This window comes from Oncorhynchus mykiss, chromosome 1 (assembly GCF_013265735.2).
Source record: "Oncorhynchus mykiss isolate Arlee chromosome 1, USDA_OmykA_1.1, whole genome shotgun sequence".
NCBI classification, from domain to species: domain Eukaryota; kingdom Metazoa; phylum Chordata; class Actinopteri; order Salmoniformes; family Salmonidae; genus Oncorhynchus; species Oncorhynchus mykiss.
The window spans coordinates 69,401,590-69,689,947 of NC_048565.1; the positions used below are offsets into that span (position 1 = coordinate 69,401,590).

Sequence of the window (288,358 nt, forward strand, 5' to 3'; positions counted from 1 at the left end):
ACGTGGGTAACATGCAGATCGATACTTTCCTGAATATTTTCATTCAGAGACAATCAACATAACATCTGTCAATAATATGATTTATAGTCAGACTGAAAACATTTGCATATCTGAAGGGACTGGATAGGTGAAGCATGGTAACAGCTTCACCAAGCCTTCCAATACCCTATGAAAGTCCCGCCTACTTCCTGGTGCAAGTCCTGTATTGTTTTTGAATGGGAGTCAAGCTTACAATCAAATTCATGAAAATGGGACCACTTAAAATATACAGTACCAGTCAAACATTTTCACACATGTCAGGACCCGGTTACGAACTCGGGTCTCCGGTGTGAGAAACAGTCACTTAGCAAACTGAGCCACTAATAGTCAGCAGAACCCAGAAGATGAGGCAGACACAGCAGTACTTGAGACGATGTTTTAATAAAGTAAAAAGGAAAGTACTTCATGCAAAAATATAAATCCACAACGTCAAAAGTAATTCCAAGAGAAAAAGGTCATCCTCCAAGTGAAAAGGAAAATCCACAAGGTGGTAGGTACAGCAGGAAAAAAGCCTCAAAAGATAATCAAAAATAAATAAACGAGAATAAAAACAGAGTACCACAAGAGAGTCCAACTGGAGTAACAAATGTTCACAGCATCGCTGGGGCTGGGTGCTAACATTCAAACACAGAGCAAAGAACTGAGGAAAACTAAGGGTTTAAATACATTCAAGGGAGACGAGGCACAGGTGCAAATAATAACTGGAAACAAGGGAAAGCAAAAGGGTCAAAAAAGCACAATGGGGGCATCTAGTGGCCAAAACCGGAACAATCCTGGCCAAATCCTGACAGAATCCCCCCCTAGGAACGGCTCCTGACGTTCCTACCAGCTTTCTCGGGGTGGAGGGCCCTGAACTGTCGAATGAGGTCAGGGCCCATTATGTCTTTGGCAGGAACCCAGGAGCGCTCCTCGGGACCGTAGCCTTCCCAGTCCACCAGATACTGCCAGGACCGCTGCACCCGGCGGGAATCCAGTATCCGATGGACCGTATAAGCCGTATAATGGACCGTATAATGCCTGCCGGGACAAGGGGAGAAAAGACAACAGGTTTTAATAAGGAAATGTGAAACGTGGGATTAATCTTAAGGGATCTGGGTAAGTGCAGGCGATATGTAACGGGGTTCACTCTCCTGGCAACCTTAAAGGGACCGATGTATTTCTGGGACAGCTTGCGAGACTCCACCCGTAGCGGTACGTTTTTTGTGGAGAGCCAGACGCTCTGGCCGGGGTGCAGGATAGGCCCGGGACGGCGACGTTTGTTGGCTTGTCGTTGGTACCGCTGTGAGGCACTTCTGCCTCCTGGTCCGGGAACAATGGAGGGGCATAGCCAAACTGACTCTCGTGCGGAGACATACCAGTGGAGGAGGAGCATAAGGTGTTGTGCGCGTACTCGGCCCAGACAATGAAGGACGACCATGTGGATGGGTTGTTGGAGGCCATACATCTGAGGGCGGTTTCCAGCTCTTGATTCATCCTCTCGGTTTGGCCTTTGGACTCCGGGTGGTACCCTGAAGATAGACTGGCAGTGGCCCCAATGAGTTGGCAGAAGGCCTTCCAAAACCTTGAGGCGAACTGGGGACCTCTGTCGGAAACTCGGAACACATGGTTAATTGCCAACTGAGCCGTTTCCTTGGCAGAAGGTAACTTAGTCAAGGGGACGAACCTGGCCACCTTAGAAAACCTGTCGATGATGACTAGGATAGTAGTATTACCATGGGACGGAGGTAGGCCAGTAATAAAGTCCAACGAGATATGGGACCAGGGTCGGTGGGGAACAGGTAAAGGGTGAAGGAGTCCTTGAGGGCTGAAGTGAGAAGATTTGCCCTGGCAGCACACGGGACAGGCCTTGACGAAAGTGGCAACGTCTTCTTTTATGGTGGGCCACCAGAACTTTCGCTGGATGAACTCCAAGGTGCGACCTATGCCCGGGTGACAGGTGAGGCGAGAGGAGTGCCCCCACAGAAGGACCTGAGTCCTCGCTGCGTTGGGGACAAACAACCGATTGGCAGGACCTCCTTTTGGATTCGGTTCGATAGCTTGAGCTCGTCTCACGGTATCCTCAACTTGCCACGAAATCGGAGCCACGATCTTAGCGGCAGGAAGAACAGGCATGTCAGTATCTTCTCGATTGGCAGGAGCGTAGACTCTGGACAAGGCGTCCGGTTTGAGATTCTTCGACCCTGGCCGATAAGTGAGGATAAACTGGAATCGATTGAAGAAAAGAGACCATTGAGCTTGTCTGGAGTTCAACCGCTTCACCTGCTGGATATACTCCAGATTGTTGTAGTCCGTAAGCACTTGAAATGGTTGAGAAGCCCCCTCGAGCCAGTGTCTCCATTCCTTCAATGCCATCTTAACCGCTAGGAGTTCACGATCCCCCACATCGTAGTTCCTCTTGGCCAGGGTAAGTCGTTGTGAGAAGAAGGTGCAAGGTTGGAGCTTCTTGTCTTCACCCCTCTGAGACAGGACAGCTCCAACACCAACCTCTGATGCGTCAACCTCCACCACAGAAGGTTCATCCGCAGTCGGAAGTGTCAGGATGGGAGCAGAGAGGATGCGCTGCTTGAGTTGTTGGAAGGCCGTCTTCAGCTTATTGTCCCCACAGAAACCTTGCGTTGCCACCCTTGGTTAAAGATGAAAGAGGGGCTGCCACCAAGCTGAAGTTCTTGATGAACTTGCGGTAAAAGTTTGTGAAGCCCAGGAAACGCTGAACTTCCTTAACGGACTTGGGGGTGGGCCAATCCGCTGCCGCCCCTACCTTCCTGGAGTCCATTTGGACTCGACCGGGATCCACTACAAATCCCAAGAATTGTACTCGGGAGGAATGGAATTCACATTTTTCCGGCTTAACGTACAAATGGCTGTTTAGGAGGTATTTGAGTACTTGTCTGACATGCTTTGTGTGTTCATGAAGGGAGCCCGAAAAGATGAGGATGTCATCCAAGTAAACGAACACGAAGATGTTAAGCATATCCCTAAGGACATCGTTTATGAGCGCTTGGAACACAGTTGGTCAGGCCGAAGGGCAACACCAAGTATTCGTAGTGACCAGTAGGCGTGTTGAAAGCGGTCTTCCACTCGTCACCGTGTCTGACCCGCACAAGATGGTATGCGTTCCGCAGGTCAAGCTTAGTGAGGACAACTACTTCCAGGAGCAGCTCAAATGCTGTGGCCATAAGGGGTAGCGGGTAGCGGTTACGAACGGTTATGGCATTGAGTCCCCGGTAGTCGATGCAAGGACGTAATCCACCGTCTTCTTTGGCCACAAAGAAAAACCCTGCTCCCGCGGGCGAGGTGGACGGCCGAATGAGGCCTGCTGCCAGAGCGTCCTTGATGTAGGTATCCATAGCAGCTCGTTCAGGAGGAGATAGGGAAAAGATCCGACCCCTGGAGGGGCAGGTGCCCGGAAACAGGTCGATGGGGCAATCGTAAGGTCTATGGGGTGGTAGCATGGTGGCCCTCTGTTTGCTAAATACCTGTTTGAGGTCATGGTAACACTCGGGAACTGGGGACAGGTCGATGGATTCTAGAGACTCGGGGAGGAGAACTCTGGAAGATACAAGTGGCTTGGCACGTAGGGCCCCACTGCTTGACAGTGCCCACAGACCAGTCGATGTGAGAGTTATGGCTGTGAAGCCAGGGGTAGCCAAGGACGAGAGGGAACTAGGAACAGGGGATCAGATGAAAGTTCATCACTTCCTGGTGTTGGGAAACTGAAAGTCGCAAGGAGGTAGTGACAAGTCCAGATCCCAGAGGGCTTCCATCCAACGTAGTAACCCTCATGGGGTCCCTTAGAGGTTCAGAGGGGACGTCATTCTCCTTCGCCCCCAGATACCATCCATGAAGTTTCCTGCGGCTCCAGAGTCTACCAAGGCTTGAAGGGGAAGCTTGTGGTTGTCCCAGGAAAGGGTGACTGGAATGAGCAGCCGGGAGTTGGACAGATGGGAGGAGGTTATGTTTCCCGTTACAGTCCCCCCAGGCCTGCACGGGACAGTGCGTTTCCCTGGAGCCCGGGACACGTGGAGCGGAAATGGCCCGGTTTACCGCAATATAGACAGCATCGCTCCCTCATCCGGCGGTCTCTCTCAGCCTGGGAGATGCGTCCAATCTGCATGGGTTCCGGTAGAGCCAGCGAGGATAAAGGTGGGGACTCGGAGCTGGGACCGATAGGAGCTAGGGCGAGAGGTCTACGGTTGAGTTCTCTCTCTCTCAGATGCTGGTCTATGTGCGAGGCCAACTTGATCAGGGACTCGAGGTTGTCCGGTGGTTCCCGAGTGGCCAGTTCATCTTGGATGGTGTCGGAAAGGCCCTTCAGAAAGCACACTGTGAGCGCCTCGTCGTTCCAGCCACCTGTTGCTGCTACAGTGCGGAACTGGATGGCATAGTCCGTCACGCTGCGCCGACCTTGGCGGAGAGTCAGGAACTGTTTGGCTGAGTCCTTGAAACCTTGAAACACTCGCTTGAAATCTTCAGTAAAGGCAGAGTAGCTGGCACAGCAGGGACTTTGGGCATCCCACACAGCAGTAGCCCAGAACAGGGCTTTTTCTGACAGCAAGGTGATGATATATGCGATCTTGGACCGGTCGGTGGGAAACGACGAGGGTTTCACTGTTGTTTTGTGGGTGTTTGTTTCCGTGTGTGTGTTTGTTGCCACACGGTACTGTTTCGGTTTGGTTATTTCACATATTTGTTTATTGTTTTTGTATTTCATAGTGTTCAGTGCTTTTCTTATTAAAATTGTCATGAACACTTACCACGCCGCATCTTGGTCCGATCCTTACTCCTCTTCTGAAGAAGAGGAGGAAATCTGCCGTTACACATTCCTCCTGACAGTGCTGGTGTAACTGAGTCAGGTTTGTAGGCCTCCTTGCTGGCACACGCTTTTTCAGTTCTGCCCACACATTTTCTATAGGATTGAGGGCAGGGCTTTGTGATGGTCACGCCAATTCCTTGACTTTGTTGTCCTTAAAGCCATTTTGCACAACTTTAGAAGTATGCTTGGAGTCACTGTCCTTTGGGAAGACCCATTTGTGACAAGCTTTAACTTGCTGACTGATGTCTTGAGATATTGCTTCAATATATCCACATAATTTTCCTGCTTCATAATGCCATCTATTTTGAGAAGTGCACCAGTCCCTCCTGCAGCAAAGCACCCCCATAACATGATGCTGCCACCCCCGTGCTTCACGGTTGGGATGGTGTTCTTCGGCTTGCAAGCCTCCCCCTTTTTCCTCCAAACATAACAATGGTCATTATGGCCAAACAGATCTATTTTTGTTTCATCAGATCAAGGGACATTTCTCCAAAAAGTTTGATCTTTGTCCCGATGCACAGTTGCAAACAGTAGTCTGGCTTTTTTATGGCGGTTTTGGAGCGGTGGCTTTTTCCTTGCTGAGCGGCCTTTCAGGTTATGTCGATATAGGACTCGTTTTACTGTGGATATAGATACTTTTGTACCCGTTTCCTCCAGCATCTTCACAAGGTCCTTTGCTGTTGTTCTGGAATTGATTTGAACTTTTCGCACCAAAGTACGTTAATCTCTAGGAGACACCTTCAGGCATTTGGAAATTGCTCCCAAGAATGAACCAAACTTGTGGAGGTCTACAATTTTTTCTGAGGTCTTGGCTGATTTCTTTTGATTTCCCCATGATGTCAAGCAAAGAGGCACTGAGTTTGAAGGTATGCCTTTAAATACATCCACAGGTACACCTCCAATTGACTCAAATGATGTCAATTAGCCTATCAGAAGCTTCTAAAGCCATGACATCGTTTTCTGGAATTTTCCAAGCTGTTTAAAGGCACAGTCAACTTAGTGTATCTAAACTTCTGACCCACTGGAATTGTGATACAATGAATTATAAGTGAAATAATCAGTGTGCAAACAATTGTTGGAAAAATTACTTGTGTCATGCACAAAGTAGATGTCCTAACTGACTTGCCAAAACTATAGTCTGTTAACAAGACATTTTTGGAGCGGTTGAAAAACAAGTTTTATTGACTAAGTTTTATTGACCAACCTAAGTGTATGTAAACGTATCACTTCAACTGTATTTACGAAATGTCCCGTAGATCGACAATATAGACAGCCCTGGGTGTGGAGTCGGTGGAAGCCCTACCCAGTTGCATGGACTCCAAAGGAGGCAAGTCGACAGCCCTCAGTGATTCCCGAGAGAACTCAGGTGACGTCGGGGTCACTCGGACATGTAGACTTCGGGATTCTTCGGAGGCGAGGTGGGAATCGAGGTCGAACGAGGGCGTCAGGGCACAAATTCCCTCTCCCTCCTACGTTCTTGAAGCTACCCATTGATCCAGATGGTCAAGGCTATGAGGGAGTCAAGGTAAATGGGCAGCTCCAAGGGCGAGAGCTCATCTTTGATCACCTCCGATAATCCGTGAAGGAACATGTCGAACAATGCTTTTGGGTTCCAGGCAGTCTCAGCCGCCAATGTGCAAAAATTCACCGCGTAGTCTGCCACACTACAGGAGTCTTGACATAGCTGGAGCAGCCTCTCTTCCAGACAACGGAGAATCAAACACATTCCGAACTTCCGCCAGGAACTCCTCCAGACTGAGGCAGATGAAGGACTGTTGCTCCCACACAGCTGTGGCCCAGGCGAGTGCCCTCCCGGACATCAGCATTATGTTGTACACTATCCTCGAGCGGCCCGTGGGGAACGAAGAAGGCTGCAGCTCAAAAATGAGGGAATGGGAGAGAAAAGCCTGGCAGGTTCCAGAATATCCAGCAAAGCGCTCCGGAGGAGGTAAGCGGGATTCTCGGGACACTGGGGTAGGCTGGGAGATTACGGATGTGACCCGCTGCCCAGTGGGGAATCCACGGAATTGCTCCAGCAATGTATCGAACGCCTGGTCATGGCGTTCTGCAAGGGTATGGAGTCCCTCCATAAGACATTGCAGTAACTCCTTGTGTCTTCCAATGGTGGCTCCTTGCAGGGAGACAGCATTGTGAAGCTGGTCTGAGTCTGCTGGGTCAGCCATGGCCAGTTCGTACTATCAGAACTCAGGATAAGAGCATTGAGCATTATGTTGTGACAAGGTAGGGGTGGTATACAGAAGATAGCCCTATTTGGTAAAAGACCATGTCCATATTATGGAAAAAAACAGCTCAAATAAGCAAAGATAAATGACAGTCCGTCACTACTTTACTTTAAACCATGAAGGTCAGTCAATCCGGAAAATGTCAAGAACTTTTAACGTTTCTTCAAGTGCAGTTGCAAAAACCATCAAGTTATCAGAACTCAGGATAAGACCCAGATGCAGACAGCTAGAGTCACAGATGTTTATTGACCCAAACAGGGGTCAGGCAAAAGACAGGTCAAAGGCAGGCAGAGGTCTGTAATCCAGGGCAGAGTCAATAAGGTACAGAACAGCAGGCAGGCTCGGGATCAGGGCAAGCAGAATGGTCAGAACCGGGGAAACTGGGAAACAGAACTTGAAAAAGCAGGGAGACGGGAAAATACGCTGGTAAGACCTGACAAGACAAGACGAACTGGCAACAGACAAACAGAGAACACAGGTATGAATACACTGGGGATAATGAGGAAGATGGGTGACACCTGGAGGAGCACAAAGACAGGTGAAACAGATCAGGCGCTATGATGAAACTGGCTCTCCACAGGAAAGGAAGACCCAGAGTTACATCTGCTGCAGAGGATAAGTTCAATAGAGTTACCAGCCTCAGAAATTGCAGCCCAACTAATGCTTCACAGAATTCAAGTAACAGACACATCTCAACATCAACTGTTCAGAGGAGATTGTGGCCTTCATGGTCAAATTGCTACAAAGAAACCACTACTAAAGGACACCAATAAGAAGAAGAGACCTGCTTTGGCCAAGAAACACGAGCAATGGACATTAGACCGGTGGAAATCTGTCCTTGCTCTGATGAGTCCAAATTTTGGATTTTTGGTTCCAACAGCCGTTTCTTTGTAAGACGCAGAGTAGGTGAACGGCTGATCTCAGCATGTGTGGTTTCCACCGTGAAGCATAGAGGAGGAGGTGTGACGGTGTGGGGGTGCTTTGCTGGTGACATTGTCAGTGATTTATTCAGAATTCAAGGCACACTTAACCAGCATGGCTACCATAGCATTCTGCAGTGATACACCATCCTATCTGGTTTGCACTTAGTGGGACTATCATTTGTTTTTCAACAGGACAATGACCTAACACACCTCCAGGCTGTGTAAGTGCTATTTGACCAAGAAGGAGAGTGATGGAGAGCTGCATCAGATGACCTGGCCTCCACAATCACGTGCATTCCAGGTGACTACCTCATGAAACTGGTTGAGAGAATGCCAAGAGTGTGAAAAGCTGTCATCAGGGCAAAGGGTGGCTACTTTGAAGAATCTCAAATATAAAATATATTTGGATTTGTTTAACACTTCTTTGGTTACTACATGACTCCATATGTGTTATTTCATAGTTTTGATGTCTTCACTATTATTCTACAATGTAGAAAATAGTAAAAATAAAGAAAAACCCTTGAATTAGTAGGTGTGTCCAAACCTTTGACTGGTACTGGTTATCAATAAAAAAAAATTAATTGTTCAATCCACGAACATAAATATTATTTTACATGCATCTTAAAATGACCACGTTTTCATGAATTTGATGATACAGTATAAGCTTGAAGCCCATTCAAAAATAGTACGGGACTTGCACCAGGAAGTAGGCGGGACTTTAATAGGGGATAGGCACAGAGAAGCTGCTATATTGCTTACACCAATCCTGTTCTCAAATCTGCTAACACCAAATTGCATCTCCAGTAGACCTCTTGAAAAAAGCATATAGTACGCAGTAACTGCATTTTAAGCAATCTATAACCCTTGCTATGTAATACTTCTGAAGATACAGTAGATATCTGGCTTTGGCTTTACACAGGGGGTGATTGATGTGAAATGACCATGTAGGTAAGGGAATAAACAGTGAAGAGCTGGTTTTACACAAGTCGAACGGATTAGATGAATTACATCTGCACAAGGTTGCAGATGTAATTGCAGGGTACAGTGAGGAAGGAAATCCAGGTGACAGGAGGGGGACAGGGGGAGCAGGTCGCTGATGGTGTGGGGGTAGAAGCTATTGGCCAGTCTGACTGTTTTTGCCATGATGCTCCTATACTGCCTGCGTCTGAGTGATGGAAGAGGGAGAACAAGCCGTGGCTCAGGTGGCTGAGGTCCTTTTGATATTCTTGGACGTCCTGCGACACCTGGTGTTGTAGATGTCCCGGATGGCAGACAGCATGCACCCAATTGTTCGTTTGGCTGAGCATACCACCGTCTGTAGAGCCTTGCAATCAGCCGCGGTGGAGTTGCCGTACCAGGCTGTGATACATCCCAACAGTATGCTCTCAATGGTGCTCCTGTAGAATACTGAGGGCCCTTGGGAACAGCCCACATTTTTTCAGCCTCCTGAGGGTGAAGAGTTGCTGTCGGGCCTTCTTCACCACGGTATCTGTGAGGTCTCCACAGCGGCCCTGTTGAGGATGGGTTGTGCCCAGCCTGGTTCCTCCTGTAGTTCATAATCAGCTCCTTTGTTTTAATGACGTTGAGGGAGAGGCTGTTTACCTGGCACCACTCCATCAAAGTGCCTACCTCCTCTCTATAGGCCGTCTCGTCGTTGTTGGTAATCAGGCCTACGACTGTCGTGTCGTCAGCAAACTCGATGATGGAGTTGGAACTGTGTGAGGCCACGCAGTCATGGATATACAGGGAGCACAGGAGGGGACTGAGGACACACCTTTGTGGGGCCCTGTGTTGAGGATCAGTGTGGAGGAGGTAATGTTGCCTACCTTCACCACCTGGGGGACGACCCGTCAGGAAGACAAAGGCATGCACTGCAAGGAAAATACCAGATGTTCGCATAATGAATGAAAATTGCACAGGGAGGTTGTGAATTTGTTCCGACATGTCTGCAACCAAGTCAAATGGTTTCGCCTGAAGGTAGGATTCTGGAATCAGAAGAGAAAAAAGGATGGCTTCTTGATTCATGTTTCACTTGCTGTCTCAGCTTCAGGTCTAAACATGTAGTACTCTCATAGCTAGACTTCTCTTTAATGAAAGTCTCTGAAGTGTCAGGTGAGGAGTTCTCTAAAACAAAGAAACCCTCCCCTTCTGTTTGCACAGGCCCGAGCACCACACTGCGCACATAATTGAATCGTTTGTGCCTCATATATAGTAAACTACAACACTAAGTCAGAAAAAGCAGCCATGTTGAAAATGTTACAAGTCTTTGTGTCATACCAGTAACATTCTTCGACAACAACATTCTTCACATACTTTGTATCCTTTAAGTTCAAAGATATTCTTAGTTTAACAATTCATGACAGCAAGGCCCTCAAGCAGGTGATGAAGAGGGCCCAGTACATCACTGGGACCGTGCTCCTACCCATCCAGGACATCTACTTGAAACGGTGCCTGAGGAAGGCACACAGCATCATCAAGGACCCCATTTTTTACTCGTTATTTTTATGTGTTATTCACTGTTCCACTATTTCTATTTTTATCTCATCATTAACTTGGCATTGTTTGAAAAGGAGCTGTAAGTAAGTATTTCACTGTTAGTCAACACTTGTTGTCTACGAAGCATGTGACAAATACAATTTGATTTGATACACCTCAGCCATGAGCTGTTCTCTCCTTTACCGTTGGGCAGACTGTATCAGAACATGAGGTCTAATACCAACAGGCTCAGATACAGTGTCTATCTACAAGCCATCAGACTGTTGAACTGGACTGACCACCTGCTCTGATTCTCTGCACCTAACATATACACTACCGCTCAAAAGTTTGGGGTCACTTAGAAATGTCCTTGATTTTGAAAGAAAAGTTTTGGTCCATTAAAATAACATCAAATTGATCAGAAATACAGTGTAGACATTTGTAGACATAAACTATTGTAGCTGGAAACGGCAGATTTTTTATGGAATATCAACATAAGCGTACAGAGGCCCATTATCAGCAACCATCACTCCAGTGCTCCAATGGCACGTTGTGTTAGCTAATCCAAGTTTATCATTTTAAAGGGTTAATTAATAATTAGAAAACCCTTTTGCAATTATGTTAGCACAGCTGAAAACTGTTGTTCTGATTAAAGAAGCAATAAAACCTTCTTTAGACTAGTTGAGTATCTAGAGCATCAGCATTTGTGGGTTCGATTACAGGCTCAAAATGACCAGAAACAAAGACCTTTCTTCTGAAACTCGTCAGTCTATTCTATTTCTATTCTTTTGCTATTCCATGTGAGAAATTGCCAAGAAACTGAAGATCTTGTACAACACTGTGTACTACTCCCTTCACAGAACAGAGCAAACTGGCTCTAAACAGAATATAAAGAGGAGTGGGAGGCCCACAACTGAGCAAGAGGACAAGTACATTAGTGTCTAGTTTGAGAAACAGACACCTCACAAGTCCTCAACTGGCAGCTTCATTAAATAGTACCCACAAAACACCAGTCTCAACGTCAACAGTGAAGAGGCGACTCCGGGATGCTGGCAGAGTTGCAGAGCAAAAGCCATATCTCAGACTGGCCAATAAAAAGAAAATATTAAGATGGGCAAAAGAACACAGTCACTGGACAGAGGAACTCAGCCTAGAAGGCCAGCATCCAAGAGTCGCCTCTTCACTGTTGATGTTGAGACTGGTGTTTTGCGGGTACTATCTAATGATGCTGCCAGTTGAGGACTTGTGAAAGAAAATTTGCTTTAAAAAAAAAACAAGGACATTTCTAAGTGACCACAAACTTTTGAACAATAGTGTACATTCATGTTACACACATCACAACTGCTGCTACCAGACTCATACTGCTCAATTAATACACTGCCCCCATCCCCAATACACGTGTATATTAAGACTATAGATTGTGCCTTCCTGTATTATACTTGCTAAAATGTTTATTCTATCCTACTGTGCCACTTACTTTATGTTCGTGTTCTTATCTTGTATTATTTATTATTGCTGTTACATTATCGAGAAGGAACCTGTAAGTAAGCACTTCATTGGACAATGTATACCATGCGTATCCGGTACATATGGCTAATACAACTTGAAAACTAATGCTGCTCGAGCCATGTCTTGCATTTGTAAGTCCTCCTATGCAGCTCGTCATTGTGGAATGTCGAGGGGAGGGGGTCTTTTTTTCTTGCCGATGTGACTGGCTCTGATAGGTGAATAGTTAGACGCTGTCAATACGGATATTGGGACTATACGTAAGTGGTACCTATTGTAAGGGAAAGAATTCTGAGAATGCGACAGGCTGCTTTTTCTAGCCTACCTGCTCCATTTGTAATGACACTGATGTCCAATCCACACAACATTGAATCAATGGTTACACACCTTCAATTTGGAATCAAGGGCAATCATCTGTAATGAGTTTAGCATAATGGTTATGACAAGAGGTGGATGTCACGCCCTGGTCTTAGTATTTTGTGTTTTCTTTATTATTTTGGTCAGGCCAGGGAGTGGAAAAGTGACAGTGGAAAAGTGACATGTTCTTTAAAATCTGGGTTGATCAGGCAGAGTGAAGTAAAGACCAAACACAAAGGGAAAGTTTCAAACATTTTATGGCATGGTTCTGTCCATAACTTTGCAATCAAGTCTCAACACATTCTATTTATATCTTATGCTTGTTTTAGCTCTTACGTAATATCAATAAGTTACTTTAAAAAGCATGCAAAGATTTAAACAAAAACATACCCGAATGTATAACATTTTAAAAAGCACAGGAAGCTGTGGAGCACAGGAAGTAGGCCTCCATTTTCTATAACCATTCATGTCACAACCTTCGGTAGTCATGTGCTCTCGCCTACTGCTTGCTACATAGATGGGTTGGTTGTCTAGCAACAAAACTGCCCCGTGCACAACTATGAAGCAAAACAGAGACAGGGTTGGCTTACATTGTTGACAACATGTAAACTACAGTATATTTAGTCTCCAATGTACAGTATATTGAAAACATAAATAAAGTTGAACAATGAGCACTTGCCTCAAAAACATTATAACAGTTAACATATTAACATAGACATAACATCAGTAAAAAAAAACTCAAAACAAGACATGGTATCAAGAACAAAATAAAACTAACTGAAACAATCCACTTCCGATTCCCCACATGGCAGTTTGTCATTGTTATCTAGCCATCCAGAAAATCAACACACGGCGTTCTGCCCCATTGAAGTGGGTGCATCGTTTTCGTGGCATTCATAGCTAACCCGTCTATGCTTTCTGCCAACAGGGATCCACCATGCCTCCAGACTGCCTCTCTTCCTGTGGGCGGCCGCCTAGAACTTATTCTTGTTTGAGGTTCAAAGGCGGTTGGCATCCAATTAATGTTGCATTACCGCCACCGACTAGACTGGAGTGTAACTCCCGTATACTTTGCTTGGAAAAAGGGAGAAAAAAAATCAACAAATACCCTACCATCTAACCCTACACTCATTAACAATCCACCACCTTACTCCACTATTTAAACCTATCTAGTCCTACCCCAGGCCAACAGCCTGAAAGGACAGGACACCACCACTCAACAAACCCTGTAACTCTTCTGACATCCAATCTCATGCACCCAAATACTTCTCTGCAGCTGCCACCACAACCTCTATTTTCTGTGACTTACATGGCCAAAATGATGTGGACACCCCTTCAAATTAGGGGATTCGGCTATTTCAGCCACACCCGTTGCTGGCCAGTGTATAAAATTGAGCACACAGCCATGCAATCTCCATAGACAAACATTGGCAGTAGAATGGCCGTACTGAAGAGCTCAGTGGCTTTCAACGTGGCACCATCATAGGAACAACGGCTCATCCGCGAAGTCGTAGGCCACACAAGCTCACAGAATGGGACAGCCTAGTGCTAAAGCATGTAGCGCATAAAAATATTCTGTCCTCGGTTGCAACACCCACTACCAAGTTCCAAACTGCCTTTGCAAGCAACGTCAGCACAAGAACTGTTTGACATTCTAGACGATTCTGTGCTTCCAACTTTGTGGCAACAGTTTGAGGAAGGCCCTTTCCTGTTTCAGCATGACCCCTGTGCACAAAGCGAGGTCCATACAGAAATGGTTTGTGGAGATCGGTGTGGAAGAACTTGACTGGCCTGCCCAGAGCCCTGACCTCACTCCATCGAACACATTTGGGGTGAAATGTAACGGCGACTGCGAGCCAGGCCTAATTGCCCAACATCAGTGCCCGTCCTCAATAATGCTCTTGTAGCTGAATGGAAGTAAGTCCCCGCAGCAATGTTCCAACATCTAGGGGAAAGCTTTACCAGAAGAGCTGTTATAGCAGCAAAGGGGGGGAACTATTCCACATTAATGCCCATCATTTTTGAATGACATGTTCAACAAGCAGATGTACACATACTTTTGGCTATGTAGTGTACGTTCCATCCCTGCAGTACAGTTGATAAACATGGCTATGCCAATCTTACTGAAGCATATATCACACGTTGGCCTATCCCTCTGTACTGGTACAGATCTACTACACACAAATCCTCTCAGCATCCCTCCCCTTTGACCCATCTTCCTCAATTTTCTTCACTGCCTCAGCATGCGACACCCTCTGCTCTCCTCTAACCTTGGTAAGCTCAACCTGACTCTCTTGTACCGGACATTTCTGATCCCCAGCTCCGTGGGCACCCCTACAATTAACACATACCACTTCTTTCCCCAATGCTACACATTCCTTTGTCTCAAGCCCTTCTGCACACTTCTCACACCTAGGAACCTCCCTCCTACACACTGCTGCCATATGCCCATAAGCCTCACATCTGTAACAATGTAATGTATTCGGTACAAAATCTCGTACGGATAACTGAAATATCCTAACATCACTTTGTTGGGCAAAGACTCAACATCAAAAAAGAAAGAAAAGACAATGACTCCTGTTTCACCCCTCACACCACCCAATCTGCATCACACCAAATAACAAGCATTACAAACACTGGAAATATTTCTCTTCAGTTGGTCCACTTTTACATTTACCGCTACCCCAGTAAATCACTCCTTTCAACCCCACCCTTTTCTTGAGAACAAAACAAGTGTAACGTAGACGCAGGAAGTCAGGAAGAAAGCGTAGTTAGTGAGTTTAATTACGAAGAACATGGACCGATACAAACCAAGAGAAGCGTCTAACATGGAAACATAAACAATATTGCCTGATGGGTGATAACAAAGGAGTGCTATATAAAGGGGAAGTAATTAGGGTAGTGATGGAGTCTAGGTGTGCCTCATGATTAGGGCAGTTGAGGTGACCGCATTAACACCACACTGGTGGTCCCAAGTCATGAAGGCAGTCAAATTCCATGAAGTTTAGTCATGGTAATTAGGCTTCTCCAAAATCTGAGGCTGCTGATGGTCATTAATAGCCTACCAGACGTGTTAAGTGCCTGTGTTAAGACACTCTTTTGTCCCTCTAATCACTCTGACATCAATGCAAGTGTAAAAGAAAATCGGATCTAACACTTCTTGAGAGCCCATGAGGTCTATAGACTAGGCCTACTATATTTATTTCTCAACTTTCCTAATATTAAGCACATTGTTTTTCTTTAGGAGTATAGCCAGGAGTATAGCCTACCTGGCTGGCATGAAAATGAACCACAGGAAAAGCATCCTCCATTCGCTATTTAAGTGCATAGATGACCAAACAGGTGCATGATAATGGTCCATTCTAAATCAAAAACAATTCACTTATATGATTTAGCATATGTAAAGACAATATTAAATCAAGAATAGTCTGATGGGTGATAGTATTAGCCAATCACGTGTGAATTATATATTATCTGCTTTCCCCCCGGCTTTTTCGAATCATAGTCGCACACCTCATTTAGCCTAGCCCATAGGCCTATATATATATATTTTTATTTCACCTTTATTTAACCAGGTAGGCTAGTTGAGCATTCATAAGCATCGTGGGAGTTTCAAGTTTGGGGAAGATCATTTTCACCATAAAAATGCACCTTTATAATACAATCATTACATGCATAATCACATTTGCGGTCACTTTGATAATGGTATTTTCGCGCTAATGGAACATACTGGATCAAAGGGGATGCCGCTGTGAAGTCACATCTCTTCTCCCGATTTGTTTGGCGCGAAGAGCCTGCTCCCTCTGACCAGCAGAAACACAAACAATTATCACAAGACCATTCTAACGGCGCACTTAGCTGTTCCACAAGTGGTCTGAGGAAGGCTTTGTGCTACGTAGCATAGGTAGCCTAGGCCAACAAAAAATAGAAGTGTGTACTGTATGCAGTGGCGATTTAAGCATGTATATCTTGCTGAGAAAACTCAACAACAACAAAAAATTAAAGCCACTACACAAACCCTGTAACTCTTCTGACATCCAATCTCATACACCCAAATACTTCTCTGCAGCTGCCACCACAACCTCTATTTTCTGTGACTTACATGGCCAAAATGATGTGGACACCCCTTCAAATTAGGGGATTCGGCTATTTAAGCCACACCCGTTGCTGGCCAGTGTATAAAATTGAGCACACAGCCATGCAATCTCCATAGACAAACATTGGCAGCAGAATGGCCGTACTGAAGAGCTCAGTGGCTTTCAATGTGGCACCATCATAGGAACAACGGCTCATCCGTGAAGTCGTAGGCCACACAAGCTCACAGAATGGGACAGCCTAGTGCTAAAGCGTGTAGCGCATAAAAATCTTCTGTCCTCTTGTTTCTCATGGTGTGAGTCTTTAGGTGCCTTTTGGCAAACTACAAGCAGGCTGTCATGTGCCTTTTACTGAGGAGTAGCTTCCATCTGGCCACTCTACCATAAAGGCCTGATTGGTGGAGTGCTGCAGAGATGGTTGTCCTTCTGGAAGGTTCTCCCATCTCCACAGAGGAACTCTGGAGCTCTGTGAGAGTGACCATCGGGTTTTTGGTCACCTCTCTGACCAAGGCCCTTCTCCCCTGATTGCTCAGTTTGACTGGGCGGCCAGCTCTAGAAAGAGTCTTCGTAGTTCCAAAATTCTTACATTTAAGAATGACGGAGGCCACTGTGTTCTTGGGGACCTTCAATGCTGCAGACATTTTTTGGTACCCTTCTCCAAATCTGTGCCTTGACACAATCATGTCTCGGAGCTCTACAGACAATTCCTTCGATCTCATAGCTTGGTTTTTGCTCTGACATGCACTGTCAACTGTGGGACTTTATATAGACAGGTGTGTGCCTTTCCAACTCATGTCCAATCAATTGAATTGACCACAGGTGGATTCCAATCAAGTCATAGAAACATCTCAAGGATGATCAATGGAAACAGGATGCACCTGAGCTCAATTTCACATAGCAAAAGGGTCTGAATAGCAAAGGGTCTGAAAAAAGAGTCCCATAGCAAAGGGTCTGAATACTTATGTAAATAAGGTTAATTAAAAAAAAAATGATACATGAGCAAAAATGTTTAAAAACTTGTTTTTGCTTTGTCCATTATGGGGTACTGTGTGTAGATTCCTGAGGAAAAAAATATTTTCAAAGTATGATTGACATGATCAGTCCAATCAAAGCTACTGTAGATATAACGTGATTTGAAGTCATTTAATCTGTGGCCAATGACCTCGAGTCTTCTTGGATGGGCCCTTCTAATGTAACTCTATGGCAGCCCCCAAGGGGCTTGAATTTTCGAGCTCTTCCGGTAGATTTTGCAGTGAGAGACACAATACTGGGCCAATCAAAGTGCAACTAAAGAACACTACCAACCCCTACGCTACGGATTGTCTGCTGGCTGCACCACCACAGAAAGCACTGAGCTAGGCTGAAACACCTGAATTTTGGAGCTGCCTTACTCAAGAAAGCAAAAAAGATAACATGTTTGTATGCGGCTTTATTAAATCAATTATTATTATTTGTTTACATTGTTTGCAAACTAATATGTGACACGTATAAATGCCAAAATAAAAGGCAAACAGGCAACAACAAAAAAAAGACATACAGTTGAAGTCGGAAGTTTACATACACCTTAGCCAAATTAAACTCAGTTTTTCACAATTCCTGACATTTAATCCTAGTAAAAATTCCCTGTTTTAGGTCAGTTAGGATCACCACTTTATTTTAAGAATGTGAAATGTCAGAATGATAGTAGAGAGAATGATTTATTTCAGCTTTTATTTCTTTCATCACATTCCCAGTGGGTCAGAAGTTTACATACACTCAATTAGTATTTGGTAGCATTGCTTTTAAATTGTCTAACTTGGGTCAAACGTTTCGGGTAGCCTTCCAAAAGCTTCCCACAATAAGTTGGGTGAATTTAGTCCCATCCCTCTTGACAGAGCTGGTGTAACCGAGTCATGTTTGTAGGCCTCCTTGCTCGCACACGCTTTTTCAGTTCTGCCCACAAATGTTCTATGGGATTGAGGTCAGGGCTTTGTGATGGCCACTCCAATACATTGACTTTGTTGTCCTTAAGCCATTTTTCCACAAATTTGTAAGTATGCTTAGGGTCATTGTCCATTTGGAAGACCCATTTGCGACCAAGCTTTAATTTCCCCGACTGATGTCTTGAGATGTTGCTTCAATATATCCACATAATTTTCCTTCTTCATAATGCCATATAATTTTGTGAAGTGCACCAGTCCCTCCTGTAACAAAGCACACCCACAACATGATGCTTCACGGTTGGCTTCACAACCCTCGTGCTTCACGGTTGGGATGGTGTTCTTCGGCTTGCAAGCATCCCCCTTTTTCCTCCAAACATAACGATGGCCATTATGGCCAAACCAGAGGACATTTCTCCAATAAGTACAATCTTTGTCCCCATTTATTTTTTTGCCTTTATTTAACTAGGCAAGTCAGTCAAGAACAAATTCTTATTTTCAATGACAGGAACAGTGGGTTAACTGCCTGTTCAGGGGCAGAATGACAGATTTGTACCTTGTCAGCTTGGGTATTTGAACTTTCAACCTTTCGGTCAAAAGTCTAACGCTCTAACCACTAGGCTACCCTGCCGCCCCATGTGCAGTTGCAAACCGTAGTCTGGCTTTTTTATGGCAGTTTTGGAATAGTGGCTTCTTCCTTGCTGAGCGACCTTTCAAGTTATGTCACTATAGGACTCGTTTTACTGTGGATATAGATACTTTTGTACCCGTTTCCTCCAGCTTCTTCACAAGATCCTTTGCTGTTGTTATGGGATTGATTTGCATATTTCGCACCAAAGTACGTTCATCTCTAGGAGACAGAACGCGTCTCCTTCCTGAGCCGTATGACGGCTGCGTGGTCCCATGGTGTTTATACTTGCGTACTATTGTTTGTACAGATGAACGTGGTACCTTCAGGCATTTGGAAATTGCTCTCAAGGATGAACCAATATTTTTTCTGAGGTCTTGGCTGACTTCTTTTGATTTTCCCATGATGTTAAAGAGGCACTGAGTTTGAAGGTAGGCCTTGAAATACATCCACAGGTACACCTCCAATTGACCCAAGTGATGTCAATTAGCCTATCAGAAGCTTCTAAAGCCATGACACCATTTTCTGGAATTTTCCAAGCTGTTTAAAGGCACAGTCAACTTAGTGTATGTAAACTTCTGACCCACTGGAATTGTGAAACAGTAAATTATAAGCATCACTGAGTTAACAAATCAAAAAGTTACGCCTTAGCCTCCAAGTTACTACAGTTTAAACCTAAATCTTGGACTTAAGCAATTTCGACTAATTGTTACGCTTCAATATAATTATTTTTAAGACTTCCTTCTCCTCCATCTGGTTTCACATAATAAAAAACGCTGTTGAGAAAAAGAAAAGAGGGTTTTAACAAATGTGCTTTAAGTACAGAATGGCCTGCCTAACCCCAAATGAATCAACAGTCTTGGCACAAACTAATAGACCTGAGATCAGGTTACACACACGCACATTCACACTCTTGCAATAAATAAATAAAATAAACTACAAAACCCCCTTTTGGCCATTTACAGTACTAGCAGTTCTGCTGTATTTTGAAGTAAAAGTCGTATCTTTCATAATTCTACATATTATTGTACACTATTTATAGTAAAAAATTACTAAGCAACTTACTGCAAATGGCAGACACTTTGATTGGGCACAGCGGTTTCTTTGCCTCCTGGTCCCAGAATGCATTCAATTTTTTTTCTGTCAACAAAGAGACGATGATTACCTCTCTGGGAAACAGAGCTGTCATGAGCTCAGAAATATCACTTTGATGGTTATTTGCTCAGTCGAGTGATAATGTTCGCATGGAGTTTAACACCTGCCAGTTCCACCAGTAAAACATCAGAAAATAACTCTAATTTAAAGACATTTAAAAAAAGCCAGTTACACATGATTTTGGGCCTTTAGAAGCTGTGGTCAAAATGTGGTCTTTTTACAGTACTGTACTAGTTATCAACAATGTATTCAAACTTTTCAACTTTTTTTGTTGTTGTTATGGACAGAAACTTTGTTTTTTTGCATGATATTAGAATATTTTTTTAAAATTACATCGAAATCAATACAGTATTTTAATATTAGTATTTGCTCTGACTTGCAGTTTGTGTGCACCTGTTCTAAAATACCCTTGCCTTGTTAGTGCAATCATCCCCAGTATGTTTTTAATAGGGGTGTGCCGAGTATTCAGACAAAACCAGTATTGTTACCGATATTAGGACTTTGCAGAACACATGAATAGTTTATTAACATCATTATCCGTGATTGTAAAAAGTTGCTGAAAACAGAATTTCTCGAGTCGACTAACAAACATTGTTTTTGACATTGGCACTTCGTCGCCATTGATGATGGATGTAGTCCTATCCCTCAGCACTAGTGGTAACTATACAACTCGTATCTTTCTTTGTATTCCCTTGTTTAATGTTTTAGTCAACTATGTTAAAGAGGTGTTTCACAATAACATTTTCCTAGGCATTAGCCTTCACCAGAGACAGTTTTTATGTTGGTTGGATCAGTATTTAGTTTAGCTCATCAGCGAATTCTACTTCTCCCTCTCCCAAAGAAACCCCATTTAATGTCAACGTTTATCATAAATACCTTCAAAAGACACCACCAGTGCCTCCAATCACTGCAATAGTCCTTGTAGTTAAAATCTCTATAAGATTACTTTGCTAAAATATTGACCTAGCCTAATATTTCCCAATGATATTGGTCATGGTTTCATTAAAATCCAGGAAGTCATTTTCGATTAATCTGCGCCGGGGCGCGACTTGGGTCAGAGTCAGAACCTACTTACAAATCTTTGAACCAAGAGGAAGAGTATCAACCAGATGACAAACTGAAGAAAACATAAGCTCGAGTAGTTTGATTTTTGTAACATGTTTTAAAGCAAAACAGATTGTTTTGGGGGCAATTAAATGACGAGACAACATTTGTTGCATAAAGTGAGGATAAATACTTCGTTTTTCATACATTCTAGATATAATTGTAAATGTCACATTTTGAAATAAAATGTCAGAAGTCTTAATACTGATCCAAATAACCAAAAAGCTGTCTCTGGTAAAGGCTATTGCCTAGGCAAATGTTCTTATGAGGTTAAAAGTATTTTTCGATGAACCCCCCCTTTAAGTAAGTAAAATTTGAATTATAAAACCATTCTCGTAGTCCTTTCTGCCATGACTCGTTGTTTGCTTGATGTACTTCGTTAGCTAGTTTTAGTAGTTAACGAGAAATAGTTTCGTGACTATGTTTTGCATAATCCTATATGGCGCTCTATTAGTTAAAACACTTCAGACAAATTATCATTGTACTACAATATGCATAAAACATTTATGTTAAATTAAGCAAAATTGCACATGCATACAGTATTTTTCTGCTTGCTGTATTGTTACAATGTTAAAACACCTGCTTTTGTATTCAAATTGTGACTAGTTTGCATTCCCGCTTTCCAGCTCAAGGTTTGAAGTCATTCTACCATGCTGTCTGGGAGGGTTTTGACAGCTATGTCTTGGAGTGCTGCTTTTGGGAGTTGGAGGAAGGGTGTGGATCCACTAGCCCTGATGTCTGGGAACACACAGTATGATTTAATACAGATTCATTCAACCACCTCCTTACAACTTTTAATCATTCCTCAAACTCTCAATCTCTACTCCTCATATTCTGGTCATCATGCTTAAACCAAACACACACACCGTTAGAAACTGTGTTTCCTCTCCTACCATTGTGAGTTTTGGAGATTGGTGTGGATCCACTAGCCATGTTTGGGAACACACAATATGACAGACAGAAAAAGTGGATACAGATTCACTCAACCACCCCCTTCTGTCACGCCCTGACCTTAGAGATTATTTTTATGTCTCTATTTTGGTTTGGTCAGGGCGTGAGCATTCTATGTTTTCTATTTCTGTGTGTTTGGCTGGGTGTGGTTCCCAATCAGAGGCAGCCGTCTATCGTTGTCTCTGATTGAGAACCATACTTAGGTAGCCTTTTTCCACCTGTGTTTTGTGGGTAGTTGTTTTCTGTTTTTGTGTCTGCACCAGACAGAACTGTTTCGTTCGTTCTCTTTGTTATTCAGTGTTCAGTTCTATTATTAAATCATGAACACGTACCACGCTGCACCTTGGTCCTCTTCTTCAAACAGCCGGTACACCTTCCAACTTCTCATCTTTCCTACTCTCAATCTCTACTCCTCATATTCTGGTCATCATGCTTAAACCAAACACTGACACCCTTTGAAGTTTTGTGTCTCATTCGTTCCCTCTTTAGGTTTTTCACCTCCTGGAGCAAACCTGGCAACTCTGAAAATATAGAACATAATGTGCTATCATGACATTTGCATGCAATATTTATTCAACTAATAGATTGGTAGACACTATACAACTGCACCTACTCAGAGATACACCTACAACTGAACCTAATCACAGTATATATGGGTATAAACACAAGGACAAATATTTTGTACAATTTACAAATTTAGACATGAATAGGGGACATATTTTTTAAAGACAAAATCCACCAATTGACACTGTGGTGTTTTTTAGTCTCATTTAGTCTGATTGGAGGTGTTTCAGACATAATTATTAACCACATAATATATATTTGGTGTGTTGAGGAGAAATCTGATTTCAATGACAAAGTTTTATGCTAATATTAGTGATTACTGCATTAAGTAGGTGAGACAGGGTTAAATTAACCTTTAATGCATCAACTTAAATTGCACAACTAACGTTAATGCTACAAAGTGTTAGAAACTTACTTGAGGTGATATACTGGTCATTATGTCCGCCTGATGTTTTTTTTCCAGACTCGGCCCAATTATTTTTCTGTGACACACTCTGGTAGAGTAACATAGCTACAGTCAGAAAATTACAGGTTTTGTGCAAAGATATAATTATCTAGTCAATTTCACAACTAAGCATACCTAGCCAGTGATTAGCATGCTACCTACACATACTAGGGAACCTAAGTGATATAACTAGCTCATTAGCTATCTAACGTTACCTACATTAGTTATTGTTATAGCCAATGTCTTGGCTGTATTACTTTTGTATAACTAAGTTTAACGATTGATAACACTAACCATATCTTGTGTCATTAGCTGGGTACGTTAGCTAGCTAACGTGAGTTAGCTTATCATCCAGAACCATGACATGTCTCTTCCCAGTGAGCTGCAAATTAACAATACATTATTTCACGTTGTCGCACGTCCCATCAAACTCTTCAATATGTTCCACTGGAACAATTTCTGATGTCCCTTCAAAAAAATTCACAAGTGCATACATACATGTTTGGTGATATTTTGCTTGTGCTGCAAAATGCAAACAAAGTAAACCGTTATTTTCTTTGCTCGCGCCTAGTTTTTAAAAAAACTTTCGGCCATGCGCACGACTTAGTTACGTAGAGCTTGGCGCCTTTTATGCTTTGCAGCAACGTTTTTTTTTTTTTTTTACAGCTAGCTACGGAATCAGTTTCATTAGCAGTTGACATGATGCAAGCAGTTTTCAACAACTAGCTATTTTGCTTACCCTTATAAGAAATGCCTTCAGTCTGAGTGATATAAAAATAAAAAAAATGGATGCGTGATGAAAACTTCCCTTTTCCTCGACAGACCAGATCAATCAGGAATATTCAAGTATTATTGTTATAATGCATTAGCTAGGTGTGAGTTCTAGAGAACTAGATGTATTTTTTAATGGAGCTACAACCATATTACTGCTTGGGGTGTTCAATTTATTATGCTATGCTGTTACTGGTATGAATACACTAGCTGTAACGTTATTTCTGCTAGCTAGATACAGTAGCTAGTTTACTTGCTAGGTGGTATATTGTCAGTGTTTGTATTCAGTATCTAGTTTCTAGCTAGCTACTTACAAACCTCAATCAACATGGCTCTGATTATTTAGAGCTTAATGAGGATTTAGTCGTGTGTCAGGTACACACACACACACAGTCAGACATTCAGTTTCTTATCCTCAAATTGAAGTCAGAGTCATGTATTCTAGCTAATATTTTCATTAGATACTGTTCTGTGTTTGTTTTCTCTGATAATTTTTTAGGACCCTCTAACACACACCAATCAACGTGGCTCTGATGATTTAGACCATGATGATGCCCCTGAGATGATTCGTGTCAGGTGCACAAACATGCGCAAACACATACACAGACATTCCGTTTTTAGCCTCACAACTTGTAAAGTCAGTGTTATGTATTCTATCAAATATTTTAGTTAGATAATGTTCTGTGTTTGTTTTCTCCATGTGTTCCTAATTTAGAACCCCCTGACACACCCCAATTAGGACCCTCTAACACACCTCAATTAACCTGACTCTGATGATTTAGACTATGATGATGCCCCTGAGATGGTAAGTGTCAGGTGCATAAACACACACACACGTTTGTTTTTCTATCCTTGTGGGGACTTGAGACCTAAACTTGACCCAAAACGTAACCCTAACTCTTATCCTAACCCTAACCTGAACCCTAACCATAACCTCAATAACCTAAATGTTAAGGCTAAAATGTACCTGGCCCTAATGCCCTAAACTTAACCCGCAATGCCTAAACCTAATAGTAACCCCAATTCTAACAGTATTCCCAATTGTAAGTTTTTCCCTGAACTTAACCACTAAGTCCAAAATCGCAATTGGGGGATTTGGGGATACTCATGGGGATTTGCAAATGTCCCCACGAGGTCCAATTTGTCAGGTTTTTGTACATGTGGGGACATCAGGTACCCACATGTACACATAAATGTGGTACACACACAGACATTCAGTTAATTAGCCTCACCCTTGTGAAGTCAGTGTCCTATCAAATATTTTAGTTAGATAATGTTCTGTGTTGGTTTTCTCCATGTATGGGCGGCAGGTTGCTAGATTGACTGCCCAAGCGGACAAGGTAAAAATCTGTCGTTCTGCCCCTGAACAAGCCACTGATCCTAGGCCGCCATTGTAAATAAGAATTTGGTCTTAACTGACTTGCCTGGTTAAATAAAGGTACCCCCTGACACACCCCAATCAACCTGGCTCTGATGATTTAGACTATGATGATGCCCCTGAGATGGTAAGTGTCAAGTGCACAAACACACACAACTCTCAGGCCTTAGCAATCTGTTCTACCTTTGCAGATTTATTATACGTTTCCTTCTGGCTTAAACAAATGTCTAAATATACCTTGCATCTAACTCTTCAGAACGAAGAAAGGATTTACCCTGGAGCATCAGTAACAAGCATCAGTAACAAATCTAAATATCTCTTCAAAAAGTTTTCTGGTAATCCAGCCCTGACAGCTGTCTCTCATTTATTTTGTGATGAATGCCAAAATTACTTAGGAAAGCAACCCGAAGACGCAAATTGCTCACATTGTGGAACGTCCATCAGAGAAACAACACTTTTCTTTTTGTCAATACCTTTTGAGGGACATTCTGTGAGATACACTGGAGAACCATGGAATATATACAGTGCCTTGCGAAAGTATTCGGCACCCTTGAACTTTGAGACCTTTTGCCACATTTCAGGCTTCAAACATAAAGATATAAAACTGTATTTTTTTTGTGAAGAATCAACAACAAGTGGGACACAATCATGAAGTGGAACGACATTTATTGGATATTTCAAACTTTTTTAACAAATCAAAAACTGAAAAATTGGGCGTGCAAAATTATTCAGCCCCTTTAGTTTCAGTGCAGCAAACTCTCTCCAGAAGTTCAGTGAGGATCTCTGAATGATCCAATGTTGACCTAAATGACTAATGATGATAAATACAATCCACCTGTGTGTAATCAAGTCTCCGTATAAATGCACCTGCACTGTGATAGTCTCAGAGGTCCGTTAAAAGCGCAGAGAGCATCATGAAGAACAAGGAACACACCAGGCAGGTCCGAGATACTGTTGTGAAGAAGTTTAAAGCCGGATTTGGATACAAAAATATTTCCCAAGCTTTAAACATCCCAATGAGCACTGTGCAAGCGATAATATTGAAACGGAAGGAGTATCAGACCACTGCAAATCTACCAAGACCTGGCCGTCCCTCTAAACTTTCAGCTCATACAAGGAGAAGACTGATCAGAGATGCAGCCAAGAGGCCCATGATCACTCTGGATGAACTGCAGAGATCTACAGCTGAGGTGGGATACTCTGTCCATAGGACAACAATCAGTCGTATATTGCACAAATCTGGCCTTTATTGAAGAGTGGCAAGAAGAAAGCCATTTCTTAAAGATATCCATAAAAAGTGTTGTTTAAAGTTTGCCACAAGCCACCTGGGAGACACACCACACATGTGGAAGAAGGTGCTCTGGTCAGATGAAACCAAAATTGAACTTTTTGGCAACAATGCAAAACGTTATGTTTGGCATAAAAGCAACACAGCTCATCACCCTGAACACACCATCTCCACTGTCAAACATGGTGGTGGCAGCATCATGGTTTGGGCCTGCTTTTCTTCAGCAGGGACAGGGAAGATGGTTAAAATTGATGAGAAGATGGATGGAGCCAAATACAGGACCATTCTGGAAGAAAACCTGATGGAGTCTGCAAAAGACCTGAGACTGGGACGGAGATTTGTCTTCCAACAAGACAATGATCCAAAACATAAAGAAAAATCTACAATGGAATGGTTAAAAAATAAACATATCCAGGTGTTAGAATGGCCAAGTCAAAGTCCAGACCTGAATCCAATCGAGAATCTGGAAAGAACTGAAAACTGCTGTTCACAAATGCTCTCCATCCAACCTCACTGAGCTTGAGCTGTTTTGCAAGGAGGAATGGGAAAAAATGTCAGTCTCTCGATGTGCAAAACTGATAGAGACATACCCCAAGCGACTTACAGCTGTAATCGCAGCAAAAGGTGGAGCTACAAAGTATTAACTTAAGGGGGCTGAATAATTCTGCACGCCCAATTTTTCAGTTTTTGATTTGTTAAAAAAGTTTGAAATATCCAATAAATGTTGTTCCACTTCATGATTGTGTCCCACTTGTTGTTGATTCTTCACAAAAAAATACAGTTTTATATCTTTATGTTTGAAGCCTGAAATGTGGCAAAAGGTCGCAAAGTTCAAGGGGGCCGAATACTTTCGCAAGGCACTGTATTTTGAGGAAAACAGTGAAGGAAGAAGAATATGAAATCGAGGATGTCATAGATGGATGGAAAGATGTACCAGACATTACTGAAAGAAAAGAGGCTACCTGCTGCTGATTTAACATTAACCTGGAATTGTGATGAGTACCCATTTTTAACTCCTCAAATTACTCAGTTTGGCCTCTTCAATTTACCATAAATGAACTGCCTTACATACATTGGAAAGAAAATGTGATAGTTGCAGGACTTTGGTTTGACCCAGAAAAACCTAGAATGGACACCTTTTTAAAAACCTTTTATTGATGAATGTTGCGATTTAGCCCAAAACCCCTTACTTTGGGGAGATAACAGTGGGATTCTGAAGAGGACAAAGGTCTTCTCCATGATTTGTTCCTCAGATGCAATTGCCAGGCCAATCCTTCATTACTGTAAGCAATTCATTGGTAAATATGGATGTGACTGGTGCTTGCACCCCGGTAAAGTTGTCCCCAAAGGCAGAGGATATGTAAGATCCTAACCTTACAGTCAACAACTGCAAATTCAAAGATCACACAATCAATTTAAGGATAATGCATTTCACGCTGCTCGCACTGACATTCCGCAAAATGGTGTAAAGGGGTTGTCAACACTGCTTTTGCTTCCATTGTTCAACATTGTGTTTGTTTTTTTGCCTGACTACATGCATTCTGTTCTCCTCGGCATAACTGTTTGAATCCATGGTACATAGGTCGACAAATTGCAGAATTAGACTCTCGACTGCTAAATCTCAAGCCACCAAAGGAAATCACAAGAATACCGCGATCACTGCATATAAGAACATTTTGGAAAGCATCGGTGTGTCGTGCATTTATTCTGTTTTATTCAATCATTGTTCTGCCTGGCATCCTTCCAGTCCCCCCCAAAAAATTCTACTTACATTCAGCATGCATATTTTGCTTCAAGGATGTATTTGACAGTGGGGCCTTAGATGAGCTCACATTTCTTTAGTCCTCTTAGTCAAAAAAATGGAAGAATTATATGGACAAGAAAATGTTTCTTTCAATTGTCATCAGCTAATCTACCTTACTGATAGTGTACTGAACTGAGTGCCTCTCTGGGCAACGTCATCTTTTACATTTAGCATATTTTACAAATGTCTGACTTTTACATTTTTACAATGGAAGTTTGATATCTCTTTTCCATGGAACGCAGTGTGTTCCACAACAAATTTGCCAGCTTTTCCTTCTTTGGCGAGTAATTCCCAAACGTCTTAGTGTTTTAGGATTTCACCCAGAGTCAGAGTTCGGTATATTCCTTTCAAAACTTGCAGACAAAAAACTCTAAACTCTTGGAAAATCTGTACCTCTTCACCTCACAGCTTTTGTAAAACTTGCTGTAGAAGAACTAATTACCGGATCTGTCCCATCCCAGCCTGTGGAGTCATACGGCCGATTCATTTATGAACAGATTGTTTATCACACAACTAACTACAAAATCTCAGAAAAAAAGTAGAATAACTCATTCGTGTTCAAAAATGGATGTTGCGCACAACTGCTGTTCTTTTTCTTTGTTAGACTGAATTGCATTTGTCAAACAAACTGTTTATGTCAACCTATTCCCATTGTTGTGGTTCAACCATATGTATTTTAAGCAGACAGTTTGTTCATCAACCGCAATCTAGGCATCTCATCCAAAAAAATGTGTGAAAGTTGAGAGGTCGAGACAAAAAAAAGCTTTTTCTTTGGAAGATATCAAGTGTAAATGTATTTATGTGGATGGCTAGCTTGTCCCTCTGCCAAACACTTATGAGAGAGATTAGTTATGGGTGTATTTAGAGAGCTGGTTGATGTTATTGAGCTGATTGATGAGAGCTGATTCTCATTTGCAATGGTGACCTGGCCAAGAAAAGCATCAACATAATTTAATTCAGGTCCGTCCAGTGTGAGGATATGTTAGGGAAGTGCCGCTTCAAGTTAAAACGCATGCATTTGGTTTCACTGGAATTGAGCAATAGTTGGAGTCTTGGAGATCACAGAATGTGTGTTGTATGTCATTGAATCGGTGTGATTCTAATAGTATTACTCATTGCTAACTTATCAGGGACATGCATCAGTGATGCAAGGGTCATCGCTTATATATTGTACATGTTTTTTTTAAATTAAAATAAATTAACATGAATATTACTGCTCTGTTTTTACTAAGATGCAAAATGTTTCTAATGGTATTAATGTATTGAAAGTATCCATCCCAAAAATTCACACTACTTTAAAAGTAACCTGGCTATACCCATGTTGGCATATAAAATAAATATTGGTCGACTTTCTTTTTTTGCTAGCAGGAAATGTTTTTTATTTGATAATAGCCTATAGGAATGCTTTCAATAACTTCAGGGGAATATTATAGAAAATAATACAGGAACGCTAATTAAATTCATAAGAATACTTTAGAGATACTGCATAACATTTATGCTACTGAAATCTTATTGGATAGTTTGAAGTTAATATAGGTCAAAAATACATACTATAGAGACTCCTATAATCATTATTTTGTATTTTCATAGCAAAAGAATGTCATAGCATACTAAAATCCAATCAAATTGTATTGGTCACATACACATGGTCAGCAGATGTTAATGCGAGTGTAGCGAAATGCTTGTGCTTCTAGTTCCGACAACGCAGTAATATCTAACAAGTAATCTAACAAATTCACAACGACTACCTTATACACACAAAAGTAAAGGGATGAATAAGAATATATACATATAAATATATGGATGAGCGATGGCCGTGCGGCATAGGCAAGATGCAGTAGATGGTATAGAATACAGTATATACATATGAGATGAGTAGTGTAGGATATGTAAACATTATTAAAGTGGCGTTATTTAAAGTGACGAGTGATACCTTTATCAAGTCCATTTATTAAAGTGGCCAGAGATTTGAGTCTGTATGTTGGTAGCAGCCTCTCTATGTTAGTGATGGCTGTTTAACAGTCTGATGGCCTTGAGATAGAAGCTGTTTTTCAGTCTCTCGGTCCCAGCTTTGATGCACCTGTACTGACCTCGCCTTCTGGATGATAGCGGGGTGAACAGGCAGTGGCTCGGGTGGTTGATGTCCTTGATGATCTTTATGGCCTTCCTGTGACATCGGGTGGTGTAGGTGTCCTGGAGGGCAGGTAGTTTGCCCCCGGTGATGTGTTGTGCAGACCGCACTACCATCTGGAGAGCCTTGCAGTTGAGCATGGTGCAGTTGCCGTACAAGGCGGTGATACAGCCCGACATGATGCTCTCGATTGTGCATCTGTAAAGGTTTGTGAGTGTTTTAGGTGACAAGCTAACTATAGGGTATTAAAAACAACTGTACAGTTTCTTATATGAATGCTAGTGATTTTTCATAAGGGCTAGCCTAGTACTTTAAAAAAGTGTTATTCAATTACATTTGTTAACATAATTGGAAGATCCTCACTAGTTTTATTATATTGTTGCTGTGTCAGATACTCACACCTGTTACATTAACTACATTGTCTCCTCTCTCCGCTTAGCAAGGTTTGATACAGTCTCTGGTCATGACTAACATACCGAGAGGGAATGTCGTCGGGCTGCATTCATAAGCAGCCAAGAGAAAAAATATGTAAGTAGGCTAGAGGTTTTACACTTTCAAAAAGGGAATATCTATACTACTGAAACCCTCTATAGTAGATAGATGTATAATGTAATTTGATAAAATAAAAGCTAGACTTTGTTTGAAACTATAAATGGTTTATTTGTCTTTTTAATGGCATGAAACAAAGCTTGGTGAGGTGTGAAGAAATTGTAGCAACACCATCACTACGAATAACAAACATTGTCTCTTTGAAAAATGTACTTTGCGCTACAGTGTGATACACCTCAATCAAACCTGGTAACCAGAGTTCCAGGGTATGTCAAAGATATACACTCCCGTCTGTATTTATTTGGACAGTGAAGCTAAAACGTTTAATTTGGCTTTATACTCCAGCAATTTTGATTTGAGATCAAATGTCTGTTTTACTGTTTAGAAATGAAAGCACTTCATGTATCTTGTTCCCCCATTTGAAGGTGTCATAAGTATTTGGACAAATTCACTTATAGTGTATTCACTTCTACAATAATGTGGATGCTGCCATGATTACGGATAATTGTAAATAATTATGAGTAAGAAAGAGGCATAAATATCATACCCCTCAAAAAAAAATGTAACCTCTCACCATTACCAAAAATGGGCGCTTCTAATTTTGGGGTAAGGTATGATATTTATGCCTCTTTCTCACTACTCATTATTCACGATTCATTCATGATTTTCTGTGGTCATGTTAGCATCAGCATTTGGTATTTGTTATTTTATTAGGATCCCCCTTAGCTGTTGCAAAAGCAGCAGCTACTCTTCCTGGGGTCCACACAAAACATGAAACATAATACAGAATGGCATAATACAGAACATCAATAGACAAGAACATCTTAACGACGGAACTACATACATAAAAAAGGCACACGTAGCATTAATGTAGAAGTGTTCAGAAACACATTCTATTCGGACTCCAAAATGACAATATATGATGTACCATTCATTTCTGTACAACACAATCCAAAACACAACCAAAACAAATAGCAAATGCATCTAACGAGTTTGTAGAGTCACGTGGTTGTTGTTGTCATTGACTACTATACACTATAAGTGAATTTGCCCAAATACTTACGACACCTTCAACTGAAATATATACATAAAGTGCTTTAATTTCTAAGCGGTAAAACATATATGCATGAAAATACCCTCAAATAAAACATGACATTCTGTACTGTCGCCTCATAAAAAACATTTGATCTCCAATCGAAAATGCTGGAGCGTAGAGCCAAATTAAAAGTTGTGCATTACTGTACAAATAAATAAAGGGGAGTGTAGTTGTCCAGGTATGCAACAATGTCATATGGAAAACCCACCATCTTGCAATGCAAAAGGGTTGTTGTTTTTGTCTTATCCTAGAAATCGGTTTTGATTGAATAGAGCCCTTAGTTTGACTGTGAAAATGAGTTGCTTAACAGGAAATAAATGTAACACTTACCCACCCTCAGTCTTCAGGAGGTGAGGTCACTGTCCGTTGTGCAATCTGTGGGGTAAATTGAGACTCAAGCACGCCAGGCATCTGGGAGAGCTGAGGTATTTTGCTTTATGGCCGCCAGGCATCTGGGAGAGCTGAGGTATTTTGCTTTGTGGCCCAATGATGGAACGATAGTGTAATAATTCATCTGATAGGCATCTGTTAACAGACAACAATACGCTAGTTTCACAATGCTAATATGCCAGTTTTATTTTCGACATGCATCTTTTGATTAGAAAGACATTTGGTCCTGTCTTCATGGTATTTAAATACTGCAGTCCACTGCGTCAACAATGAATAAAATAACATTTTGTCACATGCGCCGAATACAACAGTAGACCTTACCATGAAATGCTTACTTACGAGCCCTTAAGCAACAATGCAGTTTTTAAAAAGTAATTAAAGTGTGCTAAATAAACTAAAGGAAAAATAGTAACACAATTAAATAACAATGAGGCTATATACATGGAATATAACACAGTAATCGAGTGAGAAAAGTAGAAGATCCTTATTTTTGATTAGCAAGAATTGTGAACTACATATCAGTTCAATCACGCTTTCCTTACTATGTTTTAATGTGATCATGAAAATGCAGATTTTGATTGAATAGGCCAGGCAGTCTGCAAAACACCTGATAGCCAAGGCCTTTATTGTTTTACTTTATACTTTTAGAACCTTAATAAATAAGCATTTATAAATTATTTATACGTAGCAGAACTATTTCTTAACACGTATAAGCATTCTAGACCTTACCCTTCATAGGTATTTAAAACAAAACATTTAGAAATATTATAGAAGGTTATTATAAAGTGTTACCAGGATATACATAAATATTACTGTACAAAACGGGAATTGTTTTTCAAATACATTTGAATAAAATGAAAGTTACATAGGAATGAGTTGAGTTACAAAAGGCTACTGAATTATCAAGTGTACCACCCTCCAAGTGTTTGCTTTCTGGGTTGTTTTTCGTATGCCTCATTTAAAATGGATCAAATCCAGTTATTAACCACAAACTCAATATTTTTTATTTATTTAACCATTAGCAAGGCAAGTCAGTAAAGAACACATTTTTATTTACGAGGACAGCCTACCCCGGCCAAACCCTAACAACACTGGGCCAACTGTGCACTACCCTATGGGACTCCCAATCACGGCCGGTTGTGATACAGCCTGGAATCGAACCAGGGTCTGTAGTGACGCCTCTAGCACTGATGCAGTGCCTTAGACCGCTGCATCACTCAGGAGCCTTATCAAGTGACAATAAAGTAGGCCTACTGTAAACAGTAGAAAAAGTATCATTCTCAGGCACAGAGCCACCTGTGCTAACTCAACATTCAAGGGTTAGCATTCTGGTAGGCCATTTTAAGTAAACATGCATTGTTCATTCTTCAACCATCTTAATTAAGGGTTCACTTCACACATACCTACTCTGTTGACATTTCTTATGAGAACCAAACATTCTATGACCATGAACTCAGATTGTGTAATCATTTATTTACTACATAGGCAAAAGTATGTGGACACCCTTTCAATTTAGTGTTCAGGAATTTTCTGCCACACCTGTTGCTGATGTATAAAATGAGAGCACATGGCCATGCAATCTCCATAAGGAAACATTGGCAGTAGAATGGCTTTACTGGAGAGCCTTTCCAACAAGTCAGTTCGTCAAATTTATGCCCTGCTTGAGCTGCCTCCGTCAACTGTAACTGATGTTATTGTGAAGTGGAAACATTGAAGAGCAACAACGGCTCAGCTGTGAAGTGGTAGGCCACAAATGCGCACAGAACGGGACGGCCGAGTGTTGAAGCTTGTAAAAATCATTTGTCCTCAGTTGCTAACACTCACTACCGTGTTCTAAACTACAACTGGAAGCAACGTCAGCACAATAACTGTTCGTAGGGAGCTTCATGAAATGGGTTTCCATGGCCGAGCAGCCGCACATGAGCCTAAGATCACCATGCAAACTACCAAGCGTCAGCAGGAGTGGTGTAAAGCTCACCACCATTAAACTCCAGAAAAGGGTGGAAAATTAGTTCTCGGGCCTCCCGAGTGGCGCAGTGGTCTAAGGCGCTGCATCACTAGAGATCCTGGTTTGAGTCCAGGCTCTGTTGCAGCCGGCTGCGACCAGGGTTAGGTCGGCAGGGATGTTCCTGTGCCACGGCGCGCTAGCGACTCCTGTGGCAGGCCGGGTGCAATGCACACTGACACGGTCACCAGGTGTAGTGTTTCCTCCGACACATTGGTGCAGCTGGTTTCCGGGTTAAGGGGGCATGGTGTCAATAATTAGTGTGGGTTGTGTTTTGGAGGAAGGAACCTTCACCTCTCGAGTCCGTACGGGAGTTGCAGCGATGGGACAAGACTAACTACCAATTGGATACCACAAAATTGGAGCAAAAAAAAAAGGGGATACTTTTTTTTATTTGAAACAAAATCACACTTCTCCACCTGGCAGTCCAACAGACAAATCTGGGTTTGGCAGATGCCAGGAGAACGCTACCTGCCCCAATAGAGTGCCATCTGTAAAGTTTGGTGGATGAGGAATAATGGTCTGGGGCTGTTTTTCATATTTCGGGTTAGGCCCCTTAGTTCCAGTGAAGGGAAATCTTAACACTACAGCACACAATGACATTCTAGACGATTCTGTGCTTCCAACTTTATGGCAACAGATTGGGGAAGGTCCTTTCCTGTTTCAGCATGACAATGCCCCCGTGCACAAAGCGAAGTCCATACAGAAATGGTGTGTAGAGATTGGTGTGGAAGAACTTGACTAGCCTGCAGAGCCCTGACCTCAACCCCATGGAACACCTTTGGGATGAATTGGAACACCGACTGCGAGCCAGGCCAAATCGCCCAACATCAGTGCCCAACCTTACGAATGCTCGTGGCTGAATGGAAGCAAGTCCCTGCAGCAATGTTACAACATCTAGTGGAAAGCCTTCCCAGAGAGCGGAGGCTGTTGTTGCAGCAAAAAAGGGGGCAATTCCATATTAATGCCCATGATTTTGGAATGAGATGTTCGCCGAGCAGGAGTTCATATACTTTCGGCCATGAAGTAAGACTACGGCTATGAAATAAGATTACTTCAACAACCTACACACATATACATATTTCTTAAATAACAGCCTAAACCTTTAAGAAAGTTGCATTTATTTAAACTGAAATCAATTACATCTAGTCCATAAAAATGCACTACGTATTAACATACACAGTATGTTGTAAAGCGAAGGCTTATAAAACTCGGCATCAGAGGCATATGGTTTTCTGAACACTGGAGATTAAGTAAATATCCTTGTCCGTTTCAGGTGTGAGGGCTAGCACGTTGTCCTTCACTGGTGACATGGGCTCTCCTTTCTTACAGGGGTTTATCTTTGGATTTTCTCTGCAACACAGAAAAACACAATCAATACAGTTCCGATGAAAAGTAGGTCACAAGAAAGAGATGGTTATCATATAATTGGTAAAGCTGTAATCAACACTGAAAAATATAAATGCAACAATTTCAAAGATTTTACTGAGTTAGTTCATATAAGGAAATAAATTAATTTGGCCCTAATCTATGGATTTCACAACTGGGAATATAGATATCCATCGGTTGTTCAAAGATACCTGAATTTTTTTATTTATTTTTAAAGTAGAGGCGTTTTAAATTAGACCGTATCTGGTGACCACCATTTGCCTCATGCATCACGACATCGTCGCAGAGTTGATCAGGCTGTTGATTGTGGCCTGTGGATTGTCGTCCCACTTGTACACGATCCAAAGAATCCCAAGCATGCTCAATGGGTGACATGCCTGGTGAGTATGCAGGCCATGGAAGAACTGGGACATTCAGCTTCCAGGAATTGTGTACAGATCCTTGTGACCGTGCATTATCATGCTGAAACATGATGGTGGCTGATGAATGGCACAACAATGGGCTTCAGGATCTCGTCACGGTATGTCTGTATATTCAAATTGCCATCGATAAAATGCAATTATGTTCGCAGCTTATGCCTGCCCATACCCTCACAACCACGGGGCACTCGGTCCACAATGTTGACATCAGCGAACCGCTCGCCCACACGACGCCATACACGTAGTCTGCGGTTGACACCAGTTGGACATAGACACTTTTTTCTAAAAACGCCAGGTGGCTTATGGTAGAGAAATTAACATTCAATTATCTGGCAACAGCACTGGTGGACATTCCTGCAGTCAGCATGCCAATTGCAAACCCCCCCCCCCCAAAATGTGAGACATCTGTGGCATTGTGATGTGTGACAATTCTGAAGAGTGTGGCCTTTTATTTTCCCCAGCACAAGGTGCACCTATGCAATGATCATGCTGTTTAATCTGATTCTTGAAATGCCACACCTGAGGTGGATGGATTAATTTGGTAAAGGAGAAATGCTCACTAACAGGGATGTAAACAAATGTGTGCACAACATTTGAGAGAAATAAGATTTGTGCATATGGACAATTTCTGGAATCTTTTTTTCTGCTCATGAAACCAACACATATTTATATTGTTGTTCAGTGTAGCAATCATTCACTCACATGAAGACTAGTGGAATCTGAAACAAAAACATATTCAGTACTCTATATAGCCAACAGAAATTATTAGTTTTGCCACACAACACAATGCCACAGGTGTCTCAAGTTGAGGGAGCGTACAATTGGCATGCTGACTGCAGGAATGTCCACCAGAACGGTTGCCAGAGAAGTAAACGTTAATTTCTCTTCCATAAGACGCCTCTGTCGTTTTAGAGAATTTGTCAGTATGTACAACCGGCCTCACAACCGCAGACCACGTGTATGGCTTAATGTGGGTGAGCAGTTTGCTGATGTCAACGTTGTGAACAGAGTGCCCCATGGTGGCAGTGAGGTTATGGTATGGGCAGGCATAAGCTACGACAACTAACACCATTGCATTTTATCGATGGCAATTTGAATGCACAGTGATGAGATCCTGAGGCCCATTTAAAGGTTTGTCACATGCGCTGAATACAACAGGTATTGAAATGCTTACTTACAAGCCCTTAACCAACAACGCTAAAAAAAAAAGTTATGTAAAAAAATAGAACAAATAAATAGCAGCAGTAAAATAACAATAGAGAGGCTATATACAGGGGGAACTGGTACAGAGTCAATGTGCGGGGCACTGGTTAGTCGAGGTAATATGTACCCGTAGGTAGAGTTATTAAAGTGACTATGCATCGATAATAAACAGAGTAGCAGCAGTGTAAAATTGGGCTATGGGTAGCCCTTTGATTAGCTGTTCAGGATTCTTATGGCTTGGGGGTAGAAATTGTTAAGAAGCCTTTTGGGCCTACACTTGGTGCTCCGGTACCGCTTCCAGTGCGGTAGCAGAGAGAACAGTCTATGACTAGGGTGGCTGGAGTCTGACAATTTTTAGGGCCTTCCTTTGACATTGCCTGGTATAAAGGTCCTGGATGGCAGGAAACTTGGTCCCAGTGATGTACCGGGCCGTACACATTACCCTCTGTTGTGTCTTATGGTCGGAGGCCAAGAAGTTACCATACCAGGCAGTGCTGCAACCATGCTCTCGATGGTGCAGCTGTAGAACCTTGAGGATCTGAGGACCCATGCCAAATCTTTTCAGTCTCCTGAGGGGGAATAGGCTTTGTCGTGCCCTCTTCACAACTGTCTCAGTAAAATCTTTGATATTGTTGCATTTTGAGTTTATATTTTTGTTCAGTATAGAAATTAGAGACAAGTTTGTGACAGGTCCTTTGAATATAAATTGGTTGTGTTCAAAAAAGGGGAAAATATGAAAGTATGGGGACTACTGTTGAAGGTTGTTATTAGGCCTCATCTATAATCTTATACAAAAGCAAAAACAATTGAATGGTGTATTCCAGCTACAGGGTTGAGGACTATGCAGGTTATGATTACCCTCACTTACTTCTTAAAACCAAAGTTTTTCCAGAGTCCACTGATTGTGGCCTGGAGGCCAGGGTTGTTCTCATTGTTGGTGGTGACTTTCTTTCCAGGGCCTGCAGGCTTTTTACGGAGGCCACTGGCCCTGGCAGGGGCAGAGGGTCGGATCTTCTTCCCTTTTCCTTGGTCACCGGGTTTCATCCGCGGGAGACCTGCCACCTGGTGAGAGAGATGGGAAAGAAAATTCTTCACTGTGGGAATATATAGCATGTTCATCCCAGAAGTGTTCTAGCTGCCAAGTCTCTATTAAACCAACATGATACAAAATAGTCCCACAAAGTAAGCTACCTTCGGTCTCATTGTGCTGGATTTCTTTTCATCTGCTGTTGGAGAGGAACTGGGGCTTTTGACAGAGTCTGAATCCTTAGAGTAAATTTTCTTAGAAAACAGAACAGGCAGTAAATTAATAAAGCCACTGCCTCCGCTCATTCAAAACACAACATAAAAAAAGCCATGCATATGCACCCTCAACTAGCTTGCAATGATGCAAATGTTATGAAGCCTACGCATGACTAATTAGCAGAGGAAACGGTGACATACAGGCCTGGTGGCATCCTCCAGCCGAGTGGGTGGGGACACTTCCACAACATTGCAGGAAGTGTGGTAATGCTGAGAGAAGTAGGCACTGTCCTGAGACGGTGGAGAGTTTGGTGGTGAATCCTTGTCTTCTTTGCCCAGAATAGGGGATGGGGCTCCGGGGGTCATCTGAGTTCTCTGGCCTTCCTGGCTCCAGGAGAAGCTTTCCTTCTTGCGTTGGAACTGCTGCAGTGCCGAGAGGCCGGATGTGGGTGTCGGGGTCCTGGATCTCTCTGAGGAGCTGCCTGACCAGCGGAACACCCCTAACCCTTGACTGGCAGACAGAGGGGAGGGGGGTGGGCTATGAGGGTCAACAGAGTTATTTTCCTCTGTATCAGCATTTCCCCCGATACAATAGTCCTCCCTGGGGTCCTGTGTGACCTCATCCTGAGACACCTCCCCTTTGACAAAAGACTCCGGATTCTGGCTGGCCACCTCACTGGAGCTGCTGCCACTACAGAAGAACCTATAGGGGAATAGATCAACCATTTAGTCAGTATCACAAAACATTAAAAATAAAACAAAAACTTGTCAAATGTGGGCCAAACAAAGCGATCAAGAAAACAATTGGAAGAACCAGTGGTTTTAGGTAGGTCATTTTTAGTCATGTAAAAGACAAGACGAGTTTGAAAGATTTCCTATATAATTAAATAGCTGTAGCAATGACTAAAAGTGTGTATTATAAGACCATACCTGCTTTGCATTTCCTGCCCATCTCCACCTCCTTCCTGGTTTCTCCTCTGTAGCAGGGTGGCGAAGCGGTTGCGTGGTCTGGGATGGGTAGCGGCAGCAGTGGCACTGGGCTGGGGGCATGTGGAGATGTGATGGCTCTCTGTGGGTCCAGGGTCCTCCTCCCCTCTGGACCGCTTCTGACCGGAGGGAGAGTACTGCTGCAGCACATCCTGGTCTGAAACACCAGAGTCTTTTGGGAGATAAAGGAAAATCAGACGTTTGGGTCAGGTCTATAATAAAAAATATTCATCAACACCACTCGGAAAGAATGTTGAGGTTTACATTAATCAAATATAAACTTTTGTATAATGACGAGAAGATTTTTCCTGTTCTATTTGAACATTACATTTTGAAGGTCCACCCAATGTTATATAGGTATAGGCTTTTCCATAGAATTACTGATAATGCTTCAGAAGATGAACTGGGATGTTATGTTAATAAAAATGTGTTTTTCCCTGAACAAACCCAAATCCTCTCACACCTATTTAAATGGAGCTGGGTGAATCAAATAATCTTCCCTCCTACGGTGACAGAAAGAGCACCTCTCAAACATGACGGTGCAACAACAAGATAGCAAACTAATCTCACCTTCTCTGGGTCTCTTAATAACCTGTGTGTTCTTGTGAGGAAGCCTCAGCCCCTGCATACTGATGAGCCTCTCCTTCCCCCTGGTTGAAGGAGGCCTCTGTGGAGAGCCCACAGGCTGGGAGGCAGAGAAGGTGCCTGGTATGTAACCTCTGCTCCAGATGCTAGGGTGTGTGGAGGCCCGAGTCTCCTGGCTGTCATTCCAGTCACGACTGCGTGGTTTCACTGGCTAAGAAACACAAAGGGAGGAAGGATTTATATACGTTAGTGTAAATTACGTGCACTTTAGCCAACTCCTCTATGGTTGTCATGCCATACATGTACAGCATACAGATCTGGGGTAAAGCTAGGTTAAGCACTCTAGCGACAAACACATTGGTAAGTTAAATATTAATACAATTGTACTGATCGACTAAAAATAGCTAAGTACCCCCACGTATACAACACTAAGGACACAAGCAAAACAACAACCTAGCAGTACTACTTGTGATGATGAATGAGTAGTGTTTGTATAGAAATGACTGTTATGTTAATCATTCTACCTAGTGCCAGTACCTTGACATTTGTAGCATCTGGGTTGAAGTCATCAATCCTCTCCATGGTGTTTATATCCAGGTTACCCAGGGCCACCTGTAAACCTTTGCAATCTCCTAAATTACTGTATTAAGCATTAAGGACAACATATTTTACTGGTAGTAAATGGGAAACCACCAGTGTCTTATTTTCCATTTCGCTACTAATCAACAGGTATAGAGCAAGAGTCAGGCCTGCCACTGAGTGAAAGGATACCGGCCAGCGTAGCTGAGGGTGGCAGGGTCCATGTGCTCTGGATAGGGGTTGAGAGGCACCACCTTTCTCTTGATGGGGTCAAACACCAGCTGGTAGAGGAAGGTGTTATTGGCCTTAACAAAGCCGTCAATGTACTCGTCTGGCACAACCACATTCATCTTCAGGTACTGGCCCATCTTCCTTATCACCTGAAAGTACATAAACAAGTTAGAGGGGCCATTTTCATTATAGTTTCATTTCTACCACTGTGCAAGTTCTACTACCAATTCTCATTCAAACTTACCTTAATGATGTCTGGGTTGTTTGCCATCCTCAGCAGTTTACAGGCTTTGCCCAAGCCAATCCCATAGAGTGAGGACAGATAGTCACAGCCAGAGAGAATACACATGTGGCGGAACTTCTCTTCCGTGAAGACGTCACCCAGAGAGCGGCACCGCCCCAGGTGGTTCTGGTCAATCTCTAGACCGTTCCCCTGTTTGTCCATCTTTAGGATCACCTGAGAGAGATGATCAGCAGAACCCATTATGGTCATTACCATAATCTAAGTTGCCATTAAAGTAACGGTCCAGTTAAAACCCATAAACAAATAATGTTGACTCACTCATCCTATACACGTACGTTGCCAAATAATAAATTGAAAAAGAGAGGGAAAAAAACACTTAAAAAACCCACCTCAAAATTGTAGCTCAAACACACATAAAAAAAAATGCTTGCCATCTCCGGCGGATGAGATGGCCAACTAGAGATCTCACATGAATGTTATTAATGACCAGTGTATGCCCACACCATTATAACACAGAAAAGCTGCTTTGTAACTTACTTAATTACCAATAAGGAAACTTATTTCACGCATTTTAATGAATTATTGGTGATTTTCATATAAATCTGGAAAAACCAGACAGTTGCTTTAAAGCCAGATGATCATTGTGACAAATGCATTGCAGAAATTCCACAGTGAGCAGCATTTTAAAGGACCCAATTCTGTACTTTTTTGCAGCCAAACGCCAATAAGTCTGAGTCTTCAGTGATGATAGCCTGTGCAATGCCAGCCTTGTTAAGGAAGGCCAGCTGGGCATCAGCTTCATACGGGGCCACCACACAGTCCACTCCTCTGGTCCTTGCAGCCTAGAGGAGAAAACATAATTTCAGCTGAATAAAACAATTTTAAGCCACCGATTTGCAATCATAAACATTAAGCAGTGCATCACAAAACAGATGATGAGTTTAACTGGTTAAGCCAGATTAAACCACTGCACAAAACCAGCAAATAGACACGCTTCATTCAAGATACGCATCATCGGGTTCCAGTGAAAAATACTGAGCAGTAGAAAACATTTTTTCATCTAAACAGTTTTAGCAGTATTGGAAATATTTACCTTGATGACATCATGGGCCATGGAAGGGGTGACGTTAACACAGCGAGTAAAGCAGTCTCTGGCCTCTGAAATCTTTCCCTCACGTAGGAGCTGCTTACCTTTCTGCAGATTTGCCTGACGACGCCTGGAAGACACAGACAGACAGTCAGGTCTTACTTTTTGGGTAAAAATATTTACTCCGTCCTATTCAAGAAACTACATGGAAGATTTGATTTAATAAAAATGAAACACATTACAGCAAATACCATCTAGGCCTAATATTAACTCACTCATCACTATCTTAGCTTTAAATAAAATTACAGGTACACCCACACACTTACTCTCCGCGAGCTTTGTCCACCTCCTGTTTTGAAGGCAGATTGCAGCCATCAAACACCAAGATGGGCTTCACACCAAAAGACAACAGCATGTCCACAAATTTCATGCAGTATGTAACATACCTATGTGAAAGAAAATGCATAGGGTTAGGTAGTTAAATAAACAATATATATTTGAACCTTTATTTAACTAGGCAAGTCAGTTAAGAACAAATTCTTATTTTCAATGATGGCCTAGGAACAGTTAATAGGGTTAGGTAGTTAATGCATACTGAGATAGCTATAAAACAGCTTACTGGTCAGTTGGCTCCCCTTTGGCAAGTTTCTCTGCACAAGAAAATGCCCCTTTATGAAGCCAGCAATATGTGTCTACGGCCACTGTCTGTCCCTTGTACTTCCTCACACTGATGGGCTCCGAGGCATCTTTGAGGAACTGCAACAGCCCCTGGATCCCCATTTTTTAATCTGGTGATGCCACTAACATTCAGGACAGTTGCTTGCTATATTCATGGAGAGGGAGAGACCATTTGACAAAACATAATGAAACTACATTTAAGAGAAATAATACGTTACCTAGCTAACGTTAGTTAATCGTAATCTGCATATACTTGCTCATTTACCTGGACATGCAGGGTAGATTACGAATTCCAGCGAGATAGTTCCACTGGCTTAGAAACCGACCGTAAATAACGTTAATTCATTCGAACGTTCGTGGATCTTCAAAAACCTACGCCACTCACCAGTGACTGTCAGTGATGACAAACACATGTAGCAAGTTGGCTAAAGTTAGCTAGACACCTAGCACGGCCACTAACGTTAGTTAGCTAGCTAACTATCTAAACAATATACCTATCAATACATTGTTGGTGCTGTAAAAAAACAAAAGCAAGTTGTAGCTAGCTAACGTTAGTTAGCAGTTCGAACAATTGGAATGAAGTGGGCTAGCGAACGTTTCTAGCAAACTCTTGCTAGCGCATAGCTAAATGAATACATTTGAATACGTTATTTTGAAATAAATACATACATACAAGAATATAAGACAACATTAGCAAGCTACCGACATATTTACCCGCGAATTGAAAGCGCTAACCATGACAAATAGTAAGCACTGAACCGTAACGAGGCACCTTATTATCTAACAGGAGTTCGCTTTTAGCGGCAATAGTAAGAGTTCACAACGAGCTGATACTATTGGTCAGTTTATTCTGACCAACCATATGTGGGGGAGGGTATTTGGTCGACAAAAGAAGAAGGGATTGGTTCTCTTTTTTTGGTGTCATGCTGCGTATTGATGGCGGGAGTCCAGCGTCACCTTTCCCTCCCACTAGATGGCGAGCTTGTCTGCTGCGGTGTTAGGATTTTTTGACGTGTCGTCTTTCCCAGCCTCCCTTGCACTTCCTGCTTCGGTAGCTGCCTGTGTGTTTGAGCAAACGATACCTCAACAACAAGATGGAATAGTTAGGAAAATATTGTGAAATCCAGTCAATGACAACGTTGTATTTACTTGTGGCAATCTATTCAATTAAACCCTTTATTTAAATGTCAGTTACTAGGACTTGAAGGTTGTTGACAAAACATCAACAATGCATCTCTCTCCCACCAACGGAGATTTTACTTTCGTCTCATCAACTGAAGCCGAGGGTAATGTTAGCAGGCCGTGAATACTGTCATGTGTTTCATTGTATTTTTAGTTACCTACCGTATTTGTCAACACGTCATTCTGCTAGCATTAATTCATTGGGTAACTAGCTTCAGTAAAGTGTTGTCGTTTTTGTCAGGTTACCGTGGTTCAGAGAGATTTGACAACTTTCTGCTGCTACTGTACGGCTAGGCTAACGTTAGCAAGCTATGTAAAGTTAGCTATATCACTGAAGGAAATCCACCTAACATATTATTAGATTGGAGATACGTTTAATACAAAACTCACCAATTTATTTGGACTAGTTTAACGTGTTTCCCATTGAGTAAATTGATTTAAGGTCCAATGCAGCCGTTTATCTTAATATCAAATCATTTCTGGGTAACAAGTACCTTACTGTGATTTTTCAATTAAAATGGTCAAAAAGAGACGAATAACTTCCTAGTAAAGAGTAATTGCTAGGGCTGTCTGCGAGTGGTCTGAGTAGGGAGGTGAAAACAAAGGGGCGAGGCACTGTTGACTGCTCCTAGAGTTTTGCTTCAATACTACAGTTTAAAGCTGCAAATGTAACTTTCTAGCACACCCGACCAAATTCACATAGAAATGTACATTATAGATCTGTTCTCATTGAAGCAAGTCGAAGAAGCGGTGTCTGTTCTATGTGCTCTATGTCTATGCGTCCTGTTCTATAGTTGATTTTTTGCGTCTTTTACTTTGGGTTTTGTACACCAGCTGAAAATACAATATTTTTGGGTTATTGAAAATATAGTACAATGATTCTCTACACTGCTTGTTTTGTCACATTCACTGAAATTAGGCAAACTATTAGAATTTTAGCAACCAGGAAATGGAGGTGTGGTTTTTGCATATTGCCCAGGAAGACAATTTCCAGAGTCACATAGAGAAGTCATATTAAAATTCCTAATAAGATACTTTAGTCATCACCTTTGTGCATAAAACACCCATAGACTTATTCAAATAATTGTCGCTGAGGCTGATTTAAATAATAATAAAATTTATTTGAAAAAAAACTCACAGCATCTGAAGATGTTAACATTTTTAATGTATGATCATCCAATGTTTGCCATGTTTTGGATAATGTGATGTTGTCGCTGCTCGCATTGTTCCCTGTGTGAACGGAACCCTAACCGGCTGCGCGAGTGCGCTATCATGCATACATTTATTTTGTCCCCCCACACCAAATGCGATCATGACACGCAGGTTAAAATATCAAAACAAACTCTGAACCAATGACATTCATTTGGGGACAGGTCGAAAAGCATTAAACATGTATGGCTCTCTCCCTTCCAGGATTTTTCATCTTTGAATTTATATGGTGATTGGCATCTACACTTTCATAGTATTACCACGACAACCGGCAAAACAGTTAACTTTTCAATCACCCCTTGTGGGTATAACCAATGAGGAGATGGCACGTCGGTACCTGCTTCTATAAACCAATGAGATCGGAGAGGCAGGACTTGCAGCGTGATCTGCGTCAGAAATAGGAATGACTTCTATTTTAGCCCTTGGCAACGCAGATGCTTGTTGGCGCGCGCAATAATAGAATAACATGGATTTCTACATTTATTTTGCGTGCGCGAGTGTTGTGGTCAGCCTATAAGTGCAAGCGCATGTGATGTTGGCCCATATTAAACAGATCCAACCCAGATATTGATGGCCCATGAATCGGCATATACGAGTAGATTACCTTGAAAACAACGGGCATGGACATCATGGACGCAGTCTCCAGTTCTTAGTATACCTCAGTGGGGAAAACTGAAAACAAACCCCCTAAGGTTGTCTGCGCCCGCACTGAAATTACATTTGCATAATAAAACAATCTACATAGTCTGTCCGTTTAAGCTACAGAGATGTTTTTTTTAATATCAGATGCGTCTCAATTCACCGCATCCTCTTATGTCGCACTAACACATCTGCTGGTAAAAGGTGTCAGAGCTAGAGCGGTGTTTGTCATACCATGAAAAATCCCGAAAATGTGTCTTCACAAAATCGGCTGTAGCGACCAAACGGTTTGGCCTACAAACTATTATGACCCCTCTATGGAAAGATGAAACTCTCACGAACACAATGTTCTCCGTTTTGCTCTATGACCTCCGCAAGACTCTTCTGAGCCAATCTGCCAACTTCTGTCCGTAAGCGTCCCAACTGTTTGGGCTACACACAAATACTACCCCTCTGTACAAAGGTGAGACTCTCACGAACATGTACATGTCGGTTGTTTTGCAAGACTCGTCTGAAGGTCCCCGGTACCAGTTGAAAAAACGAATGGAAGTATGTATGGACTGTTTAATGCCAAAAATGTGAGGTGAAATACATGTACAAAATATATTTCCTGATCATTCTTATATCTCTCAGTAATTGGACAGACACTTCAGAGAAAACTTCCTTTACATTTTTGGGGGGAGTATCTGTTAATCAATGTGTTTGTATGGGCTAATGTAAGACCAAAACACATTTTTCATCAAATATTTTTTTAAACATATTTTTGGGATACTTCAAGGCATCTTAAAATTCAAAATCAAATAGCTAAGTGATCCATGGTATGACCTTCTTAAAAAAATAATCAAATAGCTTAGTGGAACACTCCCCGGCTTAGACTCTGGTGGGTTTTAATGGCAGAGGTTTGGAACTATTTTCTTATTGGTCTATTAACTAATTTACTGCCTTGTGATGTCATCAGCCAAGCCTAAATTCTGTCCCACAAAAACAGGCTCATCCACTAAAAGGGCATTATCATCGTTTTCACAATTTCACAGTATTATTCCAACCTCATAGTGTGGAAATATATATAAAAAACATGAATATCACATTTTTGACTGCACTGGGCCTTTAATGTAATTTAGACAGTGTGATGACCACTGGGGGACATGTCTTTTCTTTCTGCATTCCATGTACCTTTTGATTAGCTGAGGGGATTTGGTCAATTGTGAAACACTATTTAGATAAGGAACAATTGATCCTTGATTGTGATACGGATTTGGAAACCTTGCAGGACCAGTCCTAGCCTTTCGGGGGCCCTAAGCGAGATTTGGTTGGGGGGCCCCCCACCTCGCGGAAAACCATTTAAATGCCCCCCATCTTCGGAGAGAACATTTAAGTTAATTTCTTGCAATACTAGACATTTTGCCTTGGGGCAGAGAGACCATTTAGATATTGTAAAACAACATTCATGCAATTATACTAATTTAGCTATGGGGCAGAGAGACAAAATAATCGTATACATTAAATTCCCTACAGATCTAAGCGGGACGATTGATGCCCCAGATGTTAAATTGAACATGGGCAGTGACAATGCAAAAGACCCATATGCAACCACGTTCCTGAGGAAACGAGGCTATGGCTGGCTCCTGGAAGTAGAAGAGGATGACCCCGAAGACAACAAACCTCTTTTGTGAGTACCTTCTTCAAGAAACCCATTCTTTATCCATGTACATTGATATTAAAATGACACTTGATTTGGCCATCACTACAAATTAAATGTGCTGATATCTCACGATGCTCCTGTACAATCTCATACACTTATATGATTAGGGAGGAGCTGGACATCGACCTGAAAGACATCTACTACAAGATCCGCTGTGTGCTCATGCCAATGCCCTCCTTGGGCTTCAACCGGCAGGTTGTGAGGGACAACCCTGACTTCTGGGGCCCGCTGGCTATAGTACTCCTTTTCTCCATGATCTCCATCTACGGACAGTTCAGGGTGAGGCGGCAGTTCAAGCTGTGAATTCTTTTGATCTCAGAACATACCTTACATCTGGCCCTTGGCCCCCCAGAGAGGGCTGTTGGTTCAACTAAGTTAGATTTCTTTGAAAAAGTAAATGGTGAACTTCGATTGTAGGGTTGAGATTTGAAACAACATTAGATGCACATGCTGCTCACGCAAACAGGGCTTGATTCACTGGTTCTCTTCACTTACTGAATTTAATTAAATGGGAGGCAGCCTACATTGATATATTTAACGATATAAGAATGTTCAAAAAAGGACTTTCCACACCAAAATATTTAGTCTTCTAGAGACTTTGGTACAATGTCACAATTTTCAGCGTGTGTATTATTTTGGTTGTTGTTGTGTTTTAATTATTTGTCGCTTTATTTTATTTTCCTAAGGTGGTGTCTTGGATAATTACCATTTGGATATTCGGCTCTTTAACAATCTTTTTGCTGGCTCGTGTTCTTGGTGGTGAGGTAAGATCCACCAAAGTTTACATTTAGCTGAAATAAGTCGTATTCCTAGTCTTGATGAGGAATACATTTCTCTTACTTGATACTGTACATGGCTCTGGATGTGCATTTGCTTTCTATTACAACATGAATGATGTGGCGTGCTGTGAAACACTGACTTGCATTGTTCTGTTTTCAATAGGTGTCTTATGGACAAGTTCTTGGAGTGATTGGATATTCTCTACTCCCGCTCATCGTTATAGCCCCATTGCTTTTGGTCATTGGGGGTTTTGATGTTGTTTCTACACTAATAAAGGTGAGCATAGGAGCAAAGACAATCAACCTTTTATTCTATCTGATTTTTCTCACAAATTAATCTCTGTAATTCAGCATTGCACGTTTGATTTAACATACACTAACTAACCTGTTCAAAGCTATTTTTACATCTGTATTTGATTGTATATTTTTAGAAAGTACAAATGGACTTAAATTAGATATGTGTTCATTAGTTGTTGATAACTGTCATTTTTCAGCTTTCTGGAGTATTTTGGGCTGCTTACAGTGCTGCTTCACTGCTCGTTGGGGATGAATTCAAAACCAAGAAGCCTCTGCTCATATACCCTATTTTCCTTTTGTACATCTACTTCCTGTCACTATATACTGGAGTCTGATTGGACAAATGGCAACAGTGGAACTTTGGTTGGAGAATGACACAAAGCACCGTGAAAAGACAAAAGGATTAATTACACAATGAAAATAAGGAGCATGGATTTTTGAAAGGTCATTTTCTCCCTCTTTAACCCTGTTTACAATTCTAGACTGTGGGGATATAAGGGTGTATGTTACATCAGTGTATTTAAATGTACCCCTTACCTCTGTGCTCAGTAAAAAGCTGTAGCTTATGGTCTAAGCTCGGTGTTCAGATTGAATTGTAATTAGATCGCAGGTTCGCGTTGGCATCATATAAAAGGACTGTAATTATTTAATCAAGGCGTTAAATCTGGTTTTGGTAATCATGGGAGGGTCACAAACATACCAGTCATTGATTTTTGTTAATGCTTTTATTCCATAGAGGAAGGTGGTGCCAAATACAGTGCAAATTTGTTCAATTTGAACCAAGGGGTTAAGAAAGAAGTCTGCCCCTATGGTTCCCCATTATTGTGTAAGGGAGTGGGCTAAGCATACTGTTATGCATTATTTAGTGGTCATTTCAGCCTGGGTAGACAAGTAGATGGGCAGTTTGAGTGAAATAAAACAAAGTCTACTAAAGTTTGGTGCCTTTCATTAGTTGTTTTATACAGTTGTTTAAAAATCTTTTATTGAACGGATGTATATTTTCAGACAACTTGCTTGTATCTATTGTATGTATTCAGAACATGTTATACAATTGTGAAAAATTACTAGACCTGGAACAATTAAGAGTTATAAAACGCTCATTAATTCACATTAAGGGGGCATAAAATATATCAACATAATTGTCTGTATAACTGTTGTACTGTACTAAATATTTTAAACAACATTCTCATACAGTATGTAATGTGTTATATCATTAATCTGCATGCAAAAACTTAATTTCACACCCAAGCTTTATGTAGGAAATGTTGAATGTACTATAGCAATTAAAACCTTGTCAGGGGGGTTAATTTAGTGATATGGAATTTACAGTGAATATATTATGAATTATTAGCAAAAAAACGCATTGAAACAATTTTTGAGTTTGTGTTATGTTCTTACACATTGTATATAATTCGCTTTTAGAACAACATAGCAAATGCTCAGTTGTTGAAATTTGCCAGTTTGACCTCACGTTTGGCCTTAGTCTTTGTCACAAAGTACATCTGAAATTGGATATCTGATAAGTAAATTCAAGTATGCATATGGTTTCTAGGGGTAGAGGATGAACGGAAATGTGCATTGGTTTTACACTAATGCAGTCTAAGCCAATTTAGGTGTTATTGGGGTGGCTGACTTCAAGGGCTTTATAAATGATAAAAGGTGTCTTGGTGGGGTGGGCCTAAACTCACCAGACTGACTGTTGGTCTGTACAGTGGGGGATGTTTGCTGTCGGTGGTGTGTGTAAAGCCTGATGCATGCTTCCCAGTCTAAACAGTTTGCGCATATATACAATGACAGAATTTTGTGACTTTGGTGTTAGGCAGGTTTTTTCCGTCTGTTCACACACACTAAATTTTTTCTCAAGACGAAGTTCAGTAACCAAAGTTAATGCCCCTTTGTCGGTGATTGACCAACAGTACTACTACTACTACTAGTAGGAGTGGGAACTATGGACGGGATTCTTCAATAAAGTGTTTGTCATTCAACGAGAGACGAGTAGTTTTAATTAAACATTTTTCACTTGAGAAATAATATCTTAATGTAAAATTGCAGGACTAAACTTCGGCAAAAACGTTATATGTATTACAGATTTCTTGATTTATCTTGGATTAAAGAATACTATTTTACAGTGTATACTGGCTGTGTTGTGGCTACGGCATTTCAAGGGAGACAAATTGTAATATTGCTCTTTTTCAAGCGAAGGTCTTAAAACTTCTTAGGGCTGCAATCCCGTTAACGGGATCGATATGACAACAGCCAGTGAAACTGCAGGGCGCCAAATTCAAAACAACAGAAATCTCCTAATTAAAATTCCTCAAACATACATGTATCTTATACCATTTTAAAGGTAATCTTGTTGTTAATCACACCACAGTGTCCGATTTCAAATAGGCTTTATAGTGAAAGCACCACAAACAATTATGTTAGGTGACCACCAATTCACAGAAAAACTGCAATTTTTCCAGCCAAAGACAGGAGTCACAAAAAGCACAAATAGAGATAAAATGAATCACTAAACTTTGATGATCTTCATCAGATGACACTCATATGACTTCATGTTACACAATACATGTATGTTTTGTTTGATAAAGTTCATATTTATATTTTTAAAAAACTCAGTATACATTGGCGTGTTACGTTCACTAGTTCCAAAAACATCCGGTGATATTGCAGAGAGCCACATAATTTTACAGAAATACTCATTATAAATGTCGATGAAAATACAATTGTTAGACATGGAATTATAGATATACCTCTCCTTAATGCAACCGCTGTCAGATTTCCAAAAAACCAAAAGCAAACCATGCAATAATCTGAGAACGGCACTCAGAAGAAAAAATATATTATCCGACCATGTTGGAGTCAACAGAAATCAGAAATCACATTATAAATATTCACTTACCTTTGATGATCTTCATCAGAATGCACTCCCAGGAATCCTAGTTCCACAATACATTTTTGTTTTGTTCGATAATGTCCATTATTTATGTCCAAGTAACTACTTTTGTTAGGGTGTTTAGTACACAAATCCAAACGCTCGTGCAGGTCCAGCCGAACGTCGGACGAAAACTTCAAAAAGTTATATTACAGTTCTTAGAAACATTTCAAACTAAGTATAGATTCAATCTTAAGGATGTTATCACAAATCTTAAATAACGTTCCAACCGGAGAATTCCATTGTCTGTAGAAAAGCAATGGAATGCAGGTCGTTATCATGTGAAATGCGTGTGACCAGGACCTGGTTCTCTGCCAGACCACTGACTCAAAGAGTTCTCATCCGGCCCCACATCACAGTAGAAGCCTCATTCAAGTTTCTAAAGATGGTTGACATCTAGTGGAAGTCTTAGGAAGTGCATCATAACTTATATCCCACTGTGTATTCAATAGGGGCTGGGTTGAAAATCGACCAACCTCAGATTTCCCACTTCATGTTTGGATTTCTTCTCGGGTTTATGCCTGCCATATGAGTTCTGTTATACTCACAGACATCATTCAAACAGTTTTAGAAACTTCAGAGTTTTTTCTCTCCAATACTAATAATAATATGCATATATTAGCAACTGGGACTGAGGAGCAGGCCGTTTACTCTGGGCACCTCTGGGCACCTTTCATCCAAGCTACTCAATACTGCCCCTGCAGCCATAAGAAGTAGAATTGCCATATTGGGAGCAGGTAGCTGCCTAGTGGCTATTCAGCAGCCTGATGGTCTGGGGGTAGAAGCTATTGATCAGTCTGACTGTTTTTGCCGTGAAACTCCTATACTGCCCGCGTCTGAGTGATGGAAGCGGGGACAACAGGCCGTGGCACAGGTGGCTTTGGTCCTTGATCTTCTTGGCCTTCCTGCAACACCGGGTGTTGTCTGTGTCTTGGAGGACAGTCAGTGAGCACCCAATGATGCGTTCACCTGAGTGTACTATACTCCGTCAGTGGAGTTGCTGTACCAGGCTGTGATGCAGCCTGACAGTATGCTCTTGATGGCGCTCCTGTAGAACACTTGAGGGCCCTTGGGGACAGGCCAAATTTCTTCAACCTCCTGTATCATCTGTGGATCTGTCAGGGCGGTAGGCGAATTGGAAAGGGGCTAGTGTGTCAGGGAGGGAGGAGGTGCACTTCAAGTCATTCAGTTCCCTTTCCCGCTCTTGGGCATGATAGTGGACATCTTGAAGCAGGTGGGAAAACAGCCTGAGTTAGAGGTAGATTGAAAATGTCTGAAAACACAACAGCTAGCTGGTCTGCAAAGATCTCAGCAAAAACGTCTAAATTAATTACAGATTTCTTGATTTATCTTAGATTAATTCAGAATATTTAGAGAAAATGCATGGCTGTTGTTACGGTGGCTCAAGAGGAACAAACAATAATATTGTCACTTTTTCTCTCGTTTTTTCAAGCGAAGGTCTTTAGGCGGTATGTGAGCACAAACGTTCGCCTTGCCGAGTTCTTGGAGCAAACTGTATGTATGGGACACCTCTATAGGGACCACCCGCTGGTGGGGTTTAGGGTTTTACTCATTTTTCAAGCTTAGGTCTTTAGGGAGTATGCAAGCACAGACGTTGGCTTCGCTTTGCCGAGTTCTGCTAGGAGCAAACCAAATCTATGTATAGGACACCTTTATAGCGACCACCTGCTGGTGGGTTTTAGGGTTTATTATTTGGGTTTCTTGCATGGGGATCCATATCCCAACATCAGGCAAGGGCTGTATTAAAAAACAACAAAAGAGTCATCATATAATTAAGCAATAAGGCACTAGGGGGGGGGGGGTATATGGTCAATATACCACGGCTTCTTTGGCACCAGCCTTGCTGAGTGCCTGGATACAGCTCTTAGCCATGGTATAGCATTATACCACAAAACCCAGAGGTGCCTTATTACTATTATAAAACTGGTTACCAACGTAGTTAGAGTTGTAAAAATAAATGCTTTGTCATACCCGTTGTATCCATCCCCGTTGTACCCATGTACGGTCTGATATACCATGCCTGTCAGCCAATCAGCATTCAGGGCTTGTACCACCCAGTTTAAAATTACATATAAAACTCATATCACTTAATTTAATCCATGCTCAAAAGAATGCGAAGGGTGAAAGTGCAAGGTGCTATAAAAAAATAAAGGCGCATACTGTTGATAGCACTGACGAAGGTATAACGCCCGATGTCCACCAGATGTAGGGCTGTGACGATTGTCATGCAAATGGCCACGGTTTTTGTCATTGTAATTTGTTGAAAAATGTTTTGAGATTGTCATGCATCTTTGGAAATTAGCTACATCATACCTAATAAAAATATAGCTTTGGTGATACCCCTGTCTCAAAACGAATGGTTTTGAGCACTTAAAACTTTTGGAAATTAAACTTTTCCTCCCAACTGCTCTTAAAATTATTACCAATTTTACCCATTATTTTTGCATTTCGGCCTCCTTGGGTTTAGCCTTTTCATGGTCTTGAGTGGAGTACCTTTTGAACTCTACAGATATTTTTGATCCTACGTATCAGCCTTCCATGAGGTGGCATATTTCAGCTAAATCTCGGCTTGGCAGTGAAATAAGGCTGCATGGTTGCTTGTTTTGGTGGCTTGATCAGAGTAGTAGCACTGCAATTCGACTGAAAGGGAATTAGCAAACAATCAAACTTTACTCTGTTAGGCATGGCTGTGCTGTGACTGGGTCAGACATGGTAGGAGATAGTGATGGAAAAGAAAGAGAAGCAAGTATGGAGCTTAGTGGTACAAATAAAGGGCGGAATAGTTTCCAACACCAGAGGTAGAGTGTGCCGAGGGTATTTGCGAGGGGATCATGGAGGTGAGGAGGAGCATAAAGTGATTCTGAAGTTTAGGGGAAAGGGGGGGTTGGGGCGATGAGTCTGAAAAGGTTGAAAGTAAAGGTCGGCAGATTAATCGTAATTAAGGCCGATTTCAAGTTTTCATAACAATCGGAAATTGTTATTTTTAGACACCGATTTGGCCGATTTTTTTTTTTTTTTTTTACACCTTTATTTAATCTTTATTTAACTAGGCAAGTCAGTTAAGAAGGCATTCTTATTTTCAATTACGGCCTAGGAACGGTGGGTTAACTGCCTCGTTCAGAGGCAGAACGACAGATTTTTAGCTTGTCAGCTCAGGGGATTCAATCTTGCAACCTTACAGTTAACTAGTCCAACGCTCTAACCACCTGCCTCTCATTGCACTCCACGAGGAGACTGCCTGTTTCACGAATGCAGTAAGCCAAGGTAAGTTGCTAGCTAGCATTAAACTTATCTCATAAAAAACGATCAATCAATCATAATCACTAGTTAACTACACATGGTTGATGATATTACTAGTTTATCTAGCGTGTCTTGCGTTGCATATAATCGATGCGGTGCATATTGTTGCTCCAATGTGTACCTAACCATAAACATCAATGCCTTTCTTAAAATCAATACACAGAAGTATATATTTTTAAACCTGCATATTTAGCTAAAATAAATCCAGGTTAGCAGGCAATATTAACCAGGTGAAATTGTGTCACTTCTCTTGAGTTCATTGCACGCAGAGTCAGTGTATATGCAACAGTTTGGGCCGCCTAATTAGCCAGAATTTTACATAATTATGACATAACATTGAAGGTTGTGCAATGTAACAGGAAAATTTAGACTTATGGATGCCATCCTTTAGATAAAATACGGAACGGTTCTGTATTTCACTGAAAGATTAAACGTCTTGTTTTCGAGATGATAGTTTCCGGATTCTACCATATTAATGACCTAAGGCTCGTATTTCTGTGTGTTATTATGTTATAACTAAGTCTATGATTTGATAGAGCAGTCTGACTGAGCGATGGTAGGCAGCAGCAGGCTCGTAAGCATTCATTCAAATAGCACTTTCATGCGTTTGTCAGCAGCTGTTTATGACTTCAAGCCTATCAACTCCCGAGATAAGGCTGGTGTAACTGATGTGAAATGGCTAGCTAGTTAGCGGGGTGTGCGCTAATAGCGTTTCAAACATCACTCGCTCTGAGACTTGGAGTAGTTATTCCCCTTGCTCTGCATGGGTAACGCTGCTTCGAGGGTGGCTGTTGTCGTTGTGTTCCTGGTTCGAGCCCAGGTAGGAGCGAGGAGAGGGACGGAAGCTATACTGTTACACTGGCAATACTAAAGTGCCTATAAGAACATCCAATAGTCAAAGGTTAATGAAATACAAATGGTATAAAGAGAAATAGTCCTATAATAACTACAACCTAAAACTTCGTACCTGGGAATATTGAAGACTCTTGTTAAAAGGAACCACCAGCTTTCATATGTTCTCATGTTCTGAGCAAGGAACTTAAACGTTAGCTTTCTTACATGGCACATATTGCACTTTTACTTTCTTCTCCAACACTTGGTTTTTGCATTATTTAAACCAATTTGAACATGTTTCATTATTTATTTGAGGCTAAATTGATTTTATTGATGTATTATATTAAGTTAAAATAAATGTTCATTCAGTATTGTTGTAATTGTCATTATTACAAATACATTTTTAAAAAATCGTCTGATTAGTCGGTATCGGCTTTTTTTGGTCCTCCAATAATCGGTATTGGTATCGGCGTTGAAAAATCATAATCGGTCGACCTCTAGTTGAAAGCTGCAATAAAATTGATTGATATAGTTGATTTGGGAAGTTGTCAATGCTGAAGTATTAAGAGATGGGAACTTGTTGGTGTTCTGTACGGCTCAGAGGGAAGAAGCTCTCATAGTGAAGCAAATAGGGAAGTGTAAGGTGGTGTCGAGCAGTTGGACTGATCAAGCAGGGAAGCTGTGGATTAAAGTGGTGACAACAGGTGTACCTGTGAGTGTCAGTACTGAAGAGGTAAGCGACAACTTCAGAGAAGGTGTTCTAGTGAATGTTCAAAGATTGCAAGCAATAAGGGATGGAGTGAGGGTAGATAGCCTGTCAATTCTCTTTCACTTCAAGGGAAGGGTACTGCCAAGTAAAGTAACCATGGGATATGAGTTATTATGTGAGGGCTCATGTACCTGAAGCCTTTAAAATGTTATAACTGCCAGAGGTTTGGGCATCTGGCAGCAGCCTGTAAAGAGAAAGAAGTGTGACGTGTGGAGGGGAGCATGAGTATAGGAAGTGTGGGGACGGTGTACAACCAAAGTGCTGCAGCTGTGGGGGTGCTCTTGGTGTGGCATATTTTGGGTGTGAGGCAATGAAACAGGCAGTGGAAGTGCCACAAGTGAGAATGGAGAGAAGGGTGTCATATGCTGAGGCATTAAGGGTGGTCTAGGTCCAGGGATATACAGGTTCAAGGGAGAGATGGGTAGAAGCCTCTAGATCGGGGACTACAGGGCAGGTGGGTGGAGGCATGCTATACATAGACAAGAGAAAGCTGGTTGACTTTCATAGCAGGAACTATCAACAGCACTGCTAAAGTGGAGTCTAAAACAGAAAGGATTCAGCTAATAGTGAAAGTGGCTGGGAGACATCTGAGTATGACAGAGTTGACATGGGAAAAGGTTTGAGATGACCTCAATCAGCGAAGGTTGGAGTCATGTATTACTGGATCTTAGTTATGGTGGTAATGCTACAATGGATTGCTCGAAGCCTGTTGGCTAATGGGCAGGCTAATGGGCAGTTCATTGTGGATATGCCAGCTAAGCCTGATGTGATTTGTGTACAGGAAACATGGCTCAAACCAAGTTATATGTAGTGGTTCGTAGGGACAGAGGTGTATGGGGAGAATGTGCAACCTTCATAAAGCAAGGACTTTCTTACAGGATACTTGGCAAAGGTATTGAACAGGAATATGTGGTGGTGGTGTGGCTGAGAGGAGGGATGCTAGTGGTAGTGAACTACTTTAGTCCGTGTCAGATATTGGACTTGGAAGTGCTGAATAGTGTGGAGGGCCAGGATGGAAGTAAGGTAATGTGGTGTGGTGATTTGAATTCCCACAACATGCTCTGGGGGAGGGGCGACGGATGGATGGAAATGGCCAAGTTTTGGAAAATCGGAAAGAAATGAAAGATCTGGTGTGCCTGAATGATGGCCGAGCGACCAGGATTGATGTAGCCTCAGGGAATGAGCCTGCCTTGCACCTCACTGAGTGAGTGGGCGGTATGGGAGGAGTCGACAGTAGGGAGTGATGATTACCCCATATTATTCACAGTAGGCCAGTGGGAGGAAGAGGTGTCAGTAGATGGAGTAGGCAGGTGGGACCAGTTTTAGGAGCTAAGTGAGCAGGTGATGGCTCAGGTGGATATGAGAGGGGATGTGGATTGTGTGAATAACTGGGAGAGAACCGCATTGGTGGAAAAAGCTATTGAGGTTATACCTAAGAGTTCAGGGAGGAGGAAAGCAGTCCCATGGTAGATGGAGGAGTGAGGGGCATGAACAAGGCATTTAGAGTACTGAAAAGTACACACAACTTCCAGCATCAGATTCAGTAAAACAGGCCCAGTTTCTAGTGAGGAGAATTATCTGTGAGGCAAAGAGGTCATGTTGGCATTGGTTCTGTGACACCATTGGAAGGGCGAGACCTGTGTGAGAAGTGTGGAGGATGATTAAGAGGATGAGTTGGGTCAGAAGGGAGTGGGATTATCCAGTGTTGACGAGTTGGGAGGATATGGCAAAAACAGATAAGAAGGCAGAGATGATGGCCAAAGCATTTGTCCAAGTGCATAGCTCAGCTAATCTGTCAGAGGATGGGGAGAGAGAGAATGAGAGAAGAGCATCCTGGAGTGCTGGATAGGAGGGAGAATGTAAATGATGTGTTCAATGCACAATTTACCATGGCAGAGATGAAGAGGGCAATAGGTAAGGCTGGGTTAACTTCACCTGGGGGCGTCTCGAGTAGCTCTGCCACTAGAGATCCTGGTGCGAGTCCAGGCTCTGTCGCAGCTGGCCTCGACCAGGAGACCCATGGGGCGGTGCACAATTGTCCCAGCGTTGTCCGGGCTCGGGAGGGTTTGGCCGGCAGGGATGTTCTTGTACCATCGCGCTCTAGCGTGACACGGTTGCCAAGTATACGGTGTTTCCTCCGACACATTGGTGCGGCTGGCTTCCAGGTTAAGCGGTTATTGTGTCAAGAAGCAGTGCGGCTTGGCTGGGTTGTGTTTCGGAGGACGCACGGCTCTCGACCTTCGCCTCTCCCGAGTCCGTATGGGAGTTGCAGCGATGATACAAGACTGTAACTACCAATTGGATATCACGAAATTGGGGAGAAAAAGGAAAAAAAGAATAGTAATTCAACTTCACCTGGGAAAGATGTGTGCTATGTCATATTGGCTGGATAAGGAACAGGATAAGGTACTGGTATTGTACAACCGAGTGTGGGAGGAGGGGAAACTACCAGGTAGCTGCTGTAGAAGGAGGCAGTAGTTGTACCAATCCGGAAGCCAGGGAGGCCAACAAGCTATCGGGCAATAGCTTTAACATCCCATGTATGTAAGATTATGGAGAGGCTAATGTACTTCCTGGAGAGCAGGGGGCTAGTATTAGCAGATCAGAGTGGATTCAGAAAGTGAAGGGGAACTATGGACCCAGTGCTCTGCTTAGAAGCAGAGGTCAGGAAGGCCCAGGTGAACAAGGAGACTGTTGTGGCTGTCTTTTTTTGTTGTCTATAAAGGCGTATGATATGATGTGGAAGGAGGGGTTGCTAATCAAGCTTGATATTATGGGGATAGGAGGAAGACAGACAACTGAATAAAGGACTTCCTGTTTGGAAGGTCTCTCCAGGTTAGGGTGGGGAAGTCTTTATCAGGCACCTGGTGGATAACGGTACACCGTAGGGGAGCGTGATAAGTCCTCTGTTGTTCTCAATCATGATCAATGATGTTTGCTCTCAGGTACGGCTGGATATTGGGAGGTTATTTGATGGGGGCTATTGGAAGAGGGGAAGAAATGTTCCATACATAGTCAGGAAGGTACAGGAAGCAATTTATGAGGTATAACAGTGGGCATTAATGTGGGGATTCAGGTTCTCTGTAGAGAAAACTAAGACAGTGTTCTTGACCAAGAGGAAGGTGGGAGATGAGGTACACTTGAGGTTATATGGGAGAAACTTGGAGAGGTTGGGGCCTTCAGGTTCCTTAGGGTGTACTTTGACATTAAGCTGACCTGGGAAGAACACATTGAGAAAGTGGTGGGAAAGTGTAAGAAGGTGCTAAATGTGATGCGCTGTCTGACCGGGAAGGAGTGGGGGGCTGGGCATTCCTCATTGAGGACCATGTATGTTGCATTGATCCGATCTGTAATAGACTATGGCAGTATAGCGTATGGTCCAGCAGACTTAACCTCACTAGAAAGGCTAGATGTCATACAGGGGCGTTTCGAACCTCCCCAGTGTCTGCACTACAGGTGGAGATGGGAGATATGGCATTGCAGATTAGGAGACAGCAATTGCCAATTAATTATTGGGTCAACCTACAGGGAAATTGGGTGTCTCATCCTGCGAAAGGGATTCTACAGGCACGCTGGGAACATGAGCGAGGACCGATCACAAGTTTTGGTTGGGTGGGTAATACCCGGGGGAGGGAGATGGGACTATATGTAAGGGAGTTTAGCCCCATCGTAGCTATTCCTGTGAATCCATCATGGCTACTCCTGCCTCCAGTAGTTGATCAAGAAGTGTTGGAGAGACTATGGAAAGATAGGGAGGGGGTTGATCCATCTGATTTGTTTAATAGACATCTGGATACTCTATATCAGGATTATATGGCCATTTAAACACGTTTCAAAACAGCCAAGGACAGGACGTACTGGGTCAGCATTTGTAGTGCAGGAATGTGGCGTGGCAGACAGGAAACGTATTACAGATCAGCTGGCTGTATATACGGTGGAGCTGATGGCTGTACTGTTGACCTTGCAGTGAGTGGAGGAAGTCAAGAAAGACAGAGTAGTTATTTGCTCTGACTCATGTGCACCTTTAGTTCACGTAGCAGACAACACCTGCAGTATGAGGTACTACCTACCCATGGCAGGGTAAGACAAATGGGTATACAGACAATATTTACTTGGGTCCTAGCCCATGTGGAGGGGAACGAGGCAGCTGATGTACTGGCTAAACAAGCACTTAGTAGTGGGGATGGTAATGTTGTAGTTTCAATAAGCAAGGCAGATGCAAAAATCCTGCTATGGACAGTGGTGGTGCAGAGATGGTAGTGCAATAGAGACACTTAGAGCGGAAATGTATTCAAGGAACAGAGGAAAGTCAGGGAGGACTGCAGGAAGAGACTGAAGAGAAGAGGCTAAGGGTGGGACACTGCTCGTTGAATAAGACTTTAAATGTGATAGGAAAGCATCCAATAGGAAAGTGTGATTATTGCCAGGAAATAGAGACAGTGGAGCATTGACTGATACAGTATGGGTAGTATGAGAGGGAAAGAGAGAGGCTCCAGTATGAGGGAGAAGGGGGTATCAGGAAATGAGTTTAAAGACTCCAGTTGTGAGGTTGATCATTCCACTGCTACTGTTCTAGATGACTGTTGGGAATATACAAGTAGACAAGGCAGTGGTTTTGGTTGGACAGTTGGAAAGCTTGCTAATGTGAGTAGTTTGAGGGAGTTGAAGGTTGGCCCTTGTGTGGTGATAGGCAGTATTCCTCTGTGGTTACTCACAGATCCTGTTGTTGATCTAACCTTGGTAGAGAAAAGAAAAGATTGGTCAGAAGTCAGTGATATAAGAAAACGGGTTGACAATTACATTGGTAGAAGTTGTTTTGCTTTTATAATGCTTTTCACAGATGGATCCAAGGACCCAGATAGTGGGCACACAGGAGCAGGCATTTACATTGCTGAATTTGATGTGCAGATATCAGTGGAGGCTGCAGAGGGGAGGACGGTTCATAATAACGACTGGAACGGAGCTAATGGAATGGCATTTGTATTTATTATGGACCCCCATTAGCTGCTGCCAAAGCAGCAGCTACTCTTCCTGGGGTCCAGCAAAATTAAGAAAGTTTATACAATTTTAAATACATTCACAGATTTCACAACACACTGTGTGCCCTCAGGCCCCTTCTCCACCACTAAAACATATCTACAGTACTAAATCCATGTGTATGTATAGTGCGTATGCTATTGTGTGTGTGTATGCATGTGTCTGTGCCAGTGTTTGTGTTGCTTCACAGTCCCCGCTGTTCCATAAGGTGTTTTTTTTTAATCAAATTTTACTGCTTGTGTCAGTTCCTTGATGTGGAATAGAGTTCCATGTCGTCATGGCTCTATGTAGTACTGTGTGCCTCCCATAGCCTGTTCTGGACTTGGGGACAGTGAAGAGACCTCTTGTGGCATGTCTTGTGGGGTATGCATGGGTGTCCGAGCTGTGTGCCAGTAGTTTAGACAGATAGCTCGGTGCATTCAACATGTCAATACAAATACAAGTAGTGATGAATTCAATCTTTCTTCCACTTTGAGCCAGGAGAGATTGACATGCATATTATTAATGTTAGCTCTCTGTGTACATCCAAGGACCAGCCGTGCTGCCCTGTTCTGAGCCAATTGCAATTTTCCTAAGTCCTTTTTTTGTGGCACCTGACCACATGACTGAACAGCAGTCAAGGTGTGACAAAACTAGGGCCTCTAGGACCTGCCCTGTTGATAGTGTTGTTAAGAAGGCAGAGCATCACTTTATTATGGACAGACTTCTCCCCATCTTAGCTACTACTGCATCAATATGTTTTGACCATGACAGTTTACAATTTAGGGTTACTCCAATCAGTTTAGTCATCTCAACTTCCACATTATTTATTACAAGATAGTGTTGAGGTTTAGGGTTTAGTGAGTGTTTTATTCTAAATACAATGTTTTAGAAATATTCAGGGATAACTTATTCCTTGCCATCCACTCTGAAGCTAACTGGAGCTCTTTGTTGAGTGTTGCAGTCATTTCAGTCGCTGTAGTAGCTAACGTGTAGTGTGTAGTCATCCGCATACAAAGACACATTGGCTTTACTCAAAGTTAGTGGCATGTCGTTAGTAAAAATTGAAAACACATGGAAACCATAGCTGTGTTTGAATACCCATACTAACATACTGTATGCTACATACTTAATGAGTATATACTAAATACTATAAGTACATTTTAGTATACTGTAAATGAACGGTCTCCTTTCAGTTGAACGTACTAGAGCTTCAACTGTCTATCATAAATTGATGCTGTTGCTATGCAACCTCTTGTTGGCTTGTTCAATAACAAATTACTAGCTAGACATTTTGCGACTTCGGGTGTGTTTTTAAATTAAATATGGAATGCCAGAGTGCGCTCTGGGCGTTCGTAAATTCAGAGCTTTGTCAGATTGTCTGTTTGTAAATTCAGAGCGTTTCGCTCTCTTAACGCACACTGGACGTTCTGGCCGAGGAGTAGGGTTGATCCGAGCATTCTGGCCTCAGAACGGCAGTCAAGCACCCACGCTAACGTTGGCTAGCTTGCCAGCTACTTCCAGACACAAATGAGAGAACACCTCACTCTGACTATTTGAATCGCCCAAGCAAGAGCTGGTTAGGCAGCTTTCGTGTTATCCAGAGCGTCGGTGACTGTAACTGTGCTGCTGGCAATATTTTTTTTTGCTGACGTTTACTGACACCGGACATATTCAATATGTGTTGTGAGTTGGTAAATGAATCAGTTATTCTGCGCTCTGGTATACTCAGGCGAGTGCTCTGAAATCGGTGTAGATAGCCAGAGCGAATTTACGTAAGCACCCGAATGTCCATTGAGAACGCACAATCACTATACCACTTAGCTAAGCTAAGAATGACAGGAATAATCAAGTCAATAAACATTGGGTAGTTAGATTGCCTATAGTTAATATACTGACACGTTTGGTGTATTATGAGCCAACTAAAGTTAGGTAGCTAGCTAACATACCGGAACATATTGCTGTAATGATAAGCAATGTGGTTCGTTAGGATAGTGTAGCTAACACATTTCGGGCAACATAACGTGTAAGGTAAGCCAAACGAGCGTTAGAATGAGATATATTTGATATTAATATTCCACTTTGTGGAGGTGAGGCCAACTGTAAGATCAGACCTGTTTTGATAGATGTGTGGAAGATGAGATTGGACTCGGAGCCCTCGGGATGGGGGAAGCATCTATTAGAAGTTAGTAGGGCTCTTTTTTTCTTTTCTCAGAAGTACGGAGTTAGGTAGGAGGATTTAGAAATATGGAACTAATATTGTAAACCGTGATTGACCACACACTCCACCATAGTAGGTGGCGGCATGCACCTTTCACGTTTGTTTGCAAACCGCCATTGTATAGAAGAAGAAGGCCCACTGTACAGTAGATGGCGGTAATGCACCATAATGTTGGATGCCGATAAACCCCACCGAAGACGAAGAAGGCCGCCTCTATTCTAGTCTGAGCGCAAACATACTGTCTTTCTGTCTGTGGGAGTCACAACAAACACAATTTACAGTGGGGTAATAGTAACATTCACAAACAGATGTCATCCAAATATATTATCTGTCTGGATTCTGGAGTCAACTCAAGAACATCGCAGTGCCCTTTCTGGTATCGCGTGATGGTCAAGCACTACGCTTGTTCCGTTTACCTGACGTCCATCTGACAGAGCGACGCTCGGCTCGTAGCTTTCTCAGTACTGATGGTGAATTGCTACTGCTGTGGTAACGGGCGGAGGAGCAGAAGCCGCAGAAGAGTCAGCAGTAGTAGAGGAGCGGTAGTTTGGAATTCAGCTTTTACACGTATTAATCTTACTCGTATCAACGAAGCTCCCTAAAAACACACAGAAGGGAAGGGAAAATTTAAGAAAGATGGCGGCCGCGGCCTCGCCGGGCTCCTGCTCGTCCACCTCCTCAGATTGGATTGTACTGAGAGACGGTTGCCGTCGTTGCGACGAGGAGGGCCTGCGAAGCCTTTCCTACCACCCGGCCCTTAACGCTATCCTGGCGGTTACTAGCCGGGGGAGTATCAAAGTAATCGACGGCACATCAGGGGCTATTCTCCAAGCCTCGGCCTTGCACGGTAAGTCAGGGTCCAGGGGCTAAGTAACTGTTTTAACTAACGTTAGGTAGTTAGCTAATGTTTAACGTTTAATTATTTTGACAATCACATTAGTTAACCTGGGGTTGGTTAGCTAGCCGGAGTTAGCAAATTAAATAACGTTAGAACGTGAATTCTGACGTTTAGCTCAAGTACGGATTCACGGAACAATTGGTTAGATCCGATTCCCAACAATAACTTGCATAACCAAGTAGCTAGCTAACGTTAGCTACCTTACTTTCTTCCTACATTAGACTAGAGTTACATCAAAGATACTGGCAGTGGCAAACTAGCTCCTAGCTGTGGTTAACTACAGTAGATAGCTACATGTCTTGACTCTCTGTCAAGACAGTTAACTAACGTTACTTAACTAATTAACAATCTAACTGGCTAACTGAATTTACGTGTTAACGATGTATTATGAAAACCGCTCATCAGCTAGCTGGCTAAGCTAGCGAACCCGCTAACAGTATCTAACGTTTCATGTCAACATTCAATCAATCGTTATTAATAATCCGCATATTGTAGTGCGATTTAACTAATTAACGTTATTGCGTTAGCCAAGTAACTTCCGTACTGTATATCCATCACAACATTACGCCATGTTTGGGTAACATGTAGTTAGCTAGCTAGCAAACTAGATAATCAGTGGTAGCTTGCGAACTAATTGTGATGACACGAGTAACTAGTAGCTAATAACGTTAGTCAAGTAGCTAAGCTGTCAAGTTCAAAGATGATCACACAGCCGTGAGCATGGGGTGTCGCAGTAAATGTTCTTAACAAGCGTGTTAGCAATAACTAGTTTGTTGCAGAACGTTTATCTAGCTAGCTCTAGTTGGTTATGACGTGATGTTGCTATTCGTACTAGTACTAAGCATAACGAGAAAGTATGCAATGCCTGTTGGCAATCTAGCTAACTAATAGTGTTGTAGCTCACAGCTGTACAATTTTGGAAGGAAATGGTAGACGATAGAGAACCTAAACCCACGCTGATTTAATTTTGACAGTTTGTTTGACGATGTCAAACAATGAACATTATTGGCGTTTGTTCCATAACGTGACTCGCCATCTGTAGCTAAATTGAATCCAATGAGCAAAAACACCTGGGTTTATTTTGATGCCTTTCGTCTATCGTTAGCTACAAACTGAATCAATTTGCTGAATTGAAGCTCTTCTCCGTTTCATGACTTTGTGTTCACTTCAATGTGTAATGTGCTGTAAAATCACTTCACTCAATGACTTCCCTCTTAGCATATACACTTAGCTATTTATTTATGAATCTATTTTAACATTGCAGTTGGGACATCGCCAAGTTCTGAGTGGATGTGTTTATCTCCTCTTATGTGTTTGGGTATGCAGTGTGCTGTACTGACTGTTTACAGTGTGTGTGTGATATGCATTAATGTAAAGTTTCCATCCTGGATGGACAAAGTTACATTTTATTCTATGACTCTTTTACTGGAGGTTAAAAAAGAACACATGCTAGCATGTGGAGCGGGGCTACCTGCTTGGGGCCAGTAACTGAAATGTTGCTGATTGAATCCCTGAGCTGACAAGTTAAAAATCTGTAATTCTGCCCCTGAACAAAGCAGTTAACCCACTGTTCCTAGGCAGTCATTGTAAATAAGAATTTGTTCTTAACTGACTTGCCTAGTTAAATATATATATATTTATTTATTACATTTAACCTTTATGTAACCGGCTGTCAATGACATGTACCTGAGTCTACTTGTAAATTGAGCCAAATAGCAGTACAAAGAATAACATATTTGCGACTATTAGGCTGTTGGTGGACTGGTATGTTTTTAGTCTTATCGACCAGTTGACTAAATGGGGTCAGCCCTAATTTTCACTGAGGGTAATTGGTGTGTGATGAATTCCATTATGAAAGTTAGATTAAGTTAACTTTAACAGCCCACTTTTCATCTAGGTGGCCCTAAAAGTCATATCGTCATCCAGTATAGTTACTACAGTGCATTTAGCATGTAGCCTATATTTTGGCATGTTATGCACCACTGGCATGGACAAATCTTCAGACTTGTCCATTGCTATCAGAAATAAAGAGCGGTCTGTTTTTTTCATCTGATGAATAGACTACAGGCTATTGGTCCCAGAGATGACAGACAGCAGTAGCATTTATTATCAAAGAAAATGACACCGCAGTGTACATGTGACAAATTTGTATTCTCCAGAAATGAGGCATTATATTATTATTCCTTGTACTGCTATTTGGTCTTTGACAGCCGGTTCTCTTTCGAGGCCAACTATGCAGCATCTGTTAACACACTGTGTTGTTGACAGTAAATAATGTGACTGACAACACAGCAGTTCAGAGATATGCTACAAGTGAATTTGAGTTGTAGGCAACATGCAGTTTTCCAATTTGATAATGTTTGTCCTGTGGACTGCTCCTTGGCAGAGGACAGAATTGGATGACGACCAAAGATATAGCATCTCTAGCAAACTAGACGGCTCAAAAGTACGACCATTTTGCTCACATACGTGCCTAATATTTTTCTGTGCTACCTGGGAACAACAAAGCGTGTAGAAAAAAAATTGCCCAGATGATAATTGTTGCAATGATTACTTCACTGTACCACAGCCCCTGAGTGCCAGGGAGAAAACACTGAGCACAGATTCATAAAAATCATACTTGCACCACCACTACAAAGAAAATGGCTTGTTAGCTCAAATATTTTTCATTGTGCTCCTAAATTTCTTTGTGCACTCTTACATTTTTCAACTTACGCACACGTGCTCCTTGTAAAAAAATAAAATACATTTAAAAAAAGTTGGCTACAGCCCTTGACTTTGGGTCATATGGTTTGGGTGAATACTACTTTAGTTCAAGACAAGCTGTCGGTTTTGACTAGCAGAAGTTAATTTGTAGCAGGTTAGGAGAGTTTACACAGGTTAGGATAATTAACGTGGCAGGTTAGAATTAGGTTAATTAAGGTTAGGAAAAGTTTTAGCGTTAGCTAAAATTGTCTAGATGTGACTCAACCAGGCCTGCCCTGAGGACAGTCTTGTTTTCCACTAATGCGATTCTGAGCAAGACAAGTGTGGTCATCTGCCATAATTGACAGTTTTTTTTTATTTCACCTTTATTTAACCAGGTAGGATAGTTGAGAACAAGTTCTCATTTGCAACTGCGACCTGGCCAAGATAAAGCATAGCAATTTGACACATACAACAACACAGAGTTACACATGGAATAAACAAAACATAGTCAATAATACAGTAGAACAAAAGAAAACAAAAAGTCTATATACAGTGAGTCCAAATGAGGTAAGATAAGGGAGTTAAGGCAATAAATAGGCCATGGTGGCAAAGTAATTACAATATAGCAATTAAACACTGGAATGGTAGATGTGCAGAAGATGAATGTGCAAGTAGAGAAACTGGGGTGCAAAGGAGCAAGATAAATAAATAAATACAGTATGGGGATGAGGTAGGTAGATTGGCTGTTTACAGATGGGCTATGTACAGGTGCAGTGATCTGTGAGCTGCTCTGACAGCTGGTGCTTAAAGCTAGTGAGGGAGATATGGGTCTCCAGCTTCAGAGATTTTTGCAGTTCGTTCCAGTCATTGGCAGCAGAGAACTGTAAGGAAAGACGACCAAAGGAGGAATTGTCTTTGGGGGTGACCAGTGAGATATACCTGCTGGAGCGCGTGCTACGAGTGGGTGACCAGTGAGCTGAGATAAGGCGGGGCTTTACCTAGCAGAGCCTTGTAGATAACCTGTAGCCAGTGGGTTTGGCGACGAGTATGAAGCGAGGGCCAACCAACGAGAGAGTACAGGTCGCAATGGTGGGTAGTATATGGGGCTTTGGTGACAAAACGGATGGCGCTGTGATAGACTGCATCCAGTTTGTTGAGTAGAGTGTTGGAGGCTATTTTATAGATGACATCACTGAAGTCGAGGATCGGTAGGATGGTCAGTTTTACGAGGGTATGTTTGGCAGCATGAGTGAAGGATGCTTTGTTGCGATATAGGAAGCCAATTCTATATTTAATTTGGGATTGGAGATGCTTAATGTGAGTCTGGAAGGAGAGTTTCCAGTCTAACCAGACACCTAGATATTTGTAGTTGTCCACGTATTCTAAGTCAGCTGTCCAGAGTAGTGATGCTGGACGGGCGAGCAGGTGCGGGCAGTGATCGGTTGAATATCATGCATTTAGTTTGACTTGCTTTTAAGATCAGTTGGAGGCCACGGAAAGAGAGTTGTATGGCATTGAAGCTCATCTGGAGGTTAGTTAACACAGTGTCCAAAGAGGGGCCAGAAGCATCCAGAATGGTGTCGTCTGCGTAGCGGTGTACCAGAGAATCACCAGCAGCATGAGCAACATCATTGATGTATACAGAGAAGAGAGTCGTGATGTAGTTGAACCAGGTTGAATTATCCTGCCTGACACTATCATTTTACATTACAGCATGGAATGAAGTGGTAATAACACAGTTAAAGGCTATAGGGGTGTCTGAGGAAAATGTTTTCATAGTAACTAACATAACAGTTTTAATAGTAAGTTATCCAATAGGGCAATACATTCATTTTTTAGGAGACTGTGTAATTGAAATATAAACAACACAAGTTCTGTAAATTGTTTAGGCTTCACATGCATGTGCATTTTTTTTATTCCCGAACTGCAACAACACCTTTTAAGCCTTGATTGTTTCTTGATGCTGCATTATGCCAAACAATGATGCATATCCATTTGTTTTCAGTCAGGATGCCCATGAGATTATTGTGACTGTAACAAGCAACTTGCAGTTTACCTCATCAATATTTCAAAGACTAAATTCAAAGATTTAGGCTATTTTAGTATCTGATTTACATGATCGGACAGCAAAAGTCCAGCCAATGCTGTCTTAGTGGCTAAACAACTCTAACACCCTGATGTTTGTGTTCCTAGCTAAACCTGGAGGCCGTGTTAGGTGTCAGTACTTTCCTGCGGTAGACAAGGTCCTCTTCGTGGACGACTATGCAGTGGGCTGCAGAAAGGACTTGAACGGCATCTTGCTGCTGGACACAGCCCTGCAGGCCCCCGTGGCCAAACCAGAGGACATGGTCCAGCTCGAGCTGCCTGTCACAGAGGTAAGAGAGCTTGCTAGTCAGCCACCGACACATGACACAAAACACACTTAAACATGGAAGTGTGCTCATAGCACTCGCTAAAGTTGGCTTTAAAACCCATTGACATAGAATCGCTGACATTAATATGTTTACATACAATGGTATTACAGTACAAAACACAATGAACAACAATTATTGATGTTCAAAAACAGTTAGTGCTACTTTGGCTGATTGTGATCTTACCTTTGTTTTTAATATCTATTTTTTACTGTTGTTAGTGCAAATTAGGACACAGGTATCGATCGTTTGAATATGTCCCACTACTGCAAGCATTGTCTACCTTGCTCTAAAATCACACAAACCTGACGACAGGCATGTTTAGTAATGTAGAAAACTGGTCCACTGTGAGAGCGCACATGCTAACTGTGGAGAATCCACCACTCCTGTTCATTTGTTTTAATGAGTGTGACAATTCTTGGCCTTTGCAAGTTCCTCAGACTTTCATGTAAATCACGCATCTCGTTATGAGATTTGCAGAAAAATTTGAGTGCGACTATAAAGTTAGGACTCAGTCATTATGTCCCCAAAATAATTAATGACGTTGTGCATCTTTTTTTTCATTGTCTATCTCTGGCTGTCGTATCTGTAGGACTTGGTTACATAACATTTCTAAATTGAACTGTTTGAACACATCGTTTCCCCTTCTGGTTATTCAATATAGCCTACAGACAGGTACAATTGGACCCATTGTGGTATCCCAACCGTTTCTTGAAAAGGCATGCGCAAAGAGACCGCAATTTATAATTTAATTGAAAGCCTTGTTGTTTCTATTGCTGAGTTGCCAATACATTGTAATTGTAGAATTTATTAATGTAGGCTACTATTAGGGATGTGAACGGCAGGTGAAATGTTGTCCCGAAGACAAACTTTCGTTAACGTTGTGAATTATGTGCATTAGCGACTCTCAACTTTCCCATGTTTCACGAGCTGATATAAAATATTCTCTAAATTTTCCATACGCACCAAAAAGCTTATTTCTCTCAAATTTTGTGCACAAATTTGTTTACATCCCTGTTAGTGAGCAGTTCTCCTTTGCCAAGATAATCCAGCCACCTGACAGGTGTGGCGTATCAAGAAGCTGATTAAACGGCACGCTCATCACACAGGTGCACCTTGTGTTGGGTGCAATAAAAGGCTACTCTAAAATGTGCAGTTGTCACACAACAGAATGTCAGATGTTGAGGGAGTATGCAATTGGTATGCTGACTGCAGGAATGTCCACCAGAGCTGTTGCCAGAGAATTGAATGTTCAATTCTCTACCATAAGCCGCTTTCAATGTCGTTTTAGAGAATTTGGCAGTACGTCTAACCGACCTCACAACTGCAGACCACATGTAACCACGCCAGCCCATAAATGGACTGGTGATTTTAAAGTAGTGATATGTGTTCCAACCACGAGCTTTAGTGTTGGAATAATAGACATGTCTCGTTTATTTTGTTCTTTTTTGCCAGCTGCTATACTTTGCCATTTACAATAGGTTAACCCCCCCCCCCCCCCCCCCCCCCCCCCCCCCCCCTAGGCAGAAGCAAATATCCTATTCATTATTCTAGGGCCTACTTTGTTTCATGTTTAACAAAAGCCTGTCCATGAAGTTTAATCTTACACTAATGCTGTTAAATGTATGTCTAAACTCCCATTATACAGGTAATAACACCCCGTGGAAATGGGAGTAAACAGTGAAGTGTTATTGAGACACGTTTCAGTAGCTGTGAGGCTCAAATAGCACTAGCAGCCTTTCATTTAAGGGGGGGAAAATAAGTAATCCTACCTAACGTAACAAGGCTATAACATTAGTAAGAACCGCTATGCATCTTTCTAATTATTTGTTTCTTGTCGTACCAGCCCATCAAAATTCACAGCGAGGTTAGCCAGATCGTTGTAACCCTTGACTGTTGCAAACCCGTTGGTTTCAAAGCAAGGCTTACTTTACTTTATGACCTTTGTCTGTTTTATATGTGCCACATGTCTAAATCATTACAGGCTGCACACAGACAGCAGGCCTATGTACTCAGACATATCCCCTCGTCATTCCTCTGAGAGACTGAAGATGATTTAATCATCACACCACAGGCGCTTTGTAGATCTGAGCACACACTGCCTGTTTCCCAGGATTAGTTGCTCCTCACAGCCAAGACCATGTTTTGTTCCTCATTGAAATGCTCTGAAGGTGTCCCAATATTGATATTGGCTGCATGGCAGTGCATGTGCCCCAATGTTTTACTGGAGGGGAAAGAGTTGCCTTATGTTATAATATTTAGTAAAATTGTTTTCTTCTTAGACACCCCTTTCCCGTCCTGTTGCACAGCTAATTTGCATTTGTTGACCCACCTGCTGAGTGGAGTATCTATTTTTTTCCTTCCCAGTCCTTGCATTTGTAGCTCAGTCTATGAATTTGACCGTGGTTACATGGCATGGTCAGACTGGTTGAAACGATAACCCCTGTGGGCTGCTGCCATGGCTGTGTGTACTTTGTGCTGCCAGTATTATTGATCTGCCCAGGCTGTTCCTCCTCTCCTGCAGCAGTCTGTTACTGTTAACTCCCACCTGCCTGCCTGCTTTGTCCTCTCTGATCTGCCCATCTCTCCAAGGCTCTGTCTAATGAGTATTGACCGCATCTCCATGTCAGCTAGCAGTGGATAATGCTGCATTAGAAGTTATTCAGGAAAATCAATCGTATTACTAGCAAGCCTAGTGAGTTTTACAGGACAATGAGAACAATGTTTTTTAATGTAACATTTGTGAATGGTTTATGTAATTTGAGATCTGAATGGTGACTCAGACTCTAATGAGTCAACAACTTCAACAACAATTGGCATACGACCTTGTGTAAAAAGGTCTTGGTTCCATCAGTGAACCCATTGTGTCTCTACCCCTTGTACTATGGCGTGAGTGTGGATCTCTGTGGGTGTTCCCTGCAGGCTCAGCAGATGCTCTCTGCCTGCCTGGAGAAGGTAGATGTGTCAAACACAGAGGGCTACGACATCTTCATCGCTCAACTCAAAGAAGGACTGAAGAATACCTCACACGAGACTGCAGCCAATCACAAAGTGGCCAAGGTGAGTCACACTCAGCGCTCTGGGAGGAGGCGAACCGTGTCACAACTTGCCTACTAACCCATATTCATGTTGTGCTATTATGTTTTCTGCTGTTATGTCTTTCCACTGCAGATTGTCAGAATTGTCACAGATAATAGTGTTAGACAAATGCACCAAGCAGGTGTAGCGGTTCACTTCAGTTGTCTAACATAACACATCTCTGTTTGTACTGTGACACCGCAAGTCGTCAATCACCTGTTAGAGAGTATGCCAGAGGTTGAACAAGTTTGTTCATTGACTGTGCAGCAGTGCAAACATTAGGAAATATACTTTTGATTATTCAAAACTTGCCAGCTCTTATTAGTAGGGCTGACAGTCAGTTACTGTTATTTTGCTCGCAGCAGTCAGACTTACACGAAAATGCATTAAGTTTAATGTATAGTGTGCGTAGCTCGTTGACACATTCTAATCAGTGCTATGCTAGGGACCTGATAGAGCAGTGTCTGCTGCTGGGCCAGAGCTGTCATCTCCTGTGGCTGAGGTGTTGCTCAGATATAACAGCTCTCACGCCAGGGAATGCCAGTTCTTCAGCAGTGTGTAGCAAAGTCAAAGGAGACTAAAGAGGATGCTATTTTAATTAAAAGGTACTGAGGGATTGAAATGGGAATGCTAATTTTAGGTATTTAGTCTAGGCCTATATGGTGTCTAGGGCCGTGACGGCCATGACATTTTGGGTGACGGTTATTGGCCAAATGAGTGGTCACAGCAATTTGGTTACCGTTGTTTTTTAATTTTAAACTCATTTTGTCCTCCTGACTGCATATGCTGCCATAGAAATGTAATGAATAGAACGGGCGTCCCCGTTCAAGTCAATTATCGTATAATGGGTGGACTGGCGGCCATTGCGAGTGTAGCTTTTGGAGCAAAGCAGGAAGTAAAATCAGGAAGTTCTAAATTGATATGTTTAGTTGGTAGCACTCCCAATTTTAAAAAGGAGGAAAAAAGAAACATACAAAATAAGCTATGAGCACCACATGAAATGTAATTGATTGAGATACAGCTTATATTGGGTCTATATCAATTCTAGCTACTTTTTGTTGTGCCCGACAAACACATTTGTTACGCTGTAAATGTATTAGTTTATTATAAATGCTAAAATGTTGATACAATTACCTGTCAATGAAATGAGTCATTTGTGGAATATTAGGTTTGTACATCGAGTAAAAACACTATTTTGGTGAATTACACTGAATTTAAAAATTAAATAAATCATAATAATCAGGATTGTGATGACAACATGTGTTCATTGCTATGATCATTGATCTCCTGAAGAAGATATCCCTTTTCTTTTCGGTTTGTGCCCCCAAATGTTTGGATATACTGGTAAAGTTACCAGGTTGTTAGCTAGTTAGCCAAGGAGGTAACATGACTGAACAAAGTGTAAACAAATGGTTAATGACGCGCGAGTAGTTTTAGAATGGCCAATGAGATGGTTTAGGGATGTAAAAGCGGCAATCAGATATTGGATCAAAATGTTGCGCCGGTAATATGGGTCAGATCTTTAAAAGCAAGCCGTGTACGCTGTAACGGTTGTGCAACCATGACCCTAACAAATCTGCACTTAGTTGTTTCTGAGTGCCCTAGAGAAACACGCATCTGGGATATTAAGTTCATAGTCACACAGTGCTCCCAAAATAAAACTAGTAGCACAGCCAAATATTTTCTTGCGTATGTGACCAACTTGGTCGCACTTTAGTGCACTGAGAGTTCCCATCAATATGTTTTGTGATTTGTTCATTCAACTGACATTACAAAAAATAAATCCCATTGCATGAGCCACATAAGTTATCATTTTAATGAAAATGATGCATTACCCTGAAAAATGATTGAATCACAATACCAGGCAGCCATTGCGAGGGTACCCATGAGTTTACCAGTCAAATTGCCGGTGTTAGAGGTTCCTAGCCTTTTTTTATTCATTCTATTTTTATGCGACTCAACTGCACGGGTGCCCGGCCGTCCTTCTGTTTGTTCCACACAATTTGTTTTTAAATGTTCATGATGTTTTATTTTATTTTCATGACTGTTTATCGTTAACTGTCGATGACAAGTTATACGGTGATTGTGCCAGCCCTAATCGTGTGATTTGTAATTTGGTAGCCTTCTGCTTTCCTTGATATCGTGTTGCTCTGTGGATGGATAAGTGCGGTTTTGGTTCTAGCAAAAACGGTGATTCTTCAATCGGCTTATAATTTCCCCACACTCTCCCAAACCAGTTTCCTTTATGTTCAGTGCAGGTCTAACAATGAGGAAAGACTGTGGTTGTGTGACATTGCGTTTGTCTCTTTGATTATGCGTACATGCGCTCTCTTTCAGTGCCGGTGAGATCCTGAGACCTGACTGCAGTCTGCGACAAAGAGCAGAAACTGCAGACCTCATCGGCATATTTAATAGCCAGAGCAGGGGGACTAGCACCGCTTCTGTCCCAATGCCCACTCTCCACTCTGTGTAATTGAACCTGGGCTAAAACAAATCAGAATGTCAATCTTAAAATCACCCCCACCTCCCTCGATGCATAGAGTTTGGCCAGAAAGCTATCGGTGTGTAATGTGAAAGCCAAGGCACTGGGAATTCCCTATTTACTCACCCCTTTACTTCCTCCTCCAGAATTGGATGTGTATCTCCTGGTATGTGCTGGGCTGCCAAGGGCTGAGGACGCTGCCTTACCACTGCCTCTGTGGGCATCCCTGCCAGTGTGCTTCTACAGCAAACCATCATCCATTACACTGACTCCAATTGGAGTCCAATCTGCTAGTCACTGGTGGATGGTGAGGCTGGTCCAAGTTCAACATTAGCCTTTGACTCCCCACGTGTGACACACTCGATGTCTAATATATATGCGTCCTGTCTGCCATAAAACGCCCACAAGAAAAGGATATTTGTTCTTATACAATTTTTTTATGAACATCTTAGTTTATAAATCCATTTCCGTCTCACCATTGTTCTCTGCCTTTCCCTCGTATATTGTTGTGTTCCTGCCATGCAGCACAACACCCGCCCTTTGGCTATGCTCCAAAGATTTTAAACACACCTCTATGTAGAGAGATTAAGCTCTCACTCACATAGGACTGGGTGACCTACTAGTTCAGTCTTATTTAACAGGGATGTGTGTATCTTTGTAAGATAATCTTGTTCTATAACCAGTGAGTTACTCCAGACTAGGGCTAATGTTCCATTTCAAGAATAAATAACTTTTCTCCTGGGTAACGTGGTATTTCCCGCCAAAACAGGAAGTGTCGTTCTAAAGCATGTAATTCTAAAGCAAGAGTCATCGATAATCTTGCAAGGTTTTGTTTTATGATAGTTAAATAAATCAACACCTGACAAAGTAAAATGTTGGACAAATACACTTAGGCTAGCATACATCGGGCGGCAGGGTAGCTAGTGGTTAGAGAGTTGGACTAGTAACCGAAAGGTTGCAAGTTCAAATCCCCCAGCTGACAAGGTACAAATCTGTCATTCTGCCCCTGAACAGGCAGTTAACCCACTGTTCCTAGGCCGTCATTGAAAATAAGAATTTGTTCTTAACTGACTTGCCCAGTTAAATAAAGGTAAAAAAAAAAAAAAAATATATATATATATATATATATATATATATATATATATATATATATATATATATATATATATATATATATATATATATATATATATATATATATATATATATATATATATATATATATATATATATATAGCCACGGCATAAAATGCATTTAAATGGCAACATAAACTTTGTGTTGATGTTGAAGAAGACACCCAGTAGGCTACGAGCTGAAAAGGGATCTGTGTAGCACAGTGGAGGAAGTGAGGAAGATTGCACATAACTTTAGCAAGTCGGAGGTCTGTGATGGAAGAGTGGGAAAGGGCTCAAGTTCAAATTGGACTGCAGCACACGTTTGGAACAGTCTGGCCGATATGGTAGATGTGTGTACCGCAATACTGTCTGCAATAGCATGGTAGGAGAAGCTGTCCCTCGCGGCAATTTCTGCTCGAATTTCATCCAGTGCTTACATCGCCTTGAGGTAAGACTGCATCGTTCTAGAACGTTTTGCCGCTAAACCCCCCTGTTCTCTTGCTGAAGCCCCCTCTATACACTTGCATTGCAACACTTGCATGGATGTGGGTCCGGATGAAACAGGCTTCAATTTTGCCCTTGCAGATGTAGTTTTCTTCCTTGGTGGCATTAGTTTTATTGAAGCTTTACGCAGGTGAATTAATAAAAGTAGGTAGGCCTACCCTACAGTGGGAAGCCAGATTAAGACATTGCATATAACAGTTCAGTTTCACATCATGCTGTTCATATAAATGATATATTGTAATTTACCAGTTTATTTATCCCGGGGAATGGGATAACTGTCTGAAGTCTCTAACTCGGTTCCCACTATTAAACCCTACCCCAGACATGACTGTTTACTCATGCACATTATTTTACCACTGGTTCCATAGCTTCCATTGCTGAGAACCATGGCAGAAGAATCCTCTCCACTGGCCTTCAGCGCCAACCAGCACTCTGTTACATCAAAATCACTTTGCTGTTGCACTATTTCATTTAGCGCCCAGTAATTTATCTTGGTATACCGTGACGTACCTATATTGTGAATGTTTTTTTTCTTCTCTCCCTTGTATTAAAATAAATACACCAAGGCCTGATATTGGAAGTTTACCCAACGTCCAACCTCTTTTCCTTCTTAACTCACAATCATGTAACCATCCACTTCTGTCCCAATATTGAATTTTCACTTTCCAACTGACCTCTCACATAATTGCATACATTGTATAATATATAGGAAATAAGGCAAACCATGGTTGTTTTAAATTTTATTTGTACCAGCAGGGATGGGATGCGGTACTACAAAAATTAAACTAGGCTCGCTGGACACTGCTCTATCCTTTTCCCTCTAACACTGTCTTTCCCTCTCCAGTGGGCAACAGTGACGTTTCATCTTCCACACCATGTGCTAAAGTTGGTCGCCAGTGCCATCGTGACTGAGCTGAAGAAGATCAACCAGAACGTCGCTGCCTTGTCTGTGGCCTCGTCCATCATGGACAGGCTCTCCTACCTCTTACCAAGTGCACGGCCTGAGCTGGGGGTGGGCCCAGGGCGCTCTGTAGATAGGTGAGCAGGACCTTAAACCATGACAAACCTCATAATGCACCAGAGGCGTTAAAATGACTCAAATAACCTCATCTCCCCAATACCAATCGGATGTATTTCGTTCCTTTTGTTTTGCCTGTATTTCTGGATTGACAAGTTTGACCCTTGCGGTCTGTCTTTCAGATCATTGATGTACAGTGAGGCAAATAGGAGAGAAACGTTCATGTCGTGGCCCCATGCCGGGTACAGGTGGGCACAGCCTGACCCCATGGCCCAAGCAGGATTTTACCACCAGGTAGGCAGTGTAAGGACACCACCTCTCCCATCATCTCTCCCTCTAATGCTTGCATAGTGAAGAAAAATGTACATTTGATCCTCCAATTACATGTTTATCATGCACGCACACACTAGTTTGCATGCCGTTTGAGACCCAAGTTGCTGCATGGCACATTATTGCTGATGCAGTATAAAGAGGCATAATATTTCTGTACATAAAGTGTAAAAGATTAGTTTTTTTTTAATAGTGTGTATGGCTGAGCCTCATGATGCTTGGCTTGGAGTCCCTTCTTGTTGTGAAATTCCTTTTCTCTCTCTGCAGCCTGCCTCTACCGGTGATGACAGGGCAATGTGTTTCACATGCAGTGTCTGCCTAGTGTGTTGGGAGCCCACTGATGAACCATGGTGAGTCACTCATTAGTGCCGAGCGATTAACCAACATTTAGTTAATTTTGGGGATTATAATAGAATTTAGGTTCAATTACTTGAATTCATTAATTTCGGGGCTGTTTTTGTTGTCCTAACGATTCGTTCTCTAGAGAGAAATCCAATCATTCACAAGTGAAATCAACTCTTGAGCTATGTGAGATGCTGGTGCTGTAGTTTTTATTAAGCAAATATTCAGCCTAGTTCAGCGCAGAAAGGTGGTAATTAACTACAGTCACCATAATCCATTGCACCATTTTTTTCAGTCTCGGACACGGGTCAGAGAGGAAGAGGCGAAGCGAAAGGTTACACTCTTTAACAAAATCTGTCCAAAATAATCCCAATGTATTTCTATTGGTTTATTTTGGACCTAACCTTGCCTTTGGGACAACGACTCCCAATCTCAGGGTAGAGACATGAGCATCTCGTCATTCATTATATACAGATCTCTGGACGGGCACTTTTAAAAAGCTCTAAAATCATTGTAATGTCATTATTTTATATTGCCTTTTAATGCATTTAAATCAAATCTCAAACCGTGACTACTTTTAAATAATTTAACTGAAATGGAACCGACCAAACAAACTACTAATCGCTCAGCACTCTCTCTCACACACACACACCACAGAACATTCAGATCGCACATTAATTCACCTCTAAACAACATAATGACCATGACCTCCGCCTTCTCGTCAGGTCCGAGCACGAGCGTCACTCCCCCAACTGTCCGTTTGTGAAGGGTGAGCACACTCAGAACGTGCCCCTGTCCGTCACTCTGGCCACCAGCCCCGCCCAGTTCCCCACCCCTGACGGCTCAGATAAGATCGCCTGCTACGGCTTCGGCAGCTGCCCCCACTTCCTGGCAGCCGCCACAAAGCGTGGCAAAATCTGCATCTGGGACGTGTCCAAGCTCATGAAGGTAAGGCTGCGCGGCGTGGTGGGAAACATGATACTGATGACAATGTGAAGGTTTCATCTGGCCCTAGGGGAACTGGTGAAGTCAATATTTCAAAGTAATGTCATTGGGTAAAGAAGTAGAGTTTTGCTGATGTCTGCCTCCATGCTATGCTTTTGGTGTGTGTCTGGGTGGCATGAGCGTGAGTCCTGGATGTCAGACTTTATTGACATACATAAAACTTATGAAGGCATGAATATATAATACATGTATCTCTATGTGCCTGTTGTTATTTCTCATGTTTGATTTGAAGATTCATGATTGTTTTTGCTTTCCCTTCAGGTGCACTTGAAATTTGAAATCAACCCCTACGACCCGGCGATCCTGCGACAGCTGATTCTGTCTGGGAGCGAGCAGGCCCTGGGGACCCAGGAGTCCAGGAGGCCCACCTTAGCCTGGCTAGAGGACTCCTCAAGCTGCTCAGACATACCAAAACTAGAGGGGGACAGGTACTACTGGACACACTCTATGCACACCTAGTCAATGAGAGTTTAAATGGAGTTGTGTTAAGTGTATGTGTAAAATAAAGGAAATCTGTTAGGACCTCTTTTTCTTTGTCTCTCTGCCAGTGATGACCAGTTGGAGGATTCTGACAGTGAAGAGCATTCCAGATCAGAGTCCGTGACGGGTATAAAGTCACTCTTCAAATCTTCTTATTCTTTCGGTCCGTAGACTACTTTCTAGGTATCCATAAGATGACCTATCGCATTTATTTGTGTCTTTCCTGTTCCCAGGCCACCCGTCCCAGAGGGAGAGCATGGAGGTGAGCCTGGGTGTGACAGCGCTCAGCGTCCTGCAGCAGCCAGAGAAACTCCAGTGGGAGGTTGTGGCCAGCGTGTTGGAGGACACAGTCAAGGACCTGGAGGAGCTGGGTGCCAACCCTTCCCTGGCCCAGGCCAAGGCCGACAAGGCCAAGGAGAAGCTCCCGGAGCACCACAACATTCCTTTCCCTTGCCTGCTGGCTGGAGGCCTGCTCAGTTACCTTGCTGCCCCACTCCCCTCCTCCCGCCGCTCCATGGACGGCCCCCTCAGGACTCAGGGCCCCGAGCCTCCCCATGTCGTGCCTGACCAGGGCCCCATGGAGATAGAGTCCTGTAACCTCACTCCCTTGGAGCTGGGCTCGCCCAACTCGGCCGCACCCACCGTGCGCAGGACTATGCCCGTGCTCTTGCTCTACAGCTTCAAGGAGTCGGAGGAGAAGTCGTCGGGCAAGGTGTTTGCTCAGATGAACAATCTAATGAGCAAGGGGCTGCATGAGGAGGGCTTCTCCGTGCCGCAGATCATCGAGATGGAGTTTGACACCCACGAGCAGCTGCTGCTCCAAGACCCGCCCATCACCTACATCCAGCAGTTTGCAGACGCTGCCGCCAATTTAGCCACCCTGGACGGGGACAAGTGGAGCTCGCTTGCGCCGCGGCCGGGAGCCCTGGTGCAGTGTCTGCGGCTGCCCAAGCAGCTGGAGGAGGAGAACCTCTACGTGGACTCCATCACGCCCTGCTCAGACGGCGTGCACCTGCTGGTGGGGCTACAGCCCTGCTCTGTGGAGTCTCTCAGTGCCATCAACCAGGTGGAGGTCCTCAACAACCTCAACCGCCTCCACTCAGCCCTCTGCAGCCGCCGCAAGGGAGAGCTCCAGCCCCTGCCCACACTGGCCAACGGACACGAAGCCCTCGCCTCCGCCTCGCCCCCTCAGACCCCACTCATCCTGCCCCCGCCTGACCAGCAGCAGCAACAGCCGTCCAGGGCCCTGGGAGGCTGTGGGGGTGGAGGCTACCTGGCCCTCTACAAGCTCAACTACTCCACCCGCATTGTCACTCTGGAGGAGGAGCCTATCAAGGTGCAGCACATCAGAGACCCCCGGGACGCCGTCACCTCCCTCATCCTGCTTCCGCCAGACGTGCTGGATGGAAGGGAGGACGACAGCGAGGAGGCCTCAGAGGAGAAACCTCAGCGTGGGTTTAAAAATGGCTCTGGCTGCGGCCATGTGTCTGGGTGTGGGCCAGGGACTGGTACCAGCAGCACCAAGGTGAAGCAGGCAGACGTGGCTGGACTGGGCCACCTGGTGATCACCACTCAGGCAGGGTACATAATGATCCTAGACCTTTCCACTTTGGAGGTCCTGGCCAAAGTGGAGCCGCCCAAGACGGATGGGACGGTGGATGAGATTGACCCTTTCGTCTCTGTCACCTACTGCTCCGGGACTGACCGCCTGTGCGCTTGCACTAAAGGTGAGGAATGAATCAGAGTCTAAGGCAGAAATGACATTACTTAGATTCCCCAGGTTTTAATGGTGCAGATGATGTTGTACTATCATTGTAATAATCTGCCAACGCCTGGATAAGTGATTACTATATATGATACAACAATGAAAAAAGATGACCTGTGTGTGTGTGTGTGTGAGACGTGAGCGAAGCCTGGAGGGGGGTAATGTGTTCTAGGGAGTCAGGTTTGTTTTTGAACATTTGTGTGGCTTGGTCCACCAGCTGTTTTACAGTCTGTGCTGCAGGCTGGCATTTATTGAAAGTAGAAAAAGAAACAAGTGGGGTTTTTAAATTATTTCACTATTGGAATAGTATCATTAAGTTTGGTAGAATATCCATATATTCTAAATAAATGTTATTATTTTTATGTTTTTAACCTGAGCACTGCTGCGCGAAGGAGAGAGGCCGCTGCGCTATTGCTGCAGCGGAGCCGGTGTGTGTGTGAGATTGAAGTCTGCAGACGGAGGGAGGTAGAGAGAGATGCAGTAGCCAAGGCAACTTGGCTTCAGCCAAGACTAGCTAACTTGTAACTAACTTTGCATTATGGTTTGCAAGTACTCGGGTAGTGAATTGATGTTAGCTTCAGCTGTAAGGTAGTAAGGAAGTTAGCTTACAAAGCTGGAAGTTACTGTAATGTTTTGCAAACAGTAATTAATAGTTTCTACATGGCGTGTTCAAGTATCTTAAAAGAAAAATGTATTATTTTTTTTTTTACCCCTTTTTCTCCCCAATTTCATGGTATCCAATTGTTTAGTAGCTACTATCTTGTCTCATTGCTACAACTCCCGTACGGGTTCGGGAGAGACGAAGGTTGAAAGTCATGCGTCCTCCGATACACAACCCAACACTGCTTCTTAACACAGCGCGCATCCAACCCGGAAGCCAGCCGCACCAATGTGTCGGAGGCTACACCGTGCACCTGGCAACCTTGGTTAGTGTGCACTGCTCCCGGCCCGCCACAGGAGTCGCCGGTGCGCGATGAGACAAGGATATCCCTACCGGCCAACCCCTCCCTAACCCGGACGACGCTAGGCCAATTGTGCGTCGCCCCACGGACTTCCCGGTCGCGGCCGGTTACGACAGAGCCTCGGCGCGAACCCAGAGTCTCTGGTGGCACAGCTGGCGCTGCAGTAGAGCGCCCTTAACCACTGCGCCACCCGGGAGGCCCTATTCAAGTATCTTAACTACTGTGCAGCATGAGTGTGAAGCTAGCATGAATTTGGCCTGCGGTGATTAAAAAAAATTATAATAATTTGGACATAAGACTGTAAAAACCCCAGCAAATCAGCTCCAAATTATTTTAATTTAGAAAATCTGTTTCAAAGTATTCCCAAGCATAATAGAGATATGCAGTTGAAGTCTGAGGTTTACATACACCTTAGCCAAATAGATTTAAATTCAGTTTTTCACAATTCCTGACATTTAATCCTAGTAAAAAGTCCCTGTCTTAGGTCAGTTAGGATCACCACTATATTTTAAGAATGTGAAATGTCAGAACAATAGTCGAGAGAATGATTTATTTCCGCTTTTATTTCTTTCATCACATTCACAGTGGGTCAGAAATGTACATACACTCCATTAGTATTTGGTAGCATTGCCTTTAAATTGTTTTACTTGGGTCAAATGTTTCAGATAGCCTTCCACAAGCTTCCCACAATAAGTTGGGTGAATTTTGTCCCATTCCTCCTGACAGGGCTGGTGTAACTGAGTCAGGTTTGTAGGCCTCCTTGCTCGCACACTCTTTTTTCAGTTCTGCCCACAAATGTTCTATGGGATTGAGGTCAGGGCTTTGTGATGGCCACTCCAATACCTTGACTTTGTTGTCCTTATGCCACTTTGCGAGTGTGCTTGGGGTCATTGTGCATTTGCAAGACCCATTTTTGACCAAGCTTTAACTTCCTGACTGATGTCTTGAGATGTTGCTTCAATATATCCACATAATTTTCCTGCCTTATGATATTATCTATTTTTGAAGTGCACCAGTCCCTCCTGCAGCAAAGCACCCCCACAACATGATGCTGCCACCCCTGTGCTTCACGGTTGGGATGGTGTTCTTCGGGCTTGCAAGCCTCCCCTTTTCCTCCAAACATAACTATGGTCATTATGGCCAAACAGTTCTATTTTCGTTTCATCAGACCAGAGGACATTTCTCCAAAAATTACCATCTTTGTCCCCATGTGCAGTTGCAAACCGTAGTCTTGCTTGGCGGTTTTAGAGCAGTGGCTTCTTCCTTGCTGAGAGGCCTTTCAGGTTATGTCGATATAGGACTCGTTTTACTGTGGATATAGATACTTTTGTACGTGTTTCCTCCAGCATCTTCACAGGGTCCTTTTGCTGTTCTGGGATTGATTTGCACTTTTCGCGCCAAATTACTTTAGTCTCTAGGAGACAGAACGCATCTCCTTCCTGAGGGGTATGACGGCTGCGTAGTCTCATTGTGTTTATACTATTGTTTGTACAGATGAACGTGGTACCTTCAGGCATTTGGAAATTGCTCCCAAGGATGAACCAGACTTGTGGAGGTCTACAATTATTTTTCTGAGGTCTTGGCTGATTTCTTTTGATTTTCACATGATGTCAAGCAAAGAGGCACTGAGTGTGAAGGTAGGCCTTGAAATACATCCACAGGTACACCTCCAATTGACTCAAATGATGTCAATTAGCCTATCAGAAGCTTCTAAAGCCATGACATCATGTTCTGGAATTTTCCAAGCTGTTTAAAGGCTCAGTCAACTTAGTGTATGTAAACTTCTGACCCACTGGAATTGTGATACAGTGAAATAATCTGTCCGTTAACAATTGTTGGAAAAATCATTTGTCATGCACAAAGTAGATGTCCTAACAAACTATAGTTTTGGCAAGTCAGTTAACAGTAAATGTGTTGAGTGGTTGAAAAACAGGTTTTAATGACTCCAACCTAAGTGTATGTAAACTTCTGACTTCACCTGTATGTGATTGTATACAAACGTAAGCAAGGTTTGAAAATGTTTTGGTTAAAAATATATCTGTGCTTCTTGTTGTCAATTTGCAGTGTACAGATTATTTGTAGTTTGTTACGGCCCCCTGACCATCTGCTCAAGAAATGAATTGGCCTGTGGCTGAATCGAGTTGATGATCCCTGGGCAAGAGCTAGAAAAGAGTGGAGCAGCCACTGTGCACTCGAGCTAGGGGATTTCAGCTGCACTTTCAATCAGTAGATGATGTGAGGCTTGTTTGACAGAAGTACTGAATGTAACAAATTTGAGTACAGAACCGTTTTCTTTCATGTTCTGGTATGGATAAAGTATAGACCTTTCGGTATACTGTGCGACACTTTATAGCCTTCTCCTCATTCAGCATTTAAAAGAAAAATGCATTGCATTATTGAACTCTCCACTTGCTACACACATTGAGTCACTTTGCCACTTGGTTTGGCCAACATAAACTACAAGCTACATGAAGGCTACCGGTCGTCACTAGTTACCAAATCAAATGTATTAGTCACATGCGCTGAAAACAACAGGTGTAGACTTTACAGTGAAATGCTTACTTACGAGCCCCTTCTCAGCTGTGCAGAGTTAAAAAGCAAGTAATAATAATGGAAATAGTGACAATAAAAACGAGGCTATATACAAGGTGTACCAGTACAGAGTGAATGTGCAGGGGTACGAGGTAATGAATCATTTAAAGTGTCATGGAAAGTATTCAGACCCCATGACTTATTTCACATTTTGTTACAGCCTTGATTATAAGCTCCCTGCCCACTCAAACTTCCTGGTAGTTAGCCATGAGTCATTTTTCAACCCCCTTTTTTACAGTATTTTTGTCCTCACTCATCTTTGCAAATGTATAAACAAATAAAATACAGTAGTATATCTAATTTACATAAGTATTCAATGACTTAATACTTTGCAGAAGCACCTTTGGCAGCAATTACAGCTGTGAGTCTTTCTGGGTATGTCTCTAAGAGCTTTCCACACCTGGATTGTGCACATTTGCCCATTTTAAAACAAAAAACGAATTACAATATAATAATTTTTTTCCAAAATTCTTCAAGCTCTGTCCAATTGGTTGTTGATCATTGCGAGACAACCATGTTCAGGTCTTTCCATTTCAATCAGATTTAAGTAAAAACTGTAATTAGGCCACTCAGGAACATTCATGGTCCTGCTTAAAGGTAAATTAATCTCCCAGTGTCTGGTGGAAAGCAGACTGAACCAGGTTTTCCTCTCGGATTTTCCCTGTGCTTAGCGCCATTCCATTTCTTTTTTTCATCCTGAAAAACTCCCCAGTCCTTAACTATTACGAGGGGCGCCAGGTAGCCGAGTGGTTAGAGCGTTGGGCTAGTAACTGAAAGGTTGCTAGATCGAAAGCCCGAGCTGACAAGGTAAAAATCTGTTGTTCTGCCCCTAAACAGGCAGTTAACCCCCTGTTTCTAGGCTGTCATTTTCAATAAGAATTTGTTCTTAACTGACTTGCCTAGTTACATTTTTTTATAAGAAAACTTATAACATGATGCAGCCATCACTATGCTTGGAAATATGGTGGTTATCAGTAATATGCTGGGGGCAAATCCAACTCAACACTTTGTATTCAGGACAAAAAGTGAATTGCTTGTTGCCTTGTTGCAAACAGGATGCATGTTTTAGAATATTTTTTTTATTCAGCACAGGCTTCCTTTTGACTTTGTAAATTAGGTTACTGTTGTGGCGCCACTACAATGTTGTTGAGCAGCCCTCCGTTTTCTCCTATCACAGCCATTAAACTCTAGCTGTCCCTTCCTCTGAGTTAGGAAGGACGCCTGTATCTTTGTTGTGACTGGGTGTATTGATACACCATCCATAGTGTAATTAATAACTTCACCATGCTCAAAGGGATATTCAATGTCTGCTTTTTTTTCCTCTTTGCCTTCTACTAATAGGTGCCTTTTGTGAGGCATTAGAAAACCTCCCTGGTCTTTGTGGTTGAATCTGTGTTTAAAATGCACTGTTCAACTGAGGGACCTCACAGTTATCTGTATGTGTGGGGTACATAGATGAGGTAGTCATTCAAAAATCATGTTAGAACACTTCTTGCACACAGAGTGAGTCCATGCAATGTATTATGTGACTTGTTAAGCACGTTTTTTACTCTTTAATTTATTTAGGCTTGCCATGACAAAGGGGTTGAATATTTAATGACTCAAGACATTGCAGCCTTTCATTTTTTATTAATTTCTAAAGAAAAAAAATACAATTACACTTTGACTACTTTGACTTTAGTGTGTATAACAGTGACAAATCTAAATGTAATCAATTTTAAATTCAGGCTTTAACAACAATGTGGATAAAGTAAAGGGCTGTGAATAATTTCTGAAGGCACTGTGTACCCTTGTAACAATGTCACATGGATATTGTAATTTATAAAAAGCTTTTTCAGTGTTAAAATAGGCTTAATTTTTCTCACAAATTATATTCGAAAGTATTCTAATACCAAAGTCTGTTCGAATAGTTGAAGAACCGTGCACATCCTAGTTGTCATATGATAAAATAAAAATATCTTCAAGCAGGGATGATTGATTTTAAGGGAAAATCCATTTCTTTGGTAGAGCAGTTATTGTGTTAAAATGACAACTAAACAGAAATGTATTTATGAAATCTTTGGATCCATTTCACATTAAGAATTTTAAGTCTGACTGCAGTTATCTAACCCCCCCTCTAGGTGGAGAACTTCATTTCCTTCAAATTGGAGGTGTGTGTGACGATGTAGATGACAGCGACATTTTTGTCGATGGCCCCCTTTCTAAAGGGGCTGAACAGCTGTTGGAGGGGGCAAAGCCCTCCTCCAACCCCTCGAGCCCAGGGATCACAGGTAGGAGACACAGACCCCTTTACACTTCACATCTCTGCTGCCTCTCCGCTCATTCAATAACTGTGCAGCCCTGTTGCCTCATTTCACCATTGCTGACTATGAACACCTATGAAATATATTTCATGGATATTGATAACTGACTGGTCATTGCTTATTGGAACCCTCTTTCCAGTGAAATCATATGCTGATTGACAACGTTATACTGTACAGACTGGAATAGCAACAATACATTTTCCGGTTTCATAAGTTCTTTACATCCCCGTGGCCTTTCATTTTTTAAATATATATATATATTTTGTACTCTGCCAACCTCTTCTCCCGGTAAGGAGTTGACCTCCTGGTGGACCAAGTGTTGGCTGTGGAGAGCCTGACGTCGCTGGTGGAGCTGACGCGCTTCGAAACACTGACGCCGCGCTTCTCGGCCACAGTGCCGCCCTGCTGGGTGGAGGTGCAGCAGGAGCAGCAGCAGCGTCGCCACCCCCAGCACTTGCACCAGCAGCACCATGGAGACGCCGCCCAGCACACACGCACCTGGAAGCTGCAGAGTGACAGGTACGGACGGACGTGTGGGTATGGGTGTGAGTAGAATCCTTATGGGTATGTGTAGTCAGTGACTCATTTCTCTTAAGTCTATCCACAAACGTCACACTATTAATATACAATCACAATGGCTGTACATTTGGAATATACAGACCCATTCTAAATTCCTCATTGAGGACCACACCTACATGTTCCTTTTTAACTTGTATGTTAACCTTTCTGATCTCCCCATCCCGGATCCGGGATCGTGAATACAGACTCAAGCTCATTAACATAACGCAATGTTAACTATTCATGAAAATCGCAAATGAAATGAAATAAATATGCTAGCTCTCAAGCTTAGCCTTTTGTTAACAACACTGTCATCTAAGATTTTCAAAATATGCTTCTCAACCATTGCAAAACAAGCATTTGTGTAACAGTATTGATGGCTAACGTAGCATTTAGCGTAGCATTTAGCATTAGCATTCAGCTGGCAACATTTACACAAAAAAACAGAAAAGCATTCAAATAAAATCATTTACCTTTGAAGAACTTCAGATGTTTTCAATGAGGAGACTCTCAGTTAGATAGCAGATGCTCAGTTTTTCCAAAAAGATTATTTGTGTATTAGAAATAGCTCCGTTTTGTACATCACATTTGGCTACCAAAAAAAAAAGAAAATTCAGTCCTCAAAACGCGAACTTTTTTCCAAATTAACTCCATAATATCGACTGAAAACATGGCAAACGTTGTTTAGAATCAATCCTCAAGGTGTTTTTCACATATCTCTTCGATGATATATCGTTCGTGGAAGTGTGCTTTCTCTCCTGAATCCCAGGAGAAAATGCCCGCACCTGAAGATTACGCACAAATTTAGACAAAGGACACCGGGCGGACCCCTGGAAAATGTAGTCTCTTATGGCCAATCTTCCAATGATATGCCTACAAATACGTCACAATGCTGCCGACATCTTGGGGAAACGGCAGAAGGTCTAAGCTTATTCCTGTCGCATTCACAGCCATATAAGGAGACATTAGAAAACAGAGCTTCAGAAATTCTGCTCATTTCCTGTTTGACGTATCATCTTGGTTTCGCCTGTAGAATGAGTTCTGGGGCACTTACAGACAAAATCTTTGCAGATTCTGAAACTTCAGAGTGTTTTCTTTCCAAAACTGTCAAGAATATGCATAGTCGACCATCTTTTCGTGACAAAATATCGCGCTTAAAACGGGAACGTTTTTTATCCAAAAATGAAATAGCGCCCCTAGAGATGCAACTGGTTTTAACAGTCTCACATGCGCCTATATATAAAAAAAAAAGTAGCCTAGGATGTCTTGATTTTAGGAAGTATTTGAGGAGGTGAATAATGCGGCCATGCTTTCTTTGTTGTCTGTAGCTCCAGCTGGGACGAGCATGTATTTGAACTGGTCCTTCCCAAGGCCTGCATGGTGGGCCACGTGGACTTCAAGTTCGTCATGAATGCCAACATCACTAACATTCCTCAGATCCAGATCACCCTGCTGAAGAACAAGGCCCCAGGTCTGGGCAAGGTCAACGGTGAGGTCACTCACCGCTATCTCTATGTTGCCTTGGCAAATTTTTTAAATATAGTATCTTGAGCATAGACTATGCAGGACTCCAGAGTAACATTTTCACCTGGTGACTCTGGTGCCACAAACCTTTTTAGTTTGTGACACCAGCCCATGATTTGGCCACACCCCAAAAAATATTTTTCACAGCGTCACACAATAGGAAAAATAGGAGTAATAATCTTATTAAGTCAGTCGAAGTGATCTATTAAGAAGTGTGTTGGGCTACTGAGATGGTATTCAATTAAGAAGTTAATCCAGCTATTTTCATGAATTTTGGTTTGACAATTAAGCTATTTTTGTTATATTCCAGGGCCCTATAAAATCAGTTTTATTCTTTGCTGGGTTCCGTTTTGTGTTATCCAAAATTCTGTTCTCAGTTTTGTTTTTCCAGGTTTCTGTTTTCCTTTGAGAGCAAAAAACAGTCATACTTTTTTAAAAAGAAAAACAAAATAATGGTTGCTTGAAGTCCACAACAATGTTTAAACCACATCAGGAGAGGTCTGGGAAAAATGTGTGAAGTCATTCCAGTGTGCACCTAGCAAGAAGCTGTTTAGCAGTTTTTTGTGGCGCACATGGATGCCAATTTTCAAAACAAATACCTACTGTGTTGATACAAATAATCATGATATCATTCTGTAAGGCAAGCACAGGCTACTTTAATTGAGGAGGTTTTTTGGGAAAGCCTTTCCATCTACCAGAATACTTTTCATTAGGGTCATCGCTAATGGCTACGCAAAGGACACCGCACATACAGACGAGGAATTTTCATTCTGTTCAGAAAGTTGCAGGAAATACGAATCACTGATGCATTCTGTTCATGTCTTATGATACATTTGGGCAAAGGTATGAATTATCAATACATTTAGTTAATTCCCTATTCACTTCAATACATTTTTGAATATTGTTGAATTGTATTTATGTCTGGATTCCATGATTCCATCTGCATTGCCTATTTTATAGGTCCCTAGGCTCCAGAGTTTGTAGATGTATTTTTTTTATTCAGTAGAGATGAATTTGCCTTCATCTTTATGTTCACTAGTATTACGTATAGGGTAAAACCATTTGAATTCATTCTCTTTTCGACAGCATCCCTTTAGATTTAAACAACTTTCTATACGTTTGCACATAGAAGAAGTGGGCCACATTTGTATTTTTCATTATTTTGTCTTATTATAATTATAATTTTTTACCTGAATGTGAAAACATTCACGAGAAGAATCTGCTCAATGTTGACCCATTTTGCATACCCCACCCTACCATGAGACATCCATGGCTTCATCACTGGAAAAGATCAACAATTGAGTTTGTCATTTAAAAGTTTACAAACAGGGTTATCTATTTTATAATTCATTTAAAAAGTTTAATGGTCGTTTGAATAAAACCAGATCAAAGTATGATGACCGAAGTATTAAAAATGAATGTTGCTTCTACATTGACAAAGTTTGATCATAAAGTTACTAGCTCCCTCCCCATGTGACACACTTGGGTTCTGGAGGTGGGATTATATAATTCGGTAGCTAATCTACTGGTGCAAAAATTTAACTGTAGGGTGTCAGCAAATAACATGTATGAATAGTTTAAACTTTAAATTTTAAAGATACTTAGACGTTTCCCCTTTCATCTGTGTCTGGTGTTAGCTAATTACTGGCTAGCTAGGTCATCAGCTGGGGGGGGGTGGTTGTTCAAAACTGGCGCATTTGTCATGTCAACACATCCGTCAGGGCTGCTGTGAACCGCATCACAAGAGGCTTGCCAAACAGGAGATGTATAAAACGCTTTTTGACATCATTGATACAATTTAATTGTTTGAGTTGCTTTGTATCACCAAAAATGCTTGATTTAACTGCTCACTGCATCGAAGTTTCTTGACATAGGCCTTTCAAAAAGCTGTCAGTAAAGGCGAGCTCATGATTATAAGCTCCCTGCCCACTCAAGCTTCCTGGTAGTTAGCCATGAGAGTCATTTTTCAACCCCACAAAAATATTATGGGTGATATGTTAGTCACTGAAAATTTATATTTTACATGGGTATCAGAATGACTGTTAGGGATCCTTTTTATTAACACTTTGTAAAAATGTTTAACCTTTTTTTAAGGTCAATTATCTAAACCTGTTAACTCAGATTTTCATATTTGCATATGTTGTAGCTTAGACCCTACACCATCTGAGGTTTTTGTGTTCTGCCCACCATTGGTTGAGACAAAACATGTTGTTTAATACAGGGTGGGTGTCATTTCAGTCAGAAATAGAATGGACCTATCCCCTTAGACTTGGGGTGTGAAACTGGGATCCTTAATGTTAAGAAGAACATTTTCTTTTTGTATATGCAGAAAGTAAACTTTACAGTCAAATCAAATGTTATTGGTCACATACACGTACAGTGCCTTGCGAAAGTATTCGGCCCCCTTGAACTTTGCGACCTTTTGCAAAATTTCAGGCTTCAAACATAAAGAAATAAAACTGTATTTTTTTGTGAAGAATCAACAACAAGTGGGACACAATCATGAAGTGGAACGACATTTATTGGAAATTTCAAACTTTTTTAACAAATCAAAAACTGAAAAATTGGGCGTGCAAAATTATTCAGCCCCCTTAAGTTAATACTTTGTAGCGCCACCTTTTGCTGCGATAACAGCTGTAAGTCGCTTGGGGTATGTCTCTATCAGTTTTGCAAATCGAGAGACTGAATTTTTTTCCCATTCCTCCTTGCAAAACAGCTCGAGCTCAGTGAGGTTGGATGGAGAGCATTTGTGAACAGCAGTTTTCAGTTCTTTCCACAGATTCTCGATTGGATTCAGGTCTGGACTTTGACTTGGCCATTCTAACACCTGGATATGTTTTATTTTTGAACCATTCCATTGTAGATTTTGCTTTATGTTTTGGATCATTGTCTTGTTGGAAGACAAATCTCCGTCCAAGTCTCAGGTCTTTTGCAGACTCCATCAGGTTTTCTTCCAGAATGGTCCTGTATTTGGCTCCATCCATCTTCCCATCAATTTTAACCATCTTCCCTGTCCCTGCTGAAGAAAAGCAGGCCCAAACCATGATGCTGCCACCACCATGTTTGACAGTGGGGATGGTGTGTTCAGCTGTGTTGCTTTTACGCCAAACATAACGTTTTGCATTGTTGCCAAAAAGTTCAATTTTGGTTTCATCTGACCAGAGCACCTTCTTCCACATGTTTGGTGTGTCTCCCAGGTGGCTTGTGGCAAACTTTAAACGACACTTTTTATGGATATCTTTAAGAAATGGCTTTCTTCTTGCCACTCTTCCATAAAGGCCAGATTTGTGCAATATACGACTGATTGTTGTCCTATGGACAGAGTCTCCCACCTCAGCTGTAGATCTCTGCAGTTCATCCAGAGTGATCATGGGCCTCTTGGCTGCATCTCTGATCAGTCTTCTCCTTGTATGAGCTGAAAGTTTAGAGGGACGGCCAGGTCTTGGTAGATTTGCAGTGGTCTGATACTCCTTCCATTTCAATATTATCGCTTGCACAGTGCTCCTTGGGATGTTTAAAGCTTGGGAAATCTTTTTGTATCCAAATCCGGCTTTAAACTTCTTCACAACAGTATCTCGGACCTGCCTGGTGTGTTCCTTGTTCTTCATGATGCTCTCTGCGCTTTTAACGGACCTCTGAGACTATCACAGTGCAGGTGCATTTATACGGAGACTTGATTACACACAGGTGGATTGTATTTATCATCATAGTCATTTAGGTCAACATTGGATCATTCAGAGATCCTCACTGAACTTCTGGAGAGAGTTTGCTGCACTGAAAGTAAAGGGGCTGAATAATTTTGCACGCCCAATTTTTCAGTTTTTGATTTGTTAAAAAAGTTTGAAATATCCAATAAATGTCGTTCCACTTCATGATTGTGTCCCACTTGTTGTTGATTCTTCACAAAAAAATACAGTTTTATATCTTTATGTTTGAAGCCTGAAATGTGGCAAAAGGTCGCAAAGTTCAAGGGGGCCGAATACTTTCGCAAGGCACTGTATTTAGCAGGTGTTATTGCGGGTGTAGCGAAATGGGAGTGGGTCAATTTCTGCAACAACTACGAGTGTTGAAGCGCAAGGCGCGACTTCTCTGTGTTGTTGCCCTGTCTACCACGCTGCTAACTCATGCGCAGATACTGTGTGTGACTGTGAGAGCCAAGTGTTTAATCTCGCTCGTCTCAATACCCTTGCCTAGTCATTGATGATAGGCCATGCTTTACTGAAGTTACGAGATATGGAAAGCCAAGAAATTGCAAGATACAGCATTTTATTGGGAGACAGCTTTTGATTGCCACTAGATAGGCCTATAGCACAGTTCTGGCTCGGTCTGCCTGGTGGCTGACCTGCCTATACTATGCCCCTCTCTCTTTGTCCCTTGCTATTAAGGGAAAGGGGGATACCTAGTCAGTTGTACAACTGAATGCATTCAACTGATGTGTCTTCCGCATTTAACCCAACCTTTCTGAATCAGAGAGGTACTGTGGGTGTCTTTGGCCCCCTGGGAACAGTGGGTTAACTGCCTTGCTCAGGGGCAAAACAACAGATTTCTACCTTGTCAGCTCTGGGAATCGATCCAGCAACCTTTCGGTTACTGGCCCAATGCTCTAACCACTAGGCTACTGGTATTAAATAGAGGTTGGTGTCAGCTTTCTGCATGTACACAACCGTTCAAAAGTTTGGAGTCACACAGAAATGTCCTTGTTTGTGAAAGAAAAGCACTTTTTTTTTGTACATTTTAAAATAACATCAAATTGATCATAAATACAGTGTAGACATTGTTAATGCTGTAAATGACTATTGTAGTAGGAAACGGCAGATATTTTATGTTATATCTACATAGGCGTACAGAGGCCCATTATCAGCAGCTAGCACTCCTGTGTTCCAATGGCACGTTGTGTTAGCTAATCCAAGCTTATGATTTTAAAAGGCGAATTGATCATTAGAAAACCCTTTTGCAATTAAATTAGCACAGTTGAAAACTGTTGTTCAGATTAAAGAAGCAATAAAACTGGCCTTCTTTAGACTAGTTGAGTATCTGGAGCATCATAATTTGTGGCTTCGATTACAGGCTCAAAATGTCCAGAAACAAAGTGCTTTTTTCTGAAACTAATCAGTCTATTCTTGTTCTGAGAAATGAAAGCTACTCCATGTGAGAAATTGCTAAGAAACCGAAGATATTGTACAGCGCTGTGTACTACTCCCTTCACAGAACAGCGCGAACTGGCGCTAACCAGAATAGAAAGAGGATTGGGAGGCCCCAGTGCACAACTGAGCATGAGGACAAGTACATTCATGTCTAGATTGAGAAACCGACGCCTCACAAGTCCTCAACTGGCAGCTTCATTAAATAGTACCTGCAATACAACAGTCTCAACGTCAACAGTGAAGAGGCGACTCCGGGATGCTGGCGTTCTAGGGAGACTTCCACTGTCCAGTGTCTGTGTTCTTTTGCCCATCTTAATCATTTATTTTTATTGGCCAGTCTGAGACTCTGCCATCATCCCGGAGTCGCCTCTTCACTGTTGACATTGAGACGGGTGTTTTGCTGGTACTATTTAATGAAGCTGCAAGTTGAGGACATTGAAGAGCTAAAGATGCTCAAAGTCGACCTATTTTGCGTACTCCACCATACAAAATGACATCCAATTCTTCCTCACTGGAAAAGATAAATGGTTGCGATTGAAATCACTTCAAATTTGGTAGGAACCAAATTGTTGGTCAGTGTTTTCCAGGGGACACTAATTACATAAGAATAGATGTTACATGTATACAAAGATTTTAGAATATACTATAGGCTCTCTTGATTCAGCATACTGTTGCATGAACAACATGCTGTATCACACCCTGCGTGATTGCGAGTACCATAGGGCGGCGCACAATTGGCCCACCATCATCCGGGTTTGGCTGGGGTAAGCTGTCATTGTAAATAAGAATTTATTCTTAACTGACTTGCCTAGTTAAATTAAAAGCATGTTGATCTAGCATCCTGTATTAGTTAACTTTTTATTTGCCCTAGCTCAGTGCATTAGCTAAATGGCATTAGGCTAGCTAGTTGGCGATCAGCATTAGGAATTCATGTTAGGTATATTCCAGCTTCTTAAGACCAACTAGCTAGTGTTTTGCAGAGAGCAAGACACTCAAACTAATAGTACAATACAGTAAACTTGAATTCATATTAAAAAGCAACTTGGATGCAGTGTCCATCTTGTTTTGAGCAGTCGGCAGGGCGGGCACTTTTTATTACGGGAATCATGAGGATAATGCACTTTGCTGTTTGACAGATTCATGGTTTTATTCTCCCCAAAATACAACAGTTTGATTGTGACCAGGCAGAATGTGCAGATCGCACCAGTGCGACAATAACGTTTTTAACTCGTACTGTCAAGTCAAATGGTCGCAGTCTGGAGACCTGCAATGAAGAGGACTGGCTGCCATAGATAACTAGTCCTTGTGCAGGGAAATATTGATTGTTTCATTTATGATCATGCTTAACACATCTTATTTGCAGATGCCTACTGTCTCAATTAGATTTGTTCTTTCCTTTTCTCTCCAGAGACGGCAGTTGACAGACAGATCTCCTTCCCCCTGTCCCATGTCCTCCATGCCAATGGGGAGAGGAATGGACAGCCACTTTTGCACGACTTTACAGACGACATTCAGTTCATGGACATCGAAGAGACATCAGGTAGAACGCTGCATGGAAAGGCAGCCAGGGTTGATAGATGCAGTTTGACACTTGATTACTGTGTGTTGGGTTGCCACATTGTAGATGATTAGTGTTACTAGTGATTCTGAGGGTGAAGCCGCAAACCGAGGGGTTCCTCAGCCGAGCAGAAGTTTCATAATATTGCTCTTCCTCTTCCAGGCTCCAGGCTGTGCACTTTCCTAGAAGACCATAAGGAGGATATCCTGTGTGGTCCCGTGTGGTTGGCCAGTGGACTGGACCTCTCAGGCCATGCTGGGATGCTGAGCCTCACCAGCCCCAAGCTGGTCAAGGGTAGCAATATCTGCCAACTTTTACATCGAGTCACATTGAAGAAAACTTACCTTGACCATTTTTGTCACTCCAATATGTGTCTTCCCAACTTTTTCTTGAAGAGCGAAAGATGATCTGCATGCCACTGCTCTATCTGAACCCTCCCCGGCAATGTACGTATTGTATTGTATGTTAGATGTTTTCAGTGTGTTTTCTGCTGGTTTGTCCCCCTCCCTGCAGGCATGGCTGGGGGCAAGTACCGCTCGTTCCTGGTGCACATCAAGGCGGTGAGCGACAAGGGCATGGAGGAGAGCCCCATGCCGGTGGTGAGGATGCCCGCTGCCAAGCCTCAGAGCAGCAAGGGCCATTCCCTCTCCACCCTGCTGCAGAGGGCACAAGCCACGAAGGTACTGAGGGCAAAGCATTGTAAAATTGCATTAGTTGTCCATCAGCTTATTTCAGTAGTCCTTCTCTGCTGCACACATGAGGCGCTTTTGACTGATTGTACAGTTGTGTAAATTGAGTGCATGGATGGCCTTGATTGTAGCTTTCTCCTTTGTCTCCATCTGGTGGGAGAATAATGCTATTGCCAGGTTCTCAGTGAGAAGTTGAAAATGTCAAATTGCTTGGATGTGGCTTCCTCATACCAGCAACATCCCATTCTTGAAGGACATTTTCTCTCTTAGTTTACAGCTCTACATTTTTAAAATAGCCCTCTTGGACCTCTCTGATCTAACACTCTACTGTTTTCCGTGTTTAAAATACCCCTCTCTTCCATTTAGGAAAAGGCCTCCACTTCCAAAGCAGATTCTCCTGCTCAGTCGAAGAAACCTGACAACCTCCGCGGCTGCGACCTGCTCCAGGAGGTGTCCGTCACGATCCGAAGGTTTAAGAAGACCTCCATACCCAAAGAAAGGTGCGGCCCTTAGTACCGTTGTTTCACGAAAAACAGTCAACTATTGTAAAATCCCTACACCTTAATAAAATGCGTTATTCCCTGATCTTGCACAGTTTATTGAGAACGGACATGCATCTTGTTACTTCAATACTCGTTATATCATAGTAGTAAAACATAACTAACTGAATTGTGTGTATGTTGCTCCTGTCTTTTTCAGAGTCCAGCGCTGTGCCATGCTGCAGTTTCCAGATTTCCATGAGAAGCTGTTGAACGGGCTGTGTAAGGGGGCGGACGAGGGCCCTGGCACAGAGCACTCCCAGAGCCTCATCCTGGACTGCCTCTGCTGGCTGGCTGGAGTTTACTCCAACGGACCCTGCAGGTGGGCCTAAGAGGATCAATGTGGGAAGCAAGAAGGAGATGTGATATTCATAGGGATACAGAGATGCTCTATACATGCGGTAAAGAGATCAATGGAATTAGACCAAAACAATGGAAATACCACTCGACGGGGATTATCGAGACGTCTACATTTAGGCTGTTTATATGTGTGTTTTACACTGTAAGGGTACAAATCGGAGAATAGTGCTTGTATTTATGTCAACCCCAATCGTTCATGTCGTCACCAATCAACTGCATTACACTTATCAACTGCTTCAACTACCACCACCGATTTTCTATATGGCTGACTAGGTCTACACCTGTTGTATTTGCGCATGTGACAAATACAATTTGATTATACGAAATGGAGTTCTAAACCCGAAAATGACATCTTCTAAATATTATGCCACCTGAAACGGCTAAATATATCCAAATCGGATTTTAATAACATTGTAGGCCTGTTAGTACACACAAATCATGTCAGATTTGACAAATATCCAGATTTATTGGTTCCCCCCCCCCAAAAAAAACACAATTCCATGTGAATTCACAATGCAGCTGTTGCCAGCAACGGTTTTTGTCCCTTTCAGATGGTTGCGTATTGCCCCTGCACTACCATTACTGTACCTCAATTCCACCTCGCAAAGTTTGCATCTCACCACCTTCACATTTAACTTCTCAAAGTATTGCCATACTGGACTTTGCTGCTGTCGCTTGCATTTCTCTTCCGGTTTTACCACTGTTAACAACAAAGATGTAGTGGTGGAGATTAGTTTCCAAAATAATCGATTCCTCAACTAACTTACTAAAATGTGATCTTTTTGGAATGGAGGAGACTGCAACCTTCCGAGAACACAAACACTTGCGTCTTTCATAGCGAGCTAGAGGGGAGGGGCACAGTATAGGCAGATCAGAACCGTGCACTAGACCTATCTGTCGGTAATCAAAAGCAGTATCTCGCGACTTCTTGGTTTGCAACTTCTGTAAATTAGGGCCTATCATCAATGGTCAAGGCTAGGATATATTCCACATTCCACTGAACACACACACTCGCATCATTAGCGAAGAGAAAGGGCAGGCGAGCCAGTAGCCTGCTGTAATTTCATATGAGACAAAAACACCCCCAACCACTCAGCAACGACAAATACCCTGTGCTCGCAAGACTGGCCCGAAGACACCTCCGTATCCAGGCGACATTGGTCTCATGAATAAACTAGGATATTCTACAGGCAACAGCCCGGAGACTGAATACACACTCATCATTAGCAAAGAGGAGAGGGAGAGGAGTGGCAGGCAGAACTGTGCGTCTTGGTCATCTGTATCTCGCAGATCTTGTCTTGCATGCCTCTTTGCAAATTCATCAGAGTAGCCTAAAGTTTGCCTCTTTCCCTCTGGTTTCATTTAAATTACACAACATTCCCCAGGCCTTTTTTTAGCCTATTGTCTAGGTCGGCTATAACGGCAAAGAATATGTTTTGTGATAACTGTGATTTAACATTTTTGGGGGGGGGGACAAGGGATTTTTTCTTAACGTTAATGATCACAATTTTGTTTAAATATTCGCCCATAATGTTATTGAAGTGTGTTTATTAATATTTTATTTTTTATTTAACCACACAAGTCAGTGTAGAACAAAGTCTTATTTACATTGACTGCCTACAAAATTGCAAAAGGCCTCCTGCGGGGATGGGTCCGGGATTAAAAATACTAAATAAAAATATAGGACAGAACACACATCATGAGAAGAGACAAACACTACAGAGAGAGACCTAAGACAACCACACAGCATGGTAACAACACAACATGGCAGCATCACAACATGGTACAAACAATATTGGGCATGTTGGTTCTTTTCCTTCCAGCCTGAGAGAAGGAAAGGAGGCTCTGCTGATGAAAACAAGGAAACGGCTGACCGACATTGTGCGGGTGTGTTTTTTTGAGGCTGGACGGAGTATAGCCCACAAATGCGCCCGCTTTCTTGCACTTTGTATCAGGTGAGTTGGGCTTTTCATGGATGTTGTGACCCATACTCTGTCATACTTGTTGTTGATCCTTGTGTGATGTAGTAGGTGTGCACATTTGTAACTTGTTTTTGTCTGCTATATCATCAGTAATGGAAAAGGGGAGCCCAGTCAGCAGGGCTTTGGCATGAATCTCCTGAATGCTCTGCTGGACAATATGCCTTACTTGCCTGCAGCAGCAACAGGTGGTAAGTAGAAATCATGTTTTTCCTGATAACACAATCGTGGATAGAAGGCTTATGCATTGTCAACAGCATTGTTTTGGAAGTGCATGGTTTTGCTATGCAGTGGCATGTGTCGAAGTCTCTCTTTCTCTGTCAGGGTCGGTGTTCTGGTACTTTGTGCTGCTGAACTATGTGAAGGATGAGGACCTGTCGGGCTGCAGCACGGCCTGTGCCTCTCTGCTCACCGCTGTCTCCCGGCAACTGCAGGACCGCCTCACGCCCCTGGAGGCTTTGCTACAGACCAGGTGGGCCTTTTCACCCTCTAGTGTCCTTACACCCCAATCAGGACCTAAAGAAACCAAAAATAACTGACTAATGTTGCCAGAAGAATACCATAACTAGTTTTTGAACCCAGCTGGACTCTGTATTATAATGCTCTGCACCATGTGTCTCCTCCCCAGATACGGCCTGTACAGCTCCCCATTCGACCCAGTGCTCTTTGACCTGGAGGTCAGCGGCTCCTCCTGTAAGAATGCCTTCAACAGTAGCATCGGCGTCCAGTCAGACGAGATTGACCTTTCCGAAATTCTCTCAGGTCTGCACCACATTCCACCATATTGCTTACACCTATCCAATTCCTTCATCAGTGGATTCATTTTGGTCTGGGCTGTACTCTGGTGTGTGTGACTTAACCTGTGTGTGTGTCTATTGCAGGGAACGGCAAGGTAAGCAGCTGTGCGGCGGCCGAGGGCAGCTTCACGGCCCTCACTGGGCTCCTGGAGGTGGAGCCACTGCACTTTACCTGTATCTCTACCAGCGACGGCACCAGGGTGGAGAGGGACGACGCAAGCATGTTCACAGGTACCTACCTCAGCTGCTTCTTGTTACTTGTGTAAAGGTTTATCCAGACCCTTTGTGAAACGGAACATTAAACATCTTCACTGTTCCTACTCAGGGATTTTGATTTATACTCCTGACCTTTGCCCCCTCTTCTCCCAGTTAGCACATTCGGTGTGACCCCGGCGGTGGGTGGCCTGTCGGCGGGCACAGTGGGCGAGGCGTCCACGGCGCTGAGCTCGGCAGCCCAGGTGGCTCTGCAGTCGCTGTCCCACGCCATGGTGTCTGCAGAGCAGCAGCTGCAGGTGCTCCAGGAGAAACAGCAGCAACTGTTCAAACTACAGCAACAGGTCAGGGACTCTAGTACCAATACAGGCAAACTTACATACGGACATGTCCCTACACACGTATTCACAGACATGCATGTTATGTACTCACACAGGTACACGTACAAGCGTCTTCTTATCCAAGCCGTCACTATGTGCACAAACACCAATATCATGTGTCAGACTTCATGTACAGTGCATTCGGAAAGTATTCAGACCCCTTGACTTTTTCCACATTTTGTTACGTTACAACCTTATTCTAAAATTGATTACTTTCTCCCCCCTCCCCTCCTCAATCTATACATAACACCCCAAAATATCAAATCAAAAACAGGTTTGTTGAAATGTTGTAAAAAAAGACATTTTAAGTATTCAGACCCTTTACTCAGTACTTTGTTGAAGCACCTTTGGCAGTGATTACAGCTTAGTCTTCTTAGGTATGACGCTACAAGCTTGGCACACCTGTATTTGGGGAGTTTCTCCCATTCTCTGCAGATCCTCTCAAGCTCTGTCAGGTTGGATGAGGAGCGTTGCTTCACAGCTATTTTCAGGTCTCTCCATAGATGTTTGATAGGGTTCAAGTCTGGGTCTGGCTGGGCCACATAGGGCATTGAGACTTGTCCCGAAGCCACTCTTGTGTTGTCTTGGCTGTGTGCATAGGGTTGATGTCCTGTTGGAGGGTGAACCTTTGCCCCAGTCTGAAGTCCTGAGCGCTCTGGAGCAGTTTCTCATCAAGGTGTTCTCTGTACTTTGCTCTGTTCATCTTTCCCTCGATCCTGACTAGTCTCCCAGTCCCTGCCGCTGAAAAAAATCCCCCCATGCTGCCACCACCATGCTTCAAAGTAGGGATGATGGCAGGTTTCCTCCAGACGTGACGCTTGGCATTCAGGCCAAAGAGTTTAATCTTGGTTTCATCAGACCAGACCATGGTCTTGAGAGTCCGTAAGGTGCTTTTTTGGCAAACTCCAAGCAGACAGTTGTGCCTAGTACTGAGGAGTGGCTTCCGTCTGGCCACTCTACTATAAAGGCCTTATTGGTGGAGTGCTACAGAGATGGTTGTCCTTCTGGAAGGTTCTCCCATCTCCACAGAGGAACTCTGGAGCTCTGTCAGTGACCATCGGGTTCTTGGTCCCCACTCTGACCAAGGCCCTTCTCCCCTGATTGCTCAGTTTGGCCAGGCAGCCAGCTCTAGGAAGAGTCTTGGTGGTTCCAAACTTATTCCATTTAAGAATGATCAATGCTGAAGAAATGATTTGGTACCCTTCCCCAGATCTGTGACTCGACACAATCCTGTCTCTGAGCTTTACGGCCAGTTCCTTAGACCTCATGGCTTGGTTTTTGCTCTGACATGCACTGTCAACTGTGGTACTTTTGTCGACAGGTGTGTGCCTTACCAAATCATGTCCAATCATTTTGAATTTACCGCAGGTGGACTCCAATCAAGTTGGATGATCAATGGGAACATGATGCACCGTAGCTCAATTTCAAGTCTCATAGCAAAGGGTCTGAATAATTATGTAAATAAGATATATATATATATATATATATATATATATATATATATATATATATATATATATTTTATTAGAAAAAACGTTGTCATTATGGGGTATTGTGTGTAGATTGAGGATTTGTATTTATTTTATAAGTTTTAGATTAAGTCTGTAACATAAAATGTGGATAAAGTGAAGCGGTCTGAATAGTTTCCGAATGCAATGTATCAGTGTGATATTTGGCAGTTTTAGCCAAGTAGTAATCCTGTCTGTGTTCGGAACAGAAGGCCAAGCTGGAGGCAAAGTTGCACCAGACCACTTCAGCAGCTGCGGCCTCCGGCGTGGGGCCCATCCACAACTCTGTGCCTTCCAGTGCCCCCGGCTTCTTCATCCATCCCTCTGAAGTCATCCCCCCCACGCCCAAGACCACCCCGCTGTTCATGACGCCACCACTCACACCTCCCAACGAGGCGGTGTCGGCAGCCATCAGTGTGGAGCTGGCCCAGCTCTTCCCTGGCTCCATGATAGACCCACCGCCTGTCAACCTGGCCGCACACAACAAGAACAGCCAGAAAGCCAAGCCGGTCAGTCACAAACAACTCTTTGACGGCAGATAGCCTAGCGTTTAAGAGTGTGGGCCAGTAACCGAAAGGTTGCGTCTGCTAAATTACTAAAATGCCAATAGCTCAAAGCACAGCAGTTAGGTTTGTGCTTTCACATGAACACCAAGGGACTTTTGTTGCATTTCGTCAGTTAATAAAATATTTAAATGAAGAAGTTTTATATTCAAAATGTTTTGACTGAAAAGCATCTTTGTTTGTTGCAGAACCCCATGGGCAGCGGTCTGGCGTTGGCCCTCTCTCAAGCCTCTCACTTCCTCCAGCCTCCTCCACAGCAGTCCATCATCATTGAGCGCATGCACTCTGGTAAGTACAGTTACCTTTTTGTGCCTTTTTACCTGGATCAACAGTTGTAAATTAAACTCAAGAGCGTATACACTACTTGACCAAAAGTATGTGGACACCTGCTCGTTTGACAACCCTCAAATCATGGTCACTCCACTCTTCTGGGAAGGCTTTCCACTAGATGTTGGAACATTGCTGCAGGAACTTGCTTCCATTCAGCCAAGCGTGTTAGTGAGGTCAGGCACTGATTTAGGGCAATTAGGCCTGGCTCGCAGGAGGCGTTCCAATTCATCCCAAAGGTGTTCAATGGGGTTGAGGTGAGGGCTCTGTGCAGGCCAGTCAAGTTCTTCCACACCGATCTCAACAAACCTTTTCTGTGTGGACCTCAATTTGTGCACAGGGGCATTGTCAAGCTGAAACAGGAAAGGGCCTTCCACAAACTGTTGCCATAATCTTCTAGAATGTCATTGTAGGCTTTAGCACTAAGATTTCCCTTCACTGGAACTAAGGGGCTTAACCCAAACCATTATTCCTCCTCCAAACATTACAGTTGGCACTATGCATTGGGGCAGGTAGTGTTGTCTTGTCATCCGCCAAACGCAGATTCGTCTGTCCGACTGCCAGATGGTGGAGCATGATTCATCACGCCAGAGAACAAGTTTCCACTGCTCCGGAGTTCAATGGCAACTAGCTTTACACCACTCCAGCCGACGCTTGGCATTGTGCATGGTCATCTTAGGCTTGTGTGCGGCTGCTCGGCCATGGAAACCCATTTCATGAAGCTCCAGACAAACAGTTATTGTGCTGCCGTTGCTTCCAGAGGCAGCTTTGAACTCAGTAGTGAGGACAGATTTTTACATACTACGAGCATTAGCACTTTCCGGTCCTGTTCTGTAAGCTTGTGTGGCCTACCACTCTACGGTTGAGCCGTTGTTGCTCCTTGACATTTCCACTTCACAATAACAGCATTTACGCTTGACCTGGGCAGCTCTAACAGGCCAGGAATTTGACGAACTGACTTGTTGTTATCCTATGACGGTGCCATGTTGAAAGTCACTGAGCTCTTCAGTGAGGCCATTCTTCTGCCAATGTTTTTCTATGGAGATCGCATGGCTGTTTGCTCGATTTTATACACCTGTCAGCAACGGATGTGGCTGAAATGGCCAAATCCACTAATTTGAAGGGGTGTCCATATACTTTGTGTATATACATACATGCATGCATGCACGTATGCACACATATACATACAGTTGAAGTTGGAAGTTTACATACACTTAGGTTGGAGTCATTAACTCGTTTTTCAACCACTCCACAAATTTCTTGTTAACAAACTATAGTTTTGGCAAGTCGGTTAGGACATCTACTTTGTGCATGACGCAAGTAATTTTTCCAACAATTGTTTACAGACAGATTATTTCACTATCACAATTCCAGTGGGTGAGAAGTTTACATGCACTAAGTTGACTGTGCCTTTAAACAGCTTGGAAAATTCCAGAAATTATGTCATAGCTTCTGATAACCTAATTGACATCATTTGACTCAATTGGAGGTGTACCTGTGGATGTATTTCAAGGCCTACCTTCAAACGCAGTGCCTCTTTGCTTGACATCATGGGAAAATCAAAAGACCTCAGAAAAAATATTGGTTCATCCTTGGGAGTAATTTCCATGCCTGAAGGTACCACTTTTATCTGTACAAACAATCGTACGCAAGTCTAAACACCATGGAACCATGCAGCCGGCATACCTCTCAGGAAGGAGACACGTTCGGTCTCTTAGAGATGAACGTACTTTTGTTCGAAAAGTGCAAATCATCCCAGAACAACAGCAAAGTAACTTGTGAAGATGCTGGAGGAAACAGGTACAAAAGTATCTATATCCACAGTAAAACGGGTCCTAAAGCGACATAACCTGAAAGGCCTCTCAGCAAGGAAGAAGCCACTGCTCCAAAACCGCCATTAAAAAAGCCAGACTAACCTCCCGGGTGGCGCAGTGGTTAAGGGCGCTGTACTGCAGCGCCAGCTGTGCCATCAGAGTCCCTGGGTTCGCGCCCAGGCTCTGTCGTAACCGGCCGCGACCGGGAGGTCCGTGGGGCGACGCACAATTTGGCCTAGCGTCGTCCGGGTTAGGGAGGGATTGGTCGGTAGGGATCTCCTTGTCTCATCGCGCACCAGCGACTCCTGTGGCGGGCCGGGCGCAGTGCGCGCTAACCAAGGTTGCCAGGTGCACGGTGTAGCCTCCGACATATTGGTGCGGCTGGCTTCCGGGTTGGATGCGTGCTGTGTTAAGAAGCAGTACGGCTGGTTGGGTTGTGTATCGGAGGACGCATGACATTCAGCCTTCGTCTCTCCCGAGCCCGTACGGGAGTTGTAGCAATGAGACAAGATAGTAGCTACTACAACAATTGGGGAGAAAAAGGGGTAAAATATTTTTTTTTTTTAAAGCCAGACTACGGTTTGCAACTGCACATGGGGACAAAGATTGTACTTTTTGGAGAAATGTCCTCTGGTCTGATGGCATAAAATAGAACTGTTTGGCTGTAATGACCATCGTTATGCTTTGAGGAAAAACGGGGAGGCTTGCAAGCCGAAGAACACCATCCCAACCGTGAAGCACGACGGTGGCAGCATCATGTTGTGGGGGTGGTTTGCTGCCGGAGGGACTGGTACACTTCACAAAATAGATGGTATCATGAGGCAGGAAAATTATGTGGATGTCTTGAGATGTTGCTTCAATATATCAGTCGGGAAGTTAAAGCTTGGTCGCAAATGGGTCTTCCAAATGGAAACTGACCCCAGGCATACTCCCAAAGTTGTGGACAACCTTAGTCAAGGTAGTGGAGTGGCCATCACAAAGCTCTGACCTCAATCCTATAGAATATTTGTGGGCAGAACTGAAAACCATGGAGGCCTACAAACCTGACTCAGTCACACCAGCTCTGTCAGGAGGAATGGGCCAACATTCACCCAACTTATTGTGGGAAGCTTGTGGAAGGCTACCCAAAAAGTTTGACCCAAGTTAAACCATTTAAAGGCAATGCTACCAAATACTAATTGAGTGTATGTAAACTTCTGACCCACTGGGAATGTGATGAAAGAAATAAAAGCTGAAAAAAATAATTCTCTATTCTGACATTTCGCATTCTTAAAATAAAGTGGTGATCCTAACTGACCTAAGACGGGGCATTTTTACTAGGATTAAATGTCAGAAATGGTGAAAAACCCAGTTAAAAGTATTTGGCTAAGGTGTATGTAAACTTCCGATTTCACTTTACATACAGTGCCAGTCAAAAGTTTGTAGTCATTCAAGGGTTTTTCTTTATTTTTGCTATTTTCCTCATGGTAGAATAATAGTGAATATGTCAAAACTATGAAATAACACACATGGAATCAGGAAGTAACCAAAAAAAAGTGTTAAACAAATATATTTTATATTTGAGATTTTATATCTTGGCATTCTCTCAACCAGCTTCATGAGTTAGTCACTTGCAATACATTTCAATTAACAGGTGTGCCTTGTTAAAAGTTAATTTTTGGGAATTTCTTTCCTTAATGCGTTTGAGCCAATCAGTTGTGTTGTGACAAGGTACGGGTCGTATACAGATGATAGCCCTATTCCCCAAATTATGGCAAGAACAGCTCGAATAAGCAAAGAGAAGTGACAGTCCATCATTACTTTAAGACATGGTCAGTCAATCCGGAACATTTCAAGAACTTTTAAAGTTTCTTCAAGTGCAGTCGCAAAAACCATCAAGCTCTATGATGAAACAGGCTCTCATGAGGACCGCCACAGGAAAGGAAGAACCAGAGTTACTTCTGCTGCAGAGGATAAGTTCATTAGAGGTAACTGCTCCTCAGTTTGAGGCCCAAATAAATGCTTCAGAGTTCAAGTAACAGACACATCTCAACATTAACTGTTCAGATGAGAATGTGTGAATTAGGCCTTCATGGTCGAATTGCTGCAAAGAAACCACTACTAAATGACACCTTCAGACTGTGTAAGGGCCGTTTTGACCAAGGAGGAGGAGTGATGGAGCGCTCCATCAGATGACCTGTCCTCCACATTCACCCGACCTCAACCCAATCGGGATGATTTGGACCACAGGTTGAAGGAAAAGCAGCCAACAAGTGCTCAGCATTTGTGGGAATTCCTTCAAGACTGTTGGAAAAGCATTCCAGGTGAAGCTGCTTGAGTGCCAAGAGTGTGCAAAGCTGTCAAGGCAAAGGGTGGCTACTTTGAAAAATCTCAAATATAAAATAGATGTGGAACCAAAAAAAAACAATCTAAAAAATAAATAAAAAAACCCTTGAATGAGTAGGTGTCTAAACTTTTGACTGGTACTGAATGTCTCATGAGTTGTGCCCTATATGGCAAATAGGGATTCATTTGAGATGTTGTTTTGGAAAGCTCTTGTGACCTAAATACCTCCTCTCGTCCCAGGAGCGCGGAGATTTGTGACACTGGACTTTGGTCGTCCCGTGCTACTGACAGACGCTCTGATCCCCACCTGTGGGGACCTGGCCTCTCTGTCCATCGACATCTGGACGCTGGGGGAGGAGGTGGACGGACGCAGGCTAGTGGTTGCCACGGACATCAGCACCCACTCCCTCATCCTGCACGACCTTCTGCCGCCCCCTGTCTGCCGCTTCATGAAAGTCAGTGGCATTGATGCATTGTCTCTGAAGATCTTTGTCCATTTGTCTTCTTTTCTATACCTTTTCTTATTCACGGGTTTCGAATAAGTATCTGAACTCTGTGGGCACTGAAGAAATTGCGCCGTTATCCATTTTTTTCCCTCAATGAGCATTCTGTGAAAAAATTACTATGTTCCACAGCAGCTGTTTTCCTACAACCTAATCCCCTTTTCTCCATCCCTCCCACTTCACCCAACAGATCACTGTGATTGGTCGTTATGGCAGCACCAATGCCCGGGCCAAGATCCCATTGGGCTTCTACTATGGCCACACCTACATCCTGCCCTGGGAGAGCGAGCTGAAGCTGATGCACGACCCCCTGAGGGGAGAGAGTGATGCGGCCAGCCAACCTGACTTGGACCAGCACCTGGCCATGATGGTGGCCTTGCAGGAGGACATCCAGTGCAGGTCAGAAGGCATACCAAACTATTCAACTAGTTAGCTAACTCTGATTTAAGTTATTTGAGATATATGTTTATGCAGTATCTGCTAGACAGACAAGCTTTGTCATCAATGGAGATGGACTAATGCTTTGTGGATATAGGATGCAAATTTGACTCTTACTTCTCTTTTGTGCTCGCCCTCTCCCTAAGGTACAACCTGGGGTGCCACCGGCTGGAGACCTTACTCCAGAACATCGACCTGCCTCCTCTGAACAGTGCCAACAATGCCCAGTACTTCCTGCGGAAGCCTGACAAGGCGGTGGAGGAGGACGCGCGTGTCTTCTCGGCCTATCAGGACTGTATCCAGCTGCAGCTACAACTCAACTTGGCCCACCACGCTGTCCAGAGGCTCCGCGTATCCCTGGGAGCCGGGCGCAAGATCCTGCCTGAGCCCTACGACCCCCGGGAGCTCATCCAGAACTCATCCACCGAGCAGCTGAGAACCATCATCCGCTACCTGCTGGACACACTCCTCAGCCTTCTGCACTCTAACAATGGTGAGATGTCTGGGGAGGGCCACAGGGTCTGTATCAGGGATGGGATCTACTTTTCTGAAAAGTTGAAGTTGGCCTAGCCTCAAACCAGTATCCTTCTTTACCTGATAGTCTGTTCTCCTAACAACATCTCTAGGGGACATTGGTAGGTTATTTTTTAGAATGATCTGAGTCACACCTCCTCAATACATGTATTTTCCCCTTCTTGCATAAGCCTATAGCATTTTTGTACCGTAGCCATGTTTGAAGCATGAATTCTTTCAAGCCACGAGAAATGTAGGAATAAATTATTTGCTGTTTTTGTCTTCTGCCCTCGCTTGCCTTTTTCAATGAAATAGCCTATGTTTTCAATGCGTATTCTCACAACCAATTCTGTATGATGTCTTTGAAAAAGTTTTGATAAATACTCGCTTTTCAAAGTTGTTCAAAGTTAACTGAAAGCCCATGGTTCTGTGAAGAGTGCTTAGCAATCTTCTCTCACCCGTCAAATCACTACTGACGCTCCCTAGCAGCTCGTCATACAGTTTCATGTTGTCTCTTCTTATGAAAGAGAATAAAGTATTACCCCCTTGCTGCTGATGTTTCCTGGCGTTATGCCTGCGCTGTCTCTGTACCCTCAGTGAATTCCAAATGGCCCTGTTCAGAGCAGTGGAATGGAGCCTTTCATTTAATCTCCCTCATTATATCCAGCCCTCTGTAGTTCTCTCACTGGCTGTCTGCAGAATAGTGAATTGAGATGTCTAGTTTTAAGGTCTTGATTGGAAGGATAATGTCTGTACTTTTCTCTCCGAAGTGAAGAGTTGCTTTTTCAAGGCCTGTGGTTTCTGTGTAGTGGTCCGTGTCTCCTCATGAAAGGCCCTTTCTGGGAACTGTGGACTTTGTGGACTTTTCCTCTGTTGAACGCTATTTGATTTAGTCAAGTACGTGTGGTAATTTAATGTTTTTGGCAGTCACTTGCGTTGTACCCCTCTTGCAGTTTCCCCCCTCGTTATATCACGTACCCTCTTAGTTGATATCGCCACCCTTGTACAGTATTTATTTGTTTATATTTAGCTTGTTTGTGTTTCCTTCCCACTCATCCTTCCCTAGCTCTCATTTGACATCATACTTTCTCCTTGTCCTTCCCCTCTAGGGCACGCAGTCCCGTCCGTGCTGCAGAGCACGTTCCACGCGCAGGCCTGCGAGGAGCTCTTCAAGCACCTGTGCATCAGCGGCACGCCCAAGATCCGTCTGCACGCGGGCCTGCTGCTGGTGCAGCTGTGTGGAGGGGAGCGCTGGTGGGGCCAGTTCCTCTCTAACGTCCTGCAGGAGCTCTACAACTCTGAGCAGCTGCTCATCTTCCCCCAGGACAGGTGGGCCTTTATGTACTGAGGAGCTGTCTCTATCCACTGCACTCCCTTTAGATTCTTTGCACCACACTGACAAACTGTAGCTCCTTGGACAATCATTATGTCCACACTTCCCCCTCACAACACAAACTGGTTACTGTCTCTCTAACTTCCGTAAAGATAGGTGTGTGTTTGAATGTAACAAACACCTATCTTTATATCAGAAGCACCCACCCAGACTTATTGATTTGTGCTTCCATGTTGCGGAGATTGACCGGGTCCTATATGTGTCGTCCCTCAGGGTCTTCATGCTCCTGTCCTGCATCGGCCAAAGATCCTTGAGCAACAGCGGCGTGCTGGAGGGGCTACTTAACCTGCTGGACAGCCTGCTGTCCCCCCTACAGCAACCTATGGCGGCTGCCCATCACAGGACTGAAGGTGGGCTAGCCGGAGGTGGCGGGTCCCTGGGCTGGGGCTGGCAGCAGGGATGGGTGGCTGGGGTGGTCCCTGGCCCCAGCACCGGGCTCCCAGGGCTCTGGACTCAACCAGCAACCTATGAGTATGTGTCTGTGTGTGCGGCAGGTGTGTTGGACGTCCCCATGATCAGCTGGGTGGTGATGCTTGTGTCGCGGCTGCTGGACTACGTGGCCAGTGTGGAGGACGAGGCGTCTGCAGGCAAGAAGCACCTGGGAGGGAAGGAGAGGGAGCGCACCTTGACAGGTAGCGTAGTGTAGGCTAGGGCGGTGTAGCTCTCCAATGAGATGTGCTGCTGAGGACTTATGAGGCCAAGCAATCACGACACTGATCATATTTATTGTTTTGTCTACCCTATTCCCTGCTTTTTGACTTTAAAAAAATATTTTCTAACAGCCTGGTTACACGAGTGATGTTATAGGCTTAGGATAAACTTGTATCCTACTACTCTTTGTCTGCGAGGCTAGCTATAAAATCAACAAGGTTTTATTACAAAAAAAGTATTACGTTTTGAGAACCACGAATCATATTAACAGGGTAATATTATTGCACATTGATTTGGAACCAAAAACCCAACTCTAACGTGCCTTTTTTCCCCCCACCTCTCTCCAATGAATCAAGGTAATCAGTGGAGCTTTATAAATAACAGCCTCCAGTCCTCCAGCTCTAACCGCTCAGCCAAAGGCAACAGCAGCCTGGATCGCCTGTACTCCCGCAAGATCCGCAAACAGCTGGTGCACCACAAACAGGTAAATGTGTCCAAATCCAACGTCCGGTCCATCTCAAAAATGTCAGGGAGTTGTGAATCTCTCCCGTAAATCTGTGTTAGTCATAGTTAATGTGTTCTCCCTCTTACTACTGGCTTTGCATGAAGTCATGTAAAAGATGGTCTTTACGGTGTTTATTTATCCTGTCCTTTTCATTGTAGCAGTTAAATCTATTGAAGGCAAAACAGAAGGCTTTGGTGGAGCAAATTGAGAAGGAGAAGATCCAGAGCAACAAAGGCTCCTCATACAAACTGCTGGTGGAGCAGGCCAAGCTGAAACAGGCCACATCCAAGGTGAGGATTTCAGATACTCTGAAAAGGAAAGTTGGAATAGCAAAGGGTTTTCCCGTAGAAATCAAATGACTAAGAATGAAATAATTATTTTTCTCTCATCTTGGTAACACAAAAATATAAATCAAATATGTTTTTGGGTCACCTTTCAACAAGCTATGACCGATCTGCACATGTAGTTAGCATAGCGTGTGCACCAACACACTCACACAGGTTACAAATATGCTAGTTGGAATAGGGATAGATTAAACCATGTGTATTACTTGACTTCCGCTGCCTGACATCTGCCTCCATCTATTTTTCGCTCTCTCCATCTCTCCCCACATCTCTCTCCATGGCAGCACTTTAAGGACCTGATCCGTCTGAGGCGTACAGCTGAGTGGCCCCGCTCCACCCTGGACACAGAGGCCACGGCCGCCAAAGAGGCCCCAGAGGTGGAGCCTCTGCCCTTCACACTGGCCCACGAGCGCTGCATCTCCGTGGTGCAGAAACTGTCCCTTTTCCTCCTCTCCATGGACTTCACCTGTCACGCCGACCTCCTGCTGTTCGTTTGCAAGGTATGCACTGCCAGCAACTTTGATTTGCTGGCAATTGGGATTGGGTTGGCACTATGTACAGTGCCTTGCGAAAGTATTCGGCCCCCTTGAACTTTGTGACCTTTTGCCACATTTCAGGCTTCAAACATAAAGATATAAAACTGTATTTTTTTGTGAAGAATCAACAACAAGTGGGACACAATCATGAAGTGGAACGACATTTATTGGATATTTCAAACTTTTTTAACAAATCAAAAACTGAAAAATTGGGCGTGCAAAATTATTCAGCCCCTTTACTTTCAGTGCAGCAAACTCTCTCCAGAAGTTCAGTGAGGATCTCTGAATGATCCAATGTTGACCTAAATGACTAATGATGATAAATACAATCCACCTGTGTGTAATCAAGTCTCCGTATAAATGCACCTGCACTGTGATAGTCTCAGAGGTCCGTTAAATGCGCAGAGAGCATCATGAAGAACAAGGAACACACCAGGCAGGTCCGAGATACTGTTGTGAAGAAGTTTAAAGCCGGATTTGGATACAAAAAGATTTCCCAAGCTTTAAACATCCCAAGGAGCACTGTGCAAGCGATAATATTGAAATGGAAGGAGTATCAGACCACTGCAAATCTACCAAGACCTGGCCGTCCCTCTAAACTTTCAGCTCATACAAGGAGAAGACTGATCAGAGATGCAGCCAAGAGGCCCATGATCACTCTGGATGAACTGCAGAGATCTACAGCTGAGGTGGGAGACTCTGTCCATAGGACAACAATCAGTCGTATATTGCACAAATCTGGCCTTTATGGAAGAGTGGCAAGAAGAAAGCCATTGCTTAAAGATATCCATAAAAAGTGTCGTTTAAAGTTTGCCACAAGCCACCTGGGAGACACACCAAACATGTGGAAGAAGGTGCTCTGGTCAGATGAAATCAAAATTGAACTTTTTGGCAACAATGCAAAACGTTATGTTTGGCGTAAAAGCAACACAGCTCATCACCATGAAAACACACCATCCCCACTGTCAAACATGGTGGTGGCAGCATCATGGTTTGGGCCTGCTTTTCTTCAGCAGGGACAGGGAAGATGGTTCAAATTGATGGGAAGATGGATGGAGCCAAATACAGGACCATTCTGGAAGAAAACCTGATGGAGTCTGCAAAAGACCTGAGACTGGGACGGAGATTTGTCTTCCAACAAGACAATGATCCAAAACATAAAGCAAAATCTACAATGGAATGGTTCAAAAATAAACATATCCAGGTGTTAGAATGGCCAAGTCAAATTCCAGACCTGAATCCAATTGAGAATCTGTGGAAAGAACTGAAAACTGCTGTTCACACATGCTCTCCATCCAACCTCACTGAGCTCGAGCTGTTTTGCAAGGAGGAATGGGAAAAAAATTCAGTCTCTCGATGTGCAAAACTGATAGAGACATACCCCAAGCGACTTACAGCTGTAATCGCAGCAAAAGGTGGCGCTACAAAGTATTAAAAAGGGGGCTGAATAATTTTGCACGCCCAATTTTTCAGTTTTTGATTTGTTAAAGTTTGAAATATCCAATAAATGTCGTTCCACTTGATGATTGTGTCCCACTTGTTGTTGATTCTTCACAAAAAAATACAGTTTTATATCTTTGTTTGAAGCCTGAAATGTGGCAAAAGGTCGCAAAGTTCAAGGGGGCCGAATACTTTCGCAAGGCACTGTAAATGCATACATTGTCAGAAATTTGTGCTGATCACATGTCTGATTTGACCTTTCAGGTCTTGGCCAGGATAGCCAACGCCACCAGGCCCACTATCCACCTGTGTGAGGTGGTGTCGGAGCACCAGCTGGAGCGTCTGCTGTTGCTGCTGGTGGGGACAGACTTCAACAGGGGGGACATCTCCTGGGGAGGGGCCTGGGCCCAGTACTCCCTCACCTGCATGCTGCAGGACATCCTGGCAGGTAGGGGTAGCTGCTACAATTCAAGTCACTGTTCAATTCTCACGACATTGAAGAACTCGGTTTTCTAGCTAAACCTGGTATTCTATTATAGATATGGTGAATATTTGCGTTGCTAGCAGTCTTTAGGTGTTCAATTTCTCACAACACTAACCTTCTTCTGACTCCTCTCCTTAGGGGAGCTGCTGTCCCCAGGGTCCCTGGATGGTATGGACGAGGGGGCGGTGGGCGAGGAAGCAGGGGCATCGTCCTCAGCAGGGATAGACTCTGACGACTCCCTAGCCCAGCCCACCCCCATCCCCCTCGTGGAAACCATTGACGAGGCCCTGTCTCCGGATATCATCGCAGGTACTCCTGGGACCTCCTCTGTTTTCCAAAGTGCGTTGGTAGTCCAGTCCTCGATCACATTTTACACATGGACCCCCTCACTTATCATGATGAATGCATTTGTGTTAAATTGTTTTTCTTTTTTCCCCTTTTAGCTAGCTGCATGTTTATTCTCAGTATTTTTTTCTGTATTTTGTGTGGCTTCCTGTTCTGACAGTTTTATTTTAAAGGAGAGTATTGATAGCTTCTCTAACCAGTTTAATTCGGAATGGACTGTTTTGTTATGTTTGCCTTTTTGGATATTGAGTTCAAACAGTGTAGATTTACTGCCTGTAAGATATCAAAATGCTTTACGGGGTGGTTGTTATTTTCCTCAGACTATTATTTAATTTGGGCAAAAGTTGCAATAATTCATGGTAGAAATCCTGACTTGAGATTGCGTAACTGAATTCAAACTATCACAAATCTTATTTCCCTTGACATCATCAATGGGCTACACAAAAGCACATATTTTGTGCGTTAATACCAAGTCAGAATTTTGGCCAAAGTTGTCAGAGCTTGATGATTTAGTGGGCCAACCAATTTTTTGTAGGCCTTAAAATTGCCTAGTAATTTCCTAAAAGAAGGCCTCTGAGTTTTCTAGTTTAGTGTGCTTGCTTGGCAATATTAAAGCTCTTTTCGTTATTCAAAGGTGCTCCACCTCTGTCATCTTTGGAAAAAGATAAAGACATTGACTTTGACTTGCTACAAGACCTCATGGATGTTGATATTGATCCTTTAGATATTGATTTGGAAAAAGATCCCCTTGCCGCCAAAGTCTTTAAGGTACGTAACTTGCATGTTTCAACTGCGTGTTTTCTATTCCACTCCCTTCTTTCTCTCTATTTAATGCTCTCTTGCATTTTATATTGAGTTATTGATAGCATCACCCCTGGGACTCATATTGATTCTGCCCAAAACAAACATCAGTTGTACATTAACTTAAATAAACCCCACTGATCAATGATGTAGCTTTTCAAATGTAAAACCATGTAAAACCATAATTTTCAATACATAAATGTGTGTGTCATACAAAGTTAGTTGTATTGAATCCCTCCCCAGCACCACCTCCCCCTTAGCCCTGCACCCTCACTTCTCCATACAACTTCCCAATTTAACTCGGCTCAGGCTTTTTGAGTCTCAAAGCAATTTTCTGTATGTAGTCCCAATCAATCAAACTAACGAACTTGGGAAAGTGTTATTCTCTTGACTCTTACTTTTCTTTCTGGGAAAAAAAAAACCCTCTGCCATTGCACGCGAAGGAATGTAGTGTTTGTGTGCATGTCATGTTATACAGGTACCTAGCATCTGAGAGGAATGACTGCGTTTGCGTTTCTCTTGTCTCTCTCTCTCTCTCCCTACAGCCCATTAGCAGCACCTGGTATGACTACTGGGGTGCTGACTATGGCACTTACGGTTACAACCCCTACATAGGGGGAGTAGGGATTGCTGTGTCCAAGCCCCCGGCTGTTGTCGAAAAGCCTGGGTCTCAGAGTCTCTCCATCTCCGTGTCACAAGGTGAAGGTGCATTTTGTATCCTGATATCATCTCCAAAGTTTAGTCTCATCTCGGACTCCACACCACTGCTTGTCACTCTAGCATGTTTCATGTGTGTAAAGCAATACATTCTGCCTTATAACCCTGACCGTTGACCTCTCCCGCAGCTCTGGACGCCCGCCTGGAGGTAGGGCTGGAGCAGCAGGCTGAGCTTATGCTCAAGATGATGGCCACACTGGAGGCAGACTCCATCTTGCAGGCACTCACATCAACCTCCCCTGCAGGTCTACACCTAAGAAAGAAATGATTTATAGACACGTCAGTCTTGGAAAAATATTTCAAGCCTGGTGAAACATCAGATGGCTGACCCTTCTGTGTCCCTCTCTCCCGCCAGTGTCCAAGGCATCCAACGGGACAGATGATTCTTTGCTGCGGGGGCTCCATGGGGGCTCCCCCCCAGGAAGCAGCCTAATGGTACAGGCCTCCTCCATCCCCATGCTGAGTGCCTGCTTCAACAAGCTATTCTCCATGCTCCAGGTGCACCACGTGCAGGTCAGTCACCAACAGACTGTTTAGTTAAGGGTCTCTACTACTCCAGAAGACTTGATTGACTTGTTGCAAATCCCTCAGCTTTACTCATCCCTCCACAGAGCTGGACCATTCTCAAGAATATGTTTGTTACCCTGGATTAGTGGATTTGTAGATTCAGTGCTCTCACATGTTTTTGCTTTAGTTGGAGTCTATGCTGCAGCTGTGGCTAACCCTCAGTCTCAACTCATGCTCTGGGGGCACTGAGGAAAGTGGATCTGACATCTTCATGTTCAACGCCAGTAGAGTGCCCACCATCCCACTCAACCAAGGTCAGAGGTCACCCTATGTCTCTCAATCCACTCCCTTTTCTGCTTAACTCTCAAACCATTCACTTTTAGTTTTTTCATATGGGTATGTGTACATGTGTTTGTATGTTAAACTTCTGTCTCCTGTGTTTCAATGCAGCCTCTATCAGCAGTTTCCTGTCGGTGCTAGCCTGGTATCCCAACACCTCCCTGAGGACCTGGTGTCTGGTGCTTCACTCCCTTACCCTCATGACCAACATGCCCTCCAGTGGTGAGTCCACCCTTAATAGGGTCTCACTCTTAAGACACAGTGCCACACCCACTGATGTTTCACATTGAGGATTGTGAAATAGTCATGTATATTGAAGTTGCAGTGTAACCAAAGATAATTAAAACCGAAGGACCTTCAACAGTACTCCTTTTTAATCGAGTGTGTGTATGTCCTGTGTGTCAGCAGCCTCCAGCAGTGGGATGGGAGCTCATGAGAGCACGGCCCAGCAGATGGTGTCGGACCCTACGCTGGTGCACGTGCTTGTACGATTCCTCTCTGGGTGCAACCCCCATGGCACCAGCCAGTACAGCTCCCAGGTCGGCCCCACTGCCACCCAAGCTATGCAAGAGTTCCTCACCAGGCTCCAGGTGCACCTCTCTTCCACCTGCCCACAGATGTTTAGCGAGTTCCTGCTCAAACTGATGCACATCCTGTCTACTGAGAGGTAGGTTGTCTAGAGGCATCAAGAGCAGCTTTTTGTTCCACCCCAGCACTTAATAGACATTATTCAAATGATCGCTAGTCATCTTCAATTTATCTGATGTTATAGCTGGGCTGCAACAAAAGCCATCCTTTTGATTCCATCACAATACAGTACACTGAATTGTTGTAAAGTGCCAGCGTCAATGACCCCCCCCCCCCCCCATCTCTTCTCGTCTTCCTTCAGGGGTCCGTTCCAGTCAGGCCAGGGTCCTCTGGACGCTCAGGTCAAGCTGTTAGAGTTCACCCTGGAGCAGAACTTTGAGGTGGTGTCGGTGACCACCATCTCCTCTGTCATCGAGTCCATCACCTTCCTGGTGCACCACTACATCACCTGCTCTGACAAGGTGGTGTCCCGCAGTGGCTCCGACAGCTCTGTGGGCGCCCGCGCCTGCTTTGGAGGCCTCTTCGCCAACATCATCCGGCCCGGTGACGCCAAGGCGGTGTGCGGTGAGACCACGCGCGACCAACTCATGTTCGACCTACTTAAGCTAGTCAACGCCCTGGTTCAGCTGCCCCTGTCGGGCGACCGTGAGTTCAGCGGGCGTCTGCCCCCGGCAGGAAGCGGGGCGTCGGACAGCAGCGCGTCGGACGAGGAGAAGGTGTGCGGCAGCAAGGAGGGGGCAGCGGGAGGGGCCACCCCTAACCAGGGCCCTGCGGCCGGAGTGGCTGACCTGGTGCTGGCCAACCAGCAGATCATGAGCCAGATCCTCTCGGCTCTGGGCCAGTGCAACAGCAGCGCCATGGCTATGATCATAGGTAGGCATCTGCGCACTTACCTTTTGAAAGCTTTATTAATATGGATCACCTATGAGCCGATTTTACTATATTGAAATGTTTGTTATTGATGATACTTTCCTGTCTGTAGGGGCTAGTGGTCTCCACCTGACCAAGCATGAGAACTTCCATGGCGGACTAGATGCCATTTCTGTAGGAGACGGCCTGTTCACCATCCTCACCTCTCTGAGCAAGAGGGCCACCTCGGTGCAGGTTATGCTGCAGCCCATCCTCACCTACATGGCTTGTGGGTACATGGGCAGACAGGTAAGACTGAGCTCAGCCATGACCAAAAGGGCACCATTTTAGATTTTTCTGTTTAGACATTTACTTGTGAAGATTAAAAGATTGAGGGGGAAAAACTTAGCTTGAGTAGTACTTCTGTTTGTTATATATCTGACTGTTTGACCCATTGATGCTGAAAGTTTTTAAACCTCAAGCAGTCTTTGTATTTCTCCCAGGGCTCTCTGTCTACATGCCAGCTGTCTGAACCTCTGCTCTGGTTCATCCTCCGAGTGCTGGACACCAGCGAGGCACTTAAGGCATTCCACGACATGGGTGCGCACAACTACCTATATACATACATACACACACACACACACACATTTGGGGAAACATCCTAGTATATGGTCCATTAGACTAAACACATTGTGTTTGTATTTGACCTGCATGCAGGTGGGGTTCAGTTGATCTGTAACAACATGGTGACCAGCACACGGGCCATAGTGAACACGGCACGAAGCATGGTGTCCACCATCATGAAGTTCCTGGACACTGGCCCAGGGAAGGCTGCTGACGGCAGCCTCAAAGCCCGGGTCCTAGCCTCCGAGCCCGACAACGCAGAGGGACTCCACAACTTTGCTCCGCTCGGTATGTGGAGCTTTCCCTTTCATGTTTGAATGATTGCAGTTTGCCTTGTGTTTTTCCCTTTGTCCTATATTTGATGTCAAAATGTGCATGTGTCCTATTGAATGCTGTTTATCCCTCTGCAGGCACCATCACCTCCAGCAGCCCCACGGCCCAGCCGGCAGAGGTCCTCCTTCAGGCCACGCCCCCTCACAGACGGGCACGCTCAGCGGCCTGGTCCTACATCTTCCTGCCAGAGGAGGCGTGGTGTGACCTCACCATCCACCTCCCTGCTGCCGTGCTGCTGAAAGAGCTGCACATCCAGCCACACCTGGCCTCCCTCGCCAGTGAGTACAGCACCACATAACCCCCTGTGGGGGAAATAGTGCAGAGCAGTTGTCTTTTAATCAGAGACTGAATTAAATATAAACCGTTATGAGAATTTTCTTGCCAATCAATGACACTAGTTATCTAACTGATAGTTTAAGTGAAAACCAGCAGGACTTGCGCCTCTCTGGTTCCAGCAGGAGATCTGTGCCTCTCTGCTTCAGTGCCTTAAGGGCACACCGTCTACTGCCTCTTAAGCACGGTTTTCCTAATGACCCGCTTATTTCACCCACTCAAATATTAACCTACCAGTGTTGTCTATTGCCATTCTAAATATGCAAAAACTTGCATGGATTTTTCATGCTTCTGTGCCAGACGGTACCAGTTGGAGTGAATTTAAGTTGAACATACTCCACCCTCATCTACTATTGCTAACTCTGCCGTCTCTTTGTCCTCTCCGAAGCCTGCCCCTCCTCGGTCTCGGTTGAGATCAGTGCGGACGGGGTCAACATGCTGCCTCTGTCCACACCCATCATCACCAGCGGCCTCACCTACATCAAGATCCAGCTGGTGAAGGCTGAGGTGGCGTCTGCGGTGTGTCTGAGGCTCCACCGGCCCCGCGACGCCAGCACCCTGGGCCTGTCCCAGATCAAACTGCTTGGCCTCACCGCCTTCGGCAACACCTCCTCAGCCACCGTCAACAACCCCTTCCTGCCCTCCGAGGACCAGGTCTCTAAAACCAGGTAGAGGTTAGAGTGTCATATAAAAAAAAAATTGCTCATGCCACAGCAAATCTCTCTACTTAACCTGTGACCTTGCCATCTGTCTCTCCCACAGTATTGGCTGGCTACGTCTGCTTCACCACTGTCTGACCCACGTCAGTGACCTGGAGGCCACGATGGCCAGCGCCGCTGCCCCCACTGCCAATCTGCTCCAAACCTGCGCCGCCCTGCTTATGTCTCCCTACTGCGGCATGCACTCACCTAACATCGAGGCCGTGCTGGTCAAGATCGGCCTCCAGTCCACCCGCATCGGCCTAAAGCTCATTGACATCCTGCTGAGGAACTGTGCAGCCTCCGGCACTGACCCTACGAGTACATAGCCGCCATGTTAATAAAATGCTCATTGAACACATTGTACTCGTTTGAATCTCACAAATAGGTCTTGGCCTTTTGTCATTGTACTTAAATCATTGTGATTTTTCTGTTTAGACCTCAACAGTCCCCTGCTCTTCGGAAGGCTCAACGGACTCTCTTCAGACTCCACCATTGACATCCTGTACCAGCTGGGAACCACCCAGGATCCTGCGACTAAGGATAGGTAAAGACCACTTAACATCTACTGGTGTAGTATTGAGCCTAGTACTGCTGGGTCTATGTATTCTGGATCTGTGAAAGCAGCTCTTGATATGTTACTATTGACCAAGTAATCCCTGTCTCTCCTTCCAGGATCCACGCCCTTCTCCAATGGGTCCATGACTCGTCGCTGGTGGCGGCACACAAGAGGAGTGGCCCCGTGGGCTACATCCGCCAGAGCAGCTCCTCGTCACGGGAGTATGGCCTCGTCATGCCCTCTCCCTCCCACCTCCACGGTGTGGCGGCCATCTTGTGGCACAGTTACGAGTTGCCCGTGAACTACGACCTCCCAGTGCTGCTCAACAGAGAGCTCTTTGAGTAAGTGCTATATTGTCAGAAAATAAAAACTGGTCGATCCTTTACTCAGTCTAGCTCATCCACTGTGATTCTGTACTCTTTGTTCAGTCATGAAAAGCTAAGCAGAGCTTTCGCATGCTTTGAGCCATCAGTTTGAAGAACATGAGTTTTTTTGTACCCTGGTGAGAAAACAGCTCCCTGATGTTTTCAAGCTGTAGATTAAGTCTAAAGTTCCTCTCATCCCCATCTTGGTATGTCTTACATTTTACACACATCCTCTGTAAACATGAATACTGCATATATACTCTGTAAACACTTTACATCGAAAAGGGAAAACAGAGTACAAAACATAGTGAGCTCCACTGTCAGCTTTAATTTGAGGGTATTTTCATCCCATTTTTAAGTGGTTTACCCAGTATGGATGAAAATGCCCTCAAATTTAAAGCACTTTAAAGTCAGTCATTGTATACTTTCAAATACAAAGTGCTGGAGTAAAGAGCCAAAACAAATACAAATGTGTCACTGCCAATACTTTTGGAGTGAAAATATTCTGAAGGATTAAGGTTTCTGACCTGTTGATTTTAGAGGGATAGCTGTGAGTGTTGCTTGCTTTGTTTATACTGTTGTCCCTGTCTCTCCTGTAGACTTCTGTACAACTGGTCCATGTCCCTGCCGTGTAACATGGTGCTGAAGAAGGCAGTAGACAGCCTGCTCTGCTCCATGTGCCACATCCACCCCAGCTACTTCTCTCTGCTTATGTCCTGGATGGGCATCGTAGCCCCGCCCACCGCCGCCCAGCACCGCCTCTCCCTGACGGACGACGGCAAGAAACAGCATGACCTCAGCAGCGCTAACGCCACCACCAGCGCTGGCCTCACTGACGATTCCAAACATGCGCGGCCACCCATCGCCTTGTCTGAGTCTCAACTGACCACTCTGGCTGCAGCCTCCCAGTCACCCGGGGCGATAGAGCAGCTGCTGGACTCAGGCCTGCCCTCTCTGCTGGTCCGCAGCCTGGCCGGACTCTGCTGTGGTCTCCTGGCTGCAGCTGGCCTGCCCCTGCCCTCCACCGCCCAGGCCGAACGACGGCAGCACCATCACAACCACCACTCCTCTTCGGCATCTTCCTCTCAGAGCAGGGCGTCCTTGTCTGCAGAGCTGGCAGCCCCAGTGCTGCGTTTCCTCACTGAGGTTGGGAACAGTCATGCCATGAAGGACTGGCTAGGTGGGCCTGAGGTGAACCTGCTGTGGACCGCTTTGCTGTTCCTGCTTTGCCACAGCAGCGCCAGCGCAGGGGGAACCAGCGGTGTCCATGGCCACGCGGGAGCTCACTCTGCTGCCTCTGGTGGTGCGTGCTGCCCCCCTCCTCCGCCCCCACCCCAGCCTTCAGGGTCGCGCTACTCTCTGGCCTCCTCGACCAGGGGCAGCGGGCTCACCACCCAGCAGAGGACGGCAATCGAGAACGCCACAGTGGCCTTCTTCCTGCAGTGCATCTCCTGTCACCCCAACAACCAGCGGCTCATGGCACAGGTCCGGTGGAATGCATTGACTACACACATTTCCACCCTGACCAACCGTATCTGATAGATTACTAACGTGTGTCTTTGGTGGGCTCTTGTTCTCTGTAGGTGCTGTGTGAGCTCTTCCAGTCGGCCCCTCAGCGTGGAAGCGTGCCTGTCTCTGGCAACATCTCTGGCTTCATCCGCAGGCTCTTCCTGCAGCTCATGCTAGAGGATGAGAAGGTCACAGTCTTCCTGCAGTCGCCCTGTCCGGTGGGTACCAAGTTTCCGTAGGCTCTGATCTAGGATCAGCTCACCTTACTTGGAGTAATTTTATTCTCCTCCAAATTGGAAAGGAAAGAACTGTCAGTGATGTGATATCCCAAGATGACCACAAGAGGCCAGCCCAGCAGTACAGAAAATCCCTCCACACTCACTTGTAGGCTTTCCCCAGACTGATGCTTGTCGGAGAAACAGCACAGTCAAAATAATGCTCCATATTTCACCCTCCTCAATGATTAGTTGTCATGCGAGCAGTTTAGCGAGCAGTCATGGAAGGGGGAGTGAAAGTGGTTTCAATTGTCTAAAGCTAATTTCATTTGAACCTCCAGCCTGTCATTGTCCTCATTATTCTGCCCCATCCCGTTTTGGTGATATTTAACACTGTCAGGGAAGGGTAAGGGTCATCCCATGGGCAAGGTGAAGGATGACTTGTGCACGGCATGCCAAAAGGTTCCTGGTTATGCACGACGAGCCAAACATACCTCAAACATACCTCTAATTTAGGTCATTTGTGTGCTTAATTACACAAGGTGTCCTGGGAATCACATCAGTGAAGGTTAATTATGTATGATCAGTAGGTGATTAATAGCAGGATGGGTCTACATGATAATGTGTTTACACATTAGGTAGGGCTAGGGCTGTGGTGGTCATGATATTTTGTCAGACGGTTATTCTCCAGCAAAAGACTGCCGGTCTCTCTGTAATTGACCGTTAATTAACAAACACGTTTATAGTTTCCGGGTCTCCACGCATACAAGCTGCTGATGCGTGCCTTTGGAACATCTACATTTAAAAAAAAGTCTAAATCTATTTAATATACACATCACAATAAATCCCTTTTATTTTAGTCAGGTTTTAAAGAAAATGTATTTCAGACGAACAGAATACGAGTTGACCTACTGTATGTTTTTTTAGCAGTGGGTCATGCTGTAGGCTTGTTTGTTTAGCAGACAAGACATGCTTAAGTCCCGTGCCGTTATTTTATGATTTTATTTTAAGAATAAAATAATTTTACTTGGCTGAATAAATATAATATTTTAATTAGTTTATTTCAATTAGGGGAGGGGTGGAAAGGTTAGTGGAAAATAATAAAGGAACATATATTTTATGGAAGAGATATATTTAAAATGTTATGGGGGATTGTAAATGCTGCAGATAATTACATTGATAGAAGCCACAATCTCTCTGCAATATTAATTCTGATTTACCCGCTAAAAAAGTAGATATTTTTCCCATTCTGGAGAGAGTGCTGTTGAGTGTTAAATTGATCCTTTGAAACCCGTCATATACGGCAGATTTAGTTATTTTGCAACTTTAATTGTGAGTGATACAAACCTTAGAATGCCTTAGATATCAGCACATATATATGGGCTGCATGGTGCGACTACAGGCTATTGATGATTTGAGAAAGTAGCAAGAAAAGCTTGCCCTCTGTTGCATCAAGCTGCACATACTATTCTCTCGTCAAGGTATCATATTTTCACCCATCAGACTATTCTCAATTTAATCTTATCTTTGCTAATATGTGACATTTGTTTTGATTGAAATGGCCCATTATCAAATGTACAGGAACAGGGGCCAGGGAAAAATTACATGTCATCGGCATGAGCTCTAATAGCAAATGGAGGCTACTTTCCCACCTGTTTGTTTTTCAATCATGCCGGGTAGGCTATTCCGATTTTATAGGGGAGCATGTGCTTAATATGAGCAGCTTGGAAATAAATATAGTAGCAGCTGGGATCTCTTCTTTTTAGTGGCACCCATCTAAACTCTGCTTTCACACGCAATTTCATATAGGAATGTCTGGGCTTATAAGAACAGTTGTTTCACGCCATGCATCAACCACTGTTTGAGGAGCATGCAGCTTTTCGCTGCACGGCTGGTGATATTCCAACCGAACTTTGTATGCCATAGGCTCCCCAACCCTATTCCTGAAGCTACCCAGTGCTTAATTTGGGAAATTAAGTGAAATCTGTTCGGGAACATCGATATTAACATATTTTCACAGTGAAACCTTTCATTAAACTGACAGCCCCTTTCTGCGTGCTTGAGAAAGGAATGAAGGAGAGGGAGGAGGAGATGAAAATGCACGATAGTGATAGATTCTGTAGCTAAAGGTAATGGCAGCCTATTAATTATGGAAATACTATTGAAAATCGAATCCAAATTCACAATAATTGTAGGCTAACTCTGTAAGCCGCCCTGTACAATCAACAAACACCAATAGCCTAGGCCTATACTTTCTATTGTGGAAATTCTTATACAGGGACACTCGAAGTCCATCTTGAATAATCGTTGTTTATTATCAGTTAACTGGAGCGGTTCCAACCAACTTGATGCACCACAGTAAACGTCTGTCAGGAGCTCTCCCGGGGAAGTCCCGTGAGATCTCTTATGTACAGACAAGTTATATTTGCATGATTTAGCTTATTCATCCAAAATGTATGAATCAACGTTTGCTTCATTCATGTGACTGACCAATACTGGGTCATGCTTGTGACAGACTGATAGGCTTCTTCTCTCTATGCTGAGACCTTGAAACTGAGTGAACTTTCGTTCTCAAAACAAGGGTCTAGGCTTACTGCCAAATTGCAGATACTGATAGTGAGGATTCGTGTAATCAGTCACTTTCATGAACACAGAAAACGGTTATTAGAAAAGCACGAACACAGACCACAGAAGTGTATAAATAGAAAAGCACCAACATAACATTTTCCATCAAAGTTCTTTCCCAGACTCATGGCTGAAAGATTTGGAGCATAGCTTAAGGTAACCATTCTCCAGTATGCATATAATATAGTCCACAATCAAAGGCCATTTACTAGAATGTGTTTAATTTTGGAGTATAGGCTCGACCAATTATGTATCAAAGACATCTTAAATCTTTTTTTGTGTGTTTTTCTGCAGTGCATATACAGTAGGCTATGTATTGTATAATGGTGTTTGTTGTATAACGCGAATCGACTACGGCGTTCATGACTCATGACTGCTAATGTGGCATTAATACAGTCACTGCAACAGCCCCAGATAAGGCCCTATAAAATATTTTATTTTTTTCTTGGTGCAGTTTAGTTTTTCCATGTTTTTAGATTTTTTTCTGTTTTTTCGCTGTCAATTTTTTAAAGTTAATTTATTAGAAAAACAATGCAATTAGATAAGTCCACAAAAATGCTTAAAACACATCAGGGGACCAATATTTTTTATAATTATGATTTTTACAAGTGTGCACCAGCAAGATGTTTTTCTTTAGCGATGTTTCTGTAGTGGTCATGTGATTGCAGAGTTTGCAAAACAAATGGCCACTAGATTGATGCAAAAAATGACACATTCTGCCAGGTAACTGATGCATTTTCATATCTTATGATTAACTTGGGCAAATTAATGCATTTTCTAATCAATTCAATACATTTAGTTCATTTCCTTCTAAATTCAACAAATGTTTGAATACAGTTGAATTCTGGTTTAATGTCTAGATTGCGTGTGCGTTCTCCGAAATGCAGAATTTATAGGACCCCGAAATAGCTCATGTCAGACTTTGTGTTGCCTTTTACCTTAAAAAAATCCTTTTTGGATTTACAAAAACGTTAATGGTTTACTCTACACTGGCTCAACATTTTTATTTCATCAGCGTTGAAAAGACTCTCTTAATTTGATCTTTGATATTTAAGAAAGCCTCACTCAATTTCTCCCTAATCTGCTTCTCACTGGAGGGAACTTGACATTTTTGATTTGCTGTCAATCTAAAAATAGTGTACTTTATTGTACTAGCTACCATACCAAGATATGGAGTCTAGAACATTTTGCTTCCTATGAGAGGTCTATCAGACTTGCCTAAAAGCCACCAGTACCTTTTTAAAGGTGCATGTTTCAAACAGCCTTTTAGGTTACATAATCTAAATCTCCTGCCAGGCTAGTGTTTGTAGTGTAGTGATTTTGTCTGGTGTGTGTGCTGTGGGGACAGTGAAGGAGCTGAATGAGGGGGCTGAGGTTGTGTTTGGAGCTACAGTGAGCTGTCCATGCAACCTAAGCGGCTGAGCCATGCTCTGGCAACACTATGCCTGTCTCCTGCAGGTTGCAGAAAGCAATAGATGTCACCTTCAATGTTGTGCACATGTAACATTCAAGCCTGAATGAGAAGCCTTGTTATTTCCAGTGAAGGCAGGAGTGGAAGTCTACAGCCAAGGCCAGCTTCATTTACTCCAAAAGTGGCCCTGCATTGTGATCCTGTATCTTTCATCTCTCACTTGAAGTCATGACCGTTCATAACATTGGTGGCAGTGGTGTTTTGTACTTGTACTGTCCTAATACCTTCTCATCTCTCTTCAGCTGTACAAGGGACGCATTAACGCTACCAGCCATGTGATCCAGCACCCCATGTACGGAGCAGGGCACAAGTACCGCACCCTCCACCTTCCCATCTCCACCACCCTCGCTGAAGTCCTGGACCGGGTGTCGGGTACGTCTGCTGCCGCTACCCAACCTGTCACTGTTGACAGTTTGGGCAATTAGTGTTGCAGAACGGAAATTACATTTAAACATACTTCCTTGTTGCCCCAGCATCAACCTCATCAATATTAAGTGGCCCTCAGATAAAGAGGACCTGAGTGTTTCCAATGCCACTCAGATAAACCCTACTCCCACAACGACAGACACACAGGATCTAAATGGGAGAAACCCACTCTCCGGACGCTACTCGTCATTCAAGCATTTAATCTCTTCTCACTGGGTCCTTAAATTTGAAAAGGCAGACATATTTGAAGTTTATACCCCATGCCAGCACCTCAGTCTCACACACACACACATACGCGCACACACACACACACACACAATCTCCCTGGGCATTAACATTGACCTTTCCAATGTGACAGCTGCGTCCACTCACATCGCCTCATTAATGTCAATGCGTTAGAGCGTCCCACCATATTAGCTTTCCAGCAGGTGACGATCGCTCTCTGATCAATGGCTACAGAGTGGATCAGCTGGTGCTAACTGTGTTTAGAGAGCACGTCACTGTAAACGTAGCTACACTTACTTAGTGGCACGCCAGTCTTCTTTTCACCTCATTTAACAGGTGAATTATACTGAACAGAATTATAAATGCAACATGCAACAATTTCATAGATTTGACTGAGTTACAGTTCATATAAGGAAAGCAGTCAATTGAATTAAATTCATTAGACCCAAATCTATTGATTTCACATGACTGGGCAGGGGTGCAGCCATGGATGGGCCTTGGAGGGCATAGGCTCACCCACTGGGAAGCCAGAACGACCCAATCAGAATTGAGTTTTTCCCCACAAAAGGGCTTTATTAAAGACCTAAATACTCCTTAGTACCCCCCTCAGGCGATCCCGCAAGAGAAGAAGCCGGATATGGAGTTCCTGGGCTGGAGTGGTTACATGTGGTCTGCGGTTGTGAGGCCTGTTGGATGTTGTGCCAAATTATTTAAAACGACTTGGAGGCAGCTTATGGTCGAGAAATTAACATTCAGCTTTCTGGCAACAGCTGTGGTGGACATTCCAACAGTCAGCATACCAATTGCACTCGCCCTCAAAACATGTGGCATTGTGTTGTGACAAAACTGCAAATGCTAGAGTGGCCTTTTATTGTCCCAAGCACAAGGTGCACCTGTGTAATGATCATGCTGTTTAATCAGCTTCTTGATATGCCACACTTGTCAGGTGGATGGATTATCTCGGCAAAGGAGAACTGCTCACTAACAGGGATGTAAACAAATTTGTGCACAAAATTTGAGAGAAATACACTTTTTGTGCGTATGAAGCGTTGAAACATGGGACCAACACTTTACATGTTCCGTTTTATATTTTTGTTCAGTGTACTTAACATAAGGCATATCTCAATAGGTGGTCCAGGTAAGTCATGACATAGCACAATTGGTGGTGTGGCTTTTTCATCTCTTGTTCGGTCTTCTCTATTGTTCATCAAAGCAAGGGAGAGGTGGATGAAATCATGGATTAGCCATCAGATCAACTTTTTGAATGCTCTACTCGAAGTTTCCAGCTCTCTCTCTCTCTCTCTCTCTCTCTCTCTCTCTCTCTCTATATATATATATATCTATATATATATATATATATAGATAGATAGATAGATAGATAGATAGATATCAACTTTTCTTTTTTTTTTTACTTTTTTTTTTTTTTACCCTTTAGTGTATATACTTTATTTTATTTATACTTGGGATATCACTTTTCAACAGTAAACTGGCACTATGTTAGACCCACAAGCCTAACATGGTGCAAGTTAAATGCCACACCCTCATTCCCCTTTATTGCACCCTGCTGGTCAACCCTGTGATTGAAATAGCCCTGTGCAAGCTGCTGGACTCATAGGTTTTGGCCTTTACCAGAAGCCCCAGAGTTATTTAATTTTTCCTTGTGTGCAAAATAAATAACCCCTCAATTTCCTGAAATAGTCATTGGGTCCTGTCTATAAACTAACCCGGCCTGTCCCCTTCTCCGTAGGGGGATGATGTCCACACCTATAATTTCTGGCGCTACCCAGGGAGGCAGGGGTAGGCTCGGTTAATAATAAAAGTTTACATTTTATTAGTCGTATGTACAGGGATACACATGGTATAACTGTCCAATGAAATGCTTACTTGCAGGTTCCTTATTAACTATAAGAAATAATACAAGATAAGAATATGATCAGAAAGTAAATGGCTCAGTAGAATAGAATAAACATTTTAGCTTAAGTGTAATACAGGAAGGCACAATCTATAGTCCAATATTTACATTTGCAAGGGAGCACAGCAGAGACAGCTGCAAACAGCTAGTGCTAGCCAGGGGTCTTTTTAAAGGAGCCTGCTCTTAGTTGCCCTTGGAATTGCTAATGCCAGATTATCTGCTATCAAGACCATTTTATCTGAACTCTCAGGGAATGGAGGACTGAGATGGGCTAGCTACTTGTCAGCTGATGGTATCTCTAGTTGTTTGCATAGCCTTGTTTGCGCCTACATTAGGGTTGATGTCAATATTAGAACTTACCGATAGGGGATTTGATTCAGTACCGATTTCCAATTTTAGAGTGGAAATATTCACCATAACTGCTAAATCTGCCGATTTTATTATTATAGCTCGAATGAAAAGAAGTATGGATTGTGATTTAAACAATAGCTCTTATAGAACCAGGGCACAAATAATAATAATAATTTTTGCTTTTTATTTAACCATCTTACACAAACTTTTGTTAATCGAAAATAAATTGTGAATAACTCACCACAGGTTAATGAGAAGGGTGGGCTTGTAAGGATGCACGTAGCTCTGCAATGTTGGGTTGTGTTGTAGAGAGTCCGTCCTAAATCATTCTCCACACAGTCTGCCTGTATTTAGTTTTCATGCTAGTGATAATTTCGATAAGGCACTCTTGTTCAGATATCGGTAAGTGGACTGGAGGCAGGCCATGAAAGGGATAACGAATCAAGTTGTTTGTCATCCATTTCGGGAAATTACCTACGTAATTGCGCACCCAACTAACTCAGGTGCTTCACAATATCACATTTGACATTGTCCGTAAGCTTGATCATTTGCACACAGAAAATCATACAATGATGGAAAGACCTGTGTGTTGTCCTTGTTAATGCAGACAGAGAAGAGCTCCAACTTCTTAATCATAGCCACAATTTTGTCCCGGACATTGAAAATAGTTGCGGAGAGTCCCTCTAATCCTAGATTCAGATCATTCAGGTGACACAAAACATCACCCAGACAGGCCAGTCGTGTGAGAAACTCGTCATCATGGAAGCGGTCAGACAATTGAAAATTATGGTCAGTAAAAATAACTTTAAACTCATCTCAATAAAAAAAAAACGAGTCAGCTTGATAACCTGCGCACTTCTGTATGTTGTAAAAGCGTTGCATGGTCGATGTCCATTACATTGCATAATGCAGAAAATACACAAGAGTTCAGGGGCTTGCTTTAACAAAGTTAACCATTTTCACTGTAGTGTCCAAAAAGTCTTTCAAGCTGCCAGGCATTCCCTTGGCAGCAAAAGCCTCTTGGTGGATGCTGCAGTGTGCCTAAGTGGCGTCGGGAGCAACTGCTTGCACTTACGTTACCACTCCACTATGTCTCCCTGTCATGGCTTTTGTGCCATCAGTACAGATACCAACACATCTTGACCACCAAAGTCCATTTGATGTCACAAAGCTGTCCAGGACTTTAAAAAGATCCTCTCCTGTTGTCCTGGTTTGCAGTGTTTTGCAGAAGAGGATGTCTTCCTTAATTGACCCCCCATAAACGTAACGGACATATACCAGGAGCTGGGCAAGGCCCGCCACGTCTGTTGACTCTGTCGTGGAAATTTCCTCTATTTACCAAATCATGAGAGCAAACCACACACAAGTCAGAGTTAGTTATCAAAGTCCATCTTTAATTATATGAGCTCTATCACAACCCTGTGACTCTCAGATCAATTCAGTATCTACCAATGAATTCTCTGAGAGTCCCTTCCACATTGCAACTGAGATCATTTAATAGCAAAAAACACACAGTCAGACAGCATAGACATAATAAATCGTTTAGCTTTGTCTCCTAAAATATGTTATTTTCTCAAACTCAGAACCATAAACCAATCCTCCATATCAACAGGCATATATCAAATCCATCCTATCTTGACAAGATCACAGAGACACACTGACTGGCACACAGACATTGTGGAGCCAAGAGATACACGCTTGACCTCTCCCCTCTCTCCGGCCCAAGCAACTTAGTCTTGACATAGAACAGATACTGCAACCCCGCCACAGTATTATACAAAAATAACATTCTGATGAGAAGTAACTTACAAACATATGATGAATATAAAACATCTTACCTATGTTACCAACCAATTCTGATTATTCCCCAACAACTCATCCAGCTGTAATGCATTTAATTCACTGGCTTGTATGCAAAGCAGTAATTGTTTCAAAACATATCCTGCCATGTCACTGATGCGTCGTGAAGCAGTGTTTGATGAAGGCATCATCTGTGTAGGTTTTTTGGCCTTTTCCCCCAGCATTGTCCAAGCCATATCCGCGGCAGCAGGAAGAATTAAGTCCTCCACAATGGTATGGGGCTTGCATGTCCTAGCCACTCGGTAGCTCACCATATAAGACGCTTCTAGCACCTTCTTATTAATGGTATCTGTTGCTTTTTTACATGTGTTACTACTTGAAAGTCGTCTTTATTCTCGCTCAAACAACTCCCGTGGCTTATTTGTCAAATTGTCATGTTTCGTTTCTAAATGTCTGCACAAGAGTGAAGGGTTCCCACGAGAGTAACGGTTGATGTGATTGGATGTTATTTGACTAGGCTACCTGTGTTTAATATTGTGTTACTTCGCTGAACACTAATTTTTTATTTTTGGCAGTGAAAAAAGGCTACTCAGGCGAGGGCGAGAAAACCACACCCAAATGTATAGCCGTAGTACAGTGCCTTGCGAAAGTATTCGGCCCCCTTGAACTTTGCGACCTTTTGCCACATTTCAGGCTTCAAACATAAAGATATAAAACTGTATTTTTTTGTGAAGAATCAACAACAAGTGGGACACAATCATGAAGTGGAACGACATTTATTGGATATTTCAAACTTTTTTAACAAATCAAAAACTGAAAAATTGGGCGTGCAAAATTATTCAGCCCCTTTAAGTTAATACTTTGTAGCGCCACCTTTTGCTGCGATTACAGCTGTAAGTCGCTTGGGGTATGTCTATCAGTTTTGCACATCGAGAGACTGAAATTTTTTCCCATTCCTCCTTGCAAAACAGCTCGAGCTCAGTGAGGTTGGATGGAGAGCATTTGTGAACAGCAGTTTTCAGTTCTTTCCACAGATTCTCGATTGGATTCAGGTCTGGACTTTGACTTGGCCATTCTAACACCTGGATATGTTTATTTTTGAACCATTCCATTGTAGATTTTGCTTTATGTTTTGGATCATTGTCTTGTTGGAAGACAAATCTCCGTCCCAGTCTCAGGTCTTTTGCAGACTCCATCAGGTTTTCTTCCAGAATGGTCCTGTATTTGGCTCCATCCATCTTCCCATCAATTTTAACCATCTTCCCTGTCCCTGCTGAAGAAAAGCAGGCCCAAACCATGATGCTGCCACCACCATGTTTGACAGTGGGGATGGTGTGTTCAGGGTGATGAGCTGTGTTGCTTTTACGCCAAATATAACGTTTTGCATTGTTGCCAAAAAGTTCAATTTTGGTTTCATCTGACCAGAGCACCTTCTTCCACATGTTTGGTGTGTCTCCCAGGTGGCTTGTGGCAAACTTTAAACGACACTTTTTATGGATATCTTTAAGAAATGGCTTTCTTCTTGCCACTCTTCCATAAAGGCCAGATTTGTGCAATATACGACTGATTGTTGTCCTATGGACAGAGTCTCCCACCTCAGCTGTAGATCTCTGCAGTTCATGCAGAGTGATCATGGGCCTCTTGGCTGCATCTCTGATCAGTCTTCTCCTTGTATGAGCTGAAAGTTTAGAGGGACGGCCAGGTTTTGGTAGATTTGCAGTGGTCTGATACTCCTTCCATTTCAATATTATCGCTTGCACAGTGCTCCTTGGGATGTTTAAAGCTTGGGAAATCTTTTTGTATCCAAATCCGGCTTTAAACTTCTTCACAACAGTATCTCGGACCTGCCTGGTGTGTTCCTTGTTCTTCATGATGCTCTCTGCGCTTTTAACGGACCTCTGAGACTATCACAGTGCAGGTGCATTTATACGGAGACTTGATTACACACAGGTGGATTGTATTTATCATTAGTCATTTAGGTCAACATTGGATCATTCAGAGATCCTCATTGAACTTCTGGAGAGAGTTTGCTGCACTGAAAGTAAAGGGGCTGAATAATTTTGCACGCCCAATTTTTCAGTTTTTGATTTGTTAAAAAAGTTTGAAATATCCAATAAATGTCGTTCCACTTCATGATTGTGTCCCACTTGTTGTTGATTCTTCACAAAAAAATACAGTTTTATATCTTTATGTTTGAAGCCTGAAATGTGGCAAAAGGTCGCAAAGTTCAAGGGGGCCGAATACTTTCGCAAGGCACTGTATATCAGACTGTATACCATGGCATGAAAATAATTACTATTTACTGGTCTAATTACGTTGGTAAAAAAATTATAATAGTAAAAAACGAATCGCTCAATTTAATATCGGTCAACCGATAAATCGGGCTTTAGTTAATACTTGTGTGCACATGGCTAGTCGGCCATTGGGGCTATGCATATTATGACAGTTAGCACAAGTGGCTTTGATGGCTTGTTGCCGAAGGGTGGTTCTAATGTGCTCCCTCTTTCAGACACCCCCAGCATCACAGCCAAGCTGATCAATGAGCAGAAAGAGGACAAGGAGAAGAAGAATCACGACGAGAAGGAGAAGATGAAGACAGACAGCGGTTTCCAGGACAACTTCAGTGTCGTCGTGGCCTCAGGTACACATTTGGCCCCCTCCTCCTCACAAACCCTCACCGCATCCTTTCCTTCCCACGCCTGCCAATCATTGTGGCTTCGCAGGAATGGATTAATTGATTCTAAATAACTAATTAGATGGCAGGTATTGTTTTGCTTCAAGCTGGCCTTCCAGCCCTATGTTGAGCACCTGCCCCCGAATGTAAACGATTGGTCTATTTGTATATGGAAATACAATGTGTAAAATATCCCAAAATATAGACAGTGTTTGATAAGAAGCACTAGACGGAAGCGCTCACCTCTAGAATCACATACACTAGCATGTAAAAGTCAATTTTACATGGTAAATGACTGGAGTGTGTTTTCCTTTCAGGCTTGAAGTCCCAGTCGAAGAGAGCCCTGTCAACCCCTCCTCGTCCCCCTTCGCGGAGGGGCCGTGTGATGAGCGATAAGCTGACAGCCTCAGGTGTGGACCCTTCTGCCAAAACTCTCAGCGTGCCTGTCTTCCACCTCTACCACAAGCTGCTACCAGGTACTGTGTACACACAAACAGCTCCCTTCTCTCTCCAGCACCTTCCCTCCGCCAAGTGAAGCCTGTTCATCTGACGAAGCCAATTCATTGAGCCAGTGTGCCCGAGTGTCCTTTGGCTTGTTCTAGTCTGTGGTCTTGTGACCCTGGGTTGTCAAGGTAAACATAAGTAGCCTTGCACGAGCCCTGGCTTGTGCGAACTGGAACAGCTCATAGGCTCCTATCTCCTTTCTGTAGCGTGACGCAGCTTGATGTACACCCCTTGGACAGAATGTTTGTCTATCGAAGGGCCTTACCCCCAGTCTATCTCCTTAAGGCCAGCAAGATCCAAGTTTTACCTAACTCAGGGAAGATATGCGAAGACATGATCAGACCTTTGTTTGCAAACAAACATTTACTATGGGCACAAGCAGCACTCCATCCTTTATGTCTTGTCTTCACATGTAGTCATTGTTAAATAGGTCACTAGCCTTCATGTCACGTAGTTGTCATGGGTTTTCTGTCCCTCTGGGCCTGGTAGTGTGACCAGAGAGTGACCAAGGTTTTGGTTCCTCACTGTGAACGCTGTCTCATCCCTCCACCGCCCCTCAGGTCAGCCCCTGCCGGCAGAGATGACACTGGCCCAGCTGTTGACCCTGCTTTACGACCGCAAGCTTCCCCAGGGCTACCACTCCATCGACTTGACTGTCAAGTTGGGCTCCAAGGTTATCTCCGACCCCGGGATCTCGAAGACAGACTCCTTCAAACGTCTCCGCACAGAGAAAGGTATGGCAGAGAACATAAGAAATACAAGCGCACACTCGCATTCAAACTTACACTACATGACCAAAAGTATGTGGACACCTGCTTGTCAAACATCTCATTCCAAAATCATGGACATTAATATGGTGGTGTTCCCCCCCATTGCTGCTATAACAGCTTCCACTCTTCTGTGAAGTTATTCCACTAGGTGTTGGAACATTGCTGCGGGGACTTGCTTCCATTCAGCCACAAGAGCATTAGTGAGGTCAGGCACTGATGTTGTGCGATTAGGTCAGGATCGCAGTCGGTGTTACGATTTATCCCAAAGGTGTTCGATGGGGTTGAGGTCAGGGCTCTGTTCAGGCCAGTCAAGTTCTTCCAAATCGATCTCGACAAACCATTTCTATATGGACCTTGCTTTGTACACGGGATAATTGTAATGCTGAAACAGGAAAGGGCCTTCTCCAAACTGTTGCCACAAAGTTGGAAGCAATGAATCGTTTAGATTGTCATGATTCCTCTTCCACCAAATGTTAAAGTTGGCACTAGGTATTCGAGCAGGTTGTGTTCTTGGCTTCCGCCAAACCCATATTCGTTCGACGTACTGCTAGATGGTGAAGTGTGATTCGTCACTCGAGAGAACATGTTTTCGCTGCTCCAGAGTCCAATGGCGGTGAGTTTTACACCACTCCAGCTGACGCTTGGCATTGCACATGGTGATCTTTGGCTTGTGTGTGGCTGCTCTGCCATGGAAACCCATTTCATGATGCTCCTGATGAACAGTTATTGTGCTGTCGTTGATTCCAGAGGCAGTTTTGGAACTCTGTCGTGAGTGTTGCAACCAAGGAAGGACAGACGATTTTCTTTTACACAATCTACGTACTTCAGCACTCGGCGGTCCAGTTCTGTGAGCTTGTGTGGCCTACCACTTTGCGGATGAGTCGTTGTTGCTTCTAGACGTTTCGACTTCACAATAACAGCACGTACAGTTGACCGGGGCTGCTCTAGCAGGGCAGAAATTTGACAAACTGACTTGTTGGAAAGGTGGTGTCCCATGATGGTGCCACATTGAAAGTCACTGAGGTCTTCAGGGAGGCCATTCTACTGCCAATGTTTGTGTATGGAGATTGCATGGCGGTGTGATTAATTTTATACACCTGTCAGCAACGGTTGTGGCTGAAATAGCCGAATCCACTAATTTGAAGGGGTGTCCACATACTTTTGTATATGTATTGTATAACTGCGTGCGCTAACACTCTCCTTCTACCTCCCTGTCTGCCATTTGTCCTCTTGCTATGTAGTTAGTGTGTAAAGTGAGCCCCAAACGGCTCTCTCCATGGGTCCCCTGACGCCCTGGGTCCCCTGACAGAGGGATTAATGGCTCTCCCCCTCCACAGCCATCCATTTCTCTGTCTGAGCGCTGGGCCTAAGTCTCCTGAGATGTTTTCAGGTTGCCATTACTAGTCTGTGTCACAGGTGGCCCAGTGTGAGATGTGCATACTCAAAAGGCACCAGCACAGTCACTCCGCTCTTTTTCACTGTGTTAAGTAATGGTATAAAGGGAACAAGTGTGTATCCATTTCTACAATGATGCTGTTGGCCTTCTCTCGCTCTGGGCCGAGGTTTACTTCAGATAGAAAGTTATAATGTTATCATCATAAATTGGCCGGGTTGACTTCAATGTAAGAGAAAGATGGAAATGTCGGCTGCATGTCAGAAATGAATCGGAGCTTGAATGAGGGAATGGAGGCTTGAAAATGGCGTGGGTGCCTCTTAATGACTTCAGCGGTAATAAATACAGGCCGGTGCCTTCAGTCTTTTTCCATCAAGTTTCGTTAGAAACTAATGGAGTTATTTTGGACCCTGCTTTTATCACCTATTATCTTGTGTTCATCCTTCGAAAGAAAAGCTCTGATGGTTGAAATCTCCCAGAGCGACTTGACTCATGACCACCCAATCAGATTCCACCCTCTACTTTTAAACTCCACTTGTTCCCAAAGCCGTTTTAGCCCCTTGACGTAGAAACATTTACCCAAGACTCATGTTCTTTGTTAATGTCACTTTAACATCTGTATAAGATGAATGTCTCATATAGATTTTAAACTAGCACACTATGCTCCATGTAATGGTTTTATGTGGTGTGGTTAGGGTTGCAAAGGGTCGGAAACTTAACCGGTAAATTTCCGGAAATTTTCCATGGGAAGATAAGCCTGGGAATTTTGCTTAAATTCATCAAAAAAGTTGTCTTATAACAGTGAACCTTTTTTGTGGGAAAACATAAGGTAAGTCTAGGTCTTGTGGCATATTTTGGTTAAATGATCCCCAATTCAATGGAATTGCAACCCTCTGTATGCACAGTGCATTCTTCCATCACATGTACAGTGCACTCTTCCGTCAGTTTGAATTACAATACTGGGTGGGGTGAAAATATTTTATATGACATACAGAATTGTTTGTTAACTAGTAAATAGTAGCCTACAGGAAAGTGTGTTTAAATCATTTCTAACTTGTTAACAATTTCTGCTAGTTAGTTGTTGCTACCATGTGGGTTTTAGCTTGCTTGACCCTGCTAACTGAGTGTTAATTCACCTATTTTCATTTTAAAACATTGGTGAAATAAATCTAACAAAGGAGTTGTTTAATCTAGCTGCTTAACTATTTATCTATACAAGGAATTGTATTTCGGTTTTTCTTTGCTCATTTTTTTCCTAATCTTTACAAGAAAATGCCACAGGCACTACCTGATATGTGTAGACATTTCACTGCAGCTAATGTAGAAGGATAATCTGTACATGTGCAAGGACTGCTCCAAATCATATGTGAAGAATGCAACAAAGATGCAGAATCATCTGTCCAAGTGCATAAACTTCCCCCAGCATTCACAACAAGCAACCTCTGACAAAAGTCCCTCTACTTCTATTCGAGGTGAAAATGATGAATCAGACGCCTTATCGATAGCAACAGCTCATGGTCCTCCTGGAATCAGAAGCTTTTTGACTCAATGGAGGAACGTAGAGAAATGCTGATGAATGTCTTGCTCGGGCTGTGTATGCAACTGGTTCACCTCTGATGCTCACAGGCAATGTGTATTGGAAGAGAATTCTGCATGTTCTTTGCCCAGTATACACCCCTCCAACCAGACATGCTTTATTTACTCATTAGCTGGATGCAGAGTTCAAGTGAAGGTCAAGCAATCATAGAGAAAGCAGACTGTACTACCGATGGGTGGTTGAATGTTCGTGGGCGAAGAATAATTAACTACATTTCCACCCCATAACTAGTATTCTACGAGAGTGCAGACACAAGGGACAACAGACACACCGGTCTCTCCATTGCAGATGAGCTGAAGGCAGTCGTCAATGACCTTGGACCACAGAAGGTATTTGCATTGGTGACAGACAATGCTGCGAACATGAAGGCTGCTTGGTCGAAAGTGGAGGAGTCCTTCCATTGGCTGTGCTGCCCATGCATTGAATCTGCTCCTCAAGGACAACATGGCACTGAAAACAATGGATACACTCTACAAGAGAGCCAAGGAAATGGTTAGGTATGTGAAGGGTCATCAAGTTGTAGCCGCAATCTACCTCACCAAGCAAAGTGAGAAGAATAAGGGCACCACATTAAAGCTGCCCAGCAACACCCGTTAGGGTGGTGTTGTCATCATGTTTGACAGTCTACTGGAGGGGAAGGAGTCTCCAGGAAATGGCCATTCACTGGACAGCCCCATCAAGAGGATCATCCTGGATTATGTATTTTGGGAGAGAGTGGTAAGCAGCCTGAAACTCCTGAAACCTATAGCAGTAGCCATTGTACGGATTGAGGGAGAAAATACCATCCTGTCTGATGTTCAGACTCTACTTGCAGATGTAAGAGAAGAAATCCGTACTGCCCTGTCCACTTCACTGTTGCTCCAAGCAGAGGAAACTGTAGTTCTGAAATGCATCAAAAAGCGTGGAGACTTCTGCCTGAAGCCCGTACACTCCGCAGCGTACATGTTGGACCCCAAGTATGCTGGCAAGCGCATCCTGTCTGGTGCAGAGATCAACAATGCAAGGGCTTTGGGATGAAGATGCAATATGGCAGTCATGCAAACATATCTCATCAGCCACCTGGTGGAAGGGACTTTGTGGATCTGAGGCTCTTTCCCTTGTTGCCTCTATCCTCCAAATCCCACCAACATCAGCCGCCTCTGAGCACAACTGGTCCTTGTTTGGGAGCACACACACCAAAGAACACAACAGGCTGACCAATAAAAGGGTTGAAAAATTGTTGGCCATCCGGGCATATTTGAGGCGTTTTGACGCTGACAACGAGCCATCCTCAGCAGGGTTGGAAAGTGACAGTGAAAATGAGGCCTCATTCTGATGTTTAAGAGGTGGACATTGAGGAGGTCCAGGGAGAAGACATGGTTGTCTTCCTCTCAGGCTTCCAAAGCTTTAGTTTCTAGACTATCATTTTACAAATGTTTTTGGGAGATGCGATGGATAATTGGATCATTCAATATTGGATCATTCAATATTCCCTTTTGCTGTTCAGGGAAGTCATCCCATGTGAAGAGTCAACTCATTTAATTAAAGTTCAATTCATAACTAAATATTTGTATTTATTTCTATTGGAAGGAATTAATAATTTGCAATTGTCTACTTGTCTCCATATGATATGCTAAATCAAATCAAATGTATTTATATAGCCCTTCGTACATCAGCTGATATCTCAAAGTGCTGTACAGAAACCCAGCCTTAAACCCCTAACAGCAAGCAATGCAGGTGTAGAAGCACAGTGGCTAGGAAAAAATCCCTAGAAAGGCCAAAACCTAGAAAGAAACCTAGAGAGGAACCCGGCTATGTGGGGTGGCCAGTCCTCTTCTGGCTGTGCCAGGTGGAGATTATAACAGAACATGGCCAAGATGTTAAAATGTTCATAAATGACCAGAATGTTCCAATAATAATAATAATAATAATAATAATAATAATAAGGCAGAACAGTTGAAACTGGAGCAGCAGCACGGCCAGGTGGACTGGGGACAGCAAGAGTCATCATGTCAGGTAGTCCTGAGGCATGGTCCTAAGGCTCAGGTCCTCAGAGAGAGGGAGAAAGAGAATTAGAGAGAGCATACTTACATTCACACAGGACACCAGATAGGACAGGAGAAGTACTCCAGATATAACAAATTGACCCTAGCCCCCCGACACACAAACTACTGCAGCATAAATACTGGAGGCTGAGACAGGAGGGGTCAGGAGACACTGTGGCCTCATCCGATGACACCCCCGGACAGGGCCAAACAGAAAGGATATAACCCCACCCACTTTGCCAAAGCACAGCCCCACACCACTAGAGGGATATCTTCAACCACCAACTTACCATCCTGAGACAAGGCCGAGTATAGCCCACAAAGATCTCCACCACAGCACAACCCAAGGGGGGCGCCAATCCAGACAGGAAGATCACATCAGTGACTCAACCCACTCAAGTGACGCACCCCTCCTAGGGACGGTATGAAAGAGCCCCAGTAAGCCAGTGACTCAGCCCCTGTAATAGGGTTAGAGGCAGATAATCCCAGTGGAAAGAGGGGAACCGGCCAGGCAGAGACAGCAAGGGCGGTTCGTTGCTACAGAGCCTCTCCATTCAACTTCACACTCCTGGGCCAGACTACACTCAATCATATGACCCACTGAAGAGATGAGTCTTCAGTAAAGACTTAAAGGTTGAGACCGAGTTTGCGTCTCTGACATGGGTAGGCAGACCGTTCCATAAAAATTGAGCTCTATAGGAGAAAGCCCTGCCTCCAGCTGTTTGCTTAGAAATTCTAGGGACACTTAGGAGGCCTGCGTCTTGTGACCGTAGCGTACGTGTAGGTATGTACGGCAGGACCAAATCAGAGAGATAGGTAGGATCAAGCCCATGTAATGCTTTGTAGGTTAGCAGTAAAACCTTCAAATCAGCCCTTGCCTTAACAGGAAGCCAGTGTAGGGAGGCTAGCACTGGAGTAATATGATAAAAAATTTTGGTTCTAGTCCGGATTCTAGCAGCCGTATTTAGCATGAAGTTTATGTAGTGCTTTTTCCTGGTAGCCGGAAAGTAGAGCATTGCAGTAGTCTAACCTAGAAGTGACAAAAGCATGGATTAATTTTGGCCTGAAAGTTTCTGATTTTTGCAATGTTAGGTAGATGGAAAAAGCTGTCCTTGAAACAGTCTTGATATGTTCTTCAAAAGAGAGATCAGGGTCCAGAGTAACGCCGAGGTCCTTCACAGTTTTATTTGAGATGACTGTACAACCATTAAGATTAATTGTCAGATTCAACAGAAGATCTCTTTGTTTCTTGGGACCTAGAACAAGCATCTCTGTTTTGTCCGAGTTTAAAAGTAGAAAGTTTGCAGCCATCCACTTCCTTACGTCTGAAACACATGCTTCTAGCGAGGGCAATTTTGGGGTTTCACCATGTTTCATTGAAATGTACAGCTGTGTGTCATCCGCATAGCAGTGAAAGTTAACATTATGTTTTCGAATGACATCCCCAATAGGTAAAATATATAGTGAAAACAATAGTGTTCCTAAAACGGAACCTTGAGCAACACCGAAATTTACAGTTGATTTGTCAGAGGACAAACCATTCAGAGACAAACTGATATCTATAAATATATCCAATGCAAAAACATTATTACATTTAAATGGTATTAATATTAATTTGCATGCATTTCTGTTAATTCCCATATATTGCTGTTAATTCCCACAACGTTTCCACGTCTGAATATTCCCCAAAATGTGCAGCCCTAGGTGTTGTAAATGTTATTACTGTCCCCCCTTCAGAATTGCATTAGACAGGATTTTAGGGGTGATGTACTTTATTTAGCCTCCCCCTAGTCATGTCTTGGCGGTCAGTACCAGGGCACACATGATGTGATGGAGATGGATACATTTTGACCATTAGGATATGACAGCCAGCAAGAGCAGTTGATGTCTGTTTGATATTGTCGGCAACTTGTAGATATGCAAACCAGAGGAAATTGCTCTGCTCTCTTCCGGCCATGACAGAGCCATACCACCTCAAGCAAAGTCCTTCACTTCTACATGTTTTTCCCTTGCAAGTGGAAAAATGAATGACTAAAACTGAGAACATGGTCAATAATCCCACGATTTCACTGGTAGCCTATGGCTACACATCTTAATGTGCCGCCTCAACCATCTGTGGTACTGAATGCATGTTTATGACGTGTGCTCAGATAATTGATGATAGCAGGTGATGTGCTGCTCATGTAGAAAGTGTAGAACCACTGCCCTCCCTGGGAGCTGCAAGGGGTGATGTAGTGAAGCTGAACTAATAGCTGACAAAAGCGACTCCCAAGTCAAGGTGTTTGCTCTTACTAACGTGTGAAGACGAGTTTTCCAAACTAATCTCATTTAAAAAATTCACTATACCCTGTGATTCTATACCAGTCGCTCGAATCAGAGGTACATTCTGTGTAGTTTCCACTGGCTCTGCAGTGGGACATTGTTTGCAGTAAGATATTGTTAGCTTTTTACAGAAACCTGCTTTAGTGCTTTTTTTCTCTATTGCTGCAGGCTTGTTTTGCCTGCATTGTTAACAGAGCCCATGCTTGGTAGCACTGTTACAAAGCCCTGTGCCGGTCTCTGTCAGTGTGGATGTTGATTCTCCCCAGTGGCAGTTCACAGCCTGTATGCTGCCCCTGGCACCCTGGGGCTAATTAACACGAGCAACCACCACCTACAGTCCAAGCAGTGGCGCGCATCTACTCCTCCCTGCATCGCACCCTCTTCTTCTGCACCTCAGTCCTATCTGTCAGTCACACTGGATGACTTGTCCGTCCCCCTGTTGGGTGAGATATTTTAAAAGGCAATGACTGCCAATCAGATCTGCCACCCCACTTCTAGAATAGTGGGCTGCTGTTAGTAGTACACAAGATGGGAGGCCGGTGACCTGAGTGTTATCTGCTAATGAATGTCTGTCCAGCTCCAAACCCATTTCACCAATACTGTCTTCAGCCAGACACTAACCACCTGATTAGGTCAATCATTGTCTTCATCGAACCAATTTAGTTTCACCGCCGTGCTCTCGGAGTTCAGATAATTAGTTGAGGCGTATAGATTAGAAACTGCCTGGAGCAGGCTGAAGCCTGCCAATGCTGTATATTCGGCTCCACCGCTTTCATCTCTGGTCTGGGCTAAAGGAGCACTGCATGGTAAAGGGTAGTGTTCAGTGGACACACATTTTCAACATGAGGTTGGTTCACATCTTTTCTTGATTCTGACAAACCTCTGCCCCATTGCTCTCTGCGCTTAACTACATACTTGACTGTGCAGTAAAATACCTCTTTTACAATACTTACTGCATAGCTCGACTACAATTTCCCCAAATAGTTTCCAATACCGTCGCTTCCCAAAACAAATCATTCCGGAATCCAGACCCATTGAGGCTGATAAATGGGGAGGGTAGCAGTGACCCTCATTAACAGTCCTGCCAGAGATGGGGGGAGGAGGGAGGAGGAGATCTCTTAAACCAGTGCGGTGGCTTTGACCAGGGGGAGATAACAATCCATTTACCCGGCTCAGCCCCACAAACGGCCATCCACTGAATTGAAGACGGGTACATGGAGAGATCTAGCCCCAGCCCCCTTAAAAGCCTTCAACTTCCACAAATAGGCCAGGCCTTTTAGAGCTAAATGGGTTTTGTCCCTCTAACCATTTTTAGGTTTCTAGGTCTACTCCGTCGAGAGAGAGGACTTTAGTGCCCAAAATAACCTTTTAGCATGGGCAGCACCATTGAGGACTTTCACCATTTTGAAGTAGTCAACTGGGTGGGACATCCTATGGCAGGGATTGTCTAGATTCAGCCACAGGCCGTTTTTTTCTTGAGCGGGTGGTCGGGCTGTAACATAATTACACATTTGTAGACTGCAAATTGACCGCAAGAAGCCTAAAGATAGTGCTTTCGGGGTATTCAGACCCATTGAATTTTTCCACATTTTGTTAGGTTACAGCCTTATACTAAAATGTATTAAATTGTTTCCCCCCCCCTCATTAATCTACACACAATACCCCATAATGAGATGGCAAAAACAGGTTTCTATAAATGTAGGCTAATTTATATGTATATATTTTTTTTTTAAGTATCACATTTACATAAGTATTCAGACCCTTTACTCAGTACTTTGTTTAAGCACCTTTGGCAGTGATGATTACAGCCTCGAGTCTTCTTGGGTATGACACTACAATCTTGGCACACCTGTATTTGGGGAGTTTCTCCCATTCTTTTCTGCAGATCCTCTTAAGCTTAGGTTAATCACTTAGGTTATTTCCTGCAAATGTTTATTTTTTGCTCAGAAAACTTGGGTGGCCAAATTCGGCCCGCAGACCGCCCGTTGGGGAACGATGTCCTTTGAGTTAAGCAAGGATCACATAATTCCATCCAGGTCACCAGTAAGGACCAGCCAATGAATTATACTCCTGAGGAAACATTCCATAACTGCAGGTGGCGGTAAATTACCAACCTGGGCTTTATACCTGTTCAGACACACTCTAGGTGGCAGTGTGCACCCTTTCAGTTTGTTTGCCAACTCATAGAAGTATTAGAAGAAGAAAATTTACGAATTCAAATGGAGATGTCCTCAATGGCGCTGTCCGTGCTCTCAGACACAATGATGTGATGTTTAAATCTATGGCCTACCCTTGATTTATCACTTGAACTCTCAGGCTAATAGGATGCACTTGGCGTAGTAAAGGTACTGGAACATTCTGTAAAATAGAATGTTTGTTCTTGAGCAGAATGGTAGAATTCCTTGTCGTTCACGATTTGCCCTCTTTCTCGCAGATTTGATCTGATATGCTCCTCTGAAGTCTAATGATTACCCTTTTTCCTGTGCCTTTTTGGTTGCATTTGAAATGTAACCGTAACTCACTGGGTTGATGCTCTTAAAAGTATTCTCTGGGTGGCCCAGTCTCTTCTTGCGGCCTGCTGAAAGATGAGCGCTTCCTTCTCCATCACGTTTAATCCTGATTTGGAATTTCAGACAGGACGGGCCTGTTACAACCCCTATTAGTCACTACCCTCGTGACTTTTTAATTCACTACGAGGAGGAGGGGGAAAATCCCTTTAGAGACGAGCAATGAATCATTTATTTTATTTTCTTCTCCAGGATGGTGATGTGCAGCGTTTTGTAGATGACCTATCAATCGACTGGGGCTTTATATCATCATAAAACAGGCCGGCCGTGCCGCAGAATGAAAACAATAATGGGGAGCTATTTTTTACCATTCATCCTCCGTTCCATTTGGTTTTGACTTTGTGTACGGAACCACACCCCTGACGTGCAAACACGGACAAGTAGTCTGAGACCTTGATTCTGTTTTAGTCCGTGTGCACTTCATCTGGACTGGCATATCCTTTTTCCAAGGACAACCATTAGCACATATTTATGCATTCATATATGAAAATAGAAATGGTACTCCATCCCCTTATTTCTGGGAAAACTGGTGTCTGTTTCTCTCTCTCTTGCTTGAACTTTATAAATGAATAGTGATAGCTCTGTTTTTTTTCTCTGTCTTGTAACAAGGTAAGAGTTATGAGAGATTTATTTAATTCTGTGCTTGAGATGTAAACAATGTCCCTCTTTGCAGGGCATCCCATTATTTACTTGTCATGATTGGTTGAGCGCGGCACATAGCACACAGAAGAACACAAGCCACATAGAAAATACCTAGTGTCAGTGAAAACACTCTGCTTTACCCTCCTCCAGTGGAACAGTGTGACATGCTGAGTAGCTGTCCAGAGGACGAGCCCATGACCCCGGGAGACGAGGGTCTGGACGCAGCGATCGATGAGTCCCTGCTCGAGACCAAACCCATCCAGTCGCCCCTGCAGGTGTTTGCAGGCATGGGTGGTCTGGCCCTGATCGCTGAGAGGCTGCCAATGCTCTACCCAGATGTCATCCAACAGGTTTGACCGCTTCCTATTCTAATAACTACATAACTAACTAATACCAGCACCCGTAAAATACCACTTTCACAACTTGCGTCATTGGGGAGGTATTTAATTGTAATCCTACAATGTTCAGCCCATTTCCCAGATATGTTTAGATATAGCATATTATCTAGAGCTCAACACTTAAGAAATTCAAGCTGCCTTTGCTACATAGAAAGTCCAATGCGGATCTGAAGTTGCCAAAGTAGTGCCTTATCTCTAATCTGGTTTCAGCCTATAGAGAGGCATTGCAAGTCACTGTTTTCCATTCAGTCTAAATCCCTATTTGTCTCTTCTGGGCTCCCCCTGTGCTACATCATTCCTCCTAAATGAAAGTAAATTGATACTTTAAACGGTAATTGAGAGCACATAGCGACAAGGTGACTAGCTGGAATGGCTTCTGACAGCTGCCAGGTACTAAATCTGTTTTGTTTTGTTATTTTCTCCCCCTTCCAAATTGTTGCAGCGAATTGAATTATTCAGGCAGTCTCCCAGAGCTACTGGTGGTTTGAAGCAGACGCCCCACGAGGGCTATCAAGTGAGATGATTTGTTTTGTACTTAGCATTGTGATGAAAATGAAGCATATACATGATTGGTCATTGATTGGTTGACCATATACCTATCTCAACAGGATATTACATCATTCTGCATTAGTTTAACCCTTTGTGTGTCTCTGGATAGTGTTCTCAGAGCACGCTCTTAAGGCTGTGAATAATTGAGGTGTTCTGCTCTCATCCTGAGTGAGACTGTTAGCAAAGTAAACTTAAGGCATTGATGCAGGTGAGGCTTTTCTGTTTACCCAGCAGTGGCCCTGTGTAGTGTTTTCTGATGGGTTAGCCAAACAGCCCAGGTCTGTGTCTTTTGTCCCACTGGTGTTTAGCTGTTTACTTACAGCACATCCTGTTCCTGGAGATCCACTCTGGCTCTTAGTGCAGCTAAGCTTGAATTGATTATATTGATCACAATAACTTTGTTTTTCTGAAGTGCTGCCGCTCCGATACTTGCCTTAATCTTAAGGACACTGGGCACAACCTGAAAAAACACTCACTGTAACAGGAGCCCAAAAGTTGAGGGCTGGTACAGTGCCTTCAAAAAAGTATTCACTCCCCTTGACTTTATCCACATAATGTTGTGTTACAGCCTGAATTTCACATTGATAACATTTAGACTGTTTGTCAATGCCTACACATAATACCCCATAATGTCAAAGTGGAATTGTTTATGTACATTTTTACAAATGTAATAAAAAAGGAAAAGCGGATGTCTTGAGTCATTAACTATTTAACCCCTTTGTTATTGCAAGACTAAATACGTTTGGGAGTAAAAATGTGTGCAACAAGTCACACACACAAGTTGCATGTACCCACTCTGTGTGCAATAAGTGTGTACCATGATTTTTGTGACTACCTCATCTCTGTAACCCACACATACAATTATCTATGAGGTCGCTCAGTTGAGCAGTGAATTACAAACACAGATTCAACCACAAAGACCAGGGAGGTTTTCAAAATTAAACAATCAACAGAATGGAGCTACGCACAGGCAAAACCTAGAGGAAAATCTGGTCAAGTCTGCATTCCACCATACACAGGGAGATGAATTCACCTTTCAGCAGGACAATAACCTAAAACAAGGCTAGATGTACACTGGAGTTGCTTATCAAGAAGGCAGTGAATGTTCCCGAGTTAGTTTGGACTTAAATCTACTTGAAAATCTTTAGCAACACCTGAAAAGGCTTGTCTAGCAATGATCAACAACTAGTTTGACAGAGCTTGAAGAATTTTGAAAATGATAATGGGCAAATGTTGCACAATCCATGTGTGGAAAGCTCTTGGAGACTTAAACAGAAAGACAAAGGTGCTTCTAAAAGTATTGGTGTGTGTGTGAATACTTATGTAAATGAGATTCCTGTATTTCATTTTCCATCAGTTTGCAAACATTTCAAAAAACATGTTTTCGCTTTGTCATTATGGGGTATTGTGTTGAATTTAAAAAAAATCCATTTTGAAATCAAGTTGATTCACAACATTTGGAGTAAGTCAAGGGGTATGAGTCTGAATTTATGTTAAACTTTTAAATCAGTTGACCCTCTGCTTTATCCCATCAAGGAAGTGTTGAGTTAGGAGCTTTGTCCCCAGGGCACTATGCCCAGTCCCCCAACAGCTCTATTGATCTGAATAACTGTTCTCGAGTTCCATATACTCCCTACTACCCTCAGTGCCCAAAGACAACACATGACATTGAGATCCCACCCGAGTCAGCTCGTCTGTCAGTGTTTTCCATTTGTTGTCCTCTAACCCCATTCTATCCCTGGCTCATCCTGTGCAGGTGAGTGCTCCGGTGGTGCCCTCTACCACGCAGGAGAAGCCCAAGGACAGCGACCAGTTTGAGTGGGTCACCATCGAGCAGTCTGGCGAGCTCGTGTATGAGGCGCCAGAGACCATGGCCGCCGAGCCGCCACCCATCAACAAGTCGTCAGTGCAGACCATGTCGCCCATCCCCGCCCACTCGCTGGCGGCCTTCGGTCTGTTCCTGCGCCTGCCGGGCTATGCTGAGGTGCTGCTGAAGGAGAGGAAGCACGCCCAGTGTCTGCTCCGCCTGGTGCTGGGAGTCACAGACGATGGCGAGGGCAGTAAGTGACAACTCTCACGCAGCTTCAGGCGTGGTCAGGAAAAACTCCTGTCCCTATTTATGAAGGATTTAGAAGCATGTTCATATTTTGCAACACCGGGTCCCTATGGTGTTAATTTAGAAGGCTGCTTGCATGGACAAACATTCTCAGCCCTACTAATAGCAGTTAACTTTTCCACCAATGCTCAGATTGACTTTGTCAGGCAGTTGATCTTGCCAAGTTGTGGACCAAGCAGATCGATAATGCCCATTATCAAAGTCCCTGAACACATAGCTGTCAGTGTCATATGGGCAATGCATGTAAACCGACTCTTCTAAAACCACCTGGCCACAAGCAGGTAGAGAAATAGAAGGGGCGAGATTTAAATCCCTCCATTTTCAACTGAGGCACTTTTGTTCCCACTGGTGCAGATCTTGCCCTGCAGTCATTGAGACCATATCTGTTTGTTGGCCCTGTGGATCATTTAGCCAAAATACTCACACTGGCTTGTTTAATATTGACAAGTCCTACCCCCTCTCATACATTACAACTCCTATCAAGCTGACCTTTGCTCTCATTTGCCTTCATTATTGATGACTATTTAGCTCCCCTCTCCTCTAGGGCCTGAAATAAACCATGTTGTCCTGCAACATTTTTTTTTTTCTTTAGTCCTTGAGATAACGGCCCTTAATGATTGAAGGAGAGCAGGCTGCCAGCTTGTTTAGTGACACTGGTCACACAGCACACTGTCAGTCTGCCATTTAGTCGGCTGTTGTCTTCTCTGGCCTCATTCTCATGAGTGCTAAATCAATGTGTCCATCCTTTCTGGACAGTATTCCTCTACTTCTCTGTGGTCATCTCTCCTATGGTGGTCATCTCTCTCACCATCCCTCACACTCATACAGTGATTCATTCATTTATGTGTTTTTTATAATTCTTGTCATTATGAGAAGATGATTGATATTATCAATCATCTTCTCTGATTGGCTGTTTCTCTCCCCTTCCTTCCTTCCAGGTCATATCCTGCAGAGTCCGTCGGCAAATGTGCTGCCCACGCTGCCCTTCCACGTGCTGCGGGCCCTATTCAGCACCACACCTCTCACCACGGATGACGGCGTGCTGCTGCGCCGCATGGCCCTGGAAATAGGAGCCATCCACCTCATCCTGGCCTGCCTGTCAGCCCTCAGCCATCACGCACCCCGTGTCCCCAACACCAGCGGGAACTCTTCAGAGGTGAAGCCCAGACACTGACCGTGTCCAAAAGGCGCTCACATGCACATACACACTTCTGGGGACATGCATGTGTGCTTAATACTCGAAGTGCAGTGGAAGTCATGTGAATTTAAAATGTTATTATCTCCGGCATTTTTTAAGTCAAGTCTAGGGCTGTTGCGGTGACCATATTACCGCCACACCGGCAGTCACGGATCATGAAGGCAGTCAAATTCCTTGTGACCGTTTAGTCACGGTAATTAGGCTTCTCCAAGCTCTGATGCTGCTGATGGTCATTAGTAGCCTACCAAACTTGCTAACTGCCTGGTACTCAGCACTCTATTGTGCATCTAATCACTCTGACATCAATGCAAATGTAATCGAAAATCGAACCAAATACATGTTGCGGAACATTTCTATAGGCTATGCAGTTGCGCGAGGAAACCATGTGATGGCCTCGACTAAAAAGAGGAGCATTCCATCAGCTTTCTATAGGCTAGGCCTACTATATTTATTTCTCAACTTTCCTTATATTAAGCACATTGCTTCACTATACAACAGGCGTATAGCCCACCTGGTTGGCATTAAAATTAACCACGGGTAAAAGTGTCCTCCATTCGCTATTTAAGTGCATAGATGACATTTTTTTTTGCTGCCCCTGTTTCGAGACAGGTGCATGATAGTGGTCCATTCTAAATCAAATAAAATGTTGCACATTTATTATTTAGTATATGTAAAGGGGAGATTTAATCAAGAATAGTCTGATAGGTGATAATAGACTATCACTTGTGAATGATATAGTATCACTTGTGAATGATGCTGCCTTTTTTTGTTGTGACTTTTTCTAATCATAGTCGCACACCTCATGTAACCTAGCCCATGGACCGATGTTTTAATAAGGTTTGTATCACATCTAAAGTGACCAAATAACTTCTTAAAATTTGGCACATTAATTAACCTTTTATTTAACTAGGCAAGTCAGTTAAGAACAATTTCTTATTTACAATGATGGCCTACCAAAAGGCAAAGGCCTCCTGCGGGGACGGGGACCTGGGATTAAAAATAAATACAATATAAATATAGGCCAAAACACATCACAACAAGAGGGACAACACTACATAAAGAGAGACCTAAGACCACAACATACAATGGGGCAAAAAAAGTATTTAGTCAGCCACCAATTGTGCAAGTTCTCCACTTAAAAATAGGAGAGAGGCCTGTAATTTTCATCATAGGTACACTTCAACCATGACAGACAAAATGAGAAAAATCACATTGTAGGAGTTTTAATGAATTTATTTGCAAATTATGGTGGAAAATAAGTATTTGGTCACCTACAAACAAGCAAGATTTCTGGCTCTCACAGACCTGTAAATTCTTCTTTGAGGCTCCTCTGTCCTCCACTCGTTACCTGTATTAATGGCACCTGTTTGAACTTGTTATCAGTATAAAAGACACCTGTCCACAACCTCAAGCAAACAGTCACACTCCAAACTGCACTATGGCCAAGACCAAAGAGCTGTCAAAGGGCACCAGAAACACAATTGTAGACCTGCACCAGGCTGGGAAGACTGAATCTGCAATAGGTAAGCAGCTTGGTTTGAAGAAATCAACTGTGGGAGCAATTATTAGGAAATGGAAGACATACAAGACCACTGATAATCTCCCTCGATCTGGGGCTCCCCGCAAGATCTCACCCCGTGGGGTCAAAATGATCACAAGAACGGTGAGCAAAAATCCCTGAACCACACCGGGGAACCTAGTGAATGACCTGCAGAGAGCTGGGACCAAAATAACAAAGCCCACCATCAGTAACGCACTACGCCGCCAGGGACTCAAATCCTGCAGTGCCAGACGTGTCACCCTGCTTAAGCCAGTACATGTCCAGGCCTGTCTGAAGTTTGCTAGAGAGCATTTGGATGATCCAGAAGAAGATTGGAAGAATGTCATATGGTCAGATGAAACCAAAATAGACCTTTTTGGTAAAAACTCAACTCGTCGTGTTTGGAGGACAAAGAATGCTGAGTTGCATCCAAAGAACACCACCATACTGTGCTACTGTGAAGCACGGGGGTGGAAACATCATGCTTTGGGGCTGTTTTTCTGCAAATGGACCAGGACGACTGATCCGTGTAAAGGAAAGAATGAATGGGGCCATGTATCGTGAGATTTTGAGTGAAAACCTCCTTCCATCAGCAAGGGCATTGAAGATGAAACGTGGCTGGGTCTTTCAGCATGACAATGATCCCAAACACACCGCCCGGGCAACGAAGGAGTGGCTTCGTAAGAAGCATTTCAAGGTCCTGGAGTGGCCTAGCCAGTCTCCAGACCTCAACCCAATGGAAAATCTTTGGAGGGAGCTCTAGAGGAGATCTGCATGGAGGAATGGGCCAAAATACCAGCAACAGTGTGTGAAAACCTTGTGAAGACTTACAGAAAACGTTTGACCTCTGTCATTGCCAACAAAGGGTATATAACAAAGTATTGAGAAACTTTTGTTATTGACCAAATACTTATTTTCCACCATAATTTGCAAACAAATTCATTAAAAATCCTACAATGTGATTTTTTGGAATTTTTTTCCTCCTTTTGTCTGTCATAGTTGAAGTGTACCTATGATAAAAACTACAGGCCTCTCTCCTATTTTTAAGTGGAGAACTTGCACAATTGGTGGCTGACTAAATACTTTTTTGCCCCACTGTAGCAAGGCAGTAACACATGACAACACAGCATGGTAGCAACACAACATAACGACATGGTAGCAACACAACATGGTAGCAGCACTTAACATGGTACAAACATTATTGGGCACAGACAACCGCACAAAGGGCAAGAAGGTAGAGACAACAAGAGGTTTAGAGGCTAACTGGCATTCATAAGCAGCTCGTGAGTCAAGTTTGGATAAGATCATTTTCACCATTAAAAATGCAGCTTTTATAATAGAAGCATTAAATACATTTGCAGCCACTTTTGATAGCCTACTGCCATGTGCACATGGGTGACGAAATAGCCTTTTATAGTTTATCAACATTTTAAGCTAAATGTTCTGATCTGTTGCATCACCCACATTGCGTAAAAAAGTTATTTTTTATGCTAGTGGTTCTATTAATTTGGGATCTATTGCATCCCACAACTGTCCGACTGTTTGGAATATTTTGTACTATGGGGGATAGTAGATTGACATAGACTGCTGCATTTGCTGTTATTTGACTTATTAAAATGTAATGTTCCAAAAGTCTGCATCATTGGCTTGTGGGCCATGAGATGTGTGGAAGCCAGGAGATGCTAAATGTGTTTGTTAATTAACGGTCAATTACTGTGAGACCGACTTTTATTTGCTTGACAATCACCGGCAACGAAATTTCGTGACCGCCACAGCCCTAGTCAAGTCTTTTACTAAACTTATTTCACACACAGGCTTATAAAAATAGATGTAGCCTTAAGACAAGATTTAAATTGACAATAGTCTAAATGGGTGACTATATTAGGAATTGTTTTGTGAAGGAACGGAGCTTACCAAAAAGCGACTTGAAAATCATCCTACAGAGGTTCATGCATGTCAGATGTTTTGATTTATATAATGGAAAGAGAGGACACTCGAAGGTTTCTAAAAACCCCTAGTGTCCCATTCAAAAGTTTGGACACACTTACTCATTCCAGGGGTTTTCTTTATTTGTACTATTTTCTACATTGTTGAATAATAGTGAAGACATCAAAACTGAAATAACACATGGAATCATGTAGTAACAAATCAGTGTTAAGTGTTAGTGTTAAACAAATCAAAATATATCTTATATTTGAGGTTCTTTAAAGTAGCCAACCTTTGCCTTGATGACAGATTCGCACACTTGGCATTCTTGTGGTGGTATTATTTATAATTTCATATACTCTGATATAAACTGTGTAGTTCAAGCCCTAAATGCTGATTGGTTGAAAGCCTTGGTATACCACGGGTATGACAAAACATTTATTTTTACTGTTCTAATTATGTAGGTAACCAGTTTATAGTAGCAAAAAGGGACCTCTGGTGTTTGTGATATATTGCCAATATACCATGGCTAAGGGCTGTGTCCAGGCACTCCGTGTTGTGGATGTGCGTTTCAATAGCCCTAACCGTGGTATATTGGCCATATACCACACCCCCTCGGGCCTCGTTGCTTAATTAGAATGTTGATGCCCCAAAGGCGAGGCATTGGCTCAAACTGGGATGCCTTGAGGCCCGGCCATTCTAGTGTTAATAGAACAAGAATGTAAGCACAGTTCAAACACACTCCTACTCGTATGTCACCAGATGTCGGTGGAAGTGTGTTTTGCCCATTGCGTCCTCTTGTGTGTTCATGATGGACCAACACTAAGATAAACCTCTATTTGGGTTGGGTTGACAAAGCATTGTGTGACAAATGGTGTCAGCCTTGTCTAATGCTTTTGGCTTGACACGATAGGAGGTTCTCACTCTCCTTTTGTCTTTCGCTCAGAGAGAGATGGGCAATGAGGATCAGTCATGTTATTAATTACTCTACCTGGCAGGGCTTTACTCGGGGCTCTTATGCATATCTCTACTGAGCCCTTGACAAATTGGGTAATTGTTTAGTGTGAATGATAAGAGGCAGGTCTGGCTTTGAAGAGAGACGTGTCCTTTGTATTTTTGCCAACTCCAGGCAGAAGGGAACATCATGAATAGGAATTGAATCATGCACTGTCTGACTGCCATGCCCATTAAATGGAGTGATTCTACTTCTATTGAGCTTTCTGCTTTGATGCAACACTCACCTCCTGCTCGTTGCCTTTCAAAGTACTCTGTACCCGTCTCGGACCACTGCGATGCAAAGGAGATGACGATCAACTTGTATCAATCACAATAGGGATTTTGATCACTGGAAGCTCAACGCCACGTCAATGCCACCACAAGGGTCCAAGCGCTATATATCATAGGCCTAAATCCAGCTAGTCTGCTATAGATGTTACTTTAAATAGTGGGCTAGGCTATTGCAGTACTACGGCCCAGTGTTACTGTGGACCATTTCAACACGTGCTCTCGTCCACAGACCCATGTGGATTTAAGGAGTTGAGGACAGATCTCGGGGGCCAGTGGCTTGGGCGCGGGCCAAAGTCCTGTCACAGCGGTAATGGCCGTCCTTGAGGCGGCGGCCCAGGGGTGCTGCTTTTATGTGTCCGGAGACACGGGCCAGAGCGGGCGGGCGGTCAGTCCACTCACACACACACACAAACATCCCTCTTTATCTGGGAAAGTGAGCCTCCTCCCTGATTTGATGTTCCAGGGCTCAGTGATTAGTCTCCAACCTCTTATGACGAGAGCATAACTCCTCCCCCTTGTACCACTGGGAGAGTGGCCCAAACAGAACGGTCCTATACAAAACACACACTATTGCCATCTATTAAAATCTAGTGAACGATGAAGAAACTCACCAAAGGAATAAAAGACAAACGGGTCAAAATCCCAGCAGTCTCATCCCGCCTACTGTAAAGTCAATGTAAATGCTGAATCATCTCCATTGCGCCCCAGTTGACTGATAGAGTTGACAGTGATCTCTGGTGGCAGAGGTGCATGTACATATACGCCACCTCCATTAGCTGGTAAAATTCCCATAACGCTTGTGTGCACGTCGGGAGCGTTCCTGCGATGTTAAAGATGCGCTGGGAGAGCGCAGCGTTAGCCGCTTGTCTGTCAGCCACTGCCTCTCCCGTAGATCTTTATGGCACGCCCACGTCGAGCCTGATGATCGTCAAAGCTGAAAAGGTGCAGTCTCAAGAAACGTTATCCTCTCGTCTAACTCAGACATCCTTTCATATCCATCTCTCTGTTCTCTTTATTCAATAATGCCCTCTGCTCCCTCCCTGTACCACAGGGAACTCTCGTTGTTCAAATATCATATGCACAGCACCAGGTCGACCTTTGTTTAGTCCGAGCATATGCTCTTTCCCTCCGAGACTCCTCTGCCTTTTATTTGACATAATCTCCCTTTCAAACTGCTGGGCATGTGCTCTGAGCTGAACTAGAAGGGCCTCAAGTGTGTAATGGCTGCGACAAGCAGGGCTGCATGGGAGTTGGGACTGTGGGTAGGCAGGCTAGTTATGTTTGATTTTTCTACCTGGAAAACCAGTATTGCGCTCTCATTCCACTTTTGATGTGAAGACTGACATTTTGAAAAGGGGAACAGTGTTCTTCTTCAATCCAAACGTGTAGCCCATGCTGCATTGACAATAAAAAAAAAATGTATTTTGAGTTCATAAGCTTATGGAACGCTATTATCTTTAGGTCAGCCCTATGTTGTCATCACAATGGACCAGTAGACTACACTTTACCCCCTGCTGATTTCATGTGTGGCGCTGATCACCTCCCCTCGTCTGTCTGTCCCCAGCCCACAGTGTCCAGTGGTCATGGAGGGGGCACAAGTGAGGAGCAGCAGCTGTACTGGGCGAAGGGCACTGGTTTCGGTACAGGCTCCACTGCCTCAGGCTGGGACGTGGAGCAGGCCCTCACCAAGCAGAGGCTGGAGGAGGAGCATGTCACCTGTCTGCTACAGGTAAGAGTCCTCTAGGCTTAGCTGGGTGTAGTACATCCTGATGGTTTTTCCACATGGCACAAAGTGTCACTAAGCTAACAATGGGAAGACCTATGCACTTACTTTTACATAAGTCATTGCTGTGTAGTTACCCCAGAGAAAGGCCTATATGTTTTGCTAAAATTGGGTGTACTCCACTTATTCTCCCCCTGTCCGCCAGGTGCTGGCCAGCTACATCAACCCAGCAAACTGTGTGAGCCACGGAGAGGCCCCTACAGGGGATAGCAGGGGCCACAACAGCAACGCCCTTCCCACAGTGCTGCAGGAGCTGCTCAGCCAGTCCTGCCTCATTCCAGCCATGTCCTCCTACCTACGCAACGATTCCGGTGAGTGAACCCTCTTCTTCTTTAGTCTTCATCTTGTAACTTTCCATGTAGGTTATGGTAACTCCCGTTAAGGATGACTGTGCCTTTAACTGAAGGGGAAACTCGATGGCAAATCCCACAACAATCTATTTGACTGATTGAACATATCAACAGTGCTTATGAAGAAAGATGCTGCCCTTTTCTTTCTATTCCAGTGCTGCATTTCTCAATGGCTTCTCCTGGTCTCAGACAATGTAATGAACCTTTTATTGGAAAATAATGATCGACCAGCTTTTGTTGTCGAGTAGAAATAAAAGACAGTGTCAGGGTCAAATGTTACGGGAAACGTAGTAGGCTATTGGATGAGGTGGTCATCTTATGCGCATTACTTTGTCCTTTCTGCTTCTAGGCTACCTGGTAAATTGCAGTGAGAGCTAGATGTGTGTGTGAGTTGATCATTGCTTGATGAGACAGCAGATGGAGCTGCAGTATCTTCCTCTGACATGGTGATGAGAAGACCAATATCTCACGATACAATACATATATTTATCATTCAAAAGAGCCCTGAAATTCCAAGGGATGTTTCAAGTGTTTGCTCAGTGAAGATTTACCAGCTGAATGCATACATACGACACTTACACCCTTGGCTCTCACTCCCTCACTTCCACAAAGATGTACTTCAGTACTCATTACCAATGATCTCTCTGTGCGTATCACAGGACTTCATATCAGTCAGGAGAGGTCTTGAGTTCCTGGGAGTAGACATTCCTATAGTCCACCGCAGTCCACTAAATAATGGCACTGCTCGAACCCACAACTTTAACATAACACTACTTTCAATATCGGAGAGTATATAAAAACAATCTACTCATTCTAAGAGGATATAATTATATGAAACCGTAAAGATATAAAACAGTAATATAAAGTCATTTACAGTCTATCAATAGCTGTTGCTTCTGTGGTGGTTGACGCTCTCCAAGCAATTTCAATTATATGAATCCATGCTTTCAAAATACCCATCCACTTATAATTCTGTCTTTTCATGCGACAGGACATGTACTGTCTAATTTGAATAGGTTACTTGTGACTTAGGTGGAAATTATTGTGTGGCAAATGGATTCATTTTTTTGAAGATAGGAACTCATTCTCTAATCTATATTGAACCATTTTATTTTATATTTTTGAATATACAACGGACGTCTTTGTTAGAATTTGTTCTGAGAACCCTTTATCTCTCGAGTATAGTTATAGAGAAGTTGAGTCATAATCCATCATAATTCTACAGTACTGTCTGTGGGGAGTCAGTACTCTGGTGTGATGGGCTTTCTGTGAAGGCAGCATACGGTGGTAATCTGCGAAGGTAATCCCTAGTCCCCGGGGGGCGAGGGCTGACCCAGAGTTAACTGATCACCTGAGCTAGATGTTGGCTCGGTCCATTGCTCTGACTAGGTTTTCTGTCTCTTCAGCTCTGACCCTGGGGTTTCCAGAGGGGCATGCAGGCTTGTGTTCTTTCAGTTGGCTGATAACCTCAGTGAGGATACATCCCAAACCCCTCTTAATAAGAGTGTTCAGTCCACCCAACCAATCCCCCACATGTTTAGGCTTTCCACGGTCTGTGAGAGAGTATAATATATTTTCTCTCTTTTGGGGATAGTGGAATCTGTGGTTCTGTCCACATGTTGTGGGCATTTTAATGGATGCTTGTTTTTGTCCAGTCATTAATGAATAGAAACAGGAAAATGTTGCTCACGGACCTTCTGCTATTGCCAGGAATAAAATGGAAAGTTGGTACACTGCCAAGGAAATAAAAGAACCTTGAACAAACCTTTTCATTGTGTTGTTTCTACAAATACACAACTTCTAACGACCCTATCACAGGATGCATTAGTGTTCTATGGACAGATTATTGGCATGTTTTATTTCACCAAGGTGCGTAGACTCACCCCCCAAAATTCTTAAGCTTCTCAAGCTGTTTGTTCTGAACTAAAATTGGCAGGTTGGCCGATATCAACGTAGCCTCCATTCACAAGAACTTGCTTTGTGTTGCATATCAGGTGGTGGCAGCTCATAGCTCTGTGTGTATATAGCCGCAACTGCCTCTTTGTCCGACGCTGTTAGTGTGTGTGTATTCACAGGAGCGTCTGTGTGCTGGTGTGAATTTAAAGCGCCCCTGGTCTCATAATTAAATAACAAACGGATAAAGAGATGAGTATTGTAATTGGTCCTCATTATCGGGGTAAATGTCTCAGACACGGTCACGCGTGGTGTGCGAACATGCAGCCGTGGCTGCCTGCTATTAAGTAAAAGTTGACTGCCTCCTTTTTCATTGTCGCACTCCTTTCTCTTGTGTTGTAGTAATGGCAGGAGTTTTTCTGCCATTGAAGTTCTCGGGCCTCCTAAGCGGCAGAGGTTTGTTTTATTCTTCCGGATGGAAAAATCCATTCAGTACACATTTAAACAACTACCAGATATAAAGTATGTAGGAAAGATAATGGACCTATATACTTTTTTTTATATAATATAGTCTGTGAGAACTAAAATCACAAATAAAAGCTAGACAGTCCGGGAGAATAGAAAATTCAAAAAACAATGTTTTTAACAGTATATATTTTATTTTTGAGCATAATGACACAGCATTGGCAAATTGCATATAATTGTAGGAAATTAGCTTTAAAACTGCAACATTCTCTTAGCTCCATGGCAGAATATGTAGAGTTCCAGGGAATTTGCTTTTAAACTAAATATTTTCTCAGCTGAAAAACTACAATATTCTCTGATGCAAAAATGTAAAAAATAAAATGTATTGTCACACACTGGATATGTGCTATGTAATGTACAACCAAGATAGGGGCCTCTAAAATGTTCTCTCGTATTCAGCTGTGTCCAGGCCCCCTGCCAAACCCACAAACCTAAACTCCTTTATGATGAAAAAAAAGCAAAGAAACATTTGCCTTTTTAAAATGGACAAATCAATTGACACATTTTAACACCCAATTTAATTACAAATTGTGTTTTTAGTGATTTATCTACTGTCCAATATGGTCAGTTAAGTCAGTTCAGTGTGTGAGCGCTGATGGAAGCCAAGGGCTCATCTCACTCTGTTGTGTCGGCGCCAGCCCTCAGAGCCATGAGCTGTCAATAAATGTCAAGGGGCCCGCTGGTAATGAAAAAGTGGGAAGAGACCTAAGAGCACTCCTGCCGTGTCTCTTTTTTAATAACTTGCTGTACTGAGGAGTGGGGGGATGGGGTGCTCCTATCAAAAAGCATTAAGAGCAAGGTAGGGGGCAAGCAGCCCTGGGAGGTGTGTGTGACAGAGGCAGACTTGGTATTCAGTAGGAGTGTTGCCCTGGTGACACAGGGATGATGTTCTACTCTGCCTCATAGGCCAGGATCAACTGTTATAAACCTCCATCTCATTCCTACATAATGCACTGCTTTCACTTTGTATACCATTTACCTTTTTTCCTCCAGTATGCTCGTAGAAAGAGTCATGAAATTCCTTGGAATGTTGGCCTAGATCCTTGCCGCTTGGATTGTGTGGTGTTTTCCGAAAAGTGCAGATACCTTTGCATCATGAATGACACCAAACCCACGCACGTCAGTCTTTCTATTCAATATTTTAAGATAAGGCTACAGTCCAAACCCGTTCTCATACCATGCACCATTCATCCAGTGTCGCTACATTAAAAGCCTTGCAACTAGCTTTATAAAAGGGATACCATACTAGTTTACAGTAAAAGCATCATTAAGGCTACTACACCACACTGCTGTTTATCTTCATTCATCCTCTTCATCCTCAGTGTGATGCCTAATAGCTGCCTTGATGTATATCTTAGCCCAGCCTGCCCCTGCACTCCTAAGAGGCACCGGGGGGAAACCCTGTTGTGTCCCATTGTTTAGCGTGGTCCCTGTTCCCTCCCTCTAACCCTCAGTCCGACTACCCGCCTCAGGCCGCACTCATTCCTCCTGCTAATCTCCCAGCTCGGCCGCGCCGCTTGCGTATTGTTCCACATTAGTCATCGGTGTCTTGGCAATCCTTTTGGGACGCATTACGCAGCCGCCACGCACTCCATCACAGGATGTTAAGCCATTAGTGAGAGGTAATACCTTTTAATGTCACTGCGAAACTCATTTATTTTAATTGAAAATGTCCTTTCTCCCCTGGCTCGCTCCCCTCCTACCCTCAAACATAACCCTTCTCCCCTGCACTTCACCGTCCATCCTTGAGTATGTGCGTTGTGTGTTAGGAACAGCTTGTTCAACAGTATGCATGTAGTCAATGCTTTTAAACAGCTTGTTAAATGGTACGCATTTATTTTATATAACCTTTAATTAACTAGGCAAGGCAGTCTACAACAAATTCTTATTTACAATGACGGCCAAACCCGGACGACGCTGGGCCAATTGTGCGCCGCCCTATGGGACTCCCACTCACGGCCAGATGTGATGCAGCCTGCATTCGAACCAGGTACTGCAGTGACGCCTCTTGCACTGGGATGCAGTGCCTTAGACCATTATTTTAACAGATTATTAAACAGTACGTACATTATCAAAACTATGTGGATACCTGCTCGTCGAACATCTCATTCCAAAATCATCGGCATTAATATGGAGATGGTCCCCCCTTTGCTGCTATGAGCCTCCACTCTTCTGGGAAGCTTTTCACTAAATGTTGGATCATTGTTGCAGGGACTTGCTTACATTCAGCCACGAGCGTTAGTGAGGTCGGGCACTGATGTTGGGCGATTAGGTCTGGTTCACAGTCGGGGTTCCAATTAATTCCAAACATGTTCGATAAGGTTGAGGTCAGGGCTCTGTGCAAGCCAGTCAAGTTCTTCCACACTGATCTCGGCAAACCATTTCTGTATGGACCTCGCTTTGTGCACAGGGGCATTGTCATGCTGGAACAGGAAAGGACCTTCCCCAAACTGTTGCCACAAAGTTGGAAGCACAGAATTGTCTAGAATGTCATTGTATGCTGTGGCGTTAATTTCCCTTCACTGGAACTAAGGGGCCTAGCCCGAAACATGAAAAACAGTCCCAGACCGTTATTCCTTCTCCACCAAACTATACATTTGGGACTATGCATTCGGGCAGGTAGTGTTGTCTTGGCATCCGCCAAACCCAGATTCGTCATTCGACTGACAGATGGTGAAGCGTGTTTCGTCACTCCAGAGAACGCGTGTTTCCACTACTCCAGAGTCCAATGTCCGCGAGCTTTACACCATTCCAGCCAATGTTTGGCATTGCGCATGGTGATCTTAGGCTTGTGTGCAGCTGCTCAGCCATGGAAACCCATTTCATGAAGCTCTCAGAGAACAGTTATTGTGTTGATGTTGCTTCCAGAGGTACTCTGTAGTGAGTGTTGCAACCAAGGACAGACGATTTTTACGCGCTTCAGCTCTCGGCGGTCCTATTCTGTGAGCTTGTGTGGCCTACCACTTCGCGGCTGAGCCGTTGTTGCTCCTAGACATTTCCACTTCACAATAACAGCACTTACAGTTGACCGGGGCAGCTCAAGCAGAGCAGAAATTTGACTAAGTGATTTGTTGGAAAGGTGGCATCCTATGGCGGTGCCACGTTGAAAGTCACTGAGCTCTTCAGTAAGGCCAGTCTGATTACAGCACGCAGTTTGCTTTTGTAACGTGTTGTTTTCCAACCATGTGATTTGTTCACTTCTTGTGTAGTTACTTAGGCTGTATTACTAGCTGCTTTATTCATCTTGTATGTCCTTGTCCATATTGATTCAGACACGATGTGCACATTCACGCGTGTACACACACACACACACCACATGCAGGTAGGTGCAACTGACAATTAAAATGTTGTGATGTGCGTTCCAGATGGCAGTCGACACATCTGAAACCGAGCAGATCTGACCCACGCTCAACCTTTCTCGTTAGAATGCAGGATCCACATGCTAGTGGAGGTTAAATTATTTCCCCCATGTTGCATGTGACTGGGAACATGCCACCCTGACCTTTTTGGTGATATTTGATAAATATAAATCAGAATCCTGATAAAGCTAAGTCCTGGAACATGCTCTAAGCATGAAGACATGATGTACTTCTTCACCATATGTCTCTTACTGGCATCAATGCATTGTATCTCACATAAGCACATGCTTTTGCTTATGCCTACATTCTCCCACAGAATCCATCATAGATGAGGCTTGAGTCTAATTCATATATTCTCATTTTATTGTAAAAATGTTCCCTATTGCACAGTACATCTAGAGTTTAGTTTATTCATGTGTTTATAAAAGCTTTGATTTTTATACAGAAACTGAATCGCTGACACTACCCTGAAATCAACATGAACAAATAGCCTTACATCAAAATAACCGAACAGAACGTGGAAAGAGATGCAGAAAGAGAGAGAAGATTAAGTCTGACCTTATGTATTAGTAATTGCGGAATGGAGCTTTTTGCCAGTGCCCACAAGTTACTTTCCACCCCTGCGGATGATTTAATCACCACAGCAGACTCTCCTTTTTGTAAAAAATATCTCTCTCTCCCACTTGCCTTTTTATTGCAGATCTCCAGGTGGTCGATTTGAATTTAAATGTGTAATTGTCATTTCCACTCCTTCTGCTCTCTTTGCAGATCAGTTCTTGTGGAGACGAAATAGACAGAGAGATGGTGTATCTCTCTGTTGTGATGTCTCATATCATGAGAAGCGGTGACTAACACTTTGGTGTGTGTAGCCTATCTGACGGCAAGCAGCACAGTACATTACAGCACCACGCCATGCCCCTGAAACCATCCGGACCAGTGACGTCAATATCCCTTTGTCTGTTTTTTTTTAAATCCACTTGACAATGGAGATTGGTCGGTAACACTGTCCGTTTCCCTCATTCTATTGAGTCCAAGGTGAAGTTAGTTCACCCAGGCTGTGCTGGCCTGCAGCCCAACCCTGTCTATCGCCCCCTCCTGGATCCAGCACAGCCATGGTCCTGATGTGTCCACCAGCTCACTATTATCTCTCTGGTTCATGGCTGTGAGACGCCATCTCCCACGGAACTGTCCACCCTCAATCTCTGTGTGAGGAAACTGCTCCCCCCTCCTATTTTAATATCTTGTCGTTTTGCACCTTTTTTATAACTAATACCTAGTTAGAGGGAGTAGGAGCTTGGCATGTAAAATCCAGTATACGTTTGTTGGGGTTAGATGGAAGCTTGGTTTGTGCCTTGACGTTTGGGGGATCACTCCCACTCTGGCTTGGCTCACACAACGGTGTAGATGTAAACAAAGACAATGACGAAGAGGTTAAGGAAGGTGCCAACGATTCCCAGCAGCGCCAAGATGGACTCCTCCTGCTCCTCCTTGCTCTCTAGCGCCCGCACCTCCTCAATAGTGATGACCGTTGGGCCCATGGCCATGACGCTCGCCCAACCTGGCAAGGGTGCTGCTGGCACTTATCTGCAGAGGGGGAGAGAGAGACAGAGGCAGCCCACCTGACATGGAGGCACATACGGAGAAATGAACATTAGATAAGAGAAACAGAACGCAAGCCCATAATCCGGAGTGAACACAGACAATGGGAATGAATTTAGATGTTGCAGTTTAATGCTGCACTGCTATGATGCATCCAACTCCCCTCCCCACTAGTCCTCTCCTCCATGTGCTTTATACGACACCCTGGGGAAAACTGAACCAAAAAGCCCTCGGCTAGCCTAGCCAACAGAATCCTCAAGAAGAAATCAATGGTGATCGAACAAAACAATAGACATGCACAGCACAATGGAGATTTAACTGCAAATGCCACTGTTTATTACCTGCCGTAGCTGTTGCTCTGCCCACCGCAATAGATTCCTAATATTCGGCATCCCTTACGGTCTAACCGCATTGAAAATGTTTAACACTGGATCATGGTTTTAATGAGCCCCTTACAATCCACCCTCTTTTTCCCAGAAGGTGGTTCATGATTCTCTCCCCTCCCCTCCGTCTAAGTTGATTTCCTGAGCATGATGTCCCTACTGAGCAGTCTGAAGGGAGAGGACAGGGGCTCTGGCTAGTGCCAGCCCTCCAGGGAAAACTACAAGCAGGTAAACCATGCCACAGCCAGCCAGTGCTGAGAAGCAGGCAGCGCAGAGCATTCAGCCAAAACATCACCAGCGTCAACAATAAGCAGCCCCCTCTGAAACAGGCAGATCCTACCATATTTCAGAAAAGAGACATAATTGAAAGAGAAGAGATGAGTGGTGAAAAAGGTGTCTTACCCTAAGGCGTGTGAGGAGCTGGGTGACATCCAGCATGCTTTTGGGTCCTCAGCGGAGAAGCATGGCCACACACAGGAGCCTGCATTTGGGGGGGGACAGGGGGAAGCTGGCTGGGTACCCACGCTCCCAGCGTCACAGAAAGAGGAATATGTGGTAAGGAAAAGAAAAGGAGATCCGGGCTCCAAACTGCGTCTTGGTGTGCGGCACTGTACGCAGACACTGCTCTCTGTGAAAACCACCCCCTTCTTGCCCGGATGAATTCTCCAGTCCTCTGCGCCACCCCCTTGGTTAAATACTGCCTTGGTTTTGGTTGCGGTATTGTCTCCTTTTTGCTTTTGTTATTTTATTCCTCGGGTCTCCACAACCAAAGCTTCTTACGCTCCCCCTCCCCACTACTCTCCCCATCCTACTGCCCCACTCTCCAATTCCACCACAGCCCCCCTCTTCCTCCTCGGCTCTTGTTGGCTCTTTGACCCTCTTAGCAGCTCAAAGAGAGAGCCCCAGTCTCTGTGACAAATGTACACGCCCCCACCCCTTCTCTCCTTCCGTCCTTCCTTGCTTCCCTCTTTCTGGAGCAGAGCAATTAGTGCCTTTCAGAGGCGCCTCTCTCTCGCCTGCCGCTGAAACCCGGAGCTACAGCCGCGCATGGTTACTCTGGAGCAGCTAGTGCTTGCGGCAACTACTACCGCACCTCCAGTCCGCTGTAGAACAATCGACTGATACTACAGACAGCCCACGCCACAGCAAGTGTTATTCCAAAGAGCCAGTAAAATCCCAGAGCTGTTTGTGAACAACCGGAGAGCTGGAAAGCCGGAGTGCTGCTGCGTAGCTGTTGCTGTGTGGGTCTGCAGCTGGTGGCAGCTGTGTTGTGGTGGGTCCCCTGTGCAAGACGTGCCGTGGGAGAGCCGTGCATTGCATAACCAAGCAGAGGGAAAGAGGCCAGGTCCTGGTGGCTGTGGCGGCAGGAGGGAGGGAGGGAGGGAGGGAGGGAGGGAGGGAGGGAGGAGGGACTCTTTCTGCCATCTCCTCCTCTTCTGCTGTGGGGGCTGGTTGAGCACCAAACAGAAAAAAAGAGGGGAGCGAGAGAGTAAAGTGGGGACGGGGGGGTGAAGTGACCCCTTCCTCAATGCTGCACGGTGGCAGAATGTCTCCCTTTGTCAAGCATAGCTCGACTGTCATACCTGCGAAGGGAGAGGTGTGGAAGAGAAGGGGGAGGAAAGGAATAGGTGGCTAAGAGGTGAAAGGCTGTAGAAAGATGTCGGGCCTCATAACATTTGCGTCATTTGCGCCATTTCAGAAAAGTCTGTGCACGGGAAAAAATATTGAGTCTTATAAACTTGGTGCGAGCCATACATACACCTTTCCTGTTATAAATCAAACCTGTCGCAAACAAGCATTAAAACGCCGCCTGAAAAGTGCCTTCCATTAACCATGGTGACAATAACGCTCTTTGTTTGCTATATAATTTGGAACTATGGTCATTAGGCCATGACAGTTTCTGAAAGAGCGATGGCAATTTTCATCACATTTCTGTGGAGGTGTGGGCAGAATGGTTTTTATATTTTACAGTGACTTTTTCGAACTCAACATGCATGCTGCCTATAGTGAGTGCCTGTCAACACATTCTGCAAAATTGATTGTACACTGCTCAAAAAAATTAAGGGAACACTTAAACAACACAATGTAACTCCAAGTCAATCACACTTCTGTGAAATCAAACTGTCCACTTAGGAAGCAACACTGATTGACAATACATTTCACATGCTGTTGTGCAAATGGAATAGACAACAGGTGGAAATTATAGGCAATTAGCAAGACACCCCCAATAAAGGAGTGGTTCTGCAGGTGGTGACCACAGACCACTTCTCAGTTCCTATGCTTCCTGGCTGATGTTTTGGTCACTTTTGAATGCAGGTGGTGCTTTCACTCTAGTGGTAGCATGAGAAGGAGTCTACAACCCACACAAGTGGCTCAGGTAGTGCAGCTCATCCAGGATGGCACATCAATGCGAGCTGTGGCAAGAAGGTTTGCAATTAAGTTGTAACTACCACAGTCATATAGGCTACCCTTGAAAGTACCTCGGCTATGGCATGTTTGTCTGTGAAGGTACACTACGTATTTTTAACACTAGAACTGCCTGGTCTTTCAGCCTAGCATATTTTAAGCTTATTATGTTACTTGTCTTTGCTTAGTATCCAGAGCAATGCTGCCCCGCAAGTGGTCATGTACTGAACACATTAACAGTGGGGATGTTCTTGGAAGAAGTGGTATTTCAAAATCGAGCTTCACCTCTTGAATTGAGTTACTTGACAAAGGTAAGTGTCATAGAATCAAATGTAGAATATGCTCTTTCTGATACTATATAAACTGAACAATCATATAAACGAACATGTAAGGTGTTGGTTTCATGAGCTGAAATAAAAGCTCACAGAATTAGTCCATACGCACAAAAAGTTTACTTCTCAAAATATGTTGTGCACAAATTTGTTTTCATCCCTGTTAGTGAGCATTTCCCCTTTGTCATCCAACTGACAGGTGTGGCATATCAAGAAGCTGATTAAACAGCATGATCAGACCCATGATCAGACCCACATTCCAAACAAGCCTGTTTGGAATGTGGTCTTAGCAAGCCATGACCATGACGGTCCACTACTTACCTAAAGGATTTCTCTGCTTTGCAAACAGATCGTACCGCTAGTGTAACATACATGTACGCTTGCACAGTTTTAGCAGCACAGCACTCTGCTCTACTTTACGTAGGGCACATTCCAGTGCTCCTCAGAAACCTGGTCCACAGAGAGCTCAGTAATGGGATTTTGATGGGGGTTGGCAAGGACACCACTGTAGATACAGCTGCTCCATAACTTCCTTTTGCCTCCTAGGAAGAAGGGAGACCTGGTTAGGAGGTTGGCACTGGTGGCTCAGAGCCCCAACCGTTACGCTTCCAGCTGCCCTCTCATAGGGCGCTGAGGCAGAGACTGGAGGAAGGGGGTGATAGACCTCACCCACGCTCCCTCGCCACAATCCACTCCCAGGGACGACTCAATACTAACCTGGTTAACGTCACTTCACTTGATTTTATGCCCATTAACGGTAAACGAAGTGCATGGCAGGTTTTATGAAGACCTATGAATGTCATATCCTGTTCTCAGCAGTTTTGTTGTGGCAGCAGGGAATTTCTAACTGTCATTACCTAGACATTACTGAGCTTGCACCAGAGCGCAGTATTGATTGGTCGTGCTGTTTGCAGCAATGTTGAAATTGCTACCTGATCTGAATAGATCAACTGAGGCTTACATTTGAGTGGATTAATGCATGCTACATTGGCTTACATCTTGTTGTATGAACCAGTTTATTTGTTGTTTGCCTTTTTTGGCACCAGGTCACTGATAGCCCCACTCCTAAATTTCTGTTAACCTGAACCCTTATCGTCCAGTGTCCACTTTCGAGCCAATGGTTGAACTCTCCTCAGCCCTGGCTTCCTGGCTTTGCGGTGAATGTTTGACCAGCTTTAGTGGATGGTCAGCACTCAAACATTCCATGAGAGGTATGCCTCAGTGATGAATGGATGAACACCTCACTGATCATTAGGATCCACATATACCAATCACTCCAATGCTGGGAAATTACACGACAATTAATGGCAATTATCAGCAGGGCAAATTCTACAGCATCAGCCTCTACTGTTCCCAGGCAACCCATTTGGAATGACTCCAATTCCATGAGTCAAATTACAACTGTGGTAAAATGATTAGGATCCCTGGTGTTTTGTTGCACACAGAGGAACGACTTGTTCTCAAGGGGACTGGGGAGGATTTTTTACGGTTCAGATTTTTGTCTTGATTAGAAACAAACAACTTAACTTGATTATGGCTTTTTGTCTCCATTGAATTTGTCCCTAAAATGTATCCGCCATCCCAAATTGTTTCATTCCCTGGTATAGATATGCCTACTTGACAAACAAGAAACCAATATTCTCACGCTAACCACTTCTATTGATGTTGCTTAAGCTTAAAAAGTTTTTCAGAAACTTGCTTAGTTAAAAAAAATTTCTCAAGATAAAAGAATCAATTCAAAGCAGCAGATCAGCCTTTAGGCCCCTCTCCCTGGCAGATCTCATGGTTGGTATTCCTCTTCACTTCCCTTTGTTTGACATTTGCTCATCCTCTCATCTCTCCTGTGTTGTGCCCTGCCTGTCAGTCTCAGTCCACTCTGGCACACTCCCCGGTCGTCTCCCTAAGTGTCCAGAGCTGAGGGATCTCCTGGGCTCTGACGCAGCCCGCCTCAACCTGCCCAGCGAAAGCACACTTTCTTTTCTCATCAGGTCTGCCACCATGCGCATCGCTGCTCCCTCCCCATGGACGAAAGACAGATTGGGAAAATAAGAGGGAGAGCGTCAAACAGATTGGGGAAGAGGGGGGGGGGGGAATGGGATTAATATCCAAAATGATGGTTTTTTTAAACGTCAAAACATGCGCTGAAAGCACAGCACATGTTTTTCTGACGTGACTTGGCGCAGGTACCCCATTTGCACCCCTGTACACTAATTTACATCACAGGGGTGTTTTTTTCTTTACAGGTGCCCTTTTTAAATCCCTCTTTTCACTGTGTGGAGGCGTGGATCCTGCCGACTCCCCTCACTATGAAATACCAAGCGTCAGTCCTGGACTTGTCAGCTCTAATTACAGGGAGAAGGCCTGCTCCTCTACAGGGATAGCAGGGCTCTGAATTGGAAGGAGAGTAATGCAGGCGGTAGAAGGCAATGTGATTTTTGGGTTAGTTAAAATGGAGGGGCTGACAAATATGACAGGGGTCCGAATGTCTTTTTAAAATGTGTATAATTTAAACACCGTTTCTTCAACCACCCATATGTCACTGTGGTCATGTTGGAGTTCACAAAGTTTACGCAGCTCAAGGATAGCTGGCTTATTGTGGAGTACTGTATAGTCTTGGAAACTAAAGGGACAAATGACCTCACTGATTACAGTTAGCCAACAGTCTTACTGTTGATGGTTGGATTTGAAGTTTATTACCAGCTCACAAGGCTTTACCAATTTTGAGGATTAATATCTGTGGAAGCCAACAAGAAATGAAGTACCACTAAATATGACTATATATTATAGAATTGGGTAGAGATTACCATACTAATGATGATGATGATGATGATGATGATGATGATGATGATGATAATGAATAATAGTGGTGAAAAATGGCATGCGAATAATGGGACTTTTGGGACCCAGGGTGAATAAGTTTTCCATACCCTCGCACCATTTGAAGCTCTTATTGCTTCTCCGAACATATGAAAATGATGCCCCTCTGGGTCGAGACATTACCACAATCAAATGGTTGCATAAGCAGGTTCTCTGGGCTGTCTGTACACTGATGTTTGGGAAAGGTCTATTTTTCTTCTGTGACAAATGGAAGTCATTACCAACTGATTTTACCACGTCAGCAGCATTTCTGCACGCAGTAGGGCCCACTTATTTGGGACTGGTAATTGCTTTGAATCATTTCTCACTAGTTCCCGGTCCAACTTATTTCAAGCAGAATGGCGTCAATGAATACGGGCCTTATATTATGCTCTAGTTTGCATGCTAGACAGCTTTTGGACGATATAAATAAATAGAACAGCTGAGAAGAAGGAAAAATCCCATTGCAAAATAATGCTTTTTAACCTATTCATTGATGGAAATATCAGTCGATGGAAATACATTTGACAGGTCATGCTTATCGGCCTATAGGTTAGTCTGCATAATTTAGTGGAATTAAATTGGCCCGTGTACAGTATATTCGTTATGTATCTTATTTAACACATGCGTAGGCCTACAGCATACGGAGCCTTTGAGAGGAAATGGAAAATCTGTCAGATAGCAAGAGCTGCTGCTGCAGCATCTCAAACAGCAAATGCATAGGCAACGGAAGGCAGGCTTTGTCACTGCGTCACACGTCACTTTGCAATGAGCTGGAGGCAGTGTGCGTTTTTCAAAACGTTTTGTTTGAAACCTGAACGTTTTACTTCATATTATGAGGCATGTCTTACCTTGCTTCAAAGTAGCCGAGCCAAAATCAGACCCTATCCATGGAGGCAATTATTTTATATCAACTTTCTTTCATTGTCCAGTAGCCAAAGGCACAATCCTAGTCATATTATCAACCCATGTTAGTTGTTGCATATTAGATCTCCCCTCTTCCAATATTTCAAACGGATATTTTCATCTGTCACATGAAAGCACTTTGACAACCGTGTTTTCCTAATTGCATAATGGAACGAACATTGGAATTTAACCTACTGCCTTGTGCGCGTGATTGCGCTTATAATGTGAAGAAGTAATAGTATCAACATTTTAAGCTGAGTGTTCTGATCTGTTGTATCAGACTGGTTGCTTTTTAATTATTTTTATTTTTTTAAATGACGTAGCTGGCCTACTGGTTGTGTGAATTTGGGATGTATCGTCCCACAACTGTCCCGGTCTGTTTTTCTATTCTTTCTTGACAAGCTGACCAATAGAACAGTTCAACTCTTCTACTATGGTGATTTTTTTTGTTGTTGTTGTCCGTTACTCATCTTGTTGACTGAGGAAAAGTAAATGTGGGCAGTAATATCATCTATAAAGTGCCCATCAACATTTGATAAGGGCTGCACATCGTTGTGTCCCTGATGTAGGTTTCGCTATCCTGTGCCCCTTTGTAACGTGGGTGCCAATAGTGGAACATGCTTCTACCTTTGTTTTGTAAATGAGTAGATGGCAGGTTATTGTCTGGTTAATGACTTCAGTGATCAGAACATCCCGTTAAAGGGACATCTGGTTTAAAGAATGTGTTTAGTTTCCTGTGGAACCTTGAGATGTGTTGTGATAACTATTGCATGTATTCCATAGGTTTAAGGCAAGGGAGACTCCTCTCTTCAATCTATAGAAGGGTGTGTATACTACTCTTCTGCACCGGTCATTCATAAAACCTTGAATTTGATTTAACTATATGTCCTTCAAGACTCCGAACCCTACGTTGGTTTTTGGATTTGTTGTGCCACATGCTAGCGATCTACCATGCTGCTCTGTGTTCGTGGTGGGACCTTACGATCAGTTCTGTTATTGCTTTATTGCCCTCTAAGTTTTGTTTGGTCACCTGCTGTTTTCTCCCATGATGAGCTGAAATGGAATGGAAACATGTCCCCTGGCTTAGTAACATGTCACTGGCCCCAGCAGTGACACACAATGACAGTGGCAGCCTATTTACTTCTGTTTAGACGACTCAATGTAATCGCAGCGACAGACCAAGGATTCCCTGCAAAGTGGTGTGTAGCATAAACCTCGCTGATTTACGTTTTTGCTGACTCAACAAAATTATATTTAGAAGAAGCAAAATTCCCACTAGGCATTGACGTCCTCCCCCATTCCCCTTTGCCGCGATCTTATTTGTTAAATTAAATAATACCCGCAAAACACCAGTCTCAACGTCAACAGTGAAGAGGCGACTCCGGGATGCTGGCCTTCTAGGCAGAGTTCTTCTGTCCAGTGTCTGTGTTCTTTTTCCCATCTTAATCTTTTCTTTTTATTAACCAGTCTGATATGGCTTTTTCTTTGCAACTCTGCCTAGAAGGCCAGCATCCCGGAGTCACCTCTTCACTGTTGACATTGATACTGGTGTTTTGCGGGTACTATTTATTGAAGCTGCCAGTTGAGGACTTGTGAGGCATCTGTTTCTCAAACAAGACACTCAAACTAGATGTACTTGTCCTCTTGCTCAGGTGTGCACCAGGCCCTCCCACTCCTCTTTCTATTCTGGTTAGAGCCAGTTTGCGCTGTTCTGTGAAGGGAGTAGTACACAGCGTTGTAAGAGATCTTCAGTTTCTTGGCAATTTCTCACATGGAACAGCCTTCATTTCTCAGAACAAGAATAGACTGACGAGTTTCAGAAGAAAGTACTTTGTTTCTGGCCATTTTGAGCCTGTAATCGAACCCACAAATGATGGTGCTCCAGATACTCAACTCTGAAGAAGGCCTGTTTTATTGCTTCTTTAATCTGAACAACAGTTTACAGCTGTGCTAACATAATTGCAAAAGGGTTTTCTAATAATCAATTAGCCTTTTAAAATTATAAACTTGGATTAGCTAACACAACGTGCCATTGGAACACAGGAGTGAGTGATTGTTGCTGAAAATGGGCCTCTGTACGCCTATGAAGATATTCCATAAAAAAATCTGCTGTTTCCAGCTTCAAACATGTTGGCTCACTATTTAAAGAAAGATGAAGAACAAGCTGAAGGATGGAAAAATACCAGAGTTTTGGTGCAGGTACAGACAACTAACGCTACCAAGCAACAAAAAAAACAAATACTTGGAGTCAAAGTGTCGATAAGTCGTGCAGAATAATATTGAGATATGTAACTACCCCCCCACCACCACCACCACCACTGTTTACTACAGTTTTACTACCTCCCCCTCTATCGGAGCCAAACCCCCAGTTGTCCAGCCAGCCCTGTTTCTCCACATGGTCCCCTGTGCCAGGCTGCTGCCACTCACTGCCACCTCTGGGGAACCGCAGCCAGGCTACGTAGGTGAACCTCTGCCTGTGTGCTTGGAATTTTAGCCTCTCTCGCGCTTCTTATTCCCACTTACCTCCCCGTGCTTGACGAACCTCTTTCTAGGGCCCTGTTTTTTGCGCAATTATGACAAACCTGAATTGTAACCTTTTATTTTAACCTTTTAAAGCATTTTCATCAAACTGTCACCTTTTTGTCAGATGGTCCAGCAACACCATCAAATTTTATCGTTCACATGCCCCGAATACAACAGTGAAATGCTTACTTTCAAGCCCTTAACCAACAATTCCGTTTTGAGAGAAATACCCCCCCCCCCCCCCAAGAAATGAGAAATAAAAGTAACACGTAATTAAAGAGCAGCAGGAAAATAACAATCTCGCGGCTATATACTGGGGGTACCAGTACAGAGTCATTGTGCGGGGGCACCAGTTACATTCAAGGTAATATGTACATGTAGGTATAGTCATTAAAATGACAATGCGTAGATAAACCGACTAGCTTTTTTTTTTTTTTTTTTTTTTTTTTTTGCAATCCTCATTTCTGGATATGGCTTAAAATACAGGATCAAATATTGCTATGTCACATGTGCAGAACCCAGCATCCTATCTGACACATTTCACTTAGTGCTGGTTTACAGTAGGAGGAGCAGGAGACAGGGAACAGGAGATAAGGGGCAGGGTGGACTTGGCTTGTTCCTCTTGTATTGAAGCCGCCAACAGCGTCAGTGGTAGAAGAGGAGTGGTCGCCAACAGCACTCTTATCTGGCAGTGTTGTGCGAACACTAATTTGTCAAGTACACAAAGGCGGGCGGTGGCAGTGGCAGCATCGCTCCCTCTCTCCATCTCTTCCCTCCTTCCCAGAAGTGCAGGCCTCTTGTGTTTGCGCACTCATTCTCTTTTCCTTGGTTTCTTATCTCATTCCAAACCCGGAGCCACATATGTGGCTGTTTTAGCTGAAACATGTCACTGCGTTGGGTTTGGTTCGACAAACAGATGATGCAGCCTACTGCTGAATCCTGAGCCGACCCCTGCCACTAGTTGGAGTGACACTCCTTGTGACGTGTTCAATAATGCCAAATCGAAGGCCACTTGGAGATTAATAATGGAATATTTATTCTACGTTTGTGTAATTCACGCGTAAAACATGAAACAAGAAAATGAGCACAGTTTTCATATTGCCATATTCACTATGCAATCTTATTATAAATATAAAATTAATTTTAGAAATATTTCCATGTATTTTATGTTGTGTTTGTTGACATCTTTGGCGGAAGTATCGTACAATCCCACACACACTTGCACCCAACCATGAACTTCATCCTATTCTCTTTAATATCCTAAAAAGCTCCATTCCAAGAATAGCTTGCAACCTAATGGCCCATTAAATAGAAAATGTTGAGCTGTGCTGGATCCCTTCGTTTTCCATGTCATTTAACTTCCTCAGCACGTCTAAATTGGATAAAGTGACAGTACCGCTAAACTTTGTCACATATGGAAAGGGGAGACGTTGAATTATAACTTTCACAAGGTAGACATGCGTCAACTCTGGGGTCTCGTTTTCTGTGTTTCCTGTCAATGTTAATCACCCACAACGTCTCCCTATCAAAATGACAGCGATAAAAATACAAATGGCTGGTATGTTGTTACATTGACAATAACAGTGTAGGCATAGATAACATGGCTGGGGTACTCAGAGGGTGCTGTTTTCTTAAGGCTTGTAGTTCTGCTTTGTGGACCAGCAAAGGCTTTCCACTTTAAATTGTAGTCGCACATGCATTATGTATGCAGCTAACCCTTGACTGAGTTTCTCAGCTCTGTCTGGAGTGTCGTATTTCAACATCACACTTAGCTTGATGTAATATTTCAACCTGCTCTTTGTGTGATTTCTGAGTAAAGTTTGTAATAGAGTATATAAGATGCCTTCCCCTTGCCTTGTGGCTTTTTGGATGACGTCTCTGAATTGCTTATTGGTTGTTCCAGCCAGGAGACATTTCAGGTCATCATGTCTTGGCTCCACTGCCACATTCTACTGTTTTGATCTCGTTCTCCTTAATTAATTGCGTTTGGTTTGCTCACCTCCCTCTCGCCTGTTTCTTTCTTCCTCTCACCCGTCAGTTTTTAGTCTCTTCCTGTCATGATAGTTAGCCCTATTTCCTGCAAGGGCTCGACATCGGGGTGACAGGCTGTTGATGATATGCGGATAATTTTAATGACGGATGCCCAAATAGACTGGAATCTTGTGATGCATACGAATGTGGATTAGTAGCACCAGTTAGGCACCAGTGTTTGAAGGCCCAATCTGTCTCAGTGGTGTTGACCCTGCCATGCCCACAGCTAGAAGACTGCCAGCCAATACCACTCTCCCAGCTCCGATGAGAAGTGGCGTGAATAAATCCAAGGCACACACTTCTCATGTGTGTCAGAAGCAGTTGTGAGCACTGTTGAGAGAAGCCGATTAAACTTTAACCAACCCACATGGCAAAATAGAAATCTCCGTTGGTCTCTGACCTTCCCAACTCTAGAAAGTACCTGGGATTAACCACCCCTTGGTTAAACTGTTTGCATAGCCATGGTCCTCCAAGTTTCTTTTTCAAAGTAAACCATAATATATTGTTCACCCCAAAACCACTAAAACCATTGTAAGCCGATTGTAAGATAAAGGCTTAGTCTATAGGCCTTGTTTTTAATATACAGTATGCAAAGAGCGTCTCCTTTGTCTCTGGGTGGTTGAGATTCTGTTGTTTTAGAGAATGCATCAGTGCTCCAGTCCATCTCCCCCTGCTGCTCTCTTTCTCTCTCTATCAACTTATCTCTCCTTGTCTCTACCTCCCCCTTCCTGCTGAGAGCGATTGGATGGTAACGGTATTCCGTGCAGCTGCAGAATTGATGGTGTTTTGGTGACGTAGTCACTGGCACCAGCGGGAGATTGATGCCCTCTGTGTCCATGTCGCCTCTCATGAGATGCTCACACATCATCCGCCTACAACCCGCACCAACACACACTGCAAATCCCACTGCTTGTGTGTTTCTGTGTGAATTCTGCCCCATTCCAGCCTCACTTAGAAAGCGGGGCAGTGACTTGCGGAGCTTTATTTTGGGTATGGGTATTCCCATTTAAATTCAATCACTTTTTGACAGAACCCCTTTTGAATTGAATGAAATCTAACATACATATTTGCTCACTGTAGAAGTGCGCAGAAAGTGACTTTTGACCTGAATAGTCAATAACACAATAGAAACATCTATATTCAGTGTGTGCAAATGTATTAAGATTAGGGAGTTAAGGCAATAAATAGGCCATAGTGGCAAAATAATAAAAATTTAGCATTGATACTGGAGTGATAGATGTGCAGAAGATGAATGTGCAAGTAGAGATACTGGGGTGCAAAGGTGCAAAAAAATAACATGGGGACGAGGTAGTTGGGTGGGCTATTTACAAATGGGCTGTGTACAGGTGCAATGATCGGTAAGCTTCTCTGACAGCTGATGCTTAAAGTTAGAGCAGAAGAAATGAGTCTCATGCTTCAGCGATTTTTGCAATTTGTTCCAGTCATTGGCAGCAGAGAACTGTAAGGAAAGGTGGTCAAAGGAGGAGTTGGCTTTGGGGATGACCAGTGAAATATACCTGCTGGAGCGTGTGCTATGGTGACCAGTGAGCTGAAATAAGGGGGGGCTTTACCTAGTAAAGACTTATAGATGACCTGGAGCCAGTGTGTTTGGCGAAGAATATGAAGCAAGAGTCAGCCAACGAGAGCAAACAGGTCACATTGGTGGGTAGTATATGGGGCTTTGGTGACAAAACGGATGGCACTGTGATAGACTGCATCCAATTTGCTGAGTAGAGTGTTGGAGGCTATTTTGTAAATGACATTGCCGAAGTCAAGGATCGGTAGGATAGTCAGTTTTACGAGGGTATGTTTGGCAGCATGAGTGAAGGAGGCTTTGTTGCGAACTAGGAAGCCGATTCTAGATTTAATTTTGGATTGGAGATGCTTAATGTGAGTCTGGAAGGGGAGTTTACAGTCTAGCCAGACACCTAGGTATTTGTAGTTGTCCACATATTCTCAGTCAGAACCGTCCAGAATAGTGATGCTAGATGGGCAGGCGGGTGCGGGCAGCAATCGGTTGAAGAGCATGCATTTAAGAGCAGATGGAGGCCGCGGAAGGAGAGTTGTATGTTATTGAAGCTTGTCTGGAGGTTAGTTAACACTGTCCGAAGAAGGGCCAGAAGTATACAGAATGGTGTCGTCTGCGTAGAGGTGGATCAGAGAATCACCAGCAGCAAGAGCGACGTCATTGATGTATACAGAGAAAAGGGTGAGGAACTGCAGTTTTATCCCGTTTTCTGTTTGTTCCTTTTTAGGTGAGTGATCCTTTTTAGAAGTTTATCCCATATTAAGCTACAACATATTCACACGTTGTAGCTTAGACCCTATTTTACATTTTAAAAAATTGTGTTGTGACCCCTATTGGTTGAGAGACAACATGCTCAACATGCTCTTGAACATGCTCATGTTTCGGCTGATAAATGAACTAAAATGGGAATAAATTGACATTTCTACTTTCAAATGGAACCACAAAGATTGAAGTCCACACATCAGAGAATGTTGACTTGAATGGGAATATCTGTTTTAAATTATGCTGTCAATCCTCCATAGGAAACGTATTGAAATCATAGAAATAGATAATAGAATATACATTACCATTTAAGTTGACGTTCAACGGTGGGGGAACTGGTGGTCATCTTGTTACTAATTACAGTAAAACAGTTTCAAATTTCAATGGCGTACCAGCTTTATTGCAGTGATCTGAAGGGATAGGTCCATTATATTAATTATATTTCTATGATTGAAAGTACACCCACCCTGTATTTAAGAGCATGTCTCAACCAATGCCAGGTACAACACAAAAAACCTCAGATGTGAAATGGGCTCTAAGCTACAACATATATGAATATAGAGTTGACATGTTTTTAGAGCATTGACGTTAAAGGTTTAAAAAGGACATTTTTATTAAACTTTATTTTTAAAGAAATAATAAAATAGTTTGACAACACTGTTTGTACAATTTTCAATGATATCAAACAATATATTTTCCAGTGACGAAGACATGGATCTCTCATGGTACGGTGGGTTATGCAAAATGGGTCAACTTTGAGCACTTACCTCCTGGATGTTTTGGCAGTCGGGTCCAAAAAGTCAGTCCGTTTTTGACCACTTCCATAGGCAAACATTTATGGAAAGTTTTGTTTAAATCAAAAGGGATGCTGTAAATAAGTGACTGAATTCAAATGGCTTTACACATCTATGTATTAAGTGACAGTGGACGGGGAGGCATTAAGCCTAGTTGAAGGGCCTTTTATTTTAAGGAGCCGATGCAGGGGATGAGTCATCAACGGAGCTGCTCAGGTGGGGCATTAACTTTGAATCACCTAACGCGTCTGCTCTCTATACTAAGCACCCAGCTATACAGCCCCCAAGGAGGACCTTAAATCACACCTACTCAAAGCTATCTGCTCCAGCAGTCTCCAAAAGCAAGCCGTGGTCAAGATTGATGTCCAGTTTACTGTAGTTCCATTTCTGTGGGTCTCTCAAACTATTGCTATTAACCTTAATCTGTTATTTATCCTGTTAGTGCATTCATCTATTGGCCCTGTCAGAATCAGAGGTGGGAATGTGAATGAAATTACTGCCAGGGCAGTCAAATTTGTAAACAAATGCACATTTGATTGCCAATTTAAAGTCAGGGAAGGTGGCCCTCCAATTGGGATTTTTTATGTTAACCTTTGTCATCTGACATAATGATTTTTTGCCTTAAGAGAATGGAGGTCACATAAGACCCATGTTTGTTTCTGCAGCATTACAGCTGTGGTTCGATTTCCAAACCTTATCTATCACCCATTGAAAAATTCTGTCTGTCTTTCCTCGTACAGAGAAGTCTATTTTGTTGGTTGTAACTCAGTTAGTACAAATTAAATGATGGTGAACGGGGGACGGACTTGACCATGAGAGTACTAGGAGAATGGGGGGGAAAAGGGTGACATTGAGGAAGAGAAGTTTAGGGGCAACACACACATATCACTGGGCAACATCAGACGGATAGCGGCATCTCCCACATCAATCATATCAGTTAGCTGAGCCTAGCGGTAATTGCGTAAATGTATTCAGGAGGAGGGGGGGATTGGATTCTGTGCTTCGCCGTCCACAGACAGTGGAAAGGATTGAGGCGCAGATTAAAGCGGAGAGAGGTCAACGTTCAAATACTGGGACAGGGACGTTGGGGCCGGGAATTCCAATATAAATGTAAAGCAGCCTGGGAGCCAAAGTGCTCCATTTGAGGCTGGCACAAGCACACGGGTGCGCTCACGTAAACAGTGCCCCACACACATACCTTCACATCCTCAAATGGTCATTCCTGAATGGTCACCGGCAATCTCTTTACACACAGACTGGATATGCTTTGACAATGATGGACGTGATCTTGGTTCAGCTGTGCTTCTGAGTAAAGAAGCAATAAAACTGGCCTTTAGACAAGTTCAGTATCTGGAGCATCAGCATTTGCGGGTTCGATTACAGGCTCAAAATGGCCAGAAACAAAGTACTTTCTTCTGAAACTCGTCAGTCTATTCTTGTTCTGAGAAATGAAGGCTATTCCATGTGAGAAATTGCCAAGAAACTGAAAATCTCGTACATCGCTGTGTCCTACTCCCTTCACAGAACAGTGCGAACTGGCTCTAACCAGAATAGAAAGAGGAGTGGGAGGCCCCGGTGCACAAGTGAGCAAGAGGACAAATACATTAGTGTCTAGAAAAATCTATCACGCTGCCTGACTCATTATACAAAAAGACACCCTGAGATTCATTACTTAAATTATTTCTTATTTGATGCAATCCTGTATCTGGGCAAAGTGAGGGGTTGCTAGGCCCCAGGCTTTCCTTTTTAGATTTGCTTCCAATGTTGCCTGCCTTCCTGACTAGCTGGCTCGGCTTAATTTCAGGGCCTGGAACACAAGGCTGTTTGAGTTGCGTTCAGGGACACGAGGTGATATTGGGGGAAGTCAGGCGCACATTTGTTTGTGAAGAGTCTAAATTGAGTTCTGGACTTGGTTTTGGCCGCCTCAGGGCTGTTCCTTGTGCGTGCATGTCGTTTGTCATTTGTACATTCCTGGAAATGTAATAATCTTTAAAATCCCCTTTCACCAGCTTGCTACTCACTGCGATCCATTTCTAGTCCTGCTGCTCCTCTCCACTCTCCAAGTGCAATCTCCGAGCAATCTGGATTTCTCTAACCTGCACCCATCTATCCTGTAAACACACACACAGAGGTTCACTCAAGGCCATGAGACTGATACTTTCGTTATGTTGTCCTCGCATGTAATCATATGTTGAATTAATTTTTCCTCTTGGAAATCAAAAAATGTCTTAACCTCAAGTGTGTCTTCAGATGCGTCAGTCAATCTTTCTTTTTACAGCGGTGCGTAGTTAGATAGCAGGAGAGGTGTCTAAATTATGTCTGTTTTTATTCCGTTTTTGATTGATTTCCGAAACACTATTACCAGTTCTCTGTAGGCTCTTTCTTATGCGTAACCTGAGTTACCTTCCTAACCCCTCGTTTCTGTGTTCTCTTCTCCCTCAGTACTGGACATGGCACGTCATGTGCCCCTGTACCGGGCGCTGCTGGAGCTGCTGAGGGCCATCTCCACATCCACGGCCCTGGTTCCCCTGCTGCTGCCCCTGTCAGGAGACCCCAGCCAGGAGGAAGAGGAGGAGGAGCGCTCCGAGGGACAGACGTCTGTGGGCATGCTGCTGGCCAAGATGAAAACCTGCGTGGACACCTACACCAACCGCCTCAGGTGGGGACTTAGACGGACAGAGTAAGAATATACAGAACAAGCGAATTAAGTCTCATTTCCCATTTAATCAATGTAAATTGATGGTTTCAGCTGTGCATGAGTTTCAACTGAACAAGGGGAGAGGGTTTGAGGTCCCTTCCGTAGACATTGAGTGATCAGTGCAATGTAGACCTGACCTGTGGGTATGTGACCACCCTTTGTTAATCACAGTCCCACAGTGTGCAGGAAGCCCATGTTATCCCGCTTCCCTCCCATACGTCACCCCAACCAGCTAGTGATGGGAAGTTCAGCTTTTTTTACTGACTCAGATCTTTTCAACTCATTCAGTCAAAATAACTAATATTTTTCTACTTATTTTGTTCATTTGATTTGTCATGCCCAGAGCACGCAGGAGGCAGGACCCCTTACCGGCGAACAATGAACTGAAAACTCAAGTCATGATTCTCATTTACCATAGGTGGCTTATTGGAGCTGTTATTCATGAGACTTATGAAAGTGTGCTTCAAACAATGTACGTTTTGTGATTGCTAGGCATACAAATATAATGATTTATGTATACTTTTGAAATGAGTTCTAGTTGTGGCCGCAACGGGACTAGATTGTGAACAACTCTTGGCGGAATGACTTGACTGCCGTGAGGGAAATAAGCACCTATTGTTTACGGAAGGCAGCAACCCCCCAAACGATTAATTCACGGTTTTGAGTGTTGTTGAGCAGAGGCAGGCTGTCTGCTATGGTTCTTCAAAGCTCTGTCCACCGATAACATTCAATAATCAATGAATTGCATTCATTCGATCAATTATTACTGTCTTTTTCTTCTCTATGCTGCCTGCGTGCACCTGATAGACAGTTGATGGTCGCAGCATTTCTCCAGAGCCTGTGAGTCAGAGGAGAGATTATTAATCCTGCTGAAGATTTCATTGAGGCCAGCAGGTCAAACAACCCCCCCCCCCCCCCCCCCCCCCCTCAAAAAAAATAAAAGATTAATGACTCGTGTCGGTAAATAGAGTAGTTTGCAAACTGCACATCACTACAGCCAGCCCAGTGCTGACTCTGGGCTTGACGCAACGACAGTAGCAGGGACACCTCAAGAGACGCAAAGGCAGTCTTTACCTCTCTCTACCAGGTCAGAACCCTACGTACATCCGCCCAGCCCACGGCATCATCAACATTCCATGGGAACCCAACCCCCGTCAATATTTAAATTGTGTCTGGTTAGATATTGACAGGTATAAAACAGTTCCATCTCAGGTACGATTCCCAGACTTGCATATTTTTCTCCCTCCCTCCTCCCTGTTGAATTTAAGGCTTCAGCCAGTTGAGTTATTTTTAGAAGGCACAGCCCATCCCTCTTAGATGCTCCACCAACAAACATGCTCGGACCCATGACATTGCTTTTGAAATGTACAGCGGAATAGCCCATCGGCCCTGGGAGACTGACAGACCTACCTGGTGGTCTGTACCCCTTCTGCTTATCAGCAACACAGTTAGGATTACAGTCTGAGGATGGTCCAGCGTTAAGTTGTTTCTCTACCAGTGAGGGCGGGAAAAGGAAACTGCCCTGCTATCGACTCACAGGCCTTAGCGATAACCGGTTCATAAGCATCATATCTGCAGCCATCACATCAGGTTGGGCTCTGAGCGCTGGTGTCCAGACACACAGAGAGAGTCTAATGAAAGCAGGGCCTCGGGGCGGCTGGGCAGCCACAGCAGAATATTATCGGCATCTTATTCAACGGTCTCTCCCAATCTGTGCCCAGTCTGTGTAGCTGCCTGGCCGATGAGGACGGGTAGTGGCAGGGGTGGAGAGAGGAGTGGGGGGGGTTGGTGACAGAAGACCTTCGCTAACTGTCCTCGGTGGAGCAGAGGATTCTGGGGCGAGCGAGCAGAGGGAACTTGGCCGCCGTTCAACTTCACAAAAGGTCATGCGGAAAGTGGCTTTATCAGCGACCCCACCACCACCACCCCAGCAGGGGCATGGAATCCATTCTTCTCTCAGATCCCACAGCGTATAAGCACAAGGTTAAAGCACTGTCTATACACCCCTTGTGTATTTCAGCCCCCTCTGTGTTTTCCACTTAACACAAGAGTTTTGAAGCAGATACCTATTTTACCTGGGACGAAAGCAGGGAGGTTTTTTCAATGTGCAGTTTAGTTCCGATATAAACCTCCTTAGAAATTGGTCTCTCTGCTTATCTAGTTGTGAGGACCAAGTTATTTATGCTGCAAGGCTTCACAGAGCTGGTTTAAATTATTCATAGTAGGTGGAAGGAGGAGAACAGTAGCCTTGCCCCTTCGTTCTGTCTGTCTGAACATTGGGTCCGATTTTTCTTCATCGTGATTTTGAGGCTTCACCCTCGTACGCACACCCCTTTAACAGAGCATGAAAAATGCAGTTTCACTCCGTGCGTGTAGGAGGCAGGGAATGGCAGAGCTCGGGAGCACAATAGGAATTGCCAGTGACATGCCTGGACGGTGCTTGGAATGGGATTATCAATTTTGCTCCAGGATTGTGGCTCACTGTGCAAAATGCTCCTTTTCAGATGGACACAGGAGAAACTCTCCAACCAGAAAATGCCCGACGTGTAATTGTTGCACAGTAGAGCGATGAATATTTCTATTCCCATCAGTAATATAATCGCCCCAGATTTCCTTCCCCAAGACAACTAGCAATATATGTCACTGCAGGATTTTTGAGAGGAATATGATTACTGAACTCTCTCCCTTTGTTCTCTTCTCCAGGTCAAAGAAAGACAAGGCGAAAGGTGTGGTGAAGCCTGATAGCTCAGACCCAGAACCTGAGGGGCTGACCCTGCTGGTGCCTGACATCCAGAGGACGGCCGAGATTGTCTATGCTGCCACCACCAGCCTACGGCAGGCCAACCAGGGTAAGCCACACACACACCTCACTCACTGTCTCTCTGGGCAAGGGCCAAACCTGCAGAGCAGAGGGGATATTAGTCTGGACACTCCTTGGATTTTTACGCACATTTATTGTAATACGTGACACAGTAACATGTTAACCGGTGTCTTTTTTAAAGGCTGTCTGTTTCACTGAATTATGTCTGATTTCAGCAGGTCTCAACTGTCTTCCTACTCTCTATTTTTCTCTCGCTACCGCACTCTTTTGTCCTGTGTGTTCTTGGGACAAGGCTGAGAAAATGGGTCTCTAATTTTAGCTACCACAAGTACAAATGTCCTGGGCTGTGTTTGACTAGAGCCCTTTAAGTCTGAATTTGGTCTTAATGAAAAAATGGCCTGTTTTAGGCCTGATCATCCTGTATCCAACTCCCCATCGCCACCCCAATTCTCTAAGACGGTGGTTCCCAACCTTTTTTTCAAGTAGCAGGGATACAATTCTTCAGCACACCTAAAATAAAATGTTTGTTTCTATGGCAGAGGCTGTGGTATAGCAAAGCCCAAAGACATAATAAATCAATGACTTTGGCTAAGCTCTGACTTACCGGATGCTAAGGTTTTCACAGACCAAGTCAAATTATACAATGACTTTGCTCGTGATGCGCACCCCTCAGATGATAAATAATCTAATAATAATAAACAGCCTGAGCGCACTGGACCTGAAACTACGATACAGATCGTAGCCACGTTCCATTTCATGTGTTATCTGACCGACGCTTGTGCTCCCAAATCAAAATGGTCACGTTTCTAAGTGTTAAAGTGTTAAAGAAATTAATTAAGAATAGGAGTAGTTTCGCAGTCCTCTTAAGAGTTCCTCAAGGAACGTGGCACAAAGGTTGGGAACCACTGCCCTAATTGACAGGTTAAAAGTTACTCCATGCCTCTCACATCTCTCTCTGAAAGGGTTTCTATTTAGTATCAAAGCCCTATGTATGTTCTATTGTGGGTACCTGTTGTTCTACAGTCCCCATACAGCGTATCTGTCAGTGTCCCTACAGTGCGGGGAGACACAGAATCCTCCCCAGAGCCCCGTAGCGCAGAAGGACAGGAGGAATGGGTAGTGGAGATCTGAGGCCTCGGCTTCTAAAACCTGCTGTCAGGGTACTCCTGCCAGCCTTTACTCACCGTTGCTAAAGAAAGCAACCCGTTGATGTGCCTATGATGATGTGCCCCCCCCCAACTGTGCGGCGCATATTATTAATTTGATTGCCTGTCTCCCAGTGGCTCTCCTGTAATCAGCTGAATCAATGGCGCTGTAAGTGAGCATTGTGGGGGTGAGCTGCCCAGTTGCCGATCAATGCTGCCGTCACTTTACCTAAATAAGTCCATATGATAACGGCCACAGGATTCATCGACCAGAAGGGAATTGGCGGTATAGGGGAAGGCTGGACTGATGTGTAAATGCTTAATGAGTAATTTAGTCTTTTAAAAAATGCCCATAGACGGGTTAACGAGGAGGCGGACATTGGTCAGCGCTCTGTTCCTACAGCCTAGTATTGGCTGGTGAGACTGGGAAACGGTCTATCGAAGTATCGATATCCAACACTAACGTGCCAATAGAACAAAGTAAATGACGGTATCGACAGCCCTCTTTTTTTATGTCCCTCTGGCATCCTAAGTTTGGTTGTAATAGGCCAGTTAAATGCACCAGTAATTTAATGGGTGGTCACATCTGTCCAGGTAGCGGTATCTAAAGCAGAAAGTGAGAGTGGGGCTGGGGTGCTATAAATATGCTATATGCAGACAGTTAATTATGTTGATGCGTTAACTGCTCTCTAGCCCATCGCTCCACTATGTTTTATCGGTGGGAAAATTGGTGGGCGTTTCCATTATCATTTGTCTTGGACATGGTTAAGCTGTTGATAAGACTAGACTTGGAAGAAACTGGTGGAAATTCCATGTTAGTATTTCCAAATGATGGCAGATTCATTCATCATTATGAAGGTGGAAATGGTTGGGGAGAATAAGGGGGTGTGACAAACCCTGCTGTTACCTGCGATATTCGGAGATAATCTTGTTGAAGCGAAGAAGAATATGGCTTGGATTTGTGTTTTTGATATGAATCTATTATATGTCGGAGTGGGTGAGGTAGTAATATCAAGGAAGTGGTGACCTCAGCGCAGTACCTTATCACAGTGTGGTTTGTTTGTTTGTCAGTAGATTCATGTAAAGATTGTAGTTCTGTGCCAATGATGTATATCAACCCTGGATTGCTGATGCTATGTAATTGTCCAGTGAGAGGCTTTGAAGCCACCGGTCGGCCATATTGGCACTCCCCTCCATAGGAATTAATAGAAGTCTATTTCAATTAAATGTTTCATTGACTAAATTACATATAAGTATTTTTGTTGTTGTATAGGGAACAGTGACATAGGAATTTTCAAGAAATAATTGTATTAGTCACATGCACCGAATACAACATTACATATGTTGTATGCATTAATTAAGGTGTCTGCAATAATAGAATTAACATGGCAAAACAAATGTAGACAAATGTTAATATCTTCTAGAAGTGGTGGACATTAAACCTTGTCAGTCATCTAGTGTGTGCACATATAGATCATCGGTCTGGGCCAGCAACCTGCTGAGATGAGGGTGGTTGTGCCAAATAGCGGTAAGCCTGGCTCTCAAACAGGGATAATGTTGAACCTGCCATGGTAACACTTTCATTTTTTATTTCTCCCTCCATCAGAGAGGAAGTTGGCTGAGTCCTCGAAGAAGGCAACAACCAGACCCAAACCCATGTCAATCCTACGCTCACTCGAGGAGAAGTACGTGGCCATCATGAAGAAGCTCCAGTTTGGTGAGTGCTTTAAGTTTGTGTGTTTTTCTGTGTTTGTATTGAACTTGTGGTGCCGGGTGTGGTTTGGTAGATATGTTGGAAACGTGTTTTGTTTCTCTTAAGACAGGAGAATGCTTAGACATACTATTGGCAGGGCCTGTCTCTTCTCTCCTTGCCTGTCTGTTGATTGGTTCCTCCTCAATGCACATAGTGCCCAGAGCACAGCAGCAGCACAGCCCCCCCTCAAACCCCCTCCTACCCTTCTCTGAAATGATACATAACGTAATCCTGCCGCCTGTCTGCTGGGAGGAAGGGCTTTTCTGTCTGTCGCTTCTCATCCTGCCACGCCGTGATTGATTACGGGACTTCTGTTGTGCCACAATTGATTTTTGCGAGTGGCAGACGTCGAAAGTAAATGCAAGTGACATGAATGTAAACAGGTTTGCTCTGGTCCCAGTACAAAAGAGCGACGGAGGCAACAAGGCAGGAACCCCGGTGTGCAATATGATTAACATGCAAACATCACTGGCCACGTTGCGTCTGTGAGCGTTGCAAGATAAATGTACACATACATGTTATTCAATCGTTTCTCCCACACCACTCGTGTGAACGAGCGTCTGCGTAGCTAAGCCCTCGAATAGATCTTGGTTCTATTTGAGGCGCTGCATTTCCCCTCCTTATTGAAGATCAGGGAGATACAAACCCACGTGGATGCTTGGAAGACAAATGAGGCGAGATTTAATTAAAGATAACTAACTAAAAACCTTAACTAGGTTTCCCTTTTTATCTGTGGATTAATTGTTGGAGTAGAGAAACATACGATTTTGTAGGACTCCAGGTCGAAATACTGCCAAGAAGCAGCTAAAGAACAGGACCATATGCATGTCAGATAAAATAACAACAAATGTCCCAGGTCAAACTAGCTGGCAACAACTAGCAAGCTAAATGTCCGTGAATGTTTCTTGTATGTTTCGACCTTTAATATAGTGGGTTCACGGTTGGTTTTGTTATTTTAACCTGTGTATCATGATTGCGTCTGGTGTGGATGGACAAAATCAACATGCACGTGTGTGTCCGGTGTCCGTATGGAAGGACAAGAGATGGGGCTATGTCATAACTGAATAGAGACTTATTGCCAGATTTGGGAGGATGTTTGTGTCATGCCTTGTTCTTTGGTGTGGGATGAATAATTTGAAAGTGTTTAAACCTTCTCCAGCATTCCCAGTAGGTATTGACATTAATAACCGCGTGATATCTTTCCCTGGCAGACACCTTTGAGATGGTCACGGAGGACGATGACGGGAAGCTGGTGTTCAAGGTGAACTACCACTACATGTCTCAGGTGAAGAACGCCAGCGATGCCAACAGCGCTGCCCGCGCCCGCCGCCTGGCACAGGAGGCCGTCACGCTCTCCACCTCGCTGCCCCTCTCCTCCTCCTCCAGCGTCTTTGTTCGCTGCGACGAAGAGCGGCTAGACATCATGAAGGTACAGATATTAATCTATGGATCCACTGTGATTTTTTTTTAATGCTCAGTCCACCCATCTAATTCCCTCATGACAATGTTATACATGCAGTAGTCAACCCACATTTTATGATTCCCATTTTAGGTATTCATCTATGTAAGTGATATCATTTCAATGGTATTCAATGTATATTGTGCAATGAAAAAGTATTGGCTCCCTTTCAGAATCTCCATTTTAGCATATTTTTGACACAATGTGATCAGATTTTCAACCTAAACCTAACATTAGATAAAGGGAATATGAGTGTACAAATACCACAGAAATCTGATACTTATTTCATTTATTGAATAAACAAAGTTTTGCAACACCCAATGCCCCTGTGTGAAAAAGTAGTTGCCCTCTCACTCAATAACTGGTTGTGCCACCTTTAGTTGCTATGACTGCAGCCAAACACTTCCTGTAGGTGTTGATCAGTCTCTCACATCGCGGAGGAAGAATTTTGGCCCACTCTTGCATGCAGAACTGCTTTAACTCAGCAGCATGTGGGTTTTCAAGCATGAACTGCTCATTTCAGGTCCTGCCACATCTCAATCGGTTTTAGGACTGGACTTTGACTAGGCCATTTCAAAACTTTACATTTGTTGCTTTTCAGCCACTCTGATGTAGACTTGCTTGTGTGTTTTGGATCATTGTCTTGCTGCATGATCCACCTGCATGATCCACCTGCAAGCACCTGGATGGTCGTCAAGACTCCTGGAAGAATGTTCTGTGGACAGATGAGTCAAAAGTATAATTTTTGGGATTTGGAAGACATGCGTCCTGTTACGTCTGGTGAAACCCAAACACTGTATTCCATAGTAAGAACCTCATACCAACGGTCAAGCATGGTGGTGGTAGTGTGATGGTTTGGAGATGCTTTGCTGCCTCAGGACCTGGATAACTTGCCATTATAGAAGGAACCATGAATTGCGCTATGTATCAGAATTATACAGGAGAATGTCAGGCCATCTGTCTGTGAGCTGAAGCTGAAGTGCAGCTGGGTCATGCAGCAAGACAATGATCCAAAACATATAAGCAAGTCTACTTCAGAATGGCTGAAAAGCAAGAAATTTGAAGTTTTGGAATGGCCTAATCGAAGTCCAGATGTAAACCTGATTTGAGGTGTTGTGGCTGGACCTGAAACGAGCAGTTCATGTTCGAAAAACCAAGAATGTCGCTGAGTTAAAGCAGTTCTGCATGGAAGAATTGGCAAAAATTCCTCCACAGCGATGTGAGACAGATCAACAACTACAGGAAGTATCCGGTTACAGCCAGCCAAAGGTGGCACAACCAGTTATTGAGTGAAAGAGGGCAATTACTTTTTCACACAGGGGCATTGGGTGTTGCATAACATTGCCTTTTAAATAAATGAAAGAATGATTACATTTTTGTTATTTGTTCACTCAGGTTGCCTTTATCTAATAATAGAATAGGTTTTGGTTGAAAATCTGATAACATTCATTGTCAAAAATGGAGAATCTGAAAGCGGGCAAATACTTTTTCACGGCACTTTATGTGAAAGTGCTTTACTAGAGACCCAGTCTGTCTGATACAGAGATGGCCTCAGGGAATGGCCAGATGACGATTTGAATGCTTTCCAATTGAGATGCTTGTTAAAGTGAACAGGGTGTTACAGTACTGTTCCAGTCAAATGGATGCTGCTTGGGGCATTAAACCCCCATGACTTGGGGAAACGGGCTTGGTATCTTGGGACTCTGCATATGGTGTTGATAGCCTATGCTTTCACATTCCAGTGGTCATTCAGCAACGGCTGTCACAGAAAGTCTTACTCATTTTCCAATGACATTTAATAAATGGCCTTGACCCATTTTCTGATTTAATGGCAGTCTCATTCGTAAATGTCAAAACCTTCATCTGTTAAGGTTCTGCAAAGAACACTACAAACTATTTCCTTAGTAGCACAATGAGAAAAGGCCACAAGTTGACAGACCGGTGGATGTCTAGGGACTCAACTGGCATATTGCCCCCTCATTTCAGGTTTCCCCTGTCCTATCGCTATAGACTGTGCATGATCATTTTTTCACCAGGTGCGATAGCATGACGCTATCTTAATAGACATTAATAGCTACTCTCTTCTCTCCAGATGTCCCCTTCTCTGGGAAGTGCACTAAAATGTTGGGTCTGAATGTTCACATGAAAATATATGCACCGCTGGAGTGCCGCTCGGCATGACAACCCTTGATATTGCTACTCGGACGCTGCTAAGACAGGGGTCAGGCACTCTCAAACACACATGCTCCCTCATACGTACATACACACACTACCTACCTACAGCTCGTCCACATCCTCTTAACCGTTACTTGTCTTCTCGCACCTTGTTAAAAACACGCCTTGTTTCTACCTCACTCCCCTGCACCAGTGATTTTTGTTTTGTTTTTTGTTCTTGTTGCTTTTCTAAATGCATGCTGCCTGCTTCTCTCGGCCTCTACCCCTCTCCTCCTCCATCAGCTTGCCGCTCTCTGCAGCACTCAGCCTGGCAGCGTCGCCAGCTCTACCCCCTCCTCCCATCTCCATTCACCTCTTCATCTCAAAACAGCCACTGGGAAAGCTAGCCTGCCTGACATTTCACTCAAAGACACCTTGTTTGTTGTTGCAAAAACACAGGCCTCTCTTCAGGATCCCTACTTCCTCCCTGGTCTAGATACCATGTCTCTCTGAGCCTGGCCCCCATAGAAACTCTGAATCCTGGGGGTTTTGTTTTTAAAAGGTAGAGCCAAATGCACTTGAAACAAGGTCTCGGTGCAGTGGGTTTCAGATCAGATTAGCCCTCCGCTGTCAGGGCCTCCTGCGAGCAGCTAATGTGGAAAATCACAGCCCCCCATTCGGGCACGCCATCCTTGAGCCTGAATACCTGTGACTCTGTAATAACGCGCTGCTCTGGCGAAGGTCCCCTCTCATCAGTGCGTTTGAGCAGAGAACAGAGCAAGGGGAGGAGGAGCGGGCTTCCTCCTCACATAGGTTTTCCCCTGCATCGATCAGACAGAGCCTCTGATTCAGACGAAGGCTCTTTAGTTCCCGTTCACTGAAAGCACAAGGGTATTCCTGCAGAATTACCAAGATCCCTTTTACTATTTCCTATTTGATCATATTGATGATCTTCCCAAGGTTGTGTATAAGGCTAGAGAATTGCGAGGGACCTCAGGATACAATATCATGACACTTGGGTGCCGATACGATATGTATTGCGATTCTCACAATTCTATATGTAGTGCAATTCAATATTGTTATTTGATGTTCCAAACATATTGCTCACTATGTCCGCTGCAGAGAGATGAGAGACCATAAGAAAAATGAATTTAGTCAGTCAGGGAAATTAAGTGCTTAAAACATGTTGGCTCACTATTTAAAAAGATGGAGAACAAGCTGGTTTTTGGTGTAGATCTGGCCGACTAGGGCTAGCTAACGCTTCCCTACAGTATCAAAAATAATAATTAATTGGATTTCTATAATAGCTATGAGCTATTCGTCAGGAAAAATACTATCCTTTTGTTACCTCTAGTGGTAATGGGTGTGTGGTTGAAGAAAAACGTTATAGTTGTGAATTGTCATTAATAGTGCTGTTGCGGTCACAATTTTGTCAGCCAGTGATTGTCAAGCAAATACACTACCGTTCAAAAGTTTGGGGTCACGTAGAAATGTCCTTGTTTTGAAAGAAAAGCAAATGTTTTGGTCCATTTTAAAATAACATCAAATTGATCAGAAATACAGTTATACACATTAATGTTGTAAATGACTATTGTAGCTGGAAACGGCAGATTTAAAAATAATAATAATAATAAATAATTCATTTATTTATCTACGTAGGCGTACAGAGGCACATTATCAGCAACCATCACTCCTGTGTTCCAATGGCACGTTGTGTTAGCTAATCCAAGTTTATCATTTTAAAAGGCTAATTGATCATTAGAAAACCCTTTTGCAATTTTGTTAGCACAGCTGAAAACTGTTCAGATTAAAGAAGCAATAAAACTGGCCTTTTTTTTAGACTAGAAGGCCAGCATCCCAAAGTTGCCTCTTCACTGTTGATGTTGAGACTGGTGTTTTGCGGGTACTATTTAATGAAGCTGCCAATTGAGCTCTTGAAACTTTTTTACGCAATATGTCTGACCCAACAGATAAGAACGTTTAGCTTAAAATGTTGATAAACTATTAGGCTATTTCTTCACATAAGCGCCAAAATGTGCACATGCTAGCACCATTATCAAAATGTACCGCAAATGCAATTATCCATGTAATGCTTTTATTATTAAGGTGCATTTTTATGGTGAAAAATTAACTTCCCGAAACTTTAAACTCACGCGCTGCTTATGTATGCTAGTTACGCTCTACACCCCATGGGCCTATGGAGCTAGGCTACATGAGGTGTGCGACTATGATTTAGAAAAAGTCGCAAAAAACGAAGCAGTTTCTGATGCTGGGCATCATTCACAAGTGATAGTCTAATATTGTGACCCATCAGACTATTCTTTATTTAATCTTGCCTTTACATATACAAAATAATATATGTGTGAAATTTGTTTTGATTTAGAAACCGGGGCAACGGCAAAAAATACATTTAAAAATTACACTTACAGTTGAAGTAGGAAGTTTACATATACTTAGGTTGGAGTCATTAAAACTCATTTTTCAACCACTCCACAAATTTCTTGTTAACAAACTATAGTTTTGGCAAGTCGGTTAGGACATCTACTTTGTGCATGACACAAGTAATTTTTCCAACAATTGTTTACAGACAGATTATTTCACTTATAAGTAACTGAATCTCAATTCCAATGGGTCAGAAGTTTACATATACTAAGTTGACTGTGCATTCAAACAGCTTGGAAAATTCCAGAAAATGATGTCATGGCTTTAGAAGCTTCTGATAGGCTAATTGACATCATTTGACTCAATTGGAGGTGTATGTGTGGATGTATTTCAAGGCCTACCTTCATACTCAGTGCCTCTTTGCTTGACATCATGGGGAAATCAAAAGAAACCATCCAAGACCTCAGAAAAAAAATTGTAGACATGTCTAATTCATCCTTGGGAGCAATTTCTAAATGGCTAAAGGTACCACGATCATCTGTACAAACAATAGTACGCAAGTATAAACACCGTGGGACCACGCAGCCCTCATACCTCTCAGGAAGGAGACGCGTTCTGTCTCCTAGAGATGAATGTACTTTGGTGCGAAAAGTGCAAATCAATCCCAGAACAACAGCAAAGGACCTTGTGAAGATGCTGGAGGAAATGGGTACAAAAGTATCGATATCCACAGTAAAACGAGTCCTATATCGAAACAACCTGAAAGGCCTCTCAGCAAGAAAGAAGCCACTGTTCCAAAACTACTACTACAAAAAGCCAGACTACAGTTTGCAACTGCACATGGGGACAAAGATCAAACTATTTGGAGAAATGTCCTCTGGTCTGATGAAACAAAAATATAACTGTTTGGCCATAATGACCATCGTTATGACCATGACCATCGCCGAAGAACACCATCCCAACCGTGATGCACGGGGGTGGCATGTTGTGGGGATGCTTTGCTGCAGGAGGGACTGGTGCACTTCACAAAATAGATGGCATCATGAGGCAGGAAAATTATGCGGATATATTGAAGCAACATCTCAAGACATCAGTCAGGAATTTAAAGCTTGATCGCAAATGGTTCTTCCAAATGGACAATGACCCCAAGCATACTTCCAAAGTTGTGGCAAAATGGCTGAAGGACAACAAAGTCAAGGTATTGTAGTGGCCATCACAAAGCCCTGACCTCAATCCTCTAGAAAATGTGTGGGCAGAGCTGAAAAAGCGTGTGCGAGCAAGGATGCCTACAAACCTGACTCAGTCACACCTGCTTTGCCAGGAGGAATGGGCCAAAATTCACCCAAATTATTGTGGGAAGCTTGTGTAAGTCTACCCAAAACATTTGACCCAAGTTAAACAATTTAAAGGCAATGCTACCAAATACTAATTGAGTATATGTAAACTTCTGACCCACTGGGAATGTGATGAAAGAAATAAAAGCTGAAATAAATAATTCTCTCTACTATTATTCTGACATTTCACATTCTTAAAATGAAGTGGTGATCCCAACTGACCTAAGACAGGGAATTTTTACTAGGATTAAATGTCAGGAATTGTGAAAAACTGAGTTTAAATGTATTTGGCTAAGGTGTATGTAAACTTCTGACTTAAACTGTAAATAGCGAATGGCAGACTCTTTTCCTCTATGGTTTATTTTCCTATCTGCCAGGTTAGGCTATACTCCTGTTGTAAAGAGCATCTATGTGCTTAATATAAGGAAAATTGATCAATGAATATAGTTGGCCGAGCCTATAGAAAGCTTATGGGATCCTCTTCTTTTTAATAGAGGGCATCTGTGTTCTCACGCAATTGCATAGCCTATAGAAATGTTGTGCAACATGAGCTCATGGGCTCTCATTAAGTGTTTGGTTAGATTTTCGATTACATTTGGTGTGATTTAGAGGGGCAATACAGTGCTGAGTACCAGACAGTTAGCAAATTTGGTAGGCTACTAATGACCTGCAGCAGCATCAGAGCTTGGAGAAGATTAATTACCGTGGCTAAAATGTCACGTGGAATTGACTGCCTTCATGACTCGTGACTGCCGGTGTGGCGTTAATACGGTCACAACAGCCCTGGTCATTAATTAACCCCTTGTGGTCTGTGTGCTGCAGGTTCTCATCACGGGCCCGGCGGACACACCGTACGCTAACGGCTGCTTTGAGTTTGACGTGTACTTCCCCCAGGACTACCCCAATTCCCCGCCCCTGGTCAACCTAGAGACCACTGGTGGACACAGCGTGCGCTTTAACCCAAACCTCTACAATGACGGAAAGGTGAGTCCCATATACTTACTCGGGGTTAAGGGGTTGGTGAGGAGTTGGGTCAACTGCCTAGCTTTTAATCAAAAGGGTAAATATTGGGTCTGTGGTACATTTTAGTGTAACATTTTCCAATCCCTTCATATTTTGGCTTTCCACAAAAAAAATATGTTGAATTTGAATCTATATTATCACCAGTCTGCCCAGAGTGATCCCTCTGTGGTACCATCAACCTGTTAACTCTCATAGCTTGGAGTGGAGGAGAGAGAGGAGGCTTGACTTGAGTAGCCTTTCCTCAAGACTAGTTTATTTCTGGTGTCTCTCTCTTCCCCTGGTGAAAAGCAGTAAAGGTGCTGGAGCCTGCCACATCTGCTCCTCCTCATTAGGAAGGCTTTGACGGGGAACATCTATTTTCATAATGGAAGGAGACAGCTGCTATAAGAATTACTGTGGGCTTTCTACAGCAGAGATACCACTGGTGGGGAGGCCAGGGAAAATGGCCTCAGCTCTCCCTCTGCTCAACAATGGATGGAGGGAGGGAAGGAGGGAAGGAAAGAGGGATGGCTGGGTAGGAGGGCCTGTGGATGTTTACCTAACACTGATCATTCTGTTAACTTTAGTTGTTGATCTGTTCTGTCTTCTCCAGGTGTGTTTAAGTATTCTCAACACCTGGCACGGGAGACCGGAGGAGAAATGGAACCCTCAGACCTCTAGCTTTTTACAGGTGAGACAGAAATTCGCTGGACTATACCACCACCACCCTTTCATGGGTCAGTTATTTATTTATTTTTGCTGTGAAAACCAGCACCAATCTCATATGTCATTGGGGATGGTTGATCATCAGCCTGTCTCTATTTGACAACAGGGGGTGTGTCAATAGGTAGCTGTTTTGACAGATGCAATGAAGGATCCTCAGTACTATAAACCCGTTAATATGGTTTATGTTGTGTGTTGAAAGATTTGGACACTATAATCGCCTAACTTGGAATGCAGTGGCTGTACAGTAGTATGCTATACATGACGCCAGAGCTCAAGGTCTCTGCTTCACAGCACAGTATTGGTTTAGACCCCTCAAACTCAACTCTGGACCTCAAAGCCAGTTCCACTGCGTTTTTTTCATTTCCCCCCTCTAATCAGGGACTGATTTGGACCTTGGACACCAGGCGGGTGCAATTAATTATCAGGTAGAGCAGAACCATCAGGCTCTGGATCTCATAGGGTAAGAATTGAATAACCCTGGTTTAGACTGACAGCGGTTCTGAACTTGAGCAACGCGCAAGACAAGAAGTTGCCCCTATCCCTCCCACTAATTGGGCAACTTTTGCAAATAGTTTTGTTGTCTGAGTGAGGGAAACGCTGTTAATGAAGAATTCAAGGTCATTTGAAAGATGAGACATTGAGGATTATAATAAATACTGCTTTGATGTCATACAAGCAAGCCAAACACTTGAGTCCAAATGTGCACTTCAAATTTCCATATCATAAAGCTCATGTAATATAGTGTCGGTGTTTATGATCACAATGCTTGATGAAGATTTACAAGATGACATGCTGTCGGTCATAGCCTGGGTTTTTATGAACAGAATGAGCCTATGTTTGTCGTATGGTGAAGAAATTTGTCGGAGAACACTCATCTGAATGCACTCGTGACTGTTCTATGCATACCAAAATTGTAACACTAAGATTGTATTTTATAACTTACACTGAACAAAAATATAAACGCAACATGTAAAGTGTTGGGCCCATGTTTTCATGAGCTGAAATGTTCCATACGCACAAAGATTGTTGCTCAAATTTTGTGCACAAATTTGTTTACATCCTTGTTGGTGAGCATTTCTCCTTTGCCAAGATAATCCATCCACCTGACAGGTGTGGCATATCAAGAAGCTGATTAAACAGCACGCTCATCACACATTTGTGCCCTGTGCTGGGGACAATAAAAGGCCACCCTAAAATGTGCTGTTTTGTCACACAACACAATGCCACTGATGTCTCAAGTTTTGAGGGACTATGCATTTGGCATGCTGACTGCAGGAATGTCCACCAGAGCTGTTGCCAGAGGATTGAATGTTAATTTCACTACCATAACATCGTTTTCGAAAATGTGTCAGTATGTCCAAACGCAGACCATGTGTAACCACGCCAGCCAAGGACCTCCACATCCGGCTTCTTCACCGACGGGATCGTCTGAGACCAACCACACAGACAGCTGTGGGTTTGCACAACCAAAGAATTTCTGTACAAACTGTCAAACTCTCTCAGGGAAAATCATCTGCTTCCTCGCCGTCCTCACCAGGGTCTTGACCTGACTGCAGTTCGGCGTCGTAACCTACTTCAGTGGGCAAATGCTCACCTTCGATGGCCACTGGCACGCTGGAAAAGTGTGCTTTTCCCGTTTTCAACTGTACCGGGGCAGATGGCAGACAGCATGTATGGCGTCATGTGGGGCAAGAAGTTTGCTGATGTCAAATTTGTGCCATTCGTACGCTTCCATCACCTCATGTTTCAGCACAATACATAGCCCCATGTCGCAAGGATCTGAACACAATTCCTGGAAGCTGAAAATCTCCCAGTTTTTCCATGGCCTGCATACTCACCAGACATGTCACCCATTGATCATGTTTGGGATGCTCTGGATCGAAGTGTACGACAGCGTGTTCCAGTTCTCACCAGTATTGTTTATGCATTTTTGAAATGCGTAAACAACAGGAATTGTGATTGCAGGGATGTGTTACATACAAAACAACTACAACTCTGCTTGCTGTAGTTCCTCAACAGCACAGATAGGAGAGATCATAGAATAGTACCTTATGGTTGAAGAGTCATAAAAGTACATTGAAATTACGTAGGAACTGTGCACACTTTGGGGAGGTGTGTGGCCAATTGGAGACACCCGTTATACCTCTCACTCAAACCCTTGTCATTTTTTGCACCTACCCCAAATTTCCCATGAATATTCTGAAGTTACTGAATGTGTCCAGAGTTTTTATTTTATTTTTATTCAGTTAAACAACAAATGCTGCAAAAAGTACAGTAAATGTAAAATGTCATTTTTCTATCCCCATTTTTCTAGCCCTATCCAAATAGGCAATCCCCTCTTGACACCCACCACTTTGAGATGAGCTGTTTAGGGATATTAACACCTGCATTTGTCATTGACAGCCAGTCTCAACTCTGTTTGTGTTGTACTGGTAGAGGCCTTGATGCAAATCTCAAATGGCTCCCTATTTAGTGCACTACTTTTGACCTGAGTAGTGCACTATATATGAAATGGGGTCACATGCTAGTCTTAAGTAGTATACTATACTGTATATTGAATATGGTATCGGTCAAGCCATATCCCTGGTGTCTGAAGGCATTGTGGCCAGAAGTTTGTCCTTGCGAGTCCATCCATCAAACATGTCATCCACTGTGCATACGGGAGAGTCATTTTTCTGTATGTATTGATTCAGGAACAAGTCAAAGAGAGTCCTTGGAAATGGCTCCCTTTTTTAAAATTCTCTCATTTGCAGGATTGGAGAGTTCGAAATCGAGATAGAGACGTCTCCATTGATTATCATTGTAGTTAGTGTCTGCCAGATCGATAATGGAATTAGGAGGCTGAATGGGGGAATCAAGTCAAAATCAGCCGACATCTAGATCCGGTGAGCAGGTTGTGGAGGGCACAGGTGGGAGAGTTCAGGGAGTCGAAAGGAAAAGGTCGCCAGGGTCAGAGTTGGTAGACGTTGGCCCTTGGCACTCATCCAGTATCTGTCTTCATCCTCACTAATGGTTGAGGTAAGGATGAGGTAATCATCATCTATTGTTAGGCTGACATCTACTTGACCGTCAAGGCCAAATGGTTGGAGCACCTTTTGTGTTGTCCAGCTTGGGCTGGCAGACGGGAAGGCAGCCGCCCAGACAGAGTGGCTCTGTGGGTAATATATACTGGGCAGAGTGATGGAGAGAGCCGTTTACCCAGTCTCCTTGAGACGACCCGGGGCATTAATTGAATCGTTACAAAGATATATTGAAGGATTTCTTTTTTTTACAGAGTGAAAAATTATGCTTTTGTCTTGACGCTCTCTTAAATACCTTTCAAACATTTTTCCGTCAACTTTAGTATCCCGCCAAGTCTTTTCCGCCTTTTCTTTATATCTGAATTGCATTGTGTCCCGCCTCGCACCACCTGCCAACCCCTCTTTTACGCTACTGCTACTCTGCTACTCATCATATATGCATAGTCACATTAACCATGTCTACATGTTCATACTACCTCAATCAGCCCGACTAACCGGTGCCTGTATATAGCCTCGCTACTGTTATTTTTCACTGTCTTTTTACTGTTGATTTTATTTCTTTACTTACCTATTGTTCACCTAATACCTTTTTTGCACTGTTGGTTAGAGCCTGTAAGTAAGCATTTCACTGTAAGGTCTACCTGTTGTATTTGGCGCACGGGACAAACTTTGATTTGGGTTTCTTTAAGCTGTTTTCTAAATGTGCTCTTTCGTCAGAACACTCAATTCAGAGGAGCTAGACAACTACACAGCGAACAATCACTTCAAACTGAAGCTGGAAAGACAGCAAACTAGCTGCATTTCATTTGATTTGAAAGGTGTTTCCAGTAATCAAAGCTTAAGCTTTTATTTCCCGCAAACATACGTAGTGTTGGTTGAAGTTTTGCCAATGGCTTAGTATGAAATCTAGCCTTAATGCGGAGGCGGCATTGGCACGCATTACACTCCATACCTTTTGATGGTTGCTAAGCAGCGCCCATTACTACTATCCCCCTGGCAGTTCTTAACTTTACACGGCATGTCTCTTCACCCAGCTCTTCGCATAGCCCACCACATGCATTGTTTTCTTAACCACAAGTGGATAGATCCATAAAGAATTACTGTGGGAATAAATTAAATAAAATGCTATTTGTCACATGCTTCGCAGACAGCAGGTGAAGGCTAACCGTGAAATGTTGGGTCATTTTCCAACAATGCAGAGTTAAAAATGAGCTGAATGGTAATAGTGACACAAGAAATAAATACACAGTGAATAACGAGTAAAAAATAACATGGCTATATACAGTGCCTTCAGGAAGTATTCATACTAGAGGTCGACCGATTAATCAGCATAGCCGATTTAATTAGGGCTGTTTTCATAACATTCGGTAATTGGCATTTTTGGCCGCCGATTACATTGCAGTCCACGAGGAAACTGCATGGCAGGCTTAACCACCTTATACGCGAGTGCAGCGTCAAAAGGACCTAGTAGGTTGCAAGGAGCCATGGTAAGTTGCTAGCTAGCCATTACATTTATCTTATAAAAAAACAATCAATCTTCACATCATCAGTACACATGGTTGATGATATTACTAGGTTAACTAGCTTGTCCTGCGCTGCATATAATCAACGTGCATATTTATCATCGAAACACAGCCCTGCTTCAACTTTGCCTAACAGGTGATGATTTAACAAAAGCAAACTGCCAAAAAAAGCACAATCTCTGCACAAATGTACCTAACCATAAACATCAATGCCTTTCTTAAAATCAATTCACAGAAGTATATATTTTTTTAAACCTGCTTATTTCGTTAAGAGATTCGTGCTAGCAGGCAATATTAACTAGGGAAATTGTCACTTCTCTTGCGTTCAGTGCAAGCAGAGTCAGGGTATATGCAACACTTTGGGCCGCCTGGCTCATTGTGAACTAATTTGCCATCATTTTACACAATTATGACATAACATTGAAGGTTGTGCAATGTAACAGAAATATTTTGACTTAGGGTTGCCACCCGTTCAATAAAATAAGTTTTGTTTTTAGAAATGATTAGTTTATGGATTTGACCATATTAATGACCTAAGGCTCGTATTTCTGTGTTATTATGTTATAATTAAGTCTATGATTTGATATTTGATAGAGCAGTCTGACTGAGCAGTGGTAGGCAGCAGCGGGCTCGTAAGCATTCATTCAAACGGCACTTGACTGCGTTTGCCAGCAGCTCTTAGCAATGCTTGAAGCACAGCGCTGTTTATGACTTCAAGCCTATCAACTCACGAGATTAGGCTGGCAATACTAAAGTGCCTATAAGAACAGCCAATAGTCAAAGGTCTATGAAATACAAATGGTATAGAGTGAAATAGTCAACGCGTCACTATTCCTATAGTAACTACATCCATAAATCGATGAATGTCCGAGTTTTTTCTTTTAAACTGAGTCTCCATTTGGATATTGGTTAGAATACAATTAGGCTGTGGAAATATTAGCTGAGGTGAGTGCTGCTCATGATCATCTTGTCTTGTCTTGGCACATTGATTAATGCTGATCAGAACATTGTGTCAGCATGTTATGTAGCTTAACAAATGGATGATTTTGTTCTTCAGTCGCTTAGTAGCGTAGGCCTACAGTCTTAATTAATCAATGTGATTTCCTTCTGTATATTTGGTTTTCTGGCTGGGCAAATAAGTAGAGGTGGTATAGCTCATCTATACATTTTTCTATCCGGTGTAGTTCTATTATTTTTGCTTGATCGTGTGTAGGCAACTCCAAAAGCCCGCAGAGGTTGTGAAATATGAACACGACACTCACATGCTTTTGAAAATATACATTGCTATTATTTTATCGGTATCATGATGAAGATACTCTCAATGTAAGACCCTACGCCTGCTCCCTAACAAAGCAGAGGGGGGGATAGGAAAGCGATGAAACATGAATCAAAAAATAATGGTCTTGCCTTGGGCTCAGTTTCAAAAATATTGCTTTTATGACAACGGTTCCACAGGTTGCCGTGTCGCAAGTTGTGTGGGGAAAATATTATTTGTATTTGTGTTTTCTTAGCCAACTATAAAATATGTTGTCGGTTTATTTCACAAAATATTCTAGGCCTATTGATTTCATGTGCGTGGTGCAGACATGTCGCCTGTAGGCTGCACAGACCAGTAACACAATTCAACTCAAAATATGCCATTCTATTAATTTGAAAATGCATTTTTATTATTTTATCTTATGTTTCTTAGGACCTGCCTATTACAAATTAATAATTGATGTCTTTGTGATGTTCTACAGTCAATGGATTGAATAAAATAGACGTCCAGACACATCAGCCCACATCTAGTCCCACTCCAAAACGTGCTGTTGTGCACGGGAGATATAGAAAGCTCATCCCGGCAAGGATGTGATAAAAAGACTGAATGAATTGGGTTCTAAAAAACAGTTCCTGATTTATTTTACAGGCAACATACTGTGAAGGCTGTCTGTAAAGTGACCCCCATGCTTTTTGCTGTGATGCTCATTGTAGGCTCTGCAATGTTCTCACCTCTCCCACTGCTTCTGTCTCCTCTTTATCTTGTATCTCTTGCTCCCCCTTCGGCTCTCCCCACACCCTCTTCAGTAACCTCCCAACAAGTTCTGGCTATATGTGTATTTCCTAATGATCAAATACATTAATCTCTCTTTCTCGCTCTCTTTGTCGTTTTCTTTCTCTCTCAATTTCAATTCTTTCTCTCGCTCTGTCCCTCTCTCTCCTCCAGGTTCTGGTATCAGTGCAGTCTCTGATCCTGGTGTCGGAGCCCTACTTCAACGAGCCGGGTTACGAGCGTTCACGCGGAACCCCCAGCGGCACACAGAGCTCCCGCGAGTATGACGGAAACATCCGGCAGGCCTCCGTCAAGTGGGCCATGCTTGAGCAGATGCGCAATGCCTCGCCTTGCTTCAAAGAGGTGAGCCCCCCCCCCCGCCCTGCTATCAGGCTATCCTGCAGTACCTCACCCTTTCAAACATAGTTAGGTTACCCTGCATACTCTTTGAAAGGGGTAAGAGTATTACATAACCCGGAGCCTTCCTCCTGTTACTGTTAACCCTCACCTTTCCTGACATCTCAACCAGACCCACGTCAGTGTATAATAATGCCTCAATTCTATTGTAGTAGCATTCTCTGTCATGGATTACCATAACACTCAGCATGCTCCTTTATTACAGTAGCTACCAGCCTCTGCTTAATAAAAACGGTCTGATACAGGCCCAAAGTCCTTCACTGTCCTTTATTACAACAGTGGCAGATAATAAATTCAATGTTGATTAATTCCAAGGTAGATAATATCGGCCCCGTATTTGATTTCCTCCTGTCCTTGACACCGGCTGCGCAGGCTGATAGCGCAGTAGATGCAGTCAGTCACCAACTCGGCCTAGAGAGGTGGAGCGAGGGAGAGGATGGGGGAGGGGAAGATGAAGAGAGGGTAGAGGGAAAGAAAGTGAAGCAGAGGGAGATTGGAAGGTGGTAGAAGAGGTGTTTCTAATGATTTCCTCCAGGCAGGGGAGGCTTGTGTCAGCACCACATACGTGGCCCCTGTGTAGGTGCTGCTGTCTGATGGAGGGAACTTAAGGCACCACAGCCAGATACACAGCTCTAGTTAGGCTTCTAACATGTGCTGTGTCTAATCACTCACACTGCGAGCAGATAGAACTCAGCACCCGACATTCCACTCACTCTCTTGTTCCTCTTCTCTTCTCCTCTGTCACATTGTATCTCATTGGAGCTTCATGACACAGCAAGAAATAACTTCTTATTAATGGCATTGTCATTGGCTTTGCTCTGTCGTTTGCCCCTGTGTGCATGTGCACACACACAGCCAACATCGATTTAAAATATTGGATTCTGGGAATGTGGACCTGGATGAGAACACAGAATGAAATTAAGATCCCAGGTGCTTGCTGCTCTGCCAAGCATCTTGGCTTTGCCAAAACAATAATGTGTATTTTCCGGTCGCTCTCTACCTGCAATCAGAAGAGAGGACAGGACGTCTGTCTGTGGGCCTCAACCTGAGCCTCTGGACCAATGTTTTCCTTTAGCCAGACATTATTTACTAGGCCGTCAGACATGGTGATCAGCCCTGTGAGCAGACCAGACTGGGGAGACAGAGTAGGGATGTGGACCTTTGGAGAGCACTGCCATGTCCTCTATCTCTCATTTGTATAGCGAGACAGGGAGGAAGGCCAGTTGACACTAAAACTGCTGGGCTTTGAAGGACCCCCCCCTTCAAGCTAATGAGCAGTCATTTTGCCTGCAACATTCTAATAGTGTAATTTCATATATGCTATTGCAAAAATTCTAATTTGGTTGTGTTAATGACGATCTAAGGTAACATTAGAATACTCACCTTCCGAGTGGTGCCGAGGTGCTTGCTGTGCCACTAGAGATCCTGGTTCGAGTCCAGGCACTGTCACGACCGGGAGACCCATGGGGCGGCGCACAATTGTCCCAGCGTCGTCCCGTTTAGTGGAGGGTTTTGCCGGCAATGATGTTCTTCTCCCTTCGCGCACTAGCGTCTCCTGTGGCGGTCCGGGAGCAATGCACATGGACACGGTCGCCAGGTGCACAGGGTTTCCGGGTTAAGCGGCACTGTGTCAAGAAGCAGTGCGGCTTGGCTGGGTTGTGTTTCGGAAGACGCACGGCTCTCGACCTTCGGCCTCTCCCGAGTCCGTACGCAATCCCGTGACATGTTTTCTCCAAAGAAAAGTATGAATGACGCTTCCAGCTCATCAACAGACAGATCCCAGGCAGTGTCTCCTTACTCTGTGTGCGCCTTAGCCACTGTATAGTCCCTGAAGGCTGTAGTGTGTCCATACAGGGCATTCAGAAAGTATTTAGGCCCCTTCACTTTTTCCACATTTTGTTACGTTACAGCCTTATTCTGAAATTGAATAAATAGTTTTTTTCCTTATCAATCTACACACAATGAGCAAAAACAGTATTCAGACCCTTGACTCAGCACTTTGTTAAAGCACCTTTGGCAGTGATTGCTGCCATTCTTCTCTGCAGATCGTCAATCTCTGTCAGGCTGGATGGGAGCGTTGCTGCGTTGTCTTGGCTGTGTGCTTAGGGTCGTTGTTCTGTTGGAAGGTGAACCTTCACCCTATTCTGAAGTCCTGAGCGCTCTGGAGCAGGTTTTCATCAAGGATCTCGCTATACTTTGCTCTGTTCATCTTTCCCTCGATCTTGACTAGTCTCCCTGCCCCTGCCGCTGAAAAACGTCCCAACAAAATGATGCTGCCAGCATGCGTCACCATAGGGATGTGCCAGGTTTACTCCAGACGTGACGCTTGGCATTCAGGCCAAAGACTTCAATCTTGGTTTCGTCAGACCAGAGAATCTTGTTTCTCATGGTCTGAGAGTCCTTTAGACATGGCCTGCTGCCTTTTGGCAAACTCCAAGCGGGCTGTCGTACCTTTGACTGAAGAGTGGCTTCTGTCTTGCCACTCTACTGTGAAAACCTGATTGGTGGAATGCTGCAGAAATGGTTGTCCTTCTGGAAGGTTCTCCCATCTCCACAGAGGAACTATGGAGCTCTTGTCAGTGACCATCAGGTTTTTGGTCCCCACTCTGACCAAGGCCCTTGTCCCCCGATTGCTCGGTTTGGCTGGGCGGCCAGCTCTAGGAAGAGTCTTGGTGGTTCCAAACTTCTTCCATTTAAGAATGATGGAGGCCTCTGTGTTCTTGGGGACATGCACTGTCAACTGTGGGACCTCATACAGTGTATAGACAGGCGTTTTCCTTTCCAAATCATGTCCAATCAATTGAATTTACCACAAGTGGACTCCAGTCAAGTTGTAGAAACATCTCAAGAATGATCCATGCAAACCGGATGTACCGGAGCGCAATTTCGAGTGTCATTACAAATGTTTTTTTATTTTTAATACATTTGCAAACATGTCAGCATACCTGTTCTCGCTTTGTCATTATGGGATATTGTGTGTAGATTGAGGAAAGAAATGTAATCACTTTTAGAATAAGGTTGTAACGTAATAAAATGTGGAAAAAGTGAATGTCTGAATAATTTCTGAATGTACTGGAAACAACGAAAGCTGGTGAGTGCATTGCTGATGTTGTTTGCTTGAGAAGTAAGGGCTGCTCTCTGTTGACATTTTGTGTTGATAATTGGCATGACGCATTGTCATCGGCTTGTTCTATCTAAACGGTGGGTGTCATCCCATCTTCTCTCCTGTCTCACGTTTCATTTGGTGGTGGCGTGGGCACCTGCACAATGTGCACCATTCTGGCTTTTTTGCACTTAGGCCTAGGAGGTGTAGATTATTCAGGCTGAGGCTCAGAATCAGAAGACTAATCATCAGAGGTGTCATGAATCATTTCTTCCCCGCCATCTGTGGTTTTCATTCAGATCTTGGAGTAACGCTAACACAGCATGTGCTTCCATTCATCTTGGTCTTCTTGCCATTGTAAATTACACACACTCTCACTATCTACTAAGTAGGCCAGAGTAGACTGATAAAACTGCTTGGATTTGGTGGACTGATATAGGGTATATAACATTTTGAGATTTAAATTTGAATATACCAATTCAATAGAATGGCCCGTCCTGTTCTTCATTCACAATTGGTGATTAAATAATTATGCATCGCTCGCTTCCCCTCGTTCATCAACTCACCCTTTCTCCCCATTCATATTTGACTTCATTTATTTCATCTGTTCTATGTGTGAAATTAGTTTAGGTTCAGTTTCGAGGCAATTATCAGGGTGATTTAACAACTGAGCACGGCACATTCCACTGTCAGGAGAAGGCGCGGAGCAGGCCCTACTATCTGGAAAAGGAGGGTCAACGGGGGACATCGTTCAAAAAATTGGTTATAACTCCAGTTCGGTTTGTCATATTGAGATTCTAACAACGGCATTGTGTTATATAAACTTATTTAGGAAAAGTCGGACGGAGGGGGGCATGACTTTAGAAATGGCAGTGTGATATTTTTATTTATTCATGAGCAGTCAAAATGACTGCTTTAACGCTTCTAGTGTTAAGTGATAATGAGAAGCCCGTGTTCGTCTTGGAGCGTCAAACCGTGCTAATATATCCTCCAAACACCGGCTTCGAGAGGATTGACTTTTATGCAATGTGTTACCAACATGTTCAAATAATGATTGACCTTTTTTCATAAAACATTTTATTTTGCTGAATTTATTATTAATATTTCCTCCTTCCACTGAACAGTCCCGATACAAATCTAGGGTTGCTACCCAAGCTGGCTGTTCCTTCACTCTGTCAGTTAGGTTGCCAGAGACACAACCCAGTCGTGAACTATTTTTGTTCCATATCTATGGACTCGACTTAAATGCTGACCAGACCGGGCACTTCGCGTGCGCGAGCGTCGCAAAATACATTTAGAAATACATTTCTGCACGATAGCGCACGCGCGCAGCCGGTTTGGGTACCGTGTCAGTCGTTCTCTAATTTGTGTTTGGAAGTAGCTAGCAAGCTAGCTAACGTTAGCCAGTTAGCTTGGGGGTTTGACTGCCGTTTTTAGGTCAGAAAGCTCAGATCAACCCTACTCCTCGGACAGAGCGTCCTGAACACTCCAAATTTACGAATGGACAATCTGAAAACGCTCTTGAGTTTACGAACGCACAGTGAGCACTCTGAGCACGCTCTGGCTCTCCAGATAAGATTTTTTGTACATGGCCTCGCGTGTGAATCCTTAAAGTGATGCTGAATGGGTGTAGGCAGAGCCCTCCAGTAGGTACCAAAACAGGGGCCATTTTCTCAAAAGTGAGGTTACAAGTTTATCAACATTCAAAGCAGAATTACTTTCCCATTGTTCCTAAGCTGTATTGTATGATATACAATTTTGTAGCTCTGAGTCTCTACTTTTATCCAATGTAAAAATCACATTTTGCTACATAAAACCGAATTGAGCCAGTCAGTAACAAATACTAGTTTTAAAGAAAGGGGATATAATGTCTAGATGCTTTTTTACAGTGATGATTAAGTTCATAAATTGCCTGGTTGGGCTAAAGAGACCATGGATTGCGCAGTGAGATGGATCAGTAAATGGGCATTTCACTGTCATAGCCTTAGCCGGTGATAACTTGTGGAATTGACACCGACTGGAATGCGGTGTTAACCAATCAGAATCCAGGATTAGACCCACTCATTGTAAAAACTGAAAAATTATGGAGGCTTGTCCGGGATCTATTTGGCCCCATGTGACCCCATCTCATAGATATGGAACCGTACCTGGAGAAGTCTTCCCGCGAAAAAGATGTAGATTCTCAACAGGATTACCTGGAGAAATCCATCAAATTAGATGAAGACATTGGCATAGATTGCCTATTGCACAAACAGAAGAATCCGATGTACTGTATAGTTCATCAAAGACAAATGGTCTCCAATCCTTTGAGGTAGCGGTACTGTTGAAGTACATTGTGTGTGTGAGTGAGTTCAAGACAGACACCCAAACTGTCACGTCAGCTGCTCCCAGTAATATTCCATGCTATGTGGTAGAAGCGTGGCAGTGTCATTTTCGGGTCCCAGGGTGAAAATCGTCAGCTTTTGCATGGCAGCAGTCTCTGTAATAAAACCACAGGGATCTGACGTCAAAGCGGCTCAATGTGAAATGGGCCATTGGAGCCAGGAGCTGGAGAAAACGGCAGGTCTCTGCAATACTGCCTTAGTGACATCCTGAAATTCAATTAAGCTCGTGAGACACTCCTACACGATCCTGCCCTTTTCCCCATCTGAGCCCATGGCAGAGACAGAACAAAATACCAGCTGCAAACAGAATAGCTGCGGCACGCGCACACATACAGTAGTAATTGTCTCCGTTTTGATGATGCTGCGTGCTCAGCGCTGTCTCTTTCCACTCATGTAAACAGTGAAAGCTGTGACACTGTAGACATATTTATTTTTGGTGCCGGGGTATTGTGTGTGAGAATCCCACATTTCTATGCCCTATTTATAGTCTGAGATGGAGAATAAAAAGCAACCTTGAATAATGCAGCAGGAGATTGTCAGGTGGAATTAGGAACAACAGGTTGGCCGTTGAAAAATAGATCCTATTTTGTATGTGAGAGAGCGAGTCGGGGGGGGGGGGGTCCCATGCGCGCAGCCTGCTCGAGTGTGAATAGGCCATTAGGGGAGGCTTTGCTGTGGCTGACATCTCAAACCCACCACTCCAAAGCGCTTTCCCTCAGGAGCTTAGCGAGACCGACACCACTGTCCTCTCTTCATAGGTCGGTCCACACAAGAATGGAGCTCATTATCAAAGGGCTTTCCCATAGAAATATAATTCTACATCTATGGGGTATTCACTGTTGTGACGATGGGGGAAGTTATGGAGTCCTTTATGAGACCAGCATGTTGTCTTGACCTCTGCCAGCCCTGACCGAGTCTACTATATACAGTGTGGTAGAATCACAATCCAAGGACCTCCCAGAGCAGATGGAACTAAGCTACCTTACGTGTTCATTTATCATGTAAACAAGAGGGGGATGCATCAGTGGATGGACCGCACACACAGTCCTGCTTGCACACCCTGTCAAGGAAATAAGTGATTGTGTTCAGCACACTCCATTACAGTGCATTATTTCTGGGTTTTAGCGTGACACCTCTGCCCAGTGGGACCTATCGAGGCTGGGGAGTTGACTCCTCTCTGAAGGACCTGCTAACCCAGCACAGCTTGGTTCAGAATATTGCAGGCTGCTGTATAGTCTCGCTGGAGGTTAAATAGGGCTCCTATGTTGGGTTTCGTGACAGAGAGCAAGAGAAAGCCAAGAGTGGAGGAGTGATGTGCCACAGCTGCCAGGATTTCCATGGCTATGCTGGCAAGGAAATTGTTCATTCCCCTAACATCACATCTCCCCTTCCTTCCCATGGCCCAATTCTGTGGCAGCTACTGCTTGCCTCTGCAGAGTGTCAGTCAAAAGTGACGATGGGGGGCTTTAGAATGTCACTGTTTAGTCACCGGATCTGAGTGACTGAGGAGGACCTCGTCTTAGGCAACATGCGGCGAGGGATTCTGCAGGAGTGCTACTGTTGAGCATCTCCTCGTCTCTGTCAGGAGAGGATGACGTGGTGTGCGGGCGAAGATTTGAGAATGCTGACATTAACCGACACAAACACACCACTCGACGCTGGGGCAGTGGTGTTGAAGTCGGCGTGAATAAAGCTGGGCTGTTTTTCCTGTCCCAGAGGCCGACCGTCCAGAGGCCATGCCATCTGCCCGTTTGGAGAAGTAGGCCCTCGTTTCTCTCTCCTCCGGCCCCCTTTGCCCACCCCACTCTCCCACCCCGACCTCAGTCCCAGCTATAGTCACACTCTCCCTCCCCCACTGATGCCAAGGCACTTGACTGCAGCTCCAAACTGATTTACCCCTCCAGAGATGTCTTTTGTCCATCTCTACTCCGTTTGAACAGTGGCAGTATTTACGGTGCAGTAGCATAGTAGACCTGAGCTGCCAGAGTCAGCAGAGGAGCAGACCAGGGGCTTAGCATGCAGCAGGCAGGCACGCTGTGTCAGAGGAGCCTCAGGATGATTTTTTTTTTTTTATTCTCACCCTTGACCCCTTCGTGTGTGGAGCAAGCAGAAAAACATGGAGACACACGTCTACCCTCTGGCGTAATGAGTGGACGGCAGCATTACCTAAAAGGTCACTTAGTTCATCTGTAAATAGAGTACACAATCAGCAGACCATGCCAGTGTGTGCATTTGTCTGTTTGTATTGTGTGTATCTCACATGGATTTGTTGGTGTTTTTGTGTGTTCAGTATGTGTCCAGCATACCGTTTACAGGTCATTTGTCAAGACACCCTACTCTGATGGGTACACGTGTTCCATGTTCAGTGACTCTTGGATATGGACACAACGCTTCCATCCATGTGACCAATGTGTGTACTGAAATGCCAAAAGTCACATGTGCAGTGCCCTTACAATATGAAACGCCCCTGGGGATTTAGTCCTTTTGAATTGGTAAGCATTTCTAAATGGCTATGTTAAATGGAGGTCTACCACATAATGTCAGGCCTAGATCTGCCTCTGGGCTTTCGCTTGTAGTATGAGCCCTGTGCACACGTCACCACTGTGGCTCAATATCTGCAAATCTGGGGGAAGTTGCGTAACGCCGGGAGAAAGATAATAGTTTTTATTTCTGTTTGTTTTTCTGTTTTTGTTTTAAGTTACATTTTGTTTCAGTTAGTTTTAAGACCTGATTTGCTAGTTATATTTAGTTTTAGTTGCTTCGAAATATTTCTATTTAGTTTTAGTGTTGAACAGAAAGCATGTGTGAGGCTAGGAGACATTTGTGTTGTATTGTTTTTTAGGATGTCACTTTTTGCAACCTGGGGGCAGTAAAACATAAGGTGATGGTTCAGGTCATAAGTTAGGTTTAAATTATAAAGTCAATATCAATGTGACTTGAATTTTAATGGAATATCGCCGAGACGGGTGCAAAAAATATGTTGGAAGAAAACTCTCTCGCCCATGTTTACAACAATCCAATGCTTTTTATCTTTAGTAGTACATGTACCTAGAATCACGTTATCTACCTAGACAATCTTTTCCCTGTTAGCGAGTGGTGTCAGGAGCCCCCAACCCAATCAAAAAATGTATACAGTGCCTGTCAAAGGTTTGGAGACCTACTCATTCAAGGGTTTTAATTAATTTTGTACTATTTTCTACATTGTAGAATAATAGTGAAGACATCAAACTATGAAATAACATGCAGTACTAACCAAAAAAGGTGTTAAACAAATCAAAATACATATTAGATTTTAGATTCTTCAAAGTAGCCACTCTTTGCCTGGATGACAGCTTTGCACACTCTTGGCATATATATATATATATATATATATATATATATATATATATATATATATATTATTTTTTGGGGGGGGGTTGGGGACTGCGGGGTGCGTCCTTTGCCACTGCTGTTAGGCCTAGCTTGTGCATCCCTATCTATTTAAAACATCTCTACATTTATCCACCAGATTCAGAAGCTTGAAAAACCCTTATTTCATGATTTGTTTTTATTTCATTTTGTTTTGATGACAAAGATGGTTTTTGTGACGGGTTTGTTAATAATTTTATTTCAGTTTACTAAATCGTTTTTTCATGATTAGCTTTCATTTTAGTTTACTATAATAACCTTGGCCGGGAGTAGGAGCACTTTGTTTGTAAACGGCTACGAGGGAGGTGACCGTACCGATCACTCTCCCACGTTTACCCACCAATGTGACCTTGAAGGATTCACGGCAATCAGCTGGGGAGCATCAGAGAAATAATTTGAAGTAAATCAAGCAGGAGAGGAGAGAGGGAAGCAGAGCCCAGCCCCATTCTCCAGATTGATCCTGGTACATAACAAACCAGCGGCCATGGCAACTAATCCCCCAACAATAGTTGTGAAACGGAAAGTGAAGAGCAGTAGCATCCCGATTTTGTCTGCCACAGAGACTCATGCTGGGATGAGGGATGGAGGGGTCGGGGGGGGTTGGTACTGAGGAGTGGTGTGTGTAGATTGACATCACTGACACATCACTCATCGCAGCATGTGTTGGGTAAGGGGGGGCTGAAGTGGCTGACTGGAGCGCAGAGCAAGGCTTGCTGTGACATCAGAGAGACCTGGTGATAAACACTCCCAGACCCACAATGTGAAGTGGGAGAGACTGAGAAAGCAGGTTGACAGCCAGCCCTGCTCCATTCAAATAGAGAGCTGCCTCCCAATAATTAAGACTATCTAGATCGCCACACAGTTCAATACTAGGCTACATCTCATCTAATCTATCTAATCTTGGTCTCAGTGGAGAGCCAATTCTGGCCCTCTGTTATATTCTGATTGGGTGGCTCATTTCTTTAGCGGGTGTAACAAATAGTCATGTCAGTCATGCTTTGTTTTGACAGGATTGATTTACCCATGTTTCTGGATCTGCTCGATCCTATAGTCATTTTATTGTGTTCCGTGTCTACCAGCAATCATCCTGTTATTTGATTATTCTAATTTAATCAGATTAATCTCTGGTAAAATCTAGCAATCAGAATAGGCTGAAGACAGAGGTTGGTTCTTGGTTGTGAGGCATCTTAAACACACGCGCACACACACGGAGTGTATTGATATTGGAGATCTGATAGCCCCTGGGTTTTTCCATTGCTAATGCTTTTTGCTTATGAATAATTTGAAGTTCCTACTTGTACCCAGCCTCTCAGGCTCTGTGCAGACCTGGAGAACTCAGTCAAGGGTAACGTTGCATAGCACTCCTCCAAACTTTTTCAGTGGAGAAATGGTGCTTATATTTATTAAGTTAACGCTGCACTTCAAATCAGCCTGCCTGCCCAGATCCAACTCCCTTTCCAGTCAGAGTGAAATAAGACCAGTCCTCATGCTGCTCCCTGTTGCAGAGGAAAACTTTCAGAAGTGTCGGTGTGTTGCCTATTCAGAAATATGCCGAACAAATTGTATTAGTTTGTGTCATTGCACTCACCCTTTCCTTTGTCATTTACAGTGTGAACCGTGGGGTATTTCAAGGGATTTTATTTCCAAAGCTGGCTGGCTCACTTCACCATTCCATAATCTGGGCCATTGGACAGCGGTTTAGTAATGTTACATTAGGATTATATTGAAGTCAGAACAAAGGGCAAATTTGATTGAATTATCCATGCATTATACTCATTGTCCTCCAATGTGTCATGGAAGCAACATTTACATTTCCCAACATATTTTATGCATTCCATAGCCTATAACTAGGGCCCGTACATGTGTACAGGAAAAACTCCTGGCCCTACTAAATGGCTGTAAACCAGAAATGAGTTTCAATAATGTTACTGCTGGTAAACGTGCTGCATGTTTATCTGAGACTCATGGCTGTTCTCATCCACAGGTGATCCACAAACACTTCTACCTGAAGCGGGTAGAGGTCATGGCACAGTGTGAGGAGTGGATCGCAGACATCCAGCAGTACAGCAGTGACAAGAGAGTGGGCCGCACCATGTCCCATCACGCTGCTGCATTGAAGGTAAACAAACGCACTCTTCAGCTACAGGAGAACCTTGAACCATATCAGAACGTGGTCCTTCACCACAGAAGGTAACACCTCATCCCCCTTTCACTTACGTTTACACACACAAGCGCACACAGTTCTGGTTTGTGTTAATGAGGTCTGAATTGGTCTCTCAGGGTAACATCCCTGATGTTTATGCATGGTGGACAGGCTTGATTCATGCCACAGCTGGCTTCCCCCTCTGACCGTCTCGAGGCGGCCAGAGCAGATAAGGGACCCGCGTCCTACTTCACTCAGCGCTCACTGGCACCAAGGCTCCCTTCCTCTGGCTGTTAATAGCCACTATTAATACCCAGTGTAAATAATCTCCCAGACACCCTGATATAGACTAAAGGACCACAGCAAGCTGCTCACATTGCTGTAGCAACACTCAGTGCTGTTTTTAAAGCAGGGCCACAGAGTTCTTTGTAGTCCCATTATCTTCAGGGCTTTTTTTTCTCTTGCTCCAGCAAATAGTTTCAGATTCTGAAATGATGGGTTGATCTTTAGTGCACGTTCTTGATTCCTTTCTCCTGGTATTTTTTTTTTAAGGTGATGTGTGAGAAGTGGTCCCTTTTTTCAGTACTTCAGTAGTATCCAAGATACTCTGCTTTGGCAGTGAAAGGGCAACTGGAATGGATTAATGTGAGCTCCAAGTGTATTTTAGACAACTTAAATGGTGGGTTTGAAGTTTGTATTGGTTTGGAAGAGCGTTTAGTTCACAGGCTTTGTCATTATTGTTGGGAAGAGTATACATCTATTTCCTCATCAGAGCCCATGTTTTCCTCCTCACAGCATATAGTAGCTCTGAACTGAGCCCTATGTGATAACTCTGTCCTCTTTCCCTCTTTCCCCATCCAGAGGCACACGGCCCAGCTACGAGAGGAACTGCTGAAGCTGCCCTGCCCTGAGGGCCTGGAGCCTGACGGGGAGGAGTTCTCAGACAAGAGTGCCGCCCTCGTGGTCAAGGAGCTGGCCAATCAGGACGCGGAGAAGCCGACTGGCAGCCAAGACGGCACCTGCAGTGAGGGCCCGCTATGAGTCCCGCCCCTCTTTGCTCCCCTCCACCCTAAGCCGCGGCCACTCCTCCTCACAACTATTACTATTGTTATTAAATAGACTTTGACGGCTTCGAAGCACAAGCCACCATTTTGTCAATATTTGTATGTAAGAATCTAATTATGTAATGGCTGAATAAAGAGGACAAAAAAACTAGATGAGAATGAAACAGCTTACAAACCAACAAAAATAAGACAAAACTCCAAACTATGCTATGCCCTTAAGGAAACAGTCGACAAACAAATTACCTTTTTATTTTTACCTGTATAACAGTGTAAACTGTAAGTGCTTTTTTTTTTTTTTTCAATTGTGAAATAACCACTGATTGGTATGTTATTCAATTTGTTTATGTATACATAATGACAGAGGAAATCACTGAATATATAAGGGAACTAGCCTACCATTAGAGAATAATGTTTACTGAATGTTCATTTCAATTGTTTGGACTGTTAGTGCAAGGACAGTTGTAACCAGGAATATATTGGTCGTTCTTGAAGTATACTATTTAAAAGAAAACATACACTTTCCTGAATTTGAGAAATCTTCTGGTTGCCCATTGACATCGCTTTTTTGATTTCTACAGGATCCTGTAAACTTCAATAAAGGCTGAAATATACATTCTTAATTGCAATGATTACTTGTTACCCTTTTTACAGGCTGTTCAAAAACGCTATGAGCAAGTTTTTTTTGCCTCTAATTCTCAATGCAAGTTTAATAAATGCAACCTGTTTTACTTTTCCCGGATATATACATTGATCTGATTGTGTAGATAAGAGTCTGAGTATGTAAGATTTGGGATATGTACCGGTATGTGAAGGCTTCTGAATGTGTGATTTGGTGCGTATTCAACAATCCCACTAAGATACAAAGCTGCTATGTGCCTTTTATCTACATTGACATCATACCAAATACTTTGAAAAAGTTAATTCACTGATTATTTGACATTTCTACACTTTGATCGTTCCGCTCTGTCTGAAAAAGGTTGATTCCGGTGAAAGAAAAAGCACTTAATATTTTACTCTCTCCCGGTTCAGTCACATACTCCTTTTGGTAGGACATTAAATGGAGCTTGAAAATGTGGATTGATTGTGCAAATGCTTCTTTCTGCGTTGTTGAACACAACTTGGACTTGAACCTCTTAAGGAAAACATGGTACCAATCCACATGGGAGCATAAGCTGCTACTGTAAAGTGACTTGGAAGGCCCAGTGCTTATTACCAGTGCAGGGAAATGGGCCATCTATATGGGTAGAATATTTAACTAAAGTATCTAGATTTTTTTTTTCAAATCATAATAATTAAATGTCTTTGCTGGTGCAGTTTGTAGCCATCCGCAGCTAACTGTCAGTCCTCTGTGTTCTCCTATACTTACCATAAGATAAGCTTATATCGGCTTGTGCATTTCACTGTCGTGAAACGGAATTACCAAAGTCAACATCCAGCTTGATCCAGTGCCTTAGGTGTCTCCTAAGCAAATATACACAGAGTGGACAACATTTAAGAACAATGTCCTAGTATGTAGTTGCTCCTCCCCCTTTGTCCTCAGAACAGCCTCAATTAATTTGAGCATGGACTCTACAATGTGTCGAAAGCATTCCACAGGGATGCTGGCCCATGACTCCAATGCTTCCCACAGTTGTGTGAAGTTGGCTGGTTGTCCTGAGGGTAGTGGACCATTCTTGATACTCACAGGAAATGTGAAAAGCTCAGCAGCGTTGCGCCTGGCACCTAGTTCCGTACTCAGAGGCACTTAAATATTTTGTCTTGCCCATTCACCCTCTGAATGGCACACATACACAATGTCTTAATTGTCTCCCGGCTTAAAAGTTGTTCTTTAAACGGTCTCATCCACTTAATCTACAATGATTGTAGTGGATTTAACAAGTGACATCAATAAGGGATCACCTGGTCAGTCTGTCATGGAAAGAGCAGGTGTTCATAATGTTTTAGGAACTTGGTCTGTATTTCACTGTATCTTCACAGTTCTATATGAAGACTAAGCAACATTGAGCCTCTGGAACCTTTTCCTGTTGTCCCTTTCCCAAAAAGCTTTCTCTTTGGGAATGCCTTTTGTAGCTCTTGTACAGCAAGCTTGGATAAACAGGGATTATGGTGTAGAGTAAAGGAGAACAGCACAGTGGATGCACTTCTGTGATTTAGCCCTACCACTATACATTATTCATCCTATGCTTTAAAACTCAGTGAAATAGGAGAAATAGCTACTGGAAAATGCATGGAGTAAAGCTGCATGGAGAATCAGCAATGGAATGCAATAAGCCTACAGGCTACACTGAGTACACGCAGCAGGGTTTGAATCCATTGTTGGGAATCTGAACCCAAATCACACCAATACTAGACAGGTGAACACAGGTAGATGCAGTTTGTTTTTCTACCAAATTTTTTGAACACATGAACCCTGTATTGCAATATATTACCCTTTCACCAATGTTTTGATAATTTGATGTATGCTGAACAAAAACATAACTGCAACAATTACAATGATTTTACTGAGCTACAGTTCATGTAAGGAAATCTGTAAATTTAGGCCTTAATACATCCTAATTAGTGCATTGGGAAAGTATTCAGACCTCTTGACTTTTTCCACATTTTGTTACGTTACAGCTTTATTATAAAATTGATTTCTTAGGTTTTTTTACCTCATCAATCTACACACAATACCCCACAATGACAAAGAAAATCAGGTTGAAATACACATTTACGTAAGTATTCAAACCATTTACTCAGTACTTTGTTGAAGCACCTTTGGCAGCGATTACAGCCTTGAGTCTTGGGTATGACGCTATAAGCTTGGCACACCTGCATTTGGGGAGTTAGGTCAGGTTGAATGGGGAGTGTCGCTGCACAGTTATTTTCAGGTCTCTCAAGAGATGTTAGATTGGGTTCAAGTCCAGGATCTGGCTGGGCCACTCAAAGACATTCAGAGACTTGTCCCCAAGCCACTCCTGTGTTGTCCTAGCTGTATGCTTAGGGTTGTTGTCCCTTTGGAAGGTGAAGATTCACCCCCGTCTGAGTTCCTAAGTGCTCTGGAGCAGGTTTTCATCAAGGATCTCTCTGTACTTTGCTCCGTTCATCTTTGCCTCGATCCTGACTAGTCTCCCAGTCCCTTCTGCTGAAAAACATCCCCACAGCATGATGCTGCCACCATGTTTCACCGTAGTGATGGTGCAAGGTTTCCTCCAGACGTGACTCTTGGCATTCATGCCAAAGAGTTCAATCTTGGTTTCATCAGACCAGAGAATATTGGCAAACTCCAAGCCGTCTGTCATGTGCCTTTTACTGAGGAATGGCTTCTGTCTGGCCATCATAAAGGCCTGATTGGTGGAGTGCTGCAGAAATGGTTGTCCTTCTGGAAGGTTCTCCCATCTCCACAGAGGAACTCTGGAGCTCTGTCAGAGTGACCATCGGGTTCTTGGTCACCTTCCTGACCAAGGTCCTTCTCCCCCGTTTGCTCTGTTTGGCCGGGCAGCCAGCTCTAAGAGTCTTGGTGGTTCCAAACTTCTTCCATTTAAGAATGATGGAGACCACTGTGTTCTTGGGGACTTTCTATGCTGCAGAATTCTTTGGAACCCTTCCCCGGATCTTTGCCTCGACACAATCCTGTCTCGGAGCTCTACAGACAGTTCCTTCGACTTCATGGCTTGGTTTTTACTCTGACATGCACTGTCAACTGTGGGACCTTATATAGGCAAGTGTGTGCCTTTCCAAATCATGTCCAATCAATTTAATTTAACACAGGGGGACTCCAATCAAGTTGTTGAAACATCTCAAGGATGATCAATGGAAACAGGATGCACCTGAGCTCAATTTCGAGTCTCATTGCAAAGGGTCTGAATACTTATGTAAATAAGGTATTTCTGTTTTGAATTTTTTTATGATTTGCTAAAATGTCTAAAAACCTGTTTTCGCTTTGTCGTCAAGGGGTATTGTGTGTAGATTGATAAATGTTTTATTCAATCAATTTTTGAATAAATATGTAAAGGAACAAAATGTGGAAAAAGTCAAGAGGTCTGAATACTTTCCTAATGCACTGTATATTCAGAGCCATATTCCTGTAATGCTTAGAGAAGATCTCATGTCAGATGTGCAGCCAGACTTATTAGCCACTCGCTCTCTTTGAAACATCCAGTTTTGTGTTATTGGAGTGCTATGGTTGCAGGTTCACCTGCCTCAACTAAAGCCTATTATTTTGGGGTGTTGCTGTAGGCCACCAAGTGTTAAGTCAGTATCTAAATAATATGTGTGAAATGCTTGATAGTGTATGTGATGTAAATAGATGTCTACTTTCTTGGGGACCTGAATATTGACTGGTTTTAATCAAGCTGTCTGCTCAAGAGGAAGCTTCTCACTGTAACCAGTGCCTGTAATCTGGTTCAGGTTATTAATCAAATTTCCAGGGTGTTTACAAATACTACAGGAACAAGATCATCCACATGTATTAATCACATTTGTACTAATACTGTAGAACTTTGTTCTAAAGCTGTATCGGTACCCATTGGATGGAGTGATCACAATATAGTAGCAATATCCAGGAAAGACAAAGTTACAAGAGCTGTGCCTAAAATAGTGTATAAGAGATCATACAAAATATTTTGCTGTGATCCTTATGTGGATATTTGTTGGTCTGATGTGATTAATAAGGAGCATCCAACACTGCACATGATGAATTTAGGAAATTGCTTCTTCCAATTATTGACAAACATTCACCTATTAAGAAACTGACTGTTAGAACTGTTAAGGCTCCATGGATTGATAAGGAATTTAAAAACTGGATGTTTGAAAGAGAGTGAGTGGTTAATAAGTCTGGCTGCACATCTGACTTATGTGACTAAACACAAAATTAAAACTGTATTATGACGCAAATATATAAAGAATGGAGTACTTTAAATTAAATAATGAGCAGAAATACAAATTCAACTCCATCTTTCAACGAATCAGATGGCTTATTCATGACAAAACCATTTGATGTTGCCAATTATTTGAATGATTGCCCACTTTGCCAATAATGTAAATTTAGGCAGGAAATGTCAACAACGAACAGTGAGTGTATTCATGCATTAAAAAACAAATCATTAAAGAAAAGCATAAGTTTGAATTTTGTAGTGTGGGAGAGGCAGAAACATTGTTATCGATCAATAATGACAAACCTGGCATTGCAACTTAGATGGAAAGCTACTGAAGATGGTAGCTGACTCTAAGGAGAGACCAATCTGTCATATCTTCAATCTGAGTCTAGAGGAAGGTGTATCTCTTCAGGCTTGGAGGGAAGCCAAAGTCATTCCGCTACCCAAGAGTGGTATCAGCTTGTTGCCAACTCTTAGCAACCTGTTGTAAAAAATAATTTGACCAAATACAATGCTATTTCTCTGTAAAGAAATTTACAGACTTTCAGCATGCTTATAGAGACATGTACTGCACTGACACAAATGACTGATGATTGGTTGAAAGAAATTGATAAAACACTACATCACCAAAAGTATGTGGACACCTGCTCGTCAAACATCTCAAATCATGGGCGTTAATATGGAGTTGGTCCCCCCCATTGCTGCTATAACAGCCTCCACTCTTCTGGGAAGGCTTTCCACTAGATGTTGGAACATTGTTGCAGGGACTTGCTTCCAATTAGCCACAAGAGCATTAGTGAAGTCGGGCACTGATGTTGGCCGATTTCGATGAACCATTTCTCTATGGACCTCGCTTTGTGCATGGGGGCATTGTCATGCTAAAAAAGGTAAGGGCCTTCCCCAAACTGTTGCCACAAAATTGGAAGTACAGAATAATCTAGAATGTCATTGTATGCAGTATCGTTAAGATTTCCATTCACTGGAAGTAAGGGGCCTAGCCCGAACCATGAAAAACAGCCCCATACCATTATTTCTCCTCCACCAAACTTTACAGTTGCATTCGGCAGGTAGCGTTCTCCTGGCATCCATCAAACACAGATTAGTCCATCAGACTAGATTTTATTTTTTTATTTATTTATTTTTCTGCTCTTTTGCACACCAATATCTCTATCTCTACCTTTACATAACCATCTGATCATTTATCACGCCAGTGTTAATCTGCATAATTGTAATTATTTGCCTACCTTCTCATGCCTTTTGCACACAATGTATATATAGACTCCCCTTTTTTCTACTGTGTTATTGACTTGTTAATTGTTTACTCCATGTGTAACTCTGTGTTGTCTGTTCACACTGCTATGCCTTATCTTGGCCAGGTCGCAGTTGCAAATGAGAACTTGTTCTCAACTAGCCTACCTGGTTAAATAAAGGTGAAATAAAAAAAAAATAAAATAAAAAGACTGCCAGATGGTTAAGCGTAATTCATCACTCCAGAGAAAGCTTTTTCACTGCTCTATAATCCAATGGCTGCAAGCTTAACAACACTCCAGCCCAAGCTTGGCATTGAACATTGGTGATCTTAGGCTTATGTGCGGCTGCTCGGCCATAGAAACCCTTTTCATGATGTTCCTGATGACGTTGCTTCCAGAGGCAGTTTGGAACTCGGTAGTGAGTGTTGCATCCGAGGACAGACAGATTTTTACGCGCCACGCATATCGCACTCGGAGGTCCCGTTCTGTGAGCTTGTGTGGCCTACCACTTCGTGGCTGAGTCGTTGTTGCTCCTAGACGTTTCCACTTCACAATAACAGCACTGACAGTTGACCGGGGCAGCTCTAGCAGGGCATCCCATGACGGTGCCACGTTGAAAGTCACTGAGCTCTTCTGTAAGGCCATTCTACTGTCAATGTTTGTCTATGGAGATTGCATGGTTGTGTGCTCGATTTTATACTCCTCTCAGCAACTGGTGTGGCTGAAATAGCCGAATCCACTCATTTGAAGGGTTTTCTACATACATAGTGTAAGAACATTGTGGGAGCTGTGCTGTTAGATTTCAGTACAGCCTTTGATTACCTGTATTTGGTACAAATCATTCCCTAAGCTCTAGACCTCAGCTGAATCAGGTAATGAATGGTGTGGCTTTTGAACAGGTTGAGGAGACTAAATTACTTGGTATTACCTTAGATTGCAAACTGTCATGGTCAAAACATATAGATTCAATGGTTGTAAAGATGGGTAGAAGTCTGGCATTAATGAAGAGATTTTATGCTTTTTTGAAACCACACACCGAAAAGCAAGTCCTGCAGGCTCTAGTTTGTCTTATTTTGATTATTGTTTAGTCATGTAGTCAAGTGCAGCAGCTGGCCCAGAACAGAGCGGAACATCTTGCTCTTCATAGCAATCAGAGTGCTAATATAAATACTATACCTTTGCCTTTGATTAATTGAAAAGGAAACTCTCTTTTTCAAACAAGCATTGCAGAGCTGGTTACAATGTCAATTTCATCCCCCAGAAAAGATAGAACAAATATAACAACAGATATTATGGTTGAACTGAAATGTGCTGGTTGATAAAAGACCTGTATTTATGGGAAAAAAAATTGAAATTTGTATTTTGTTTTTAAATTATGTTGTAAATAGGAATGGTACAGTTATGTATTTCATGGAGCTATCGGAATTGTATGGGAAAGTCTGCTCAATCCAAGATTACAACCAACTGATTCCAGCATGGTGGCAGCGGGAGGAGGTAGGGAACTGGTCTGTCTGCCCAATATAAAGGATCAAAACTGTCAGAGGAACAAAAAAATATCATAAATAGGAAAGTATAGCAGTTTAATTTGAGGACCAAGATGTTGACAGCTGTGCAATACAGATTGCAAAATATCTGGGAAAAGATTTTTGATGTACCGATTCCATGGCACAGGGTTTATGAGTTGATATATACAATTGTGCAAAATTCAAGACTTTGTGCTTTTCAGTTAAAATTATTGTACAGAATTCTTGCCACCAAATAAATGTTGAATATTTGGGGCATACAATAATCGCAGCTCTGCAGAGGATACAGAATCAATAGACCATTTGTTCTGGTATTGACCTCAGGTACGCCTGTTTCTGGTCTCAGGTTCAGGAATGTCTGAAAAAGCATAACATTAATCGAAAATTTAACCTTAGAAATAACATTGTTGAGCGACCTGGTTATAATATATTTATACTCTTACTGAATGTATTTATTTTCAACTCACAATATGTGGATTCTATTCGATTAGATAGATGCAAATGGTATGTTAAACATCACAGCATAGTTGAAAGATATAGAGTATGAAGTGTAGAAATCCGAAGAGGGTGGCCAGCATTGATAGGTGGGATGGGCTGAGGGAACTGAGTGTTGAGATATGGAACTGGAGACGAGTGGGAGTGGAGTTGTTGGGCGGGGGACAGAATGACAGTCAAATATAAAAATACAAAATAAATTCTAAACAAAACAAAACAAAAACAAAAAGTCTGTTTGATTGATACTGAGGGGCAATGCAGTTACATCTAATGCCTGTTTGCCTGAGGCTGATGCTGCACAGGTGCTTGTACGCGCGTACACATGCATACGCACACAATCGCATTCAAACATACATGTGTGCACACACACATACACACGTGTAAATAGTGCAACACATGCACTTAAACGCGTTCAGACGGCCCTGCTGTTTAGATTTTTATTGTCATTTATGTATTTTTTTTTGCATTCTTGTTTTCTTTTGTTTTCACATTTTTTCTCTTTTGTTCCTTTTGGTTGAGGGGCAGCTCTCTGGGAACTATGGGAGGGATCTAGGACGGTTGGTGGCCTGGCGGTTGGGAGCTTGGGCCGGTGGCCGATAGGTCGCTGGTTCGGGTCCCCGACTTGACTTGATGAGAAAATGAAAATGCTTGAAAATGACCAGTGTGATTGGTTCTTCGAGGCCGACAGTGATCCGCTATGTGAGACACTCATATTATCATAGAATCGGGGTTATGCAAGTAAGGAGAGCGCAGCCTCACAGCTTTTTTAGGTGGGGGTGGTGTGGGTTGGTATCAGTTAGCTAGCAAGTTTGATGGCCAAGGTTATCTGCCAGTGTGCACAGACTTGCTTTCAACAAAAGGTATTCTGTCCTGAAAGAGCCCAGCTCAGTCCTTTCCTGCAGGACTGACTGAGGTAATGTTTCATGGACTCTCCAAGAGCAGAAGGCCAATCCGCAATAGGCTTCCAAACAGACATAATTCAGACTGCAACAATGAAAGTCAACATCTCCCTATAATCATCTCCCCAAGCACGAACACACCCTCCTTTGTATACTTTTATAGAGCAGTAAAAAACAAACATAGTGGTGTCTGGGGATTTTCTTTAATGATTTCTCCTCACACACTCCTTTGGTAATCAATGTGAGAACAGTGTGTGCGTGTTGGAGCATTGGTTTGGCAGCCCGAACTTCAAACAGCATCTGCGCACTGCAGGTGTCACTGCTTGTCTTTAACAGAAAATATTTAGTTTTTTTGGAAACATAGTCTTGAAAAATAGCTTTCATCAGTTGAATAGTAGAGTGTCCTTGACAGGTCTGTAAATTGGAAGCAGGCCTCTGGAAAGGTAAATCAGACTGTAAAAGCATCTTTTCACCGTGGTCTCTCTTCCGTACTTCAAACCCACTCCAATGAGCCCTTTGAAGGGCCTTCACTTTGCCTGTGAACAATTCCATAATGTGCCCAAACACTCGTCGCTGGAGAAAACAAACCTTAGACTAGATCCTCCAGTGCACTGAGAAAAACAGCCGAGAGCTCTATCAATGCACCATGCTGCTGCTGGGGCTCTGAATCATTTAGACGTTGTTTTTGGCTCATGTCAAAAAGTGAGCTTACTCACTGACTCTATCTCCAGGAGCAGTGTACGGTACAAGACGCTCACTGTAGTAAACCACTGACAGCGGAGAAAAGGTCAGCCAGGATCATTTTCATTAGGATTCAATGTGCTCACCACAATTTAAAGGCTTTGCATGGCCAGTCTGACTATCTGCATCAGCCCTACAGCATTTACTGCGATATGGCCTCTGTGGAAGTCAAGGCATTCAATCGAGGAGCAGAGCAGAGCTGTTGTGAAGGAAGTTAGTTATCAAGGAAGTGAGTTTGTGTTTACACAGGACCTCCTGCCCCCACCTACCGTCAACCAAACATGTAATTGCGGAACTATACGGAGCCCTCCGTATTGTTACAAAAATTGGTAGGCATACGGCATCGCCATACGGAGCTCGATTTGGCCTCTGCAACCCCCCAGAGGCTCCACAATTGCGTCACACCCTTCATACGGAGCCCTCCGGGCATCATTCCTGGATCAAGCATAAATCCGCTCTTACTGTCGCACTCAAGGAAATATTTTGTGCGAGGAGCTCTGACACATAAAGGCTGTGACTGTAGTAGTGCTTTCATGATAATTTATCATTAGTGACGTTGTGTTGCAGGGTCATGTTCTTCACTACATCACTACTGTTCTCATCCCATGAAAGATCAAACAATAATGTAGGGTAATTAACCGATGTCAAGTACAATCCCTGCTCTTACTCCCATTCGAGGCACAGTACTCCACGCTTTGGTGGGGATAGGCAGTGCCTCACCTGCATGCTTCCAGTCAATTCCTGTAACTCATATGCCCTTGACCTGAACCTTTCCTACTGCACGCATACATACTGTAGACACAGACACTAACTCCCTCTGGGAGTCACTTAGCATGATGAAGATAAATCACCCATCTGATTTTGATAAGGAGGAGATGCTTCTAATTCCCCCTAGGACACTACAGAAAGATGACAGATTGCCCGAAAGGTATTAAGTCAAAGGCTCAACACGTCATCACACAACACAACCCATATGGTCACCTGAGTAGTTGTCATGTTATATATGTGTATTTTATTACTTTTTGTCATCCAACCATTCAACCTTGAAACAAAACAGATACAGAGATGCCAGTTTCAGCCAACGATGGGTAGCTGCAGCCAAATATGGCTACTGGAGTATGGGCGAGTGTGTGTGAGCAAATCTGGTAATTGGGCAGATTTGTCGTCACTCAAGACCATTTTGCGTGGCTGATTGGGCATCCTGACCTGAGATGCTTCCTATCAGGGTCGAGTGACCGGCGGTAGATAATGTCGACATATTTTTCTCATTTTTTTCCCTCCCTTGTCACCGGCGGTAGATAATGTCGACATATTTTTCCCTCCCAGAGTTCAGTGTGTCAAATCGGAGGGCTTGTAGTCCGGACCTCTGGCAGTCTCTTTCGACTCTGTCAATCACCACATTCTTATTGGCAGACTCAATAGCCTTGTTTTCTCAAATGACTGCCTCGCCTGGTTCACCAACTACTTATCAGACAGAGTTCAGTGTGTCAAATCGAGGGCCTGTTATCCGGACCTCTGGCAATCTCTTTGGGGGTGCCGCAGGGTTCAATTCTCGGGCCGACTCTTTTCTCTGTATACATCAATGATGTCGCTCTTGCTGCTGGTGATTCTCTGATCCACCTCTACGCAGACGACACCATTCTGTATCCTTATGGCCCTTCTTTGCACACTGTGTTAACTAACCTCCAGACTAGCTTCAATGCCATACAACTCTCCTTCCGTGACCTCCAACTGCTCTTAAATGCAAGTAAAACTAAATGCATGCTCTTCAACCGATCGCTGCCCGCACCTGCCCGCCCGTTCAGCATCACTACTCGGGATGGTTCTGACTTACAATATGTGGACAACTACAAATACCTAGGTGTCTGGTTAGACTGTAAACTCTCCTTCCAGACTCACATTAAGCATCTCCAATCCAAAATTAAATCTAGAATCGGCTTCCTATATGCAACAAAGCATCCTTCACTCGTGCAGCCAAACATACCCTCGTAAAACTGACTGTCCTACCGATCCTTGACTTCGGCGATGTCATTTATAAAATAGCCTCCAACACGCTACTCAACAAATTGGATGCAGTCTATCACAGTGCCATCCGTTTTGTCACCAAAGCCACATAGACTACCGACCACTGCGACCTGTATGCCCTCGTTGGCTGGCCTTCGCTTCATATTTGTCGCCAAACCCACTGGCTCCAGGTCATCTATAAGTCTTTGCTAGGTAAAGCCCCGCCTTATCTCAGCTCACTGGTCACCATAGCAGCACCCACTTGTAGCACGCGCTCCAGCAAGTATATTTCACTGGTCACCCCCAAAGCCTATTCCTCGTTTGGCCGCCTTTCCTTCCAGTTCTCTGCTGCCAATGACTGGAACGAATTGCAAAAATCACTGAAGCTGGAGACTCATTTCTCCCTCTCTAACTTTAAGCATCAGCTGTCAGAGCAGCTCACAGATCACTGCACCTGTACACAGCCCATTTGTAAATAGCGCATCCAACTACCTCATCCCCATATTGTACTTTTTTTTTTGCTCCTTTGCACCCCAGTATCTCTACTTGCACATTAATCTTCTGCACATCTATCACTCCAGTGTTTAATTGCTATATTGTAATTACTTCGCCACTACGGCCTATTTATTGCCCATATCTTACCTCATTTACACACACTGTATATAGATTTTTTCCTATTGTGTTACTGACTGTACATTTGTTTATTCCATGTGTAACTCTGTGTTGTTGTACCTGTCGAACTGCTTTGCTTTATCTTGGCCAGGTCGCAGTTGTAAATGAGAACTTGTTCTCAACTAGCCTACCTGGTTAAATAAAGGTGAAACAAAAAATCAAATAAATAAAAATCAGTACTTTTAATACAAAATTAACATTAAAATGTACAATTATTTATGTTATTCATTGTAGCCATTGGTGCTCTGTAGAGTTGCTATTTCCTTTTTCGTGACATTCCTGGATTACTCATTATGCTAATAAAGTCTGATTTAATCAACAAATATGATAGTCAGTTTAAAAAAGGATTAGGGTACAAGACTGTGTACATATCTGGCTGTGTTGGCATTTAACAACATATCCCATCGAGCCAAGTGGGGAGTGGATGTCCGTTTTCACAGTTCCAAGACCAGTCAGAAACGTCCACGCCAATGATGCGAGTGGATCTCAAAACTGAACTTGGATCCGCGTGGATTAGCAAATAGCAATGATATCCTTTGCCACTGTTGTCTTATGACACGACAGATACTGTAGCTCGAACCAGTCATAGGCTATTCAACAAAACAATTCTTGGCCATGTTCTGTTATAATCTCCACCCGGCACAGTCAGAAGAGGACTGGCCACCCCTCATAGCCTGGTTCCTCTGTACGTTTCTTCCTAGGTTTTGGCCTTTCTAGGGAGTTTTTCCTAGCCAACGTGCTTCAACCCCTGCATTGCTTGCTGTTTGGGGTTTTAGGCTGGGTTTCTGTACAGCACTTTGAGATATCAGCTGATGTACGAAGGGCTATATATGAATACATTTGATTTGATTTGAACGGGGTAGGCCGTCATTGTAAATAAGAATTTGTTCTTAACTGACTGTTAAATAAAATTAAAATGTCCACATACCCACTACTTATCTTTTGACACACCCACTCGCCCATGCTCTGGTTGCCATATTGGGCCGCAGCTACCCACTTCTCATTTCATTAGGGACCGTTCCTTCCATACATTTTGGTTTGACCTGTGATTATCTGGTCTCTGTACTACTAAAGAAAATTAAAATAAAAAAAGATTACATTTCACAAACACAGTCAGATCACGTAGTCATTGGTGTCCAAATTGATTGCGCAATGTGTTTCAGAAATGTTGAATTTGTAAAATATCTTATGTTCTTCCATCATTTCAGACGTGAAAAAAAACATGGTCCCTGACCAAAGCAAAACATCATACTATGGAAGCCAAAATGTTTTTGTTTTTTTTACATGTCAAGGTACTATCTACAAATGTTGAGATCCTAAATCTGTTTTTTTTTTTCGATAAGTAATTCAACATTTCAAGATACTAACTCCAAATGTTGAGATATTGGACCATACTTAAAGTATACAGTATAAACGATGTGTAAGCACAAAATATACCCCAAAACCTATGTGCGCCAGTGTTCACTCAAAAGTTGGCATTTTTTTTAAATGAATTTGAGATGAGAATCTGCTTATCCTCCAGTAAACTTCAGACCATGCACATGCACAATTCCTAGTGTTTGAAGTATTGCACTGGAGGAAAGTCAAAAGTAGCCTAGTAGACTTGTGCAAATGGGGAATATACAATGACTTATTCAAAACAAAAACAAAAAATGCTAAATATAATAACAAGATGCAATCATTTACTATTAGTGAGAAGAACAAAAATATTTTTATTTTATCTTTGCATTCTAAAATAATTATATGTTTCCCATTATTTATTTCATTTTCATAATCATTGTAGAATAAATTCCTCACCTTTTCGCATTTTTTTTTTTGTGCATTTTTTATGATTATATAGATAATATAGACAGAAGAGGTAGAGGACAAAACACACACGGATCCCCTAACAGATCAAACGCACGTAAACCCCCCATGCTCCAACAGAGCCCCACCCCAAAACCAGACTAAAAGCTTGCATGATATAGAATTTGAGTAATATAATCAAATAGCAAAAAAAAAAAAAAATAGTGATACAAATTGGGTTGGTTTACAGAGTTATGAAATTAACTGGGTCCATGTCTTCTACAAAGGATAGGAAAGCTTGCCAGATATTATCAAATGTAATTGCAGATCCCCTAATGGAGTAGCGTATTTGCATGACTTCCTTTATCCAATGGTTAAAAGTAGGAGGAAACCAATCCTTCCACTTAAATAGTATAAGACGTCTAGCTAGAAGAGTAGTGCATGCCATTATGTTGCCCACAGAACTGTTTAGAGGGGCCTCCTGTGGTGCCACTCTGAATAATGAAATAAAGGCAGAAGGTTTTATAGGTCTCTCCAGTATCTTAGAAAACGCCTCAAAAATTGACATCCAGCAATCTGTCAATTTCGGGCATGTCTAAAACATGTGCAATAAAGTAGCAGGAGCCTGCTACTTTATTTAAGTGGAATCTATTTCTGTTCTAATCTTGGGTCATTTTGCCTTTGACCAATGCAGCCAGTTAACTATTTTAAATTGAATTACAGTATGTCTTAGACATTTAGATTAAGAATGTATTCTCTGAAGCATACTCTGCCAAATTTAATCTGAAAGTTGTTCACCTAAATCCCCTTCCCATTGATTCTTAAGAGAGTTCAGGGATTCCAGATTGTGCGAGTTTAATAACCGTTGCCCCCTTTGATATAAGATTTCACTTTAAAAACAGAATCTAGAAGGGGGGTAGGTGGGCGTGATGGGAAGTGACTAGAGTATGAAGATACAAAACTACGCAGTTGTAGGTACAGTTGAAGTCGGAAGTTTACATACACTTAGGTTGGAGTCATTAAAACTCGTTTTTCAACCACTCCACAAATTTCTTGTTCACAAACTATAGTTCTGGCAAGTCGGTTAGGACATCTACTTTGTGCATGACACAAGTAATTTTTCCAATAATTGTTTACAGACGGATTATTTCACTTATAATTCACTGAATCTCAATTCCAATGGGTCAGAAGTTTACATATACTAAGTTGACTGTGCCTTTAAACAGCTTGGAAAATTCCAGAAATTTATGTCATAGCCTATCAGAAGCTTCTAAAGCCAATTGACGCCATTTGAGTCAATTGGAGGTGTACCTGTGGAGGTATTTCAAGGCCTACCTTCAAACTCAGTGCCTCTTTGCTTGACATCATGGAAAAATCTAAATAAATCAGCCAAGCCCTCAGAGAAAACATTGTAGACCTCCACAAGTCTGGTTCATCCTTGGGAGCAATGTCCAAACGCCTGAAGGTACCCCGTTCATCTGTACAAACAATTGTACGCAAGTATAAACACCATGGGACCACTCAGCCATCATACCCCTCAGGAAGGAGACGCGTTCTATCTCCTAGAGATGAACGTACTTTGGTGCGAAAAGTGCAAATCAATCACAGAACAACAGCAAAGAACCTTGTGAAGATGCTGGAGGAAACAGGTGCAAAAGTATCTATATCCACAGTAAATTGAGTCCTATAGCGACATATCTTGAAAGGCCATTCAACAAGGAAGAAGCCACTGCTCCAAAACCGCCATAAAAAAGCCAGACTACGGTTTGCAACTGCACATAGTGACAAAGATCGTACTTTTTGGAGAAATGTCCTGTGGTCTGATGAAACAACAATATAACTGCCATAATGACCATCGTTATGTTTGGAGGAAAAAGGGGGAGGATTGCAAGCCAAAGAACACCATCCCAACTGTTAAGCATGGGGGTGGCAGAATCATGTTGTGGGGGTGCTTTGCTGCAAGAAGGACTGGTGCATTTCACAAAATAGATGGCATCATGAGGCCGGAAAATTATGTGGATATATTGAAGCAACATCTCAAGACATCAGTCAGGAAGTTAAAGCTTGGTTGCAAATGGGTCTTCCAAATGGACAATGACCCCCAAGCATACTTCCAAAGTTGTGGCAAATGGCTGAAGGACAACAAAGTCAAGGTATTGGAGCTGCGGTCACAAAGCCCTGACCTCAATCCTATTGAAAATGTGTGGGCAGAACTGAAAAAGCGTGTGCGAGCAAGGAGGCCTACAAACCTGACTCGGTTACACCAGCTCTGTCAGGAGGAATGGGCCAAAATTCACCCAACTTATTGTTGGAAGCTTGTGGAAGGCTACCCGAAACGTTTGACCCAAGTTAAACAATTTAAAGGCAATGCTACCAAATACTAATTGAGTGTATGTGTCACGAGTCCGACCGAGGGTGGCTCCCTTTCCCGTTCGGGTGGCGCTCGGCGGTCGTCGTCGCCGGCCTATTAGCTGCCAATGTTTTTCTTTCCTCCCCCTCTGTGTATGTTTATTGTTAGCACCTGTTAATTAGTAATTAGTTGGGCTTTATTAGACAGCCGGCCCGCCTGTTTCTTTGTGCGGGATTAATTATTGTAACCTTCGTGTATGAAGTAGACGAACGTGTTTGTTCCTGGTCGTGTATTCTGCTGTACTGTTTTCGTCCTCCGTATTTGGGGCATTTGTTTTTGAGCACCCAGTGTTTCGTGAGTGCATTAAAGAGCACAGTATTGGAACTCTCTGTTTCCTGCATCTGACTCCACACCCACGACACCCAGAGCGTTACAGTATGTAAACTTCTGACACACTGGGAATGTGATGAAAGAAATAAAAGCTGAAATAAATAATTCTCTCTACTATTATTCTGACATTTCACATTCATAAAAAAAAAGTGGTGATCCTAACTGACCTAAAACAGGGAATTTTTACTTGGATTAAATGTCAGGAATTGTGAAAACTGAGTTTAAATGTATTTGGCTAAGGTGTATCTAAACTTCTGACTTCAACTCTACCTAAAGAAATGGGATCTAGGAATATTTAACTTTTGTACTAACTGTTCAAAAGATACAAAATCCATATCAATGTCATTCAGTGAGGAGAACCCTTTCCTGGACCAGATATGAAAAGCGCTGTCTCGTGATGATGAAGAGAATGTTTGGTTCTTTAATAACGGGCAGAAATTGAAAATTCACTGAGAGCAAACGATTTTGGAGTTTTGGGGGTTGTAGTGTATTTAGAAACAGGCTCAGCTAATGCAAGTTTTGAGCAGAGTAAGGCACCTAAGGAGGTTGGGCCACTGGATTAAATCTCCAAGGTCAACCATTTCGGACCTGCAACATCAGGGATTTCTGTCATCCAATATAGAATTATTGCTATATTAGCTTCCCAGTAATAATATTGAAAGTTCTCTGCAATATGCTTTTACGTATCTGAGTTTTTTTCTGGTTCCAGATAAAAGAAGATAGTTTATCTATGGAGATAAAAAATCTTTAAAAAATCAGAAAGCTAGGAATACATTGAAATAAGTGTTGTAGAGTTCAAATGGTTATTCCATCAAACTTCAAATGATTAGAATAGTACACAACGCAGAACAGAACAACCAGGTTGAGGGTCAGTGGCCAAAGCCCGCGAACAGGGATATTCCAAGTTCAGACAGAAGGGGGGAGTCAGATCGCTATGATCGCCAGGAACTTTACTTTTGGTGTCTATTTTTAATTGTTGTGCTACTGGTGCTGCCTGTTGATGTTAGGTAGGCAGCTACAGTAACTGAATGATGTTAACATCTTCGGGTTGTGTTTAATTAAATGTATTTTATTTCATCTGGTGCTTGTGTCACCTACTAACACCCTGGTACTACCCGTAGCTCCCATTCTCCTCAATCCGAGAAAACACTGAGAAACACTGAGATTACTCCTTTGTAGAAGTCCATAACGTGAAGTAAATAAAACATCCCAAGGTTAATGCTGTAGATATTGTTATAAGGGAGTGTGAGACTATTGAAACATGTAACTTTCAGAGTTTTATTGTGTGAGTCCGAGAAAGCACAGAGAGAAAGAACAACTTGTCAGATGGTGCATTGGAGACTGATGTGTTCCTGTCCCGTCTTTTCACAATACTATTGCAGATCAACATAAAAGCCTAAAAGACAGCCGTGGTGTAGCTCTTCATTTATTGGTTCTCCTGTGGTACATAAGAAACCCGCTACATAAGTATAAAAACATAGGTAATACATTCCTTTTAACAGTGTTAATTCTTTCGCCCAAAGAAAGAGTAAGTCAATCCCAGCGTTCAAGATCCTGTTTCAGGCAGTGTCAAGGGAGAGAAATTGGCTTTATAGATATCTTTGAAATCGTGTGTAACCCAAATTAGTATTTCAATTTCTGTGTACTCACTCTGAAGTGTACATGACTAAAATAAGTTTGCACGGCAGAATGATTAATAAGGCATCAATTAAATTTTTTTGTAGATTAACATTATACCCGGATATTTGACCAAATATCTTTGGTAGAACCTGGATCTCTGGAAGACCAGGTAAGTTGTCAGACATATATAATAATATGTCATCCGCCTAGAGTGAGACTTCATGCTCTAAGCCCCCTCTTCCTATATCTTTGATAGTGGTGTTATTACGTATTGCTATGTCTAAAGACTTGATTGCGATGGCAAACAGCTGGGGACAGAGGAGAACCCTTTCTTGTCCCACGTTGAAGTTGGAGATGGAATGAAAGGTTATTGTTTGTGAGCACCGCAGCCATAGGGGAGGAGTAAAGGACTTTGAACCAGGATATAAATAGTTTGAGAGTATAAAAAAAGATAATGCCACTCAACCTGTTCAAACGCCTGCTAAGCATCAAAGTGATAACAATATCTCTGGAGTGTCAGATGAAGAGGTAATATAAAGTATATTACAAAGACGTCTATGTTGAAAAAATTAATTATATTTTTTTATTAAACCAGTTTGATCTAGAGAGATAATGGAGGGAAGACGCGGGCAAGAATCTTACATCGAAATGTTATCAAGAAATTGGTAAAGAGTTTGAAGAGAATGATTCCTCAAATATGTAAATCAAGAGAGGAGAAAGTTGACTGAGAATTTTTTCTAGAATTTCCTCGAAAATTCGTCGGGCCCACACTGCATAGATTGAATTGCCAACACAATCTATTCTACAGAGAACTGTTCTTCCAATTCAGCAGCTATATCAGGTTCAACTGTACAAATATCTAAGTTCTCAAAGAAGGTGTCAAATAAGGTAGCATTTTGAGTAAATGTTTGAAAGCATGAATTGATCTCTAAATGATCGATACATTTGTTACACAGCTGGTAATTTATCTCAGGTATGGTTTGATTTGCGGTTCTCTGACGCAGCTGGTGTGCTAACATTTTCCCTGATTTCTCTCCATGTTCATCATTTTGGTATCGAGATTTACTAATAAGCTTTTCAGCTTGTCCAGTTGAAAGAATATCAAACTCTTTCGGAAGTGTCAAACATTGTTTTAGTAGGTCTGTGGATGAAGTGTGAATATGCCATATCCAAATCCAAGATTTTATTTGTAAGTTCCCCAATGAGTTGAATATTGCACTTCCTTAATTTTGCGCTGTACTAAATAATTTGGCCCCATAAATAAGCCTTCATTGATTCCCAAACTGTTGTAGGAGACATTCTAGGGGTTTGATTAAGTTCAAGAAATAGCTCAATTTGAGATGATATAAAAGCAACAAAGGTTTCTTCTGATAGCAGTAGTGAGTTAAGACAACAAAGATTTCTTCTGATAGCAGTAGTGGGTTAAGACAACAAAGATTTCTTCTGATAGCAGTAGTGAGTTAAGACAACAAAGGTTTCTTCTGATAGCAGTAGTGAGTTAAGCCAACAAAGGTTTCTTCTGATAGCAGTAGTGAGTTAAGACAACAAAGGTTTCTTCTGATAGCAGTAGTGGGTTAAGACAACAAAGGTTTCTTCTGATAGCAGTAGTGGGTTAAGACAACAAAGGTTTCTTCTGATAGCAGTAGTGGGTTAAGACAACAAAGGTTTCTTCTGATAGCAGTAGTGGGTTAAGCCGCCAAGCTCAATAGAAATTCCTAACCTTTTCTGACTGTGATGGTTTCATACCTGCGAAAGAGCCTATAAGCCTCCTACAAGTTAGGATAGGCTACCATTCATTCCATCTCTCATTTAATTGGACCCACTTCACAGTAGTAAATATATAAGTTACCACGGTATTTATATAAGTTACCACGGTATTTATATAAGTTACCACAGTAAATATATAAGTTACCACGGTATTTATATAAGTTACCACGGTATTTATATAAGTTACCACGGTATTTATATAAGTTACCACGGTATTTATATAAGTTATCACGGTAAATATATAAGTTACCACAGTATTTATATAAGTTACCACGGTATTTATATAAGTTACCACGATATTTATATAAGTTACCACGGTATTTATATAAGTTACCACGGTATTTATATAAGTTACCACGGTATTTATATAAGTTACCACGGTATTTATATAAGTTACCACGGTAAATATATAAGTTACCACGGTATTTATATAAGTTACCACGGTATTTCAAGTATTTTGCTCTATGCGATCCGAAGCGCAGTTTAACGGCCGAACAGACGGTTTACCTTTTCCATTTACGTTTGTAGGCTACATTTGAATACTGTAATGTCAAATTTTTCGAGTAGCCTAGACAATATTTAATATATAAACATAATACATACAGTGCCTTGCGAAAGTATTCGGCCCCCTTGAACTTTGCGAACTTTTGCCACATTTCAGGCTTCAAACATAAAGATATAAAACTGTATTTTTTTGTGAAGAATCAACAACAAGTGGGACACAATCATGAAGGGGAACGACATTTATTGGATATTTCAAACTTTTTTATCAAATCAAAAACTGAAAAATTGGCCGTGCAAAATTATTCAGCCCCTTTACTTTCAGTGCAGCAAACTCTCTCCAGAAGTTCAGTGAGGATCTCTGAATGATCCAATGTTGACCTAAATGACTAATGATGATAAATACAATCCACCTGTGTGTAATCAAGTCTCCGTATAAATGCACCTGCACTGTGATATTCTCAGAGGTCCGTTAAAAGCGCAGAGAGCATCATGAAGAACAAGGAACACACCAGGCAGGTCCGAGATACTGTTGTGAAGAAGTTTAAAGCCGGATTTGGATACAAAAAGATTTCCCAAGCTTTAAACATCCCAAGGAGCACTGTGCAAGCGATAATATTGAAATGGAAGGAGTATCAGACCACTGCAAATCTACCAAGACCTGGCCGTCCCTCTAAACTTTCAGCTCATACAAGGAGAAGACTGATCAGAGATGCAGCCAAGAGGCCCATGATCACTCTGGATGAACTGCAGAGATCTACAGCTGAGGTGGGAGACTCTGTCCATAGGACAACACTCAGTCGTATATTGCACAAATCTGGCCTTTATGGAAGAGTGGCAAGAAGAAAGTCATTTCTTAAAGATATCCATAAAAAGTGTAGTTTAAAGTTTGCCACAAGCCACCTGGGAGACACACCAAACATGTGGAAGAAGGTGCTCTGGTCAGAAGAAACCAAAATTGAACTTTTTGGCAACAATGCAAAACGTTATGTTTGGCGTAAAAGCAACAAAGCTGAACACACCATCCCCACTGTCAAACATGGTGGTGGCAGCATCATGGGTTGGGCCTGCTTTTCTTCAGCAGGGACAGAGAAGATGGTTAAAATTGATGGGAAGATGGATGGAGCCAAATACAGGACAATTCTGGAAGAAAACCTGATGGAGTCTGCAAAAGACCTGAGACTGGGACGGAGATTTGTCTTCCAACAAGACAATGATCCAAAACAAAGCAAAATCTACAATGGAATGGTTCAAAAATAAACATATCCAGGTGTTAGAATGGCCAAGTCAAAGTCCAGACCTGAATCCAATCGAGAATCTGTGGAAAGAACTGAAAACTGCTGTTCACAAATGCTCTCCATCCAACCTCACTGAGCTCGAGCTGTTTTGCAAGGAGGAATGGGAAAAATTTCAGTCTCTCGATTTGCAAAACTGATAGAGACATACCCCAAGCGACTTACAGCTGTAATCGCAGCAAAAGGTGGCGCTACAAAGTATTAACTTAAGGGGGCTGAATAATTTTGCACGCCCAATTTTTCTGTTTTTGATTTGTTAAAAAAGTTTGAAATATCCAATAAATGTCGTTCCACTTCATGATTGTGTCCCACTTGTTGTTGATTCTTCACAAAAAAATACAGTTTTTTATCTTTAGGTTTGAAGCCTGAAATGTGGCAAAAGGTCGCAAAGTTCAAAGGGGCCGAATACTTTTGCAAGGCACTGTATATCATAACAATTGCACCTTTTCTGGTCATGATGAGTTCATAATCCCAAAGCAGCCATAAAAAAATGACCATGCACATCTTTCCTTTAATTCGGCCTATTAGATAGGATTTTATCATTTCAAGTTTTTGCTCTATGCGTCTGAAAAGGAGCACAGTTTATAACATACCGTAGAATTTAACAGTTGAACAGACAGTTGATATTTTGCATTGAAGTGTGCGGGATACCACTGTAAGTAGGCCCAATGGTGTAAAGTACTTATGTAAAAATACATTAAAGTACTACTTAAGTAGTTTTTTTGTGACAACTTTTACTTTTACTCCACTACATTCCTAAAGAAAATAATGTACTAGTTACATTTTGAATGCTTTGTAGGACAGGAACATTGTCTAAATCACGCACGTATCAAGAGAACATCCCTGGTCATCCCTACTGCCTCTGATCTGACTCACAAAACGCAAATGCTTTGTTTGTAAATGATGTCTGCGTGTTGAACTGTCCCCCTGGCTATCCGTAATTTAAAAAAACAAGAACATCATGTCGTCTGGTTTGCATAATATAAGGAATTTAAAATTAGTTATACTTTTACTTTTGATACTTAAGTACATTTAAAACCAAATACTTTTGGACTTTTACTCAAGTAGTATTATACTGGGTGACTTTCACTCTTACTTAAGTCATTTTCTTTTAAGGTATCTTTACTTTTACTCAAGTAGGAAAATTGGGTACTTTTTCCACCACTGAGTAGGCCTACTGTAGTTTTGATTTTTTTCAGAGTAGACAATGTTCAGAATTCTTGGGCAGTGCAACATGTTTAGGTTCGGGAGAAAGTAAATGCAAAACATTATTGAATTCAAACAATCTGTTTACAGGTCCACAACAATTTGCAATAGTTTTTGGGTTTCAGAAATGGTCAAATATTACTGCATAATAAAAGATTCTGCCAACACCTCCAAAGACATTTGATCAAGTTTGCAATTGCTATTTCCTTTAGATATATTGTCTTGGATCTAATTCCAATACTTCCTAAATAGGCTATACAGCAAATAAGGGCGTTATTGTCATCATGAAATGTGAATGATGGGTGTTTTTCAGGCAGAGTTATAATGCTAGATCCAGTGGGGATTTTACATGTAAATCTTGGTGGGGCAAACTAGTAGTAGTCAATATAACTATTTGTTCAGTATTTTTTAAATGTACGGCGACAGAATTCAGAACATGGGCCGTTCTCGCAGTATTCTCCCTGTACATCAAGTCAGAACCATATAATAAATAAAGGGGACATATAAGCAGACAATAAAAGCTCTTACAATATTCAATGATTACATTTCTATAAAACAGGAAATAGGCTACATGTGCACCACCAAATCAGAAATTATGAGGGGAAAATTGACCAAATTATTAGGTTGAGGAACATGGGCCACTAACAGCTTACTACACAACATACACTTAGTATTACTTTCTTAGCAACAGTATACATATCTCCCTGTAATATTACTTAATTTATGTAGCAGCATACAAGACATTTTTGGACTCTGTGCTCACTTGAACAGGAAGGTGGTGTGGCGGTCCTTCGTGGGCAAATTTTCTCATCAAACTTTGTCATCAAAGTCTGGCATTCTCTGGATTTATGGTGCTTTCAAGACAACTGGGAACTCTGGAAAAAAAAACAGGTTGAATCATGACGTCAGTGATCTTCAGGTCGGAGCTCTAGAATGAGGCCAGAGTTCCCGACTTGCAATTCTGAGTTGGATGACCGTTCAAACGTATTATCCCAGTCGAAGATGGGATAATTGAAAAGGATTTGCCAGTAGATTGTCGACTTGATTCATGATGATGACTGCTAGCCTGCTAGCTAAGATTTTGAAAGTAAACTCAGCAAAAAAAGAAACGTCCTCTCACCGTCAACTGCGTTTATTTTCAACAAACTTAACATGTGTAAATATTTGTATGAACATAACAAGATTCAACAACTGAGACATAAACTGAACAAGTTCCACAGACATGTGACTAACAGAAATTGAATAATGTGTCCCTCAACAAAGGGGGAGGTCAAAATCAGTTTTTGCTGTGAGATGTTACCCCACTCTTCCACCAAGGGACCTGCAAGTTCCCAGACATTTCTGGGGGGAATGGCCCTAGCCCTCACCCTCCGATCCAACAGGTTCCAGATGTACTCAATGGGATTGAGATCCGGGCTCCTCGCTGGCCATGGCAGAATACTGACATTCCTGTCTTGCAGGAAATCACGCACAGAACGAGCAGTATGGCTAGTGGCATTGTCAAGCTGGAGGGTCATGTCAGGATGAGCCTGCAGGAAGGGTACCACATGAGGGAGGAGGATGTCTTCCCTGTAACGCACAGCGTTGAGATTGCCTGCAATGACAACAAGCTTAGACCGATGATGCTGTGACACACCGCCCCAGAGCATCACGGACCCTCCACCTCCAAATCAAACCCGCTCCAGAGTACAGGCCTTGGTGTAACGCTCATTCCTTCAACGATAAACGCAACAACGTCCCATAGGCGATGTTGTTGCCGGTGATGTCTGGTGAGGACCTGCCTTACAACAGGCCTACAAGCCCTCAGTCCAGCCTCTCTCAGCATTTGCGGACAGTCTGAGAACTGATGGACGAATTGTGCGTTCCTGGTGTAACTCGGGCAGTTGTTGTTGCCATCCTGTACCTGTCCCGCAGGTGTGATGTTCGGATGTACCGATCCTGTGCAGGTGTTGTTACAAGTGGTCTGCCACTGCAAGGATGATCAGCTGTCCCTCCTGTCTCCCTGTAGTGCTGTCTTAGGTGTCTCACAGTACGGACATTACAAGCCCTGGCCACATCTGCAGTCCTCATGCCTCCTTGCAGCATACCTAAGGCACGTTCACGCAGATGAGCAGGGACTCTGGGCATCTTTCTTTTGGTGTTTTTCACCAAAATTCAGTAGAAATGCCTCTTTAGTGTCCTAAGTTTTCATAACTGTGACCTTAATTGCCTACCGTCTGTTAGCTGTTAGTGTCTTAACGACCGTTCCACAGGTGATTGTACATTAATTGTTTATGGTTCATTGAACAAGCATTGGAAACAGTGTTTAAACCCTATACAATGAAGATCTGTGAAGTTATTTGGATTTTTATGAATTATCTTTGAAAGACAGGGTCCTGAAAAAGGGATGTTTCTTTTTTTGTTGAGTTTATGATGTTGACATGACCTGTGATCAAAGCTACTGTAGATATAACGTGATTTGACGTAATTTGACGTAATTGTATCTGTTGTCAATGACCTTGAGCCTTCTTGGATGGGCACTTATGTATTTTTTATAAATGTTTTCTCCCCAATTGGTAGTAGTTACAGTCTTGTCCCATCGCTGCAAATCCCGTACGGACTCAGGAGAGGCAAAGGTCAAGAGCTGTTGTGCCTTCGAAACATAACCCAGACAAACCTCACTGCTTCTTGATACAATGTCGCTTAACCCCGGAATCCAACCGCACCAATGTTATCAGAGGAAACACCGTACACCTGGCGACCGTGTAAGCGTGCACTGCACCCGGCACGCCACAGGAGTCGCTAGTGCACGATGGGACAACAACATCCCTACCGGCCAAACCCTCCCGTAACTTGGACGACGCTGGGCCAATTGTGCGCTGCCCCATGGGTCTCGCGGTCGCAACCGGCTGCGACAGAGCCTGGACTCGAACCCAGTATCTCAAGTGGCACTTTTAATGTAACTCTATGGCAGCACTCTGAAGGGGCTTGAATTTTCGAGCTCCACCTGTAGATTTTGTGGTGACCTCGTGTCCCCATTAGTGACAGAACACTGAGCCAATCACCGTGCAACTGGAGAACATCACCAACCCCTATGCTCCGTATTTTCCGCTGGCTTCCCCACCACCACAAAAAGCACTGAGCTTGGCTGAAACGCCTGCGTTTTGGAGTTGCCTTACTCAAGAAAGCAAAAAAGAGACCAAGTTTGTATGGTTTTATTCATTAAAACATTTTTTTTTACATTGTTTGCGAACTGATATGTGAAATGTCATAATGCCCAAATAACATGAAAAACAAGTGTGGCTCCAAACAAGGTCTGATTTATAACGGGAAACATGGTTATGTATGGCGTGGGCCAAGTTTAAATCTCAATATTTTTGTGAGTGCGAAGTCTTTGCAGAAATAGAGCATGCAGATATTTAGCGTAAAATGTACACAATGTGTATGAGGCCCCTGCTGTGCTGATCGCTGCAAAGTGTATAATGGAAATCGAAACATAATGCTCCACATAAAAAAAAGTATCGACATATTAGGAAACGGGCTTCCATATTATACTGATTATGTTTCCCATGATGCAATGCGTATCTGTCATGGCTGCTCACTGGTGCTTCTCACTGCACATGGGTTGAAATGAACAAATGTTTACAATTACATTGAAATAGGCTACATTACAGTAGTAAGGTTATATATTGTCAATTTACAATTACGCCGATCCTGGTTGGAAACAGTATTGACTTCTTTGTGCGACTGTTGCACATCACATTTTGAGATGGTGCGGGAAGCAGAGATTCCCGTGCTCCGAGGTTTTCTGAAACCAAGCGAGGCAACGGAATGGAAGCAGAATGTTTTCAGCTCTGCAGGTGAGATTACAAATGAAGTATGCGAAAATCAGTGTTGTTATCACACTTTACATGTATTTAGGTGTAGATTTAGATTGTGTTTTGTGAGAAATGTAGCTACAATTAAACGATGGCTAGCTTGGTGGTGGCTAATGTGACGTTCAGCTAACGTAAGGTAACTACCCTAACAATGTGTGGAGACATATGGCACGCAGTTATAGCCTCTGTCCGTCGGTTTGTCAATGGTTTGATGTCATTTGACTAATGTGTAATGTCTCAACATGGTTCAATATTAAGGCTACGTGATATGATTAATCGAAGCTAGATTAATTGAACTAGCCAGTTCGCTCAATACAGGTTTGAATGATAACTAGTTAGCTACTGTACCAAGCACACTCGCTGTCAACTTGTGGGCGCAAAGCCTAGCTAACTAGAACACCCAGCTAGGTGGGCACTACTAGCTACAAAGGCTAGACCGACAGGAATTGAGTCATTTTAGGCACATGTATATCTAATTGGCTGGGTATTGATCTCATACTCTAAATATTTTACTTTGAATATAACCTTACATATAGTTAGGTACCAGCTAGCTAACTATGTCACCAATATACAGGTATCAACTTAGCGAGCTATAGAAGCTATGTACCGATTTTTGCCACATCCCACCAGGAGCGTATTAATTACGCCTATTTTGCAAAACGTTTCGTAAACAAACGAAACGGGGAGGGACATACCTTTTAAACGTTCCAATTTGGACAGATTAATTTACGTTCCAGCCCTTGGCCACGCATCCCCCCGTGAGGATGCAAATATACGGTAGGTGGGTGTTTAGCTAGTTCAACTAATCGGTAGCTTTGATCTCCGTAATGTGTTAGTTCTCGATACACTAGAGGCAGCAATAGTGAGTTAATCGCTGTCATGATCTTTCGCTGAACACTGTCAACTTACTGCATTGAAGCTGTGGCAACGCACGTTTATGATAGCACAGTGGGGCGAAGCATCCCATCCCCCATGAAAGAACTTAAGACTCTATGGACAATCACCATGCACGGTCGCTATTTTCTATATGCTCGGCTATTTTCTTGGCATGTATGCTCATCTTTGCTAAATCCGAGGTCACTGGCTTTGCACAATAATCAGCCATGTCATCATATATTTCTCGCCCATCATCCAGGCACAGTACCGTGAGCTGTATCAAGTGATGCAGCTGTGTCATAGTTGTCTGGGCTGGTTTTATGTGCTGTTGTCAGAATAGACATGACTTGATATATTTTTGTCTCCATTTGGATTTAGCAAATTAGGCTATGCCTTTTGAGACATCACTCACCAACCAAAAGCACACCGTTTCCGACATCAGATTGTATTGAAATGATGTATTGTAAATGTGATGTTGGCCTGCTTTTCACTACACTGTACAAGTAAAAAAAAATATCCAGCAAGTCTAAACTCATGACATAGAAATAAATGTGCACTCAACAAAAATATAAACGCAACCTGAAGCAATTTCAAAGATTTTACTTAGTTACAGTTCATATAAGGAAATCAGTCAATTGAAATACATTCATTAGGCCCAAATCTATGGAATCCACATGACTGGGAATACAGATATGCATCTGTTAGTCACAGATACTTTTGCTCATGTAGTGTATATGGACACCTGCTCCTTAAACATCTCATTTCAAAATCATGGGCTTTAATATGGATTTGGTACCGCTTTTGTTTCGATAACAGCCTCCACTCTTCTGGGAAGACTTTCCACTGGATGTTGGAACATTGCTGCGGGGACTTGTTTCCGTTCAGCCACGAGCAGTAGTGTGGTCAGGCACTGATGTTTGGCGATTAGGCCTGGCTCGCAGTTGCGTTCCAATTCATCCCAAAGGTGTTAGATGGGGTTGAGGTCAGGGCTCTGTGCAGGCCAGTCAAGTACTTCCACACCGATCTCAATAAACCATTTCTGTATGGACCTTGCTTTGTGCACGGGGGCATTGTCATGCTGAAACAGGGAAGGGCCTTCCCCAAACTGTTTCCACAAAGTTGGAAGCACCGAGTCGTCTAGAATGCCGTTGTGTGCTGTAGCGATAAGATTCCGCTTTACTGGAACTAAGGAGCCTGAACCATGAAAAACATCATATGCTTTTTGTGTATATGGAACATTTCTGTGGCCTTTTATTTCAGCTCCACCACTTTACATATTGCATTTATAGTTTTGTTCAGTTTAGCTAGTCCCCTCCCTGTGTGTGCTTGTAGCAGATATGAGTCTGTTGCACTCGCCATTCTGAAATGTACGCTTATGTATTGTGTTTGCTTGAAAATTGAGAGGCCTTGGGCAATTCAGAATCATATTTCTCCCATACTGAATTGCCTTACATTGACTGCTGAATTACTGACTCATTTGAGGTCCAGTTGTTTTCCATAATATCCGTTTCTTGACAGTGCTGAAATGTATTTGAGAAGCTGAAATGTTATTAACAGTGGTTGAGAGTAGAGGTCGACCGATTATGATTTTAACGCCGATACCGAAAAAGCAGATGCCGATTAATCTGCCAATTCCCCCCCCCCCCCCCCCCCTTGTAATAATGACAATTACAACAATACTGAATGAACACTTATTTTAACTTAATATAATACATAAATAAAATCAATTTAGCCTCAAATAAATAATGAAACATGTTCAATTTGGTTTAAATAATGCAAAAACAAAACCACACCAGATACTGACTGTTACTGTTGACCCCCCCCTTTGTTCAGCAGGGAACTTGTTCAGTTTATGTCTCAGTTGTTGAATCTTGTTATGTTCATACAAATATTTACACATGTTAAGTTTGCTGAAAATAAACAAAGGATTTTTTTTTGCTGAGTTTGAACTTGAAAAAATCAGTTTAGGCATTTTTGATAATTGGCGTTAAAGCTTAAATGACTATTGTTATTATTTTTCATTAACTCATATGTTTTACAACTCTTTAAGCTTCGAAATGATATCAAACTAAACCGTTTTTTGTTTTCAGGAATGATGACATGGATGTCTCATGGTAGGGTGGGGTATGCAAAATGGGTCAACTTTGAGCACCTCGATCTCTTGAATTTTTTGTTTTGGCATTCAGGTCCAAATTGTCACTTTCTGACCACTTCTACCTTGGGCAAAACATGAATGGATGGATTAATTCAAATCAATAGGGGTGCCTGTAGCTTTATCTTTGGAAGTATTGGCTTTGGTGTACTGTGGCTGTCCCAATCTATTTTCTCCCAAAGTGTGCACTTGTTCACTTCCCTTCATGGATTTGAAAGGACATTACTGGTTTATGGAAAGTCTTTGGCCCATGCCTGCACCAATCCAATGCTTTTACATTTGTGGGTACTAGAGATTGTTGGGATGCACGCTGTGTGTGTTTGCCAGTTTGTGGGGTTGTTTTAGTTTGCCAGTCTTCTGATACTGTACACCTAGCCTCTCCTCCTTCCCGTTGCTCTCTCTCAGCCCTCACTCATTCCCATCAGTGAAGCGCAATGCAATCAATGCTAATGAGCCCAGCCAGCCTCCCTGCTCATAAAGAACTAATGAAAGCTGTATAGATGCTGAAGCCAAGCACACAACCAATGCATAAAATGCAATTACTCCAGGCTGAGACACCTTGGCCTCATAGCTGTTCTCTTTATAATTTAATATTTTGTTCCTCTTCCTCCCCCTTCAGCAATGCCCCTCCAACAGCTATAAGTCTGCATGCACACACCAAATGATCTTCTGCAGGGCATTGTTCAATATTCTCATTTTGCTAATGGAAATATGGAGTTGGATTAACAATATAAGACAAATGAAAGTAGGTGTGTTGTGGAGGTAAGAGGCCCTTGGAGTGAGGTACAGCGTATGGTCCAGTGGCATGCTTGATTTTCTCCATTCCTGGATGGTAATGGTTCTGGGACAACAATAATGAGATGGTTTGGCTATAATACTTTGACTCTAAACAAGTAGCCTTTGAGGTAATTTGAATTGGATGTAGAGGTATCTGGGGGATAATGATCCACCTATTTCAAACAATGAGGCTGCACCTTAGTGCCTTTCAAAGCTAATGGGTGTTCCACAGAGAAATGAGACGACGCCATGCAGTCAAAGGAAAAACAGTTCAGAAGATGGTGAATAGTTTCAGAATAACTAAATACTTAGGCTATGTTTAACAATCCTGTTTTGAGCCACCCATTATTACAGATACACACACAAAGTATCTCTGATGTCATTGCCATTTTCCTGTGTTACCGCTTTATCTCACTGCTTCTTCTTGTTTGCTTTCCAGAGGCGGGTCCCCTGCTGCAGTCCCTGTTCGATGGAGACTTTGAGGCGGTGCTGCTGAGTCCTCAGGTCCTGGACCTGCTTGGTGGTGGAGACGGCAGCGACGGAGAGTCCATCGACGCCTACCTGGAGAGACGGGTCCTGGCCTACCTCAACGACAGCACACAGGAGGACAAGGCTGACCGGTAAGAAACAATAACTGAGTAGGGATCTCATGCTGACACATTCAATGTTAATCAGTTCATTGAATAAAGTGTTTTTAGTGCTGGGCTGGAACAAAAGCCTGCATACTCTAGCTCTCCAGGATCCAAGTTGGTGGACACTACATTAGTCTTTATTATAAACAAGGCTAAACAAGATTGAATATGCTTTCATATAAGCCAACAGATTGCCTTTTTAAGTGTACAGCAATATGAATGAATAAAATTATCTTAATGTAATAGAGACTTTTCTAATGATAACCTTAAGTCTAAACTCCTCAAATTGCACGCAGAGCGGACACTACTAAAACGGCAGTATCAATGAATATTAATTCTGGTAAATTAATGCTCAGTTTGTTGTGCGCGGCATTGTGGTACCACTGGCAGCAGAAAGCCAAAGACTGTTACACCAGGTGTGTAGTCTGTTTTATAAATGTGCAATAAGCATAAAACACAATTCTATAAGGAATAGCAACTCGTTCTCATTCTGAGAAATAAGGTATGCCACTTGATTTCAACATCTGAACGAGGTGGGCAGTCTAGCATGCTGTTCAAACAGCTGGAAACGGACAGAACGGTGTGTGTGTAACAATTCAACTGTTCTATGTTAGCAAGCGTATAGATCCATGTTGGCTAAACTTATAAAGATCTGTTTACTCGCTAGAATGTGGGCTTGTGGTTAAGAGAGAGTTTGAGGGGGATCACATGACCCTTGAACGAGATGGCCGCATGAACTAAGAGCTCCGCACAAGTAGTTTCCAATTCCTAATCTTACCTCCACTCCAAGTTCACACTCATTTAGCTTTAGTAAGAAAAAGTAATGGCGGCTACAAAAAGCGACACTACAGGTGACATTTTTACCCGGACTCGAGTATTAGCGACGGAAAAAGCCTCCAAGAAGAAGCTAGCTTCAGAAAAACTAGCGCCATTAGCCAGGAGCAAGAGAACCCGCTCCCCCACGAGGCACAACGAATGCCAACCTCGCACTCTGTCGAAGACATCCTTTCTGAGTTGAGATCCCAACGTACAGAACTAAACACTAAATTAGATGCCATTAATTCTCAGCTCAGTGCGATAGGGGGCAAGGTGACAATCCTGGAAAACACTTTGCCAACCATAAACGCGGGGCGCCTGGACGAGGCAGAGGGGCGAATCCTATCCATGGAAAACTTATTGAAAGATGCCATGGAAACAATAGCATATGCTAAAAAGAAAATTGAGCATCTGGAAGAGAAAACAGAGGACCTGGAAAACAGGGGACGAAGGAATAATTGTGTTCTATTCAATCTGGGCGAAAAAGAAGAGGGAAACATGCCACTGATCCGCTACCTGCAAGACAAACTTCCCGAGTGGCTCCACCTGTCCACCGACAGGCCCATAGAACTCGAGAGCGCTCACTGAGCACTGAGGCCCCCACCAGCAGCCAGTCAACCACCGCGCCCAATCACCATACGTTTCCTGAGATTCACCGACAAGGAACGAGTCCTACAGGCGGCGAAAAACAACACCATCACAGTGGGAAACGCCAAACTCGCTTTACACCAGGACCTGTCAGCTGGAATACGCCGAAAGCGCAGAGAATTTGACGAAGTGAAGAAATACTCCATTGACCGAGGCATCTTCAGGGGATTCAAATACCCAAACGAGCTCAGGATTCTTCACCAAGGAGCCTTGCGACACTTCAAAACTCCCGAAGAGGCAAAACGTTTTTTGAAAGACAATCCTGGCCAATGAGAAACAGACCAATGACTAAATGCGATTAATGCCATTACTAAAGGAGGTAAGACGACATATAGCCGATATCCAGAGATCCACCCCCTAAATGTCGTTATAGCCGTCCAATTTATATTTATTGTCCTTTAACTGAGAGGGATGGGCTGTATAGCCTAACCTAGGCCTACTAATGTTTCAGCCTACTTTTATTTCCCTGTTTTTTTGTTGTTGCTATTATTACCTGGGGTTCCCTATGTCCCTTGGGGGAGGCATATGTAGGCTGGGCTATTGATTTTATTTTTCTCCCCTCTTTTACTGTGGTCTGGATGAGGGCAACTGTGTTATTTACTCAATGTACCTTAAATCTATTGACATGGAACTGCCATGGTCTAGGGCATGCAATAAAACGAAAAAAGATACTATGTGCTCTAAAAAAGGAAAAAGCAGACATTGCGCTATTACAAGAGACACACCTCTGATGCTGAACATGCCAAACTCCGCAGAGCTTGGGTGGGACAGGTGTATTTCTCATCTTTCAAATCAAACAGTAGAGGCACAGCCATACTTATCCATAAAAATGTTCCATTCATAATTGACAAAAACATATCTGATCCGGAGGGGAGATTTATTTTGATAACTGGGTCACTATATGGTCAACCAATTACTATATTAAACATATACGCCCCTAACACAGATACTCCTGCCTTCATGTCAAAAATTATAACCCTGTTCAATGAGCATTGTGTCTCCTTTGGCGTGGTGACCGGAGATTTTAATTGTACCCTTAACCCAACCCTAGACAAATCATCTCAAGTCCCCACCACAAATCCTAGATCTGCAAAGATGTTGAACTCTCTTACTAAAGAGATGGGACTGATAGATATCTGGAGAGAGAATAATAGCTCATCTATGGACTATACATACTACTCTAATGTCCATAACACCTACTCCCGTATAGATTACATTTTTATCCCAAAGAGTTTCATAAATTCAGCCACATGTACAATCGGACCCATAGCACTTTCAGATCACGCCTTTGTCCACCTCTGCTTTGACCTCTGCAAAAACATCCCGAGGTCAAAGAGCTGGAAATTCAACACCTTCATGCTATCAAATGACGAGTTCCATACATTGGTAACTACATGGATAGACAACTACACACAAGACAATAAAGACTGTCCTGTTTCTCCGGCCACAATGTGGGACGCTGCTAAAGCCACACTAAGAGGTCATCTAATTGCATATGCTTCCTCTAAGAAAAAAGCAATGGAAGCACACAGGCTATATCTTGAGAGGGAGCTGGAATGCTGTGAAAAAATACATAAACAATCCCTAGACAGCACCTCCTGGAGTCATCTTAAAGCAGCCAAAGCCAAACTGAATTTGGACTACACTCGGGAGATAAAAAAACAAGTTTTCTTTACTAAACAGAAATACCATGAGTATAGCAATAGGCCCAGTAGATTGCTTGCTTACCAATTAAAAAAGGAGCAGTCAGAGCGTACAATCATGGCTATCCGAACAGCAGAGGACGAGGTCACATATGACCCAAAAAAAGATCAATTTAACTTTTCATGATTTTTACTGCAAACTATATACCTCTGAGAGAAAACACACAGAGGCAGAACTCCACTCTTTCCTAGAGGGAATCTCGCTACCTAAACTATCAGAGACTGACAAGGAAGATCTCAACTCCCCCTTCACTCCTGAGGAGATCCTGGAGGCAATTACCTCCATGCCACCTAATAAGTCCCCAGGCCCAGATGGATTCCCCAGAGAGTTCTACAAAGCTTTTTGGCCCCAGCTCAGCCCTATCTTCATGCCAATGCTGGAGGATTTTTGCAAAAAACGGATTTCTCACAGACTCAATGCACACAGCTCGCATTAGTGTTGCTAAAAAAGGACAAGGACCCCCTATCCTGCTCGTCCTTCCGGCCCATAAGCTTGTTGGATTTCGACTAGAAAATAATTACCAAATTGCTCGCCAAAAGACTAAACACTCTTCTTCCCAAAATAATAAATGCTGACCAAACTGGATTTATTAGAGACAGATACTCTTCTGATAACATTCGCCGTCTTTTTGATATTATTGATCAAGTAAACGCACAAAAGACCCCTGTCCTGCTGGCTTCACTGGATGCTGAGAAGGCGTTTGACAGGATGGAGTGGAGCTTTCTGTTTTCAGTCTTAGAAAAGTTCAATATGGGCCCAAATTTTATTAAATGGATCAAATCACTATACTCTCATCCAAATGCCATGGTGACTACTAATGGACTGAACTCTGCCAGATTCCCTCTAGAACGGGGCACAAGACAAGGGTGCTCGCTGTCCCCGCTGCTCTACTTGTTGGGGGCGGAGCCTCTGGCAGAGCTGATAAGGAGCAATCCAAGTATTATGGGTGTTTCTGCAGGTGGCCTGCAGCACAAGATTTCGCTTTACGCGGATGATGTCTTGCTCTACATATCCAACCCTGAGAAATCCCTCCCTCTCATTTTAGACACAATTGCTCAGTATGGCAAGTTTTCAGGTTATAAGATAAATTTTAACAAATCCACTGTCTGCCCTCTCAATATTACACTCACCAGCTCTATGAAGACACTTTGTCCTTTCCAATGGAAAACACACGGGTTTCAATACCTCGGGATCTTCATAACACCAGATCTGAATAGCCTTTTTAAGGAAAATTATCTTCCACTCCTGGATCGAATCAAGAACGATCTACAAACCTGGATCTCCCTCCCAATTAGCTTAGTAGGAAGAATTAATGTAATCCGTATGAACGTCCTCCCTAGACTAAACTACTTATTTCAGATGCTCCCATGCTATCTCCCAGTTTCCTTCTTCAAAACAACTAACCAAAGCATCACCAAATGTATATGGGGCAATAAAAAACCTAGGATCAAGTTTTCCACTTTATCAAAACCTGAATCTAAAGGTGGTCTTGCCCTTCCCTCCCTTCAACTGTACTACTGGTCTGCCCAAATCCGCAACATGCTAACATAGATCACAAACAGACAAGAGTCAACGTGGATTCAGATAGAAGCCCAATCCTGTGGTTCATTGCCCTTAAGCTCAATTATATTAATTAATAACTTTAGTGAAGTGGGCAACATAGCCAAAACCTTTGCGATTTACAGCACCCTACTAGTGTGGAGGGACTGTAAGAAATACCTGGGCATTTCCTCCCAAACGTTCTCACTCGCCTATAGTAGGCAACCCAGACTTGCCAAAAGCCCTGAGGGATGCCAACTTTAATCTTTGGCATACTCTAGGAATCAGGACCTTTTCAGACCTATTTCATCAGAAAACCACTACACTGAAATCCTTTCAAGAGCTCTGCAGTGAATTCGATGTGCCAAGATCCCATTTAAAAAAAAAAAACATCTTCAAATTAGACATGTAATTTCCTAATTTACCTCCAAGAGGAGGTTTAGAACTCAGTTGAATGAAGTTGAAACCCTTCTTGTCACAGCACAATCCATTAAAGGCAAAATATCTTACATCTATAGACTCCTTTCTGAGAAAGGAAGCTCCTCCTTTACTCCTTTGAAAATAATCTGGGAAAAGGACCTTGGTCTGACTATCAGTGATGAGTTATGGGCGGAGGTTTGCGACAGGGTATACTGCTCCTCTACCAGTGTAAAAATGAAAGAATCTAATTACAAATTTTTGTACAAATTTTATTATACTCCTTTGAGACTCCATAGAATGAAAACAGATATGTCTCCTAACTGTAAAAGATGTACCTCTGAAAGCGGAACCTATATATATGTATTTTGGAGCTGTAGGGAGATTGACAGATTCTGGCAATCTGTACATACTGCTGCACAGAAAATACTAGAGGTACAGTTTGATATGACCCCGTGTATCTATCTTCTTAATGCCCAGCATGACTTTGTTCTTGATCCTGACAGAGAAAATTTGCTTATGACTATTACATACTTTGCTAAGAAATGTATTCTTCTATTGTGGGCCTCTAAAACCCCTCCTACATTTAAAATGTGGATTGACCAGATTGTTGACTTTCTTCCTCTTGAAAAGCTCACTTATGACCTCCACAAGAGACAGCCCAAGTTTGATAGACTCTGGTCTCCACTATTCAACTATATTTCAAACTGGACAGAGTGAACGGGGTGACTAGGGAAATGCGCAGATACATGTTGTGTAAGGTACTGTAAAACCTAAAAACAAACTATTGGCCCGTCTCAGCGAATGCTTGAAATACAGTGCCTTGCGAAAGTATTCGCCCCCTTGAACTTTGCGACCTTTTGCCACATTTCAGGCTTCAAACATAAAGATATAAAACTGTATTTTTTTGTGAAGAGTCAACAACAAGTGGGACACAATCATGAAGTGGAACGACATTTATTGGATATTTCAAACTTTTTTAACAAATCAAAAACTGAAAAATTGGGCGTGCAAAATTATTCAGCCCCTTAAGTTAATACTTTGTAGCGCCACCTTTTGCTGCGATTACAGCTGTAAGTCGCTTGGGGTATGTCTCTATCAGTTTTGCACATCGAGAGACTGACATTTTTTCCCATTCCTCCTTGCAAAACAGCTCGAGCTCAGTGAGGTTGGATGGAGAGCATTTGTGAACAGCAGTTTTCAGTTCTTTCCACAGATTCTCGATTGGATTCAGGTCTGGACTTTGACTTGGCCATTCTAACACCTGGATATGTTTATTTTTTAACCATTCCATTGTAGATTTTGCTTTATGTTTTGGATCATTGTCTTGTTGGAAGACAAATCTCCGTCCCAGTCTCAGGTCTTTTGCAGACTCCATCAGGTTTTCTTCCAGAATGGTCCTGTATTTGGCTCCATCCATCTTCCCATCAATTTGAACCATCTTCCCTGTCCCTGCTGAAGAAAAGCAGGCCCAAACCATGATGCTGCCACCACCATGTTTGACAGTGGGGATGGGTGATGAGCTGTGTTGCTTTTACGCCAAACATAACGTTTTGCATTGTTGCCAAAAAGTTCAATTTTGGTTTCATCTGACCAGAGCACCTTCTTCCACATGTTTGGTGTGTCTCCCAGGTGGCTTGTGGCAAACTTTAAACAACACTTTTTATGGATATCTTTAAGAAATGTCTTTCTTCTTGCCACTCTTCCATAAAGGCCAGATTTGTGCAATATACGACTGATTGTTGTCCTATGGACAGAGTCTCCCACCTCAGCTGTAGATCTCTGCAGTTCATCCAGAGTGATCATGGGCCTCTTGGCTGCATCTCTGATCAGTCTTCTCCTTGTATGAGTTGAAAGTTTAGAGGGACGGCCAGGTCTTGGTAGATTTGCAGTGGTCTGATACTCCTTCCATCTCAATATTATCGCTTGCACAGTGCTCCTTGGGATGTTTAAAGCTTGGGAAATCTTTTTGTATCCAAATCCGGCTTTAAACTTCTTCACAACAGTATCTCGGACCTGCCTGGTGTGTTCCTTGTTCTTCATGATGCTCTCTGCGCTTTTGACGGACCTCTGAGACTATCACAGTGCAGGTGCATTTATACGGAGACTTGATTACACATAGGTGGATTGTATTTATCATCATTAGTCATTTAGGTCAACATTGGATCATTCAGAGATCCTCACTGAACTTCTGGAGAGAGTTTGCTGCACTGAAAGTAAAGGGGCTGAATAATTTTGCACGCCCAATTTTTCAGTTTTTGATTTGTTAAAAAAGTTTGAAATATCCAATAAATGTCGTTCCACTTCATGATTGTGTCCCACTTGTTGTTGATTCTTCCCCAAAAAAATACAGTTTTATATCTTTGTTTGAAGCCTGAAATGTGGCAAAAGGTCGCAAAGTTCAAGGGGGCCGAATACTTTCGCAAGGCACTGTAGCTGATAAGAACCTTGATAGTGCTGCTGCAAGTGTTAAATGTTTTTTTTTTTTGTGTGTGTTTTTATTTTAATTTAGTTTTTGAGTACGTGTGCGTATGTGTGTGTGTATGTATATGTGCGTATGTATGTATGTATGTATGTATGTATGTATGTATGTATGTATGTATGTATGTATGTATGTATGTATGTATATATATAATAATGTGTGTATATATATGTGTGTATATATATGTGTGTATATATATGTGTATATATATGTGTGTATATATGTGTGTATATATGTGTGTATATATATGTGTATGTATATATGTGTGTATATATGTGTGTATATATGTGTGTATATATATGTGTATATATATGTGTGTGTATATGTATATGTATATGTACCAAGGAAAATATATAGATTAAGAAAAATAAATGCTTTTATTTGACTATCATTCATTTTAATTGTATTTTTATTTTTTCAAAGGTATTATTATTTTTAAATTTTTTAAAAGCCTGTCACATCTGTGAATGTGGAATGTGTTTTGTTGGTTGATTGAAAAACAAGAACTTAACTTTAAATTTAAAAAAAAAAAAGAGAGAGTTTGAGACCTGTGTTAATTTTCTATAATGCCTGCTACAAGAAGTTAGTCATTATTAGTGAAGGTGCGTTTTGGTTAAAATTGTAACAAGTGTATTTTCATATTTTTTTGTGGGTCTTACGGTTTTGGAAGGCTTCTATTTAGCCTAGGTATAATTTCACAAGCCCTGATTTCATTAGATTATTGCTGACTGTTTGAAATGCAGTGTATTTGACCTTTTGTTGCACAACTAAGCTTATTTAGAGAACATAACAAAAAAATTCATGATATGTATTGTATGAATATCCCATAAATCATATAGTCTTTTGTGATGATTTTTAGGACATATCGCCCAGCCCTAGTACACAGTGACTTTTATTGAGGGGAGTGATAGGAGAATTACCAGGCACGGGCTGTTCCCTCGCTGAATGGAGCCCAATGAAGCTTCCTGCTCCATGAATTATTAATTTTTAATAAGAACAGCTTAACATCTCCTCCTGTCCCGTGGGAGAATGGGTATTTCAGCAGGTGTTGCTACTCTCTCCCCCTCCTGTATTGGATCATTTATTTCCGTCTCTTTCCGTTTTCTGCGTTAGTCAGCTAGGTGTGTTGGAGAGGCCTGTACTGTGTGTATGCATAGCTTTAATTGATGGGAAGCAGTCGCTCTTTGCCCTGAGTCTGTGCCCGGACAGCCCAGTCACCCTATTGAATGAGTCCTGCTGTGAGGACTGGAGCAGCCCGCTGTGTCCACTTCGGGAAGGCTGCTGGCCTGATTTGCAGTGTGGAGATTAAATGACCGTATCTTCAGTGTTTCTTTCTCCCCCTTCGTCTCTGTACTGAGCTTGTGGTCGCTTGTTTTAGAAGCCTTGTTTTATTGCTTCTCTTCCTCTGAACTCCCTTTCATTTAGTTCTCTAGCCTTTCTGTTGCTCCTCCTTTGTTCTGTTCCTTGTTTTCGTTTTTCTCTAGTGTCTAATAGTTCTTTGTTCTGTGCCTTCCCTCTGGTCTCCCTCATTGTTCTTTCTCTCTGTCCCCCAGACTCTGTCCCCCCCCCCCCCCCTCCTACACTCACGGATCTCGTTCCTATTCATTGTGACATTACGTTCTGTTTCCTTTCTTCTCTTTCTCAGGGAGAATGCCTTGCTGGCCCTGGCGGTGGCCTGCCTGCACCTCTTTGCCCAGAGTAACTGGACGGGTCCCCCTGTCGCCATCCATGTCCCTGACCTGCTTCCTCCGGCCCTGCTCACCTCCCTCACTGAGGTACAGTAACAGCAGGGTTTTTGTTATGAAAATGTGGCGCCGGACAACGTGACTGGGAGAATGTTAATTTACTGCCCATTTGATAAATTTACCGGACTCATAGGCATTGGATGCTTAAGAAGTCAGGCTTTCTGGTGAATTATTTTAAATTATTGTATTTATTTTTGTATAGACAGGAGTAATTATATAATTTTGGCACATTTATTTTCATTTACTTCCCGATTGGACCCACCGCTATACCATTTATCTCCTGTCCTATTGGTTTTCATATCAACTTTCTTTCGTTGTCAAGTAGCCAAAGGCACAATCCTATTAGCAATCCATCCTAGTTGTTGCATCTTTAGATTCCTCCTCTTTCTAAGTTTCTAAGAGAGATTTTAATCTGTCACATATGGAACCACGGTGTGCTGTTCAGAATAGTATTGTCGGACCTCCCGAGTGCCGCATTGGTCTAAGGTCTAGTTGTGCCACTAGAGATCCTGGTTCGAGACCAGCCGGCCTCGACCGCGAGACCCATGGGGCGGTGCGCAATTGACCCAGCGTCGTCTGGGTTAGGGGAGGGTTTCGGCAGGGATGTCCTTGTCCCATCATGCTCTAGCAACTCCTCTGGCGGGCCGGGCACATGCACGGTCGCCGGGTGTAGTGTTTCCTCCGACAAATTGGTCTTCTGGGTTAAGCGGGCCATAATGTATTATTCCAGCCCAGGTGCAATTTAGAGTTTGACCACTAGATGGCAGCAGTGCATGTGCAAAGTTTTAGACTGATCCAATGCTTTTCTGTTCAACATTGTGTCAAGACTGCCCAAACTTTGTTTATTAATAACTTTATGTTCAAAACTGTGCACTCAAACAATAGCATGGTATTCTTTCTTGCACAGGAGTGTTGTAATAGCTACTGTAAATTTAACAGTGCAGTTAGATTAACAAGAATTTAAGCTTTCTGCAAATATCAGATATGTCTATGTCCTGGAAAAAGTTATTGTTACTTACAACCTCAAGCTAATCACATTAGCCTTCGTTAGCTCAACCGTCCTGTGGACACAGATCCTGAAGAAGTAAAAAAAAAAAAAGCTGTATTCTGTAGCGTTAAGATTTCCCTTCACTGGGACTAAGGGGCCTAGCCCGAATTGTGAAAAACAGACCCAGACCATTATTCCTATACAGTGTGTGCTGATAGGCCATAGAAACCCATTTCATGAAGCTCCCGAAGCACCGTTCTTGTGCTGTTGTTGATTCCAAAGACAGTTTGTTGTAACCGAGGACAGAAGATTTCTAGGCGCTATGCGCTGCAGTACTCAGCTGTGAGCTTGTGTGGCCTACCACTGCGCGGCTGAGCCGTTGTTGCTCGTAGACGTTTCCACTTCACAATAACAGCACTTAAAGTTGACCGGGGCAGCTCCAGCAGGGCAGGAATTGGATTAACTGACTTTTTGGAAAGGTGGCATCCTATGACGGTGCCACGTTGAAAGTCACAGAGCTCTTCAGTAAGGCCATTCTTCTGCCAATGTTTGTCTATGGAGATTGCATTGCTGTGTGTAAGATTGTATACACTTCTCAACAACGTGTGTGGCAGAAATGGCCAAATCCACTCATTTGAAGGGGTGTCCACATACTTTTGTGTATATATAGTGTACCTTAATACCGACCTTGTGCCATACCTGTGTATTTGGTAATTCGGCATTGAACACAAGGGCCGGTGTTTCCAAACACCACTAATAGCATTGCTAACCTTTGGATTACAGACTAACACGTACATGTAAAATCACATAGAGAATGCTAACGAGCGCATTGCATGATAATATATTAAAACTATAGTTCCTCACAGTAAGCTATTACATTAAAAAAAATATATATATATCCAACAATCCCCCCTTCGATAATCAATAATCCACGGTGTGAAAGAGCAATGGAAGTTTTAGGGCTACTGCTGCATTGGCCTATAGGCTGAGTTCCATGCACTCATTTCATTAGCTGCCAAATTGTAAGCTTCCTCCGGACTTTCTAAAATAATTGCTTCTACATTTCCATTGTCGAATTTTGCCTATAGGCTACTTTGAGACGCCTCATAATATGAAATCAAACATTCAGGTTTCAAACAATTATATTTTCAAAATGCATACTGCCTCCTGCTCACATTGTAAAATAACGGGGTGACGTGCTGATAGCCTGTTGCCTGCACTTGATTGGTGAGCTTCCATTACCAGTTGAGTAATAAAAATAGTAGCTCTTTATAATCGTGCACCAAAACTTTCACACGCGATTGCTTTTAGAATTGTTGTGTAATGAATGGGCTTATGAAAGCACTTTTTTACTCCAGCAGCAACCAGCTGAGGAGATGCAGGAGAAATCCCGCTCATGTGTTGGATAAATAAGATGCATGATGACGAAAGAAAATATACACGGGCCAATTTAATTACACTAAATTATGAAAATGAACAGACTGATGAGCATGACGGAAAATTGTATTTACATTGACTCGTATTTCCATCAATGAATATAAAGCATTATTTTGCAATGCGATTTTTTTTTTTCTCCTGGTCATTTTGTCCGGGAAGTTTTATCTGCTGTTATTTTTATCAGCACTTGCCAACTAACATACACCCAGAGTAACAGTAACTCCATCTCCTCTTCTCTACTTAAACTACACGCACACTGCTTTTTAAAATGTATCCACAGCCACCCTTCTCCCAAGGTCTGACCTAGAGGATCTCAACCTTTTAGACTGTTCTATTTCCCTGAAGACTTTACCAGCCCATCAACTGTTTTAGAAGCTGATTTGATTTTGGATGCAAGAATTGCATTTGTGTGGCAGCACTGTGACTTTCTGACATGGTTTGATGAATGGTGAGGACAGACTACCCCTTGTACCCTTTGCTCTGGGTAATGAGGATGTATAGAGTGAGTCTGCGGAGGAAGGGATGAAGTAGTGTTGCACAGTAGAACAGAACCATGGTAATATCACAGTATCAAAACGTCATGATACTTATGATACCAACATTTTAGAGTACTGTAGTACCATTTCATATGATATTATCACATTTTTCGTCCCTTCCAATCTGAAGAACCAGTTGGCGCCTGTTATGAAATGTTTCTAAAGTCAGTTTTATTTATAAATTCAGTTAAATTTAAGCAACAGCAACTAATAGTCTTGTATGCACCAGTCCAATAATGTCACTTTCATGCACATCTCACATGTTGTAGCTGTAATCAGCCAGCAGGCAAGTCGCATGTCCTTCCAGCCATCCCTCACCTGCTTCTGTCTGCTCTTCCTACGCCTCTATCCATCAAATCAGTTTTTTTAAATAGAATTTAGCCGTGATGGCGAGTGGGGATGCAGACCATGGTGAGTCTACTGTTACATTTGATACATTGAAGCAGAGCGAGCAAAATGATATATTGTATCATTTCAATGCTTGGTATAACCAAGTGCACAGGCCAGTCTGTGTAGGCTTTGCAATTGCAAGTTCACTGTCATGCAGCCTCTGAGTAATACAGGAAAAATGGAGCATGCTTTTATTTTTATTTCACCTTTATTTAACCAGGCAGGCCAGTTGAGAACAAGTTCTCATTTACAACTGCCACCCGGCCCAGATAAAGCAAAGCAGTGTGACAAAACAAGAGTTACACACAGGATAAACAAACATACAGTCAATAACACAATGGGATGTGCAAATGTAGGAAGTTCAGGCAATAAATAGGCCATGGAGGCGAAATAATTACAATTTAGCATTAACACTGGAGTGATAGATGTGGAAGTAGAGATACTGGGGTGCAAAAGAGCAAGAGGATAAGTAACAATATGGGGATGAGGTAGTTGGGTGTGCTATTTACAGATTGGCTGTGTACAGGTACATTGATCAGTAAGCTGCTCTGACAGCTGATGCTTAAAGTTAGAGGGGGATATATAAGATCCAGCTTCAGTGATTTATGCAATTCGTTCCAGTCACTGGCAGAAGAGAGCTGGAAGGAAAGGCGGCCAAAGGAAGTGTTGGCTTTGGGGGTGACCGGTGAAATATACCTGCTGGAGCCTGTGCTACTGGTGGGTGCTGCTATGGTGACCAGTGAGCTGAGATAAGGTGGGACTTTACCTAGCATAGGCTTATAGATGACCTGGAGCCAGTGGGTTTGGGAACAAATATGTAGCGAGGCCCAGCCAATGAGAGCCTACAGATCACAGTGGTGGGTAGTATATGTGGCTTTGATGACAAAACGGATGACACTGTGATAGACTGCGTCCAATTTGCTGAGTAGAGTGTTGGAGGCTATTTTGTAAATGACATCGCCGAAGTCAAGGATTGGTAGGATCGTCAGTTTTGAGGGTATGTTTGACAGCGTGAGTGAAGGAGGTTTTGTTGCAAAATAGGATGACAATTCTAGATTTAATTTTGGATTGGAGATGCTTAATGTGAGTCTGGAAGGAGAGTTTACAGTCTAACCAGACACCTAGGTGTTTGTAGTTGTCCACATATTCGAAGTCAGAACCGTCCAAAGTAGTGATGCTAGACGGGCGGGCGGGTGTGGGCAGCAATCGGTTGAAGAGCATGCATTTAGTTTTACTAGCGTTTAAGAGCAGTTGGAGGTCACGGAAGGAGAGCTGTATGGGATTTAAGCTCGTCTGGAGATTTGTTTAGTGTTCAAAGAATGGCCAGATGTATACAGAATGGTGTCGTCTGCGTAGAGGTGGATCAGAGAATCACCAGCAGCAAGAGTGACGTCATTGACATATACGGAGAAAAGAGTCGGCCCGAGAATTGAACCCTGTGGCACCCTCATAGACTGCCAGAGGTCCGGACTACAGGCCCTCTGATTTGACACACTGAACTCTGTCTGAGAAGTAGTTGCTGAACCAGACGAGGTCGTAATTTGAGAAGCCACGGCTATTGAGTCTGCCGATAAGAATGCAGTGACTGACAGAGTCGAAAGCCTTGGCCAGGTCGATGAAGACTGCCGCACAGTACTGTCTTTTATCGATGGCGGTTATGATATCGTTTAAGACCTTGAGCGTGGCTGAGGTGCAACCATGACCAGCTCGAAACCAGATTGCATAGCGGAGAAGGTACGGTGGGATTCGAAATGGTCGGTGATCTGTTTTGTTAACTTGGCTTTCGAAGACTTTAGAAAGGCAGGGTAGGATAGATATAGGTCTGTAACAGTTTGGGACTAGAGTGTCTCCCCCTTTGAAGAGGGGGATGAACGCGGCAGCTTTCCAATCTTTAGGGATCTCAGACAATATGAGAGATGTTGAACAGGAACCAATATACACAGGCAGTTAGGAAAGCAAAGGTTAGCTTTTTCAAACAGAAATTTGCATCCGGTAGCACAAACTTCAAAAAGTTCTGGGACACTGTAAAGTCCATGGAGAATAAGAGCACCTCCTACCAGCTGCCCACTGCACTGAGGCTTGGAAACACTGTCACCACCGATAAATCTACGATAATTGAGAATTTCAATAAGCATTTCTGGGGGCACCAGTTAAGCCAGGTGAGGTCTCCGCGTGTGTGGGGTGGGGCAATAGAGCTATCTAAGGCATGTTGAGCAGGACTGAGGGCTCTATAGTGAAGTAAAACAGTAAGAACTAGCCAAGACAGCAGTAGACAAGGCATATTGGAGAGATGCATAAAGCATTCACAGGTGTTGATCAGGAGAGTTACGACAATAATGGGTGAATGGCGATGAATGGGCAGAGCGGGTCAGTTAGCTTTACAGCAAAGAGACCATGCACATTTTATATAATTTCATTACATAAGCCATTTGTAAACAAAGCCCAGGTTGTTAATTATTAGTTTGATAACAAACAATGTTGTTCAGTCATGTTACCTACCTAGCTAACAACATTGAATTGACAGTAGCTCTTGCCAAATTTGATTGGCCCAGGAAGTAAGGAAAATGGTCTCCTACTCAGGAGATGTGCTTCAAATGTAGGATTTACGTAGGCCTAATGTAAGCCTAAACTATATCTTTAAATCAAAAATCTATCTTTCTGGGTCTTCGTACATTCTGTTTGGGAGCGGTATGTGTTTGTGTATTTTTATGAGAGGGAGATAGTGGGAGGGAGAGTGTCCGTTAATTGAAGAGTAAACAAGAATTCATGCAGTTTTCCCCTTACTGCCACAATGACATGCAGATCATTATGCATGTATATTCCTCCCTTTCCTCTAGCCAAATCACCGGCAGTCCTCTGCAAATATGAGCAAATAAGCCAATGCAATTGTATTATACAGTGAACAGTTTGGAGTTATTTGAATATGTGTTGCATTGAGTAGAAGTGTGAATACAACGGGTGTAGACTTTACTGTGAAATGCTTGCTTACGAGCCCTTCCCAGCGATGCAGAGTTTAGCTTTTTTTTTAAATTAAAAATAAATGACCCACCACCTGGATTCCTATGTAGTAAAATTTGAAATGGCTTTTTACTTTGGATAAAAGTCGAGACTCAGAGCTAGAAAATTGTATATCATACACTACAGTTGAGGAACAATGGGAAAGTAATTCTGCTTTGAAAGTTGATAAACTTGTAACCATACTTTTGAGAAAATAGACCTTGAATGTATTGGTACACCTACTGGAGAGCTCTTGTCTACACCCATTCAGCATAGTTCACACCGTCTTAAGACTTAGCCCCCCCCATTTCTTTAAGGATCACTCGAGGCCATGTGCTATACCGAGTGAATAAGCTAGTGTAGTAAACAACCAGTGGTGAAAGTAGTAGCAATAAGTAGTAGTAAAATGCACTTTTTATCTAGTTCTCTGCCTATTTCCTAATCTGATTTTGGTGCAGGTCATGTTCTTCACATTATCATCTCTATCCTTATCATCTATATCAAATAAAATCAACGTTTATTTGTCACATGCAAGGTGTAAACAGTACATTGAAATGGTTACTTGCATAGTGGAGTCTTTTTTTTTTTTTTTTTTTTTTTTGTTCAATTTTACCCCTTTTTCTCCCCAAATGTTTTTAGTAGCTACTATCTTGTCTCATCGCTACAACTCCCGTACGGGCTCGGGAGAGACGAAGGTTGATAGTCATGCGTCCTCCGATACACAACCCAACCAAGCCGCACTGCTTCTTAACACAGCGCGCATCCTACCCGGAAGCCAGCCGCACCAATGTGTTGGAGGAAACACTGTGCACCCGGCTAGCGAACCCAGAGTCTCTGGTGGCACAGCTGGTGCTGCAGTACAGCGCCCTTAACCACCCGGGAGGCCTCGTGGAGTCTTTTTTTGTTTAGACGTGAACAATGAACCATTATCTCAACTCTAATGCCATGTTCAAAACAACTGAGAACTCGGAAAAATACATTTGAAATGGTCATCCAACTCGGAATTCCAACTCAGCACCCCGGACCTCCTCCTAGAGCTCCGTCTTTCTGACCTGAAGATCAGACATCATGATTTGACCTCGTATTTTTCCGAGTTCCCAGTTGTTTTGAATGCGGCATTACTACTATGCACCATGCGTGAATCTGCAGGTAACAAAAGCTAACGAACTAGGGTCAATGTTGCATAGCTAGCTAACATTAGGCTGGAACTAGCAATGAAAACAACTTTCTGACAATTAGAAACATATCTGAAAATGTAGCAAGACACAACTTCTCGCGTTACATGGATGACAACTTCTCCCTCTGTCATGGATGCCATGGTTGCTCTTATTTTCAAGATGTAATCCGGAGACAGGTGTTTTATACAACAGCCTTCTGTTTTTTTTTCAACTTTCTCCACATTTGGCAATCATTCTCTGCTTCCACCGGGCATTCCACCGATTTCAAAACTATGTTAACTTCTGTGACAACACTGTCGGTCTTTCTTCCCCAACACTGTCATCAGAAATGAATGCCTGGTTCAATAAATGTTTTTACTTAATTCAGGCATTTCTGATTCATTTTCAGAATCAGAGCGAGTCAGCATGGCAAGGTCGTCCTCCAGAAAATAGTCAATCACAACTTTTCCCCACTGATCTTTGTCTAATAGCGCCTGTTAATTTCAGAGCAGCAATGTTGAGTGGAAGCAACACCTCAGTTCATGAATTCTTTAAAGAACAAGCTGCTGTAGAAAGTTCTATCTGCACATACTGAGCAGCTAATGTTGTAGACCGAAGCATGCTACATGGCAGACCAATCCGAAGTCATCTCTCGGCATGTCCAGCCCATCCATTATCTCAGCCAATCATGGATTGCTGTAAATTTAACTTTGTATTTACAAATGGCATACAACTTTGTTATTAAGGCACATGAAAGTTCACATGTTCCAGAAGACATTCCTGCCAAAAAACGAATATTGATAATAAAAAGAAAGTTGAAATGCCTCCTGTGAAGTAGTGATGTGCGACACATGCCTAGCTTCCTGAAACGGGTTACAAATGATAACACGAGGAATACAATACACACATGCAGCTATATACAGGGAGTACTAGATCAATTTGCAGGGGTACATGAAGGCTGGGTGAAGTGGCTAGGCATCAGGATAAGTAGTAGTAGACTGAAATTTGTCCTCCGTATTTAACCCAACCCCTCTGAATCGGAGAGGTTCCCGGGGCTGCCTTAATCGACATCCACTTCATCTGTATCCGGGGAGCAGTTGTTGTTGGGGGTTAACTACTTTGTTCAAGAAGCAGTGTAAAGTGTGTGTTTGAGAGTTTAGTTTGTGTATATACTGTGTAGTATACATGTCACTGAATTCCCCCCCCTGTGGTATTGTGATACTACTCGGTGTCATGATACTTGGACTGGTATTGTATTGTTTGTAAAATGTTATCGTGACAACTGTAGGAGGAATGGGAGAGGGACAGGACCCAATTATGTGAGGGTGAGGTGACGTGATTGGTCGACTTTATCTCACATTACACCAGAGACCGTCATTCTGCTGTTGAATACTTTTCCAGGCTGTGATTCATCTGCCTTGTTGTTTAGAGGACCCTTGTAAATGGAGCTCCTCCATTTATGCATTGTGATCAACTCAATAAGTGCATGCAATCACTAATGTGCCACTGCATTTTGTGGAAAAAAGGTATAAAGTTGCACTTATTGAGTTAATAAAAGTGTTTGTTAAAAGTATTGGACTGGAGACACAGGCAAGAATCAAGACCTTTCTCTGGGTAAATCGCTTTTCCCCTCATACCCACTGTGTCAGAGCCTGGGGACAGGCCACTGCCATGGACCAGAGCTAAGAAGATCTCAGGGTACAGAGGCTCAGCGAGGCAGACAGAGTAAATGGTTCCAACTTAGACTTTATTATGTAATTTACCTACAGAAATGCTTACAGATATAACTTAACCGTTTCATAAGTTATACCTTAAACTGTCTTTTAGCCCCAACCTGTCAACTGTTGGGGCTGATTGTCCAGCCGATCACACACTCGATTGACTAATGCCCCTCAGCTGGGCTCCATCAGCCTACCAAGTGGGTATGTGCCAGAAAGGCGCGGCAAGAGGGTTAGAGTTGTCGTCTCGGGCATCACTTCAGGGGACAGAGCAGCAAAGCGACAACAGATCATGGATCTTTTCCTAAGCCGTATACCAGTCTAACTCCTCTGTGTCCTCTCTCTCCCTCCCAGCCTGGGGCCCTGACCTCAGCCCTGCTCAGCAGTCTTCTCCTGGATGGAGAGTCTGTGTACTGCCTGGTGGGGAATCCCTTCCTCCTGCTGCTGGCCAGGGTCCTGCTGGTCAACTGCTCTGCCAAGCTGGATAGCTTCGAGGTAAGCGATAACATAGCGGAGATATCACTTTGTCACTGGACATTAGCTGAAGCTGTGATGGTGAAATGACACTCGTCACGTCCACATGGGTCTCTCCCCGACACAGAAAAATTAGGTGAGTGACAAAGGCAATACAGCAAAGATTCTGGTCATGGAGACGGATGTGTACTTGACTCCTTCAGATGTGCTGTGCTTGATTTGCGTTTCTCGCTCTAAGCCACTGGAACTGGGAGAATCATTGGATGTGGGTGCAGAAACCTATTCCCGCATTTCCATTCCCTGTCCACACACACAGTAATGGTTTGGATTTTCACTCCATTGCCAGCACACAAATACATCTCTAGATGTATTTAGTTACCCCGCCCCCCCCTCTGTGCTGAAACTTTGGAATCCTGGTATGCCAGGGAGATTAGTTCACCAGGGTTATTGTTCTTGGAGGAATAAAACAATGGGGTGGGTAATGAATCATGCTTTCTATTTGGGAGCTCCTAACAGCCTGACTACACCGCTCGCGTCACGTGCGCGAGTGTTGTAAAAATAAATGTAAACATCTGTTATTCAATTATTGCGCCAATGAGCGTCTGCGTCGCCAAGGGCTAAAATAGAAGTCATTTCTTTTTCTGATGCAGATCGCGCTGCAAGTCCTGCCTCTCCCATCTCCTCATTGGTTTATAGAAGCAGGTACTCAGGTGCCATCTCCTCATTGGTTATACCCACGTGGGTGACTGCAAGATGCACGAGGTCAGTGGCGGTAATGCACCTAATTTATGAAAGTTGCCAATCGCAATATAAAGTCAAGAGAAGAAAAAGCCTGGAAGGAGGAGAGATGACTAGAAACGATTCGGTTGGCCGTTTTCTGTGTGGATTAATTGTCGGAGTAGAGGACCTTGTGCGTTTCAGGTAAAATAACAACTCCGTGTTTATATCCCAGGACAAATTAGCTAGCAACAGCAAGCTATCTAAATAGGACAAATTAACTAGCAAGTGCAAACTAGCTAAAGTGTCATTTAATGCTTTTCGACCTGTCCAAATTAATATAATTGGTTCAGTTTGTTTTGATATTTTAACCTGTGTGTTGTGATCGCGTTTGGTGTGGGGGGACAAAATCTATTTATGCACGATGGTTCACGCGTGCAGCCAGTTTGGGTTCCATGTAAGGCATGTAACTTCAACACTTCCCTTCAGCAGGTTAGTCACCTGTAAATATTTTACAGCCGTAATGGCTAAATAGTAGTTATTTAACTCCATATTGGCTGCCTTTGAGTTTCAGAAGCTCACCACCACATCCACATCCTAAAAGAAGGCTGTTTTAGAGGGTACCATTTGCCTACATATTATAACATGCTGAAAGAATGTGTGGTTTGATAAGAAATATTCTAACTACAAGATCCATTCTAGAGATCATACTATTAAAGTTTACGTGACGCGTATGTACACACACGTACACACACACGTACACGCACACACACGTACACTTACCCTTGGAGTTCAGCGGCGGTCTAACTCAAAGGCATGCTGTCCGTTGCCCCCTCCATCCCCCTGTACCTTATTATCACCCAGCTTCTCCACCTCTCCCATCCCAGTCATAAAGAGAGGAGAAGATGGGGCTGTGATGTTCATCTGCATATCACCCTCCTCTGATGAGACGGCAGTGTGTGTGCCCGTGTGTGTCATAAGAATATTGATTCAGGGAGGCAGACGATTAACGCACCATACGGCGACACGGTCGGGATAGCCGGCCTCGTGCATCGCAAATGAGAAAGATGTCCTCCCTGGAACGCAAATGGGCTTTTCACATGGTTCACTACCTTTGGCCATGCAAGAGAGAAGGGATAGGGGAGAGAAACACGTACATGGCTGGGAGCTGTTATTTTCCCTGCTACTTTGCGTTTTGGCCAGAGATGAAAAAAGAGAGCGAGTTGGCAACTTTTTGGGCTGTTTCAGCCTCACTTAACTATAGCATTATTTTGATGTGTGTTAGTATGTAGTGTCAAAGTGGGTTGTCGTATGTGTTCAGTTCGTTCAGGCACTAGTACTGTAGTTATTTATTTGCTTGTATTTAGTTACTATTATTTACTATGGTTATTTAGTTACGTGTGACCTTTATGTATTGGGCCGTTGGTACAAAAGCGCTCACACTCTCCCATGCTCTTTCATTTATTTGTTTGTTCTGCTTACCTTCTCCCACACACACTCCCTAACCTGTTTCTGTTTTCTATGTTCCGCGTGTGTGCAGCTGCTGCCTTGGTGGACCCTGCGCTACGTGAGCCTACACCAGCAGGTCTTGGAGGAGCGCTCTCCTCAGCTCCTCGGCCTGGCCCAAACCAGCATAGAGAAAGGTCAGAGGTCAAATCTTGTTCATGCACCTTCTGGATGTGTGCCTTGATTGTCATAATTCAATGAAGATGATATAAGGTCCTATAAGCACTTATGTGCCTCACTGTACCACCATGGGGTGCTCTGCTTCCCATTCCTTTGACCATAGAAGGCACAAAGCAAATGTTTTTGTGGGTTAGAAAGAAATGGATGAATCACGTTGAAATGTGTTTCATTAGAATTGAAGGATCTAGCAAATGTAATACTTTTCTCGAGACAGAAAGGAAATGATTAGAATAAGCCAACTACTTTAATTTTTCTGCATGGCAACTAATAGTATCCAAAAGAGGCAACATTATTTCCACACAGAATGTTTGTGTTGTACTTGACTACTTGAAAACAAATGTATTTTTAATATACAGTGAGTATACAAAACATTCATTACACCTGCTCTTTCCTTGACAGACTGACCAGGTGAATCCAGAACTCAATATTAAGGTGTTCCTTTTGTTTGGTATACTCAATGTATATACTCGTGCATATTTGCAATCCAGTGTCATATGGCCTTAACCTAGGCTAATCTAAAATGCTAGGTGAAAGGTATATTTATCTCACTTTGGCCATCACCTTTGTGTGTGTGTGTGTGTGGGGGGGCAGAGTGTGGCAGGGCATGAGCTCACAATGTCTCTGTTGTGTCAGATTTGAAGTGGGCATCGCTCCTCTGAATAGGAGTCTTATTTCATTTGCAGCAATTTTGTGCTGGGTGGGTGAGGACGGCCAGGTTAATTTTCCTCCAAAAGGACTAATACTGAACCCAAACTGGCTGCGCGCGTGTGTCATCGTGCATACATTTATCTTGTCCCCCCCACACCAAATGCAATCACGACACGCAGGTAAAATATCAAAACAAACTCTGAACCAATTATATTAATTTGGGGACAGGTCGAAAAGCATTAAATATTAATGACACTTTAGCTAGTTAGCTTGCACCTGCTAGTTAATTTGTCCTATTTAGCTAGCTTGCTGTTGCTAGTTAATTTGTCCTGGGAAATAAACATTGCGTTGTTATTTTACCTGAAATGTATAAGGTCCTCTACTCCGCCAATTAATCCACACACAAAACGGTCAACCGAATCGTTTCTAGTCATCTCTCCTCCTTCCAGGCCTTTTCTTCCCTTGACTTTATATTGTGATTGGCAACTTTCATAAATTAGGTGCATTACCGCCACTGACGTAATTTGTCTTTGTCACCCACGTGGGTATAACCAATGAGGAGATGGCACGTGGGTACCTACTTCTATAAACCAATGAGGAGTTGGGAGAGGCAGGACTTGCAGAGCGATCTGAGTCAGAAATAGCACTGACTACTATTTTAGCCCTTGGCAACGCAGACACTCGTTGGCGGGTGCGAGCGGTGTGGGTGCAATAATTGAAAAACAGATTTCTAAATTTATTTTGCAACGCGCGAGCGGTGTAGTCAGCCTGTTAAAGGAGTCCACTTAAGGAAAACTCAGCTGTAAGCACATTTTATTCCCTTTATCTCTGGACCACCACTACACAGGACTCCTGATTAGGCCTTACCAGAACAGATAGCCTACACGTTGTGTAGGACAGGAGACGAGTACATTAAGAACTTGATTAATAGTGTGATGGTTCAAAGAACCTCCTAAAAATATCCCCCTCAGTTGAAACTCAGATGACGTATAGCAAGCTGTTACCTTAACAATCTGTAGGCCTAAACCTTTTGTCCATTGACGCACAAAAAAAATTTCTTAGTCGAAATGTTAAAAGGTGTATTTGTCCATATATAGACAAACCCTATGTGTTTATATAAAATCAACTATACCATGTATTCAGACCCCTTGACTTTTTCCACAATTTGTTACAATACAGCCTTATTCTAAAAGGGATTAATTAACACACATGTCCTCATCAATTGATACACAATACCCCATAATGACAACATTTCTACAAAGGTTTGTAGACATTTTTTCACATTTATAAAAAAAACAATCATTTTCCTTATTTACCTACCTATTCAGACCCTTTGTGATGAGACTTGAAATTATTTCCATTGATTATCATTCTAAAACTTGATTGGAGTCCACCTGTGGTAAATTCAATTGATTGACCATAATTTGGAAAGACACACACCTGTCTATATAAGGTCCCACAGTTGACACTGTTTGTCATTATGGGGTATTGGGTGTAGATTGATGGGGGGGAAACTATTTAATCAATTTTAAAACAAGGCTGTAACATAACGTGGAAAAAGTCAAGTGGTCTGAATACTTTATGAATGTTGTATGTAGGCTAATGAGCTTGTCTAATGCTTTCAACACACTTTGATTAAAATAATTAAGCCACACAAGTGACTCGAGGGAGCCAGAGATCAAGAACGTGTTTTCCGACCCTTCCGACCCTAAATTCTACCGTTAAGCTCCTGAAGTTGCTGGTAGTAAGTAGGCTACACCGTAGGTCGGCAACCTTTTCCATTTGGAGTGCCATTTCTACCGATCTGCGTGCCAGGTATGATTTTCATATGCACATTTTGTGGAACAGTTTTATATAAATGATTGATAAAGTCTTCATATCTCAGTCATTATCATGTGGTTAATAAAAAATCTAAAATTAGCTTCTTGTCATTACCAACTATTTGTATTTAATTTTTATTTAACCTTTATTTAACTAGGCAAGCCAGTTAAGAACAAATTCTTATTTTACTATGACAGCCTACCCCAGCCAAACCCTCCCCTAACCCGGACGACGCTGGTCCAATTCTGCGCCAGTGAGGGCCCTAAGTTTCCTGCTCGAGACCGTCACAGCTGTAGACTATTTGCACAAATTATAATAGGTAATCAGGAAGGCCTATTATTACTCTCCCTGTGAGTGGGATTCAAAAGAGATTTCAAATGGGATACATTGAGGAACTATTGTCATTCTCAATGGATGTCATAACAGACTTTGCTTGCTTGCTGTTTGAGGTGAAGAAAAAATTACTTTGAGAAGCTCATTAGTGGTGGTGAGTTAAGACAATCAGAAATACTATCAGTATTCCAAATTGGCACATTTATAGAGCAACGTTTGCGCGCAGGCCAGAGCCTAGATCTACTTCGATGTGTAATCACGTGCGCGTCCTTACTCAACATTGACTGGAGCGCTACAAACAAAAGACAATTCACGAATTGACAAATCAAATGGATTGAAATGAACCAGAACGCATTCCTTACAAGTGTAGCGTAGGTTGTTCGGTCCGCAAACATCGTGGCCACTCTGACAATGAGAACAGTAAGACTGTAATAATAATATATTGAATACATCAACAGAAATGACTCAAACCAAACGAACACTGTAGATTAGAATGGTGAATTTACTACTGGTGTGCCTTCTCCGCGGCCTCGGCAATGGATTAGTCCACTGAGACAGGCGTGATTTAGACAGTTGTCTTGTGTGCATAAAAAAATTATAGATATAATATACAGTACCAGTCAAAAGTTTGGACACCTACTCATTCAAGGTTTTTTCTTTATTTTGTACTATTTTATACATTGTAGAATAATAGTGAAGACATAACTATGAAATAACACACTTGGAATCATGTAGTAACCGAATAAGTGTTAAGCAAATGTACATTTACAGGTGTGCCTTGTTGAAAGTTAATTTGTGGAATTTCTTTCCTTAATGCCAATGAGTAGTTGTGACAGGGTAGGGTTGGTATACAGAATATAGCCCTATTTGGTAAAATAACAAGTCCTTATTATGGCAAGAACAGCTCAAATAAACAAAGAGAAATGACAGTCCATTACTTTAAGACATGGTAAGTCAATCCGGAACATTTCAAGGACTTTGAAAGTTTCTTCAAGTGCAGTCGCAAAAACCATCAAGCGCTATGATGAAACTGGCTCTCGAGGACCACCACAGGAAAGGAAGACCCAGAGTTACCTCTGCTGCAGAGGATAAGCTCATTAGAGTTACCAGCCACAGAAATTGCAGCCCAAATACATGCTTCAGAGTTAAATTTCTGCAAAGAAACAACTGCTAACGGACACCAATAATAAGAAGAGACTTGCTTGGGCCAAGAAACACGAGCAATGGACATTAGACCGGTGGAAATCTGTCCTTTGGTCTGATGAGTCCACATTTTAGATTTTTGGGTCCGACAGACATGTCTTTGTGAGACGCAGAGTAGGTGAACGGATGATCTCCGCATATGTGGTTCCCACCATGAAGCATGAAGGTGGTATGATGGCGTGGGGGTGCCTTGCTAGTGACAGTCTGATTTATTTAAAATATAATGCACACTTAACCAGCATGGCTACCACAGCATTCTGCAGCGATACGCCAGTTCCACTAAGCACAAACCAGATGGGATATCCATTTGTTTTTCAACAGGACAATGACCCAAAACCCACCTCCAGGCTGTGTAAGGGCTATTTGACCAAGAAGGAGAGTGATGGAGTGCTGCATCAGATGACCTAGCCTCCACAATAACCTGACTTCAACCCATTTGAAATGGTTTGGGATGAGTTGGACAGCAGAGTGAAGGTAAAGCAGCCAACAAGTGCTCAGTGTATGTGGGAACTCCTTCAAGACTGTTGGAAAAGCATTCCAGGTGAGGCTGGTTGAGAGAATGCCAAGAGTGCACAAAGCTGTCAAGGCAAAAGGTGGCTACTTTGCAGAATCTAAAATATGAATTGTTTTTATGTTTTACCCATTTTTGGTTACTACAATTCCATATGTGTTATTTCATAGTTTTGATGTTTTCAGTATTTACAATGTATAAAATATTACAAATAAAGAGAAACCCTTGAATGAGTAGCTGTCCAAACTTTTTACTGGTACTGCATATATATTTGCGGCTTCTCTACTAAAGAAATCTTGGTCAACCAACAGCCTATCGACCAAAACAATCGACCATTTGACTAAATGGGGTCAGCCCTAGTAATAATGTAATGCATGTAACTCTTTGCTTGAGTAGCATTTTTTTTGAATGATTATGTGGTTATGATATGACTGAATACCTCCATCATTATCATGATATTGATGGCTGACTTTACCTTGAGACATCGTAGAGAACATGACAGGTTTGCGAAGCATGCCTGCTATAGAAGGCCTTGTCGACATTCAACAGCCAGCAAGTCCATGGTGGAGTCAGTCGGTAGCGAGATCTGTCAGTTCGATCCATAATGTTGGAGTTTTTCATTGGTTGAGACTGTGGGAGCACCCACCGTTGATGCCGAGTTGAGACCTTTGACTTTTCTACAGACTCTGCCGTTGTGTTATTTTTCCCTCATCAGCATGGGGGAAATAAGCGCTGTTTCAACAGAAAAGAGCACGTTAGCTCCATTTTTGATCCAGACCCCTAATATGAGCAATTTATTAATTCTCTCCCTGTCTCTCACTGCTCTTAATCACTTTATGGAGATTTGGAGTGTGGCTGGCTGGGCCACAGAAATATAATAGCATTTCAAAGCAGCAGGGCTCATGTCAGCATTGACACATCCTCTGCGCTTTATCCCTCTTAAAGATGACATCCCTTCCTCAAACTGACAGCTGACAAAGCACTAACCTTTTTGTTCTCCTCCACTGGAAGCCTGTTCAGTTTGGAATCAGAAATAAACCGCTTGACTGGGAAATTTGCTAACCAAGACCGTAACAGGGAGGCTGCTGGTGTTTTTCCTTTTTTAGACAGTTCTGCAATGTGATGCCTTCATTGGCTCTTGAACAAAGATTGTTTAGTGTGTCTGCGTTTTCAGACTGTTGGTGGGGAAATTGCTGCTAGATTATCCCCGGGAACCCTCTCTGCTGTGTCTGGCACATTGGGTTTGTAATTGCACATTGAATTGCAGTGTAGGAACAGGTAGTCTATTAATCGTTCAAGAGGCAGGGAACCATACAAACATACAATTATTAAACCCAGAATTAGTCTTCTGATTTGGGAAGGAATTGAGCTCTTTGAGAAAGGATTAAAATATACTCTACCGAATAGACCTTTTGGAGTCTTGACTTCAGAGAACACTGCACTAGCTAACCAATCAATTGTCCCCGTCTTTTGTGAGCGCTAGTCATCTATTGATTGTTACCTCACGAAGGGCACCAAAAGCATTTGACTTGATACCATGGGTGTAATCAGTACTCCAAACAGTTGCAAAACTGTCCGGTTTTCCAACACAAACTGGTGTTTCTATTGGACAGGTTCACCAAATGGGGGAGACCTACCTGAATCTGTCCAATAAATGCATCATTTTTCATTGCAATACAGAATGAGTAATGATTACACTCATGAAAGTGAGGGGAAAGTGTGAAGTTAATGTGCTCCACTTATCTATTTTCAAGAGTTCACTTAAAGGAAAGATTGACCTATTTTGAATGTTGTATAGTTTTTGTTAATCTCTGAGCGATGTTCTATTCCCAGGCTAATGTAATGTGTATCTGAGCTATTGCCGATGATCAAGCAGGCTGATATACAGCCGGTATGAGGAGTTTAGCATCCTATGCAAAATGGGTGAATCTTTCCTTTAAAACCTCTTAAGGATTTCCCCTTTTTTTCAATTTTTGCCTAAAATGGCATACATCTAACTGCCTGTAGCTCAGGACTGAAGCAAGGAAAGGCATATTATTGGTACCATTTGAAAGGAAACACTGTTTTTTGGAAATGTGAAAGGAATGTAGGAGAATTTAACACACTAGATCTTGTAAAAAATAACACAAAGAAAAAGCCAACCGTTCTTTTGTATTTTTTTTGTACCGTCTTTGAAATGCGAGAGAAGGGCCATAATGTATTATTTCAGCCCAGGTGCAATTTATATTTTGGCCACAAGATGGCAGCAGTGCATGTGCAAAATTTTGGGCTGAGCCAATGAATCATTGCATTTTATTTTCAAAATGTTGTATCAAGACTGCCCAAATGTGCCTAATTTGTTTATTCATTACTTTGTTCAAAACTCTGCACTCTCCTCAAACAATAGTATGGTATTCTTTCACTGTAAAACCCACTAAGTTGGACAGTGCCGTTAGACATATCTGAAATTGGCAGAAATCTTAAATTCTATGTCCAGTTTTCTTGTTTCTAACAAACTCAAGCTTATCACATTAGCCTACGTTAGCTCAATGGTCCCGAGGATGTGACACCGATCCCGAATAAATTTTAAGTCCTAGGGGCTTTAGTAATGGTCTCTATTTCCAAAATGCATATGTCAGATGTTTATTAAATTGAAGAACTGATCATTTGTTCAATGCAGAAAACACACCTGTTCTTAATTTATCCGGATATTGGTCTATTCACATCAATTAAGTAATAGGCCTACCTGACCTCTTTGAAACGATAGTATTCCGTAAATGTAACCTAATAACGAGTGATGTTGGAGGGCACAGGGTTATTTCCTTATAGCCTATGTTTTGGAACTAGCCTATTTTGACGACTTAGACTGACAATTTATTTCAACAGGGAAGGTTATTTTATCTAGCTGCAGGGACCAAGGCCCTCTGTGTTGAGTGGAATCTGTATGATTTGTTAAGTGTAGTTGGAGGCGCTGGGTTTTCCACCCGGGGCAACAGAAAGAGACATTCGTCTAGCTTTAAGGGGGCGTCTGGGAAAGTGGTTCACCTAGTTGGCCTGCTCTTGGGAGAGGCGGCGACAAGCCCCCATCCTTAGTCCTGGAAGAGGAGCCATGGCATCTGTCCTCCCGCTCAACACTTTAACTGGGCGGAGAGAGGGATAGGGAAAGGTGGCGGGAGGAGTAGAAATGAAGAGGGGGGTAGACAAACAAGTTGAGGAATGCATAGAAATGGGAATGGAGCAACAAATGGAACATATTCAATCCCTGCTGCAGATGGAACTCTGAGATATCTTGCCTCTGAATCACAGGCAGAGAGGCACATGCAGATATGCACTGCATGGTTATATCAGCATGGTCCATTATTACCATTCAACCTTGGTAGCTACATCGCTGAAAATCAAAGCCAGACGGTGGCCACATTCTACATGGCCATTCTGCAGAGCTGGTTTGGGTTGAGGATTATACCTGTATCTACAGTATACATCTATGACCCCTGTGTTTCCCTCTGTATTAGGACCTGCATTTGCATGAAAACGCCTGTTTGACTACTGAGGAGCCTGACTGCCGCTGTATGACTCATACTGACAGGGACATGGAAGGGAGGGAGTGAGGTAATTGGGTAGGCGGAGTAGGGAAACATCAGCTGCGTTGAAGTCTCTCTCCCCCACCTGGAGGATGAAGTCAGTCAGCCTGCCTGTGGAACTCCAGTCTCATCAGAACCTAGGAGAGACGGCAACAAGATGGATCAGCCCTGCCTCAGCGTGCACCGAGGGCTCTGTGTGGGCTGAGGCACCAGGGCATGCTGGTGGGTGCCAGGCAGCCCGCCCCCTCAATGGCTATTGTGAGCAGTGCAGCGAAAGCCCGAGAGCCTAGGGCAGGGGTATTGAGGAGAATGGTACTGGCCTTTTTATGTTGGCACACTGCAGAAAACCCCCACCTCTCCCGCATGCAGTTATGATAATGTTGGATGAGAAGAGGCACTGGTACTGAATATAGCACTGGCTCTTGTAGTGAGTAGCAGAGTATTGGGATACTCTGACCGTGTGATACATCCTGTCAGTTTGACCGTCATAGTCTGTTTTCCGTGTCTGACACAACACATCGTTCTAACGTCTTGTCTGTATGCGCTCAATGTTCCGGCACAATCAAGGAAAGAAAACAGCAGATGAACACAGTGGCTTGTGTGAAAAAACCCCATCTGCTGCGCTGACACCTCCAGTGCCCAGCCAGATCTATGCATCAACACAGCTAGCGTTGAAATCTGCTCCAGTTTGAGAGGTCGCCAGGCGCCGCAGCCAACCTGTCACTGCTGCTGGGCCACTGCACCCAGGAGGGAGTTACTGATGCCAGTCCTGCTGCCAAACACATTGCTTTAATGTTAAGGACATGTTATGTTTGCCTGTGAGCAGCTCTGCTGATGTTTTCACATAAGGGGATGTCAGATTCTGAAAGCAATCTATCCCAATATTTGCCCTCACAAATGGAATGATGTACCGCCATATTGTGAATTATAGTAACATGGAAGAATTTAGGCTTTTCACCATACATTTTAATATAAAATTGTTCACTGAGATGTTTGCTAATGGTCATAGTGCATCTTCTAAAAATCTAAGTCCTCTGTATTCTCCCACGTGATGGTTGATTGAGCATGACTAAAACACCTGACACCTGAAACATGTGACTCAAACACAGGTGTTGGTTCTCCTGCGCTTTGCACCTCTCGCTGTTGACAGATTGAGTGCCCAAAGCCCCCAATGTTGTGTGAACTGTGAAGAAATTACTTGGCTTGGTTGTTGTGCTATTCCCTTTTGCCCTCTGTGGTGGGTATATTGACTGCTCTGTCCTTCACACTCACTTTCACCGCAGTGCTTGGCAACAAATCACTGGTGAAACACATGGCATATTATCTATTGTTTATGTATAAAGGAGTATCGTTGATTAATTGGTTTTGCCAGGGTGTGCAACAGAGTTTTCCTCTCTTACTACAGCTGACATTTGTCATTTAGCAGACGCTCTTATCCAGAGCGACATAGTTAGTGCATTCATCTTAAGATACCTTTGTGTATATATAGTGCAGCTATGTGGACCCTTCTTCAAATGAGTTATGAGTATTTCAGCCACACCCGTTGCAGACAGTTGTGATAAAATCGGGCACCCAGCCATGTAATCGGCATAGACAAACATTGGCAGTAGAATGGCCCGTACTGAAGAGCTCAGTGACTTTCAATGTGGCACTGTCATAGGATGCCACCTTTCCAACAAGTCAGTACGTCAAATTTCTGCCCAGCTAGAGCTGTCCCGGTCAACTAAGTGCTGTTATTGTGAAGTGGAAACGTCTAGGAGCAACAATGGCTCAGCTGCGAAGTGGTAGGCCACACAAGCTCCCAGAACTGGACCTCCGACTGCTGAAGCACGTAGTGTGTAAAAATCATCTGTCCTTGGTTGCAACACTCCCTACCAAGTTTCAAACTGCCTCTGGAAGCAACATCAGCACAATAACTGTTCGTCTGGAGGTTCATGAAATGGGTTTCCATGGCCGAGCATGCGCAAGGCCTTCATCTGGCAGCACGACGGATGATTCTGGGTTTGGCGGATGCCAGGTGTACGCTACCTGCCCGAATGCAGTGCCAACTTTGAAGTTTGTTGAAGGAGGAATGGTCTGGGGCTGTTTTTTCGTGGTTCGGGCTAGGCCCCTCAGTTCCAGTGAAGGGAAATCTTAATGCTACAGCATACAATGACATTCTAGATGATTCTGTGCTTCCAACTTTGTGGCAACAGTTTGGGGAAGGACCTTTCCTGTTTCAGCAATGCCCCTGTGCACAATGGCCATGTGCACCATACAGAAATGGTTTGAATAGCTCAGGGTTGAGGTTCTTCCACACAATCAAACACCTTTGGGATGAATTGGAACGCCGACCTTGAGCCTGACCTAATAGCTCAACATCAGTGCCTGACCTCACTAATGCTCTTGTGGCTGATTGGAAGCAAGTCCCCGCTCCAATGTTCCAACATCTAGTGGAAAGCCTTTCCAGAAGAGTGGAGGCTGATAGCAGCAAAGGGGGGACCAACTCCATATTAATGCCCATGGTTTTGGAATGAGATGTTCAATGAGCAGGTGTCCACACACTTCTGGTTATGTAGTGTAGGTGAGACAACCACATATCACAGGCATAGTAAGTACACTTTCCCTCAAAGTAGTAATCAGCAAAGTCAAAGCTAGGAAAGGGGGGAGTGGGATCAATTGTAAGGGAGTGTTTTTTTCTATTTTTTCTTCTCTCTCTCGGGGGTCTATTTAAGATACTCTTTGAAGAGGTACGGCGTTTTGGGCACGGACACTGCTGTCCTAGCTTCAGAGGAAAGCTAGTTCCAACGTTGTGGTGCCAGGACTGAGAAGAGCTTGAACTGGGCTGAGCGGGAGCTTCCCTCCCGTAGGGGTGCGAGGGCCAATAGACCAGAGGTGGCAGAACTGAGTCCTCGGGTTGGGGTGTAGGGTTTGAGCAGAGCCTGAAGGGAGGGGCGGTTCACATTGCTGCTCTGTAGGTAAGCATCATGATCTTGTAGTGGATGCATGCTTCGACTGGAAGTCAGAGGAGTGTGCGGAGGAACGGAGTGACATGGGAGAACATGGGAAGGTTGAGGTAGGGTTGTACTCTACGGATGTTGTAGAGTATGAACCTGCAGGATCGAGTCACTTCTTTGATGTTTGCAGAGAACAACAGGGTGTTGTCCAGGGTCACGCCAAGGTTCTTTGCACACTTGGAGGGCGACATTGTGGAGTTGTCAACCTTGACGGAGAGGTTTTTTAGCGGGTAGACCTTCCATGAGAGGAAGAGCAGCTTTGTGTTGTCGAGGATGAGCATGAGGTGGTGGACCAACATCCAAGCGGAGATATGAGTCGAGTGTATCAAGGAGTCAAGCTCATTGAGTAACTCTCCAAGGGCACCTGGTGGGCAATGGATGACAACAATATTAAGCTTGAGTCAACAAGTGAAATTGACGGCATGGAATTCAATGAGCAGATGGATAGGTGAGAGAATCTCCAGTTAGGAGAAATGAGTAGCCCTGGCCAGATGCTCTTTGACTACGAGACAGAACCTAGTCAGATGAGGAAAGAGCAGCTAGAGTAGCAGTGTTCTCTGGAATGATCCATGTCTCCATCAGGGCCAAAAGGTCAAGGGACTGAAGGGCAGCATATCAAATTTAAGAAATAGTGGGAATGAGACTGAAGGGAATCCCCCTTGAAACTCCATTTTCTGTTTCACCTTCCCCTTAGTTTCAGGGTGGTTTGAGCTCATTAAGTCAACTTGTTTGCCCATTGGATTATCCTATTGTGTAGACCTGCCACTAGGTCAGTAGTAGCAGACCACTGTTTAAGATTGTTCTGCTTAATTATAGTTGACCTCTGCTTTAAACGGGAGTTCACTTTTCTCTCTCTCTCTGTGTGTGTGTGTGTGGGTGGTGGTGGTGGTGAGTGAGTATGAAGGGTGGCAAACAAACAGCCAATCCAAATTCCAGAGATGCAGCCAGTGAAAGACCACACAATCCTCTTTACTACTTTGTGAGGTGTGAAAGGCATGCAGTTTGGAAAGGGGATTTTTACAATCCATTTTCTCTTTCTCTCATACGCTTTGCTGTTGGTTTTGAGTTGACACTGAGGATCGGATACAATAATGTACACTATTTCAACACTGACTGTTATTGTGGTCTCTCTTTGGCCTCTTTCACCCGACAATAACGTTTCCTGAGAATGAATAAATCAGTCAGTGTTCATTCTAACAAGGCCCGAATAACAGACCTAATAAAAGGATTAGCAGTAAACCCATAAGATATATGCTCATTTGTCCTGTGTTGGCCCATGCTAATCTTGCGATGTCATGCTGCAAGGGTCGTGATCAGTAGGTATGAAATAGAAAACGTTTTGAGGCTAAGTGAAATGGGTGGGGAGGTACAGTATTACCTGATCCGAATATTGTGCCCTGTCAAGGATGTTTGTTTCAGAGCAGATCCCATGCTCCCTGGCAACCTAGCAATGCAAAGGGATTGGTCACGACACCTATTCACTCTGTTTGTTTTCTCCTATCCAAATTTGAAATTGGGCAAGGACTTTTCTTCACCTTCACTTTCATCCCCCTCTGTTCCTTTGTCATCATCTTAACTACCGTCCGTCAAGGTGTCGCAGCTCTAACCCAACACGGCTGTTGTGGTGTTATGTTATCCTTACAAAAGTGCCCCCTCCCGTTGCACATGTCACAACAGCCCAGGAAGCTCATTTCCTGGTGTGAAATAGCTGCAGTGAAGGTGACACACAAGGCGCAGAGTAAATCTCTCTGGCATGGGCCCATGCTGCCTCATAAATGTTGAATGGAGGAACGCGAGGGTACGTGGCGTCATGAATTATACACATTAGGAGCCGGGATCATTTCCACACCGCGCACAGCCTTGAGCGAGACTAAACTGATAGGACGAAGCCAAAACACCTTTTCTCTTCTCCGCTGTCCATTTGTCTCTTTTAATGTGTCTCCTCTGTCTCTCTCGCTCTGTGTTGCCGACCAATGACCTCATGGTAATGGTCTGCAGGTGCACTGAGCTCTTATTGACCTCTGGATGGTCTTCAATGGAGTTTTAGGAGTAGATGAGATGTGCCGTCTTTTGGTGCTAAAATACGATGTAGGGTGGTCGGTTTTGAGAACTTGAAAGATGTAAAAAATGAATAAAAAAGCATTTAAAAATGTAATTAAAATACATTTACTCAACTGATAATAGCTTATTAAATCTGCAAATTATTCTATATTTAACTGAAATATGTAGTCTTATTATCCTTTTACCTCATCTTCTCTGCAGTAATGAAGTATGAGTCTCTGTTCTCTGAGGGAACCCTCCGGAACCTGTCCATCCAGTTCCACTTGGAATGTGGCTACACGTCTCTGACCTACTATGAGTACAACCCAGCCAAGGAGCACTTTCAACGGGCCAAGGAACTCTCTGGCCTAGATATGAACATGATAGGTAGGTACAGTAGGCTTGGACCAGTCTCAACATACAGTAACAGCTTGACTGTTTAGAAGGCCTACAGTTTTGGTCAGGAAAGTGTATGTGTAACATGGTAATTGGATGAGGTCTTCGCTTCATGCAGGTGCTCTGGGCAAACGGACTCGCTTCCAGCAGAACTTCCTTGCCCAGCTGATCCTGGATGTCAAGCGTAAGGAAGACATCCCAGCCCCTGAGCCAGACAGTGAGCTGACCCTCTCCCCCACCCCACTGGCCAGCCTGCCCAAGGTAAGCACTCTACACCTTTCACCCTCGCTCACATTGGGCGACACATCCAGTGTGATACTCAGTGTCAACAGCAGAGGGGGATCTCCACCCCTCAATAACTGATGTGATATTCTGTAGTGATGGAGGCCTTGGAAAATCAGGACGAAAGTGACTGCAGGGAGAATTCCCATTCTCTGTCTTTCCTCAGTGAGACGTTGGTGGGGGGTAGGTTTATGGCTTTCTAGAACGGCTGTTCGGCCTCATTTGTCAGGTCAGACGTAGCCAGTGTACATGCCGAGCTTGCCTTTGGCTTGGCGGAGAGGGAGGACATGTTTTTTTGTGGGCTATTTTCAGGAGACCCGTTCCTCAAGTCAGATCCCTAGATACTTGTTTTGAAACTTTATAATATTATTTTATGGCATGTTACCGGCAACCGCATTACTTTCCGTTCATTGGATAATGACCTTACCCTCTGAGACTCACAGTACTGAGAATGGTCCAGTTACCATTAGTACTACCATTCTACCATTTTACTGATTTATGCATATCCCATGGATGGAGTGTGAAGTACAGAACTGGGATATGTTGCGATTCCCTCCGTTTTGTGGGTCACTGAACATGGATGCAGTGCTATGATGTCACTGAATCAAGGGTGACGACTAGAGCCCGACGATATAGGATTTTTGGGTCTGTTACCGATTTTTAGTTAGGCAAAAGTCCCTGATTTACAGATATATCTGACGATTAGGGATGTTAATCGGTTAGCTGCCGAAAATACATTTGACCGTTCATGCTTATCGGTCAAAAGGTTAATTTGCATAATTTGGTGGAATTGGCCCTTGTGTATTTTTGTTACTCATCATGCATTTGATTTATCACATGTGCACAGCATACAGAGCCTAGTGTGAGGAGCTGAATAGCCTACCACCTGTCAGACAGCGTGCGCGTGGCTCTTCATGAAGCCTGTAGGTTACTGGAGTGAAACTTGTTTTTGTAAGCCCAGTCACTGAGCAAGAAATGAATTCTAAATGCAATCTTGTTAAAAACGTTGTTTGCTTGATTAAAAAGCTCTCGTAAAGCACGCCTCCCATTCGCCACTGGGATGCGTAGGCTATAGCCTGCCTACGGTTGACCATCAGCTCATCACCCACCACTTTGTAATGGTAGATTGAAGCGATATAATTGTTTGAAACCTGAACATTTTACTTTACTTCAAATAATGAGGCATGTTTTACCTGGCTTCAAAGTAGCTATGTGAAAATCCATCCGTAGGAACGTGGAGGCAATTATTTTATAAAGACTTCCTCATGCCATTGTTCCATTGGTTTTCATATCAACTATCTTTCATTGTCCATAGGCCGAAGTGACAATCCTAGTCATATTAGCAACCTATTATTGTAGTTCTATTATATTCCCTCTCTAAGTTTCTAATGGAGATTTTCATCTCTGTCACATGTGGAACTGCTCGCATGAGGTGCGCTGTTTAGGACTGTGTTTTCCGCAAATTGCATTTTGGCAAATGTTTGAAAATTACTAGAGTTGCATGTTCAATAATAGTCTATAGTCTTTTGACTGTAAGACGATAGGCTTGCTATATTTGTATGTTTCCATCAAGTTGTTAATGAAAAATGTCTGGTCCTTGTATGCATGCATGGTATCAGAGGAAGAAGCGAGATGTTTCACTTGCCAAAATCTGTACAATGCGTTTCTGTGGGCTTATTCTGGGCCTAAGCTTGTCGCCTGCCTTCTCGCCTTGGGACGACTCCCATTGTTAGGGTGGAGACAAAAGCATCTCGTCATTATATACAGACCTCTGATAGTATTTTCAGTTGGTCACGTCATTTTACTGTTTTATTTTTTATTTACCGTTTGTTGACTGGTTAATGGCGGTCAGTTAAAAAAAAATATATATATATATATAAATAATATATTAGAGGTGGAATGATTTATTATTTATTTTTACACATTGTTCTCCGAAGATTAACAGATGCACTAAATTATGATTTCTTAACTAAATATGTCAAATTACATTTAACTTTTGGTTATATGATGACCACCAAAAAGTAATCATATCCTCTAAATACAAAACACTTGTTGAGTTTTCCACGTTAGGTACAACTTCAATATTTTTTCTAGAAGAATGCATTAGGTTTTGTGCTGAAGCACTACAAGAACACTAATAAACAAGGACTGAATGAAAATAACTGTCTCAAAGTATATCTGAAACGGCGCTGTTCACAAGTTCAAACTATGCGGTGAAATGCAGTAACATGCAGTTTCTAATGTCACCACTAGATGTCAGCATCAGCATTTGTATTGAGTAGATTGCCTACAGTGCTTTACAACAATCTAATGTCATGTAAAGAAAAGTATTATGGCAACCCCACAATTAAATATTGTTCCGGCAAATACACGCTAGCTGTTCATTGCGAAAATGTTTTCTCATGAATGTAAACACATGGTCTGAATCGTAGATATACTCTAACTGTCTTTCTTTTTGCAGATTGTGTATTTAGGAAAAAAAACAAATAAGCCCACTAACATAATAGGCCCAGATAGTAACTGTGTTATTTTTGTATCAAGGATGAGTCCACTTCGGCACATAAGAAACAGTTTGCTTGCTAGTTAGGCTAACTACCTTACTGACAAGACAAAGCCTACAGCTAGCCAGCTAATGTTAAGTAAGCATGTGATGAGTACAGGGCTGCTGGCTTGGTGAAGTGTACTTCTGATTATTTACTGGTTGAAATACGCTGTCGCTGGCTGTGGCAAGCTACTCAGTGTCGAACCGCCATGCCCACTCTCTCACGACGTGACTTACGAGCTGAATGATGTTCAATGAGCAGCTTGTTGAACAACTCAAAAAATGACTGCAAATGAGCAGACATATTTGTTTGTTCTATGTACTGTATATAAATAACAAATATTTCTATGCAACGCTAGTATCGGCTGATATCAGTCAAACTATTTATCGGTCGGGCTCTAGTGACGACAGGATGCTAGGTGATTGGCCAGCACGCCCGTGGAGCGGCTGTCGGTGCAGGAAAGAGCCACGTATCCAAAGGACCCCGAGAGAGTGGAAACAAGCTGCACTGTGCACTCCTGTCAGCTCTGCATGAATCAGACCCCAGACCCACTGACTCTCTCGGTCTCACACACACACACAAACACACACACCCCCTACCTGATTCTCCATATCCACTCTGCTCGCCACTGCAATGCACCTCAACCCCAGGCTTCATGATCTGAGGAGACTCCTCTCGCCACAGATTTGCTCTCAAGTTCTCTGTTCTAAATGAGATGAATTGTGAAGCTACATAGTATGGTTACACAGATATGTGATCTGGGTAGGCATTCTATCGCTCTACTGTACATTTGAGATTTTAGTAATTTAGCAGACGCTCTTGTCCAGACCAGTTCACAATAAGTGAGTTCATCTTAAGATACACTACATGTCCAAAAGTGTGGGGACACCTGCTCATCAAACATCTCATTCCAAAACCATGGGCATTAATATGGAGATGGTCCCCCCTTTGCTGCTTTCAGCCTCCACTCTTCTGGGAAGCTTTTCACTAGATGTTGGAACATTGCTATGGGGATTCCATTCAGCCACGCGCATTAGTGAGGCCTGGCTTGCAGTCGGCATTCCAATTCATCACCAAAGTGTTCAATGGGGTTGAGGTCAGGGCTCTGTGCAGGCCAGTCAAGTTCTTCCTCGCCGATTTCGACAAACCATTTCTGTATGGACCTTGCTTTGTGCATGGGGGCATTGTCATACTGACAGGTAGCGTTCACCTGGCATCTGCTAAAAACCAGAATCGTCCGTCGAGATGGTGAAGCGTTTCCACTGCTCCCGAGTCCAATGGTGGCGAGGTCTTTCAATGTTTTCGTAAGATGGGCAGGGACTCTCCTGTCCTGACTTTAGAAGGAAGCTTGTTCCACCGTTGGGATGCAAGGACAGAGAAGAGCTTTGACTGGGCTGTGCGGGAGCTGCCTTCCTGTAGGGGAGGGAGGGCAAAGAGGCCAAGGTTGGTGGAACGGAGTGCTCTGGTTGGGATGTAGTGTTTGAGAATAGCCTGAAGGCAAGGAGGGGCAGTAACCCCTTGCTGCTCTGTAGACAAGCACCAGGGTCTTGAAGATGATGCATGCTTCGACTGGAAGCCTGTGGAGTGTGCTGTACAGTCTAGGCTTCATCCTTGAATCCATACTCATTTTGAATGGGCCCCGAACTGCAGTGCGTGAAGTCTGGAAGATATATTTTTTTGATGAACGATATTGATTTTTGTTTTCAATAGATTTTTGCTGAGATGTACAGCATGGAGGGTATTACTTAGAATGTAATGCGCATTGAATAACTATTGCCATGCATTACCCTGACCTGAGCTATTTTTTTTTACCATGAACCCTTTAACCTGTGCACAAGAATGAAGCATCTGAGCCCAGTAGATTGATTTGAAGATTAGAGAAAGCAGGCAGCTCTGTCATGGACATGGTGATTTTATGATCCAGCAGCATCACGCGATGATCTGACACCCCTGTCCAGGGACATTCTCCAAGCCAAGCATGTGGGCTAGTCACCTGC

At 43.1% G+C, this 288,358-nt stretch overlaps 4 protein-coding genes and 2 long non-coding RNA genes across 24 annotated transcripts in view; 3 read left to right on the top strand and 3 right to left on the bottom strand.

Moving 5' to 3' along the window:
• Window positions 1-19,477: 19,477 nt before the first annotated feature.
• On the bottom strand, window positions 19,478-30,599 carry LOC118965314. Its single transcript, XR_005052655.1, has 3 exons — window positions 30,548-30,599; window positions 20,063-20,137; window positions 19,478-19,773 (listed from the first exon to the last, which is right to left on the bottom strand). It is a non-coding gene; the product is annotated as an uncharacterized LOC118965314 (long non-coding RNA).
• Window positions 30,600-35,732: 5,133 nt separating this feature from the next.
• On the bottom strand, window positions 35,733-44,144 carry exo1 (exonuclease 1). 3 transcript variants are annotated; one of them, XM_021610045.2, is made up of 15 exons: window positions 43,987-44,144; window positions 43,538-43,663; window positions 43,214-43,417; window positions 42,921-43,040; window positions 42,601-42,724; window positions 42,212-42,349; window positions 41,508-41,720; window positions 41,225-41,412; window positions 40,991-41,093; window positions 40,439-40,664; window positions 39,812-40,040; window positions 39,083-39,584; window positions 38,831-38,920; window positions 38,508-38,701; window positions 35,733-35,981 (listed from the first exon to the last, which is right to left on the bottom strand). In XM_021610045.2, exons 3-15 carry the CDS (start codon window positions 43,372-43,374, stop codon window positions 35,846-35,848), a joined length of 2,424 nt encoding a protein of 807 aa, XP_021465720.2. In that variant the 5' UTR covers window positions 43,375-43,417; window positions 43,538-43,663; window positions 43,987-44,144; the 3' UTR covers window positions 35,733-35,845. The 3 variants fall into 3 exon arrangements, with proteins under 3 accessions (XP_021465720.2, XP_036839868.1, XP_021465728.2); XM_036983973.1 differs by having other exon boundaries at window positions 43,538-43,585; window positions 43,987-44,089; XM_021610053.2 differs by having other exon boundaries at window positions 44,045-44,063.
• Window positions 44,145-44,289: 145 nt separating this feature from the next.
• yipf4 (Yip1 domain family, member 4) lies at window positions 44,290-51,068 on the top strand. Its single transcript, XM_021610062.2, has 6 exons — window positions 44,290-44,558; window positions 47,818-47,971; window positions 48,112-48,283; window positions 48,691-48,768; window positions 48,947-49,060; window positions 49,278-51,068. Exons 1-6 carry the CDS (start codon window positions 44,501-44,503, stop codon window positions 49,413-49,415), a joined length of 714 nt encoding a protein of 237 aa, XP_021465737.1. The 5' UTR covers window positions 44,290-44,500; the 3' UTR covers window positions 49,416-51,068.
• A 13,300-nt stretch (window positions 51,069-64,368) lies between these two features.
• Window positions 64,369-218,000, top strand: birc6 (baculoviral IAP repeat containing 6). Of its 17 annotated transcripts, none has more exons than XM_021610071.2 (74): window positions 64,369-65,023; window positions 69,956-70,137; window positions 73,096-73,233; window positions 78,198-78,391; window positions 78,554-78,674; window positions 78,969-79,051; window positions 79,769-79,991; window positions 80,310-80,476; window positions 80,597-80,655; window positions 80,762-82,255; window positions 87,968-88,117; window positions 88,444-88,669; window positions 90,037-90,197; window positions 96,785-96,916; window positions 97,097-97,228; window positions 97,448-97,614; window positions 97,990-98,123; window positions 98,323-98,484; window positions 100,346-100,477; window positions 100,595-100,692; window positions 100,826-100,973; window positions 101,130-101,263; window positions 101,383-101,529; window positions 101,668-101,855; window positions 103,609-103,908; window positions 104,151-104,250; window positions 108,669-108,883; window positions 109,122-109,330; window positions 109,516-109,862; window positions 110,992-111,211; window positions 111,489-111,625; window positions 111,770-111,907; window positions 112,283-112,410; window positions 112,590-112,721; window positions 113,060-113,275; window positions 115,016-115,199; window positions 115,374-115,574; window positions 116,215-116,348; window positions 116,927-117,080; window positions 117,227-117,343; window positions 117,454-117,611; window positions 117,793-117,919; window positions 118,056-118,166; window positions 118,350-118,611; window positions 118,834-119,405; window positions 119,515-119,690; window positions 119,867-119,981; window positions 120,099-120,293; window positions 120,416-120,616; window positions 121,060-121,339; window positions 121,434-121,690; window positions 121,808-121,916; window positions 122,045-122,269; window positions 122,893-123,778; window positions 123,877-124,020; window positions 128,356-128,485; window positions 135,337-135,468; window positions 135,819-135,977; window positions 136,566-136,739; window positions 147,471-147,670; window positions 148,161-148,232; window positions 150,024-150,327; window positions 151,322-151,539; window positions 157,899-158,063; window positions 158,263-158,428; window positions 182,807-183,044; window positions 185,766-185,911; window positions 188,635-188,745; window positions 189,993-190,210; window positions 196,933-197,094; window positions 197,726-197,803; window positions 204,585-204,773; window positions 215,707-215,841; window positions 216,727-218,000. In XM_021610071.2, exons 1-74 carry the CDS (start codon window positions 64,813-64,815, stop codon window positions 216,904-216,906), a joined length of 14,910 nt encoding a protein of 4,969 aa, XP_021465746.2. In that variant the 5' UTR covers window positions 64,369-64,812; the 3' UTR covers window positions 216,907-218,000. The 17 variants fall into 17 exon arrangements, with proteins under 17 accessions (XP_021465746.2, XP_021465822.2, XP_036839914.1 ...); XM_021610147.2 differs by having other exon boundaries at window positions 182,807-183,023; XM_036984019.1 differs by having other exon boundaries at window positions 135,819-135,911.
• LOC110528285 lies at window positions 164,593-167,565 on the bottom strand. The gene is made up of 2 exons (XR_002474228.2): window positions 166,629-167,565; window positions 164,593-165,863 (listed from the first exon to the last, which is right to left on the bottom strand). It is a non-coding gene; the product is annotated as an uncharacterized LOC110528285 (long non-coding RNA).
• Window positions 218,001-243,819: 25,819 nt separating the features above from the next.
• ttc27 (tetratricopeptide repeat domain 27) overlaps window positions 243,820-288,358 on the top strand; it is a 122,551-nt gene continuing 78,012 nt past the window's right edge. Inside the window, exons 1-7 of the mRNA XM_021610238.2 lie at window positions 243,820-244,122; window positions 248,385-248,565; window positions 257,829-257,958; window positions 267,506-267,646; window positions 269,883-269,985; window positions 283,363-283,527; window positions 283,655-283,797. Coding sequence (XP_021465913.2) covers window positions 244,032-244,122; window positions 248,385-248,565; window positions 257,829-257,958; window positions 267,506-267,646; window positions 269,883-269,985; window positions 283,363-283,527; window positions 283,655-283,797 — 954 coding nt within the window. The 5' untranslated portion in view covers window positions 243,820-244,031. The remainder of the gene's footprint in view (window positions 244,123-248,384; window positions 248,566-257,828; window positions 257,959-267,505; window positions 267,647-269,882; window positions 269,986-283,362; window positions 283,528-283,654; window positions 283,798-288,358) is intronic.

Excerpts from the sequence above, each read along its gene's own strand:
- exo1 (XM_021610045.2), bottom strand. The coding sequence starts at position 43,374 with ATGGGGATCCAGGGGCTGTTGCAGTTCCTCAAAGATGCCTCGGAGCCC. Across the intron at positions 42,350-42,600 it reads TGGCCCATGATGTCATCAAG|GCTGCAAGGACCAGAGGAGT; the intron begins GTAAATATTTCC and ends TTTCTCCTCTAG. Across the intron at positions 41,094-41,224 it reads ACCCTCAGCTACGCTGGCCG|TAATTTAGGAGATTGCAAAG; the intron begins GTATCCTTTCAC and ends TGCTTAATACAG.
- birc6 (XM_021610071.2), top strand. The coding sequence starts at position 64,813 with ATGGCGGCCGCGGCCTCGCCGGGCTCCTGCTCGTCCACCTCCTCAGAT. Across the intron at positions 96,917-97,096 it reads GGACATCGAAGAGACATCAG|GCTCCAGGCTGTGCACTTTC; the intron begins GTAGAACGCTGC and ends TTCCTCTTCCAG. Across the intron at positions 158,064-158,262 it reads ATGTCACCTGTCTGCTACAG|GTGCTGGCCAGCTACATCAA; the intron begins GTAAGAGTCCTC and ends CCTGTCCGCCAG.
- yipf4 (XM_021610062.2), top strand. The coding sequence starts at position 44,501 with ATGCATCTCTCTCCCACCAACGGAGATTTTACTTTCGTCTCATCAACT. Across the intron at positions 47,972-48,111 it reads GAAGACAACAAACCTCTTTT|GGAGGAGCTGGACATCGACC; the intron begins GTGAGTACCTTC and ends TTATATGATTAG. Across the intron at positions 48,769-48,946 it reads CTCGTGTTCTTGGTGGTGAG|GTGTCTTATGGACAAGTTCT; the intron begins GTAAGATCCACC and ends TGTTTTCAATAG.